General features: G+C 37.4%; 4 protein-coding genes across 21 annotated transcripts; 2 read left to right on the top strand and 2 right to left on the bottom strand.

Moving 5' to 3' along the window:
- Positions 1 to 35,503: 35,503 nt before the first annotated feature.
- On the top strand, positions 35,504 to 58,141 carry COCH (cochlin). The gene is made up of 11 exons (XM_027638291.1): positions 35,504 to 35,587; positions 35,667 to 35,711; positions 41,443 to 41,599; positions 47,700 to 47,833; positions 49,016 to 49,081; positions 49,941 to 49,985; positions 50,073 to 50,220; positions 51,613 to 51,716; positions 53,109 to 53,335; positions 55,165 to 55,681; positions 56,374 to 58,141. The coding sequence occupies exons 1-11, from the start codon at positions 35,566 to 35,568 to the stop codon at positions 56,547 to 56,549; spliced, it is 1,641 nt and encodes a 546-aa protein (XP_027494092.1). The 5' UTR covers positions 35,504 to 35,565; the 3' UTR covers positions 56,550 to 58,141.
- Positions 58,142 to 66,909: 8,768 nt separating this feature from the next.
- STRN3 (striatin 3) lies at positions 66,910 to 125,850 on the bottom strand. 6 transcript variants are annotated; one of them, XM_027637847.1, is made up of 19 exons: positions 125,332 to 125,850; positions 105,846 to 105,949; positions 100,295 to 100,368; positions 99,598 to 99,679; positions 99,127 to 99,306; positions 98,547 to 98,679; positions 96,782 to 96,923; positions 91,318 to 91,428; positions 86,633 to 86,773; positions 81,439 to 81,572; positions 78,710 to 78,885; positions 78,531 to 78,578; positions 76,662 to 76,783; positions 75,121 to 75,288; positions 74,728 to 74,868; positions 72,663 to 72,770; positions 70,306 to 70,392; positions 69,990 to 70,191; positions 66,910 to 67,500 (listed from the first exon to the last, which is right to left on the bottom strand). In XM_027637847.1, exons 1-18 carry the CDS (start codon positions 125,665 to 125,667, stop codon positions 70,022 to 70,024), a joined length of 2,457 nt encoding a protein of 818 aa, XP_027493648.1. In that variant the 5' UTR covers positions 125,668 to 125,850; the 3' UTR covers positions 66,910 to 67,500; positions 69,990 to 70,021. The 6 variants fall into 6 exon arrangements, with proteins under 6 accessions (XP_027493648.1, XP_027493647.1, XP_027493649.1 ...); XM_027637846.1 differs by having other exon boundaries at positions 67,290 to 70,191; XM_027637848.1 differs by having other exon boundaries at positions 67,290 to 70,191; positions 99,598 to 99,676.
- On the top strand, positions 124,912 to 148,943 carry AP4S1 (adaptor related protein complex 4 subunit sigma 1). 4 transcript variants are annotated; one of them, XM_027637853.1, is made up of 7 exons: positions 124,912 to 124,983; positions 131,785 to 131,922; positions 133,038 to 133,237; positions 134,626 to 134,712; positions 135,892 to 135,960; positions 138,998 to 139,021; positions 148,239 to 148,943. In XM_027637853.1, the coding sequence occupies exons 3-7, from the start codon at positions 133,100 to 133,102 to the stop codon at positions 148,365 to 148,367; spliced, it is 447 nt and encodes a 148-aa protein (XP_027493654.1). In that variant the 5' UTR covers positions 124,912 to 124,983; positions 131,785 to 131,922; positions 133,038 to 133,099; the 3' UTR covers positions 148,368 to 148,943. The 4 variants fall into 4 exon arrangements, with proteins under 4 accessions (XP_027493654.1, XP_027493653.1, XP_027493656.1 ...); XM_027637852.1 differs by lacking the exon at positions 124,912 to 124,983 and adding an exon at positions 125,869 to 125,955; XM_027637855.1 differs by lacking the exon at positions 124,912 to 124,983 and adding an exon at positions 125,871 to 125,955 and having other exon boundaries at positions 138,998 to 139,009.
- A 1,202-nt stretch (positions 148,944 to 150,145) lies between these two features.
- On the bottom strand, positions 150,146 to 212,168 carry HECTD1 (HECT domain E3 ubiquitin protein ligase 1). Of its 10 annotated transcripts, none has more exons than XM_027637835.1 (43): positions 212,075 to 212,168; positions 209,718 to 210,002; positions 193,748 to 193,982; positions 192,773 to 193,000; positions 189,736 to 190,017; positions 189,201 to 189,489; positions 188,798 to 188,874; positions 188,614 to 188,712; positions 188,171 to 188,285; positions 187,454 to 187,628; positions 185,958 to 186,096; positions 185,621 to 185,791; positions 184,354 to 184,576; positions 184,221 to 184,265; positions 180,954 to 181,229; positions 180,771 to 180,847; positions 179,240 to 179,374; positions 178,872 to 179,018; positions 178,412 to 178,506; positions 177,906 to 178,011; positions 176,859 to 176,993; positions 176,634 to 176,773; positions 175,818 to 176,141; positions 175,223 to 175,389; positions 174,864 to 175,040; positions 171,380 to 172,216; positions 167,552 to 167,773; positions 165,671 to 165,804; positions 163,465 to 163,621; positions 162,367 to 162,589; positions 161,578 to 161,632; positions 161,158 to 161,340; positions 160,594 to 160,804; positions 160,426 to 160,511; positions 158,774 to 158,901; positions 156,928 to 157,129; positions 156,642 to 156,779; positions 155,771 to 156,378; positions 153,571 to 153,649; positions 153,366 to 153,459; positions 152,905 to 153,055; positions 151,577 to 151,721; positions 150,146 to 151,144 (listed from the first exon to the last, which is right to left on the bottom strand). In XM_027637835.1, the coding sequence occupies exons 2-43, from the start codon at positions 209,855 to 209,857 to the stop codon at positions 151,007 to 151,009; spliced, it is 7,788 nt and encodes a 2,595-aa protein (XP_027493636.1). In that variant the 5' UTR covers positions 209,858 to 210,002; positions 212,075 to 212,168; the 3' UTR covers positions 150,146 to 151,006. The 10 variants fall into 10 exon arrangements, with proteins under 10 accessions (XP_027493636.1, XP_027493641.1, XP_027493637.1 ...); XM_027637840.1 differs by having other exon boundaries at positions 171,380 to 172,075; XM_027637836.1 differs by having other exon boundaries at positions 180,966 to 181,229.
- Between the last annotated feature and the right edge of the window lie 3,291 nt (positions 212,169 to 215,459).

The raw sequence follows: 215,459 nt of genomic DNA, 5'->3' as shown, positions 1-215,459 counted from the left end.
GTTGAAAGATGTACTTGAAGATACCTTCAGTACAAGTTTCTGATCCAGTAATTTAGCTTTTCTCTTAAGAGAAAATTACTTGTCTACACAGTCACAGTTTCAAACTGTAGAACTTAAATCTTTAATTTTTTCCGCACTTTTGTTTGTATCTGCTTTGACTGTTATGTTTGGGAAGAACCCAAATCATACTCACAAAACAGCTTTTAACTGTTTTATAAGCACATATTTAAAATACAACTTTTAACAATTCCATTAGGCAGGGGCAGTTTAGTAGTTCAGAGAATCTCATTATATAATTACGTTTTGCCAGTAATGATAGCTCTGGAGAGTGCATGGAGGAACTGAGAGAAGGTAACAAAATTTTTTTCATAGATGTAAGTCTCTGCCTCTAGAAACATCCTCTCTGGAAACAGCACTGCTACAGGTGAAGTAATAATATGCCTTCAAAATGAGGCTTAACACACACAAAAAGCAAAAAGAAAACACTTCTTGTGTGGCTTACTGTAAATTTTTCAGCAGTGTTTTTTGCACCATTTTTCAGTGTTGAATGTTGATTTTGCACTAAAGACAATACCTTTTCCCCAGCTAGATTGTTTTTCATAACATTTATACAAGAAATGCAGTTGATCTATTCTTTAAAAGTATCACAAGAAAAATATGCATAATCTGGATCGTGTTATCAAAAAGTAATAATGTTATTTAATTATCTCAGCTGAGCATTGTAAGCTACTCCATGCTACTACTATAAATTTCTAACTTTGACAAGTCAATAAATATGTTTATTGTGGTGTTTATTGTAGTTGTTGCATGTGAGCATTCTCCCAGACTTCAGTAAGCAAGAACTCACTGTCAAATGCAGTTTGTTGTTCTAGTTCCCTATGCATATACTGTATTTGTTAGTAAAAACAAGCTCAAAGTGTGTTTGGAAAAGAAAATTACATTTAAGGTGTTTATTGCTTCCTGTGGGAGTTCATTCCAGGTTCTTGAAATAATCCCTTCTCAACTGCACTTCCTATGCAGTGTTTTAGCCTTGCAGCTGATAACCGTCTTACCAAAAACCTACCAACTGCTTTTTGTCCAGATCGTGGCACCGCTCCCTTAAACCAGGAGCACTTCTAAATCACAGCTTACAGAATTCGCTCTTTCAGTAAATTGTGTAAAGATACCAGAAATTACCTTGGTGGCTACATTCAAAAATCTCAGTTTTCAATCTTTACACGGCCTCTGGAGAAATATTTTGGTTTTACCCAGCTTTATAGCTGGGTCTTCAAGACTGCACTGGTCAATTTGAGGTTTGGGTTTTTAAAGAAAAAATTAATACAATTTTCATACTTCAAACATTCTTTTCCTTCCTTTCTAACCTAGTTTTCTGGTTTTGTTGTAGTAGTAGCGCTAAAGCTCTGTGTTACCAATAAGGTAATGCTTTACAGCTCTGTCTCTGTAGGGATGTACCTACATCGTGCTTCTTCCCTTCTGACACAGTTTGAGTTATGGTGTGCTGGCGTTTGTTACATGGCCCTTTTTCCTTTATCCACCTCTTGTGGATATAGGAATGCGGAAGGTTGTACAAGAAGTCTCTATGGTTAATCCAGAGGCAAACAATGTTAAAAGTAAGCTGTTTCTTTGGTAAGTTTGTTCAGTTTATAGCCAGTCACCGTGCCCTTCGTATCCTCAAAGGCAGGTGCTTAAAGGAGAGGTTATGCGTGGCTCAGTGGATCTTTTAAGTAAAATAATAGCAGCAGCATTCATGTTGCTAATAAATACTTTGGGCAGCTGCATACAGGACAGGAAGGTTTGGAACTTTTCTAGCTCCTTCTCTGTTAATAAGCCTCTGAGAGGGCCAGTGCCAATGTCAGCTTCTGGCACAGCAGTTCCAGCTTCCACATCTCAGGACAGGCAATTCTTCATTGGGATCTACCTTCCCATGTAGGTTAAGTAAAACAGCACGAGGCTGAGTGTCAAGTGCTAAACCTTTCTCAGGAAGAAAATTAGCAGTCTGGTCTTCAGCTGTAGAAAATTGGCACATCTATCTTTCAGGAAGTATAGGAAAATCTTAAAAATCATTGCATGTACTTAAGAATTAATTCACATTTTGAAATTATAACCCTTTACTTGCTTTCTTGCTTTAATTTGAAGGATTTAGAATATTTAGATGGATATTTTTTGATTTAATGATGAATTTGGTACCTCTGTTTTTCAGAATTAAGACACTTCTAAAAAAGAAAAAGTAGCAATTAAAAGAATGAAACAATCAGAATGAGTTAAAGAAGCCTCTGGAGACCACCATCTGGTTTAAATGCCCTTACTTGTATAACACTCTCTGATAGAAATCAGATACAAATCTTTCTTATGTTAGAAGTAAATTTTGGTAAGATTGATGGTGTTTACATCAGTCTGAATGGAATGTAAAGTAGCAGCTTTTTCCCAAAACACATCAATTCTGTAGAGAATAGGAACACTGCTGTCAGTCACAGTTACAGAGCCAACACTGCTGTGCATACAGAGCTCCAGGACTAGATTGAAGAAAGTGCAGCACTTCTCTTTTTGCTTAAATGATACACTCCAAAATGGAATTGCTTAGTGGTTAATCCAGTGTGTTGGCTGGAGCAATCCTAAAAGGTTTCAGATGTAAAGGGTTTATAAATAGGTACATAGGAATTGACTTCAAAACTGTCACAACTATGTTCTTCAGATCTGAAATAAAAGATGTTGGGCTGGAACAACCTCCTGTCGCTTGTTTACTGACAGTGGAGAGACCACTCGCTCTGTTTGTTTGGCTGGTTCGTTTGTTGTGACTCATTGCTGACAGATGGCTCTGGATCAGAGAAAGTTAAGCCTGACCAGTGTTCTGGTGGTACAAAAAAGTTAGCCACAGTGTTGATGATTTCTATGTAACTTCAGAGATCAGAGATGTTAATAATTTTCTTGCTGTGAATCAGTAGATGATTTAACCCACTTCTGTTTTATTTGGAAGTGGTTTAGTAACCCTATTCTGTGCGACAGTCTCAGTTGTTTTCAGCAACATTCAGATATATTCTGCTTCTTAATGTGGTCACATGTCACTGCAACGCACATGCCCTCCTTCAGCGCTATACAAAAATCTGAATATTTAATCTACCAATGCATCATAACTTTTTTTTCTACAATTATAAACCCTTAGGTAGTTAAATTGCCAAAGGAATTTCCAATTTAATTATAAAGGTTATATTAACTTATTCCAACTCATTCTCATGATTGCGTAGGTTGACTTTCTTGAATTGGTAATGGAGGAGTGGTCTTTATCCTGTGAAAGCAGACACATGCCCCAAAGCCTCAGAACTATCAGTACCAAGTCCAACTTCAGTCTCCCCGTCTCTTGTGTATGCATTCCTATTTCTGGCAATGTAAGATAGGTAAATCATATGCGTAATGCTTTTACAGAAAATTGCTTTTTAGAACCTCAGCATGGACATGCAGTCATTTACTGCTCTGAATTCTTTCTTGTATTATGCATGTATCATGAAAATAAATGGATGAAAATTAACCTGGATAAAAACTAGGTCCCAGCTTCCCTTAATAACACTTGGTGTGGTTTCTTTCTGTATTTGCTTGGAGGTTTTGGTTTGGTTTTAATCATAATGACCTGATATGAATACAATTCTCCACAGTGTTTCCTGTAGCTAAAACCATTCTCCCACCATTTTCTCCCTCGTCCAAATGAATTTATAACATCTTCTCTCTACATATAGACATTCCAAGATTTCGAAATCATACTGACTATACAGTTTTAACAAATAATAGTATTATTCCTACTTCATTTTGGAAACTAAAATTACACAGGGCAGTTCAATAATTTTTTTTGTGTTGGACTTAACTGAGCTGTTAAATTTATTCCCTGAAATGAACTAGGACCATTTGTACATTCAGCTACAATGGCAAAGCTTTCTGGGTTCTTACTATCTAAACCAGGAAAATAATTGCAACACCTTGTATAAGTTATCATATGGCATTGGGAGCTCTGTTCTGAAATGTTTATTACATTCAGTCTGATACATGCCTCTCAAAAGACTTTTTAAACCATAAATCAACACAGTTTTTGTGTTTCAAGTGCAAATAACTAAGTTTGTACACTTTTTCTAGACCACAAATATATATCATATGAAATAGATTGAGTAGGGGCAACATTTTCTTCCATTTATAAATCCCATATGATCGGTGTCTTCCTACTTGCTTTGTTCATTCTTTTAAGCAGCAGCATTCTCTGTTATGTGTCTCTAACAAAGACTGTCAGACCGGGTCACAAAACCATATGAGGGAGAGATACCAGCCAAGGATGATGGATTATGACACAAAATGTTTCACAGGCAACCACACAATTTTTTTGTGTAGAGCTTGTGTAATAGCAAAGCTAATTGTATTGCCAGTTTTGTTAGCACTGAAATAAACCCTCTCTTTCTATATGTGTTTCTATATGCCATTTTCCTAGGATTGTTGACAACTAAACTACTAAGCTCCAGCTGGGGTGTGAATTCACCCTTGAACTGGAACATCGGTTCATTTCCCATAGATAACTAATCAGCCGTGGGTCTCATTCAGATATAGTTTGAATTGGTAACTCACAGGGAAAGATACCTACTCCTAAATGTCATGGTCTGTCCAGTTGCAGTACTGAGGATATTATTTTCTTTGCAATGAAAAAAGCTTTGGCTAGCCAGCCTTCCCTCACTGTAACCATGCTCCTTGAAAGCAAACAATGTGAAGGTAAACACCCTTCCATAAAGCAGGTAACTATATAAGTCTACTTCTGTGGTTGTGTGTTGCTACCAGCGCAGGGCTCTCAAGGAGGATAGTAGGTGCCACACTCAATCCTCACTGGAAAAGTTGAATTTGTGCAGGCTCAGGGCCCAGCATGAAAACAGGTGAACCTAAAAGAGGTCACCCTTTATTTTTAATTAATTTTTAATTAGTTCTTTAATGATAATATCTGTCATTTATTAGTTAGAATTCATGTTCTGTCTTTTTCTTATCTCTGCCTCTCAATCTGTTGCAATATCAATGATCAAAAGCACAGTCCCTGTACTTTAGGATAGGATCCAGCTTAGTCAAACAGTCAGTGAAAACCTGATGAAAACTGATGTCATTTTATAATCGTGGCAGTCAAACCACAAACAAACAATGTGAAGGTAAACACTACTCCACAGGGAAGGTAACTATATAAATTTACCATGTGTGGGTTTTATATCTCCGTCAGGCTGGAAGTCACGTTTATCATATGAGGGATAGGTGGTAGTTTGAAGAAGAGGGAGGAAAAAAAAAACTGGAAATCCCTAGGTGTAAGTGTCAAAGAAGACAAACATGCTTTTTAGCCCCTCACATTATGCAGTGGGACTGTTCTGAAACTCTTACTGGGAAATCGTTCACTGTTCACTGGGAAAGTCTTCACTGTCCACATCACCAGCTTTCTGATGTTTCTGCAGACTACGTTTTTCCTCAGGGGAGGAATCTGGTCTGTTAACCTTGCCTTGCATGGGACAAGGAACAGCAGTGATGTTACCAGCTCAGGACTCTCAGGGAGGAGAGTGGGTGCCACACTCAATCCTCACTGGAAAAGTTGAATTTGTGCAGGCTCGGGGCCCAACATGAAAACAGGTGAACCTAAAAGAGGTCACCCTTTATTTTTAATTAATTTTTAATTAGTTTTTTTAATGATACTATCTGTCATTTATTAGTTAAAATCCATGTTCTGTCTTTTTCTTATCTCTCCCTTTCAATCCACTGCAATATCAATGATCAAAAGCACAGTCCCTATGCTTTAGGATAGGATCCAGCTTAGTCAGACAGTGAAAATGTGATGAAAACTGATGTTTTATAATTGTGGCAGTCAAATCATGAACAGCAAATCCGTGATGTTTTCCAAATTCTTTTTCCTCATTTAGGTGTCATTAGTAATTTGTTCTGCTATTCTCCTCGCCTGGCCTCCCTATGTGCAGTCTCTGGTCGGAATCTGGGCTTCAAGTACCAAGCTCACCTGTATCCCAGCCAGGATCAAGTATCCCAGCAGAGACAAGGATTTAGTCCCAAAATGCGCGTATTGATACCTCAAAGGAAACAGCTAGTTCCCTTCCCAAACCCACAGAAATATTTGTACAGCTTAAGTTTCTGAAGCAAAAACACATCACATTTACAAGAATCCTTTGGCACAAGACGACCTTGCTTTCTGTTACCTGTTTCTAATAAACACTCATTTTGGGAACAAAAACAGTGCTAAAAAATAAATGCAACTCTGGCTTAGATACAGAAAGGATGATATCTGGATTGCATTCTTTCAAAATTTTCCCAGTAAGAAATTAAGGACAAATGTCTCTGATTTAGTTATTATGTCACATTTTGATGCTGTTCATATACATATATTTATTTTTTCCACAATGACAATAGAAAAGTGACCTCAGAGGGTATTCAATGAAAGGCAATTTTACTCTAGTCTCCTCCTTCCTTTTACTTAAAATTATTACATTAAAGGGATTCCATTTGTTCAAGTGTTTTACCAGTTCCCCAAAATTTACCTCTGCACAGAATTCCAGTTTTTCTGATCATGCCCAGTGCTCCTAGATTTAAGAACATTTCCACTTCTGCAGCTGCATCCTGAAGAAGTTTGTAAGTGAGCAGCCACTGTGTCCAAGTTCAAATTCTCAAACAGGTTTATGGTTTTGGGTTTTTTCCCTCCTCACAATGGGTGTAAACTGCAGAGGGATGGCAGGACTGATTGCAATTTGCAGATGCCACTTGCTTACCATCTTCATTTCCCTTGCTCATTGGAAAACAATATTGGCTGCATCTGCAACTTCACAGCTGCCTGAGCTGGAAGCCCCAGCACAGCACGGCTGGGATTGCAGCCATGACACCCAGAGCATGTGTGACATGGGCTCTACGGCTGCTCGGACTCCAGCGCAGCCAAGGCCCCAGAAGCCGTGTTGGGAACCATGGTGCTGTGGCTAAGCCAGACAGCCAGAGAGCTCAGCCGGGGGAGAGAAGTCGGCTGGAGTCAAGGGGGGCCGGGAGGGACTCTGGGAGGCAAATCCAGGTGAGCCATGTTCCTTCTTCCAGCAGAAGACCCAGATCAGAAGGATTGGGATTACAAAAGCGCAAGGAAGGGTTCATGCATCTGGCAGGGCTTGGAATCAACTTGATTTACAGAAAGTTCTGGAAGAGTCAAATATTAAATGCACTGTGTCCAGTGTGGTGAGGATTGGTAACTGAAGGGGTTTCAGCCTGTCTTATAAAAGGAAAAGGAAGAACAGGGCCCTTCCCAAGGCATCAAGGTGCAGAGATACCCAGGCAGTAAGTGTGTGGAGTGGGAGGGATCATAAAAAGACTCCAGCACAAATCCAACAGGGAGATTCTCCTCCAAAATGAAAGTCAAGGGGAGAAAGTAATGCTATCAGTCAGCAAACCTACAGAGACACTACACAGGCTCCCATGCTCTTCCCACAGTAGTCATGAATAGGGGACCCAGGAATAAAAGTGGGCTCCATCCCGAGGAGTTGTCCAAGGATAGGGACCATCTCTCTCCCTACTCTCTCCTCCACAGGACGATGACCAGAAGAACAGAGCACTAACCTATGAACCTCAAGTGACCACGTATGGTTGGTAATATCCATCACCAAACAGAACCAGGAGGGAGACTGCAGAATCCAGAAATGACACCCCACTAAGCCAGGGGTAAGACTGCGTGCACACTGGCATTCTTCACTAGAAGATTCAGCTAGGAACTAGTGAATAAATTCACATATTTAGGCACAGTATTGAATATAAGGAAAAGATGAATGCCACCTATACATAGAGTATTTGCAGATTTCTTGTCAGCTGAAGCTTTAATTAAAAAGAAAATTCTGTTCAAGTGACTATAGGTGCCTCTGAGATCTTGCACGTTGTTTGGTGCCACAGCTACAGTTCCACTGTATAAAATTTTGTGGGTATACAAAAAAAGTGGAGATTAAAAACATTAGGCTGATGCTGTTGTTGTATTGAAAAGCCTAGATTGGAAAGGAATATCTTAGCCAGGTCCACATTTCAGACAAAAGCTGGCTATAAAACTAAAGTCATCTTTTGCTCCAGATACTGCTACAGCTGTTTTGAAAGGAAGCATAAGAAAACATCAGTTTATGGCAGTGCATGTGCCTTGCAATACACACAATCAGGTTCCCAAGTCTTTTGGAGAGACTGGTACTCCAACAAGTACCTATATGACATGCAACTCTATAAGGAGCTACTTCTTGAAAAATAATGAAAGACCAACAGTCGAGGAATATCTACCTGCAGAACACACTGTTTTGTGTGTTCTTTTGTTCATCAAAACTCATAAGAAACATCAGTTTTTTATGTACTATGATGACAGACCTGCAATATATATTTCCACACACAAATTTCGGGATTAAACACATAATATGGTTTTAGGAATCTTAACATTTTCCATATCAGAGTTATAATTAGAAGAATGTGTTACCTTCCTTATGAAAGTGCTTTTATTGCACTAGATGTTTGAAAGATCCACGTCTAAATTTAAGAAGTCGGTAGTCAGTCAGTTGTTTTGAAGTGGGAAAAGAGTTGACATGATGATGTGAATTAAAATTATTACTATTCAAATTATATCAAGTTATTTTGCTTGCTATTTACTTTAAACCTGACTGGTAGGTGGGTATTATGAGCCTTACTTAAAATGGAATGCAGTTAACTTGAAATAGATTTTTTTTATTATTTTAATAAAAGTGTTTTTCATAACTCAGTGTTCCTTTTTCCTTTCCCCACTGTGATCAAAATGTAACTGTCTGAAAGTTCATCTGGCAGCGGAAATGTTATTTCCAGTTTGCCTACAGATACAGTCATTTCTCAGGGGCTGGCTCATAGCAGACGCTTTTGTAGATAGTCTTTAAACTTTGCCATTTCAGAGGCAAACACTCTTGATCAAAGGATGAATAAAAAGGAAGGCCTCAGGAGATTCCTTCTCGGCATACTACCTCCAAAGGGTCCTCTCGGGTTACGAGTTCTTTGAATCTCAAAGCTACCTTTAGTTTCTGGTTTTATCTTCTAAATTTCAAGAGCTGTAGACCTAAAAGCAACTACAAATATTCCTGGTAGATGTTGCATACTTCATCTTGTTTCACACTCCACGTTTAAGGAGAGAGGGAAGGTGAATTATGGATGGAAGCCAATGCCGTAGTGTAAATATCCAGTTGATCTGGTCATCTCCTCTGAAGGATGGTGGTGTTGCTCCATGGACCACAGAAGAGGTTATGTTTGCAGGAAGAATGCATGGTACTTGTTTTGAGGGCTGTGGATGCAAAACAGAACCTACAGAGCAGCAGGCATTTAGCATGATGGTACAAAGAGCAAAGGGAAAATGCACAACAGCTACCCATGTGAACACTGTCCTTTTGTGGACAGTGGGACAAGAGCATTGGTACAACTGAAGGAATGGGAAAGAAGTGTGGACCCACGTGCACAGTAGGAAAGAAGCAGCTGAGAGGGGTAAGACAACCACCATTTGAGTTAGAATAGCTCTTAACTGGAGTGCCTAAAAGAAAAGATGTAAAAGAAAGTACAGGCACGCACATATACAGAATTATCCTTGTAGGAGGAAAGTTTTTCCTACTGCAAGAGAAAAGGGCCCTATTCTACTGAAATGAAATACTGGCTACTTAACAGGACTTAACAAAAAAAGAAAAAAGCATCTGAGAACAATGTATCTATTATAGCCTTGTTTTCCAGCAGATGTTTTGAGGTGACACAGAACAGTTTAGTAGCTGGGTGTTCTGTTTTAAAGACCATGCTGTGAGTCGTTCCGGAACAGAGCTATTTTGGCTATACAGGGATTTTAAATTACCATTTTTTAAAGTGTACTTAAGCTGGTAAGCTATGTGTAGCTAAAGACTTTTGTTTGAGGAATAACAGTGGGAGGCCAAGAAAGGTACCTCCAAAAGGCAAATGGGCTTTATTAAATCAAAGTGCACAAAAAGTACTAATCTTATCTTTTTTTCATACATCGTTCTACAACCTCAGTGAAATAATGTATTTCACTTAAATTCAAAACTAATATTTCTAGCGCGTAGACAAAGAGCTTTTGCTTTGCAAAAATATTTTTTCAACAATCAGGTATCTGAATGCACTTCCCAAAGAACAAGCACATGAAGTGAATAATGATGCTATAAACCACATTTGACCTTAAACAGCTCTCATATTGAAACAGGCCTTCGCTGAAGCAGTGGCACTATTCATAATGAAAAAATTAAGCAAAGTTGCTCAGCATGAACTTAGCCTTCTAGAAATTTGAACAAATGAACTGCTATTTAAATATTTATAATTAAAGAATTTCCCCAATCTCATTAGTTCTTCCTATGTGACAAAATGCCCAGGAGTGCCACAGGTACCTGTCTGGAGGTACCTCCACAGTGCTCAGGCTGTAGGCAGTCAGTGTCCAAGTCATACCCACAGCTTATGCAGATTTGTGGGTGGAAAAGCACTTTCTTTTGCTCCTCAAAGCCCACCATAAGTGTATGGCTGCCAAACTCTGTGCTTGGCTGGTAACGTTCACATAAATACGACTGAACTATTTCCAGAGCTGTTCTTGCCCATCACTGCCTGAAAAATCCTTGCCCAAAACACCTTGTCTTAATGCTGCTTCACCATCGATGTTTGTACAGGACAAAATCAATATAACTTCAAATCACTCTCCAGCACCAGCAGCAGTAAAATATTAAAATACATATGTTATAATTTAAAATGCAGATATGTGTTTATGAAAAAAATTGATTGTGGCCTGAAATATTTATTGTTGAACTGCTATTTCTGTCCACCGCAAACACTTGGAAAAGAGCACTTTCATTCAGAGATTGAACTCACAAAGCTGTGTCATGTTGAAGCAGTGCCCTTATGAAAAGACAACTATCCAGAAGCTGTAGAGTTACCTCTGAAGACACTCAGTTTATCCGAAGTCCTGAGCTAATGCCAGGAGCTTTTGAATGCATCATGTTTCTTGTAAAAAGTCCAAACATTTGAGAAAAATCAGTTGAGCTAAATCTATTTAAAATCCCACAAGCTCCAAACACAATGAATGTCATAGGAGAAAGAGTTTTCTATAGTTCCTGTCTGAGGGGTGAAGCAGTCCTGACATAAACAGGGCATTGTCCAGCTGCATATGCCTGTGTGGTGTCCATGCTCCTGAGGAAATTCCACGTCCAGCAGCCTCTCTGGCAAGCGCCATGCATGCACTGCAGCAAGCTGACATGCAGGAAAGCCACTATGTTCAGCCATTTAGTCAGCCAGAAACTACACAATTGCATTAATTGCTGCACCTATTAAAACCTTTGATGGTCAGTTTAATTATTTCCATCAATAATGAAGAAATTACAGACACCACCCCTACCATTTCTTGTTGACCGTCGAGCAATCCTACCCTTAATTTAGAGGTGTGGTGTCTGGAAAACCCATCTCACACTGGGTTGAGATGTGGGAGGGGGAATGGAGCTAGGGAATTAGATTTTGGAGATCTCAAACCATGACAAAGGGTAATATTCACAGATTCTAAATCAGAAGATAAAAGGTTCACAGTCTAGACTAAAAGCTAATAATTAAAAATAACACACAGGAACAAAATTATTTGACATTTCTACAGAATTTCCAGAATTTCTAAACAGTCCCACAAAACTGTGTCAGATTACCGTACTACCTGCGGCTTTGTTTATGAGCCTTTCAGAGCCTTTTACATATGTGGAAACTGTTATAACAACAAAGTAATTTTAACCACAACTGCTTAACCATTATCAGTGAAAAAAGAGTCTACTCAACACTACTAATAGTTGCCAAAGCTAACAGATTAGGCCAATGTACTCATCTGAAAGTCCTATATCAAGCTATTTCGGAGGTGCGATGAGCCAAACTGTTCAGAAAGTGTTCAAGCAGTGAGTTAATCTTATTTTCCGAAGTAGTAAAATTTCCCAAATGCCTTCTAGTTTGTCTCAATCTTCATAAAATAAAATAAAATAAAATAAAATAATAAAATAAGTGGAACCTCAGTGAAAGATTACAAACCTACCGGATTAATTATTTTGGTCACGGTGAGGTCAGTGAACATGAAAAGTGAAAAGCCATTTTTAAACATGGAAGTAAGGTCAGTCTCTGAAAAGTGAAATGTGAAGAAAAAGTGAATGTGGAAGAAAAACAAAAGCAAATTTATTTATAAGCATAAAACACTTTCCACAGAAATTTTTCATACCTACCTACTACCCCAAACCACAGGAGAGCGAAAATTAATTTCCTTATAGATAAGCAAGTAGAAATATTGCAAGAATCAGGTATTCTCTCTCTCTCATTAGCCTGATTTTGCAGGAAATTCAGGCTGGGAAAAGGAGAGAAAAGGACCTCAAAGACGAGGAAATTGATCGTTTCCTCTTCCAGAGGCCTATCCTTGTGGCAAGGAAGATTAAGCCCAAAGTAGAGAACAAATAACTCAGAGGTGACAAAAACGGAAAGGTAAAATTCAGCGATCAGAACAAGTCTGAGAAGAAATTCTTATGGAGAACAAAATATCTGGGCACTAAGGAACAAATTTAATTGTTTCATTAATGAGCATCAGGAAAGATCCTCTAACTAACGCCTGACAAAGAGGTATTAAAAGTAACTTATGCTTAAAATAAAGCAAAAGTTTTTAAAAGACTAAGTCTAGGGGAAAAAAATTGTTACTAGATGTTGAGCAAACCAGGTAGCATTCCTAAATTTCATCTGAAAATGCTGAGTAGATATTTATGACAGTAAAGGAAGGAATTTTGCTCAGAACTTGCTGGTGGATGAGTTATTATTGAGACTGTCAGGTGAGAAGTATTCTTCACAACTTGCTTGAATAGGATCAAGTTTATTAGTAATTTAATAACAATAATAATCTTGAATGAATGTAATTTGAAAAAAATCAGTCACTGAGAAATGAGACAAATATCAAATAAATAAACAGTTCAGTGAAATAAGGATAGAGAATTATTTACATTTTTCCTGAAACATGATGGGGTTTAAATGTCCAATTTTTTTCTGGCTGCTCATGAATTTGGAGTTATGTACATCCTAAAATGCTGTTTTCTATTAAAGCTTAATGAGCATAGCAATGACAGTAAATTTTTAATAACACACAGAATACTGAAGCCACAGTCAGTGAAGCTACTTGCCATGATGAGAGATATTAAAGGCAGAATATGAAAAAAATAATTTTATTTACACAAATTTATTTTCTTCAATCCTAAATTTCTTTCATGAGCTAGTTATGAGGTTGATGAACATACTGGGGAAGAAATGAGAAGAAAAGGGGATTTACATGACAACACTTCCAGTGTTGTCAGAGGGTTGTATTGGTGTGTGTATATATTTATATATATATATATATGTATGTATGTAAGTACACAGAAAAATCTACTGTTTCCACACTGCTTCTCTTTCCAGATAAGCCCTATTGCTGATATTCTTCAATACACCCTGCAAAGCACTGTCCTTTTTCCTCTAGTTTGTAGCTTTCCTTCTGTCTGATTTAACACAAAAACTATCAAAGTTGTGCACTTCAAGGCACTACAAAGGATTTACCCTTAGCCACATTCTTCATTGATTCTCTAGTCTCCCTCTTCTACAGCTGGCAGATATGAAGTGACAACCAGGGCTTAGACCCTGTAAATCAAGCTTTCTGGAAAAAAAGCCAGAGCTGAGCTGATTTATGCAGGGCAAGGATATCTGACTTTACTGTCTAGGGTTAAGTGAAGTCAGGTCCTGCACTCCAGGCCATCGATCACTTTGCTCTATAGGATCCTTTGCTCTACAGGGTGTCAACAGCTATGAGGGATGTTCCCATGTCATTCAAACCATAGTAACCAGCTGCAACAACTGCAGGATGCAGCAAATGCAAAGGAGAGCCTGGTAAACTCTGAGGCTAAATCCCTTATGCCTCACTGCTTTGGTCACAGGGCACAGAAGAGGCAGGAAAGCCAATGTTAAACAAGGCTTTGTTGTTAAAACAAGGAGTTGTGGGACTGCTTGTGCACTGTGGAGAACTTCCATCAGCACTAAAAGGCTTTCCGAGAAGGCTGCAAGCTAATCCAAATCACTTACCTCAGAAACTGGCACATTCTTCAGAGCACATACCCAAACCCAGCAGACTTCAGGGCTACCTCCACAGTAACTAGAGTAGATTTGGTGACAGAGTACTCTAGAGACCTCTCCAGAAGACATTTCTCAGAGCCAAAGATCTGAAAGGACTTTGGCTTGGATTTAGCCCTCTGAAAACTGTAATTTTCATTTTTTCCTCTCCCTCAGTCCCACTAGTCTTAGATTCATATTATGTTCTTATCTTTTTCACTCAAAGAGAACAATTAACTCTATTAAATATCTTATTTAAATAGTTTGATGAAGGATGTAATTGCAGTAAAATGCAACTTATAACTAACAATGTCATAGTATATGCCAGACTGATCTCATGAAAAATCAAACAAACATGCCTTTGATTGACTTGCAAAAAAAATTAATCTTGTTAAAATACGGTCTTTGTAATGTTTCAATATAAGCACTTTTGAATAGGAAGTTCTTTGGAAGTGTGTGGCTCAGTAGTATTTTGGCTGACAGCATGAAATCTGGTGATAAAGTTGGAGATGATACAAGCTGAAAAGCAGCTGGTAGTTCAAGGTAAAGCTGATTTGTTGCAGCTGGATCATGTATTTGCTGCATGATGCAGATCTCATTTTTCTACCTAGTGAAGACTTACTCTTGCATGCCTCTCCCTGTCCTCCTTATCTCCAATCCATCCAAGCAAACTCTGGTATTCCAGCTCTGCCAATACCTGACTAGCTCCCACCAGAGCTCTCATTCAGATGGATATCACCAGAGGTACATTACAGTTGGTGGAGCAATCATCCCCAGAGAAGTGAGAAATGTGGGGTTTATGGGTTTATAGCAAGGCTTTTACAAGGATCTGAAGAGTGACGGACCTGTTCTCACACTAGAAAACATATCATGCATCATCTTTCCTCGTTCATGACGACACACCTAAGCCACACAGAAAATGCCTTTACTCTACAGTACATTTCCTTCATCAACACTCACTACTTTTCACAGTGTACATCTGGTTAAGAGAGAACCCCCTCAACATGCTTATTACTGCTTATTCTTCACTACCACTTCCCTCACACTTGTAAATATGTGGGTGAAATGCTTCATTTACTTTACCAGCCTGGAAAACGTAATAAGAAGTTATTGAAGATTATATGCTAAGTAAATGTTCCAAACTAGTACAGTTCTAATAACATTCTTTTAATCCTCTAATCTTCAAAATAACCCAAGAATGTTTCTTGGATCCTTCCCCAGCTTCTCAAAAAAACCCAACAAAAAAAACCCCCAGCCCAGTTACACCATGTCCTTATTTACAAGCACCCATTTCTCCACAGCGTTATTTATTCCTGTCTTCCCAGGTATCACATCTCAAGACTTTTTCATCACACAGAAGACCACAGTCAATAATTCCAGCTACTACTTAGCTGACACACTAAATGGTCGCTAGAAACAAAGCTTTATATATAATAATATTTCCCAGAAAACTACACTGACATTTTGATAGCTGAAACCAGCAAAACAAGTGACTGAAACAGTGTTAAGCTTTGATCTCATAATTTTTCCCACTGCTCTCTTTTTCCAGTCCTTCTTACTATCCTGCCTCCTACCATGTTACTTCTTCTCATCCCTTTTTCTAAAACACCTAAATGTATTTTTTCTGAGCATATGATTTCTAGCTTCAATGAACTGAAGCATTTTGAAGGAATCAGATTAGTTAGGGAAATCTTTAAACACCAGATAACCTGAAAACTCAGATAAACAGTTCTGTCACAGTCATGAATATCAGTTTTCCAAGTTGTAATATTTTTTTTACCCAAGCCTATGGATGTTGTGAAACTACCATTTGGAAAAAGAAAAGTTTCTTTTCTACAATATCTACCAATATTAGCTGCCAATTTCTCTAGGAATGTTACATAATTAAAACAGAAATGGCATGAAGGAATAATACGGCTTTTCACTCCATGGCTCAATAGCGGAAAAAAACCAAATCCCAAGTATCACTTACATTTATTTATTCTAGGTATACTGTTTCACTGAAATACAACAAAATATACAACAAGTTCTCATACTTGACTACGTTTTACGCTTTCTGTCTACATAAAAAGTGCATTTGGAATGACTAAATATCAACAGAAACAGTGCAATGTGATATAACACAAGTAAAACAGGTGTTTATAACCAAATCTTCAGAATATCCTTAGATACAGCAATTGTTTCAACATAGATTTAGTAGGGGGAAAAAAAAAAAGAGTAATTTGAGATGCAAAGCTTTGGGTTTAGCCTAGAGATTTTCACTTGTCTGAAAAGAAAAAGGAACTAATTAGCCAAACTACAGAAGGGGTTATGGAACAAACTAGCAGACAAATGGGATCCTCAGCTGAAGTAAATTGTTTCATTTATGTCAGCCTATACACACTGTCTGTGTGCCCTGAAATAAGGGGTCTGCAGCCTGCTGACCTGAGGCTGCTGGGCAAGGAGCAGCTACCATGTCTGCACACTGGTGTGCTTGAACAGAAGAAAAAAAAAAGGAGGAACAAATTCAAGTTTCATAGAAGCAAAGAGGTGAGACAGGCCATCCCCATGATACAGCCTTTGCTGGCTATATCTGCAAGCTAAGGTAGTTATGCTCCAAAGTGCACTTCATAGTCCTTCTCTTGGGGGCACAGCATAGGGGGCACAGCCCAGCACTATGACAGGTGGATTTCCACAGTCCTGGTTCACTGACTATCCAGAGGAAGCAAATGAGGGAGGATTTTGTCTTCTTCCATGCTTATGTGCTTCTCATCCTTCTGCAGGAAAACAGAACATGTGATGGGATAGTGCAAATACTCGCCATTTGCCTGTGGCACAGACAGGACACATCAGAGATCAAACCTGCAGAGATTAATTCCTCTACAGTACCAATGCAGCCATTTTCCCCTCCACAAAGAATGAAGTATTTCTGCTAGTACACCAAAAGGCAACAAAGTGTCATAGTTCTGCATGTCATCCCATTTCAAACACTAGTGAACTTCTATTTTCTAATAGATTCTGAAAAATAAGCTTTCTATATCCCTATTCATAATGTTGTATTCTTACATTGCCATACTAACATTTTACATTTCTATCGTGTTTTCATCAGATGATCTAAATGTAGTATGAAGGTTCATTTGCCCTTTATTTCTGTTTTTGACTTACCATGACATTGATTTAGAGTAGGAATAAAAATATATCTTTTGTTGGGCTTAAATGCAAAAAAATTGTTAAAACTATAGAAGGAATCAGAGAACTGGCACACCATTTGCCAGCAGATAGCACTGCTCTGAACAGGCTGGAATAGGCTGACATTCAAGTGGTGGCATGCAACTGGTAACATCCCTTGACAAACCAGAACAGAGGCTGATCCTTGGCAGGAGAAAACAACCCTTTGGACCAGGCAGATCTTGACCCACAGAACAGTGATATACTGTGGAGCTTGAGAAAGATTAAAGCTTTTGTTGGAGAAAAGTTCTTGAGCCTAGCCATCTCAGTCTTGGAGGGAAGAACCACCAAAGCCCTCAGAGCCAGCGACGTGGCATCAGACTTGCATCATTGTATACATGAGGACTGACTAGTAAATTGATTAATGTCTGGGTTTTAGCAGCTACCAGAAAAAAAAGTCTATTATCTGAGCATAAATGAATGTTTGAAGATTTGAGGTTTTGCCTGGTTTGTAGGTCTCTCTAAGTACTCCTGTCATGCTGGTCCCAAACTCACAAATAGTAACAGCAGTGACATGTACATGTACAGCTGTCTTACAGCAACTTCACCAAAGAGAGACCTATTATCCCTATTCTAGATAGGAGAAAACTGAGGTATAGGGAGATTAGCTGACTTTTTTTGAAAACTAGCAAAGCCAGTAACACAGCCTCTATCTCCCAAGAGCATGCTGTGTGGTTTAGCAGAGAGGACTGACGCAAGCTATGCAAGAGGTCAAGGCCAACAAGACTAGAAGTTTCTGTGCTGCTGACGAGGATTTGTGTTGTCAGTCCAGACCTCAGTCTCATCTGGCCCTTTCAAAAATCAGTTTCTCCTGAAGATCAGAAAAACCACAGAAACTAGTCAGTATTCTTGTAAACAAATTGTTTCATCTCTTACTTTGTAACTCTCACCAATGCATGTGAAATAAACTATCATGCTCTAAAATCTTTTGAAAGATTTCTAATTCCTGTGGTAGAATACATCTACATTATCAGTCAAGAATTTCTTAGTAACATTTCATAAACTTCCAAGTACCACTTTTTTCTAGGCCACAGAGTAACATGATGGCAGAGTGTTCTGTAAACCTGTGTGTGTGTGTGTGTGTGTGTGTGTGTGTGTGTGTGTGTGTGTGTGTACACATATGTCTTTTCTGCCAAGGCTTGTAGCTGTTGGACAAAATTCTGGCAGTTTGGCAGACACGAGGCTCTAGGATTAGTTACAAGGGGACATTTGCATATAAATCTGTCTCTATTTATGAAGACTAAGAAGAGAAATGTCATTGGATTTTAGTTTTGAAAACAAAGTATGAAAATCTTCATGTAAGCTGAGAAAATTAAAACTTTTCCTCTTACGTTTAAAGTCTCTGTTAGGTTTGAGTTAGGTTTCTAGGCATACAGACTATATCTATATTTTTAATGACCTATGTTCACATAGTTGTTCAGATTGTTTCTGTGGACGTTGTACACTGTGAAGTTTGACTTTGAACTGTACCCATTCTGTTCCTATTATCCCTTTGCCCATTCAGATTTTCACAGCTTACTGATCCAGCTGGCTTGCTTCAGCCTTCAAGTCAGCTTGTGTGTAGCATGCAGTTTGGATTTGGATGGCAAGCATCTAGATACACTTTTAGTCACCTGTTCTTACATTTAGTCATCTCTTTGCATGCAGGAAACTGGAGCAAGAGAGGCATATGCAGCTAAGGATGATGGGTCAAAGGTTTTAGCAATCTAAGGTGAAATGTAATGTTGAAATTCGGAATATGACAATGACCATAACTGAACTGCATTAAAGTCAGTCTGCCTTATGTGAACAGAAACTCCACAACCCTGCTGAATCACCCCTACATTAATGCAGCACTTCCCAATGAGATGGTCTCAGAAATCAGGAGTGTAGTTTGCTATTAAAAAAACCAAAATATTTGAAACTTATGTTCAGTATCATCTCCTACCATTGCAGGAAATCATCTCAGAACTCAACATTGCTAGCATTCTTTTGGTGAGGTTTTCTTTTCTTAATTTTAAAAGCTAAATTTAAGGTTTCTTCCATGTAATTCTCAATATCTGAATTAATCTCAGATGAGCTTAGCATCTTCTGCTGTTTTGGATAAACAGATCAGTGTTAGAACTGTGTTTTTAGCAGCAGTCGTTTATAACTGATTACAGGCTTCTTTCTATTCATTTTTGTGAGTGTCTGTCAACAGATTATTTTTGCAAGGATTACTGGCATTGCAATGGCCTCATTAAAATGGCAACATGATAGATCTCTTGCTTCAACAGTACTTGTAAGACACTTAACTTTCCACTGTTGGCTCATTATCCTCCCTTAAAAAACACACGATACTTCTATTAATATATACTTAAAAGTCCATGCAAATGTAAATTCCTATACCTCAGCTCCCTCCATGAAATAGCATCTGTGCTAAGACAAGTAGCAGGCTCTCCCACTGCTGTATGTGTCCCAGTACCAGTAATGACAAAACTGTAAAATGAACCCCATTTTTACTGAAATGTCACTTAATATTTTTTCCAGGTATAATAAAACACATCAACTACAACTTTAAAAATTTATCAGCAGTTTTTTGTTTAATTTGCTCTTAGTACAGCTTTAATTTTTAATTTTCTCATTAAATATTGCTGAAATACCATGGAAGCACTGTAGAAATTATATTAATAACCACACTGATAGCCAGTCAGTTTTGTAGCATAAGAATCAAGTTTTTTATCAGCATCTCAACTTTTCTGCACACAACAAACTTTGCAGACTAATTATCGTGTACATGGGGAATTCACATCTGACAACTCATTTTATAAATTCTTACTATTCCTGGGCCAAATCCCGTAAGGTTTGTTAACTCCCATGGCACTTGATGGGAATGACAGGTGGTCAGAGGGTTGGAAACTCATCCCTGTGTAGGTTGACACACATTAAACACAAGACTTACTGTTTTTTAATCCCCAGGATCAGTTTCTGACTACTCTATACATATCGTCAGGAGGATACAGCTGTTGCAGGTCTGAAAGAACAGGCAAGATCAACCTGATGCCAGTATGGGGAGACAAGGGAATTTGTCTCTCCACAGAGAAGAGGCTGCTTTGCAAAAAATGTGAAACAGGTCAACATGGAGAACAGCGGATGTAGCCACCAGGCGGAAATTTCATTTCCTTGGATCCAAGGGCTGGATATGCCTGTGAACAACCAGTTTCCTCCATGACAGCAGATAAAGGGCAGAGGGTAAAAGAATTCAGAAGGCTTTTCATTTAAGCAACATGCAAAACATGATCCCAGTCCAAGGGAACAAACTTTAAAAAAAACAGATTCAATTTTTATAATAAGTGACTAAGTGAATATGCCCAAAAGCTCTATTTTTAAAATTTAAAATTTAAAAATGGCAAATTAAAAACTATTTTAAACATGATTTTATAAATTATCTTTATCTAGTAAATTTTATCATTCAGAAACAGGAAAAAATTGTTGACACAAAAAATCCACTCCGCTGAGATTTCAAAGATCTTGAAGACATCCAAAAACCCCTATTAAATTTTAAAGACATATTCTTCAGTTATGCACCCAAATCAGAACTGAATTTTGTATTGGTTTATTGCAGAATATTCTCAGTTGCTAATTTTTGACTGCAGAGTTCTAATTTTACATGCGAACATTCAATTGACACAAACAATCCAATACATGGAAAAGAATGGTTCATGTGAGACTGTTACAGAACTGTCAACTAGGAGAGCTACAGCAAAACATTCTCAGAGAGAACAATCCAACACCAAACAACCTCTGCAGCTCTAGTGACTTGAGATGAAAAGACCACCTCCTTCATGCCCCTGGTTAATGCCTATTGTTTTTGGCAAGAACAGGATCAAACCCATAGTTCCAAAGGTGTTAATGGCAGCAGAGTCCATCCTGGACCACAGGAGGCTGGCATCAGCTGCTCCTTCCCACCTCCGGCTGCGTGGTCCCACTCTTCCGCTGCAGTTTTCCCTCTCCAGCTATACCAAAACAACTGCTTGCAAGAGCACAGAGTAGATCGGATTGCTGAAAATAACCCTTTAGGAGAGTTATTTTTAACCTGGACCCCTTCAGATTGTGTCAGGGTGACCTCACAAGCCATTGTGTACATGGGGGTGTGTAGAAATGCAAGATAACAGGTTGCCAAAAGCATGGCTGGGGGTGGAGAATACAGTGGCTTTTCCCCTAAAGGCAGTGAATTGTGAAACTACATCCATGTTTAACAACTGTATGTACAATACATACAGCAGAAAGAATACTGGTCTTTCTGTCATAGCCATAAGAGAACAATGAAGTTCAAAAATGCTTAAAAATCATTAGAATACTTTTCCTTTCTTTTTCTGTCCCTGTAGCCAAATATACACAGAGAGATCTCTTGCAGTATTAAATAACTATTTCCTCACTTTCTTTTTCCTCTCAGCTTAATTAACTCCCTCTTCTAAAGGACTCCATCAAAACTGAGTCATGGCATGTCAGAGATATTCATAAGAGAAATCTCTGCTAATAAATTGCATGGCTGTTATCCACAGCAGAAGCACTTAATTTCAGCACCTTCTAGACCACTTTTCTAATGATGGTGTCACAGAGAGGAATAGTAGTACCTTTCAGATAAAAGTAAAAATATATGCACAGCAATAAAAATAAGACACTTTCAATCACGAATGAAGTGGGGCACCACTCTGAAAAACTGGGAGAGTAGAGCTGTACTTGGGACTTGTCAGTGCTTTCCCATGCACAGAGGCAGAAGAGGTGTCCATGCATTTGCACAATGAGCACTGAATAAACACAAGAAGGAGGAAGATAAAAGTTTTCCTAAGAAACTTTCTCTTTTATTTGTTGATTGATGACTCCTACTCCTCTTTCTCAGAAGCAGCTCCCTTCTCCAGGCTTCTGGGAACTAGCTGCTATGAGGAATTTTTTTAATAAAGAAGAAGTTTCCTAGCTCAGAGAGCAGCAGCGAGGGAAAAACCCACATCCTCGAAATTACTTTTCTCTCAGCACTTCCATGCATTTTTTAATAGTCATTTTGCCCCTGGGTGCTTGTTTGAAGGACTGGCTGCATAAACAAGCTTTTTTTCCATTTATTCAATTAGTGATTCTGTACCTAAATAGGACATCAATATTAGCTATTTTAGTCTTTAGCTTTAGATTATTTTTAATAATTTTGCAATTCTTGCTCTCTGAGACTGATCTGGGATTGATATTGCAGCCAAAGAGGATTTGGGGTTTTATTTAATCCTGTTTCTTTGCCATGTAGCTAAAAGTCTTTTGCCTTGTTATAAATATTATGCTCCAGTTAAGTCAATAAATATTCACGATGTCTGCCTACTCCTTCTTATAACTCCTAGTTGGACAAAAGCCTCAAAGTATTTGAAGAGAGTACAATAAGAGCAATGTTTCAAATGGTAAGCAGGGAAAAGGAACAACAAATACCACCTATCCAGTCAGTTCTCTTTTTCGTGCCTTTTCTCTCCTTATGTATCCCACTTGTCATTTTTTTTCAACACCTCATTCTCTACCTCTTCCTGTTTCTGTGTTTTCCTCACTTGATCTCACCCTCATTTTCAATAATTTGCTGCTTCTTTTTCTGAACTGCAGGTGACATCTTGTTGCCACAGCAATATCAGACATGAAAAATTACATCTGCAACCCACGGTTGTTCCAGCAGAAGTTTGTAGCAATACACCTCATCGAACCTTTGAAATTGCCCCTAAAATTTTTGGTGTTAATATTTTCAGTGCATATTATTTTCTGTTATCCTTAACATGCTAAACCCTTCTGCTAACCCATCATATTTACCCTTGTAGGTTCCACACTTTATAAATACATGTCTTTTCCATAACTCTCATTCATAGTGGTATGTTGAATTCAGTTTTACACACAATGGAAATCCATGCTTTACTTCCTACCAGTCGTGGAGACAGGATATTCATGAATGTTCAGAATCCCTGGATCACCCCATCACGGCAGGAAACAGCAAATGGGATCCCAGGCAGAAAACCAGTAAAGGTACTTACTTATGGAAGAGAGGACTATCATCTCTTAAATCACAGAATCATAGGATAGAATCATAGAATCATTAGGGTTGGAAAAGACGTTCGAGGTCATTAAATCCAACCTTGGACCAAACACCACCTTGTCAACTAAAGCATAACACTAAGTGCCATGTCCTGTCATTTCATCACTTCCAGGGATGGTGACTTCCCTGGGCAACCCATTCCAATGCCTGACCACTCTTTCAGTGAAGAAATTCTTCCTGATGTCCAGCCTGAAACTCCCCTGGTGGAGCTTGAGGCCATTTCTTCTTGTCCTGTCACTAGTTCCCCTGGACAAGAGGCCAACACCCCCCTTGCTACAACCTCCTCTCAGGTAGTTGTAGAGAGCAATAAGGTTTCCCATGAGCCTTCTCTTCTCCAAGCTAAACAACCCCAGCTCCCTCAGCCACTCCTCATATGACTTACTCTCTAGACCCTACACCAACTTCATCGCCCTTCTCAGAACCTCAGTGTCCTTCTCCTAGTTAGGAGTCCAGAACTGGACACTATACTTGAGGTGTGGCCTCATCAGCGCCAAGTACAGGGAGCTGATCACTTCCCTAGTCCTCTTGCCCACCCCATTTCTGATACAGATCAGGATGCCATTGGCTTCTTGGCCACCTGGACACAGTGCTGTTTTTTGGTTTGGCTAGCTGTCGACCGGCATCCTCAGGTCCTTTTCCACTGGGCAGCTTTCCAGCCACTCTGCCCCAAGACTGTAGCACTGCATGGGGTTGCTGTGATCCAAGTGCAGGGTGCAGCACTTTGCCTTATTGAACGTCGTGTCATTCATACTACACATCTCTCTGTCAGATATGAGCCACATTAGTGAGGGGTTCCCAAGTTAAAAGAAAGCTGGGGTGCCTTGGTTCCCTCTGTTTTCAGTGAAGCACATCTTAATGACGTTACTCTTCCTACTTCTTTAGTACCTACAGAGAAAGCCAAAGGCGATTAACTTCTAAATTATCAGATGAGGTCTTTCAGTACAAGATAAGGCAATAGTGAATATTTCCCAGAGAATAGTATCCAACATTCCCATGACAGTTTCTACCTGTCAACAGCATGCACGTGCATCCCATTTAACATGGTTTGATGTCATTAGGGAGTAATCTTGTATTTGAAGCACCTGACAAAATTAATACTATGAAATACACTCTATATTCTATTTTCTTTAAAAACATGAAAATAGTGTCTTATCACTTATCTCCTAATGAGAAAATTAACTTAGCTCATTTAGTACTACATATATCCCCATGAAATTATACAGTTTGGATTTTGAATTTTTACTGACAGTTGAATTGCAAAGTTAAAAATAAAAAACTTAAATGTCATTAAAATTGCAGAGATTTTCAAATAAACTAGTAGGTTTTAATGTACAAAATAAGTCTCTAATAACTATTTACAATGAAAAGAAAGCATTATCTCCTACAACAAAGGACAGAACAGGGAAACTTGGGAAGGGAGGGGCAGCTGCGGCACAATATATTTTTTGTAGCTGGGGTTGTGAGGGGAGGTTGTTCGTTTGGGTTTTTTGCATTTGGGCTTTTTTCTCCTGGAAGCAAAGAAAAAACCCAAAAGAGTTAGATGTGCCTTTGCATGTGCCAGATGCGACACTGAGATCAAATCCTTTTCTAGGGAAAGAATTGCTTCATGGAGTGTGTGATTTTGAAAGAGCAAAGACTCATTGTCTCTAAATTTTTCTGGATACCAATAAATGCTGGCATTAGTGTGACATTTCCCTTTGAAAGTAGAAGTACAGAATTAATCCTAATAAACAGTACAAATCTGCAACCCTCGCTGAAGCAGAATAGTGATCACTGTCACATACTTCAGAATGACTCATGTGAACATGACAATGGAGTACAATCCCTGGGTCTTTTACCAACCACACTTTCATTTTCTACCTAGCAGATAGAGCTGGTGTTTTCTTATATTTGGGTTATATTTCAAGTATTATTAAAATCTTCTGATGAAATACAGCATTCATAATGGTAACTTGCACTTATTGAATCAATTCAGCTTAGCAAATGTTTATAGCATTTGCTAAATGATGAAATATTTCTTCAGAGACATACTGTAAAGTAACATCATAAATTTAGATATGGATTTCTTGCATTCTAACAACAACTTCACTTACAAAGACTTCTTTAAAAAAATGGATATATTTCTCTCCAATGTGGCATAATAGGTTATTTTTTACATCTCTCAGATTGGACATAGCTGGAAAACATGATTTTCTCTCCTGCCCTATGGTAAGTTGCGATCTACAGATAACACTGTTTAACCACCTCTGCAATGATTCTTTTTCAGGCACATGAAAGAAATGTTCATCTGTGATCTATTTGTTGGTGGTCTTCTTCAAACTGTTTTCCCTAGATTTTTCATACACATGCATTTCATAGATGCATTTATATTGGCCTTAAGTCCTGCAGATGTAACAACCAGCTTGTTTTTGGTCTACATTGGCCTTATCCCAGGCCTTGTGGGCCTAAGTGAGGCACAGAAATGTTTATAAAAATGAAGAATGGACCTCCTACTAATATCCTTTTAAGAAATTGTCTGTATTTGGATCAGAAACATTTATAAAGTATATTTAAGAATTTCTTTAACATCATTTCCTGAAGACATTCTTAATTTTAATGTACCCAATTAATGTTAATTAAATGGCTGCAGTACAAACACACACACAAAAAAATGGAGAATGTAATTGTCTCCTGTAAAAGTTAAAAATATGTATATGAATAAAAATAATCTTTCCCAGCAAGAAGCACCTGCAATAAATCAACTTCTGAGGACTGTAACTGCTCTTTCTGTGACACTGTGTGACAGAAACAAAAAATCTGAACATGAAGTACTATTCTAGGGAAGGAATTTGACAAAGCTGCAGTGTGGTTACCTCATTACAGAGAGATGAAATGCTACTAATAAAAGCATGTATCTTGGAGAGCCAAATCCACAGGGAGAAAAAAAAAAGTGAGACTGCCACATCTGCTGCTGGCAGCTGAAAAACAAAAAGTACTTGGCTTTGTGGACACTTGAGTACTAAAAGTGTTAACTGTGGATTAATCTCTTTGTACCGACCTTTAATTTCCCTGCTAAATAAGGACCCAACCTTACTCAAAGATTCCCAGGCCCACTTTCCAGTGGAGAAGCAAAGTTTGGTTTCTCCAACGCAGATGTAGGGATACCCTCCCTGTCAGATTGAGCACATTCATTGAAGTCCCAACCCTCCCAACAGCCTGAGCTGCAGGTTAGGAGGGGATTTTGGTGTCTGGGGATGGACAACCCTCTGCAGGGTGTACAGCTACCCCAGTGAATGTCCACCCCTTGCATTGCTAGGAAAGGAAAAATGAAGGGGCACCCACCAGGGAACCTTTAGTCTTCAGCAGTGACTGGCCCTTTCCATCTACGATTTATCCCTGTGCCTGTTATATTTTGTTGATTTTTCTTGTCTATCACATCTTTTTTCCCCTTTTACCTCCATGGCTATGAGACCCTTAAGACATAAATAAAACTCTTGATAATTTTTATGTTCCTGTTGATTAGTTCTCCACAGTTTAATTAATTTTCCTTAATTACTTTATTTTTCCATCTTAACAGATACTGACTGCTTCACACACACTGAGTTTAAAAGTTCAGCATGTCTGTTTTACTTTGTGAGTTAGAATAACCTAGTCTATCAAGTGACATATGTAAATATTTCTAACAGAACTTATTTCGCAGACACAAACAAAGGCATAAAACTGCAAAAACAACTGAGAAACTATTTTTTCATGAATAGTGAATTATTCAAGAAACAGAACTGCAGAGATGTTTCTCAAAGTAAGTTTAAATCTGGTGAAAAAACTATAATTTTCTATCTTTAACTAATAGTAACATTTAGAATATGTCAAAATCAGACATTTCATTTCAGAAAAGCAGGGGGGTTATTGATGCTTTAAAAACAAAACTGCTCACATTTGCAATCCAAAATTCCATTTATTTTTTTAATTGAAACCCTGATGTGAAAAGCCCCAACAAAATAATTAATTTGTGATCAAATTGAAATAAAATGCTTTAATTTTTTGTTCACACATAAATAAAAACCGCTATTATTTACTTTTCTAACAATAATCAAATTGTGTCACAATTGTTACTACAAAAAGAAACTACTCACATCACAGTCGCAAAAGTCACTGTATATACGAATAAATATGCAATTCGGAGATGGTGAATGTTGATGATACTTGAGGTAACAAAATAAGAATTTCAAACCTATGCCACACTCCCATTTTAAGAATTAACCAATCCCCCTGCCAAGCTGAAAGATACAAGAACATACTTCCTCTCTTTTGATATCATGATCTGAGTAAGATTTTAAGAGCCAACATAGACAGCAGTGTCAAAAGAAAGGAAATAAATATCAATAAAACCAGAAGGAATTAAAACAAATCTGAGAAAAAAGAGTATGAGTTTAAGGCCTTTAAATCCTTTACAGGATGTGAGTCTCAGAGACATAAAAGTAAACACTATCATCCTAACCAGTTCCAGCAATTCTGTCATAACCCATGTTACTCCTAATATTTTTCCAAACAGATCTGAATTTACAAGTTAAGAGAGATCCTAGTCCTACAAAAATACGCTATCTATATGTGAATAATGTATCTTGAATTTCTCCTGCAAAGTGCTACAGCAACACCTGTTTTTAAAATTCTCTCCATGGGAAAAAAATGAATGGCCACTAATTTCTGCACTGCTGCTTCTTATTTCAAAATATTTTATATCACTTTCAAACTGGCAAGAGTTGACAGGGAAAAAAAATTTTGCACCAAAGTGAATATCTAGATTCATCATTCAGCATGACTTTTTAAAATAAAAGAAGCACTGTTTTTTTCTATCTTTTAGTTTCTGCTGTTTTGGAGGGGAAAGTATTTCCTCTCTTTGATTTCATTATCTGCATAAGTTTTTAAGACCCATTTACGAAGATATAATACAGTGTTAAAAGACAGAAATAAAAATCAATAAAACCCAAAGGAACTAATCCAGAAATCTCTGGTAGTTCAAAACTACCATTCACTTAAACAAGTTTTAAAGAAATTAATTATTCTCTCCAACACTGTGCTGAATACTCTTTGCAGAATAAACCATCTCTGAACTGACTGGAACTGGCAGAGCTAGATGCCAATATACTGTTTGCTTTCTCCTCTCAAACGTGTTCTTTCAAAAGAAACCAGGCTTATCTCTCCCCATACTAATGCATACACTGAAACGGCTCAAAAAACAGCCTCACAAAAGGCCAAACTTACAAGCTCACAGAGCGTAAAATCTAAAAAGCCTTCAATGCATCCTTAGAGGACCTTAAAACCATCTACCCTTAGTACTGAACATTCCTCTGAAGAGCTGAGCTTCACCACCAAAGGTACCGATGCAATTCACCAACAGACATGGTCTGCGGCTGCATGCTGCTATCCAGAGACCATTACACTGCAAGGAAACCATCACTTTACACATCTCTGTGTAGGTGGCATCTTTGCCCTCTTATCCATGGCTGCCCTCCAATTATCTGCCCAAGCAGAGACGAGTGATGAACCCATCTAAGGATGGTTTCCAAATAATTCTAGTTTTAAATTATCCTTTTTGTTGCAAAGAATATGCACATGGTGAAGTCTTGCTTTTGCCTAATTCAAGAGGAATCACCAAGCACCCTTCACACCTACACAAAACCAGCCACCAGACAAACCCAGACATCCTCAGCCATCACTCTCTGATGCCACAAACTGTCCACAGCTCTTTCCTTCTACAGGAAGAACAAAGGGTGACACTCACCATCACCTTCAGAGAAAGAAAAATGTAAGCAATTTACTTTCAGCTCTGCACTTTGCCCACCCTTTCCATACCCTAGATGAAGTTACTGGAGAAGTTGTGTTCTTAGCAGCACATAACTTGGAGTTGAGGTAAATTAGTGTTGTGGTAAATAATTCCCATTGTAAGAAAATGTATTTAAATAACTACTGAAGGAGGGAAAAAAGAACAGTGAAGGACTAATAGGGAGAAAAATACTCACAGCTCCATCTATTGCTGGAGATGGGTAGTAATTCAACTATAAAAAAAGGCAAAAGCCAAGTGTACCACAAACTGATACAAATTCTAGCTGAGATGCCAAAGGAGCTGAATTCTGGAGTATAAATCAAACTCCAGGTGTAAAAACTAGTGATTTAACAACAAAAAGTTCTAGAATTTTTTTTAAATCAACAAAATAGAAACATATGTATGTATAAAATATTTTAAAACTTACATAAGTGTTTTCGATAAATGCTGAAGTGAAATCTGAACTGAAACTTCTTTCCTATATGTGATAGATGATAGTGCCCTTGATTTTAAAAAAGAGACATTTAATTGCTGGAGACTACTTCAAGGTTCCCTGGATCAACTATTATTCTTCTGTAAGACTATATTGCACTGAACGTGACAGAAACACAATTATTTCTGAAATCTCTGAGGGTTATCAGAATCTCAGTATTAAATAAAGATATAAGGGTACATAAATAGATTAATATCATAGATCTGTTTTCTTAGTTGTTATTAGAATTCTTCTGAAAGGTATTCTAAACAAAATTTATAATAAGAGGTATGTCTGTTCTTTATAGAAATTAAAAAGGGGTTCTTTTCAGCTATCTGTATAGATGATTAAATTACTCAGCAAAACCAGGGGTTTTCTCTTTCAATTAATGAACTACAGCTAAGTTTGACTTTCATTAGTTTATGATATTCAAAATCCCAGTGAAATATAAAAGAGTTACAAATGCATTTGCATGATTCTGATTTTGGGCAATCCATCAGTGACATATTTCTGCTTGTCAAAATGACCAGGTACTGGCTAGTTTTGGAAACATGTACTTCTCTGGACTAGCAATAAAAGCACGTTACAGAGGCTCTTGGCTTGCCATGCACCTTTCCAAATATGTCTCATTTATCTCTTTTTCCTGTATGTATCACAGCAATCAAGAGAAAAGGTATCACTTCAGATTTTAACCCACAGATATTGTTTGTCCCACCTTACTCCAATTATAAGGGGTTCAAGTGGATAAACTGAATTCATCATATCTTCACTTTATAAAGTTAATCAGAAAACGTCTTTTCTGTTTATGAAGACTTGCAAATAATATGTGCAAATGTACGTGTGCATGAAGGAAAGACAAAGAATTCCTGTTTTTAAGAATGGCTGCGGGGTGTGTGTGTGGTGCCCTGGATTACCCTCAAAATGTGCAGATGACCATTACCAAAGGAAGTGGAAGGAACAGCATGTTCACCAGCTCCAGAGCCAGGAATAACAGAAGCCACACGTTCAACAACAGCCATATGACTACAGGCAGGCTCTGGTGGGGCACTTCCCATTCAGGATTAACATAATGTTTATATGAAGCAAAAAAATGCACCTTGCTTACGCAAAGCAATATATTTCTCTAAGAAATATGTGCCCCTGAAACAGGAAGCAATACCTCTGGCCTCTTGACTCAATAGATGGATGAACCCTCAGACTATGGATGCTGGCTACAGAAACAGGATTTGAAATTCTGTTTCCAGAAAGCATGCACTGGGTATCATCCCAAAGATCAGCATCCCCAGTTCTCAGAGTACGAAACAGATGCTCTGACTGGCAGTTAACTCCTGTACACAATGTCATTGCTGCCCCAAGTGAAACAGAAGAGTGAATGGGCAGCAGATGGAAGTGGGGCCCCATCCTTGTCCTCATTAATTATTTAAAAGTCCTCAATGTTTTCACACATAAAAAAGTTTTCAAAGTGTTAATAAAAATACACCTCTGAGCTAACAAAGGTCTTGATATCCCAAGCTAAGCAGCCAAGGATGAATCCAGAGTCATTATTCTGAAATAATCAGTGCTTTTTTTACATGTGCTTTTTAAATTTATATGTGAAGCAAATTTAATCTATTTGCCCTTATCTATGTTATTTTATACCCAGGCTTCATTTTCATCCTCATGTCAGTTAAACATATAAGATATAAAATAATAAATATATAATATAAATAAATATAATAATAAATAAAATCCACAATTAAAAACATACTTAAAATTTTATTTTGAAAATCTCTTTAGATGTCATCATAAGAACTAGCCTCTCTCACTGGAAAGCACACAATAAGACAGGGCAGAGGCAAGATCAGTACTGACCATGGGTGAGAGCTGGGTGGTCTTCTGTCCCTTGGTGGGGAAAGCACTGAGAGGAGACAGACTCACAGTCCCTCTTCACAGAGCTTTGCAGTTACTGTATAAAATAAATGGTTAATCTAAAAGGTATAAATAGCAGGTAGATAAGGGTCTGCTGCACATAAGGGACTGTTTGCTAGCAGTCATGCTTGAACTCTTAAAAGTGGAGACCCGCATGCAGCTACCTGTCTTCCTCAGTGCTTGGGCTATTAGGCTAGTGCATTGGAGGGTGGTTCTGTGCTGCTTCCAGCTGTGGTGAAGAGCCCGCTCCAGAAGAGCCTTCCTGGAGAGAAGTCCAGGCTGTACAATGCCAGGCTCAAGAGGCCTGTTGCCTCTGTAGCCCCTGCCAAGGTGCCCCCATGGGCATTGGCCAGCTGCTGTGATCTGGTGCATGTCCGTGTGTGTGAGCACTCTCTGCCTCCAAAGGAAGGAGGCAACGTAGATCCCAGGATGGAGTAAACCCTGTGCTGAGCTCTGACTGGGAGCCTGGCAGGTGATCAGGGCCAAAGGGCTGCCAAGGAGCATTTCAACAGTGGGACAGGAATGGCAGCAGAGCTCCAATGTTCCAGCCCACTCCCTGGTGCTGCTTAATGCTGTGTATATGTATGTATGCATGTACACGTACATAAACAAGCACTTCCCCTGCTGCACACTGTGACAAGGCTGTAGCCACCCAGCACAGAGAGTATAAGAAAATTGGGTGTTACACAATTTGCTCTAGGTGCTGCTTCCACCAATCATTTGTTTCCTTCTCCTGGTTTCAATATTTCTATTTATTTGACGTGTTATTCCTACGTGGATATGTTTCTGTTTTGTTTACTATCAAGCCAGTAATTTGGGAACAAAACAAAAATTAATGCTTCATAAGGAGCCTAACTAAGATGATGGCGTGGATAAACAAATTGAGCCCAGTGGTGTCAGGACAAGGGCTGTGCCCACAGGCAATGGAATATTTGCCCCATACCCCTCTAAGGTCTCTTCAAATCGCCTGTCTCTCCTAAGGTGTCAAACAACCTTGCTACAGATGGCTGCCCAGGACCAGGCATGTGTGTATGTTCCACCAGCCTGGCATCAGTTTGCCTGTCTCATACCAGCGTTCCTGGCAACTCCTTGATGCCCAGAAAATTCAAGCACAGCTCAGTACCTCTTAAACGTAAAATTGAAGGTGACATGCACAAGTCAATGCCAAACAGTTTGGAGGATGAATTAAGGAACCTTAGGGAAGAAAGTGCAAATGAAAGCATTGTAGGTCTGGAAGGAATGCAGGGACAAGCCAGAAACACAAAAGAAGGGAATCAGAGGAAAGAAAAATGTCAAGAGGAGGTAAAGGAGTACTGCAATGAGGACGGCTGTGTGTATTTTCCCAGAGAGTGAACTGCAAGTCATAGGGCCCTCTCCAAGTGGAATATAGGGCTGAAAGTTTAATTAGTGCTTTCTTCTGTCCCTTTTGATCTTTGCACAAAGCCTTTCTTCACACAAAGGACAGAGAGGTTACTGTGAGGCTGTGTGGCAGGGCAGCCAGTGTCCCTCGGTTCAGGCATTTCCCGTATTTCCCATGATAAATGGAATGCCTCTCCCTGTTCTTCGTGCCTGTCCCTCGGCCTCCAGAGGAAGGCATTCCCGGGGCATTTCTCTGCCTCAAACACCTCAGCCCGTGTGACAACAGTTTCTCTGCGGAGCAGTTTGCTCTTGCCACCAGAGAAGTTGAGACATTAGCCCGGGACCAGCCAGCACCTCCTCCCCCGCTCCAGCTGGGCTTGAGCTTCGGTTTTCTGCCGCCTCCGTACTCCCGGCAGGAGCGGAGGTGGCGAGGGGAGCCGGCGGCGGGAGCTGCGGGGCGGGCGCAGGCATCGGGAAGGGAGCGGGAACGTCACCCATTTGCCACAGGTGGCTTGCAGGGAGGCGAGAGGCCCCATGGATGCTATCCTCTCCTGCGCGCTGTTTGCCTCCCAACATTTTTTCTTTAAAAAATAAAAATTGAGCAAGTGTCCCTTCTCTTTTAACTACCTCAGCTCTAAGAAAATCGAATCCCTAAGGAACGGGGATTGCCACAGAAATTATTCAGGGTAGCCTCTGCACCTGCGGGAGACACCGTAGCGGAGGCCAGCTCAGGGACACAGCTTTTGGCGGCCATTGCCAGCTCTTTAATTGATCGCCTAAGGCGAAAGGTGACCGACCCACTCGAGGGCACCTCTAGCTGAGGAAGGAGCCTGCTGACGAGCAGGAATTCCTTGACAAAATCTCGGGATTCGGAGAAGCTGAGAGAAATGCCAGCAGAACTTCCTGACATCTGCATCATCCGCCTTGAATAATTTCGCATTTGAGATGATGCTCCCGTAGGAGAAGACCACGTCATGAGGGAAGCATCGCCACCTTTATCCTGTGTGGGAGGCATAAAAATGTGTTTCTGGGACGATCAAAGCTATGAGGGAAAGGGGTATCGTGTTCTCACCACTTCTGTTCTTTGCTTGAATTAAACTCCGGAAAAGGAGTAAATTACGAACAAATTATGAATAACTTACCCAGTCATGCTTCCTATTTTTTTTCTTACAGGCGACATATCTCTGAAGAGATCACAGAGTTCTCAAATATATTTATTTTCGATCATGTGAAGAGATACTCCACAAAGAGCATTTTTATGCGACCTGTTAAAAAAAGAAAAGAAACCAAAACAAACTAAAAAACCCTAAAGTGATTTGCCCTGACCAGCAGCTTCCCTCCCAAAGACGACAGCTCCCAGAGCTGGTTTCAACACCCACCCTCACTTAATTTTCTGCCCGGCAAATCATAATTCCTATGAGGTCTGAAAGCTTATTTATATTTAAAAGTTCTTTTCTGGGAACAGCCGTCCCAGTAGAAATTAAACAGCAGATGCTGGCGGACGGTACAGAAAGCAATTTTAAGGCATTCGTTGAAATTCCAGCACCTCTGCCCACCATTCCCAAGTGACCTGCCCAGTGCACATCAATGCCAGCCGGTACTTCACGCCACATATGCGTGGGTGCATTGAGCTGCGGAAATGGAGTAGGCTCTGAACTGGAGGGTTCGGCTTGGTTTTCGTTTGGTTGGTTTTCGGGGGGTTGTGGTGGTTTTGGTTTTGCCTTTTTTTTCTTTACTTTAAACAAAATTTTACTTAAATGAAAGGCACCTGCAATATCTGCGCTAACATTTTAGACCAAACACAAACGATACCCGAAACGCCGGATGCGGTATTTCCATCTCTTCGAATGATTTAGTCAGGCTTAAAACCCCCAGTACTCCCCTCCGCAGTGCCGAGAGGGACGGCGTAAGGGCCCAGCACGACCGCGGCCAGCGGGCCCGGGGGTGCGCGGGTCGGGAGGAGCGGCCGTCCCGCCCTCGGCAACACCTCGCAGTGCTCGGGACAGCTTTCCCCCTTCGCTCATCTTCGAGGGAGGGACAGATGTTGTGGCGAAGTAGCTGATAGCTGGCTCGCATTTCCCAAGATATCTGGAGTAAAGATACCTGACATGAGGTGTTGGAGAACTGTGGGTGGAGGGGATATCGAGGGGTGCTCGGGCAGAGCCGGGAAGGCAAACTGCAAAGGCGCTTCGCCGGGCACAGGAACGTCCGCGCGCCTCCACTGCCGGAGCGGGCGAATCACCGGACCCGACTGCTCGGGGAAGCGCTGAGCCGCCGATCCCGGCGGGAGGAGTCGGGGGGGCGCGGCGGGGGAGGGACAGCAGCACCTGCCGAGCCTGGCGGCGAGGCTGCCCAGCCCCGTGTGCCCGCTCCCTCCTTCCCGCCCTCCCCGACCACCCTCGCCCGCCCCAGTGCTCATGCGCCCGCCGAGGTTTAAAGTGGGAGCCGCGGCTGCCGGCGGCGGTACCGCTCGGCGGAGGTGCGGGACAGCGAACAGGGCACGGCAGCCCGCGGTGCGGTGACCCGGCCGGCACGCTGCTCTCCGCTGCTCTCCTCGCCGCAGCTCTGCGCTGCCCCGCGGTGCGGGCGCGCCCCGCCGCCATGTGGCTCCCCCTGCTCCTCGGTGGGTATGGTGGGAAGCGGCTGGGGGCCGGCGGGCGGGTGCAGAGCAGCGCCCCGACCCCTTCCCTGTCTGTTCGCAGGCGCCTTTCTGCTCTCCAGTCCTGTGCGCGGGAGCGACAGCTCAGGTGAGTTGGCCGCTCTCCTCTCTCCGCATCTCGTGGATGTTGTTTCTCCCTCGGACCGTCTCTGCTCGGCCGGGCTCGCCCCGGCGGGAGGCGGTGGCGCCCAGGGGGGCACTTGGCCGCGGGTACCGGCCCGGCCCTTCCCGGCACTCCCGGTTGCTGCCGCCTCTCGCCGCGGGGTGCGGGTGCTGCCGCGGAGGGGCCGCGGGTGCGGCCGCCGGGCAGGTTTGCGCGGAGCCGGCCGGGGGGAAGCTGCAGAGGGACACGGAGAATGTCTGGGAACGCTTCCAGGTGAGGGTGAAAACACCTTCCTGGCAGAGGGTGAAGCAGAGCCTTTATGACAAACGTTCCCATCGAGGAGAGTGCCGGTAGCAAGAGTGAGTGGGAGTGTGTTTTGTGTGTTATAAAGGCAGTCGTACAGTGCTTGGTAATTTGAGGATTTCTGGCATATTTTAGACCATGAAATTAATTAAAACCACTTTCAACCTGCCCTGCAATTATTTTGACCCGAAAAACAAAAGAACATACTTAGGATGCCTAGGAGGGTACTGCAGGGGCTGCCTGTTGTACCATGCTCTATTGGACTGCCTCCCTGCTGCTGGAGAGCAGGCTCTCCTGGAGCCAGAATCAATCCATGGGAACCAGGAGCCATAGGAAGCAGTTGAAGAAATAATGTGGCAGAAGGACACAAGCAGTTTGTCTGCCCCTTCCCGTGGAGTCTTTCACCAAGGGAGGACAGGAGCCACCAGAAGAATGTGCTTCCAGATGCAGGCCTGGCAGACAGAAGGTGAGTGACCTCAAGCTTTTCTGAATGGTTGTTCATGATTTCTCAGCTCTTAGGAAGCAGGATTTGCTGCTCATTTTGTGTTCAGTCAAAGATTTGGAAAGTTCTTTTGTGTTAAACTGATAAAAGCTGCATGAGACAGGATTGCTATGGCTAAAAAAGGGAAAAAATGCACAGCAATAGGAAACCTACTCCAACCCCAGTTCCTTTCCCTTTTTTGTTTTACAGGTGCATTATAGATGAAGTGCTGACAGTCTGGCAGGAGACAAATGAAAAGTTTTCTGTGATGCTTCCTCCAGGGTTGGAGAAGCCACTGTAACCTGAAGGTATCTGGAACCAGCTAAAATAGCATTAAGGGTATATTTTCAAAATGGAATATTGATACAAGACTATGCTATAAAATGTGAACAATTTCTGTAAGATATTATCTTTTACCATTATTCTGAGCCTAAATTCAGCAGCATTTGGTTATTGAACTAGAAGCTTTGCAGGAACTTTTATGAAAGTGCTTAAATTCTGTTGTTCAATAAGAACATTAATTTCCTCAAAAACCTACTGTATTTAGGCTCATAATGTTTGGGAAGATCTTTGAGAATCTTAAAACTTCCTTTATACTCCCACTGGAGTGTATACAAATACTGCCAAGTTCAACAGTTCTGGTTACCATACACGAGACTCTGCAGGTGGGTGAACATTGCCATGTGATGGTAAGCAACCTTACACTGATCAGAAAAGGGCAAGTCTCAGACTGAAATGAATGATATAACCCTGACCAGATTTCTTTAAATTCCATTGCCCTTGTCCACATCAAGATAGGTAATTGAGATTGCATAAATTAGCATGTAATCTGTGAACATGTTTTCTGAAATATAAACAAGTATAGGTTTACTAGTATGTCCTTTTTTTTTTTCAAGTATGGATAAGGTATGTGGGAGTATTCCTTGTGTAAGATAAAAAAAGCAGGCATGTTTGAACCCTCAAGATAAAAAGGGACCTAAAATCTTCCTGTATTGAAAATAATACCAAATATTAAAAGGAATAGGAAGCATTATAGGGTTGTACTTCTCTATTTTACAGCTCATAAAGTGATCTTACTTGTAGGAACCCTTGTTTTATATTTTGTAAGAATGTACATAGAATTTTTTTCCTTTGCATAAACAAACTCTATTTTCCTAAAGTAATGCATGGAAACTTCAAGATTAGAGAAGCTCAGATTTTGGCTATGGATTTTATTTTGCTAGAATAATTTAATGCAATGACTTGTGTCAAAAATTAAGTGAGAACTTTCATAGATTGATATAAGTAGCAGCTATTCACAGCAAAATGTGAAGAGGCATCAAAAAGATGGAAACTGCCGGAATGATTGAAAACTGGTTGTTTGAGGAGAGAAGTGAGTCTTTGCTTTTTTTTTTTTTTCCTTTTTTAGGTCAACAATGATGGAAGACATTCATCCCTACCTTTAAATATGGCTTAAATCAGGAAGAATTACAGTTTCTTTTCTCTGTACTTTGTTTTTATAGGATATCCTGGTGTAGTGTGTTTCTGTGAAGCTTGACGGGTGTGTCAATTTATTATAATTGATGGTCAATTTATTATGGTTCTGAAGGCCTAATTTTCTGTCACAGAGCATAGGTCTCTAGTCTTCAACAGAGTCCAGAATGGGTAGGAGTCTAGGACTGAATCCTTTAAGGGGCATGAGTTACACAAATTGCAAGCTTATATTTCCTTCTTCCAAAAATACTTGGATTTAGAGTATTGCATCACATAAGCATCCAGAGAAATGCTTCCACTGCTGCTGCTTTTACATTCTTAAATTCCAGTGATTAAAACGTGGATTTTATATCAGTTACATTATATATATATATATATATATATATAAATAATCTCTTTGGCAGTTTCTGCAATGTTGAAGTATATTGGATAGATTAAAAAACAACCACCTTCTCCAATTTTAATAGTAATATCACATATGAAATTTGTGAGAGTGATTAGTATGTAAGCTGGCAAAGAACTATTTTATATTTTTTAGTATTCAGATTTCATTAATACATATTCCTGTTTGCGATGGAATGCTTGTGGTTTTATGGGTTGAGTGGTTGATGGTGCATTAACAAAAAGGAAAGATATTCACTGCAGAGCTGATATAGTAAGTCTTAATCGTGGTAGTAAAAAAAAATGGCTTTCATTTTGATACTGCACCTAACATTTCTAATATTAGTCTCAGTTACAGAGTTACGGCTTATAGAAAACTGTACCTACCTACACAGAAAACCAAAATTGTTGCTTTTGGATTAACAATGTTATGTGCTTCAAAGTGTGTGTTTTTACCTCTGTGCTGATCCAACTGATGTATAGACTGCTAAAGCCCCTAGCTACGGTGTGGCAGCTCTTCAGTTTGCACAGCAGCCTGCTTTGCATGCATAGACAAGGATCGTGACACCCTTTAGGCTGCCAGTGCATTAAAATCCCATAGCTGGGCTGCCATGGATTTCTGTGTTTTCATTGCCAGGTAAAACACAGAAAGATTATTTTTTTTCCCTTCATCTCCTGTGCTATGCAAAATATTAGTCTTCCACATGACAGTAATTAGTAAGTACTTGGTGATGAGGGAAATACAGATCTCCAAGTGATAAGGTGTTTGTTAACTAGACATGTCTAAGTATTGTCTTTGTGTGCACAGCCGGCCAAGGAATTCAGTCAAGCACAGTACATTAGAAACTACAGGAATTAAAACTTCCTGTGGAGTCTTGCACTTTTAGAGGCTGGAAAAATGTTGCAGGGTGCGTGGCACAAGCAAAGCTGTGAAAGCAGAGAGTACCCATTGCAGGAACTTCTCCAAGGATTTCCAGCCTTCCAGCTGCTGTTTAATTCCGGTGCTCTTGCTAGTTGTCATTTGGTGGATATCACTTGATCAGTGCCCAGTAATTACCAAAAACACTAGTGGAACTTTCATGGAAGGATTAGGGGACTTAAAACAGCAAAACAAATCTACTTCTTTTAGCATAACACCAGTAATATAGCACTTGTAACAATGAAAATATGGAGCTTCTAGGTATAAACAGTGGTGATTCTGCTTGATTTTTCTGTCTTTTGTTTTTAAGGCAAATGTATAAGATTGAGCACAGAGAGGATGTAGGTAGGTAAGACTAAGTCCTAAAAGAAACTTCTTTATTTCTTAGAATACTTGAGAACCAGATTAAATCACTTTACAGTGTCTAGCTAGGTAGACAACTCTTATCTTGAGAAGGGAAAAATAAAGAAGTGCTTACTGCTTTCTTTTTTTCTTATTCTGGACTATCTAGACAGATTTAACATATATAAGTCCCATCTTTGTGCTAACAAATAGCAGTACAGATTTTTCAGGAAGATGTGACTAGGCAGTTTAAAATAGTTTCAGTATAACATTAATGGGAATTATATATATTTAGTAGTAGAACTACATGCATGGTTGATGAACGTAGGTATTTGTTTATGCAGCCAGAATAAACAGACATACTTCCCTGTACGTCTCTGATTGCAATTGTTCTGCTTTTCAGTTCCAAAGGCAGTGAGATTAGCAGGAGGTGTGATCTTTTCCATCCCCTGATGAAGAACAGTGTATGTTCTGAATACTTTCAAATACAAGCAGCATATGTTGGTGTCAGTAAACACTCTAGGGTAAGAGTGAAAACAATGGGCAGGGAAGCGGGTGAGAGACGTATCACTGATCCCTGAAACATGCTCTCCTTGGGATATAATGCTATGGTGTATGCATTGATACATTGGCCAGCCTCTGTCAGCTTTCATCATAATATTATTAAACAGTAATATCCCAAATGCATACAGAAAAGGTTCTTGCACCTTCTAGTACTCAGCAAGGGCAAGATGTGTCCTTAGGAAGTTCAGAATAAACAACCAGTCATGGGTTGGACTTATGATGCTGAATTGGTATTGATCTAAGTCAAAACCCTAATTTGCTGTGCTACCAGACCAACTGAATGTTCTGTCTTGTGTAGTAAAAGGTTGGTAGTAACTATCCAAGATAAGACCTCTATGTTTTCAAAGTGAAAAGCATGTTTGTCAAGCAAAATTGTATACTGATATAAATCTGTGTCTGCACACCTACACTGCACATCGGCAAGAACAGTGAAAGCTTAATGATGATAACCTGAGGAGCAACTTCTAAGGAAAAAAAGGCAGAGTTCTGTGTAAAAAAAAAAAAAAAAAAAAAAAAAAAAAAAAAAATTCATGTGCCTCAGGTGAATAAATAACTTTTGTCTCACTGTGTGATTCTGAGAGTCCTTTGCACAATGATTAAGATGTAAACTTCATTGTAATGAATTGATATCAATGTTCTAGATGTTACTGTACTCCTGGAGCAAGAAGATGGGTATTCCTTTTTTTTTTCTTTTTCCCCTGCACTGGCCTCAGTTGGATTTATTGCAGAAGCTAAGGGAAATGCTGAATACTGCTGTCAACCTGCTTCATGAATACCACTAAAGAGAAGATTCAGGATTTCCCAAGTGATTCATAGATGTCTTACAGCTGGAGATTACTGTGGGGATGTCAGAGTAATTTAATTTCTCCCATGAAGAGTGCCACCCATGTCAGTGGTCTACCAGCCTTCCAAGGTCTTCTTGTCCTTCTATTTCTGCAGTAAACTTACAAATGTGAATTGGTTTTCCTCATGTAATATTCCTTGAATGTTATTTTAATGTTGTTTGCTCATGGTTGTTGTTTTTTTTACCCTTCCCACCTTTTCCTGCCACTTCTTTCCCATAAATAATAAAGAGTGTTCTTCCTTGTCATAACTGCACATCTGTAAGCTCCAAAGACATCTTTACAGGCATTGTACCTAATTTCAAATTCAGACATTGCTTTAAGCTTGGAAACTGTAGAGAGGTTTGAAAAAGAAATCCCAACAAAAAACCCTTAGATTTTTCAGGTCAAAAGTTGTTCTTTTCTCTTTAGCTGCCACTGCTATCACGTGCTTTACAAGAGGACTTGACCTTAGAAAGGGGACAGAAGATGTCCTTTGCCCAGCAAACTGTCCTCTGTGGCAATTTTATGTCTTTGGGGATGGAATTTATGCTTCTCTCTCCAGTATCTGTGGAGCTGCCATACACAGGTAAGTCAAATGATTGCTAATCAATGTGTTAAGTGAATTTATATAGTCTGTAGTCTTGCCGTGCTTTTAAATCTTAATCTTTTGATGCCATCATAATAAAGATCTCTCTAGGCTTTGTGAATCCTGTTAACTGAACAAGAATATCATTAGGAGAAAAGAGAACAAGATAAAGAATGTCTGGACAGTTTGCAAGTTATCTGAATCGTGTTTAAGTGGTCTTGAAAAGCGCTTTGTTGACTTTCTTTAAATAGTACAGCAGCAGATTGGCTTTCACTATAAAATTATTTGTGTCACTAGTAGATATGGAAAAATACTGTGTAAATAGTAACTAATTAGAGAATAAAAGCAGATTTCTGACTTTCTTAAAAGCTTAAATCAACTATTTGAAAGAAATGGAGGAATGGTTTCAGTCTCTGGGGCTTTTATCCTCAAGAAACAGAAAGAAACTATTTCAGAATATATCGATGTGCTGCTGAAGCTATCAGTATTTTTTATTTAAAAAACCCTACAACTATGGACTTAAATTTTTACAAAGAAATTAATTACTAGAAGATAAAGGAGAAAAATAACGGGGGTTTTGAGTTATTATTAATTGTTCAATAGTTTAAATGCCATAAAAATATGCTAAGCATTTTAAATAATATTTAGGGTGCTGTCATTACTATCCAGAATCTCATTTAAAGTATCAATTAAAATTCTATAACTTCTAATAAGACTTACAAAATTCAGGCTACTTGTATAGTATTTAAACTCCAAACTAAAATGAACTTCTTTTTAAGAAAAAATTGATTTAAGGAGGGGGGTTGAGTACAAACTGTCTGGAATTTTTCAAATGCTGTAAAGGAGACTAAGAGCTAAGGTACTATCAGAGGAGCCAGAGAGAGCTTAGAAGGTATTGTGGGGGTCTGTGTATTTGTTTTTTAAAGCTTTAGAGTTTGTCTCAAATATAATTACATGTCTCCATGTGTATTTTATTGCTGGACAGGCTTTCTTTTGATACTTCTGTAAAAAGAAAGCAAGCCTCAATTAAGTGTGCTTTAAGCATCTTCATGAGTGTTTAAAAAAATGAAACTCTGGTACTTCACTTTTCTTTGTTTAGGTATATAGAAAAAGTTTGTGAAAGAATGTCTGGATCAAATGCTTGTTCTGCTTTTTGTTTGTTTTTGTTGGGGCGTTTTGTTTGTTTGTTTTTAAATGAGGAAAACTGAGATTTCTTTCCATGGTCAGTTTTTCTAAGACTGTGTTTGTATTTAGTGATGTAGCCATTTATTTTAACATTCCGTTTCATTACTGATTGCCAAAGAAGTCTTTACTTAAAGAGAAAAAAGCTCTTGCTGTCAAGACTTTTTCTACAGAAATTGAAGACTTGAACAGTTTGAAAAGACAAGAAGTTTCTAACCAGTTCAACTAGGCAGCATTCTTGAACCTCTCATGCCAGTGGTGTCTGTGACTGTTAGAGAAATCCCACCACGAATGGGGCTTGGTTCCATCACAGCTGGGGAATACTTTACAAAAGAAAAAATCGATATTTTTCCATAGTAAGAATTGATATAAATTGTACTACTTGAGAGATATGTAGTCCTGTTTGTAAATCCCGAATCTAACAATCTGTCTCCATAGACATTGTGAGAATAATGAGGGCTCTAGTAGCAACAAAGAGACTAAAATATACTCACCTTTCTAATCTATATCTTCCAGAATTGATGTAAATTAAGATTGTTCAAGCCTTCTGAATATGATAGAGTGCAGTAAAGTGTTTTGAAAAAGCAGAATAAAAGAGGACTGCTGTTTTTGAAGGCAGCCTCAAACTTAAAGGCAACTAATCCTTTTGGCCTTTCATACTCAGAATAGAATTTGCTACATGAGAACATTTTGTTGTCTTTGCTGCAGCTGTTAGCAGCCATAAATACTGGCCCTGGTAAAAAAGGATTGATGAGTGGAGGACAGGCAATAGCTGTTTAGTTCTCAGCTAATTACAGTGCAGGTTGCAAAATCAAACAGAAACCTTCTTACTCTGTCTTGCAATGCCTAAACTCCATATTGGTGTGAAAGTAACTTTTCAAGAAGATATTCCTAACAGGTAATCACCTTAGTTTGCTGTTATTGTGATGTAAGAAGATATGTGCTTTGAGAATTTTGTAAATTTCTTCCAAATAACTGAAATAACCACACCTAGTTTAAAACCAAGTATACTCTCTATTTCATTGCATGGTGAGTGCAACATAGCTCTGTACACTTCAGCACCATCGAGTACTAGCCCTGTGCCACCTACAATGCCTGCTGTTGTCTAAGGGAAAACAGTCAGACAACTACTCACCATTTCAAGAAGCATCAGTCTTGGGAGCAGTGCTTTTGTTTGGTTGGTTGGGGTTTTTAACTGAAAATGATTGTATGAGCATGAGTCTGTTCCACATACACTTCAGTTTGCATGCTGGGTCCATACTGAGGCTGGATCCCTTAATTTTACATAAGTAAAGTAATGCTTATTCCTGTGAGTAGTTCCATTACTGTAAGGCAGTTATTAACACAAGAAAATACTATACAATGCATGAAAAGAATTTAGCAGAATTCAGCTACAAATAATTCTGTGTACTAGAGATGAATAAGCTTTCTGCCTGTTTTAGTTTGTTATATTTGGCTTTTTCTCTCGTCTTATGTGTAATTACTCTCAGGAAACAGAATATTTATTTAATATTGTTCTTTTTCTGGGCAGAAGAATAAAACATTTCGTCAAGGGAAGAATGGAGAACCTCCTACCAGGCTCATGCTATGTAGGCATGAAGAGCTGAGTTAAATCTACCACTGAGTGATTAATTGGATTAATAATCAGAAGGTCAAATGAAGGACTAGGTTCTCAGCTTGTGTAGTTCTGCTCTAGTGCCAGTTCGTCTAAATGGAAACTTAGCCCAGTGTAGTAGTATTTAGATGTTAAATAGGCATGTAAGTTTTTTTTATGACCTTCCTAACTAGTCACAGGGTGAAACCATTTCTAATTAAGCATAGAGGTCCCAGAACTCAAATCTAACAAAAGCATATCATGGTATTACCAAGCTGGTCACAAAGTGCCCTTAGACATGAATGGCACCTGAGCTGCCCTAGTGTTTGCTAAAAGAATATTGACAAAAATGTTGTCTTCCCACAGGGATTTCTGAGCAGCTGTAGATTCCCTGGGAAACTTTAGTATGGAGCCTGCTTCTGCTGCTTAACTTCTTTTCGCCAAAAGCAATAGGGGTGCAGAGAAAACAGAAGGAAAAGAATCCAGGGGGCTGGAGGAAACGCTGAGCAATTGCGTATTGGTGATTGATGGCAATCAGGCAGCAGCAGGAGACTGCAGTTTGGAGAAGAGAAGGATGCTTCTTGGAGTGATTAAGAAAGGCAGATTATGTGGAAGGAGTTGGCAGATGATAATAGTAGAAAGGAAAAATGGGAATTCAGCTACTTGAGTTGCCTTGTCTAAAGTCCCTGAGGATAAACAGACTGCAGACACATCTGTAAGGCTCATCTCCCATGGCTGTCTCTTTGTGGTCTAGGCATCAGTTTTGATGTGCAGGCTACATGAAAAATGCATTCAAAATTCAGCAAAGCCCTGTATCTCTTTCTCTGAGAGTGCAAATGAACAGTTCTTGCACTTTATTTTGAGGAAGTGCATGAGGCTCATAAAAAGCTTCAATTTCATCTGGTGATTTACCTCAATTCAGTTCAGATTTTTAAGTATGTTTTGGCTGAAATTCCTGTATTTCATTAGACTTTTCCATACCTTCTGCTGCCCTTGGCCAGTATACTTTCTTTCATGAGTTATTGTGCAGTGAGGTACTGGATTGCTGCTTTGTGTATCTGTTTTTCTGTTTAATTTGTGTCCATTTTTGAGTGAAAAATACTTCTTAGGTATAAATTGTGATTTGTTATTAACAATGAAGCTAGCCAAGAGAACAGACTGCAGCTTTTATATAAAATTGCTGTCAAGCAGCACGGGTAGTAACACGAAACATAGTGAGTAAGGAAGTGAAAGCTTCCTGGACAATCTGCAGATTCCCGTTTAATAGAAACAGCCATGGCACGCAAGTCAATCACACAGTGGCAAAGCACAGCAGAAAAACTCAAAGCAGATTATAATGACATAAGTCATTCTGAGGAAAGGCATGGGCACTTCTTCACTCTTTAAAAACCACTGCAGATCTACACAGGGTTGATATCACTTTTAAAGTCAATCATAAATGATTGCAGAAGGGAATATGCTAATCTGATTCAGAATGCAAAGGTAGGCTGACAACATATGATTTATTCCACATCAGCACATAAGTATGCATTTTGAGTAGACTTGCTTGAAGAAGCAGCCCAGGTAAAACTGATGAGATTGTAAAGGGTGGATTAAACGGTTACCTAAAGAACAAAATGGCAAGAAAGGAGGAATAACTTCCATAAAGCTACAGTTCATGTTATATTTACTTCTAATATCAGCCCCCACTTGAATTAAAAATAGCAGAGCTGTCGTATGGAAATATTGTATCTTCAGAAGATAGTATAGAACTTTGACCTGTGTTTAAATACAGAATCCGATGTTTTCAAGAAATAGATAAGGAGCAAATAAATCTACTCCAGTTTCAGTGTGAAGCTTCCAAATTCAATGGAGATTAGGTAGATAATTATTTTTCTCCGGAATTACTAATTATATTTAATTACTTAATTGGTGGAATTAAAATGTAAAGACCAATAGACAAAATGGAACAATATAGACAACATTGCATAAAATGCAATAAAATAAGCTGAAAACATTGTTTCCGGAATAATTCTTGAGCTTTCAGACTGAACATTTTCTTGAGTTCAATTCAGCCAGTACTCAACAAAAGAAGTGGGAAGAGATACTAAATTCTTCTTAGGAGCTAACTTGGGCATAGATCAGGTTTGCTTCACTAAAATTGCAAGTACAAACTTAAACTAGAAACTGTTCCAATTAAACACATATTCTCTATTTTTGACACCTTTCCTTATCCATTAAGACTGAGACACTAGTGAAGGCTTGAATGCCAAAAAAAATCAGGCACTGGAGAAGAAAATTATGTTCTAATTATACTGTAGTATTCTAAATACATTTATATGTTATTTTCCTTAAAGATAATTTCGACTTACTGAATTTTCCTGTCATTTAAAACTAACCAGTTAAAAGCTCTGATCTGATTTTTCACTCACTTTTTTTTAAAAGAGCTATAAAGTGCTGTTTGTATTTGCCAACTTTATAATCTGATTTTAAACTCATTCAGAGTAACTTTACTAAAGCTCCTTTGTCTCCATATTCGACATAGTATTCCTAGATGAGAAAATATCTCTATAGTTTGAAACTGTTTAATTCTTGTAGCTTGGAAGATTATGATAATAGATATAACCATAGCTGCATTTAGAAGTACAAGTCACATCCATGAAGGAGGAATGTCTTTTAACAGCAATCCACATAGAGCTTTGATGTGGAAATTGCCTTTGCCACAGATACCCAAAGCTCATATTACCAGAAACATACGCAAAGTTTTCTAAACTGTAGTCTTGATTATTCTTCTTCTACAATGTTTTAAATCAGATTAGGTCAGGACCTCTTTTCAAGCAGAAAGCCAAACAAAACTGAGAAGTAAATACAAAGGAGCACATTGCTGTGCTAAATAGTCTTGAAATTACTACTTGTCTCCCACAGAACTCTACCTGCCCAAGTACTGCAAAGCATCAAGCTTTTATGTCCTCTTAGAGAAGCTCAACCTTGGCCTCTAAAAGTAATAAACATTTTTCAGTATCACATAAAAAGAGATCTGAACTGTTCAGAATTTCACTTAGGAGTTGATATGAAACATTGCTCTTCTGCATTAGTCTAAACACTGCCAGAATTTTGGGCTTTCCCGATCTTTTTTTTTTAATAAGTCTGTGTGATGCTTTGTAGAATAGCTTTTTTTAAGGTCTTTTCAGCAAGTTGCAGCTTATTTTAGCCTAAACACAACTGCCTGCATATATGGCATCTTTTTCAGGAGACTGGTGTAAAATATACTAATGACGGTACAACTGTATTGCATTTTCTTGTGATTAAAATTTCTGATTCATAAAAACTCTTTTTGTATCTCAGGGGTGTGATCACCAATGCAGGAGGAGCTGTAAGGGTAAAGACTCTCCCAGGACAGGAAAACTACCCTGCTGTAAATGCCAATGGGATCCAGTCTCAGGTGCTCTCTAGATGGGCTTCATCTTTCTCAGTGACTCGTAGGTGGATCACACTTATTATTCTGCAAACTGTATTTGAAATGTTGATACAACTGTAGGAACCTTCTTTAGTGCTCCATGCATGCATAAATGTGATTGCTATCTGATGTGTAGTAATAGTATTTTTCACTTCTAATTCATTATTTTACCTTCATTTTTCCGGTTTCCTAAAGAAAAACCATTCCAGCTAGACTAGCTAGTCTGTAGCAGAAGTTGATACATAAAAATGCATCCGTTATTTAGAATATAATGACTTGATAGCAGGCAGTTGACAGTTCCATGACAGTTTAATCCAGTCAAAGTCCGTGCTTTGATCCTGACTTTGCAATCCGGTCCTCCTACCACTTCAAGCCATATAGTGTTATCCCTTCTCTCACCCTGCCTGTATTCATGCAGGCAGTAGTATTTGTCAGACCCTTCAAAGACCTTATACAGCATTCCCTGCAAAAAGAACAATGACCCTCCAAAAAATATCAATTATGTCAACTTACATGTGATGTGCTGTCATTAAGCTACAGTGTGACATAGTGGCTTTTTTTCCAGAACTTTTTGTCACATAGTTGAGATAGTGTCCCCAGCTGCAAACCTGTTGTCATGCCTTGACACTCAGGTGAGGCTAAATCACCCTCATAAAATCATATGCAGAAGCATATTGGTTGTATGTGTTGTGGTTTCAAAACTATTAAAGCATATGTGTTTTCTGGTATATTCTTTCAAAGTTTGTGAAACAGATCTCTCTAATGTGTTCTTATTGTTTACACAGGTAAGATTTAGCCTACTATCTCTAAGACACTAGTAATCCTTATTTGGTGCCCACAGCAAGTTAATAGCTAAGAACTTGGAATCACAGGTGCTTTTGGTGAGGGTGAAAGTTTGCAGTTCTCCAGATCAAGTCCTGACTTTATCTGCTAGAAATAAAGAAATAATGGCTTCTACAGCTCAAAATCTCTCATCAAATAAGTATGCTGTAATCATGCATCAGCTGCTGTTGCTTCAAATGCAGAAATTAATTACCTGTAAAACAAAGAGTGCAATACTGGATTACACCAAAGGTTTGTCTAGACTCACATTCTACTCCCAGAGTACCTAATGGCAGATGATGAAGAAAGATTATTGGAAATAGAGTGTTCTTCAAACATCATCTAAATACACTAAAATATTGTGAATGTATTCTTATTTTAGCAGCTACCAAGGACACAGCACTTGAAGCAGTTGGCCGATCGGTATCAACAGCACGTCCTTCTACAGGTATGAGGTCTCCACAATAAGGGAAGCATCTTGTGATATGATGTGCTGCAGTGTTTGAGTCCCTGACTAAAATTACATGTTTCATATGATTCATTTATTTTTAAAGAAGAAAACATACAATATCTGGTTTTGCAGCATATCTTTCATCAGAAAAAAGAAGAATCATGTAATCTTGGAGATTGATTCTGATTTCACTAGTGTTCATGTAAATTAAAAACAAAACTTAATGAATTTGAAAAAGTAATACAGATAAAGAAAGGTAAGAGTTCATGAGCTAATGGGATATTTGTTCTTTTTAAGTAACAGAGAAGAAAAAGGAAAAGCATTTGTTCTTACAGAACTGCTCAACAGCTGAGAGCTGTGAGGATTTGTGTAGCAAAAATTTAGTTGTTATGTGAATTTCACCACAGAAAATGCTGCATTAAAAGGCTAGATCAATTTTTATGAAGGTTAGTGCTATATAAATACTGGACTTGGATGTTGTTTGTGAATAGACCATTTGTTTTACAGTTTAAGTCATGGTTTGCTTCCAAACCATTAAAACTGTGCATCGTACAGCAAAATTGCTAACTGAGAAATAGTAGCACTTAGGAAGGTGAGATACAGAAATCCACCCATCTTTGTATGATTCAGTAATCAGTCAGGCAGGTGTAGAAAGGAAAGTTAAACTGTTTCATTTGAAAAAGAATATTCTCCAGGGAGCAAAGCAGTACTAGTGCAATTTTAATAATTAAACAGATTGACAGTCCTACTGTGGATAGATTGCATTGTAATTTTTGGAGTCTGAACTTTTTCTGGTTTATTTCAGTCCATTCATCATCTTGTTCTTAAATGACCCATGCTCTTTTCTTCACTGAAGGTAAAAGACCTAAGAAGACTCTTGATAAAAAAGCTGGAAACAAAGGTAAGAATACACAGATTTACCTTTTGCAAAGAAAAATCCTAATATTTTCTTGGTGTTAATAAGTCCAATTATTTTGGATGTTCACAGACTGTAGAGCTGATATTGCATTTCTCATCGATGGAAGTTACAACATTGGCCAACGCAGGTTTAATTTGCAGAAGAACTTCATTGGAAAAGTAGCTGTAATGTTGGGAATTGGAATAGAAGGGCCTCATGTTGGAGTCGTACAGGCCAGGTAAGGACAGATCTACACAAAATACAACCGCGTAATTGGTAAGAGAAATCAATTAATATATCACTTCCTATTTTGCAGAACAATATCACTCCAGAATGGTTGATGAATAACAAGAGAAAGCAAACTCTTTTGAGCTGTAGCACTGTTTGCTCTGTGCTACACTGAGATGTCCATGTGGGGGGACATGAAAAATTTGAACATTTTCTGTCTCTATGATATTTGGTATTTGGGTAGAGAGAACAGCTGGACTTCTCACAGCCCCTTGGCTACTGACAGCTTTGTAGCTCATCTTAGTAGAACAGCAGGAAACACCCTGCAAAGGAGAGAGATAGCTCTTTTTAAAACTGTAGAGAGAGAGAATTGTCACAAATGACTATGTACATGTACAAAACAAAAAACTGATCTTACCAACTTATAGGTTACTACAGCTAATATTTTCAAATTTTAACTGGTCTATTGCTTATGTAAAGATAGTTCATCGACTCTTTTAGGTTGGAAAAGACCCTTAAGATCATCTAGTACAACCGTACTATGTATGTTCACAGAGTGTAGTCTAAAAGCCACTGGAACATCCAGCATGTTAGTAGAAGGTTTTTTTGAGCCACAGCTTAGTTTGCTAATGACCAGCAATTGCAGTTTTCCAAGGTTTAACCACTTTGCTATGGCATCTGGAAAAAAGGAAGCACAAAGAACCCACTTATTATCAAAATTAACTCACTTATTCCAAGAAGATGAAGCATCTGCTAGATTAGTACAGGATTTCTCGATCACATCTTTCATCATTAAAGTCTGTTCCCCTCCCTGCCTTTAGGTAACTGTAGAGTAGATAGATACCTGAGTCTGATTTAGTTACCTAGGCTTGCTGTTGCAGTCACTAGAAAGAAAGGCCACATTTGTGGCATAAACCATCTGAACTGCTTTGCATGCCTCTTTTAGGATGTGATGAATTGCATCCTGAAAAATCCAGTTTCTGTCCATCAAAAGCTAGGGGAAATGAATTCCACTCTTGCTGCCCTAAGTTTATATACTATAAGGTGAGGACCAATTAATGGAGAAAGTAAACAGTTTAGCACCTTGAACATTCAACTCTTCATTAGAAATTAATCTTACAAACAATAATCTTTATAGCTCAAAATGTACCATTTTAACAGTTATTCTTCTTGGCACAAGGGTTCATTCTAGTGACTGTGATGCAGAATTGAGCCATTTACTCATAGCAGCAGCTCTTTGGCTTGCAGGTGTTTATCAGTCTGCTCTTCACTTGACAAAAATAGAGAGAATAATATATATTGCCAAGAGTAAAATTATTCAAAGTGTGGTTTAGCTTGCTAATGCCATACCAATATGAAAAGTGAACTGCAAACCTTATTACTCTATTTTATTTTTACACAGTGAATATCCAAAAATTGAATTCTATCTGAAAAACTTCACTGCTGCAAAAGAAGTTTTATTTGCCATAAAGGAACTAGGGTTCAGAGGAGGCAATTCCAACACAGGTGAGTTCATACTTCCACTGAAATAGAAATTATTGCTTTACATATTTTTATATATGTCCATTTGTTTGTGTATATTGAAGTTTGTATAATTCAGATAGGTAAGAAAGTGTTTTAGATGCCACACTTATCTTAATTAGGTTCAGTGTTTTTCCACTAGAATGTGGCCACATCTTACATTTCATTTCCAGAAGTTAGGGCTGCTTATTACACATTTTATTAGAGTAGAAGTGTAAATATTTCTTCCTCTGTTTAAACAGTAATTGACGTTTGACTAGTAACAGAGTGACATCTTGAGACAAATTCATAAAAGGCTTAGTGTTTCTTTCTTGTTGGGTGGCTAATTAAAGAGCTAGAATAAACACAGAGTAAGTAGTAAGTGATTGTGAAGAGCAGCCAGCAACCAAGCACCACACCGCCACTGGTGTTGGGGGAGAGAACTGGAAATATAAAAGTGAGAAAATTCGCAGATTGAGATAAGGACAATTTAATAGGGGAAGCAAAAGCCACTCACACAACCAAAGCAAAACAAGGAATCCATTCACCGTGTCCCATGGGCTGGTAGGTGTTCAGCCATCCCTAGAAAAGCACGGCTTCAGCACACATAACAGTTCTTGTTATGTGTGCTGAATGTCCCCCCACCTTTATTCTTATTCCTCCAGCTTTATATGCTGAACATGACACCATATGATATGGAATATGGAATACCCCTGTGGTCAGTTGGGGTCAATTGTCCCAAATGTGTCTCCCTTGTGCACCTTTTCTCTAACGGAGTGGTACAAGAAGCAGAAAAGGCCTTGGTACTGTGCAAGAGCTGCTCAGCAACAACAAAAACATCCCTGTATTATCAACACTGTTTTCCACAGAAATCCAAAAAGCAGTCCCCTAGTAGCTACTCTGAAGAAAATTAATTATCCCAGCCAAAACCAGCCAAATGAGAAAACTGAGCTCCAAGTACATTGTAGTTCAGGAGCTACCTAAATTCAGCTTGTGAAGTGTCTTCCTTCCAATCCATTTGGCAGACACCAGTATATCTACTTCCTAGTACAAAACTAGACCCATGGGCAAAAAAAAAAGTCAGTGAATTCTTCCTTAGCTTTATCTGTAGTTTTTGTTGGATTTTGTTGTGGTGTTTTTTAGTTGGGCCTTTGTTGGGTTTTTTTGTTTGGGTTTTTTTTTGGCTGGGGGTGTTGGTTTGGAGTGGTTGGTTTTTAGCTTAGGGGTTGCTGAAGCTTCATTTTTATCAAATTTCCAGGGACACCATTTCAATACTACACTGGGTTAGACCTGTAATCATAGCATAAATCCAGCACAGTTTCAGACAGGAAACTGGTACCAAAACATACCATCATTGTATGCGTTATTTCTTCATATTCTTTTTCTGTTCAAAACAAGGAAAAGCTTTGAAGCACACAGCTCAGAAATTCTTCTCTTTGGAAAATGGAGCACGGAAAGGAATTCCCAAGATCATTGTAGTGTTTCTAGATGGCTGGCCCTCAGATGATCTAGAAGAAGCCGGCATAGTGGCCAGAGAATTTGGAGTCAACGTATTCATTGTATCTGTAGCAAAACCCACAACAGAGGAGCTGGGAATGGTACAAGACACTGGTTTTGTTGACAAAGTAAGAAAAAAAAAATTGTTTTTCAGTTGTGAATATAATTCTGGAGAATTTACTTTACACTAAAATTCTAATTAACTAATATATGTATATATAATAACTTATATAGATATAAAAATATTCTCTCAAACCATCCAATGAAATTTTCTCTGCTTGTAAGCGATTTAAAAGAATAACACTAGGAAGGTTAAAGAAACACTGGAGGTTTTTTTTCTGCTAAAGGGTCCACACAAAGGGTCCTCCCAGTTCAGAGGCTTGGCCAATTTGTAGTTCCTGGACTTTGTACTTGCATGAAGACTCTCAGTGCAGGAAATTCCCCTATCTCAGGTATGATTAAATGTGCCAAAGCAATGAAATGCTGATACAATATATTCCCTCTCCTGAAATGGCAGACGGAGGCCTATCTTCCTGTTCCTGCTCTATGGATAATTATTTACTTACTTCCACTACAAAGAGGACAGAAAATATGGAAAAACATATCCTAGCAAGTTTATGTACAAGACTTTCATCTTGGATGCAGTTTTGGATCTTGTTCTGTTTGAATTCAAACACTGATCACCTACTCTCATATGAGCTTTCTGATTACTAGGTCTTTACTTACTCTGCAGTGAGAAACCCACTCATTTTCCACAAGGAGGTCTTAGATGTCTCATTTCAGCAGAAATGGCATGAACAAAATGAAGCACTACAGCTCTGCATCTTCTAGGTGTAGGAGACCTAGCTGCTCATCCCAGAGCTACTGCAGGCAGGTCCAACCCTTATGTAGTCATAGAAGCATCACAGAATGGTTTGGGTTGGAAAGGACCTTAAAGATCATCCAGTTTTCACCCCCTTGCCATGGGCAGGGATGCCATCCACTAGACCAGTTAGCTCAGGCTCAGCCTTGAACATTTCCAGGGATGGGGCATCCACAACTACTCTGGGCAAACTGTTCCAGTGCCTCACCACTCTCACAGTAAAGAATGTCTTCTTAATAGCATACCTAATTTTTTTTTTTTTTTTTTAGTTTAAAACCACCCTCCTTCCTTTTACTATCACTGTCTGTCCCTGCAAAGACACAAAAAGACATGACCTTTAAGTGGTTGAGGCCAGCCCTCCCCTTCTGTATTTTGATCTTAGCCAAATTAGTTTTTAAATTTAACTCCTTTCTTAATTACCTTGTACTTTACATGCATCTTACAGAAGCTAGGGGAAAAGAAATTTTACCTTGAATCACCTGGAGCTATATTTCTACCCACTCTGTCTGTGTTTATGACACATAAGAGATTAAAAAAATAAAGGTCTTACCAAGTTCCAAGGGAAAGCACAGAGGCTAATTTTCAGTGGATAAGCAAAAATACAGAACTTTCAATCCTTTGGCTATGCAGTATCATGACTCAGTTCACATTCACAAAACATAATTATTATTTTCAGTTCACAGATTATTCTGATTTGGAAAGGACCCCCAAGGACCATTGAATCTAACCCTTGATTGAACGGTCCATACAGGGATCAAACCTGTGACCTTGGCATTCTTAGCACCATGCTCTAACCAGCTGAGCTAATCTCAGAATTGTTTCTGAATAAAGCTAAATTATTTGAAATGTCCAGAGCTTGTGGGGCAGGATTGGCTTTATTCCTGGGTAAAATAAGCTATATTACAGCTTTCAGTGGTTTCAACTGCAGATGTTTGTCCTCAGTTTCTGTCAAGACAAACAAGCAAAAAAGCCACCCCAAGCTCCCACCATGAGGCTCCACTAACCTGCCTTTGAAAGAAAAATCTAAGGTGTCCAATTATTATCCATTCAACTGGTCTGTCAGCATCCACCCATTGACTTATTGTTTTCCAACAGGCTGTCTGTCGAACCAACGGCTTCTTCTCTTACCAAATGCCCACCTGGTTTGGTACTACCAAATACGTAAAACCTCTGGTCCAAAAACTGTGTTCACACGAGCAGATGTTGTGTAGCAAGACATGCTACAACTCCATCAACATATGTTTCCTGATCGATGGTTCCAGCAGCGTCGGAGAGAGCAACTTCCGCCTCATGCTGGACTTCGTCAGCAACGTCGCGAAGGCTTTTGAGATCTCTGACATCGGCTCCAAGGTCGCAGCTGTGCAGTTCACATATGACCAGCGCCCTGAGTTCGGCTTCACAGACCACGTCACTAAAGAAAAGGTCCTCTCAGCTATCCGGAACATTCGCTACATGAGTGGGGGCACTGCTACTGGGGATGCAATTTCTTTCACAATCAGAAATGTGTTCGGGCCAGTGAAAGATGGACCTAACAAAAATTTCCTCATTGTTTTGACTGATGGTCAGTCTTATGATGATGTTAGAGGACCTGCTGCAGCTGCACAAAAAGCAGGTAAATTACGTATTTTTAAAAGCGGTGCAAGTTGATCCGTCTTGTTTCTGCTCTACTGTAAATGTTAAGGTTTTAAACTTTGCAAAGTATAATATCTGCTTTGAATTCAGCAAAGTGTAAGCCCCGAGGAACTGTTTCCCATTAGGATGAAAAAAACCCAACGGTCAGTATTACGGAGCCAGATTCACTTATTCTACGGCATAGATTCACTTATGGCAGCTTAGTGAACAACATACACCCAGTTTTACTTCCCTAAACAGTAGAGTAAGAATAAAGAACCACGTAGTGAAGCTCCATCATCAACTAGGAAAGGAATAAGCAGTTTTGGCCAAAAAGCTCATTGGACTGATGATGCTTGAAAGCACTAAGCACTAAGGAACCAAACTCATTTTCAGAATTATTTTGCACAGTGTTACTTGTGTTTCAAGACTGATATTGTAACTACTGCATTCATGTGTGTTACTACAAAAACTACTGAGACACTAGCTTTTAAAATACCTCATATTTCCTTCAGGATTTTTCCTGAGACAAATCTAATTCCTGATAGTTAGTGGCAAACTCTAATTACCTTTGACAGACTGCAGATATTGAAACATACTTTTTCAATCCAGATTAATTCATGAATGTAGAAATGGCTATTTTTCTTGTATCTACAGGCAAAATGGCCTTAACAATTTTTTTTCCTTTTGTAGGAATAACAGTCTTCTCTGTCGGTGTTGCCTGGGCACCTCTGGATGATCTGAAAGACATGGCTTCTGAACCAAGAGAGTCTCATACTTTCTTCACCAGGGAGTTCACAGGATTGGAGCAGATGGTTCCTGATATTATTAGAAGCATCTGTAAAGATTTTTTGGACTCTAAGCAATAAAGAAAAAATCTGCTGTTCACTATTACTATTTGAAACTAAAAATCATGAAATTGAAACGGTCCCTCTAATGTACAGATGTTTTACTCGTATATACTATCATAATACAAAGGAAGAAGAAGGGCTACTTTTTGTTTCTGTAATCAGTCAAGGATTCTTGTGAGCTTGTTAGAAGTTGTACTTGATACTGAAATGCAAAATTTGGCCAACAGCTAATATTTTCAATACATACATAGTATCCCAAAGTTTAAAGCTATGCATATCATGCACTTAAGGATAGCAGACATCCAGAGGAAATCATACAGCTCTGACTTTTTTCTGCCTCTTGCTAGATATCTTCTTACCAAAAATAATATAATTTTAAACACAAGGTACCATCTTCTATAAGCCTTCTGTAGCTTATGATTCTGTATCTTTTAAAGGAGTTCTACTGGTAACATGAAGTACTTTCAGTGCTTCAGTTGCAAAACATCCATTATTGCCAGGCAGTTTAAGAAAAGATATATCAGATTGTAGCTAAAACAGTCTATTTTTACGACTTAGGGTTTTGCTATTGTGAATGATACTGCCATCTGGTTGGAAAAATTTACACCAAAAGTCATTTCACTTCTGTGCACAGATTTCTGTGGATCTATTGGTTCTTTTGGCACAGATCTTGAAAGGTATTTAAGGCACAGTAGTTCTTTGAGAACCTAGATCCTAAAATATTAGCTGTTACTACTGCTTCTTGCACCACTGAAGTCAACAGTGATATTCCAAATATAACTGATAACTGGATATTTCCTGTCTACTGCCATGTACTATCTTGATTTAACAAAGTTGTTATTGGCTAGACAGTTAGAGACAGGAATCTTAGGCCAAGAGATTAAATTAGACCACACAATGGGGACTGAAAGCATTTAAATTCAAATCCAAAGGTATCTCAAACCTTGAAACCTAACTGATTTATATCAGATTACATGGTTAGAAGAGAGTAGGCAGACACATTAAGTGGGATTTAGTAGTTCACAGAATAACAACTTCATAAGGATAGCAAAAACATCTTTTTGTGTGAGGTTTTCTGAAGATGAAAGAAGTTTTCTTGATAAAAGGCTTTCATTCGATTACATACCTAGTAATATTGCTATATTTATACACACACATGTGGTTAAAATGATGAGATATTCACAGAGGTATTCCAGATTCTTGGTGTGAATAACATACTTCAAGTATTTAGAAAATAAAGAGGTTTTGTAAGTAAAATATATAATAGAAAACAAAACAGCACTTTCCCTATCAGTCTGGGGTTTCCCTTTTTTCCCAATATAGATTGTAAAATTTCTAGTAGTTACAGAGTGGCACAGAAGGGATTGTATTCATCAGGCTTTTGCTATGCATTTTTTAAGAACATATAACTGACTATATATTACTCTAAACATAAATGGCAAAGATGCCTTGTATTTTTCTAGTAATTGTTATCCTTAATTTTGTTATGTGCTTATAGAGTATTCAGCTTTTGCTGTATAAATTCATATGCTGTATCAACTTTGTGCTAAAGTTTCTTTCATTTAGTTTATAAACTTTTTATAGAAATACATACTGCAAGAAAACTGGGACTGCTGCTATCTGTTTTAGTATCCCATAATACAAAAGTATATGACAAACCTCACATAGTATAGCTTGAGTAAGTTGTGTGTAAAGCTTCCTGTCTGTATTATCTTAAATCATAAGTCATGCTTAAATAGCAGGGGAACTATTTATACAAATATTTTGAATGAGTCAATATCCAAGTTTTAGTCATTGTTTATATTAGGTATGATGCTAGTTAAATCTTCTGAATATAAATTGTATGCTAGCTAATAGAATAACATTTTCCCTCCTACTTTGTTTTTACTATTGTAAAGGAGTAGGCAGTTTTAACTCGTCATTCATGCATCAAACAAAAAGCAGGTTTGGATCCCTGAGACACTGAAACCTGCAAAGTTAACTACCCACATATTTCCATTTCACAGGAATGGTGAAATGTTACTTGCGCCTTCACAGAGTCCTGTTACACTCGGGTAGGAAGTGAGCACAGAGAATACTTTTTGAAACATACAATGTTTGTTGTAAATAAGCATTTGTGAGCACAATTTTGATCTGAGAAGAACTTTGGTGGGATATGGATAAAAGGATTGAGACCTGGTGAGATACAGAGGCAGGGTGGAAAGGATGTGGACTGTGCTATAAGTAGAAGGTAAATTTGGAGGAAGAATAGCAAGGTAGAGGGTAGCAGACATGATTTGAAACTCTGGCTTGAGTAAGAAGGTAAGTAAATAATTCAAAGATTCAATTTTATGCTGCTGGGCCAAGCAGTACAAAGAATGTGAACAGAGCTGCAGCTACCGTCAGTCATGCAAACTCAGTTTGGGAAAACTGTAGCAGATTTGGGGCTGTCAGGAGATACAGTCTGCAGGGGGTCAATTCTGTTCTCTAGTGCGACCGATGAAAACCATTGTAAAGGGGCTGGACTACATGATCTTTAAAAGGTCTTTTCCAACCCAAACCATTCAGTGATTCTCTATGCCCTGTTTCCCTGAACAGTACTCACAACGCTCAGGGGGCCTCAGATTTGCAACCCCACTGCTGATGACATACTGCTGCACATAAAAAAAAATAAGATTCCTTCACTTGAGTAGAAAATTCTGAGCTTAGAGGTTTAGGTATTTACTGGAACTTCCATTGAGCTGTTTTGAATTTTACATTAAATAGTTAACACAGTTCAAAACTCATCCTTCCCAGTGGAGCTCCCAAAGCAACCTAAATTTATAAAGTTCTATTAATTTTCTATCCTAAATAAATTGAAATTATTTTTGTACTGTGGTAACTTCCAAGAAGGGGTACAACCTACAGCTGTTGGTTAGGACATACACCTGAGCACTGGAAGTGTTGACTGCCAGAAGACCAAGGAAGACACTAAATCTGTTTCTTACATTTCCTGTGTAAATTGTCCACTCACAGGCTATTTTATAACTGAAAGGAGCACACAACTCCTTTGTCATTGGCAGTATGTCTTTCTCAGTCCTGGAAGGAAACTCAGGCCAGTGTCTCTGATTCTGCTTGGAAATTTTTAGCACCTCAAATTTTGCACCTTGCACAAATCTTAGGTATTTAGGCCCTCTCTTTATCATGACTCACCTTGTATCTACATCTCTTGATAGCATGACTCATTCTAGCTATAGACTTGTCTGACAAGTGCAGTATATAAGAAAAGCAGGTATATAGTCTAGGTCTAGAGATCAGTAAACTGCAGAGAAGTCTTCATACAGCCAGATATACATACACCCTGCAACCCGGTAGCAAAAGTCTTTTATATTACATCCTCAAGCAGAGTCCAAGAACGGGTCTCAGAAATTTACTGACTTTTATTACCATCTGTGAAACTTAATATTGAACCAGCAAGGAACAAAAAAGATCCACAAGACAGACCATCCTAACATTCTTAAGAGAAAATAGTTACTTTAAAAGTGTTTACTTTGCCTTTTAAAATAAATGCCAATAAGGAGCTATGCAGAAATGAGCCAAAAAAACATTTGCATCAAAAGCCAACAACTATAATTCTCTACAACTTACAAATTTTGAAGTGGGAAGACAGAAGAAAGAACAGGGGTGTTGTTTTTGGCACTAAGTAGTATAGTTTCATCAGAACAGTAGATTCTCCCATAAATGTTTTTAATTATTTCCATTTGCATTTCATATTAGTGTTGTCACATAAGCTTTCACTTCTATGAGGTATGGCCCCATACAATACAGATATTATATTTTCACCTTCCCTGTTCTGAAGAAGAAAAGTGGGGACAAGGCTTAAAAGCAAGACATAAGAAGTTGTTTCTAATGGGGCAGCTCTCAATATCACTACCTAGCTTCAACAATTTTGTCAGCACTTTCCTTCCTTTCATTAGGCTGAAGGGTAAGTCAGCTCCAGAAAGCATCAAAGCCAAAAAATCACAGAAAAGATCACTGTTGCAGGCAAGTGCCACAGAAGGCCTGAGCACACTGCCAAAGATGATGCACTTTTATTTTAAACAAACCACGTGGAAACTGGAGGCTTAGATCTCCAGCCTAATTAAATAAATGAAGAAAAATCTTAACTGACTAGCTTTGGTTTAGTCCTGAGACAGTAACCCTAAATGGTGTTCTTGAGAAGTGGAAGCTGAATGTGGCTGAAGAGTTTGTGATCAACTGTCATTCAAATATAGACACCAAATACATGGAAACTTCCAGTGAACAGTTTATAATTAAAATATGAGCAACTTTCCAGTTATATATGTCTATCACCTGGAGCACACACTCTTTTGCCCTTATTGGCTTCAACAAGAATTTTGCCTCTAGCTTCAGCTGAAGGAAGAATAGGTCATGAAAATTTGCTGTCTATGACTAAATCCAAGGTCTTAATCTCTGCTTTGAAGCAAATGCCCACTTTTAAATTTAATCCCATTAGGATCAAAATTTTCTTTCCTTTCAAACAATCAAGTCTGGTTAGTGAAGTGTCCTTGATTATAAGCCGCTTTCATTAACTGAGGGGTATTTATTGCTTTATTACTCTAAAATTTGTTTACATTCATCTGCATCTACATATAAACCATTACTGTGTCCTTACTATTTTTCTCTACATTTCACAAGCAGAGCACTCACCTGTAAACACTAGCAGGGGCAGCTGAACTTCAGCTATCCTAGGATAATAAAGCACTGCTTTGGCCAGTTTGTTTACTACAGCCAAAAGGAGCAGGTAGCATTTGCTTCCCAGCTGCCAGGACGGCAAACCTCACACTGAGGGCACTCTCCTGGGAGCCAGGTGCTGTCAGTTTGAATATACCCTCAGCCTCAGAGTATAACTGAATCTGCAGCTGAAATTCACACTGGACCGGTTCCTCAGACACCAGCATGTGAATCCTCCATTGCTGCTTTTGCTAGCAAATGCTAACTAAACTTGGCCAACCTTTGCTGAGGTCAGATACTGCCTTTACTACTTAACAGCAATCGGAGTATAGCAGAATGCAAGCAAAGGCATAAGAACTATTTTTCTGCCCTGGTGGATGTGATCAGATTACAAATATGATAAACAATTATCTGCCAAAGAATACAAGTTAGAGACAACAACAAGTCAAAAGACTGAGAAAAAGACTGGCAAGACTTAGGAAAATAATCTAAATTAGATGGGAAAAATCACAAAAATTACTTACTATCTTAGCACTACTTTTGAATTTTTGGTAAATTCTAAATCAAACAAACTATATAATTAAAATAATATTTTTTAAAATCCAAAAATTCACAAGGATGTAGTTTCTGAAATTCTCTGACACTTACCCTTGGGTATTTTAATAACGTACTACTTGTTCAGAAAAGGAAGATGGGGAACAACAGCTCTCTCCCATCTAAACATTCTAAATGAGGTGAGGTATACAAATTTGTCTTGAACTAATTCTGGTGAGGACTAGGAGCCAGTTTAGAAACAAAACAGAACTGTCAGGCACCGACCGCATGCTGGTAGAAAATACATTAATGTGGAATTTACTCCCCAATGGTCAGATTCGCTCAAATCTAAACAGAGACTAGACTAACAAACAATTAGAAGAAAGTGATTATGATCAGTTGCTTCTGTAAGCCCAAATATCTGCCAAAAAAAGGTTTCTAAAAGAATATAATGCATATGCACCACGGAAACTGTCAGGTGTTAGATCACTCAAATTGGGGAAAATATTTCCAGCCTCTAAGAAATTCTGTGTGGCAACTGTTAGCTAATTCCTCTTAACAGGAAACTATGCTTATTAAGAGTAGCAGAGTCAGTCACCTTGGTTATCTAAGGCAACAGAATCAAAGCAGAAATTCAGGACACTAACATACAGCTCCTGCTTTTGCAAACATCTACGCTAGCAATGAGTTTCTACAAGTATTTTAAGACTTGCTGTCATTAAGATGCAGTAGTATTTCTATGTAACACCAAAAAACTCCAGCAGAGGGAATCTAGGGAAAACCTCTGGCTACCAACCAGTCCACCAAAAGTGTCAGGTACATAAGCCAGAGCTATGATTCAGACTTCAACATACCACCACTGCATGCAGAGCATCTGAGGCCCTTCCAAGAGCTTCTGCTTTTGAGCTCCTGCCACCAACATTCGCAGCTGCCCACTGCTCTTCTCCCAGAGGCCTGATACGTCCCAACAGCTGAGCTGCAGCACACTAAGCATCTTCATCCATGCCTCCCTGTCTGCACGCAGGATGTTCTACCAATAGAGCTAATGGGTTTGAATTTTTTTCTCCCAGCCATTGCTGAGATTTCAGAGAAGATACTTCTGCATGAAGCAGGAGCTCTTTATTCCCACTGAATTATAGTCTCACAAGACCTTAGATCCAAGATGCCCCTAATCAAATGAGCAGCTTTTTTCTCAGAAAAGCCTTTTCCTTAGATAGAAAACAATCCCCACGTATTAATTAAAACACAGTTCAAAAACAAGAAACTCACCCATTTCAAGGTACTCAAGAGCAACTGGAAAGATACCCGAAACAATAGAGAAAAACCCGCTTAAAAAAAGCCAATCAGACTAGTCACCACGAAGTCACCAGTACAGTACAACCACTTTGGCCAGCACTCCTTTCACAAGGGAAAACCATGTCCCCTTGGCCAGCTGCTGTTCATGAGCAAAAACCCAGCAGCTATCAGGCTCAGTCTGAGAAGTGTCTGGATGCAACTGGTCTCTCCAGGCCCACCAGGATCAGAAGAGCAGTGACAGCTTTCCAACAGCCATATGGCAAGTCAAGCTGCAGGTAGAGGTCAAGCCTCAGGAAACACCTCAGGGATATGTGACCAACAGTGGAGAACATGAACAGCTCTTGCCCTCTGCTAACATCAAAACGTCCGAAGGCAGGGAGGGCAAAACCTCTCCTGCCCTACCTAATCACAGCTTGTTGCAGGACTCCTGCAGCTCCGCTCTGTCCCCAGGCCAGAAGTGGCCATTGTCACCTTCTCCAGGTGGCATTGCCTGGTGAGCCCCACCAGCTCCCTCTGCCCACCGTGGCTGGGCCACAAGACCTTGTGCACAGAGCTTATAAAGTCACCCTCTCAACTCAAGTTCAAATGGTCATGTATTTCTGTAGATCATGCACGGATTCACAAGCTAACATTTGTACAAGCTACTCCTTCCTCCTCTCAGAGCCTCTGAAGCTTTCAAGAAAAGCTAAAAGCTGAAAGACAAAAGCAGATGGGAGAAGGATGTAGCAGGTCAGCTGGCACTAATGAAGCTTAAGACTGAATACAGTTAGGAATCTATAATATTATAACAAATGTTCAACTGCGAAAAGCTCCTCTTGAAGTTACATTGAAAATAGCTTTAAAAAAAAAAACGGTCGCATAGCCTATCCCATTTATTTTTGTCAGAGAGGAACCCGATGATAGAGCTGCAAATGATTGTCTCTTATGGTAGTGTTCTCCCTTCAAGTTAAAGGGTCTCCAATACATCCAAGTCAAAGATATCCCAAAAGCAAATAGTCCTTGATCACCAAGTGATATACTTTTTCTAAGGTATCCAGTATTCTCCAAAGTAGAATGGAGCATTTCATCTAAAGGTTATAAACTCGCACTGTATATTTTGTGATAGCAATAAACAATTCTACAAGCCATGTAACAATTAAGCTAGCATTATCTTTATTTTTATTTGAAAGACCATCTCTTTTCATAGAATTAATGCCATGTGTAAAGAATAGATCAATATCAATACTTTGGAACTTTGCTAAAGCAAATACAGCTCCCAGTAATAATCGGTTTAAAAGAGGCAGCCTTTTACACACACAGATAATACAAGATCACTTATAAATTCCTACCTATAATCTTAGTTTTCCAAACATATATATAAATTCACAGCACTGATCCTTTAGTTTAGGAAGTTTTTAATTCTGTAATAAATCCATTAATTTGAATCAATTTAAAATGAGAGTATCAAAATGAGAGTATCAAAAGTTTCACAGCACTGATAAGATTTAACAGAACACTCCATGTAACTGAAGACAACTGTGTATGATGTTCACAGATGAAGATACTAAATGGGTAAGTTGCTACTTGCTATTTGTTAGTGGTCAATAGCTAACAACCAGCAACAGCTTATGTTCCTAAAAGAATGTAAAGTGGAGCCATATGCTTGTAGGAATCAGTTCTCTCTCCCTCAGTTAAGACAATACACTAGAGATTTGGTATTACTCTCAGTGCTGTGTCATAGCACTACATACAATCAAAGCAAAAATTCTTCTACTGCCAGATTAAATGCTCTAGCACTGCTCCCAGACACTGTTGATATACTAGGGTGGCTGAGGGTTGGCCAGTGGCTGGCTTCCCCAGTTACTTTGCTCCAGGAAAACTAGACCAAATCAGCTGGAACCTTCCCAGAGGAAATATCAATACCAAGTTCAAGACATATGCTCCTGATAAGGTTTTAGATCACCAAAAACAGCCCCAGCAGGCCTCACTGACATTTGTTCCATTTTATATGCATCTAAAGACATTAAAGCATAGCTACTGTTAAAGCGCATATCAACATATATCAGAGTACTGTTTTCAGTGGGGATTTTTACAGCACTGCAGTCAGAGGTTCAGTGACTCCTGAAAACAAGAGCCTTATGACATAGGTTACCTCACATTGTCTTCTTTTCATGACTATGGATTTCACCAGAGTTAAATTAACTTCTGTAAATATTTTTTTTTTAAAAAAGTATATTGTTGTTATACATGCACCCTCAAAGAGTCTAGGTGACTTTTTATGTGGGGTGCCATTAAGATACCATAAGGTAAGGAGGAGGACTAAAAAGAAAGTATGTTGTTTTACATTATCAACTCAAGAGTTTTATTCTATGTTAAAATTAGAAAACAAAACAATACATATTTAGTACATTTAAAGTTTTTGTAGCTTGAACTACTTATTTTAAAATCTGTTAGTATATTTTATCTGCTTAGGACTCCGGGGTGTGCATTCTCCAGCTATCAATAGAGTAAGTATTAAATACGGAACTTAAACCTTCTTTCATGCTCACCTCAGAAGTAGCATTTCAAAACAATTCTGGAGCCTTCTGCTTTTGTTAATTCTTTTAAAAAACTTCTTAAAACCAGAACATAAAAACATATGTATATATTTACATACACACACTTGGATAACCAGGCTGAGTAGTGCCATTGACACACCTGAAGGATGGGATGCCATCCAGAGGGACCTGGACAAGCTCGAGAAGTGGGCAAATGGGAATCACATGAGATTTAATAAGACCAAGTAAAAGGTGCTTCACCTGGGTTGGGGCAATCCCCAGTACCAATACAGGCTGGGGAATGAAGAGATTGAGAGCACCCTGCTGAGAAGGACGCGGGGGTATTGGTGGATGAGTCTGGACATGTTCGGGGCTGCATCCAAAGCAGCGTGGCCAGCTGGGTGAGGGAGAGGATTCTGCCCATCTACTCTGCTCTCCTGAGATCCCACCTTGAGAACTGATCCAGGCCTGAGAACCTCAGCACAGGAAGGACACTGATATACTAGAGCGAGTCCAGACAAGGGTCACAAGATGATCAGAGGAACGCAGCACCTCTCCTACGAGGAAAGCCTGAGAAAGTTGGGGTTGTTCAGCCTGGAAAACAGAAGCCTTCAGGGTGACCTGACTCTGGCCTTCCAGTACCTGAAGGGAGCCTACGAGAAAGATGGAGGGGGACTTTTTACAAGGGCATGTAGTGACAGGAGAAGGGGAAATGCTCTAGGCCAGGCTGGGTGTGGCTTTTAACAACATGGTTTAGTAGGTGTCCCTGCCCGTGGTGGCAGGGGTGAGGTGAGAAATAGATGATCTTTAATGACCCCTTTAATGTTCCCTTCCTTTGGAAGCCTTTCTATGCTTCCATGAAATGAAACCAAAGTAAAACGTGAAGTCAGTCATTTTCATACCATGTACCTCCTCTATATGGGAGGAAAAAGATACACATCTTCCCAGAAGGATTTATGTAGACCACCCTATCTGTGTGTTTAGCGTCCCTGCAAAAATACCGGTTGCTCACCTGTTGCTCGTTTGAGAGAACTTTTTTATGTAATATGGTAGAAGAAACAAAAGTCAGCACTGTGACCAAGAGGCTTTCCATTGATTCGAGATGGGATGTGCTAGAGCAGAGTGCTATCAGTTTTAAAGTAAATCAAAGCACATAACAAAATTCTTCCTTAGTATTTCTAAATTAGGGAAGGTTCTTGCCCAGGCATTGTTACACCCGTTTTCGTACGTATTTGCTATTTATGTAAAAAAGGTGCTGGACTACAGTCACCACTCCTCTGCTTAGAACAGTTCCTACAATAAAAAAGTAAGATGGAGAGTAAGTCTGTTAACATCAACCATACCCTAAATACTAAATGTATTATTAAACATATTTAGATATCTTTCAGGTTCTAAACACAAATCCTTTGGGTCTTACTTACAAAAGAGAAGTAAGTCCTTTCATAACTTGAAGCATTTTTGCTAAATAAAAACATTTCTTTCAGCACTATCATTTTTCCCCCATCACCAATACTTGAGCTCTTCTGTTCTAAAAAACCCAAAACCAACAAATGAAGGTTTGAGCATGTAATACTCCACAATAAACAAACTAAGACTGTATTAGAGATTATTGTTAATATTCAATAAGTGAAGCCTCACTACAGTATTTGATCCACTATGCATTAGTTCACTAAGATGAGAGATAAGATATCAATTAAGGAAAATAAGCAAATATTTTTGGTTTTATCATTTCGATTTTAATACAATTAAAAAAAAGTAAATGTTATGCATGGTAATGTTTATTAAACAATCACATTTCATTTAAGCATTAAAATGCATCAGTCTGGAAAAGCTGCCAGAAACAATGTTCGGCTTCAGAAAAGGCGATTATGAAATTACTTCCAATAAAATTCAAATACTCTCTTGTCTGTTGATTAGTTGAATGCTTTAGACTGGAAGGAACAAAAAGTGCAAATCAGCTGAATGTTACTTTCAAAAGTAAAGTCTTAGTGTCCTACAAGCAGTTACTAAAAGGCCTCACCTCAATCTTCATGATAAAGGACAAAATTCTCCAATTCATATATAATTTACTGCAACATTTCAAGCAATGCAACATTATTACTAAAACAAAATTAATCTTAAAATATGACTGCAATATTCTGCCTACCACAAGCACCTCTTTTTCCTTTTTTTTTTAAATTCTAATTTGCTTGACATGAGATGGCATGAAATACAATCTTACTGCAAAACTGGAAACTTACATGGAACAATGCAGTTAAACCACTTATAGGAACATGTTCTAACTTTAGGTAACTTATACCCAAATATACTGCTTTACATGAAAATCCAATATTCATATTCTGGTATTCTGCTTCTGCTGACACGCTTTGAGCAAAGTGACTCATCACAGAGTAGGTAAATGCTGACCTGCAGTTGAGCCTTTTGTGCATCATCTTTACTGGAGAACTTATAAAGAAATGGACAAAGGTAAATGGATAACATTTGATATATGGGCAAATTGTAAGCATTTAGAAATCAGTTTTTTTTTAAAATCCAACACAATGATTCAGTGGCAGTTTGAAATAAAAAGAGTATACCTTTCTGGCTCCTAAATCACTTCAGAATGATTTCATACATAGAGATACTGAAAAACACTGTGATTATCATCTTATAAAGGCTGTAAGAATACACTGGCAATATTCAATTTGGTCTTGTAAAAATCCTTTAAAACATTGTGGAAACATGTTCTTATATGTGGGTACTGCTGCTTGAAACTGAACAGTTGGTTGACATCCAGACAACTATTACAATTTTGCAAAAGCAAAGCAGCTTATAAGCATAATAAACAAATGGTCATTTTGCTAAAATTGAGACCTAATTTAGTAATTTGTAGAATGACACTTTCAAACTGTGCAACACAAAATAATGTAGCCAACAGTAACATACAGGTACACCATTTAATATTTATTATATGCATTTTATATACATTATTTTTCAACAGCTGTATTTTGCTATGTGGTACAATCTTAAAAATTTGCTGATTCATAGTTTGTAAAACAGAAACCTTACAAAACTCATCAAAACTCGCAAACTGATCAGAAAAGTTTTGTGGAAGACTAGAAAAAATACTTTTTTGTATTAATCATGCATTACACAAACAAAATTTTTAGTTACACCATAAACTGAAGCACATCTGGAAAATAAAATAAAAGCAGGGAATAACTAGTCAAAACACAGCAGATTTATGAATCTTTAATCAACTACTTTTGTATTCTATTTGAAATGTAAATAAAAATAATTTTCACTCCAAAGGTTCTGAAACAAGATTAGTTTTTTGGAGTCAACTCCACTCCAGGTACTTAACCAGATGAAAAAGAATTTCTTGATTCGCAACTTTAGGATTATCAAATGTCCCGTTTTCTCATCTATTTTAGACCGTTCAAAGAGTGCCATTACAGATATACAGGGCCCTTTAACACACTACATAAAAGGATATAAAGACCAACAAAAAGTGAAATAAATAACAATAGGCCATTAGCAAGATGGGTAATCCTTGATAAATAAACTCGTAAATACAGTAAGATGTACAAAATATCACATAGTGATAGGATGCCAAGATTAATTTTTTTTTAAAGAGTTCATTCGGGGGTGTTAACCCCTCTGTGTTTCATTTGAACACATTTTACAGTCCTTTATTTATGAAGACAGTTATGCGATGATGATGAATTAGCATCCTTAAGCAAGGACTTAGCTGAGCTGTATTAGGCAAAAGAAGGGAAGAGTGTGGTTACACAGCAGCGGGTCAGTGAGATCTCTGTGTTTTAGGGTTCTATAATGCAGAAAAACATTATCAATACAATCTTGAGCACTGTTGTGACAGGCTAAATATATAAAAAGACTTATAAAAACTAGAATTTTATCCAAACATTTTGTGCAACTAATGCTAAAATATTTTAAGTTAAATTTCCTTTTCTTTAAAGCAAAATAAAAGTTTAAAAGGGGAATCTGTGGCATTCAACTGATAAACAGAAGATTACTAAGAGATGAAAAGAAAGCTACTCTTGGAGCTCACTTCCCCCCACAAGAGCACCACATTCCTAACCCTAAGGCAGCACACAGAGTCCAAAATAAAAATCTTTTGTAAGATCAGACTCCACGTTTGCTTAAAGACACCTAAAGAACAGACATACGCTCAGTTCATATCCAGTCAAGGCTACAAATACTGTTTGTTTTTTTTTTTTTGTATTTGTCCCCACCCCCCCAAATACAGTAATTACAGTTAAATGAATGAGCCTGACATTGTTCAAGATGTGGTGACTTTTCACCAACTTATACCTGCCCCACTTAAGAGCCTTCACCCAGGCAGATCAGATGTAGTGTCTTATTGGTAACCTTATAATTGATGGCAGTGACGCATTCCCTCTTTTTTGTCCAAACAGACCTGCTGTTATGATGCAGGTTTGTTCTGCTATGTCACACGAATACTTTGGCAAGGGCATCAGCTCCTGCACTGGCAATGTATGCTTTTGACGGATGAAATGCTACATCATAAATTGATTCATCCAGCTTTTTCCTATGAGCTGTTATTTCTTGCACACATGTCTTGCTGTCCAAATTCCATAACCTAATGGAACAATCATGGCCTGTTTAAGCAAAAAAGAAAAGACAAAAGACAAAGTTATATTTGTCAGACACTTCAGTGCATCATAAATGCAAAATTTACAGAGTATATAGAAATGAAAAAAAACAACCCTTACTTCCAGACATTAAATAGATTCCATTAGGATCTACAGCTAGACTTGTGACAGCATCCAAGTGAGCAACCATAGAATGGATCATTTTACCTAAAAGCAAAATGAACAGTGAATTTCCTGTGAAGTATTGTTTATTAAAAAAACCCAAACATTAAATGCAATACAGGACAACATGCTTATTTATATTCCAGTAATATCTGAACGATCCTATTCCATTAGAAATTAAGAAGTTTCAACTGCAGACTCTTGTATGACCATAAGAGTAAATGGCACACAACTCTCAAAAAGGCATTCCTATTGTAAGCAATCTTTTTATCCATCTGGCATCTTTACTGGCAGCAATGACAACGAAGATCAAGACTAAAATGAGAGCGATAACCTCAATTTTTAGTCTGTTAAATGTGCTAAATAACTGCCCCAGTAGGACAGAGAGTTGATGACGCTTTGCAAAACGAGACTTACTGAGCCTTACCAAAGGTCCATCTATCTCTGTCATTGCTAGGAGATGCCACTGGTGATAAACCAGGAGGAAAATAGAAACAAGGAAACTGTAAGTGATACTTGCCCAAAATACTCCCCAGCTCCTAGTAATTAACTGTTTAGCTATGTCACAAACCAAAGTGTTACCTCTGCATTCAACTACTCTTAATACATTTCTTTTCAGTGACCTCCATTCCTGGATTCTTAATAACATCTTTCAGCATCTCATGATGCTTTTTGGAAGGAGTTCTGAAATGTTTAACTGCACAGAAGAACCATCACCTCTTTCTGTTTGGAATCTATCACCTGCTGGGGATTAGCTACTGAACCTCAGTCTGTGTATTGAAAAAGAGAGCAAATAAATCCCTGTAAGACCATAACCAACATGAAGAAATTATATCATATTTTTCCAGTTGTCTGCCTTTCTGAAGAATCTCAGTCTATTTAGTTCCTAAGACTCTTCGTGAAGAAGTTAAAAGCTACTGAAGATCTTTTTAACCATTTTCTGAAACATTTTAATTTGGCTATATCCCTTCTGAGATAAGGGAGACTTCATTCAAAGTATTCATACAAAGGTACTAAAAATGTTCCTTTTTGCTGTTTATTCCTTTCCTTCCTCCAAACATTCATTTTGCTGTCCTGACTGCTAAGCAACAAACTGGCATTTTCATTCAACCTCTTATTCAACTCCAAGGTTTTACTTTAGGTAAGAACAGTCACCCCAGTGATTACTATTTTATATTACAATGTTTATTTTTCCTTATATGTATCATTTCCTATTTATCCACACAGAATTTAATTTTCCTGCTATTAAGTGTATTAATATCTTCAGTTCTTATTGTCAGACTTCATGTTTAATAACCTGGATTAATGAATGTCAGTTAACTGCCAATATATTGTCCCCTGTCCAGATGACTCATTATGTTGAGCTACTGCTTCTAATATAATGACCATTTACTTCTACCTTCTGTTTCCTATCTTTAACCCAATTATTTGTACATGCAAAATTTTTCTCCTTATTCTACATCTTTGTTCTTTAAAGTAATAAATCTTAATTTCAGCACAATCATTACAACACATTTAACAATCACAACTCAAATACATACATTCATGGCAGGTGTAAAGGGGAAAAAAATGTCCAGCTTTTTGCCTTGGAAAACAAAAACCTCAGGAACACCATCCCCCGCTCTGCCCAAACCAAACAAACTTCAAACAGGGGTTTTGCACATGTGCTTACTTAAAGTGAGCTTATCTTGATTTTTTTTTCTTCCAACTTTGATAACACACAGGAAGTGACTGACAATTTCAGGAATGGGAAGTTTAGGTTTGTTCTTACAATTATTACAATGTTTTTGTCATGACAGACAGTGCAATTTACCCCTATAGCCTTGTTCCCTCTCTTTCCTCCAGATCCTTTTCTGTTTTATAAATTTAATCAACAACTTAAGTAGAACATATGATTCCATTACTAAAATGAATTCAGTGTTATTTCTTGCCCTAATAGGTACTAAGCAATGTTCTTTACTACTGAAAGTTGAAAAATATAACTGATACATGCTTAGAGTTAAAATCACAAGTAATAAAACAGCAGACATACTCTATAAATTAGGAAAGCTCTAAATTAAAGACGGCTTTCTTGTTCCTCACAACTATCTCTGCCTGTTTTGAGAGTGTTTTCTGACTGCTGAAGTCACAATTGCAACACATACCACTGTTTCATAGAAAAGGTACTGAAGAGGTTTATTCTTAGAAATACCAAAAGTTCTGTTTTGTGTAAGACGACCTCACTAGTACCTTTCCTACACATGGATTTTCCCTTTCTCCATCCAGCTTTCTTTAAAAATATTCACACATACAAATTAGGTTCTCTTTATCCTTACCCGTTTTGTTGTCAAAAAATTTGATGTGTCTATCTTCATGTGCTGTAATAGTTACAGGAAGTGTGGGATGACTTACTACCTTGTTAATATGATTATTTGATTGTACACCTAAAAATAAAAGAAAAAATATTCACCTGTCTTAAAGAAAGCATTAAAGTTAAAATGACAGTATTTCAGCATTACACTTTAGATTACATAGTAATTAATATCACGTAAATAATATTTTAGGATCAAGGGATCCCCTAAGAAATAAGTAATAGCTTCTTGCTTTACAGGATGGGGCTAAGGGAGGTAGACTCTAGGCAACGTACTGAAAGTTTAAAGCTGTACAAGTGGTTTACACACATGAAAGATTCTTGAGAGAGATAGGAAACCAAGCAAGGACTGCAGGGCAGCACTAGTCAAGCAGAAACAAACTGTAGCATCTGTAATATATATTTAGCACACGTCACACCAAAAACTATTTAGCTGGGGCGGCAGAGGAGGTAGGGGGGAAGATAGAATCATAGAATGGTTCAGGTTGGATGGGATGCCTTCCACTAGAGCAGAGAATCCAAATAACTGAAGTCAATCTAACCTATTAGATTCTGTCAGATATATTTATGTCTTTAATTTCAACTTAAAGAAACAATGAACGGTTTAAAATATCTTCAGAAGTCTTCAGAATACTTTTTAGAAAACACTTTCTTATCTTGATATCAGAGTGTTTTAAGGCTTGTTCCCTTAACTTCTCTGCTTAATTTTTCTTGATTCCATTTAGGAGTTTTCAAACTAGGAAAGGTATTTCTCCAAATTGTGATGTTCCTTCTCACTTCAATGTCAGGCTTTGCACAAGATATCTGTAAGATGGCTTTTACACAGTTTTGTAACCTGTGTTGAAGTCTGTAAGTGTCAAGTAAACTAGACTACTTGGAGAGGAGAAGCAAATTTTCCCTTTGCATTATTCTTTTAGATCACATTTCATAGAAAGGAGTGACCAGAAACTGGAGATTTTCCTTATGAAAAGGAAAGAAGTTCACAAAACGAAGTCACTTCTATCTAGAGTTTCATCAGATACATACAGTTAACTCTTGAAGAGCTACATCTTTCTAGCACCTTACTTGCAGCAACAGGATTTCTATAAAGTTTCATAGGAAAGCATGTTTAATTCCAAGCTGTACAGAATTCTACACTGAATTAATATTCTGTTTAATTCATCTATTTACTTATCTTAATATCCTCCATGTTGAGACCACATGATCAAAAATGTGGTTTGATATATAAATCAGACAACTGAATCTTAAGAAATCTTAGCTTAGAGAACAATAACTGTTGCTTTCACTAACTACTTTCAAATCCAGCTAATCCACAGTCATAAAATGACTTGGGTTGAAGGGACATTAAATATCATCTAGTTCCCACTCCACCTGACACAGGCAGAAGCACCTTTCTCTAAATCAGGTTGCTCAGAGCCCCATCCAACCTGATCTCGAACACACCCAGGGATGGGGCATTCACAACTTCTCTGGACAACCTGCTCCAGTGCCTCATCACCTGTACAGTAAAGAATTTCTTCCTAATATCTAATCTAAACCTACTCTCAGTTTGAAGCCATTCCCCATTGTGCTGCCACCACATGTTTTTTTAATAAGTTCCTCTCCATTCTTCCTGTGGGCCCCTTTAGGTACTAAAAGGTCACAGTAAGGTCTCCGAAGAACTTTCTCTTCTCCAGACTGAACAACCCCAACCCTCTTAGCCTGTCTTCACAGGAGAGGTGCTCCAGCCCTGGGATCTTGATGGCCCTGCTCTGGACTCACTACAACAGGCCCACATTTTTCTTATGCTTGGGGCCCCAAAGACAGACACAGTACTCCAGGCAGGGTCTCACGAGAGAGCAATAGAGGAGCTGAATCCCCTTTCCATCATGTTTGTCCCAAGCATCTTTAAGTATCTAACCATCTTTCAAACTGAATAATGTAGAAGAGAAGTAAAATTTTTTCATTTACTACATCATATAATAGGTACCATATAATACCACGGGCACCTCAACCAAGATCGATATTTATTACAGAAGAGCTTTACTTACCAGATTCTATTTGTGATGAAAACATTACCACTGACTGGGATGTTTCTAAATCATAGATGACTGTGCTGCCAGTGTTAAAAGATGCCACCATATGAGCCGGGTCACAACCTATAAAGTCAACTGATGTAGGTATTCCGTGCTCTGGAGAGAGACAAAAAAATCTTTAAAAGAATGAAACACTTTTAAAATTTCTGACAGTTTAAACATTTAGGGTTTTTTTACATTCATTCTTTAAAGAAGAAATTTGCTCTTTTAAAGTAATGCTACAGCACCACGATTATTTAATGTTCTTCCTTTAGCTCTTTTACCTAATTTGGATAAATTGAGTTAATGAGCCTGGATGCATCATCAGCTGCCTCACAATTGATTTTCAAAACCACTCCAAAAAGTTACCTTTCTCTCCATTGTAAGTGCAAATACAGGGAATTTTTTCTGGTGGATTCCACAACCTAATAGTGCCATCTGCTGAACAAGAGAGTAAGTGATTCTTTACACCACTGTAAGCAAGACCCCAGACTGCATCTGTGTGAGCAATTAATGTGCCAGCTAGAACGTTTGGCTCTGGAAAAAAAAAGTTCAGAAATGAAACCTTTTTAGTGAAGAAACATTAAGTAAGTATTGTACCTAAACATAAATTAAATTCCACATAAAACAGTCGTATATCCCACCTGCCCTTTCTGTTTAAGCAACAGTTAGAATATGGCACAGGAGGCCCTTTCGCACAACCACTGCCATCTTTCTCAAAAAAAAAACCCCAACCAAACAAACAGAAAAGCAAACAAAAAAACTCCAACCACAAAACCCACTGATGCTTAATGCTACTTTTACTCAACATACTCTGCTGACACAAGGGTATGTTCTAAAATTCTCAAGTACCCTAATAATTAAAACAAGTTATTTCTCTTGGGGACCTGAGAATCTTATTTTCACCTCCTGGATAATTTGTAGTTGTCTTTTATAGAGGGGTTTTAAATCTATTCTGTACCAGGCTTTGAGTAGAGAAGTGGGAGAAAAAGATAAATGGAAAGGCATGAAGTCAGGTAAATCACTAAAATTTAGTTTTGTGGAAAACTAGAAAAAACAAGTTGGTCTTGCAACCCAAGAGCCTGCGAACAAGCTTTAGGAAGGAAAATGTCCTATTAGAGCTCTCCCTTTTAACAATAACTTTGTCAGTTGAGTAGAGACAGTTTTGTCTGAGGCTCATAAAAACTATACCATCAAATCCTACCAGCATGAACAAACTGGACCATTTTTAGTGATTAGACTGTATTGAATATATTTTTAGCAGAGAGGTACAATTGGAGAATACACTGGTTTTAAGGGACAGGGTGTAGTGCTTTTCCTGAATTGGTGCAAGACAGTACCTACTCCTCTCACTGCCACAGATAATGCAGCCTGAGTGTTGTAGAAGGCCATTCATTGTATTGACATGATCACCATCAGTGGCAGGAGAGTGATGCACAGTTTTCCAAACAGTTATCAGCTATTTAATTTTAGAGACATCTAAAATTAAAGACATCTAAAGGTAGGGAACTGAGATGCAAATCAGAAACACAGGACATAGAATTTGAGTACACTTGTCTTAGTTTTCTGGTAAATTTCTATCAGTGAAAAAAATAAGTAATCATTCAAAAGTTGCAATTTGGTTTCAAAATTTTTTGCTTCTCAAGAATGAAAGTTTGGATTAACTTCTTCTTTTCTGTATAAATCTCAGGAATTGCTATGTCTCCCTATTACAATTCTACACAAAGCACATCACCAATTTAAGTGGGAACTCATGGTAAACTAGTGGGTAAACTAAGGTTTACCACACATTAAAAGTTGAAAACACACGGTTTAGATGATAAAAGCACTAGAAAACAGATTAACATCAAGTAGAAAATTAATTTTGAAGACAATGGTCATAAGATGTTTATGTTTTAAAAGGTATTTACCATAGGTATCATATGGATCCACATTAGGGCTAGGCATGTTCCACCACTGGATGGTTGCATCAACACCACCACTGAAACACTGTTCTCCATTGGAACTAATTGCCAATGACAATACAGGTCCACTATTAAGAGACAAAGAAAAAGAAGCCGATTGATACTGCCTACAGGATAGAAATTTGGCTATAGATTTTCAAAAAACATTTGGATTGTATTAAGCAGTTAAAACCCCCATAAACTCCAAAGAAACAATACTATTAAAACATTTTAAGTCTCAACAAGTGATATCAATCTCTATTAAAAGAATCATAAGAAATTAACTAAAACTATGCAAATTGAACCAACTCAGAGACCACCACCTTATTTCTCAGAATTAAGTACACCTACAAATGGTGGGTTTTTACATTGTATCTATGCCAATCTAACAGCTAGCTGCGCTGAAATCAGTGGCGGTAGTTGCCTCCCTGGCAACTATTTTCTCAGCCTACATTTAGAAACGGACAGTAACCTACATCCTGGAAAACTGGTTCAGAGAAATGATCCTAGAAATTGTACCTTTTGGCCAAGGTTAAACTTCCACTGTTTAAGTTCTTCAACCTGTTTGCTGTGATACCAGATAAGCACAAGTGGTAGCCCAAAAGAAGAAACAGGTTTACTCTTTTGGACACACTATGAACACAGGTTTAACTGTATTGTAAAACCATATCCCCAAAATTAGACACCTGGGTCATTTGACAGGCCATGTTCATGATATAAGTAAGAGCAGATAAGCAAACTAGAATTATATATTTGAAAATGTTGAAAAGGAAGACTATTGGCTGAATCCATCCATGTATTCGGCAAAGTGAAGAATGAAGATAGGTTGAAAGGTAATGTTGCTTAATGCTTGCTTGAGAGGAAAAATAGTAAAATTACTTTGTTATGTCGCACTGGAGCCACAGGGTAGGCATTAGTTCTGTATCAAAACTTCCCCAAATCTTAATTTTTGGTATTCACTAACAAATATCCCAATAATAGCCCAAATTTGAACAGAGAAAGAGATCTGAAGGAGAATTCAACTGGTCAGCGACCCCACAAGAACATATTTCAACATGAGGACAAATTAGTCTCCCAGTCCTGGGGCAGAGTGTTTTACACTTTAGTTAATAAACACAAAAGTAGCACATTACATTCTACCACACAGCATAAGGGAAGGAGGAGGGTGAGACAATAGAATGTGTTGATTTCCTAATAAAACCACAAATTTATTTTCTTTTGTTGTTGTTGAGGTCAGCACAAGAAGCGTTACCTACTTCTGTGCTTATCGAAACTCTTGTGAAGCTTACCTGCTAACTGGGTTGGAGACTGGATCTTTACTTATAAAAGCAAAGTACATTCAAACTACTCTGGCTATCAACTGCATATTTTTGTCTTGCCTTCTTATTGAAAGAAAGCAGAATTCATAATTAGCAAGTGGAACTCAGGCAGTAACAAAACATTTAACACAAGCTGAAAAAAATCACTAAGACTCAGACCTGTATCTGAAGGTACTAAGCAAGACTAGTAAAATCTACATTATTTATCTTTACCATATATTATATATAAAAAATCCACAGTCCAAGACATGTCTCAGGTGATTTCATTATCACCATCTACAATTTCTCCCTTCCACTGCAACTAATCACATTTGCCACTTTCTGTTCTTCTTGTGTTATCATGGACAGTGCAATTAATGACAGGGACTCAGTATTAACCTGTTTTACCAAGGATAATGCACCTTGTCTACACAGTGTAAAAATAGAATAGATTTGTGGCTATTACACTGATGTTTCTTAAGAATAGATCAGATAATGACAATATATTTATCAACCATGAATCATGTCAAACACTTACATGTGGGCCCTAAATGTGTAGATGGGTTCTACATCTAAAGAGGCACTCCTGAAAGAGAAAGAAAAAAGTTATTATATTATGTGAAACGTCTACTGAAAAACTCTGAAAATGTGAGTGTTTAATCAATTTCAAAGGCATTTAAAACACAATTGATGTTTTATAAAAACCCATATACTTGCTTTTTGGCAGGAACTGTTTTCTGCAAATTCCAAAGTTTTAGAGTATGGTCCTCAGAGGCTGTAACCAGCACAGGCTCTACAGGATGAAAAGCTAATGCTCGCACTCCATCAAAATGACTGCGTAGCGTATACTTAGGGTTCCATGTCTTTCGGAAGGCATCTTTATTAGCTGGCAACTTAAAAGAAGAAAAGGAAAGGAGTAATTTTATCTTGGATTTAAAAATACGTAATATATACATCCCCTCGTGTTTTAGGAAAATGTGCTATGCTTGATTCAGCTAATACACGTTCAATCTTAAATTTACATTTATCCCCCATTCATGTTTCTAATGAATCTTGACATCCTTACTGCAAGAGATCAACTGACACATCTTTAAAGAGATCCTTGCAATCTCGAAGAAAAAAAAGCTAACCTGTAGTATATTTAAAAAAAAACCCAAACCCCAAACAAAAAACCCAATCCCACCTCAGAAAAACACAGTCAAGGACTTGGAAAAGTGATTTGATGATTACAAAAGATAAATGTGAGGTACCAAATGGGTCAGAGGTATAATGGAAAAGAAGTAAAATGTGACACTGTATGTCAATGTTCTAAAGTGTGACACCTCAAGGTGTGATTGTGCTGCAAATCCACAGTTACAAGGAAACAACTTCAGAAATTAATAACTATCAAGGAATTTTCAACCTGAGAAAGAACGAATAGTACATGAATTTCAGTCTCTTTCAAATCCAAGACAGGACAAAGTCTTCTTAAATACAAATATAAAAAAAAAAATCTTGCCATCTGTCTTATTTGATACTTTATGTTTGTCTTTTCTGACACATGAAGTCAGAAGCCACCATGTATTTTTCACCTATGCTTTAAAAGATAGAAGATAACCTAAGAGTACTGGGAAAGGAGGACTGGACAGGAAGCAGGGAAATCAAGTGGCAATTTTGGTCAACCACATCTCATTTCTATTTGGTGAATGGTCCAGTAAGAAAACGAAACCCTACTTCTATCTTTTGTCTCCTGTATGTGCCAAGTATTAAACCATGAAATAGCCTGGTGTACTGAAAGTACACCATTTAGATTTAGATGCCTCATATTTACTGTCAGTAAATTAGGAACAACATTTAAGTAAAATATACCAATCAACTGCCAAGTTCATAAGCATGATTTGAGATTCTAACCTGTTTAAAAAGAAATGGTTTTACTTTTTCAAGTTTGCATTAAAACACTTTTCTTAATTCTTTGATAAACCTAGAGACAGAAGCATTTTAGAATTTAGAACCAGGTAAATAAAGCACTGTGCAAAACAAATTCCCAAATATTCAACTTCGTACTTTCCAGGGGAATTTACTACTGGTTAGGAGTAGAAATTAGGAACATCCAGTTCTGGATATTTCAAGTTTAAGCTGCCTTTAAAGCATTTAGAATTGATGCTTTTGAACTTTTGTTTCTTTGAATGTCACTTGTTTATAGATTTCACTGAAACTTAAAAAAAAAAGTGATAATTTTCTAAACAATTATACATGATCCTCAAGTCAGACACATTTTAGAAGTGATTACACAACAGGTTTAGCTGAACAGAAGGCAAAATACTGAGAAAGTTAAGATGCAAAGACCTGATATTATGTGATTTCCTAGAAGTGTTATGTCATGTGAAATGAAACAGAACCTGAAAACTATTCTCTACTGTGAACAGGATGATATATTACACAAATTTATAAAGTACTCAAAATATTTTAAAAAGGTCTTTCATTTATTTTTATACAGTCCAGAAAGAGGATGGATAATTAACATTTTCATTTCTTTTTCAGGAAATCCAACTATGTAATGTAACACCCTGCAATAATGGAGAAACCTAAGTATTAGCTCTTACTTCATTACAGTAATTAATAATGCTACCCATTTTAAATACCAAAGGACAACCATGATTAAAAAATAGGTGTACACACAAGTATTTTCAGACCCTGTAAAAAGTACAAACGATTTATTTCTTCACTTTGCAGATTCTCAGATGTTGAGGTACCTTACCAATCATAACTTAAGAAACCCCAACTCTCCACTCCCAACCAAAAAAAGAAAATCCCAATAAAACACAACCAACAAGCCAATATCACAAGACATATTAAGTACAATACCACATGCAAAACTTACCTGAACACTTCCCTAACCAGTCATTCAATGTTACTAACCAATGAAAAATTCATGTAACATTATTAGTAGAACCTTAATGAACACAGTCAAAGGAACGTTAGAACACTCTGGATTATAATAAAAGCACCCCATAAAAGTACCCCATAAAAGCTTACATCTGAAATATACTTCTATATATAGTCTATGCTGTTAACACTACATAATCACAAACGGGACAGCAAAGAAATAGCATAAAACATAATACTGATATTAAGTTATGTCTTCTCAGTACTCCATTTCAGTGTATAATTGCCATTTTTGTTCAAATTCATGTTAAGACATCGACATGTATTTGATGTCATAACATATTCTCCCAGTGACAAAATCTGAATTAAATTACACAGAAAAAACCATGTCATCTCACTGAATTCCGGTTTACCCAAATTATTTAGCTCATTCACAAGGTGCTCTGTCCTCCCTCCCAAGGAGTAGCTTTTGCTAATGAAACCTCTGTTCTCTGCAACTGTAATGTTCAGGATGGAGGAGAGGGGACCCAACTATTATTGATTAAACTGTATAAAGAATTTTAAAATAAAATTGCACTTACATCATAACTATAGTCTGCATCATTTGTTACTGTCAAGTCTGCAAGGTCTCCAAGGCCCAGTACACTTAACAACACATCATCAGAACCCATAATAAATGACTTGCCTCCTCCAGGTGGAAACGTTATTGGTTCAGCTACAAAGAACAAAACAGTTTCTTTAAGTCTCAATGTAATAATTCAAACTGATGAAAAGCTGCATTATTCATCACTTAACAGCAAAGCAGAGTTTAAAACTGAACTTGTATGTGTTACACACGGCCCCAACTAAAAAAAAAAAGCATGAAGACACGCACACATGTGCAAACACACACACATATTATATACACAATTCTGATGTCATGCTTTGTAATTTGATTTCAACTTACTTTACAGAGGTGTTCAATACTATTGACAAGTGACTTGACTGATGTTACTTTACATTGCAACATCAAATGTACATCCCAGGTCTCCAAATTCTCAGCTAAGTATTTTATTCACTATGTGCTTTCTGCCTTCTATCCACTTGCAAATAAGTCTCTGTGCTTTATACTAGTCAAATATCTCTACTTCCATATTTAAGTATTTTTTATCTCTTGGGCGAAAGACTCCTGCAAAACATCTCTTCTAATTTGAGTTTTTTCAGATGACTGAAAAAATGAAAACATCTATTATTCATTCATTTCATCTCTCAGAATCCAAAACCATACAGAGAAACTAATTTGAAGTACACTCAACTGTTACTTATCTTGGCTAGCTAAGCCTTCCCCAAATTAAAATTTAACAATTCTGTTAATTATAATTTAGAATAAATAAAAGTTATATATAACCATTTATTATAAATTCACATCTGAATAATAAATTTTCAAATATTCACCCATATTCTTTACACTCCTCAACAATTCTGTAAATCTTTGTCTACCCACAAACATCAGTTTAGTAGTAAGGTTTAAACACTATAATGTTTCAGCATAACTCAGAAGCTGTTTTCACCTCTCAGTATTCCTTTCCATGCAGAAACTGCAACACTTGTTAAATAAAGTATGTAAAATTAAGCTATGTGTGAGCTAAGTACAAGCATCTGCAAAATATGTTAAATGATATTTGACATCTTGAAAAATTAAACTTGGTTGACTTTTGAATTTTACTGATCTGGCAGGGAGAGTTATGGTCTCACTTTAACGCCACTCCTTGTATCTACTCCTCTCAGAAATCCCTTGGAACTCAGAGAACATAAAGCTTCCAGATGTGAAAAATATCCATATCCTGTTTCTCTGTCTTGCAAAAGTAGTTCCAAACAAGAGGACTAATAATCAACATATTACTGTTTCGAACACGCACCTTCACCATTTCATACTGCCACTCTCTGAACTGTACCCTAGTTCTGTTCCACTCGTGCTGAAGAAAAGTAACTAAGACCAGGTGTAAAGTCATAGATGCCTGGCATCCTTGTTATGGCTACACAAAGAGGAGCCAGTCCAGCTAGATCAAAAAATTCACTTCTCAAGGATAAAACAAGTTCTAATGCTTGAGAGCTACTGTATTATTAAGAAGTAACCTTATTACCAACAGCCAACATAACTGGATGTGAGAATCTAATAATCTATGCAAGAATAAAGATTGCTGTTGCTAAACTTACATATAAAGAGTAGATAGTACTCTAACTATGCACAATCACCTCTTTTTAAAACATGCACAATCCATAGAGAGGTCTTGACTCATAAGAATGCTACATTACATCAACAGCCCAAAGTGGTTTACCATGCCCTTATATGAATAAGCTTTTCGTTTCCATTAATATTTTACTAAAACTCTCAATTTGACAGTCTATTGCAAACCATTCATATTTCATAAAAAGCTGTATTCCTACAAAGCACCTATTTACCTTACTGTTACTCCTATTCGATCTTTAGGACAGGCCCACAAGGTTTAGGTAAGCCCCATAACTTGTCATACTAATTCTTTGTGAAATAAATGTTATCGGACCTTAACAGATCAGCTTTTTTATGCTTTATGCTAAAAATGAATCACTACCACATTAAGAGTTTATATTATAAATTCAGCAAGTTTTATTCTCATGATGTGAATATCTATTTAAAGCTTCAAAATTAATGTTATCCAAAATTTAGAAGAATATTTCTCAATACTAAAGTTTTCAATATGACTTTATCATATGTTGTGTAATTTATTTAATTATTGTAATTATTTTATTTTATATTATTTTTATTTAATTATTATTTAAATTATTTAAATTATTATTTTAAAATAAAGCATATTTGAGAAGTTAAAAAATGGCTGCAAGCTGCTTTTGCAAAAAAGAAAAGGCAGAATAGTAGCACAATGAATGATGCATGCTATAGCTACTAAAAATAAAGATGCCCATCTCTGCATATCAAAACCAATGCATCAATAGATATATGCAAATGATAGTTAAGAAATCACATTTTAGTGCTTTTCATCTTTAAAAAAATATCCAAGTATTTTTCTAACACACAGTACAATATTATCCTCATAGCATAACGTATATGTTTAACTGAGTTTGCAATCAATCAATATAAAGTAAAAATGTGATAGTACAAGTTTCTTTGTAGGTGAAATAAATATTGAATAAATATTGAAATATTAAAATATAAAATGGTATTAATAAATATTTGCTCGGCCAATCCTAACCAGCACTTCTTACCTTTAAGTTCTTGACGTCATACACAATTAAGTAAAAATCAAGCAGCAATATTTGTACAAAGTGAAACTGCTTCAATCTCTAATCAGATATGTTTGTTCATATAGGCTGCTGTTGTCTGTTAGATGACAGCAACATGTTAATCTTGTTTTCCACAAAGTTAATATGTGGTACACCAAAAGCAGCTGTTAATACCCAAGCAATTAGCTGTTAATGCTTTATTCTGTCAATCTGTAGATTGACACCTCCTCAATCTATAGATACTAAAAAGGAAAACAACCAGTGTAGAGAGCAATTCTCTGTAGAATACACTGGATGGTGAATCATGCTGCAGTTGAATCTGTTTTGGAAAGTCATGCAATATGTCGAAATGGAAACCCCATTTTCTCATGACCAAAACTATTAAGTCCAATTACAGCATAACAATTTCCTCATCATATTCAACCAGGTACTTGCGAGTGTGAAAAAAACCCCACCCCCCCCCCCCCCTTTAGAGGCATAAAAGATACATTCCCTGCCAGTCAGATTCAGTTCCTTCCTGAAACCCTCTCAAGAAAAAAAAAAAAGCTCAAAAACACTTTCTCCTCTAGATGAAAACAAAATTATCAACCACTACCTCAGAACTGTAATATTTCAAAGTGTAACATAAACCTTTCACACACTTACGAGAAAATTATGGCTTAGTAACATTCATCAGCATAGGCTAGTGTGTCCCAGGAAAAAAGCCTAAAGTTATCTGCAAAAACTTAGCTTTTAAAACACAGCTGAATAAATGTGTAAAATCTGCATTTGTACCACACGGTGCAAAATCTACATTTTATGACAATGAACTATTTGGTTTTGTGAAACACCTAGAAGGAATTCAAATACAACACTGTTCATTTGCAGCTTTGCACCATATGGTAAAAACAAACACTCAAAAAGCCACATAGTATTCAGGATAGAAACAGCAAAAGTTACACTCTAATATTCATGTTTAAAAACTATGCAGAAACCACAATTACCAGATAAGATGACAGAGATATTAATATTACTCCTCTTAATGAATAAAGGCCAAACTACACCGACAAGTTGAAAACATATGGACACATTAAACAGCATGAAGATATCAACCTGAAAGCAATAACAACAGTTTATTTGAAAAGAGTGTGAACAATCTTTATTTGAAGGGCAGCACAGTGTTTGTGCTACAGGAACCAGGCAACACAAAACAGTCCCTAGAAAATTCAAATTTAGCATCTATTTCTTCAGAAAGACTGCTTTGTCCAATATTATTTTAGATCTAAAGTCTCTAACAGAGATAACAGCCCTATATGGCCTGTTCTTAACAATGAAGGTCTGTGTTCCTTTGCACAACATGTATGGCCAAAGAATAATAGCCCAAGACAGACTGAAGAAATTGTAACTGTAGGGTCAGATGCCCTTCATACCTTAACAAGGCAAACAGGCAACTTAGAGCAGGTAAACACGAAACCTAAATACAACCTAAATATATGTCTACAAGTTTTAGCAAGTGGAACTTTCACCAGTAGGTTTTCCAATTGCACTCCACAGGTAAATTTGATACTGGTTCATCTTTAAGTTGTAAATAAAAACAAAGATGAAAAGGAAGGCAGTAAAGGAGACATTTGTAAAATAACAGTTTGGGAGAGCAACAAAAAAACTTCTTGCAACATTTCTATTTTTCTGCTTGCCTGGTGACAGGTATTTGTGGGGCCAAGGGTGAAGAAAGAAAAGGAGAACCAACAGATTACAAGGATCAGTAGCAACACAAATTCCACTTCTGGTAAAGGCGCTACTATGCCAGGGCTTATAGGTCAAAGATCATCCTAAAGGAGCCAAATCTGAATATATCAGAGTATTTTGAATAAATATATTCTGAGGACAGAATTTACATAATGGTATTCTAATCTCAAAGTTAATGCAAGGAAAATCATTCCTTTAAAACAAAATACTTAAAGGCTGAATACAAGGTTTTTCACTTTTTAGATAAAAGCATGCCACTAACTTCCATTGTCTAAGATAATCCTGAAACAAAACAAATACTTTATAAAGAAATAAATAGTGCCTTTACAAACTTGTATATGTAGACCAAAAGAATTTTTAAAAAGAGAACATTAAACTTGAGGAAAAGAGACAAATTAGTCCTGTAACTTAAGCCACCACTTTAAAATCCAAACTGTGTATCTGATGTTAATACTCACCTTTTTTCCCCTAAATAAATACAACCTATTTGTGAAAGGTGTTGCTAATGGGGGAGGGGGGGTGTCTGCAAACAGGGGTTTAATAGTGAATAGTTTCAGAACACACTGCTGTACATAAAGATATTTTAAAATACTTATGAAATAATGGTGAGTTACGATAAGCTACAGAAACTCAAGCCATATTCTCATAAAATCATTTGGGAAGAACTGCAAATAAAATAATGTGACAATCTGCAATTTCATTAAGCTTTATAGAGGGGACAATAAATTACAGCGTGTGCTTTCTAAAAAAAAAAATCTCCTGAAATATAATAAGTAGCTGAATTTTTTGTACCTTCCTCTGCTCTTGCACCTTCATGATCAGGCATTCTAGAAGAGGGTGACCTAGATTGATTAATGATTCCTGAAGGGATGTGGGGTATCTCATCATCGCCCAGATCAGCTATCATGTCGTGAAGTTTTGTCCTGTTGACTCCTGTAAATTAATGTCAGCAGCAAAGATTCATTTGATTGCTACCGCTTGACTTGACTGAAGTCTAAAAATCCATTAAACAAGAATAATTACTGATGGGACCTCCTTAAAATAAATAGTGCTTTGCTTTTGTTTATTAATATTTCGGAAATCAAAAGAAGGAGTTCATACATCAAATCTGAAAACTACATGCAAACAATTTTAATTCACTAAATCAAACAATACTCCTTTGTGTTCTGTAGATCTATTCTACAGTTTCCTGTAGGAAAGAAGAAAAATCATCTTACAGCCCTACTGAAGTCAAGCCAAATATTAAAAGAACATCAACTATTAAACAAAAAACATATGAATTAAACATTTTCTAATAATATTACACAACTTTAACTATACTAAACAATTTAACACTGAAAAACAGAAGTGCAAATTAAAAATATGCTTAAAAATGAGGGCAAAAGTACAGACAACTCATAATGGGGGTGCAACGAACAATTAACTTTCCCTGCTTTTGAATGATATTTATATTGCATAAAGTGTTTATTAAACATGAGAGCAAGAATACTTCCACCACTGTATGAAACTGCAGATGTGTATTACCCTTATTATAAAAGCATGCCCTTCGAAACAAAGCATGTTGAATTATATGTGCATTTAATTACACAGACACTAGTAAACAGGAATAGTATAATTTAAAATATTTTTAAATTAATAAACTCATTCCTGCTTCCACCTTTACAGCTTCCACATTAAAAAGTCAAGCTTCAGTCATAAAGTGTATTTCAGTGAGAGAATCCACAATGATGAAAGACCTAACCAGCTTTTAACCAATAAAACAGCCTTTCCTGGGACTGCAAGAGAGATATTGTAAAACATTTAGTAAAGGAAGCATTAGAGAACAAGTGTTTATACTCTGAGGTGAAATGTACCACTTTTATTAAAAAGGAAATGGAAACTAAAACAAAGCCTTTATTCTCAAAAAAGTAAAAGGTAAAGACTATAACAACAGATGACTTATCAAAAGCAGAACTGTTCATTCAACAGTTAAACACTAAAACACGCTCTTTAAAAAAGTATCTGATCATTTCAGATCTTACTGGGTAAGTCAATGTGTTCAAAAATAAGTATCTAAAAAACTTGAATTCTCTGAAGATAATGAAGAATTCCCTGCAGAGAGGGACAACAACGAAAAATATTTCTTGAAGTAGAATCATAGCAAGTATACCACACATACCCTTGAAGGATGCTACATGACAACTCATTAATATTTGCAAAACATTTTCATTTTGCGAAGTAATACAACTTCACACACACTTTATATTTTTTGCGCTTCTGATATTTTTTCTTTCCTTTATGGAACACTCAGTATTCCAGTTAAATCTAAAAAGGCTGCTACCCAGAAGCTGTTTGAGAATAAAAATGGCTTCCAAAAGTTTCCCTTCTGCAACAGATCACTTGATTGGTTAAGTTTCATTCCACTCTTGTGTAGAAGTATATCTAGAAACCCATGATCTAACCTATTGAAGTGAGTGCAAAATAATAAAAATGAGGAATGCTTTTTTTGAACATGGCGACTGTCATGACAGACGCCCTCTTCCTCCCCACCAAAAAGAGAAACACAGTTGCTGACAGAAGATGATCTAAATTAAGGTGTTCTACTTAATAGAAAAGATATGAATTCAGACTAGAGAAGCATCAAAATAGAATCAGATTTACTTCTGTTCACTTATTTATGTCTACATCTGGATGAAAGTTTCCCTACCTGGGGTCAGGGCTATGATTACCCTGTCTAATTGCAGTCTAAATGTAGCTACAGTCTAAATGTAAATTATGGCAGATACCAGATGCATATCCCACAAAAGAAACCATTAGAATCTCTGGTCTATTATGCTGTAATATGCTTCAAAGTATTGCAAGGGATGACAGTTAATGCACATTTGTTGGATGTTTATGATGACACATATATACTACCATGCAGGTAAGTTCTGACAGCGCTCAAAATAAATTCTGATAGCAGTCTGACGAAACACTGAAGAGCAAAGTAAGAGATGATTTTTCAGGATGAAGTTCCCAAATGATCAGACATGAAAAGCAAGAATAAAGAAGGCCTTCAACATTATTTTCAGTCTCAGAATGTTAAAAAGCTGAGAAAACAAATCTATGAAGCAAACAGAATTTAAATAAATCTGCCCAACCTTGAATGTGTGTGGAGTTCTCTCATTCAATTAGCTCAGTGATTTAGAGGTAAGTTTTTAATTAGAAACTACTATAAGGAATGTGACAAGCAAAGAATCCCTCAAACCCCGGTGTGAGACCATATGAGCTCAAGGTTTCCCAAAGGAGAATTTAAGCTTAAAACTCAAAACCCAAACAATGACTTTCATGACCTCACCATGCTGTGACACACAGTTGATCACCTAAATATTCTCTTATGTGAGCAAAAGAAGACTTCAAAATTACTTTAGATGAAGAAACTGTGCTTCCAAAAGTCTAAAATGTGAAATTCAATAAGAAAATTTCAAATAAAATAAGTCTGTTCTGGTGTGAAGTTTCTAACAATACCAAATACTTCATGCGAATTTGGTGTCAGCTGTTGATTTCCATGTTAAATGGTAATGTTCATTAGCATGCAGATTACTACTGTAAGTTCTAATCAAGACTAGGTAAAAATCTTTGCTTTGTCAAAGATTTTACATTCATGTGTGTGTGTGCAAGTCATGCAAAACTGCTGCAAAAATAACCACCATGCACCAACTGAAGTGTAATTGTTAGATGTCACAAAGTAAATTCAAATCTTAATGATTACAGAATTCTTCATGAAGTGTTATATTTTAATTATCACTTAATTTAGTTAGTACATATTCACACAATTTTTCAAGTTGAGGAAAAGAATTTTTTTACTAGATATTGCCAGAAACTGTTAAAATATACTTTTAGAAGAAAAACACTGCAAGCATGAGAGCTTCTCTGAAGTGACATAGGATGCCATCCAGAGGGACCTGGACAAGCTTGAGAAGTGGATCCATGGGAATCTCATGAGCTTTAACAAGACCAAGTGCAAGGTGCTGCACCTGGGTTGGGGCAACCCCCAGTATCAATACAAGCTGGGGATGAACAGATAGAGAGCAGCCCTGCTGAGAAGGACTTGGATGAGAGGCTGGACATGAGCCGGCAATGTGCACTTGCAGCCCAGAAAGACAATCATGTTCTGGGCTGCATCCAAAGCAGCGTGGCCAGCAGGGTGAGGGAGAGGATTCTGCCCCCTACTCCACTCTGGTGAGACCCCACCTGGAGTACTGTGTACAGTTCTGGGGTTCCCAGCACATGGACCTGCTGGAGTGAGTCCAGAGCAGGGCCACCAGAGTGATTAGAGGGATGGAGCCTCTCCTATGAAAAGAGGTTGAGAGAATTGGGATTGTTCAGCCTGGAAAAGAAAAGGCTTTGGGGTGGCCTAATTGCATCCTCTCAGTACCTGATGGAGAGGGACTTTTTACAAGGGCATGTAGTGACAGGACAAGGGAGAATGGCTTCAAACTAAAAGAGAGTAGGTTTAGATTAGATATTAGGAAGAAATTCTTTACTCTGAGGGTGGTGAGGCACTGGCACAGGTTGCTCAGAACCCCATCCAACCTGGCCTTGAACACTTCCAGGGATGGGGCATCCACACTTCTCTGAGCAACCTGTGCCAGTGCCTCACCATCCTCAGACTTCTTCCTAATATCTAATCTAAACTAGATTAGATTGGAACCAGATGATCTTTAAGGTCCCTTCCAACCCAAGCCATTCTATGATGACATAGATTTAATAATAGTTTATCCACTAAGAACTTTGTGTAGTTCATAACATAATTTCTAAAAGCATTTTTACCAGGTTGTTCAACACTGAAATTTGGTTTAATTTACATAGTTAAAATAGGTCAGCTGGTCACAAAACTCTTACTGAGTAAAGAACTGTCAACCAAAATGTGGTAAATGCACAGAAAATTGAAGGGTACCATAAAATAAAGATTATATCATTTAAAATGCCATCAAAAAGTTCATATTTACATTATAGACATTTTTTAATTCTCAATGCCTAGGACTGTAAAATAATTACAAGCCCATAAATAGCAATTATAGCTTGATTCAAACTCATATTAAAAAAAGCAACAAAAACCTTGATCCCACCACCCCCAAAAAAGACCTCAACACCCATCCTTCCCAGAACAGTATCACTGTACTATACTTTAAGAAGTAGATAAAGTTTAAATCTTTCAGAAAACTTCTTAGAGTAGGTTGTTCACTATTTTTACACTCACACTGCAAAGCATTTAGTTCTCTTCACCTATTTAATCTTGAATTTTTATGTGTTTTCAACATTTCTCATTTAGGAAATGGTTGTCAAAGGTTTTGGCATATTCACATTCAGCAGGTAGAAAGTTAAAGTTGGTTGCCCCCATTACAGAAAATGATGTTTAATGAAAAAAAAACAAAAACAGAACTTGTGAGAAAAAATGTCTTCTATATAGATAGGCAAAAAAGTGTTGCATTACAAGATTCAGAATCTGCACTTACTCTTTACCCCTTTCTTCCCCTTTCGTTCCTTCTTGTACTGTTCCTTCAGTTTACTTATTAGTCCCTGGTCTACATCCCAAACCTCAGCAGTTGGGGACAGGTCATCTTTGTCTACATGCAGCATATTATTAAAAGAAAAAAAATCAGCAATTGGCAATGCAAGCTGTTGGTGATTTACTGTCATAGCTGTATAAGAGCACTAATAAAGTTATTAATAAATCTTTACTTTAAAGGTGCAGTCTCAGTTTTAAGTTTATAAAAGACTAAGTCTCATTTCATACAGTTTTCCAAGGCACTGTATATTAGCAGTTACATATTTGAAAATTGTATGTTAATTTGTTACTAAGGAGCAAACAAATTAAGCTTCATAAGTAACTGTTTATGTTAAATACTTCAACATACACAACAAATCATTGGTGTTCAGAAACAATTACTGCATCTTTAGAAAGACAGTGTTAAGAAATTATTCAGCCAGTGTTGAATAAGCAAATAAAAGTATTCATGCTATATCTCTCATGAAAATGCAAGCTTGAGTAAATCAGTGCCAGTTTATTCACGAAGACAGACCACCATGCATCCTTTCGCATTCATTCTACATGCACAAGAAAAAAACCTTGGTCCTATATTTAACCAGAGAAACAAGTCTATAAACACAGTTTTTTACATAAAGATGAAAAAAAGTAATTCACACAGGTGGACATCCTACTGCATTCCAGAAATTAAATCATAATTAACAGAAATACAACATTCCACAGTAATTTCAGAAGACATATCTTTTTCTGTTTGACAAACATTGCAGAATTAATTATTCTTTATGAAAAGTCAAGTCTCCACTTTTCTAAACTATCCATCTCAAGTATTTCTGGAAACTTAGAATTAGTAAAAAGAAAAACCTGTTTCTAAGACAAGGTATACATAACATTTGCAGAAGCACTTCTGCTAGTAGACAACTAGGCAGCAAACTTGATTTATGTGCCAGTTTAGCTTTATGTCCACAAATTCTTTAGGCATAAAATAATAAAACTTAGTTCTTCAGTTCTCAACTTCCAATCATACCTACAATATGACTATATCCATTTTTGAAGTTATAACCATTATAACCATAAAAGTGCACAAAAGATATCAAATACAGCAGAAACAAGGAAACATGCATTTAGGATGCAACACAATAGGAGTTATTCCAAGTACATGTTTCATGACAAAACATGACAACGAAGGAGTGGACAGATACCCTAGGATACTGATGCATCTATCATCATTCAAATAGGACAAAGATAGGTCAATCTTGATCAAGGAGATCAATATAGAAATGGAAAGGGCAGTGAAAGCATGAAACCAGCAGCATAATGGCAGAGTCCCCTGAGCTGACCACAAAGAATTGTGGAGAGGAAAATGGAACAATGACATCCTACACCAAACTGCAGCTACAACTACCAAACTGCAACCGTGAAGACCTTTATGATCTTTACAATCACTGGGTCAAAACACTGACAGAGAGGAATAGTGATTAGTCAGGAAACACAAGAGGCACAGAAAGATAAGTCAGAGGATATGTTCAATCAAAAGAGGAAGAAAATCAGGAAAAAAAAACACACCAAAAAACCTAAAATTCAATTAAAAGAAATTCAGTTAAAACCAAATTAAAATGAATTAAAAAAATCCAAAGCACCATTAATAAAATGAAAATAATCAGCTAGGTTGAAATATTGCAGAGAAGGATTAGGGAATTCAATTGAACCAGAAGATGACCACATGGAACAGCAATGCAATGCTGTTGTAAAAAGTCATTTTGGTACATTTTAAAAGGTGCACTGTATTAAAGCAGGAGTAGTCCATATATTTCAGCACAGGTGATGACAAAACTGAAGTAACATAGTCTGTGTTCTACACTGGAGGTTTAGAAACGTCTGTAGAGTGCAAAACAGGACATTAAATATCAAGACAAAGAATTTGAAGGAACTGTGGGCTTATTCAGTCAACAGAGAACAGGAAAAGCATAAGTCTACAAACAAATATCCAAAAACAACACTGTTGGCTGCTGAAATGCAGGTTGAAAATAGAAAACCAGATAAAATACTAACTCTGGTTATCTGAGGAGGTTGTGAAATGAATTTCAAACAAGATTTTTAGGAAAATCCAGCAGTGCTTCTCTCTGGTAAGCCTAGATAAACTATCTATTTCAGAACAGAGCCATGTAACTAGAAGATCTCCGTAATTTCGCTCTAGTGAACTTCCTCAAATTGCCTGCGGTGTTTATACCTGCACTAAACTGACACCAGAACAGCACAGAGGATCCAGGATGTCCACTAACCATTATAATTTCATGGAGAAAGGCTGTTTTTAATTTGTTTTTATTGGGTTTTGGGTTTTTTTTTTAAATATTCAGAAGATGATCCAAGAGACTCTTAATTTCAGTCACACTCTGCCTCCCAGAATTCTGGCCACAGTCAGTCATTCTCTGACTCATGGTCCATCTGCAAACGGAACTTTGGTGTTTCATGGAGATGAGAAATCCAGTGATGAACACACAGTTAGTCTTTGAAACCATAAGGAGAACAAAAAGACTACATAATATGTTAAATCTCTAACACATAGCACAATATATAACAATATGTATTTATTCCTTTTTGCTTAAGCAAACTCAAATTATATACGCATTTTTTCTTTATAATAAATCACCACAAGGCATTTATAAATGTTTCAATCTAAAACTGTACATTTTGTCCTAGTGTGTCACATACTTTGACTTTTCATTGAACATCGCTTGAACTTGCTCATCTTTCACTATTTTGAAGATAAGCTGTTCCTAAGTAAAACATGTTACATGACAGGACACATTATATTGCAATGTTTGAAATTAATTTAATACTCAAAATATGTTAACTTAGGGACTTCCAAAAAAAGAATGTGTTCATAAAAAGCTGTACTACAGGAAGAAAAGAACCCAAACTTCACAGCGCTCATTGGCTGGTTTGCAGACGTCTCCAATAGCAAAAATATAACTGAATTTGGTGATGAAATATTTCAGCATATTTGAAGTTAGATCTACAGACAATACTTCAACAGATAAATATTAAAAACATTAATAAAGGAAGACTAGGCAATATGTTTAGAGTCTAAAACATCAGAAGTTTGGTTTCCAGATACTAAATAAAAGCATTATAAATAAATAGAGATGTAAACATTTACATTTTTTTCAGAGTGCTTAAACCTTTGCAAGAGAAGGATGTTAATGACAGGAAAACTAAAATTGGAAGAAAGAAAAACTATGAAAACAGAACAGAGCAATATTACATTATGAAGAAAAATTTGAATTTTAACAAATACTGGTGTGCATGGTTGATGCAATTGTTTAGAAAGTCATGGTAAGTATTCATTTAAATGTAGTTCCCCTTCAAAATAAACAGCTAAATGTACAGACCTGGAGATTTCCGGTGACAACAGTTTCATAAAGTTCAAAATAATATGACAGGCTAAAATAAATTGGTTTAGGCAACATATTACTTTAGAAAGCATTTAACTGGGAAAATTTTTAAAATGTTATTTGTGGTAGTTAATAAAGAAGCCTTGTCATATTTACACACTGACCTTTAAAAAAGTAACGCTTAACCCCAGGATCTGATAGACTGTATCCTTAAACATCCACTTACAAAAAGAACAGTTGTACTAAAATCAGTGACATAATGTGAAAAAAACACTGCTACTACAGTTGGAAGTGTGTCTTTCATGCATTTAAATAGTAAGTTAGCAGAAAATAAACAATAAACTTTAGGGATATTGTCTTCATATGGCAAAACTTAGAACACATACTTAGAAAGATGAAAAGTAGGTCTATGTTTTATTTCTTCCTTCCCACTTCCTTGACTCAAAAACTATTATTTTGGTAACAATGGAACGAACTACATCTAAATCAGTTGTCACTTTTGCTATGGGTTCACTTAAACTGTAATAAAAGACATTCAAACTGCTCTATGAAAATCGTGGTGGGTCAATTTGACTTTTAAAATAGACACCGAAAATCGGGTAGCTACCTGAGAAGATGACAGAGATAGAACACCCTGGAAAGTAATCTTGGGAACAATGACTTGGAATTTCAATGGACAAGTTAGTTCAATAAGTTTCATCAGTCTGCCGTGGTAAAAATGGATAAATCTTTTGACTGCATGAATTATAGTATCAAATAATCTTTCCTTTTATATGCACTAGCAGTAAGACTGAGGCTAGAACCAGAACAGTCGGCATCACTATATATTTGAAGGAATGTTGCAAACAAAGTAAAAAACTTGGATTCAAGTTCTTACATCAAGAGATCTGCCTGTGTGCCTAAATAAAAAGATGATCAAGAAATGGATCACATACCAGCAACCTCAAGGGGGATCAACACTAAGCAACTAAAATTCTACTAAAAGTAGACAGTTATCACCAAAACTAAAGGTAACAGTTTGTTCAGCTTCAGTTTCCAACTAGAAATAAGACTGAGTTTTAAAAATAAAGGTGACTAACTCTTAATACTAGTTTTCAGGAAGGAATGCTTTCTACTCCTTGATACCTTCAAAATCAAGACTGGATTATTTTCCTGGAAGATGTGCCATTATTTTAATTTCTGTAGATCTTTATATTCTCTTTGCTCACCGAGGTGTTTATTAAGTATGACTTCATTGTCTCAATGACATAAAATGGTTGAACATGATCTAGAGGCACTTTGGAGCTTACAATTAAAGACTTAAGAGTATGCAACTACAAAATTGCTTGTATCACAGTTCAGAAACTAAGATTTCAACTTACCATTTAAAGGCAAATATTAATTATGTGGGTCAGTTCTTTTTCCTACATAAATTTTCTCTTTTCAGTTTCTTCTTTCGAAACATGTAAGTTGCAGGAGTTTCTGACTTAACGTATTTTGTTTCACAAATTACTACGAAAAAGTTGGGCTATTACAAAAGTTTGGGTTTTTTTTTTACTAATGCAAGCCATATGAGCAACAACATCTAAAAATCTCAGTGAGAAAAACTAAAAATACGAACGGTCCATTTTTCAAGTACACCAAAGAAATTAAAGTACAAAAAGTTTAAAAGTCCTGATAAGAAACAATTAGGAAAAAATATATCTATATTTGAAAGCAAATTTAATACAGGTATAAAAACATTTAGAATCCTAGCCTTTCCTATCTAACAAAGAAAATACTCTCCTCTTAGTTTTGGAATCAAAAACAAAACTCGAAACAATTACAACTATACTTGTATTTGTGGCAACTACGACAGCATATATATATGTGTGTGTGTGTGTGTGTGTATATACATACATATATGAAAGTTTCAGTATACAAGACACCATTTTCTAAGCATTAACATTTGAACATCACAATCATCCACACATTCACACCATTTCAGTAGGTATTGCAACTCTTATGTACTACCATGAACAAATATTCCCTTACTTCTAAATGCTTTCGTTAGCATCTTACCCCACTCTGTTCCATCTCCTGAACTTCGAGCTTCTCCAGCTCCCTCACCATCTTCAGCTGTCACTAAAAAGTCAAATTCTTTCAAAGCTTCTTCAGTATCAGGGTCATCTGTAAGGTCAGCAGCTAAACCTTCATTACCAATCTGCAAGTAGATAAACATTTTTCTGTGTTCAAATCATGAACAGATTTTCTAGTCATTTAGGTTAGAAGAGATATAGTTTACTCTCGTTGAGTAATTGGTTCCAGGGGAAAACATTTTTCAATGTGAAATGCAGAAAAAGACACAGATCTCAGCTGGCTTATTAAAAAAAAAAAAAAGAGAGCAGTGCAGTCTAGTGATCATTAGAAAATAAAAAGAACACTGACATTAGCTTTAGCAACAAAAACAATCCCATACATCTCAGTCTTCATTTTTTTTATTTAACACATAACAACTAGAAAATGTTGTTGATTTTCTTGCACTATCGATAGCTCTGCAGAGAAGCCTTACAAACAAATTCTGCTTTCTATTGGTCCAGGAGCCTTTTCCCCTTTTTGCTTTGCAGTTCTATTTCAGTTTTAAGCATAAATTTGGAAAAGAAAGCATTTTAAGAAAAGTGTGTTTTTACTATTTCTACACATCTTCACCTTAAACAAAACAAATAAACCCCCTGCCAAAGTGTCAGTGAAAAGTTCTTCAGGTGAAAAAAATTTCCATGTGGAGTTAATTTTCTATTATATGCACAATATTCTTACTTTTGTGGAAAGCGACTATTTTTTTAACTATAAATGATCCTTTTGCTTTCTATAGAAAAACAAGCTTTGCAAAAAAATCAAGAAGTAGCATATCTTCACATGTGCTTAGAGATTTATTTACTAGATAATCTTTTTATCAGACTACCTACTGCCTTAGAACAAAAGAGATTCAACTGATTGCTTGATTAATCTGTCTACTAGAAGTACAAGTTAATAAGGTATGGTGGAAACTCCTTCCTGACAAGTCAAGCTTGGACATGAAGACTTGCATCAAGCCAAGCTGATGCTGTCAACTACTTAAAAAAATCCAATGCAGCCAGAAGGTCATCATGATACAGAATACAGTTCTTAGTAAAAAGTAACAAAACTGTCAGTACAACATTCATAAATCAGTGTTTTTACATTGATTTCACTTCTTCAATTTCAAAAACCCCAAAGACAAGGAGACTTTCAGTACAGAAGACAGAACTAAAATAGGACAGGTAACACAGTCTATCCTACCTAGAAAGTTGTTCACAAAATGGAAAACTGAAGAGAAAAATAAAACCTAATTGAACCTTAAACAAAAGGTGATTTGAGACAAGTCTCTGCTAGACTTTTAATCTATTTAGTAAAACACTGCCTAAAAGGAAGATTTAAACATGTATTTGACATGGAAGTAATTTTTTTTCACATTACATCACCTTATTTCCTCTAAGGAATTGTCCCCACCTTCTCCAAAATTCAGAAAGGATGCACACTGTATTGTGTTAAATTTGCCTCATAAAGGGACTCAAAGTACGGAGAGAAGCTGACATGGCCAATTAACATTTGCAAATAGGTTGGTTGGTTGTTTTTAATTTTTCTATGTAATATATTAATTAAACTACCGAATTTACTAAAAATGCATCTGCTTACAATCCATTCACATAACAAAGGTGCAACAAACACTTTAACATTACACATTTATATCATCTGGGGGGAAAAAATTCCCTTTTCAAAGGGAATTTCAGACCTATTTAAAGAAAAAACAAAATAAAATATTTTTTACTTTGTGTTTCTTATTTATCCGATGCTTTTCTTTTCCTTCTGCAATATCTTCTATCATGTCATTCTCCTCTTCTTCATCGCTGTCATCTGCATTTTCTAAGAAGTTAAATGTTTCGAGAACATCACCAGAATTCCTACATAATTAAAAACATTGAGAGAATCCATTTTACTTGTTGAATAGATTTCAAAGATTAACAGATTAAATGAAATTGCTACCTGACAGGTTAAGAGCTTTAAAGCTAGCAAAACAAGAAATGGTTGTATGAAGAAGTTTCTACAACTGCCAATGTCTTTATTACAAAAACCCCACTCAGCAGAATCTTTAATTAACATAACACCTCCAAAGTGTTTATATGACATAATTCAACTTCAACACACAATTTTTCTGTATATATTAGTATAATATACATGTATGTATGCAATAGATGTACATGTTCCTGCGTATAATCAGTTTTAGTTAAGTTCATAATCATTTATGGTCAGCTACACTCGCAGGTGTTCAGAGACTCTCCAGCTGAAAGTTCAATTTGCACTGACCAATGATTAAGAAAAACAAACTTTATGCATATTTCTTCACTTACCTTTTGATTTCCTGTCCCTTTTGTTTTGACGAAGGAGATTCACCACCGTTCAGGATCTGTTCTAAGTTCTTCGTCTCTACTGAACCATTTGGTTCTGAATTAGAGAGCCCGAGCAAAGACCTTACCCTCTGGGAGCGTACATCCAATATTGTATCTGTATATCCTACTTCCTGAAGATACCTAGTTGCATTCAGAGTAGGAAGAAAGAGGAAGGCATATTTGAGAAAAAAGGAAACTTAGTATCACTGTTAAAAATGAATGCCACTATTACATCATTTATTGAAAAACAAGCTTCACTGCTATCCATCTCATATGGAAAACCTTACTCTGTACTGCTAAAAGCTCAAGACTATGAAGTTCCGGAAAACAAACTACTATATGCCCACCTCAACTACTGTTACATAGAGTAAGCATATATACAGCTCCTCATACTGCAAGTTTGAAACACCAATATTCAACAACGTTACTTACTGTCGCAGTAACTGTCTGCCTTGCTTCCAGGTCAATTGGCTATTCTGAGGTACTGCAGGAACCTCTGTATCTTTGGTATCTTCTGGAAAATACAGTGTCATAGTTAATATCTAACTTATAATGCTTTCAAACACAAAAAAAAATTCCCATCAAACAAGAAATACAAATAAAAGTACCCAAAATGTCGCACTTATAAAAGAGAAGGGGGAAAAAAAAGAGATGGATGTGGTACATAAATCTGTAGACCACAATTTTAAGGTATAATATACAAATACAGGCCAAAACTCTGTCTTCCCAAAGACCAACATTTCAAAAGAAGCCAAATGAAATTCTGCTTATTAAATAGCCCAGTATTGTTACGAGAAATGCTTTCCTCTATCTCCAATACTGTGAAAAGCAAAACTGTTACTATCAACTTGATATTTACAATGCAAAATCAAATGCACTCCAGAGGAGTAATAAGGACACCTTATTTTTTCCTCTTTGGAGTTTTTTCTTTAATTCAAGATAAAAACATTCAGAGCTCCTTGAAAAAAGGAAAGGTCAATTAATTTTGATTTTTAGATTAAACAATATCTACACCCAATGCCAAATCTTTCCTAGATATATTCTCTATAAGACACTTATGGGAGGGTTGGGGGAAAGACAGAAAGCTGCAATAAATTGAACAGATCAAATCTATTGTAAAAAAAGTTACCTGATTCAAAAGTTGGCATTTTCAAGTCACCTTGGTTCAATTCTGTGCCATATTTTAATTTATGATATTTTGCCCTGAAAAAGTATGCAGATGTTTAACAAATTAGCATACAAAAATTTGAATAACTCAAAACATTCTACCATTCCCATTTAAAGTAACCGTGTCAACAGTATAATTAATCCAAATAAAACTCTTGTGATAATTATTGCATCAAACTATTATTATTAGTCTTTCTATAACACAGTTTCAAGACAATATTTTACAATTATTCAGAATTATCAAATAACTTATAGATGAGAGTTCAGTATGTTCTCCAGTAATGTGGGGTTTTCCATGTAAATCAGCTAATAAGAGAAGCTTTCAAAAACCAGTAGGTTCAGCTATTTAGTAGAAATGATGTTCCAGTGGTACCACTGTCATAGGTAGGCAATCACACTACAATGAATGAACCTCTTATTTGGGATTCCTGCCTGCCACTTTCAATTTCCACTTCCATTTCTCTCTTGCTCTGTCTTTGTTTATCATACATATCCTTCCCTCTGAAAAACCATGTTGGAGTGCTAGTTTCTCTCATCACATGTACTCCCTTACTGATTTTCTCCTCCTCATTGACCGGAGGCTTAGCTTCCAATTCCTGCTTAGTCCACCTAAGCAAATATGCCTCACTTCTTCCCATCTTCTGATCTCTGATACCATAACCCTAACCACTCCTTCTCCATCCCTCACTAAAAAATTGGTCTTGGTGATACTATTTCCATGGAGGTACACATAAGCCTATAAAATCTTCTTCTCTACTAAAGTTGCATATCAAAATGTCTTTAGCTCCCTTTACCTCCAAGAACATAATTTGAACTACCTACACCTATATCCCAGAGTTCTCAAACTTTATCACTGATCTTTCACAGGTCAACTTTTGCTTCACAGATCCTTTGCAAAAATACTCAGGGTAAAGGAATCTAAATGTTCTGCAGTAAAGCCAAGGGAAAAAATCTCTGTAGAAACTTTAGCAGCCACATTTCAAAAAAGTTTGAAATACAGTTGTCTTTATAATTCAAAATGAAACGTGTGACCAAAATTTTAAGAATAACTGAACCATACTTATCTCCCATCAATTTTAAAGACCATTCCTGAATATGAAAATTCTCAAGAAAAGATACATAATGGAACACGCGCTGGACAAAAACCAAGGACTTCCAAAAAAACTTCTCAAATGGCTGAGTCACTACTGCAAGTGTTTCCAAATTGAAAATAAAGGTACATCTCAAATGTTGCCTGGTATATTTGATGGTATTGATGCTTTTGAATTTTCAGGATTTTTAGGTTTGTGTAGATTTTAATGTAGCTGTATAGTCACTTTAGAATTGTAGTTAACACTCATCAAACCCTATTCCCCTATTTCATATTGAATTTTCTAAATTCTTTAGGCTTGTTTAGGCTCCTTTCAAGGTAGAACTGTAGTAACACCTTCTGTTTAAGAACATTTGCACCCCAGGCCTGAACAACAAGATATCATCATAGTCAAAGCAACTTCAAGCCCAGAACCTTGGAAGAGCTCCAAAGACAGTATGTGCCATGAAGAAGAGGAAGATGAGGAAGGAAGGGGTCTTAGGACCTCTGACTCAATTTCTGGGGGGCAGATCTGGGGGCAGGTGGCTCTCGGATCAGACCATAAACTGTGGAACCCCTAGACACAGGTGCACACTTTTCATACTCCTTGCACCAGAAAGTCTTCATTAAAGAGCTGTTCTCTGTCTTATCTCTACTAAATTTGCCTGGAGTTTTTTCTGCTCCCGATCCTTAAAGCAAGAGTATAGAAGATTTTCTTTTAGGGTTACAAAAGTGTCTCCTAAAATTGCAAATAGGAACTCTCATTAACAAACTGTCAGTAGATGGCACTATTGACCCTTTTTAGTAAGATAAAATCCCTCATTTCATGGCAATCACATTGTAACTGAAAAACTATGAGGCCCCCGAAGACTTTTGAGTGACCTGAATCTGACTGACTGCCAATTAAATAGACCCATATTTTTTAATTATTTATGAATAGGTTCATAGCTCATCCACGCACTAGTAAAGACTGTCTGTTCCAGGTGCTCTCTTTAAATTGAGAGACAAAGCTTTGTGCCACACTGTAATAGGGCAGTGTTCCACCAAACTTTCCAGATATGGAAAGTACATATTATGATTTATATGCCCTATAAAGTATTGTACATTTAGGGGTAAAAAAAAAAACCCAAACAACTCTAAACAACCAAAGTGAAAATAATTCAAGTTAAATAAGGTTGACAACATATTTTTTGCTCAATTCATAAGTGAAGTCAATAAAGCACTGTAATTGAAAAGTCAACCTAAATTTGTTCAATTTTGAGCTGTGGCAACACTACTTAGGAGCAGTTGCTCCTTTCTGGAGTTACAACTTCAAAACATTAATTAAAATTCTGCTTTAATTGTTGATTAGAGCAGATAATGATGTATCTGATCTAAATTTATACCAATGACTAGCCACTACAAATAAGCCAAAATATTGAGATCAGTTGTCTTTCACATCACGACTTCAATTTTACAGCAAGAAATTAATCTTATTTAATTCTAATAAACTGTACATTCAGACATCTATTCCTTCTGTATGATCACAAAAAATGGTAATTATTATATACCTTCAAACACACTAACAAGCTACAGCGCTGCTGACAAGTCAGTGGCATTACTCTTCCACAACACACAGTAACTGAATTCTGCAAGAGCCAAATTCTGAATCCTTAGAGTATTGACTTATCTAAAGCTAGGTTTCCACGAGTGAAAAAAGTAAGAAGAGAAAAAACAATGCCTTAAGTTGATTTAACTGCTTTCTGCTATTTAACTGTGGAACCTATCACTCAGTTACAAGGGTGTAAGTTAGCTCCAGTTCAAAGCCCACGAAGCCAAAACACAGCCCCAGTTTTATGATTTCAGCAAGTGTCATTAAGTTAAGCACAGCACTATGGTAATGAAGCTTGGGGTAGAGTGCTCAGAGCATGCAGCAGACAATGTGTCTCTGGGTCTGCAAAGCACCATAAAGGAATACACACTAGCTACAAACAAAAAAATCCCATAGATATAACTACATATTTTATAACAAAAAAATTATACTGAACTACCGAAGCATTTCAGGACACTAAAATAATAACATTTTATGTCTCCAAAACATTATTACACATACTTAGAGATAAATACTAGAAATATCAAACTATTTTGCAACTATTGCATTTTATTTAACCTTACACACTGATGTTCAATTTCATATCCTTTTTCTGTAAAGTCACAACACTCCATGTCTGAATTAGTTTGTTCTTGACTCCTTATAATTGATATTTCACTGCATGACACTTTTTGATGGCGTGGAATTGGTAACAAGAAAAGGAGAAAGAGGGTGGGGAGGAATCAGGTGCAACACTGAAATTTGCTGTCAACAATTCTCAGGTCTGAAATTCTCAAACTTTGTTTTGCTTTGGAACACGTATATTTTCATTAGCTGTGATTCTTCACTCACAGGGACAATGGCAAAAAAATAACATGTATTATCCTGAACACTGAGTGTGACAAGCAAGAAATCAACATAGTATCATTCTCATATGATTTACTAACAAGTCAGTACCTGCTTGCTTTCCTTACTCAATCCATAATACTTTCACAGCTAGACCCCCTTGAATTACTAGGCATTTGTAGCTTCCTCATTGCCACCCACACATTCACCAATCAACACAAGTTTCAGTTCCTATTTCTAGCAATTTCCATAAGAATTCTGGCTAGAACTTAAGCAAGGCTCTGCATCTTAAAAACTATGCAGTGCTTGCTTGTACCCACTAGCCACAAAAACTAAAGCAAATGGTGTGATTCTGCTGTTCTGCTTCTGCTGTGTGTTTACAAGTTTCTTGCCCATTGGATGAATTTTGGTATTTCATGGGAAGACAAACTATAAAGGCAGCTGCATTTCAGGAGAGAGCAGGAACATGGTTTCACCAATGCCATTAATCTTCAAATTGTGCATCCTGTTATATGATGTCTTCACATTCCAGCTGTAATTAATGGCCTCTGATTTATCTCAAAAAGCAGGCAATCCTCACAGCCTTATGGTATGCACTTGCACAAAGTCCCTGTGCAGCTCAGTTTATTACTGCCAAAATAATCAAAATCTTTTCCTTCCATTTCCCATAATAACTTATCTCCAAGACACTTGGGTCTGCCATAACAGCGTATTACTTCTTTGATATGCTCAGTGTTCTTTATAGGAGGAGTAGAAAAACCCCAATACTCTGCATACATCTCATCTGCCTTGAATCCACAGACTGACTTGCACACTACCTGTTTGATATAACAATGTAAAATTTTCAATCTTATACTGGTTGGAAACCTTGAGCTATTTTCCACTACAAGGACAGGACTGAATGAAATAACAGATCCTTTCTGTCTACTACTTCACCAGAAAAGACATGATGTGCTGATATGGTTTTCTGTATGAATATACAGTTTTCTGAAGCACCTTTACACTGGACACTTCACACAGAAGAATGCAGCCATCACTGCCAAAACATTAGTTTTTAATATGAAAACAACTGAAAGTTACCTCTGTACTAGTCACTTACAGTACTGATGGATAATGTAAAATGTATTTAGATATACTTAATGCTTGGATAACTAACTTAAAAATGTCCAGGTAAAGCCTCACTACACTTTGATACAAAATTTGAAGTTTACTCTGACAGGCATGTTCCTCTGAAATCAAAATAAACAAATAAAGAGTACCTGTTTTGTTGCCTGATCCTCGAGTTGTTTCACTATTGGATTCAGCTACTTTTTTAAGAGCAAGATAAAACTAAGTATAAGAACTGAGTCCACTACTGAAAGTATAGGCACATGACAATTTTATTTTCCTAGTGTTTTTGCAAAACTACCTACCGATTTTAGTCAAATGAAATAACCAGGCAACAAAAGAGCATGTAGGTTTGAAAGACATTAGCCTGCACAGACTGAATGAAATTTTAACCTCTAAAGCATTAAATTAATGCTACAGAAAATGCACCCACTGAGACTAAATATGCTAGCATCTACCCAATGACAAAACAATACTTTAAAATGCAAAATCAACTTTTAAAAGATTCCGTTCTGTCACAAAAATACAGTTTTCATCATGCAACACATAAAAAATGGTTGAAAGGGATCAAGAGAACAGTATTTTTCATCCTTTCAAATTCAATAGCTCTGAAGTACACGGAAAGGTATAGTAATAAGGTATAAATCTGTTGGGCATGTTCATTCTCTAACTCAGAAAAGGGAAACTTTCCAGTTTGTCTAAGACATGAGTCTAAACATTTTGACAATTATGCAACTTTTTATTATAGCTGGCACTAAGGTTTGTCAGAAAACACAGTGTAAAGATGGCCAACCATAAAAACAGATTACATACAGTAACATAAAATCATCTAATAAAGATAGTTCACTTAATGTGACAGAATTCCCTTTAGTCCGCAAAGTTTTCCAGGTCAGAAAAAAGTTGAACAATTTGTATACCTACCTTTCTTGTTTTAATGCATATTCTAACATTTTTATTCTTCTCACTAAGTCTTTCTTCAAATTTTCTTGACCCTTTCTTTCCCCTTGTAGAAACGCTATCCGAGCCTGAAAACACATACACAAAAACACAAAAAGAAAAAATAGATTTTATCCATTCTGTTCCCAAAATAAAACAATCAAGTCTGGCTAAGAAGGAAAAAGAAAAAAGAAAAAGGGAAGAAAAATAAAAGAAACCGTTTTGCATTAATTACTTCAACGAGTCAGTAACAACAAAAATACTTCTGCCCTAGACACAACTATTTTCATCATTTTAAGATGAACAGGTATTAGTTTGTACAGTAACGCTACAAGAAGGCACAAACAGCACTCTTATCAATAAACACACATCTCTGTCCTTGCACCATTGCTAGCATAAATTCTATTATACATTTTCTTACAAACCCAAAGCCATATTATATCAGGTACACAGCAACCAGCAATTTAGCTTTTAATGCAAACATACTGAACAGATTAAGAAATGAGTACATGAATTCACATACAGAAATTACAAATCAATTGTACAGGAAACAACTATTTTATGGATTCACATTTTACTTACTAGTGACAGCTGAAGGTTAGATTATCAAGGGAGAACTGGGTTTAGTGTGCTGTTGTATATGGGGAAAAATAATGCTATGATTTTTTAAAGCATCAATCATATGACCCACCTAATTTAAAAAGAAGTAAGGAAGATATCTACTTGCCTGCTAACCTAGTAGATGATAATAAATTCAGCAGAACATACAAGCCATCTCATCAAACTTTAAAGTAGTTGAAAAATAAAAGCAATACGTTTGTTGAGGACAATGGTAGTCTATTCACTACCAAGTGAAAGGACTTGTGTTTTGACTTTTGCAAGCCAAAATCCTAAGGAAGACAAGGGAAATTGCAGAGATGAATACAAAATTTAAACAGTCAATGATTGTACTGGATTGGCCATCATTACACAGACTCATTTGTCCTCATTATGACTCTAAGTTGACTGAAGCCATTGGGTAGCTCACTACAAGATTAGATATAAAATTTCCTTGGAAGAGGTATTTAAAAAACTAAAATAAGGAAAATAAAGCAAAGACCACATTGCTCTACTAAGCTCAAGAGCAACAACACAATTTAATTATTAAAGGAGACAGGGGGAACTGCTATAATTGGCACCTAATCTATCCTTCAAGATTTTTTAAAGGGATTGGTTGTAGATTTTCACTACTCAGTGGTTACAGCCTGAAACAGTTTAACCAGGATGATAACATTCTTGTATCGCTCCTTTCTTGAAATTAAGTGATATCATCGTAAAAGACTTGACATATGAGCCCTGATTTTAGCCCCTCTGGCCTTGTGCTCAATGGTGACCAAATTAAAATATGTTCCTTTAACTTGCATTAGCTAAGTAATGATTTAATCAATTAAAATCCTAGTGAGAACAAGGCAGTTATGAGTATCCCAGTTAAAAGTCTGTCATGAAAGCATTTTCAACTAACCACTGTCACTTGGTAAGAAACAGTAATGTACCAGTGTACGATAATAGGGGAGAGTTTAAGGGATGGGGGGAAACAACACCAATGCCACACCAAAAAAACCCCAAACACACTGAAACAGACTTCATACTGACTGCACAGGTATTTCAAGATAAAAGGTAGGGACCAAGATCCAGAATCAGCAAACTCAACTGCAATTATGTTACTTAGATTCAAAAAACCACTACAAAACTGACTCTAATCAAATACAAAGTTAACAGCCTTCTGCAGAAAGCTACGACTACACATAATTCGTACTCCCCTAATACCTAAGGCAGCAAATGACCAAGACAATTTCACAGGCCCAACAAGTTATCCCAGTTTTCACCAGTCAATGCAAAGTTGTTACGTAAATAACAAAATACACATTAAATAGTTATAAAAGTAGGGGTTTTTGGAAGGTAACATATTACATGCACATATGCACAACACTGTACTTCAAACATTTGGAAGTTACTGACTGCCCACAAACTCTTCCTACAAAAATAAACCCAGAACTAAATACTTTAATAATTATCTAATAAAGGTTATAAAAGCTCTTATGCCTTTTGGCTTGAATGCAATTCTCAGCTTCTTCCAAACTTCAGGTCTTCTGTAAGTGACAGTTTTCTCCCCTTTCATTACTCTTCTTTCACTCCTACAACTATTTGACAAATCTTGTTGCCAGCTGCAACTGTTGGGCCTTATTTCAACCTTAGAGAGGAAAACAATATAATTCTGATCATACACAGAGGGAGGCATCTGCTTCCTAAGGGCTCGCAGACAAAATTTTTCCATATGGAAATACTTCTGGAGTACTAGGCCAAGCAGAATCAAGTTTCCATATTTAAAAGGTATTGCCTGGATCTCATACTTTTCAACCAGACAGGTTAATGAGCTACGTGATCTTGAGAATTAATATACTAAAGAAACAATGGTACAGAAATAAAAATAACCCAAAATCCACCCTACAAAAAGCCCTCAAAAGAACAGTAGTATTTATAATAATCTTTACAGGGTCCAGTAGGTTGAACAGAAAGGTTACCACAAAACACACTTTGTAGCTGGGGTTTTCACATTTTTGTCAATATTAGCAGATTTCTTCTAGCATTGCTTTCTGTAATTGCTTGGATACACATGTGACTGATTTTAGGATTTATTACTTTCTTCTCATTGTAACCGTCACATAGCTAAAATGTAATAGAAGTTAAGAGCTTGATATTTAGAAATATCAAAAGTTAATTTAGACTGGAGGAGTACTTAGTCATCAAAACCTTCAACATGAAACCAAGAATTAGGTCACCAAAAATTTGCTGTATAAATTAATCAACTTGCTCCCTTTGGTCTGAACTGAGAAATGAGAGGTGTCAAAACAACACACTTGATGTACTCCCTAAGAATTAACACACAATTTCCCAACACCTTCTTTTCTGAAATGCAGTAAATCTAAGGGTCTATAAAACCAGATAAAGCAAACACATCAATCTCCCTCAGGGGTGCTGTACTAACTTAGGTTCCATACACAAAGACAAATGCTTAAGAAATTATCTCTCCATAATACAACTTTCACAATCCTTAGATATTCAAACATTGAAACAATTGAAACAATCCTCAGGAGAGCTAGATTTGATATGATTTGTAAATATACTGATGATTTAAGATTGTCTAGCACAAAAACTGGGAAACATAATGGCAAAGAAGCATTTGGTCTCACCTTTTCACCCCACCCTCCCTAGTTACAACAGACTTCTTTCTATTGTCTTACACCAATTTGTAAGTCCCCAGGCTGATACTACCAAGAGCAATCCTCCTCCTCATACTGCTGTTCCTTCTGCTGTGCTGACTGAGCTACTTGTGTTCACATATATCAAGTCTACCAAGGAAATCATCCTATTTATTTTTTACTCAGTTCTGAATTACATCAGTTTCCTGATTCTACTCTGTATAGCCATGGGAGCACGCAGGCTGGCACAAGGGATGCAAACAGGATACCGAACTAATAGTTCCCTTTAGAGACAACATGGTCTTAGATCAGCCTAAACTGACCATGATACCATAAACATGGATGTCCAGGGCACAAGAGTTGCAAAAACAAGAGCAGAGAGACTACAAAAGTCAAGTCCAAGTCTTAACTCTTTTGAATTGAAAATTCAATCAAAATGCACTTTAAAAAGTGTATTAACAAGAACATTTCTTAAAGGGGAAGAAAACATGCTCTTTTACAAAACATGTCATAGTTCTGTAAGCAAAAATATGGCCTTTCATGGGTTAAAATCCAGCTGTATTCAGTTGTGTGCAGATTCTGTTCGAATATTTTTCACTACAGATAAGGACTGTACTTCACATTCTTCAAAGCCTAATCAAGAGTCTTATTTTCTGGGCAGGTTCCTTCTTTTCTACCAGCCTGTAAATTTCCATATTTACAGTGTTTTCACAGATCCCTGGGATCCACTATGTTTCTACAAAATTGATATTTAATAACTCTGGTCTCCCTCTACACCTTGGCCCTCAGCTGTGAGTACCACCACACAAACTTGCTCAGCTTTATTATGAAAGTGAATTCGGGCAGCTCTGAGAAGTAGTTAGAGTGACAGATACTTTGTATTTGTGCAAGGATGCATGAAATAATGCCTGAAACTAGGCAAGATAGAATTCAAGGATAAAAAGAATTACTGAATAGCTACTTGAACAGTATGGATCCCATGAAAAAGAGTTGTCTGAGATTTAAAAACTACAGAATGCACATACAGAAAAGAACATTTAAAAATCCTAGCATCTAATATTTTAGACTTTGTAAACTTAGCATTGTTTTAATGGCATATTGCATTTCAGATATATATGCATTTTGGAGTTGGAAAAGTTTTTATCTTTTAAATAGCACATCTGATCATACACTAACCAGGCAATAGTGTTTCACCCAAACACTACGATCTCAAACAAGAAACTGAAGTTTCCCTTAAACGACAGGAATAATTAATAATCACTGATTACAGTGACAGTCCACATCCCTAGTATGCAATTACACTGTTTGTTCAAAGTGTAACAGAAGATTTAAACTAGTTTACTAAATTACTTACACATAACTTTCAATTCTTAAAAATATTTCATTTCATACAGAAGCTCATAAATCAAAATTTAAAGAAAAAAAAGTGTCCTGGGAAGAAAATGAGGATTTTTTCCCCCCCCTTCTTTCGAAAGAAACTAGAAAGGTCTTAAAACTTCAGAATTATTGCTCTTACATTTCATACAGCACTACCCATAGCAGCATTCACATTAAACTACACTTCATTGCTTTAACCGCACAGAAAAGACCGACAATCTTCACACTGAAGTTATTACAGCATTTTGGGTAGGTAAAATTGCATATGAAACCTACAGTTTATATGATAACTATGATATCCACATAGGATTTCATAGTCTTATTTTACTAATAAATCTTGATATGCAGTATTTGAAATACTTGTCCAACATCTCAAACCTAGTGAAACATATTAAAGGGAAAAAGAGGCACAAAAGAAACCTGGATGGTAAAGGACTGATTAAAAGCCTTATCTTAGGCTGTTGAAATTACCAGAAAGGATTAGTGTTTCAAACTATTGAATTCTAATGGGTTTACCAATACAGGAACACACTCAATAAGTGAGTATACTTTCTTTCCATTTCAGTTCTAAACATTGTTAAATTTCAGTCTCTAGAAGTTTATCTTGAAAAAATTCAACTATATGTAAAGCAATACCAGCCACAATGCAATGCTTGTGTTTTGTTTTTCTGAAGTCCATTCACACTTCTAGACAGAAGGCAGGAAAGGACTGCAGTAATTTTGAAAGAAGTGCAATACACTGGGGCAATTTAACTATATATACTCAGTGCATACACTAAGTGTATGCTTATCCTACTAAGGATAACTAAAACACAAAAATAAAAACAGAAAGAATTTTTTTAACCTTTTGGTTTAATCACAAGTTTATTGCCACACAAAAATATTAATCTAATCTTAATTTTTAGATACTTATTATGTTGAAGATGAAGCAGAACACTGTTTTGGAAACTAAAAAATACTGGGGAGGTGGAAGATTTGACTCAGTCGTTTAAGAGTGAACACACCTGTGCAGCTACTAATATTCCAGTTCCCATTCATAAAAGGGAAATTGAATATAAGCCTTCACCTTCTGTTTTCAATAAACACAGTCTGAAACTTAACCTCCTTCAGAACATCTAGAAGCATGTAAAAGCATTGGGCATTTAGAAGAATTTTAGAGTATTCTTACAGACTTGATTATGTTTATATATTTATTGTCCTTACGGTTAATCTTTAACTGTCAGTTGAGGACTGAAAGAAGATACCACACTATAAAAAAAAAAAAAAAATTAAAATATATAAATTGAAAAAAAATATTTATTTCGTAAATTAAAGTCTCAAGATTCTCTCTCTAGTAAGTTACGCAGTAAGATGTCACTGGTCATATCAGCTTCATATATGTTTCAAAGATATATTACCTTAAAAGATTGTGTAGAATAGAAAATAATTGGAAGACCAAAAAAAATAGAAACACCACTCCTCTTACATTACAGAAAACCTTTACTTCATAAAGTAAGCTCAAGTTAAAGGTGTGGGGAAAAAAAGATATCAACAACTAGTTAATACCAGTGTACATCTGAACAACATTTGCAAATAAAGTAGGTAATTTTTGGCAGAAACTTATGAAAAGTTAGTTAAATATCAGGGTAGTTAACTATTACACTTAGAGTAGTAAAGAAATTAAGATGTGTTCCCTTTTTTACAGATCTTTTCCATTTGAGCTGATGACCATTTCTTGCTCCCCAACTGATACTTTTTTCCAAGACTCAAGTGATCACTTCCTGATATCTTTTTAAAAGCAAACCCTAACCACTAGAAAAGTGGCATGCTTGAGCAACTGTCTCACAAAAGTGGCAGACACAAGACACCCAACTAGGTCTAAGGAGGTTAATGACACAACTGAGGATTTACTCATCCATAAGTCCCCTTTCAGTCCTGCAATGGGTATGGATGGCAAAGACCAGGCTTGCAAAATTCTCTCCTTCCCTAAATCTGTCTTTTCTCTTTCCCACTACCACCATATCATTCACATTCAAATGTCTGCCTCTTCACTACAGGGCCAAATAGTGTCAAGTTTCATCAGCATCTCTGAACAACTTTCAGAAAATCCAGCCTTCAATTGCATCCTCTTCTGTGCTAGGGCCAAACTTCCAAATCACAACTTAAACTCAGCATAAAACTGCCTTCATTCTGTCACTCTTAGAATTTTTTCACTGAATCATTTTTTTCTAGGATTTTTATAGGCACTCTCTTAACCAATATGGTATTTAGGAACAGTACAGTAACAAAACTCACACAACTCATAATTGTGTTTTTAAAGACTAACACCCTCTAAACTTCACGGTTTGGAAAGACAGTAAACCAAGTCTGTCCACAGACTTACACCAAGTACAGAGAAGCCAATGGCAGTGGGGAAAAAAAGTCAATTTAGACTACATGTCCAAAAAAAGCTGAAGGCACTAAAAACAACAGATTCACACTCTTTTACAAAAAGAACATTGTCCTCAAAGACTAAAATACACATGTCTAAAAACTGGACACTAAAAACATTTATTTTTTTAATAACAAATGCAAGTGCCTTAGAAGTTTATCACTCACTGACTATTCCTGTATTCAAGTGTTCTTCATGCAACAACAGGCTTCTAAAATTTTGTTTCGGTTAAAAACTTACAAACCACTAAGCACAGTTTAATTTATAAATAAGTTTTCCATTTCAATTTCAGTCTGAGAGACATTCACTCAGAAAAGGAAGTTCCTGCCTAGGAATTATTAAAAGAACTGTCATCTTCCTGAAAGAACATTCTATTCTGTAAGACTGAATTATTACATTAACTTCACAAAAAGTGAAGTTAATCTGGTCTTTATCATCCACACACTGTAAAAGAACTGCTAAAATGCTCCATGCCACAGTGTCAGAATGTCAGCCACTGTCCCTACATGCCAGTTGTCCTTCTCCCCACAATCAGAGCCAAGAGCCAGCAAATTTTATCTGAAGCTGTTAAACAGACATAATAATTTCTTTAATCAACTGACAGTTAACAGGAATGCTTGGAGCTACTGCATCACATAACTAGACACGAATGCTCATTTTGACCTCAAAAACGCTCACTAATTTTTATCTCAAAGTTCTTCTTTCTTTACTGACAAATTAAAGTCTTTCCATTCAAATATCAAATTGAATGCCACCACTCAAGATAGCTAAATAGTTAACCAAGTAAAACATAAGCAGCAAAAGCAATTCTCACTCGTTATAAACACTATTCTGTGAAGAGTCTGGATACCACATTTCAACCACATTTCTTAAGCACGTTGTTGAATAATCCACGAATCATGTTTGAAAACAAGCTCTGAAGACTTTAAGGCAGTCACATTCCCAATAATAATTTAAGAAATCTCTGCGCACAAATATAAATTAAACTAAGTTCTCTTTACAATTCAGCCTGTTTGACAATATAAGTATCCTTCTTCAAGAAAGTATGTACTTCCTGAAGATCAAGTCACATAATGCAAAACTAAAAATCCCACATCTATTATCTGAAATAACTTTCTATGGAACTTCAATTTGCTTCACATCAGTTTTTCCAATACATAAAATAACAATATTAGTGTTCATATGTCTTTTACAGTAAAAAGTTACGACAGAATGTTAGGTGCTCACCCACCACATGGTGTGTTTATCCAGCTGTGTGCCAGACATTTTGTCCAGAAAGATATTGTGAGAGACAGCATCGAAAGCTTTACTGAAATCCAAAAAATTACATCAAATGGCTTCCCTTGATCAACTAGGTGGGTTACCTTATCATAGAAGGCAATCAGGTTGGATAAGCAGGACTTTCCTCTCATGAAGCTGTGCTGGCTGTGACTGATGACTGCATTGTCCTTCAGGTGTTTTTCAGTACCTCCCAAAATAATAATCTCTATAATTTTACCAGTCACTGAAGTGAGACTGGCAGGTCTGTAGTGACCAGGGTAATCCTTCTTGAAAACTGGAACAACATTAGGCAGCTTCCAGTCAACTGGGACCTTTCTGGATTCCCAAGATGTCAGCCAAAAATTAATATTCTTTTCATAGATGAAAAGAAATTCTTATACTACCGTCTGGTAAGAAACTACTGAAGTTTTGAGTTTTTTTAAAATCTATCAAGTCATAGTGTTTTCCAAATGTCTGTGCTGGAGAAAACCCACAACGCAATTGCAACACCAATGACAAAAACTGAGTCTTGCCAAAAATACCAGCTATCAACTCTAAGTGTTCCCTCCCTCAATTAAGACTACATATAGCATTTCCTATGTAAATCTTCTGTTTTGGAACATTCTGTATATTATTCCAGTATGAACTGGTTGAGAGAGTCAAAGGTTGTGAGCAGTACCTTCTCTGAGGAAAAACTAATGAAAATAGACACAGACAAGCTCGTGGACAAGTCAAATCACAATGTTGGACAGTTGGATCGTGTTTAAACCATTTGAGAAATGCTCTCGACCATCACAGCTATAACACTACAGTGCAGCAAGTATTTTGAAAACATTTAGCGTCATCATAGATGTCAGTTTATTAATGAAATGTTCTATGTGAAGTAATGCTAAAATAATGTCTAAAAAAATTTCACTTGACTTCGAAATCTCTGAAGTAGTTTTCATCCCAGACCTAAGCTCTCATAAATACTTAACCATACCAAAATAATCAGCAATTGAAAAGAAACTGTTGAATATGCTTTTATCTTTTCTATAAATTACTGAAACATATAATAAGGGTGCTCAAGACAGGTATACAATTTTCACATAATGCTACATAATAGTCCCAACTTACAGCACAAACTGATGGTAAAACACAGGCTTAAGTGCAGTGCAACCAGAGCAATTGTAAGAGAAATTCTTGAAGAAAAATCAGGATTATTTTGCAGTTGTGAGTCTTAGAATTTACACTGCAAGGGTTCTTGTACATTTTCTTCTAACTTGAATTTTTCAAGAACAGCTTCTGGCCTTGGACAGGCATATTCAACGACCCACCAGCAAACTATTGAACTACTTGTACTTTGATACTGGCTATCAGTAACCTGTTTAGGTCTCTGTTTTAACTAATAAACAAAAGGTCATTGCCTTTCTTAGCAGACACCAGCTATGTTGAGTACATTCCATCTACTACAGGACAGATAGTGCTGACTCCCTTTTCACTTAAGACAGCCATTCTTAAAAGTCCCTTACTAAGAACTATCTTAGTTCTCTCAGTTCCAAGGGTCCAGTTCTTAATTTAAGTCTGATGCCTTATGAAAAAGCATGGACAGAACACATAAACTTAACAGCAGTAGATTAAACTACAGAGTAAGTGATGGCTTATCATAAATCCATTTCTGTTTCTTCTGTGTCTCCATGTAGAAAGGATTCATAAATTTTCATTGTACAAAAATTATTTTGGTATATTTTACACTTGTTGCCTGATTATTTCTTTGGCTGTTGCACCAAAAGGAAAAACAAAACAACCAAACAAAAAATCTAATCAAAACAACAACAACAACAAACAAACAAAACAAAAACCCAAATAAAACAAGAAAAAAGAAAAAAAACAGTTACCCAACTTCACACATATATCTGTCAAACTATTTACACACCCTCACTGGGATTTAACTTCTCTAAAGTGATGCTCCAGTCTGCTGTGTCATACCCCTTAAGCTAAACAACTTTCTACTGTAATATAAAAAGCCTCTGAATAAGTCTAAAACCCGGTGAAGCATCTAATAAGGCTACCCCTCAGATTGCCTTCTGATTTACCAACAAGACTGAATTCCAAATGGATACCTCTTCAGGATGTTATTGCCAGACCTCAAACTGGTTTTATGTCAAATTCTCAGCATTCTTTTCAAAACGACTACTAAAGAATGGGACATTATATTTCAGTGTTGACTTTGCCAGTTCTGCACAGATCACAAGACAGAAATCACTTCCCAATTTCTGTATTTATAGCTCCCGCTTATAAAGCCAGGGATCATTCAGAGGTTTTATTAACTTCTCTTAGCAGGAAAGTCAGAGCAGTCCTGGAGGAAAACAACTCAGCATGATTATTTCAGCACAAGTTTATCCTCAGTTGCAGTTGCTCACTGTCATTATCTCTATTTTCTGCATTTCTCCTAAATGCATGAACCTTCCAAATAACATCTTTAAAACAAAACCAAAAACCAGTTACACACCTTGGACCATTTCCATCTAAAAAGATTCACATACAGGCTTTTAAATTGCTTGGCATTTTTTGGAACACATTATGCTAGTAAAAAAATTTTCAGTAAAGTCACCACTACAACCAGTAAAACTAATTAGGTATACACCAAAAGACAGTATTTGAATTTGGTAAGATTAAAAATATCTTTACCACGAGCACCACTACATTGGCACATTATTCCATTAACATGAAGCTACTTTGTTAAGTTATACAGCTAATGACAGATGGCCACAGTTAGAGCTTTGTTAGATACTTAATACTACATAGAACTGAAAATATTAAGCTCATTTTTTTATTATTACTAGTATGTGTAGTAAAAGAGCATATAAGTAAGAATAAAGTTGTATACTTTGCAGTGTGGCAGGTTCTCATAATCAGTATAGAGTGAAAAGGGAAGGGAAGAATTGCAGTGTGGCAAACATCCTCAAGAAACCAGGAACATCTACTTACTAATCAGGAATATAGAAGGAGAAAGTATAATCCACAGTAGACTACAAACGCAGTGATCTGAACTGACCTAGACTGTTCTAGTGATGAACATTCATGTCAGTGTTCATCAGCTGCAAATCAGGAGCACACATGCCTAAGGAACAGACAGTAGAAAGCAAGAACTATTTGAATATAAGAAGTCAAATATATATATACACGCACACATAGAAGAATACAGTCTACAGAGTACAGAGAGCTTTGCATTGTTAAGGCAATTGCAACACTGACAGCAACAAAACTGAATATAATCAAGTTGAGGGAATTAAAAGTTAAGAAAGAGTAAGATGATTAAAATAAAAGTGTATAATTTAAAGTGTTTTCAGTGAGGCATCACAGAAGGTTGAAAAGGGGCAGGTATTTTGCACCTCCTAAATGTTAATCCAGTCTCCTGGCACAGAACAGTGCCAGCGCTCTCTAATTTACACCACTTCACCAGAGAGTTAACACAGCCAGTAGTCCTGCCTTCTACCAATACAACTGTATATACAACTGTATATATCTTGCTAAAGCTATGAAACAGAATAGCTCTTATAAAACTTGTAAAGATGTTTACACGTTCTCCTTGAACTCTCTTCTGAGAGCTGTTTGTCAAAGCGGGATCTTTTCTTTTCCCAGGGTCTCAAGGTGTATCGCAGGATTCTGTTCCTGCACCCCAGGGTCCAGGAGTTAAGCACATCATCCTCAAAGAAAGCAAATCACCACAGTTTCAAATTAAATACTAGAGTCCCGCTTGTTATAGTGGTCACCAGTATAAAGCCAAGGGGATTTCTTCAGGTTTTTTAGTCTAGGGGGAGTATTATAGGATCATCATCCTCATATGTGGTAGTAGTTATGGAGTGGCGATATTTTGGGTGAAGAAAAAACAAGGTGAGCAAATGGAAGAAATTTTACAGCAACCAACCTGTTAAAAAATTTTATAATCAGAAAGACCTGGACTTTCTAAAGTTCATTCTCTATTGTAGGATCATTTCAGTCAGCATTCAGAGAAGGACAATTTTTCAGAATGTTACATTCAACATATGCAGGATTTTTCAATATAAATATATCCATAAACATGCACAATACCTTCAAAAAAAGCTAGGAATGCACTTCATTTCTCAGTAACATTGAGTCGAATTTATTCTGAACTCAGAAAAATGTATTTTTACCTTTAATTGCTAACAGGAGGCTACCTCTAATCAGCCATTTTTAGTAAAGATCCTATAGTGGCAGAGAAACCTATGGACTGCTTGAATTCATGCTGTAGATTCAGGACTGGTCCTGAACAATAGCCAACTTCATAATTAGCTCTTGATACCTGTTTGGAGTTGCACTGATAAAGGCAGAAGGTATCATTAAACTCAATATCCTGCTGAGCCATTGCTTAGGATAATTCAAGAACAATCTGAATGAAAAAAAGTAACAATCAGATAGGCAAACAAAGCTCTTCCAAGTCCTGAAGATATGTTAAATCACTGGAAGATCCAACTTCCCTGCCATACTCTTGATCAGTTAGGAAAAACAAATCATTATCACTTTCTCCAAACTGGTTAAATGACAAAAAGGATCAAGAATACCCACCACTACCTCAAAACCTGCTTTCAGCATGAAATAAATAATTACACCAACAGATACTTCAACCCTCACAAAAAATTCCCCTCACAAAAAATTCCCCAAAGAGACATTTCTCATAGAGAAATGCATAGGCATAAGCAATGAAACTAAGAAATAAAATACACGTCCAGTGTTTAACAAAGTACAAATAACACTTCTTCCCCAGGAAGTGTTATATAACTTACATGCCACACACTTCTACACTGTGCCTAAAAGAAAACCTCAGACTGTTATGAAAATTAACAGTTCTGTGCACTTCTAAGAGAGATTTTATTCCAAATACACATTTATGAAAAGGTAATCATTAAACTTTTATACCAAGTGTTGCTAGAAGGGAGTTATTTAGGAACAATATTCCAGAAAAAGTTACACGACTTCTACACTGACCAGTATCTTCCTGTACATAAACTCCATAGCCATCCAGGTATTTCCTGTTCACTCTCTACATGGATCTTTATGTAACTCAGTGTCCTGTATTCTTTTATTGTTTTGCCTCCATGAGGTGAATACTGCAAGAAAATGTTATAAAAGTGTTAAAGATCTAAATCAACATTTTAAAAAATAAAATGGAAGAATGGGGCACAGAGAAGTAAAAAAACTGTGTTTTTAGTGAAGAAAACTCTAATCCTTTAGTGCCAAAAATCATACTTCAATTTTATAGTGAAACAAATGAAATATTAACATTCTTTCCACAGGAGAAAATCTCCTTATTTCTATTTATCTTGAACTATCTCAAGAAATCTCCTTACTCCAAATTTGCACATGTATTTCTTAAGGTAAGCTCTGCTATACAGCAGTCATCTTTTAATTTACAATCATGTCCTCTCTTTATAGGTCATCCATACACAAAAAGGAAGCAGCTCTGCAGTTTTAATTTGGAAGTCTTGCCAAGAAGTCTATGAGGAAAGGCAAGATTTATCCACAGACACAGAGAATAGACTTTCAACCTTCAGTATACAGGTACCTGAAGTTCTACCAGAGGTGATCTGCCTCTTGACGTAGTTTAGACTAAACAGCTTATGGAAAGTCTTGAAGGAAATGGAAAACAGAAGGGAAACCCTTAGTTATGTCTAATTGTCCCCTTACCCAAAATACTCAGAACACTCAGTTGAGTGCTTTAAACTGCAAAATGGACTTAACTCTAGAAACTATGTACCTGTTTTCACCATTAGCTTAGAAAAATGATTAATGAACAGAAGTTTCTGGGGTTTAACTTCTAATATTCATTCAGTTCAGATGCATATATTACCCACATACCTCATGGTATTCACAGCTATCACAAAAAAGAATGCTGATCAACTTTTTACAACCTACTTCATTTTATTTTCAGTCAGTGTTGATCAAGTAACCTGTGGGTTTTTTAAGGACTGCTTAAAAAGGATTGATTAGTTAAGCTTAATTTTATACTAAATACTGAAATTCACCTGTAAGACTCAATGAAATAGCAGTTTATCAATTAATCATACTTCCAACTTCAACCATCTAGAATGTAACGGATAAACAATACATGCAGTTAAAATACACTGTGCATTTCACAACTGCAGCATCTGCATTTCTTGCCTTAATTTTGCATATTTGATCACAATTAATGCCCCTGATATCAATCAGGGTTTGTTACTTAAGCAAGACAGTACCAAAACAGCACTAAGTATACTCTCGAACAATCAAACCGAAGCATTTTCCTGCTGATGGCAGGGAGGTTGGAACTGGATCATCTTTAAGGTCGCTTCAAACCCAAACCATTCTATGATTACATTTCAAAGGTAACTCACTGGTCATGAGGATATCAGAACAGCTTGCCTAGTCAGACCATCAGACCACCAATCTCAGTATGCCACTTTTAACCGTGGGCAGCCAGTGCCACAGGAGTAGCACAAAAACAAAAGAATAAACCTCAGAAAACATTCCAAATCTCAAAAAAGTTGTAAATCAAAAAGATAGTATCTTTGAATTTAGATATCCCCAGGAAATTTTCTTCCAAGAACTTATGCAAGCCCTTTTTGACCCAAGAACACTTTAGCATTTACATACACACACATTTACAACAGCCCCCTGCATAAAATTCCACTAATTCTTGAAAAGACAGGGGTTTTTTTAAATACCTATTTTTAATTAATGCTCCCTAGCTGCTGAGACGTACTGATTATTTCCAACAAATTAATAACCATCCCACAACCCTCATCACCACTTCTACTTGCAATCTATCATCAAAACAAATTATCTGCCTGCTAAATGCAAGTCAAAGTCTATACTATGAGAAGCAATAACTGTTCCTCCACGTTTGAGAGAAACATTCCCAACATTATCTCCATCTCCTCTTCAAACCTGCAACAAAGTAAAACAAGCCACAAACAGCCAAAACTTCCAGCAATTGATTCTCGCTACACTTTATAAACACTGGAAAATGCTGAAATACAGCATGAGGGTATATATAATCTAAACATGGTCTCAATTTAGTTCATGATATCAACACTTTTATATATGTTATCTGAAGATACACTTTTTTTTTTAAAGGAATACCCCGTATAAAATTCCTTTAATGAGCCTGTTCCGCACCCCCCAGCAGAAAGTGAAAGGGGGAGGCATGCAAGTAAAATCTAAAATCTATGGGGTTTGCTTATCTAACACAAAATGTTAGATAACAAAACTTTCCCATAACGTCACCGAACAGTTGGGAAAAAGAGCATTTGTAAAATTTGATAAACTAGGAACTTCAGTTGTGTGTCACTAAAGACGTCAGGATAAAAAATGTATTAATAATCATATGCACATTTAAGTTAAGAAGCTATATAACATTTAAACTGAAATTGCATAATTTTGTTCTGAGTGTTTGTGTTCCTAATTATTCATCCTATTCATTAGAACATTTGGAAGTAGCATCTACTGATAATTCTCTCCCAATATATTGTGATTTTGAAGTACCAGAGAGTACTCCATTTCACTTTTATCTAGTTCAGAAAATCTGAAGAAACTGCACAATTGAGACCTTTATTCCAGCCAAGCCTTACTATAAGCCCCACAGGCAAGTGGATCTCTCTTGATTTTCCCTGAAAAGCTGCAACCTTTCCTACGATACACCTTTTTGACACAACCTTTATCTTCTTTCTTTAAATGTTTCTGTATCTCCACAGTGGTTTTGGATCCATGTTTCTTTTTCTTTTAGGAGACTATGGAACCACTTACCACCTAGAGCAAATAATTACTTCTAACAAATACATAACATTCAACAATATGGACTCAGAGTAACTCCTCTGAAGTGCATAAATGTCTTCGAAAAGATGGACAGCGTAGCTCAGTTTAACCGCTATAATCATCAAGGTCAATAGACTGACAGCTCAAAGTTACAACTACACAACATTGCTACAGTAAAAATCTTTCTTTTAGTTCACCAAATAGGAAACAGATCAATGCAATGCCAGACTACTTATTTTCTACACAGCTGTGGGTAAATGCTTAAAAAGTTACTGCAGCAGCCAGTGTTACAAGTGAAAGGAAAAAATGTTTCAAGTACTGCACGCCCGATATTTGACATTTCTGTACTTGATATTGGTTTGCACTCACAGATCTGTCTCATGATGATGCTGCTTCTCTTCTGCACACAAGCAGAACAGCCATGCATCTGAAGAGTTGGAAAGTCAATGTAAAATTATTAACGTTTTATATTCAAAGTCTGATGTAAATGTAGACTTAAGTCTACCAGTACATGACTTCAGACCCAAAGGCTCAAGACCCTCTATCAGTCATTACAGCTGTGGTATAAGCCCCAACACCATAAGGTATTATGTACTTTAAATTATTTATAAAAATGTGTCCCACAGACAGGTAGAACAAAAGAAAAAGTTCTTTACAAGATCCATCTCTCCCTGCACCATCATCCCTCTATGCAAAGAGCACTCTTAGGAAAGGTGGGCAATTCTTCCACTCATACAGGAAAAGAAAGGAGGTAGGTGGGTAAATCACAGGAGTCCCATTAATTTCATACTGTAGATAAAGTATCTTATTTTGTGGAATAATAAAGTCATAAATTTAGAACAGATAAATAAAATCACACATACTGCTAAGGTACTTGGTTTTCCACATAGTTTTTATAGAATCATAGAATCAACCAGGTTGGAAAAGACCTCCGAGATCATCAAGTCCAACCCTTGATCCAACACTGCCGTGGTTACTAGACCATGGCACCAAGTGCATTGTTCGCAAAGTTATAAAGAATTTGTAATTGCCAGCACTGAGAAACAATGTTTACAGAGTTTACCATCATGATGAAAGAATGAAGAAATACGAACAATGAAATTACCTGCATCAGGAGAGTTGCAACTAAATCATCTAACACTCACTTCCATATAAACTATCTACTGTCATGCTATGGACATACTGTTTTCCTTTCAACCCAGGAGCCCTCAATCATCAAAAAACCTCACACTGGTACATTGTATCACACAGATGAACAACACTCTCACCAGTTTCAGCAGACAAAACTGTTGTCTGGGGTCCAAACTATTAAAGTTTTATTAGCCACAAAACATACTGTGGCTTTACATCTTGAGTTGTAGAACAACAAAAAACCCAAAAAGCCTGGTAAACACCTATCTTCCAAAAGTATTCTCAACACATTCCTGTATCAGTCTTCATCACTGAAAATTTGACATTTAAAATCCAAAGGTAATGCCTTCCTTCCCTTCTATCCTGAGATTCTGAAGTTATAAAAAAATCCCTCCCTCATGGAGCCGCAGTGTGCAGCAACTATGCTGTCTCTGTCTCATGGCTTATGCACACATATGTGAATCAACACATATGTAATCAGGGTCAGAACTAGTACCATACCTCCAGAAATAAGCACCTGAAACAATGTGGTAATGGATGACAAACAGCAACCACAAACAAAATGCAGCAGACTTGGCAAGAGTGCATCACGGAGTCTAGAGGCCACATGAGTTCACAGCAGCGCTTTTTCAGTCAGACATAACTTTCAAAGTCTCCAAACTGTGCTCCACAACAGGATACAGAATATAGTACTTAATTTTGAAGTAATAAGCCCATACATAAAAATTTCAAGATGGTTTTCTTTGCTAATGAATAGCACTAAGCAACTTGATTCTAAACACAGTGCTGTATTACAAAGACACTAGAGGAAACAGGAGAAATAGCCAATTACCCTCTGCTAAAAACTCCCGCCAATGTCCACCACGCTGATTTTAAAACCAGCCATTCCACAAGGTTTAAAATGGTAAGACTAGCAGTAAGTGAAGGAAACAGTGAAACCTCTTCATCTGTTTCCCTTGCTCGTTTTTTAAAATTCTTTCTTAATTATAGTTGTAACAAAAATAGCGCAAGTTACAGGCTTATTATAGAGACAAGAAGCTCTGAAAGAACTGCTCAGGCTCAGGTATAGTTCTTGGTTCTGAAATCTGAAAGTAAATGCCTTGCAAACTTTGGCTGCTGTTGCAGCAGGTTATTAAAAACTCTAATTAGAGTGCAATTTGATGGAATGCCACTTCAAGATAGTAAACATTCACTCAGGAAAAAAATCACGAAAAATTCTTAAAGTTTGCTATCATTTTTTAGCATTGTTATCATGTACATTTCTGTCCTTTAAAGGGACAATGACTCCTATACCAATACCTCACATTCAGCAGATTCTGTAATCTGTTCATAAACTTGTAATAGTCTGTGCATGATTTTATTTTTACTTGCAAAAGTAATTAGTAGAGTTATCCTTTCTATTACTAAAAGCAAACATTAGTGGCAAGAGATGCATACTGCAACTCCAACACTTGCTCTCTACCTTGAGGAGTTATTCAATTTCTGCTCCCGAGATAAGTTCGTAGTTTTCTGTATATTGAAATGACCACGTTGCAGACTTATTGACTCCTCACTCTTCTCTGATACGAAATCTCCAAAGAAACGAGTCCGAAGAAAGGCAAGAACACACACTCGACCTGTCTCAAATTAGAGTGCCTGGCCAAGTCCATTAATTGTGATTTACCTGAACTCCGTTTCCTCGTCCTCTCCCTTCTCGGGCGGCAGCTACTCCTGCCCCTTCCTAACTCCCTCTTTTCCCTCCAAAGCAGCCGCTCGCTGAGCTCCAGGGAAGCGCCAGCCCTCGCTCGCAGGCCCGGTATCTCTTGCTGTCCGTGACCCGCGCGAGTCTGGGGAGCCCCGGAGTCATTGTGCTGCGGGAGCCCATCGCAGCTGTCAAGGCGCAGCGCAGCTCGCCCCGCCGGCGAGGAGAAGGGTGAGGAGGGTCACAGCCCCGCGCCGCGACAGCTCCCGCCCGCCCTTCCCGGGCCGCCCTGCGGGCCCCGCACGGCGGGTGCGGGCGAGCGGCCTGCGGGGCCGGGGCCGCTCCGGAGCCGGGCGGGCGCCATGCTACAAACCAAAATGGCTGCCCCGGGGAGGAAGCCCGGCCCGGGCCTCCGCCAGCACCGCCCGCCGGACCTCGCCCGGGTACCGTCCCCAGGCCACGACCACCGGCTCGGCCCTGAGGGCTCGGCCGGCGAGGGCAGCGCTGCCCCCGCATCCCGCGCGCGGCCCAGCACCCGCAGCCCCCCGGGCCGGTCCCAGCCCGCCCGCGCCCCCGTACCTGGAGCTCGGCCCGCTCCACCTCCCAGTGCGCTCTCTCCATCTCGAAGCGAGCCCACTCGTGCTGGATGTAGTGCAGGATCCCCGGGATGGTGTAGTGCTGGGGCCGGGACAGCTCGGCGGGGCCCGCCGCCTCCTGCCCGGCCGGGGCCGCGGGGCCCTGGGGCTGCGGCTGTTGCCCTCCTCCTCCTCCTCCTCCGCCGCCGCCGGCTCCGGCCCCCACGCAGCCCCCACCCGACTGCAGGTTCATGTTCCCACCCGCCTGCAGTGGCGGCTGTTGCGGTCTCGGGGCGGCCGCCATCCCACCGCCTCCTCCGGCTCCAGGGTGCTCGTCCATTGTCTGCGGGGAGCCCTCCTCCTCGTCCCGCGGCGGGGGCCGGGAGCAGGGGCCGGGGAGGGGGCGAGCGGCGCTGGCTGGGGCGGGGAGGAGGGGGCGGGCCGGGCGGGGGGGCTGCGCCGAGCGGGTGCGGGTGTCAGCGCAGCGCGGAGCCGCCGCCAGCCGCCATTACAGCCCCGCGGCCCTCCCTCCTCCCACCGGCCGGGCGGGGAGCGAGCGGCGCCTGCCGGGAAACGCGGCCCGGCCCCGCCACCGCCTCCCGCGGCCGGGGCGCCTGCGCGGAGGGAGGTGAGCGCCGGGACGGGGGGAGGGGGACGGGCCCAGGGCCGGGAGCGGGAGCATCTTCCCGCTGGGGAAGCGGCCTCGCCCGCCTGCGCCCGGCCCCGCGTTGGTCGGTGCCGCGGCTGGCGGCCCCGCGCGGGTCCCGTCCGCCCCGGGTGACCGTGGGAGGCGGCGGCGGGGATCGGTTCTCTCCGCGCCTCGGGAGTGCCGAACGGCCTCGGAAGAGTCGGCGGGAATGCGGCCGGGCCGGGGCCTACGTCCCAAAGCGGCCCGCAGCCAGCTTTAGGTCAAACACTTTAAGCTTTTGAGACTCAGCGCCGTTTAATGGTGCGCTGAGTTTGCCCTGCAAGGAGGTGGTTTTAGAATAGATTTGTTGAATTTGTGGTATGTTTCTGGAAGCTGGCTAATGACCAGAGGGTCATCTTCATGATACCTCAGTCGTGTTGTGTGTAATGTGTTCCAGCCTGGATGGGAAGGAAGAGTGCACCATATTTGCTATTCAAAAGTCTTTTCCACGTGACGAACGTTTTGCAAGTAATTACTGGTCTGTTTTGTCTGGCTTAGTTTTGCCAGTGATAGCAATGCAGTGTTTGATGCTGTATTTTGGATATGGGGAAATTACCTCAATTGCACAATTGCACAATCCTACTCTGAAATGCAGCATTTACAAATTATTGACACATCCTGTTTGAAATGATCCATAGGTCACCCACTGTAAGTTAAGGTAGCCCTTCAGTAGCCTCTCGTCAAAGTATTTACATGCTCTGCTCATTAAGTAAAAAAATTGATAGTTTCCTAAACATGGCCCATTCTTGACAGAGCTGGAATTCTGTTAATTACTGAAAAAAAATACTCCTTGTCTCAGTGCTGGTGTTTCCTTTCTTTACTAATTGCTGCTCAGGTGTGTGTTGATGTTTCAGTTAGTTCATCCAGTCCTTCCTTTTTTCTCCATTAAATCATTTCCTACTAAAATGTCATTGCACAGTCTTCCTGATTCCATATAGATTAGGCAATCTAAATCCAACTCCCTTCCACCTTAGTTTACTTCTTTTGTCTACTGACAGTACCTAATCATTCTTAAAAATTGCGACTTAGCTCATAACTAGTGTAACCTTTTGTTTAGCTCGAATCGTATGGGACATTCCTCATTCCTGAGTATGTGGGAGTTACTGCAGTTTAATTCCGTTACTATATTCAGCCAGCATTTTGACAACTCAACAGCAAAGGAAAGCTTTTTTTACTCTTTCCTTCCTCCCTTGACTTCCCTAGGTTAATAAGGTTGCTTTTGTAAAATCCCTGATCCTGAAGTTCAACACAGTGTTTTATTTTAAACCCACATAGATATGCTTGTTTCATCTTTGGAAGAATATGCACAGTAATAAGCTCTAGAATACAAAGATTACTTCTACTGATAAATAATGTTGCATGTGACTTTTGTTAAAGCCTTGTCCACAGTCAGAACAAAAGTAGGAAGACCAAAGGTTCTGATTATGGGAGCGGTCTTCATTTGCTACATGGTTTTGTACAATAAATTTATAGCCAGGAAGCTCAATAAACATATATATCACAAATATTTGTTCCTATGCTACACCTGCTTTTGCCTCTTGCCTCTACTATTTAGCCATTTTTTGATTTTCGTTAATGTTTTAATTCCATTAATGTTTTTCTTGTTCTACATTTGGTGAAGGGCCTGGAGGGGAAGCCGTATGAGGTCATTTGGCTTGTTCAGACTGGAGAAGAGGAGACTGAGGGGAGACCTCATTGCAGTCTACAACTTGCTCGTGAGGGGAAGAGGAGGGGCAGGCACTGATCTCTTCTCTGTGGTGACCAGTGACAGGACCTGAGGGAATGGCCTGAAGTTGTGTCAGGGGAAGTTTAGGTTGGATATTAGAAAAAGGTCTTCACCCAGAGGGTGGTTGGGCACTGGAACAGGCTCACCAGGGAAGTGGTCACAGCACCAAGCCTGACAGAGTTCAAGAAGCATTTCAGTGATACTCTCAGGCACATGGTGTGACTCTTGGGGATGGTCCTGTGCAGGATGCGTCCCTTCCAACTCAGGATATTCTATGATTCTACATTCAGTACGCACGTTAAGTGCCATTAGATCTCTGCATCCAGAAAATCAACTTGTTTAGAGTTACTGCAGTAAATTATTTGCATATAGTTCTTTCTAACATTTTTTTTAATTCCTGGTAAAGCAGTTCTGTAAATATGTAGTCATGCATTTCTTCTTTTTGAGATTTGATCTCTTATTTACGTTCTAGCTGAGAGCTCTAGAATATTGCAAACTGTTCGTAGAGTGCAATAACTAAAATGCTTCTAAATCTATAGACATTGACTGGAGTGGTTTTAGCTTGAGAGACACATGACTAATTTGAATTATAGCTGTATTGCAAGTACAACTCAAACTTAGGTTGTGTTTCTTTTTTTATAATTTTTGTATCGGAGTATTCATAAATATTGGCAAAATCATTGACAAACTAAATTGAGTGCTTGTGTCTATACTGGAGGAGTAATAAAAAATATGTTTAAAATATGTTTTATATTACTGCATGGGAATCAGCTGGGTTGGCCTCACTGGAGACTTAAGATCTTTTTATCCACAGAACAGGTATTGCAGGCTTTGTCTCTCTGAGAGGTCTCAGCCAGTATCTGAAAAGACATCATTTAGGGGTGTGACTCAAACAGGGACAGCTTACTTTGAGGTGTCTTATGTGGTTATGCAGCCTGCAGAGCTGACATGTTCTGGAAACAGATCCTGAAGCAGTGTGAGTCACACAAGCCAATCACCATATGAGTTTTCTCTCATAGATATTTATCTGCAAGAGATACTTTAATGAGGGTGAGATCTAACACACTGTAATAGTGCATATTTAAATCACAGTAGTTAAGCTGTATGTCATCTGTGCACATGCCAAATTATCCTTACAGAAGAAATACTTTGTAAGGGTTCTACTCAGTTACTCCAGAAGGTAATTTCTTTTGAAGGAAAGTTTGCAGTTTCAAGACTTTTTACATCTTCCCCAAATGATACCTTGTGAGGGTTTCGTTTCTAGGGAGTCTTCGTTCAGAGACAGAGTTTGGTAGGTGTTTTGTAGATTGAGTATGCAGGATATGCAGGAGGCATATACCACAGGCTATTCTGAATAAAATTTCTAATGCATGGTTGACTGTGATGGGGAGAGTTGGACTTGACAGTCCATCAGGATCCCAATAGTCTCTTCCAGTCTTCGGTTCCTAAGCGCATTTGTGATGCAGATAGTTGTCCAGTGACCTGGAATGAGACAGCCTATTCAGTTCTGACAAACAGCCTTCAGATACTAATGTCTTTTCATTACTAAAATGAGCAAAATAATGGCAGAGATATGAAAGGCTTGCATCTTGTCACCAATTCCCTTGAACCATTGGATTTTGCATTCATAAAAGCATCGTAATTCATGTGTATGTGCATTGATACACACAGGCATGTGCGTGAGAATGCACAGGAAAGCACGTAAGAGTTGTATCAGAAGAAATGGAGCTGCCTTTGTAAGTGGAATACTGATTATTGATCATAAAAGGTAGCTTCTCAAATATATAGAACTTGAAGGAGTGGGAGTTTCTCCACCCATCAACATACACAGATAGGCTTTTGTTTGTTTATTATACTTCACAGGTTTCTTTACATCTTATATAAGTTATATACGTCTTATATAACTGAGATTAGCTCAGTTGATATGGTGCTAATAACACCAAGGTTGTGGGTTTGAACCCCATATGAGCCATTCACTTAGGATTTGGACTCGATCCTTCTGGGTCCCTTCCAACTCAGAATATTCTGTGATTCTGTGGGTTCTGTATATGCAAACCTCACTTCAAAATGTTATCTGTATCTGAAAGCCAAGATGAAAAGAGAAAAAATAATCTTTGTTTGCTAGAAACAAAACTCAGTAATTTTCTTTTTTTTTTGCCTAAATGTTCAAGCAAACGTTTTTATTTCTACAAGCAATTTTCTTCAGAATTAGTTCTAAAGGAAATTAAAAAACCCTCCTTAAAATATTTTTAACACTGACGTTATTCTCAAAGTCAGATTCCAAAGCTATGCTTGCATGCTTATTGTAATTTTTTAAAAAAATATTATTTGAACATGTTCATTTAATCCAGTGTTTCTGCACAAAACTGTGCTTGTGCTGTCATTTATCTGAACAAAATTTCTGGTTAAAATTTTGAAAGCTATCTTTGGGGCTGATGGGAAAATACAGAAATTACTCATGATACTAGTGGACCTCTTTACTACAGATGTTAATCACCTGTTCCAATCCTATGAAAAATAATTGTCTCATAAATTGCAGGTAACACATTTGAGTGCTACTGTGGTTCTACCTGTTACAACATTTTTTTTTTAATCTATTCTGGGTAAGACCATTTGTGTGGATTAGAAAAAAATAATCTGGTCTAAAGTATATTCACATGTAAAACAATCCAGGCCATTCATAGGAATACATGCAGATACAATAGTCAGAACATCAGAAAGGGATTAACCATGTACAAAGATTAGGTTAATAAAGGAATAATTAGGATTAGGGTCCAATCCTCCAATAAAATCATACATATCAATTTTTGTATGTTTTTCTGTCATATATTGCTTAACAGTAACTCAAAGTACTACATCTCTGTCAGTGCTCTGGGATAGTTTACTCTCCTCCTGTTCTCAAGTCCTGCTTGAATATCCACATACATAAGACATGTTAAGCCTTATGTTGCGCAAGAGAGGAGCCCCCAGAGAAGATACAAGGACTTCCTGAAACAACATCTCAGCCTTGGCCATACTGATCATCATCACTGGTCTACTCTGGCCTCCAATCGGGAGGTCTGGAGACACACCATCTATAACGCTGCTGCTTCTTTTGAGAACGCACGCAGGATCACTCTTGAGGAGAAAAGGCAACGCAGAAAGAATCGTGTCTTGCCGATACCACCTAAGGAGTCTTTCTGCTGTGCCTTTTGCAACTGGACTTGTCTATCTCGTATTGGCCTCATTAGCCACCAGTGTGCTTGCAGCAAACGTGGGTAGAGCCCTCCTCAAATCTTCGTTTGCGAAGCCCAGCCATGATGATGATGATGATGATAATGAAGCCTTATGTTACTCTTCTAGAGTGGATTTATGCAGCTTGCTGATTTGTGAAAACAGGACTTACGGTCCTTGGTACAATTTATGACTAAATTATTAAAATAGTTTGGAAACAACTTGTTTAAAACAGAACCTTGTTCATGCTTCAGCAGTGCCAAACACAAAGATGAAGTGTAAAACTAAGATGGAAAAAGAAAGGCTGTCTGTGTCGCTGTCATAATCTGTTTAGCATGGACAGACATGTTTTGCAATTGGGTAGGAACAAAGTTTTTATTCTACTGTGTCTGAGCTTGATTAAAACAATGGGCAGCATTTCTTCGATTGTTTCTCTTTCATGCCACAGCCCTTAAGTAGCTTTAAAGCTTCAGATTCCTTCTGTTGTGAGGTTGGCTCTTGGTAGAGGGCCTCACTCAGAGCTGGAAGGAGTCATTCATTCTTATCCTCAGTTCTTGGAAGGTTTGTATTAAAAAATGACTACATCAACTCATTGTTTCACCTTTATGCTTCAAAATACAAAGACATCGCAGCTGTAACTTCAGGAGGCAATACAAAATAGAACATGGAAAAAAAAAGAGCCACATAGTAAACACAGTAAAGATTGTATAGATGGTACTCTCCCATTTAGTCATAAATGTCAGCCTACCTGCCATCCAGCAGTGAAGATCGCATTATACATTTCCATCTGGGCCTTTTTTGTCTTAATTACCTGGTTTATTCTTTCTCAGAGACCAACTTGTGCTGATTCAGAAGCCCTGGGTGCAGTGGACAAGGTGTGTGCACCACTGCAGCAGCACTGACCAGCATCCATGACTCTTCTGTTGGAGTGACTCAACAAAAGTGCGTTCCTGAAGAGACTGGCGGAGGTGAGAATGCTCTGAGACTGTCAGAATTTCAAACAGATTCTCTTGTCCTGAGGATTCATCCTGAACTAAGCATGTGTCACTTAACTAAGAAATGAATTCTCAGTATCAAGTCAAATTAGTAAAAATACATTTGAAACTACATACAGAAATCTGAACTTCTTTGTATATGGAGTAAACCATAGTACACTGAGGAAAATTACATCTGCAGCTTATCCTTTTTTCCATGCTTTTCAAAGCATGAAAGATGTCAGTTGTTTAGCAAGCAGATTCTGATATGTGCTGTGCTCTTTTTAATACCCTTTTTCATTGTACATTGCATGGGGTATATTTATATTCTAGAACTATATTTCAGTGGTGTTGTGTGGATTAATATTTATTTAGATTGAGATTAAGCTCTTTTAAATAATTAACATGAACAGATTTCTCCTTAGCTATCAAAGACCCACACTTAGCTTTCATTAAGTGCAGAATTTACCTTTTGCATCAGTGTGGGAAATTAGACAGGAGAAAACTGATTTCAATGGCTCCTGGTCCAGTTTAAGATGTGTGCTGATACTGCAGATACCCAAATATTTAGGAGTCTCTCGTTCTGCAAGAATGGTCATGTGCTGTGGCCCATGCATTTCCCTTTGTTGTCCCTCCCTTCAATATGATATGACGATGGTATGAATGTAATTGTTAAATACAAGTCAAGGGAAAAATAGTGTTCAGAGACCACTTTACTCTTAGGAGCTTTGTTAACCTTCTGGTTTGGTATTGGGTAAATTTCTGGTAATGTTTTCCAACCAGTTAGGATGCAGGAACAAAATGGTGAGTAGATTTATGGTTATGAAGAAATAACTGATTACTCCTCCAATTGCTCAAATCCTACAAAGAAATTAATTTGCCTGAAAATGTGAAAGCTGTTATTTATTAGATAGTTTGTGATTAGTTGTGGGGGGGGGGAAATGGAGTTTTACTCATGGGATGCATGCAAAAGATTAGAGATTTTTTTTCGATATTCTGTGTTTTGGCAATAAACTCAGTCATAAATATACACAGATCTGGGCTGACTAGCTTTTAGGAAGTCTTTACTCCTATGTATTACTAGTCTTTTTTTCCCCTCCCCCCAACAGAAATACTTTTCTTGATTCCTGCACTCAATATTCAAATTACCACTGAAATCAACAAAAAAGAAATGATAAAATTTTTTCTTATGGTTAACAAGCAAGGTCAAACAAGACTGTCTAGGTATTATGAGCATGTAGAAATTAATAAACGGACAATGCTGGAAGCTGAAGTGATCAAAAACTGTCTCTCCCGTTCAAAGGATCAGGTAAGTTTTGCAGTTTTTATTTTATCCACATCTCACATCTTTCATGTCAATAATTCTGAAAACCTATCAGTTTCCATTGCAGGTCATTATTTCTTTTGTACCCATGAAGAAAAAGACTGAGTTTCTAGATTTTGGGTTTAGTCAGTTGAACTGTTATTCTGCATTGAATAAGTATTTTTTTCTGAGGCTTAAAGAGATTTTAGTTTTGTGTATCACTATTGTGAAAATTCCTCTTATTTGTTTGAAGAAGCTCAGAAGTCCAGAAAAAACTCATTTTATCCTTTTATTATTTATTTAGAGATGGATAGAGAGATATTACTGCTGCTTTGCCAGAGTGTCGTAGGGAGAGTACTGACAGCTCCAAGTTTAAATAAAGAATTTCGGATAGAGGATTCCAAATTATGAAAACACTACCTAAAGCACAGGAGCATTTGGAAACACAAATTTTTAGGCCTCAGCATTAGACTTTTTTATTCAAAAAAAGTGTTCACACTTTCTGCAAGAAAGTCAGAAAACTCAGAAGTTGTGAAATTTCTTAGATGAACGTTGAGATTTTCATGGCCCACTTAAAAAGCACCAAACTTTTGCACATTGACTTGAATTAGAGGAAAAATATGTGACTTGGACTGTGAATGGAGTTTTTTGGTTTGTGTTCTGAAGTCAGCTTCTTTATTTTTAATTAATTATGTGTGTTCTTGTGCAGTGGTCCTCACATACTTCACTCTAGCAAACCTCAGAAAAAAATAGCAGTTCTTATAAAGTACCTTAGTCCGCAGACTTGACAGTGGCTAAAGAAATTAACCTCCTCATACTGCTCTTGCAAGGGCATTTCCTACCACAGGCTCCAGCGCAGGAGCTGACGGCGCTGCCGCTGCCATTTCGGGGACCGAGCGAAATGTCAGTGAAAGAAAAGGCGGCGGCGCGTCCTAAAGCGGCGTGTAATGGCGCCATCTCCTGGCTCCCGTCCTATTGGGAAACACATGGCAGTTCCCCCTGAATCTGAAAAGTCTAATATTCTTAATTTTTACTTTAGAATTTTGATAATTTTTAAAATGGAAAAATTACCTTCAGGGCTCTTTTTGGAAGGGCTTGCAAATGAAAAGTTAGGGGAATATTGGGTGCCTTATAACAAGTCTCTTCAGTTCTGTATGTTCCAGTTTTTCTATTTAAAAAGCAGTGGCATGTTTTCTGCCAGTAGATGAAAAGTGTTATGTAATAGTTATCCTACTAAATTTCTTTCAAGTCAAAATCGTTTGATAGATCTTGGGAAATCCATTGTTCTTTGTGGGTCTTACAAACCTGGAAGCTTAGTCTCTGAACACTGTACCTTGTGCTGTTGTATGCTTAAAGGACAGCTGCTATAGTTGACTTGTTTTGCTTCTGCCTAGTGCTCTTTCATTGAGTATAAGGACTTTAAGCTGGTGTACCGACAGTATGCAGCCCTTTTCGTAGTTGTTGGCATCGACCAGACAGAGGTAAGAAATTATATACCCTGTTGCAATGAAAGCTTATAGTGATTCTCACAGGCAAGAGCTCAAGTCTTCTTCCACTACAGAATTTTTCAATAGCAATTAGAGAATTTCAAGGAGTCATTGTAAAAAAAACAAACAACAAAACAAAACAGAACAAAACAAACAAACAAAACAAAACAAAATCCAAAACAAAAACCAAAACAAAAAACAAACCCACTCCAAACAAACAAAAATGCTCCCACATTTTTATTTCTGTGAAATAAAGAGGTATAAAAGCAAATGAAGTATATTTGACTTCAGTCTTTAGCAGTAGACTTAACTATTAGCATGAGGTAGTCTTCCTGAGCCTTGTATTGATTCTGTTTTCCAAATTTTTGTTTGATTAAACACAAATTTATGTGGGGTGGAGTTTCTCAACAATTGTTAGCATTACAGCCAAATCACTTGTCTCATCTGTGGTGATTCCCCACTGTTTTTAACCTCCTTGGCCAAAGAACAAATTCCCATACTGTTCAGCTAGAAAGATGCCAATTTATTTTCTTTTTTTAAAAGGGAAAAAAAGAAAGATATCTGAAAGTTGACAAGTAGTGTTATTCCATTTGTTCAGGTTGTGGCTGTGAGGCTTGAGTGTTTACAGTGATTCCTGGTTCTTAGAAATTAATTCTGAGCTTACTATTAGAGACCTTAACAGGGTGGTGTGGAAGGTAGCACTGATTACCACAGTGTCTTCAAGTCAGGGTTATAATGGCATGCAATTTGGGGCAAATTAATTTGGCTTTGCTACAGAAATCGGCCAGCATAGCCTAGCTCTGAGCTACAGGTGGCTGGTGCGACTTCAGCATAACCTAGTTAGGTGTATCTGTCCATATATCTGACCTGGGCGATGGTGGAACAAAGGATGCAGTGGAACAGCAGCATCCTGGGAGAGACAGACCCACTGGGTACTGCAGTGCTTCCTTGTGTGGCCGGCCTGAAACTTCTGCCCCAAGCACTGCCCAGCTCTTGGCACCTCTGCTGGGTAACGACACTGCCTCCTGCTGTGGTGGCCTGAGCTTCTGCACTTTAGTGTAGGTTGTCTTATGTTATCGAGTTGGTTTTCATTCACCAGAAACTGAATTAACACAAAGAATGCTATTACATTTTCCAGATATTCATTTAATATTCAGTTGTTTTTAATTTCAGAATGAGATGGCAGTATATGAACTAATTCATAATTTTGTGGAAGTTTTGGACAAATACTTCAGCAGAGTGGTGAGACACTGAATCTATTATGAAACATTTTTTCTCTTTCAAAGCTTTAGTGAATGTGTCATTTCAGGGAATAAATCAAAGGAGAAAATAATTATTTAACATTAATTTAGAATTTTGAATACTTGAGTACAAATATTATCACAGGAGGGGGGGTGAAAGCAGGATGAATTGATTTTTCAGAGAAGTAAAAGTATACGTAGGTTATAAATCATCAGACAAGGAACACCAGAAATACTTCTGTTAGAAAAACATGTCTGTATGTGCTATAAAGTTTCTTTGGGTCATGTACTCTTATTTTAGCCATGGGCATTTTATATGTTTTAAAGAAATAAAGAGGTTTTTTTCTTTGCAGTTCTTTTATGCAGTTCTTAGCATTACATTCCCCAAATGAACTTCATTCATGATTAAGATGGTGTAAACATTAAGCAGGGAACTGATCTCACTGAACAAGATCAGAGAGATGGAGCAAAAGAAACCCAAAAACCAGTCTGTACTTGTAGTCTCCATATTGTTGTCATGCAACAGTGGATATCTGATAAAACAGCTATTATAGAGATAGTAATTTTGTTAAGGATTTAACATCAGACATGGCTCCAGTTAAAATGACACTGTTCCTTTTGGTGGGAGATTTGTTTGCTTGCTCGTTTTTACAAAGTTTCAAAATACAGAATTATAATCCTGGTTAGAACATGTGCTATTTACTATACGGCTTTTAATAGCCTTATTACAAAAAAATTTCAATTAACCTATTCTGAAATGTCTTGGACATCCCTCTCAGAAAAGAGGACTGCATCGTTTCCTCTGTAGTCCATGTACTTGAGGGTATTACATGGTGACTGTACAATCAAGAGATCAGTGTGCAGGGTCTGTAACTGGTTTCCTAGTCCTGGTACCACAGTGGGCATGGCAGAGGTCCCTCTGTGAATTCAAGGACATGCTTGAAAAAGTCATCTGCACCCTTCACGATTTAGATGCCTGGGAAATGTTTTAGGCTGTTATGTCAACTGATGCCGCACCAGCCCACTGAAACTGCTGGTACTAAGTGTATCACTTTCTGACTGCACTGAGTTCAGAATTTCTCTCTTAAAATTGCTGTTTGCAGTTCCCAACCTAAGCAGTGATAACCAGGGAATGGAATTTGATCCTCGCAGCACAGGAATGCACAAAAAATTTAGTCACATCTTATTTATCTAATTGAGCTAATAGTTGCCAACCACTTCTCAAGTTTTATTTTCTTCAATTAAAGCAGAACAAAAATAGATGTAGTTATTATACGTATAAATGTAGTATATATAATTCCTTGACCCCACATATAACCCAACCACTGATAGTTGTTAGAAATTTGCTAGTTCATCATACCACAGGGGATTTTATAATTTCTGTAGCATTTCATGTTTGAGACTAGAGGAACCTAAAAGGGGACTGGTTAAAGAAATCTCATGCCATTCAGTGGTTCTATTTTTAGTAGCATATAACATGATAAATGGCAGAGCACTGAAGATGAGGGCTATAATTCTAGCTGGGGTTACTGGCAGTAGCCACAGAGCAAGAAAGTATAAATCTGTACTATTACGGATTAATTTAGGATTTGCAGAATTTTAGCAGAATCCCAAATTACGATGGTGACAACAGGGACAGAACTCTGGGAAAGGAACGAACATCTGTCCTGCTCTAGAAGGACATTTTGTCATCTATTATTTTTAGGCTTGTGAGCTTTAAACATTCTCACATACTCTATTTTTATCTAATGGATTTTAAAGAGCTTGAATTCAGATATGAGAACAAACATTATTGGAATTAGGGGGAAAGCTTTCAAATTTGTTTGTGAAATGTAATTCTGAGTCCCCTTCACTTTTATATGGCTACCCACAGAAAGCTCTGTATATTGTTCAGAATTCCAATGTCTTCAATTGCATTTTAATGCTCAGGAAACTTAAACTGATCAGGCTTTTAAAATACAATGGCACAGTCATGCAGCAGAGGCCTGTAGACTAGAACTAGTCCAGTTTAGAGCATTTTTAGACCACAGAAGTAATATCAATTTTACCAGTAAAACTTTACCAGTATTACTCTGCTTTAAAACCAGGGTTAGACCATGAATGAAAACCACGTTAGCAAACTAAATTCCCTTGGTAGCAGATAAAGATTCCCTCTTTTAGCAGAGACTGGGGAATCTCCACCCAACTGTGCAAAATATTAACTGCTAAGGTTGTGATTAATTGTTTCTAAGTTTAGACATTTAACTGAGGCACCTAAGTTAGCAGTTTGGTCATCCTAAGCTCCCATTACTGGCCGTGGAGACCTATAAGTATCTCGAGAAAGTGAGTCATGCCTCAAGCGTGCCGACTGTTGAAGATCCGCATCTCTTCTGAGGACTGCAGAGAGACCACAAGGGCTTCTAACTCAGACATTTTGGTTAAATGAGTAATACTACTTGGGGTAAATCCAGGGCAAAAACAGAAGGGAAATGATGACTATGAAGAACTGTGTTGCTGGGGCTGGAGAATACTTAGTGCTAAGTGTCCAAAGCTTGGAGTTGCCTTCCCTTTCCTAATATATGTAGCCACTACTACCCCAGCTCTGAGTATATACAATGTCTCGATTGTGCTGTTGAAATGATCTGCAGCAACATTTTTAACTGTGTGAACTTGGCATTAACATCCTGGGTTTTGCAGAAAGAGGAAGTCAGAATATAGGGCAAGAGCTGCCATGATTAGAGCTGCTAGTTTTCCACCCACGCACTCAGATGGCACTGCATATATTCAAATTGTTACTTGTGGGTGACCTCAGTGGTTTTTTCTAAGTAAAACATTAGTTTTGATTACACAGGCAGGTAACATATGTAAGGCAAAGCAGTGTTACAGAAAAGAGCATGTAATTGTCCAGTCCAGACCACAAATCTGAATCGCCCTAAAATTTTCTATAGTTATTTTGAAGACTTTCTTTATCCTTTAAAGGGATTTGTAATGTTTAATGATTACAAGATGAGAGATCATTTAATCTGTAACTAATGACTGCCTATCTCTTTCCCTTGCAGAGTGAATTAGATGTATCCTTTTCAGTATCAGAAATCCGTTTGTCTGTCTCTTTTTGGTGTATGATCCCGTTCATACTGTCTTCATAGCACTAACTCTCAATCAAGACAATGCAGAGGTTTAACCAATTTTGCATTTAGAGTAAGTAGCACCATTTTGGCACCCTTCTGAAAGCATGACTGATGTTCACAATGTCACCTATTTAAATACTCTATCATTAAGATAAGCCTGGTTCCATTTAAAGTAAGACAAGGAGAACTAAGTACATGAAAAGTCATATTCATAGGGGAACTTTCAGGCTTAACTAATTATTACTTCAGGGTTTCACTTTTTTCTTTAAGTTTACAATAAAATAGATATTGAAATGCCTGCAATAATAACTGAATGTCTTGAGCCAAATAGCATTAACATCGTTGTAAGATTATGTTTGCACTTTGATTTTGCTTCATGAAAGCAAGAGTTGAGTTTTACTTTCTGTATCTATGAACAGAGAAAGACCTGAGAGGAGGAAATTTAGGAAACTAGGCATTGCCACAGTTACTGTTTTCTTTTTCCACCCCTCCGCTTACAAAGCTGTGTTTTCATGCGTATGATGAATTAAAATATGATTTAAAACTAAACCCAAATACAAACAAATACTAAAATACAGTTTTGAACTATTAAACACAAATATCAAGTAAATAAAACACAATACTGGATTGGAAGAAAATTAAACCAGGAGAATGTATCACAAACAGTCTTCATTCTCAGTTCTTCCAATCCCAGTGCCTGCTCACTCTACTCTAGCAATTCTTACATTTATGTTTGTTGTTGGTTAAATGCAGATCTGGTACAAAGAGTTTTGATTATACACCTGAAATACAGTTGCCATCCTGGAATGAAGTACTGTCATGTAATTTCATTTATTTATTTTATTTAAGAATTACAACTTATGAAGAACATGGGAAAATTCTGTAATTTTTCTTGGAATTATTCTTCCTTCTTTACTAACAAAGGAAAAAACAAACCAACAGGAAATAATTAATTTCACTTTTGTGAATATTTTAATGCTTGCTACTTGCTGGAACTGTCTCATTTACTGACCTTATATATAGATATATATATACTGTCTGTATCTCCTTCCTGAAATTTACAAAATGCTGTGGTATTAGAATAAAAAACTTAAATTCACTGATATTATGAAAGAGCAATAATGACATTTCAGCATGAAGGGACTCTTAAGGTCTCTGAGTGACTGTAAAACTACATTTTTTGTATTCAGATATTATAGTTTAAGATTAGAACTATGCGTACTTGTATATGAGCTTTGCTGAATTAGAGACTAATCTGACCTATTCAGTAATTACACATAAAAAGAATCCCCTGTGTTTCCATAAGGTGTATTTAAGTCTACAAGTGTCTAATTATCTTAGATTGTTTGGTGTACTGATGATTTTAAATTCTGTTTGCCTCTGGTCATTGATTTCCTACCAAGAAGAATTTCCCGTAGCTCTATGCTTAGAGCTACCATCAGCAGCCCATTCAATTGGCTGCTGAATATCATGGAATTATAGGATGGTTTGGGTTGGAAGGGTCCTTCAAGACCATGTAGTTCCAACCCCCTTGCCGTGGGAAGGAACACCTTTCACTAGACCAGGTTGCTCAGAGCCCCATCCAACCTTGCCTTGAACACTCTCAGTGATGGGGCATCCACAGCTTGTCTGGACAACCTGTGCCAGTGCCTCACCACTCTCACAGTAAAGAATTTCTTCATAATATCTAACCCAAACCTACTCTCTTTCAGTTTGAAGCTATTCCCCCTTGTCCTATCACCACATGCTCTTCTAAAAAGTTCCTCTCCATCTTTCTTGTATGTTCCCTTCAGGTGGTGGAAGGCCCCAGTTAGGTCACTCCCTAAACCATCTCTTTTCCAGGCTGAACAATCCCAATTCTCTCAGCCTTTCCTCACAGGGAGAGGTGCTCCATCCCTCTGATCATCTTGGTGTCCCTGCTCTAGATTTGCTCCAACAAGTCTGCATCCTTTCTGTGCTGGGAACCCCAGAACTGTACACTGTACTCCAGGTGGGGCCCACTTCTTCAGCTTGTCCAGCTCCCTCTGGATGGCATCCTGTCCTTAGTCTGCACTTTTTGGAGAAATTGTTGCATTATATGCCAACACTAATGTTTGCAATGGGTGCAATACGAGGTATGAATGATTCCCATAGAAATTTATCTAAGGGTCTCATCTGCACGATGGTGTAAATATAAATATTTGGAAAATAGGAGTGTGCATTAGTAACTTACTTGATCACAGTGGAAAAAATACTGGAAAATCTCATATCTGATATTTCTCTCCTTCATATGGATGACATATGAATGATGTATGTAATTTTACCATTTAGAGATGCACTTTTCTATGATACACATTTCAGGAACAATTTTAAAATGAAACATTTTACTTCTCTAGAGGTACAAAGTAATTTTCCCATTTAGGAAGAAGAGCTTTTCATTAAGTTGAAAGGACACCTAAAATAGTTGAAATGAAGTGAGATGCCCTCAGTATTAAATGTAAAGCTGAGGTGTAACTGTGAAGAAGTGGGTTGTTCAGGACTGTATTTATTTTTGACAACAGCTTGAATAGCAGACCCAGAAAATCAATACAGAGTCTGGGCAAGTGTCTTAGCTGTTACTGCAGTGCAAGCAATAATTCATCAATCTGCCTTTCATAACATATAAGGTAATATCCCCACCTGGGATTAAACCATTGCCTTTGCCAATGGTCTCACACGAACTCCTATATTCAGTACAGTTAGCTTGGATACAAAATATCTGATGGAGAAAGTACTGTGTCTGAACATCTGCAACAGTGAAAGCCAAGTAGCATTTACAAAATCTTTGTTTACAGACTATCTAGCAGGAGACTATCACAATTTCCTGACTCTGTGCTATTATTTTTGTGTACAGATCCATAGGAAGTTTATTTTAAAAGTGATAGTGGCTATTCTATAGAGCCAGTAGTGTTTATTAACATGAAAAAAATAGTAGGAAATTACATGAAATCAAATCTAAAGACTGAGACCATCACACAATTTTGAGATGTCCCTGGAGTCCATACGAAGCCTGCAGCACATGCACTGATTCTTTCATCTTCCCAGACATAGGGCATTACCCCACTATTCCTGGCAACGCAGCTCCAGCTGAGGCAGGACTACAGCTTTCATTTACGTCCACACCCCTGAATTCACCCAGGGCACCCACAGCGTAGGTTGTATCATGGCCTGAGTCTGGAGCCAGCTGTCAGGAAGGACGCCTTGAGCATAAGGCAGGGACTGGGTCCAATCTGAATCCTGCCCAACAGGATTCATACATCACATTGATATGTATGACATAGGATGTGTGATGCTTAACAATGCATGAACAATTGTGAAGTTATCTCATGTATACTGCAAAAATGAACACTGATTAGCTACTGTCCAGCTAAGTACTTTAGAATAGCCAGTTTTTTACAGATGGTTTCATTTGTGAATTTGTAAACCGTTTAGCCATTATATGATGTTCACTTTCATTTTGAAAGTCAGTTGCACACTTAAGAATAGCATAACATTTCTGAAGTTGGTCAAATTGGTTTTAAAATATCGATAAGTAGTGTTGTTGGACCAGTTGAGTGAACAAGTACTGAAATTGTCCTAGGGGTGTTGTGTCTTAATGTGTTAATAGCACTGGATAAGCCTCACTTTGTGTATAAAAAATAAGTGGGTGGGGTTTTTTGTAGCTCTAAAACTCCAGCTTGGATGGTGTAGGAACTACGTTCTTGCTATGATGGTGACAAAAGAGACTATAAAAATGAACGTGTTACCACAGCAGCTTTATAGAGAACAAAATGCTAGTAAGTATGACAATTTTTAAAATTACAAAAGGTGAGTTTTCTATTGCTTGAACTGGTGAAGCAAAGTTTACTTGGAGTCACATTATTAACTTACAGAAGAAACAGATAGTTATGTTCCCCTGGTGAGAAGGGGGAGGAGGGTGCTCTAGGACAAAGCATTTGAGGAATGTTGTCTTGATCCAAAAAAGCCATTACATTCCACTGCAACTAGCTGCTGCTGCTCCTCCTAGGATAGATAAGAAACTTTGGTATAGGGAATGCTTTCATGTGAATCAATTTTACTCTTCAGTCCCCTGCGGAATAACACTGAGAATACAGTGTATTTAAGGAGTGAGAAAATTCAGTGATGAATTTATTCTGAGAATTTATAAGGATGCTATGCAGTTTGTACAGATCCACAGGAAGTTTATTTTAAAAGTGATAGTGGCTATTCTCTGTAACATAATTGATGAAATGGAAACTTACAAGGATTAGCTTAAAATTAGCTTAGTTGTTCTAGAATTTCACAGAACTTGAAGGCACTTTTGTCACCTATTTAATATCAGCTTAGCCATTTGAGGAAGAAACAGAAAGTATTTCATTGGTTTCAGTGTGTTTAATGTGCCTGCCATTAAATAGGCTAAAAGTCACTGAAAGTGAAGGTTAGCAAAGTTAAATCAGAATATGTGACTCTAGATTAAATAAAGAAGCAACTCCAACTAATTGCTCATTGAAGATGAGTGTCCAGGATAGAAATCAAGGTTTTGTAGTGCTGTATATTCAGCAGCAAACCATCTGCCCCATACATACCTGTGCTGTAATCTACAAAGCCTTTGTTTGTGCTCCTGGGTGTGTTCCATGATCACAAGGTGTTGGCTGCGCTTCATCATCTGTTAAGCCTGGGCACACCCTTAATTACTTGCCTGGAAAATCCTGAGAGCTCTTAAAATGCCTCTATGTGAAGAAGTTATTTATCACATCCAAGTCCTAAATGTGCTTTTTTCCTTTCTTCCTTTCCTTCCCCTCTCCCCTGCTCAACTGTCTATATAATATTTTGGGGAAGGAGACAAAATACTTGTGTCACATTTACTTCCTCTTAGTATGTATGTGTCATAAAAACTCTTTGTGATAGTAGAAAGTACCATTAGTGTCTTTAAGAAGGGCAGTTCTTAAAGTTGCCAAAAGTGAGCATTACATGTAAAATGCCAGTTGTGTAGATACCATTTACTTCCGCTGCTTATTACACAGCCACGGCAGCATTGCCAGAAATCTGTAGGACAGAGCCAGGGAGGGCTCACCTTTGCCCAGGCTGACATGCAGGGATTAACACGTGTTTTCTTCTGCATACTTGTTTAAAAACTCCTGTTAGCCTCTGCATGGATCTAGTGAAAGTCCCTTAATCCTCTTTTGTGGGTAGCCAGGATTCTTACTGGAAGCAGGACCTTAAATGACAGCTCTGGGTGGAACACACAGCAGTGCACACACTGAATAGAGCTTTTTCCCGTTGCCAGCTGCTGAAACTGGTTTGCTTTGCTGCTCTTCAGCTGGGTGTGGATCTATGACTTCAGGGCTTCAAACCCTGAAATTTGGGGTCACTTGCCAAACAAGTGACAGGGGGGAAGGACAAGCCTTGCTGAAGATCAGAGATCTGTATCTCTCTCTCCCTGAGCAGAGCATTCAGACCTGAATGGCTGAGTTGTGTGTGTACGGCAAGGTGTAACCATAGAGCACAGGTGAAACAAGAAGCGGGAAAGAGCCAAGGTTGCTCCCAGTACAATCCAACAGTTTGCCAAGAACAGCGTGATGAAGGGAGGTGGGAAGAGAACTGAGGAAGGAAGCTGGGATGTTAGGCTGAGGGTAGAGGGTGAAGAATGCTTTGGGACCTTCCAAAATCAAGTTGATAGATCATTCCAGAATGGTATTAGTATCCCCATTCAAACTGCAGATGAAGTTACTGGTTCTGGAATGATGACTGTGAGCTGACTAGATCACAGAGGGAAAGAAATCATACCCCTTTTCTGCAGTGGAATAGCCCCATCTGGAAATAACCTGGAATGGCCCTGAATTGACATCTACTGAACCACATTGGGTTTGAGTGGAACAGCTGCAAGATTCTTACTGGTGTGTTTTCCTTTGACATAGTATTGGCTCTTCCAGAAATACATCAGGAGAAAAAGCAGTGCTAAGTGTGATTTAAATGTTTTCTTAGACAAGATGATGCAGAAAAATAAGATGGGAGTGGCAGGTTGCTGCCTCATCATTGATCCTGGTTGGTCCACTCATCTGGTTTTTAGATCCTTGGAACTGTCAAAGGAAGACGAAGGTCTGGACTCTGCCACGGGAACTGGGGCACTGTGAATCAGTGGCAGAGTGTAAAAATTAAAAGCCAGGAGGAGTTGGCTTTATCACTTGTTGAAACATGAATGGAATGTTGTCTAACTTCCTTAACAGATCCTCTAGCCCAATGCAGAGCAGTGCCAGAGGTGAACACAAAGCAGCAGAACAGCTGTCTTCCTAAAAATTCTCACATTACTGGAATAAGGAAATCGTAACTTCTTAGATTAAAATACTTCTGTAAAGGCTAATTTACTTAAAAAGTATATAACAGCAAGAAGTTTATCTTCAGTCTTTAATCTGCCAAGCAAAGTAAAGCTACCACCTTTGCCTCTGGCACCGCAGAAACGGTGACAGTTGTAAGGATAGCACTGTTCCTTAGTACTGACAGCACGAGTCTGATTTTTAGAAGGAATTTAGGCCTATGGTCAGGCTTAGGAAGAAGCCTGGTATTTAAAATACAACTTAGAATTAAATTAGGTGGTTAAGGTTAGGTCAGCAACTTAGAAGCTATCTGATGAACCACGGACATACTCAAGATCCTGTTGACAACTATATTTTGTCACGTAACGGTAACTAGTAGAAAAGCTATTTGTGGGCCTGAATCCTGCTCTTGCACATACCCACACATGCTGTGCACTTGGTCAAGTAGAACACTTCTGCTGGAGCAGCAGTACAATTGCTTCCCCTTCTGCACAAATACACGGTAGCACCAAGTTCAGAGCATTCATGGCAATTTGAAATGGCAGAGGAAGGTGACAGCCCGCTAGCTGTGGTCTCATCAGTTTGACCATTCTGCCTGAACAAGTTCAAATTCTCCTTTTCAGCTCTTAGAAGGGTGGTCACACACAAGGCTGAGATATTCTGTGCCCCTCTTCTTGCTTTAAGTGCATGCAGCAGAAACAATCACCAAGACAGGAACAAAATCTTCAGCTTCTCTCATTGCCAGGCCAGACTGTCATACTTATGAACTTTTACCGACAGCAGGAGAACCTTAAGCATAGGAAAGCTGGTGCAGCTGCTACCAACTCAGCTAAGCATGCACACAGAGAAAGGTGGGTTTGGAATTCCCCAGGCTGAGGACAGACTCAGCCTCTGTCCTCTGTAGGTTTCAGGCAGGCAGTATCTCTACTGACATTTAAAAAGAGATCAAGCCAGTCATCATCACCTGATGTAATGACTTGAGTTTCTGCATCCAAGAGAAAGGATCATGGAAAACTCCCTTTCTGCAATCCCAAGTACAGGCTTCAGCCCTGGTTCTCCAGAACTTGTACCTTGTTTGATGGGTCTGGCAGTCACCACTCATTGTGAGGAAAATAAGTCACCTAACTCAGCTTAAGGAATTTCCTTCTCAAAGCCATGTGCTAAAAAAACAAGGCATGGAGATGTTCAATGTTACCTAACAAATCCATTTCTTGACTTCAGCCCAAGACTGTTCCCCTGGATGAGCTTATGCCACTGCAGTGCCAGTGGTTTAAGACAACGTCTTAAACCCCCACCACTTGCACTTACCACCTAGGAGGAACAAATATATACAAATATGTGGCTCCTCAGCTGTTGTCATACACAGTTCACAATACTCCCACTGTTCCTGCTCTTTGGTAGGGCAGTACAGCTGACTGCTGAAGTCAGATCCCCTAGATCCTCTTCAATGCCTGAGTCATATTCAAAAAATTAGACAATTTTATCACACTGGGCAGAGGAAAATGTTGATGCCTTCAGAAACCTGGCTCTTGCAGCTCCAATGAGTAGCAGGGAAGTCCACTAATATAAATACAAGGACTAGAGCAACACCAGGCTGTCTTCCTGTGTTCAATCCATAGTGTCAAAAATAGCATGATGGGCAGACAAGGAACTCAAGAGACTCATCAAAGTTGGGCAAGAAGTGCTGAGAGATGCATTTAGAAGTTACTGTACAGTGTCTTGCTGGCTCCACTGCAGTAGTCCTCCAGACACATCCAAGAATTAGAAGGCACAAAATGAAGGCAAAGTGGTTCTGTTGAGCACAGTGAAGAACACATTTAAAAAGCAGCAACAGGTGGCAAGCAAGGCAGACGAAGGGTTATTCATGCCTCTGTGTATGAGTATGTCAGTGAGGCACAACAGATGCACCCAGCAGGCTGGTTTGCTGTGCCCGTTTCCATTTCGGGTTCTGGTGATAAATGGCAACATACGAGTCTTTTTTCACTACGTAACCCTTTGCAGTTGTTCAGTGGATGCACCCAACACTCGTGTCTGCATGAATGCAGTCATGTATCACGAATGCCCACCACTTAATACCCGAGTGGGGCCTGTCAGCGGGGGTTTGAGACAGATGCTGTTAGATAATGTTAAGTAAAGACAGACATGGTTATGGGCAGATTTCATATATCACAACTGTGATGTACTGAAGCAAACTGAACAAATACATATTGCTTCAGATTATTTTCTTATAGGTGAATATTAGAGATTATAAATATATTTTAGAAAGTATTTAAAATATGAACCATTTATTTACTTTTGCTCTTCTTTATGAGGTTTATTGTTAGATCAGTGACTCAACTTTACATATCAGCATATTCCTCGTAAGCTATTTCCAAGCAGATCAAATACTATTAAGTAACTTAGGGTAAGGAAAATTTCAGAATCCAATTTTTAAGAATTTGGCAACTGCTTTTCTAGGAAGAATGCAGAATATTTGCATCTTCACATTCAAGGCTGTTATCCATGAATAACATTTTATATCCAAACAATACATGGTACTCAGACAGACAGTAAAATTAACCACATATATCTAAGTTTATTTTGCTTTTACTACTGTGCACTAGTACTACTACTGTATTCCAGGAGGGGATACTGCTGGGGTTTCAACTTTTCTACTACAAACTTCTGACTGCCTTGTGTGATCAGAAAAAAGTGTCCCTTGAACTGTTTCCCTAGCTCTATTGAAATAAACATTCAAATAAACTAGAATAAGTTAAGAAACACCTATCTTTGTAAATTTTGGTTAAAGATTTAGGTGCCTAAGATTTTTTCTGAATTATCTTCATGTTGTTCAAAATATACTTAACTTGAAATGTTCCTAGATCATGTTCAATTTGGACAGAGTGCACATAATTTTGGATGAAATGGTGCTAAATGGTTGCATTGTGGAAACAAACCGGAACAGAATTCTTGCCCCTCTGTTTGTGCTTGACAAAGTGGCGGAAAGCTAGGAAGATGCAAGACTGACTAAAGCATTCCACAAAAGATGGCGAAAACATCAAGAATGTACTGACAGCAGTTTTCTGATGCTGCAAGACTGACTCATGCAATACTCAAATTAGTTGGAAAATATTTTCCATTTCTCCTATAATCTGTGTACCTAATGGGAAAGATGCAGCTAAACATGTAGATGCATTTGGATGTAGTTCTACTGACCCAGCAGAAATCTTCCTAGAATGGTCAACAATTTTAAAACAGACTGAGGATGAAGAAATGGAAACTTACCAACCAGGTATAACATGGAATTACATAGCATTGTGCCAGACCTAGAAGACAGAAAATATAGAAATATAAATTCTGAGTTTCAGTCCTTCCCTTAAGCATCAACTTGATTTATTTTCAGTTCTGTAACTTCTATGACCACTTTTAAACCAGATTCATCCTTCATCAAAAAGCTGGTTAACTTCCCTTTGCCATGCAAGTCATGGATACAAAAGAACAGATATATTTAGTATTCCTGCATGCCGTGTAAGTTGTAACTAGAAGTATTTAGCACTTAAATATTATAACATTAATAAAAGATAATTAAAATCAGACGTTTAATGATCTTTTATCATGTTGGCTTCATAAATTACACAGAACCTTTTTCATTTTGGCACACCAGTGTATTTTTTTTCTCTTGTATGTGCTATCCATGCATCAAGATTAAAACTTTTACAAAAGATGAGTAATAAGATATGCAAGTTTCTCAGTACCAGGTAAGTACCAAATCAAATGTCCTTTCTTGAGCAGGAGGCCATAGCTACGCTGACTTGCATTCACAGGCATACAGCATGCTGAGCCACACCTGCATGCTACACTGTAAGTCATGGCAGAGTCAGCAATGTGAGCTTACTTCCACTTACCCTTCTACAATTAAGTTACCTGGCTCCTTCTTCATAACCTTCACCCCAACCCTAGGCATAACTTGATACTGAATGAGCATATTCTGTGTGAGCTGTACGTATGAAAGCACATACTGGTCACATAAAAACTGCACCCAGAAACCAGGGTCTAAGGAGCGAAGAGTGTTGTGAGAATAGTCCACATGGCTTTAACACAATAACACATTCAGCAAAACAAGATGACATTGGGTCTGGAGCAGATAGCTCTATAAACCTGTGTACAGGTGTTTTTACTGAAACACGACAGGCACAGGAGTGGGCAGGAAGGAGATTCCCCTCCAATTCTGCATGGGGGAAAATCTAAAAACCAATGCTGTAAAGTCCTATGAATAATGCTATGAAAAGACATCTGGCATCAACCTGATCTATATGTGCAAGGCGGAATCTTCTGGCAAGCCCTCCTTCAGCGGCGGCATGAGAAAAGGTGGTTACCAAAGAGAACTGGCACAGAACAAAAGTTACCACACAGACTCAACTATAATAGCCTTTCTTTTTTTCTGTTATCAAGTACTTAAAATATCCTTAAGGACATATTGTCATTTTACAATCCACTTTTTACCAATAAATACCACATGCTGAAACCAAGGCAGCCACTCCATCTCAGGTAAAGCTGAATCAGCTGTATCACCTGACCCAGATTTTATTCCAATGCAGTGAAGACCTATAACCTCAGGTCAGCGGGTTCACTGCAGAGAACCAAAACCTGCCACATGCAGGGTTATCACTCCCAGGCTAGTTCCTAGAAAGTTGCATTGTCTAATTCTGAAAAGATTTGAACACAGCAATGAATTTGTGAGATCAATAGTTCTTTTAAACCTTTAAAAAAGTATGGCACATTGTCCAGAACATGTATAAAGATTTAATAAGTACTAATGAAGTATTCAGAGGAGACAGTTTTATATGTTGCAAACATTTTAATGATTACTTTTGAGCTTACACATTGGGTGGGTTTTTTTAAACTTCAAACTGCAACAAGTTAAATAAATGTTTATAATATACAAAGAAAATACAACCAAAAGTAAAACTTGCTTTAAGTGTGCCTTGCACTAGGAACCAGTGTTTTTTAATAGCTTTATTGTTGAGCTGCACAAACACACTTAAGGATTTGATCTTTATAGCAGGGCATTTGAGAAATCAAAATATATTCCCACTTGAAAGAAAAAGAAGAAAAAAAATGGTTGTGCATGATTATATGCAAAAACCCACTAAAATACTCCAATAGTGCAGGCACCATTAAAAAAAGAAAAGGCTGGAGATGCCCATTAACTCTAAGTTTTAAAGGAAACAAATTTCTGACCAGTTAGCTTAAAGCCAGCAAAACAGGGATCAGTGATGGCAACTGTAGTGTACAAGGTATTAAATGACAAACTTTACACAATACACTGTTAGAAATTTGTATCAGTGAACACTGAAAATCTGATGATCTGTTCTTTGGAACAGTCAAACAAACACCTTAATTTCCAGTTGTGCAAGCCCTTGAAGCATCACACAGTGTTCTGTGCCAATTTCTTGCTGGCTGTGTAGTTACAGGGATTTATTTTTTCATTAGCAGCTAACAAACATTCCACATGTTCCTAAAGCCTCACAGGTGAAAAAAGGCAAGTCTCGTCAGAGCACAGCGTGGAGATCATATTTTTTGCACACAAACACAAGAGGCTTCGCTAGTATCAAAAAACACTTCCATGTTCCATATTGTGGCCAGCGGCTCAGTTGAGATGGAAGCCTTTCTCCATGGTAGCAGCCAGGAGACGCTCTCTCATAATCTCCTCCGAAGAATACTCAGGCAACTTTAGGTAATGCACACATGTATTCACAGATGGATAACTTGCATCTGTAGCATCAACCTGAGGGAAAAAAAAAGAATGTTTACTGCAGTTGTTTGCAGCACTCAATATGGAAGTTAAAAGTTGTAAAGTCCTGTAATTTATGGCACTTACTGCATACATAACACCAGTTGTCAAGAAACAGAAGCATCAGCAAAGCTACAGACCAACTTATAAATATGTTTGCTTTATCTGTACAGTGACACTTTAAATATAAATATGTGAACTGTATTTTATATACGAAATATACATGAAAATATAATATATTAAATACAAAATATATATATAGGAAGTCAGAGAACAGATCTGAAGCAGAGGTTAGTACTGAAAGCTTAGCATAGTGCCATAAATTAAAAACTGAAAATAAAATAAAAATCATCACTGTTAACATAGAAATGATTCCATTCAAAAGCCAAACCAGCTGGTTTAAAGGGCAACCTGAATAACCCCTACCTTGCGTACAACAGTGAGCCGGGGATGTAGGTTGGCCAGTCCTCCTGGTGGGAGTGTTGAACAACCAGTGGTGAACTGGAGAAAAGCTTTCCTCTCATCCGAAGACATACCACACAAGACTCTCACAAATCGAAGGAATCCAGGGCTTAAAATAAATCAAAATAATCAGTTCTGGTAACATTACAAGAAAGCGTGTGAGTTTTTTTAATTTCTCTTAAGACATTCAAATTAAAACCTTTAGTCATGTTTATGCAGACATCATAAGATTCTAGGGCCTGTTGAGTTTTAAGTTAAGAATAAAAAAAGCTTAAAATCTATAAAAATTCTTCTTTAATCTCCTTGCTGAGTATTAGTATTACACAAAAGAACGTAGGTACGTACTTATCTTGGAGTGTTATTTGGGTATCTTGCATATGAATGGGTAGAGAAGTAGATAGAGCTCAAACATTCTATGAGAAGAATCCAACTGCCTATCATCTTGAAGACTTTTTCTGTACCAGTACTACAGTATAAAGTCAATTTATATTTCATTTCTATCCTGTTTTAGACCCTTATGTGAAAAAAGTAAGGAAAAATACAATAGACTACAATAGATGTTCAAGAAATCCTCTGCTGCTTTCATCCATACGAACCCAGGGAATGAGGGGAAAGAGAGGGCATGAAGAAAGCACAGCCTGCTGAAACACTCCCTCAAGTATAAGGCACTGTAATCTCAGCTACATCTTTACATGCAGGGCAGGGTCAATGGAAGAATTGCTTCACACAATCTTAGACTGATTAGGATCCTTCAGCAGACTTATACTAACACAGTTCCAGAAGTGATTTGTGTGTTATTGCTACCAAACATGACAAGCAGCAAAAAACCCCCAAACCTAACAAACCCCAAAACACCAAGACCACCTCCTGATAGACAACCACCAGTATACATTTGTCCCCTGCATAGTACACTTGAAGAGAAATAAGAAATAAGACCAAATAGCAATTGTACCCAACTGAAAAAAAAGTAGTTATAACCACCTAACATGAGAATAAAAACTCTAAAATGCTATTTTTAATAGTCTGTATTAGTTAGCTGCCATTACGTTTTCACTAGTTGTTCTCATTTGAATAATTTTCTTATTCTCTCTCATCACAAAACCACCAAGTACCTTCTAAACTATTTGTTGTAACATACATGGTTATTTCATGCCGTTTTAGACAATCACTTGCTCTTCAGGAACCACCAATCCCACCCAATTTGGCATCTTCATCTAAAGAACATTCTGCACATTTTGTCACTTAACATTATATTTTAGCTAATACTTTAAAATCACTCAGAATATAAGTACCTATCTCTTGTATATCCCAGTTTGGGTTCAGTATAATTGATGATATCCTCAGCTGCCCAAGAAGGCGATTGATTTCCACAAAGAATCATCTGAACCTCTTCATGGCTGAAGGAACTCAGTTTCTCCATTGGAAAGACTCTGTTGAAGCCATCTTTAATTTGTACAAGATACAGTTATAAACATGAGTCCAAATAATGTTTATAAAATAATGTCAGCATTTCAATTGTATTTTAGTCAAACTAGAATCAACAGTTTCTTTATTAATGTAAATGGAACCTCTTCAAGATTAAAAATGGCATAACTAATGCCAAGGTATTCTGAAATTAGTATCTTACCTGTTGCATTCTTAATTAAAAAGTTTATTTTTGAAAGCCATTCTATGCCACCACTTTAAACCAACATACTCTAAACACCAATTACTCCACCTAACTGCATATATGTTCTGTTATATTTAAAATTACCTCTGAATGCCTCCATTTGTTTCTGTATACCAGTATGCATGCAGAAGTCAAACATGAGGTCTACATACTCCTCTGCATTATCCATTGTTACAGTCTGGAAAGACAATAGATAAATACTGTAAGAATTCTCTGTGCACTAGAGTTACTGCTGAGACTATAAAAATTTAACTGCTCATTAAATTGTAAAGGTAGGTAGTTTCCTTACCTCATCTTCACCACCTGGTTTGAGATCCACAGCTGTAAACCCATATACTTTGGATGAAGGGCAAAACTGAAAATTTAGACTTCAAAATACAAAGATAGTTAGCAAACAAAGCAAACAAGTCTGCTACTACTTTTGTAAATACACCAGATTTACAACATGCACCCCTTACACCCAAAAGTATCTCACTAGATTTGAAACTGCTGTTGGTGGATCATTTTGTACCACTGTTCATGTATATACAACAGTACAGAACTACAAGTAGTAATGGACTGCACAGATAATGCCGGTTTCAAACGTACAGTATGCACATGCATATACTCATCCACCATTTATTTGGATTGGATAACCATTGAAAATGTCAGAGTTTGATATCCAGAAGCTATCAGCTTCAGAACTACTCAAACCATTTAATTCAGTTCACAAACTCAGAAAAATCATTTCCATTAATTTCCAGCACTAACAGTTACAGAGCCACTTAACATATTAGGTATTTAGGCCCTTCAACGGTGCTACTTGCTTTCTCTCCATAACAAGCCCAGCTAAAGTCCACAAGACCTTTAAGGATATAAAGCTATTAGAAAGGAGGGCAATGAAGATGGTGAAGGGTGTAAAGGGGGAGCCATACAAGGAGTGGCTGAGGTCATTTGTCTGTTCAGCCTGGAAGAGACTGAGGGGAGACCTCATTGCAGCCTACAACTTCCTCATGAAGGAGGGGCAGGCACTGATCTCTTCTCTGTGGTGACCAGTTACAGGACCTGAGAGAACGGCCTGCAGTTGTGTCAGGGGAGGTTTAGGTTGGATATCAGAAAGAGGTTCTTCACCCAGAGGGTGGTTGGGCACCGGAACAGGCTCCCCGGGGCAGTGGTCACAGCACCAAGCCTGACAGAGTTCAAGAAGCATTTCAGTGATACTCTCAGGCACATGGTGTGACACTTGGGGCTGTCCTGTACAGGATAATCCTTGTAGTTCCTTCCAGCTCAGGACAGGCTATGATTCCAAGGCCATAAGCAATTACTGAACTCTGACAATATGCAATCCTTGCGGCACAACATTATTGTAACAAATAACCCAGAATATTAATGGTAGAAAAACTATTGTTGTTTCAAAGGAAATATTTAAGACTACATCCTGACATCAGGTTTACACAGGTATGAGCACTTTGTCTTTAACATTTGCTAAAAGTTAATACATGCTTTAACATGGATTCAAATACTGCACAATGAACACAGTCTGAAATGTCAATCTATCCTCTTTAAAAGCTCTCGAAAAAACTTCATAAATTTCAACAGTTATCATAGCAAAGAAATTAGTATATCACACTTTTTTCAAATGTCTTTAAAAGTATTTGTGTTCCCAGTCTGTCCTAGTTAGAACAGCTGGGACCAGTTCATCACTGTATGGGTGTAACCCAAAACTGTATATTCTATAGCCTTCCATGCCATTTCCCAGAAACTGGTATCAATAGACCATTTACACCATCTGCCCAGAGCAGCCTGACTCCTCAGGCAATAAACTGGGTGTTAAGAGGCCTTCGAGATAGGAGGGTGCCCCTGTCCTCACACCCTTTGTGGAACTCCCCACCCTGAGGGAGGTACTGGGCATTCCTGCCTGAACTGGAGGTTATATAATCTTGGAGTCTTGGGACTTTTTTAACCACTCCTGGGATCCAGAGGAAGACTGCAGATCACCACTCTCAACCAGACTGCAACCACCACTCTTGACCAGACTGCAACAGCACTCTCACCAACAGGTTTTCCCCTCTCCTTTTACTTTGGACTCAGGGGGCCCAACAAACACCCCTCTGTTCATGCCCCAGGGTGCTGAGTTATACATTTGGGTTTTGTTGGTTAAAACCAACTGTTTGTCTGTATAATTGTACTTTTTGTATTATTTTATTAAATTGTTATTCTGACTTATCATCTCTCTTTTGAGTTGGGTTCATTTCCCCTGTCGGTTTACCTTTAAACCAGCACACAGTCCTACAATGCTGCAGTGTACCACACTTAAGTTTAAAGAGTAGGAAACTGAAGAAGTGAGAAAATTCTCAAACCAAGGAAGAATATGGCTGCATCTCTAATGATTCCCCCTTGCAATGATGCTATTTAAAATTAGGAAATCTTCATTTTTCATTATATTTGTTGACTTTTGTCTCTAACACAACACGGTTTGTTTATCTATGAATAAATATGAAACCTCTTACCCCAAATCCTCTATGCTAAGAGGAGGACCCGAACCCGATGGATTCTTCAGCATTAATTCCTGTAGTTTTGTGTTCTTTTCATCTTCTGACAGATTTTTGTTGCTTAAAATTTGACGCCTTTTAATTGCAAGGTCCTTAATTTCTTTTAGAAACCTAGCTCTGTGTGGATTTACTAATTCAAAGTCTTCCCATGTTAAAATTCCATTAAACCAGGCTGGAGGTTTAGGTTTTGGTGGATCAAGAATAAATTCTGACTTGGAGTCTTCTTCCAGACTTCCTACTGACAAGGAATCATGCCCTTCTTCTGTAGAAGCCTCCGACTGGCTTTCAGTACAGTGCAAGTCTCTGTCACCCCGTGATTCGTATATCAACTTACTCATGTTACTTTTAATGTCCCCCATACACATGAGTTTAAAAAAAGGCTTAGAAATGGGTAAATCCACAAGTCTATTGTCCTGAATGCATTTAGCCAAGAAAATTCCAAGGAAATGAAAGAGTTTGGTTATTCTTTCAAGTTCATCACTATCTTGTGGGAATGGTGCTGTGAACAGTCCACATGATCTCTGTACATAGTAGCCAGGTGGTTTCAATCCACCACCAATATCAACCTGATTTAACAGACAAAAAAAGTTAATATTATTAAATTCACCTTTAACAATGTATTTGCACAGTCTAAATTCTTATACTCTACTACTCTGTTAAAAAGAGAACAGGTAAAAAACCAAGCTGTGGAGCAGAGTGGTCATTCTTGACCATGATGACTAGCTTCTCTATGATCATGTGTTCTTCCTGGATATCTAGCCCATTTGTCTTCCCCCCTTTTTTTTTTCTTAACAAAAGTATCCAGTTTAATATACAAATTAAAATATACCTGACGAGACTCATCATCTGGAAAATCATCATCACAAAGCCAAGCTCCTAAGTCTGTCCTCTGAAATTCTGCTGCAACCAATGCATAAAATTCCAAGGTAGGACCCAGGCCTGTTCCTTCCTCCCCTAAAAACTCAACCTAGAAAAACATAAGGAATGTTAATAATAAAAGAAAATCCTAATGAAATGTTCAGTGTTGGTTATAGAACAGGATATTCAACAAATATCCTGACCAGTACATTAGAAATAGCTATCTAACCTCGCTCTGCTAGGCAGATATGCTTTACCTCTAGAACAGATTTTCTGTCTGCATGAATCTGCATGACATTTTCTGCCCATTCCATCAAGGATTCACCTCGCGGAACTTTTACTCTTTCATGTTTGAGGCGCCCAACTCTGAATTCTCCTGGATCATCACGTCGCACTGTGCTTGTGGTCCTTGTCCGTTCAACAGTGGCTTCACGCCTGTTCTGCAGCCATACAATTGCTCTGGGAAAAAACCAAACAAGTTCTTTAAAACTTCAATGCCCAGCAGCATGAAAACTTGGAAGTAGTCACTCATAAAATATTACCTGTTAATTACTAATTAGCTCCTAATTTTTTTTCAAGTACAAACTGAAGTATTTCTCAGAAATACCTGAAATGCCCCAATATGGGCTGCTTCATATTTTATAAAGTCAGAAAACTAGATAATTTTTAATATAAGCACCAGCTTCTGATGATAGCACCCATGAAAACAATACAATTATTGATCTTAAACTTTTAATCACAGATGCTCAAGCCTCTTTAGAGACAAGTATTACACTATTCAGTATATACTGTAAGGCAGTTGCACATCACCCCATTAATATTGACCAAGTTCTGCAGCAAGATTTATTTACTTACACACTCCTTAGAGCAACACAGAACCAACGGTCCAGTGCAATCATACATAAATAAACCCATATCAGTGAAGGAAGAAGAGCTGCTTCTAACAGCAATACTTACATGAAGTTAAATTTTCAATTTCTTGTATGTATTGTCATCTGTGCAGCAATAAACTATCTACCAAGCTACTGTCTGTTGGTTGTTTTGCAAATATGGTCAAATGTCATGACAAAGTGTACACACCCACAGTTCATACAGAATATGAGTTTTAAGAACTATTTCCAGTATTTTAAGAGCTCTTTATGTACAAAGTAAATAACATACAATGTTTCCTGAGGGATCTCTTTAAAACACAATTTTTCTAAAATATGACCTTTTTTCAAAACAAAACAAAAAAAACCCCAACACATGTGGTCCATTTTTCTGGACCATTTTTCTGTAGAAGTTAAACTTTTACACAATAAAAAGATTTAAACTGATGTCTTGCAAGATAATACCTTTTCTTCTCCTTTTTCTTTCTTTTTAAATGCCTCATTTTATAGCCTTTATGAGGCATTTCTACCGTGAATTAGACAACAGTAATTTCTACAATTCTCTCTCTACACCTTGGTTTGGAAAACAACAAGCAAAACCAGCCAAAGAAACCCTCAAAAACTAATTCTTTTTTCTCATTAGATAAAGGTATACCAGCAAAAAGGTTTACACTGCCTATATACTCTCAAGGTAATCACTGCTGTAATCAAAATATTAAGGATTCCGAGTTAATGAACTCTAGAGCGTACCCTTAAATGTTCTGAAGTCTGATTTTTTACAGTTTCATTGTGCAGCTAGTAACTTTCAAAATAGCATCTTTTTGTTAGATTTTTTCTGGTTTTTTAAGACTTTAGTTAATTAAAAATAAATTAACCAAAACAATCATAAAAGAATTGCAGGAACCATAAAAAGATTTCTGATTTGGTGTGTATTTTATAAAAACATTTAATTCATATGATTTACAGAATGTTTTCTATTTTGTTTTTCAGTCCTTTATGCAATGAACTGCAACTCAGTCAAATTACTGCCTGATAGGATAACCTAGCTAGATGTACACCAGCAAGTCTTCAGCTAAAGTTAAAAAATGAAATTTCTTGTCTTGCTAAACTTCTCCATCTTCCTTCTACTATCCAAAATGCTTCACATTTGGCAAGCAAAATCTACTCATTAGGATAAGGTCCTTCTGCAAATCAGCAATTTATTAAAAGGAAGCTGTCTTTTTTTTTTTTTTACCTTGATGCTCCAAATGCTGTGCATGTGAAGTACAACTGTCTTGTTTCAAATGGAATTAAGAAAGGACACTTGCTTGTTAGTTGCTCACACCAGTCTGGCAAAGCTCCACTTGCTAGTGCCAAGGGTTCCTGTAGTTTAATGCAGAGGGGAAAAAAAACAACAATGTTTTTAATATTAGACTCAGGTGGTCCCCAGAAGTTTGTAACTAACTACACAGACACCCAATACACCCAAAGTACAGACTTTTCGTCTGTGCTTAAGTTTCTTCCTTAGCAACTGACACTTCCCCCCCCCTTTTAAATGCTATCAACATGGAAACTGCATGAGGAATGGCTGAGGTCACTTGGTCTGTTCAGCCTGGAGAAGCAGAGACTGAGGGGAGACATCATTGCAATCTACAACATCCCCACGAGGGGAAGCAGAGAGGCAGGTACTGACCAGTGAAGGGAGTCGACAGGAAACAGCATTAAGCTGAGTGGGGGTGATTTAGGTTGGATATTAGGAGAAAGTTTTTCACCCAGAGGGTGGTTGGGCACCAGAACAGGCTCCCCAGAGAAGTAATCACAGCACCAAGCCTGACAGAGTTCAAGAAGAGTTTTGGACAACACTCTCAGGCATACAATGTGAATCTTGGGGTGTCCTGCACAGGGCCAGGATCAATGATCCTGATGGGTCTCTTCCAACTCGGCATATTCAGTGTTCTGCGATTCTATGATTCTAAGTTTTTAAAGCTTCTAGGACTCAAGAGTGGACACAGGGTGCTTTGACATAGACACTGAAAGCTGTAGTAAATCTGTGGGATATGTACTACTCAAAACACTGGGGAGATCTAAGGATCCAATTACCTAGAGAGAATTACTCCTGAGTTTTGCCCAAAAGTGATTAGATACTACCTTCTCAATACCAGAAGACACAAAAAAACCTTGGTGGTAGTTAAGATGATCCCCACTGAAATACTACTATAGTCCCTTCTAAAATAAAGAAGGCTACAGAAATTATTACTACAAGGATGTTCAGGGTGCCTGAACAATCTATAAAAGAACACAAAAAACTGAACTTTTTTTTAAACAAAAAATTAGGGCAACTTAACTGTAATTAAAAAAAAACAAACCTCAAAAACCACACAAGGGCTCAGTAAGTCAAGAATTTTCTTCAAATCTTTGTTAAAGAAAACATAGTTCTTCGGAAGAACTACACCTTAAAATTTCCTTTTTAATGCATCTAACTGACCTGGTACCAATAAGATGTTTTCTAGATGCTATTTTTGAAAGGTTTGTGTAGAATATATAAGCCATAAAATGTCTGTGAACCCTAACATAATCAATTGCCTTTTTTACATTATCATCAGGCAGAATACACACACTATGGTTGTAACATCAATGGCTGGTACGGAAAAAAATTATTATTCATAAGCAAAATACAATCAAGAAAAAAGTTTTGTATGAAAAAGAACTGTATGTTTTCATTCAGACTAGTCTATTCTTACATAATTTACTCATCCAAAATATAAAGAAGAAAATATCTATGAAATAATTCAAAAATCAAAATGGAAAAAACTATTAATTTCAAACAGTCAAAATAAGGAAGAGAATAATAAAGGTTTAAAAACAATATGACACATATACATTGTGCATAATACATTATTGTAATACCTCAATCTGTTGCAGAATCTTTGTAGTAATTTTTTTGCTTGTGAATTCATCTGGTGGAAAGTTAAACTGAGGATGCTCATCTCCTTCTAAAAATAATCAAGAGAAAGTGTTTCCTTTATTTTGTTTTCATTAAAATATTTCAGAAACTCTGCAAAATAACTAACTTACCTTCCTGAGAAGTTCGTGCTGTGTAAGGGTCACTGGCAACTATATACAAAATTCTAAGTAATTGCAGAACATCTTCTACTCCACAGGAGTTCTGTCCACTGCCAGCTTTGGCCTGAGGTTGTTCTTTTGCCAAACTAAGGATATCAGAATTTTGAAGAGTAGAAATGGCTCCTTGACTTAATCCAGATTTTGATCCATGTTCACAAAAATCCTGTGAAAAAAAGAACTGTTAACAATGAAAGCTGCATGCATTGCTGTCTTCAGGACTGTGCACGCTAAGTTGATGATTTAAAAAAAATCACAATGGTTACTGTGTTCAAACTTAACACAGTCAAGTTGTGCATGGTGCAAATCATGATTCAAATGCATTTCAACACAGCTACGTTTAACAGAAGACATTAAAATAAAAAGGCCAAGAGCAGCAAAACCTAAACTTGATATTGGCTTTTGAACATTCAGCTTCCCTATCCATGTCACAGCTCTCCCTCCACAAGAATCTTTAAAGCTGCAAAACAAAGCACACAGCCATTCATAATAAAAAAAAGGTTGGATGCAGACATATACCTTGTATGCAGCTATGAGCTGGGAACAATTTCTGTTTTTCCTAATACTTTTATTAGTGCCGGTTAATTTCCAGTGGCGCAGGAAAGCTGAGTCTGCATTCTTCTGCAGGTAGGTTATCAAGTCATTCTTTGGTAATTCATCAGTGCCAAGGTACTGCTCCACATGCTCTACTGACCAGCAACCCTACAACAGGAACCACCAAATGTTGGTTCTTCCTGATTGTAAAGTCTTGAAGATTTCACATGCATTATATAATTTTTTTTAAAGGAGCATGCATTTACAAATATACTCACGCATATCCTTTAAGTAATTAAAGACAGTTAGTTTTTTTTAATGTAGCACTTCAAAAACTGCAATAGGATTTCTTTTGCTTTTGTTAGAACTACAGAACATAAACAAAGGCACAGAGATAGGTCTTACCATTTTTCCACTTTCTTTCTCTTTATCAGAATCCTTCATTTCTCTGTACATGATTCTAGATATCAAAACAATGAGTTAATATTTCATACTCATAGCACATCCTCTAAATTATAAAGTCATACATTGACCTGTCAGTGACATTTAGATAATATGATGTAAATTGGCAACAGCAGCCGCTCTCTGCTGCACAGAACATCTGGGATACCCTAATAAGTTCTTAAGCTCTCTTTTCATGATGTTGATATTTAGCTTGCAAAGTATTTAATTTATGCTTCCTTAAGTGAGGTTTGAGTAATCAAACAACCTTCACTGTGCACATTTCCCAAACCAACTTTAGATTTTTCACTACGCACGCACCACCTCTTTGAAATTTTTAAGTCCTACGGTAGCTTACTGTGCATTAACTTAGGAGATATGCATATTTACAACTGTTTCTCATGCTTTTTAACTAGAAACTTATCTTTTCTCTAGGACTGTAAACCCCATGGGATTTTTCCAAGCAGGTCCCTGAACAGACAAAATTCTTTTTTCCTTGGTCAATGCTTGACTTTTGGAATATTAACAAATCACAGTTGAGCATTAGAGGTTATGAGGTTTTTTTGTTTTGCAGGCACAGCAGTAGTTCTAAAACAAGTAAGAACATACTGACAAACACAAAAAAACCACCTAATTCTAACATTGCTTCTTACAGAGGAGGAAGAAAAAAATTAACATTTGTTTTGCATCCTAATTTGATTTCCTAATCAGTCACAGTGTTCTCTACAGAGAATAATAAACTAGTGAGCTTACGTGTAGGTTGGCTCCCAAATACGCCTAAGTTTGTCAGATTTCACACTGCCATTACAGGAAAGCTGTAACAATTTCTGTACATAGTAAAAGATGGTAGATCGAAAGTTTGTTAGAGGCAGTTCTACTTCTCGAGTTGTTCCAAGACCGGAAACTTTCAAGGTAAGTGCTAAACGTGGTGAAGGCATGCACTCAACCTCTTCCAAGAGTTCTGAATGAGGTGTACCTGCGTGTGAAAAATCATTTGAGAAGCCATTAATACAAAATTTATAAAGCATTGCAAGTTGGCTGCAACATCAATAAAGTGGCACAATAACGAAGTGTAAAGACTTCCTGCACACACGCCAAAGAGATGGTACTGAGTTTTAACTACAGACTATATCTAAGGGCTATAATCAGAGCACATTTTCATGTGAGTAAACCTAACTGGAATTTTTGAAATCCCTATTGACCCTTACATCTTGTTATCATCTCCTTTCATATTATCACAGCACGTGCTTTATTCTTTTCACACACAGCATCTTCCTTTCAGTTCTTCAAAATCAACAGCAGTTCATTTCCACATACACTAAAGCCTATTTATTCCTTTCTGTTATGCACATTGAGTACCTCCACACTGATGAACAGGAATGAACTAAGGAGCAAGATCAGGTGCTATGCTGCTGATCGCACAGACGGCTCCCTTACTGTATTACCTTCCCCCTTGCCTCTGCTTTGGACTGTTTCAGCAAGCCCTCTCCAATCAAAGCTATTCTGGGTAGCTCTAAGACAGTTTAATCCCTGCAGGTGGAACCAGACATACCAAGAGATTTATCACATCTTTATCCTATCAAGAGATTTTATTATTTATCATTTTAAGAGATGATCCGAGTTAATTCATGAGTTTGCCTATTTTACACAGCATTTAATTTACTTTTTCCCTAGTAATGCTTGGACCTGCAGAGGTAGATGAAACTCTCACTCAAACAGAGAAAAGCCACACAGCCACAAAAGCATGTTGTTCTGGTTAACAGTGATAGGATCCCCAGAACAGTGGGCCCCTTAACAGTGAGTCTCCATCCTAAAGCCAGATTAAGCATCATAAATATCTTGTCAGCATACCCGGTGGAGGGATTTCTAGGTCAGTTGTCTGCTGGACATTAGTACGACCAGGTCTTGGGTCAAAAGCAGGAACCAAAGCAGAAAATTGCCGTTTCAATACATAATCATCATCCCATGTTCTTCTACGGCCTCCTTTGGTTTCATACTCCTCCTCTTCCTATAAAAAAAATGTAGTTGTTTTTTAGATTCTGCTACAAAAAATCACCTAAACAAAAAATTAAAACTTAGGGAATACAGTAGTCACATAAACTGAACTGCAACTCAACCCTGGTGAGGCCACATCTGGAATACTGTGTCCAGTTCTGGGCTCCTCAGTACAAGAGAGACATGGAGCTCCTGGAATGGGTCCAGCTTAATCAAAGATGATTAAGAGACTGGAGCATCTCTCTTATGAGAACAGGCTGAGATATCTGAGCCTGTTCAGCCCTGAGAAGAGGTGACTGAGAGGAGACCTCATCAATGTATACAAGTATCTGAAGGGGGGGTGCCAAGAGGACGTAGCCAAGCTCTTCTTGGTGGCACTGAGAAATAAGACAAGAGCCAAAGGGTAGAAACTGATGCACAGGAAGTTCCATCTGCATATGAGGAAGAACTTAATTACTGTGCAGGTGACTGAGCACTGGAACAGATTGCCCAGAGAGGTTGTGGAGTCTCACTGTGGTTTTTGTCAACATTCTGTCAATTCATTACGTCTTCCCCAATTTTCAGAGAAAACTGACATAGAAGAAATCAAAGTAGGCACTTAACAGTTTTAGTTCCCCTTAGCAGGAACCAAAATTATCAAAATCGCAGACACAGAGAAACCAACAGGGTCAACCTTACAATGGGTATATTCTGGAAAGAATTAAACATTCCATGAAGCACCAGAACACAGGAAAAATACAAAGTATTGTAGACGAGCAAACTTGGTGTAGATATTGTGTGTATTCCACAAACTTTGTAATATCATAAGTTCAAATAAGCCAATGGCGTCAAAATAAACACATTAGTTTTTCTGAAAACAAGAAGCACTTTTTTCCAAAGTGTATCACATAATAGTATATAAAATATACACATTTTATCCAGAGATTAAATAAAAAATACTAGAACTATTATGGTGGGGAAAAAAAAATAAATCTAATTTTCAATGAGCTTTAGCAAGTATAAATTGCTTACGAATTTTCTACAACAAGTTTTTAATCTGTTGAACTCCTCACTGAGAAGAATTACATGGTATATCAGAGGGAATAGTTCTGGAGCCCAAAAAGGGAAAATTTTCTTTTCCAGACCTGTTTCTTGCTGTGTAGTCTCAATGAAAGTTTATTTCTGCTATTTCTGCTGCTTCCCATGAACAACAGTAACTCCGCTTAACATTTTCTGAAAAGTGGTCAACAGCCTACAAACTAATGTCACTGTTTGCATTGCAGATCTATTTAAGTAGCACTAGCTTTTTTCTTCCTAATTTCGTATATTTGCGCAGAAGGTGAAATAACAAAATATTTAGTAATGTACCAGAGTTTCTATTAAGAGCATAATCACTAATTTAAAATGCTAAATATTTTGGTTCAAATGAATAAAACTTTGCATATTAAATGCAACAGGAAGTTTCTGTAATTCCATAAAACAATATTTACTTTTATTACATAAAACATTAAATTATTATTAGTGAAGTCTTCTATTTTGCAATATCCATTCTGATCACTTCAGTGGTGGTAGAAGACCGAGCGTTATTCCCTGCCACTAAAGAACAACCAGATGAAAGGCCAGAACTCTCAACAGTGTAAACAAAAATCTATTGCCCCCACCCCACTGTTTTTTTGGGGAGTTTTTTTTAGAAGACATAGTTCCTCTAACAAACTTTTTGCTTCATGCAAGCCTACAGTTAAACACATCCTAGAACTGTATCATTATGAAATGCAGCAGCCTACCCACAAAGTTATACCATTTCATCAGCCATTGAACTAGTGATCCATCATTTCCACTGTCATTTTGTTCCCAGGCTGGTTTTAAGATGTTCATTCTGACCTATACGGTCTCAGGGTGTGCTGGTGTTTAAAACCACTTTTCTTGTATTTTTTTATTATGTGCAAGAAACTAAAATCTAAATAAAATTGTTTTAATTACTGGAAATATTATAGCTAGGACTTCCTATTGCAAAAAAAATCTGTTGATTTTTAATGCATCTGCTAGTCAATTAAGATACCACCTTATGCTAACTGTACCATACCATAACTTCTTCATATTCCTGATCTTCTTGGTTATCATCTTCATTTTCATCATCTTCTTCATCTGGTTCAGGTAGGTCCTCATCATCATCTAATTCTGCCAATAGAGTGCTAGCTCGGCAGCTATCAAGAAAATCTATAATACATACATATATATATATTTACATACAGAACAAAAGTCAAGAATAACCTTTAAAGCAAAATTTTTAAAATTAAAGAACAGAAGCATTGGGCAGAGTGAAAAAACAAATCTCACTAAAACAAGAAAGAAAACTAAAACATTGATTATTGCATAAGAAGATAAAAAGATGTGTTAAAAGCACATTTAAAAAGTCCATGGCTTTAGCACATAGCTAAAAAGTTCATGGGTCTACTCAAGACCATAACTAACAAAAGCAGCACTTAATATTGGTATAATTAATAGTGATCAAGAGTGATCAGTTTTTTGTTTGCTTATAGCAAACATAATTACACTTACTTTAAATTACTAAACATCTCAAAGAAGAGGTACACAAATGCATACTGTCTGTTTCTATGTCTAATTAATTTTAAAAACAGGTCAGTGGTGTAATTTCCACTAACAATGTGTCTTAGACCTCAAATTACATTTAAGATAAACATTTAAGAGTGATATTTTTAAAGATTCAATTGCTAATTAGTTACTGTAACAAGAAATTGAAGGCAGAGACAAAGTTCAATTTTACCAACCTAGTACTAAGACTTCAACAACATCCCAAAGAGGTAGAATTTCATCCCAAGAAAAAAATTTCACAGCAATACAAGTGGATGGGATGAAGCTTTCAACTTTTACATTTTTCTATACATACAGAAACTACCTATACTACTGAAACACCCTATGAATTGTTGCCACCACCCATACAGAAAATTTAACATACTCTATTTGCTCAGTTGCTTGTGATATATTTTGAGACTTGTCACCCAATCGAAATATCAAATCAGACTTAATCAAAAGAATAAAGGGAGATGGTATATGTAGATATATTAATCAACTGCCTCCAAGCAGTTCAATTCCAGTATCCATTGAAATGACCAGATATTCTTCAAGTAATTTAAAAGGCAACAAAATAGAACACAATCTTAATCCAATAAAATTTTAAACAAATCAAGTACCTTTTTTTCAAAAACATCTCACAATCCAATAAACTTTACATTAGGAAGTATTTTCCCATATCCAACCCAGGTTTGTTTTTTTTTACTTCATTTTATCATCTTGATTCCTAGGTATTACTGACCTAGTTATCTAAATCTTCTTTTCCAATATTCGTATCCTGCAAGTAACTACTGTCCTAAAGTCTATTACTAGGGTATAGTGTCCCCATAACTCTGGATGATGTTCCTCAAATCATATAATTCCATTCTCCATGTCATTTTAATCTTTGTGTTCTTTCCAATTTTTTGCAATTACTATGATGATACTGAGATACCTGGAACCTATTTTAAGTGTACAATATGCCTAATGGTGGATGCTTTACAATCAGACTAATACAAGGTACATCAGGCTGTGCATGTAGCACACCTACAAAACACAACAAGAAATAACATTTTGATTTTAATTAGAAGTACATATGAAAGCTACACTAGATATTAAATTTGATGATGGAAAATATTTAAGTGCCTAAATAGAGTGTATCATAAATAGTAATAATGTGGGATACAAACCGCTTAAAAACATAAGGAAATACTACTACAGTAACATTATTTTACTTACTGCCTTACAGAATTAGCAACATATGAACAGCTCAGCTTTCAAATACTTTTCAGTAAATAAACTACTACACAAGAAAAATCACAACAATGGAAGAAAGGGAAATAATCATTAATGGGAAGTCTAATGCTTATGTTCATTTAAAAATGAAACTTACCATATAAAGAATATTCTGCCTCCTGCCCTGTATCGCTCTCACTAGATGTTGATGTTAGGCTAGTAGTTAGAGTATTACTAAGCGACTGACCAACAGATAAAACTGTAGTTGCTGTAGCTACATTGCTGCTGCTAGTAACACTGGATGTAGACATGGTCACTGTTGATGTGGTACCAGTTGTAGTCAGATTAGGAAAACTTTGGGCACCCATAAGAGGAGAAGCTATAGATAAAGATATGGTAAGATAAAATAAATGATTTGATGACTTGAAGAGTACAACTTACATGCATGACTCCTGTGTTGAAAAACATATTTGGGATTGAAAAATTATCAGTATGTTATTTTACAATAAAGAACAACAGAATATAAAAGGGAAGGGTTTCCCAATGCAAAAGTGAACCTTACAATGTAGATTGTAATCCACTTCTGAGCTTATTCCCTTGTGTATATTAAAAATAAGTGATTTTATCAAATAAATCCCCAAATCCCACTGTAAATCTGAAATTACTTAATTTCATTTTCAATGTATGAAGATAATTTCTGAAATCTATTACTCTAATGTTGTGGTCTATCTTTAAGCCTAAAATGTAATTTAACCTTTAAACAACAATACAGTTATATTATACAGGGAAAACAACTTAACTATATATAAGTTAATTGAGAACAGTAGAAACATGAAACCTGTGATTATTGTGAACTTTTCTAAAGTTCTTAAAGCAGCTCTGAGTTTACTTTTCACATAACTACTAGACTATAACTATTAAAACATATTATCATCAGGGTCAACAAACCTGAACTGACAGTACCGCAAAACACAGTGACTGACTTATGTTGGATCACTTATATAAATAATTTTCAGAAAAAGCAAGCAACAACTAAGAAGTTACCTTACTGCATATTCAAATAAAACACAGAAAATGCATTTTAGTTAACAACTGAAACAAAACTGAATTCACTGCAGACTCAACAGAAAGAATTTCAGGTAATGTACATAAATGAGTACAATTTATACCGATGTGCAAGTAGATCCCAGTCTTCAAAACATTTTCTCACATGTTTATTTTCAAGCAAGGAGATTAATCACACATTTGCATGTGAAAACTTGATGGGTCACCTGTACTTAGAATTTAAGCCTTATGTTTTCCAATCTACTTTTTCTAAACTTTATCAAATTCAAGTTTTGCAGTTTTAAAGTACACATTTCCATTATTGTAGTTTATGTAAACTAAGAAATTGTTTTCTTAAAAAAAAAACAACCGTATCTGAATTTCAGACTATTATTAAAGTTTGCAAAGGTTACTACCCTTGAAGAAGGGTACAAAGCTCCTTAAGTGCATTTGGTAGCTTTTGTGAAAAAATACAGGTTACTGTTTCTGTTTTTCTTCTTTGTCACATACTGCCCCCATCCCAGTCCCTGCCCCTTAGGAAGGTAAGTAACATTTTGCAAATAAGAATATAACAATGCAGGAAGAGTGTAAAATAAAAATATAATAATGAGGGAGAGTGTGAAATTTAAATCTAGAACTGTTAATAAGCTTATCTTCATCGTTATGAAACCATGGAAATGAAAAACCAAAGAGTCTTTCTTTTGTTGTTGAAGAAATTGAAAATAAGTTGTTCAGTATGCACATCTTCCACCCACTGCTAATTAATAGCAGTAAACTCTTTGCTGTTACAGGAAGCAGAAAAAGCCATTAAGCATCAGCATTTCAGTTGTTCTGAATTCAAGACCAAATTGAAACTGGTTACCCCAGACACCACTCAACTTCTGGCAACTACTGATGTTTTTCAATGCAACCAGTACAGCAAGTCCAGAAACACTTACATCACTAACCATGATTTCACTCTTTACTTTTTGGGTGTTGGTGGTTTTTTGAGGGGTGGGGTGTTGTGAGTGGCTTGTTTGGGGTTTGGGAATTTTTGGTTGATTTTTTTTTTTTTTCTGGAGGGGAGAAGTTGTTTGGTTTTTTAACCTGAACAAGTCAAAACACCAACAAATTTTTAAAAATCCAAGCTTGTCACAATGGTCTATGGTGAAATTCCTTCAATTTAGTCTCTGATCTCTTTTTGGGGCATGACTTACCATTTACAGTTTCTATTCATATAAAATGTATAAAACAAAACAATTCCTACATGAGGGATAATGTAAAGTATGAATATTTTAATCAAATAATTACATTTTTATTTTGCCCTATTCTTATTTCTAACTTTCCCAGCGTACAGCATCAAACATTCATGAAATCTGTTAAATATGCTGCTGAACTATTTTACCATGTTTTTCAAAGGTGGTCTCTTCCCTCTTCACCCAAAACTACTTGAGAACCAGAGGCACTATCTGCCTAAAAAGGGACTAATTACTGGAAAGTTTTCCTTGAATATCTTATTTACATTTTTAATATAGGCTTCAAACAATTCCCCCCCATCCCCGGTATCGCAATATGAATGTAAGAATACATTAAAAAAAAAAAATCTCCCCAACAAAAAAATAGAACATTCAGTATTTAAAAAAAATTAAAAATGCTAAAAGCAAACACCATATTTTTAAATAAGAAATCCTAGAATCATAGAATTGTTAAGGTTAGGAAAGACCTCTAAGATCGAGTCCAACTGTTAACTCAGCACTGCCATGTTCACCATTAAACCACGTCCCCAGGGGCCACATCTACACAACTGTTGAACACTTCTAGGGATGCTGATTCCACCACCTCCCTCGGCAGCCTGTTCCAATGCCTAACCACCCTTCCAATGAAGAAATTTTGCCTAATATGTAATCTAAACCTCTCCTGTCACTTCTTACCTGGGAAAAGAGATTGCATCCCCTCACCACAACCTCCTTTCACGTAGTTGTAGAGAGCAATAAGATCTCTCCTAAGCCTCCTTTTCTCCAGGCTAAACAAACCTCAGCTGCTCCTCATAAGACTTGTGCTCCAGACCCTTGAGCTTCACTGACATTCTTTTCACATTCCTCGGAAAGCATGAAAGCTTAACAAGAAGCTGAGTGGTTTTTTCTAGCTTGGGTAATTTTACCTGCCTACCTCATGAAATGCAGCTCTCCAGTTAAAATACAATCACCATCAGAGAACAGAGTAACAACTTTGATGGGAGCATGCTCAAAATAGTGAACTCTCAACAAGCAGGTTTACAGCTTCCCTTGCTAATACCTTAATCCTACATATAATCTCAGAACATGCAAATGTTAAAGCATGTACACAGTCAATTAAAACACTTAACTACGAAGTTCCTTGCATTTAATGCACCTGAACAGTTCATTGAATCTAAGCCTTAACGACGATACCATCTTCAGAAAACATACACAGTACTGAGCACATTACACTATGCAGCCCAATAGAACGAAGGAATCTACTAATATTTCATTATACTGAAGTTCACTTTTTTCTTTCTGCTGTGTTCTTAGTTCCTATGCTCAGAGACTTCACAATATGCACAAACTGCCTCCTGAAGAAAATCGCAAAATAACGGAAATAGACAGGTACAAGGTGAATATGCAAAATCTACACAGATCAGAAAGCATAAATACCTGACATTAGCTACTGCTGCTAAACTTCCAACCTCTTGGTCTAAACCATACTGTCTCTCTCTTCCTAAATATATAACAGGTATCAATTTCAAATTACCTTCTATTTGATGGGTACTTTTCAGCTGACATGAACTCTGTGAGCTTTTCATGAGTTTTACAGGTACACACATGGACAAGGCTGCTCTAAGTTCATTTCTCTATCAGGCCAACAGAATTCAAACTTGTTTAAGTGTAATGAAAGCCAAAGAAACAACAAAAGCTTCAACTAAAAATAAAAATAGCTTACTTACTTGCAGTACTCACAACATTTCTTCCCAAAGTATTAGTATTGTTATCACTGCTACTCCGGCTCAAATTCATGTTGTTTGTGGCATTGGTACGAGCTATGTTTGCCACTCTTCGTACAAAGGACTCCAGACTAGAAGTTTCCCGAGATGATAAGTTCGGAACACTTGCACTAGAGCTCATCGGTGCCCCAGCAGCCAACAAAGAACTGACTGACAGTCTGTTACTTGCTGAAGAGCTCAGAGGTCGTTGGGAAGCTGCTTCTTTATTAGTCAGTTCGGAGACTGAACTCACATCAGGAGAGCTTACGCTAACAATTCCCATGGATATAGCACTGGACTCCCCAGGAGTACGTATTGAGTTATCAGGACCTAACTTCCTCTCTGCATTTTCGTTTCCCATGTCCGCTGTTAAGGTGCTGGTGCTCGCACTGGAAGATGACCCTATGTCAGCCTGAGGCACACTATCAGCGGATGACAGAACAACAATTGGTTCATGGACGTCAGTGCCTGAAACTATATTTTGCTCCAATACACTTTCTGATCTCCGCTCCATTTTGGTCGAACCCAAGCTGATGTCGCTGCTACTTGCCACGCTACACACAGAACTGCTGCTTCCTTTTCTACTTGAAGAGCCTGCAGCAGCAGTCGTCTTGTCTGGACAGTTGTTTTTCACCAAGCTGCTCCATGACTGCGTTGTGCCTGAAACAGTGGATGAAACAGGTTTGGGTGATGCCGCTGAATCAGGGTCGTACCCTGGTGCAAGCTTGAGGTCAAACTTTCCTTCTGCGCCCATACGGTAAGAGTTAGAGCCACCAGCATCCCAGGTGACATCAATCCAGCCTGGAAAGGGACAGGAGTTTGTGAGATCCAGCAGAAAGCAGACAGGAGCGTGTCAGACAGTAGCTCCACAATGTGGGATCAGCTTCTCATAAGGGCTGCATGTCGAAATTAATGATATCACTAAATAACCCTTAATGCCGATTAAAAAGGAAGTGTTTAAATTTAAACAATTTAGTATTTTGTAATGTTGTCAACACTGAGGTGGCAAGAATGATCATCCTCTATTTTCAGGGGCCCAGAATCCAGCCAAAAATAAAGTTTCCTTCAGGAAGGAACCTTACCTACTAGAATCTCTAATAACAGAAATGTATATTAAAATGCTTTATAACCTTATTAATATCTGTCTAACAACCTTATTAATATCTGTCAAGAAGTTATAATTATTGCAAGGACATTCTATAACATTTTTCTTAGTTGGATGTTTGCAGATAAGCATATTTACCCAACAGAAGATATGCCATGAAACTGAAACTGATTAGTCTGGGATTTCTTATTCTTGCCCTATTAAAGTGAAAGAATTAATTCACTGATAAACAGCTTTTTAGTTCAGTGAGTTACACAGACTCGAATATTCCTTTTTCATAGGAGAAGTCTTACAGCAGTCGGGTAAGGACTACTTCAAGCAAAATTTCAGGATTGTGAAGAGAATATATTTCATAGAAAGAAACTTTATCCTGGGACCAAACAACACTCAAAAAAGATGCTACTCTTCAATTCCTTTATTGAATGATTATTTAGAATAGTAAAATTTTTTAAGTTAAATGTAATAGATCTGAATAATAAGGGTAATGTGCAAAATTTAGCAAACCAGAACAGAAATGGGGGCAAAATGATTTATTTTGTCTAAATATGTATCAAAATACAAGAGTCACCCTAAATTTCTCATTGTATCTTAACTGCAACAAATCTCAGTGCCACTATTTTAGTTGATACACATTTTCTTTGAAAATAAAATCTTTAAAGCTTAATCATCTTCTGCAACCTCAGACAAACTCAAAACAAATGTCAGATGTACACACATTTTTTTTTTAATTGAAATAGAAGAGAGCTAATTTCAAGTAAAATATTCTTTTTAGTACTGTCAGGTGCACGAAAGTGCCTTTAACTATCCAACAGTCACCACTGCTGACAACAGAAGATCAGAGACAACTTTCTATTTAGAAATATCACTCTGGAGGAAAGGTATTTAAAAACGGATACAGTTTTCAGATCAGATAAGCAGACATCTCATCCCCAAATGAGCAAGCTTAGATCATGTCACTCTCGTATGATTTCATTCCTTCTTTATGAGCTATAGCTGAGTACCACCACTCAATCTTTGAAGGGTAAAGTTGTGAAACAAGCCTGAATTTTTTTCTACAATTTATTTGCCTTTCTTATAACATACAAAAAAAAAAGTTCCATACTGTAGTTTAGGAATATCTGACAGGGTATTTTGTAAAAGCATATCTAAACTGTTCTTGTTCTGTACAGTTCCTTTCTCTAAAATATTAATTACAAACCATTTTAAATCTGAACAAGTTTTAAGTACGTATTATGTACTTGAAGTTATACTGCTCCATCATTATAGCCCTAAAACAACTCAAAATTTGTCTAAACTTGTGAATAATGACCAAAATTTTCAAAATTCTATTTGAAAGAAAGCTGTGACAGAAAAAAAATGGTTTGGCATCACCATTTCATAAATGAACCTCAATTTCACCTGTGCTTAAATGGGAAAGTTTTACTGGAACATAGAAACAAAAACACTGATTTGGTAGAATACTACTCACCAATAATACCTAAAGTCTTCAAAGTGAGAATGTAGCTATGGATACTGTTGCATCTGATAAGAACAACATATAGATGATGGAAAAATTCCCTACAAGCTGTACTGAACAGCTTAAATGAGAATTTAAGTTTCAAAACATTTTAAGACATTGTACTTTGGACATTTCTCCATGTTTGAGAGCTGACAACAAACTAGAAGAAATTTTCAAGTCTGGCTAAGAATGAACCTAAGAGTGGCTGAAGATGCTTCAGAAACAAGGCAAGTCTTATATACCTCAAAACAGGAGGAAGAGAAGGAAAAAGGTGGAAATCATGTTCAGCTGACAAGATCATCACCTTTCCTGCAGCCTCTTCAGTATCTTAGCTTACTGAGTACTGACTTCCCTGGCTGTTGCAGGTTTTTATTCTGCTCAGTAAGTTAATTACTTTTCACGCTTTAACTAAAAAAAATAACAACTTGATCCCAATGAAGCTTGCAAGGTAGGAAAGGTATAGGATACAACAAAAGTCAAGAAAAATATTGCAAATGCTAAGCTAGAAGAAATGAAGAAGGTAATTATAGATCTTGAAGGCCCAAAGCTTAATCAGTTTGCATCAATCACCTTCATAGACTTTGCGACAGATGTCCAAATAACAATTTTGTATTTTAGTTAAGCGGAGCTCTTTACAAAAGTTTCATGTACAGAAAGAATTTTTTTTCATGCATCAAAATGGAATTCACAAATGGACCACAAGAGTTGTAGGATTTGAGGTCCTTCTCCCCAAACTATTTAAAATTTCATCAACTTCAAAACATTACAAAAGAAATACTTTAATGATAGCCACTCCACATGATCTAATCATGGTACAGTTACAAATTCAGGTAATTTATGCTCACCATTATGTAATTCTCCTGTAACTGTGCCTTCACCCTGTGGGCTTCCATCCTGATCTCTCCATTTCCAATCAATTCCTCTGATTACACGAGCTCCTGGAACCATGTATTTTAACACCTGAGAACGGACCAGACGTCGCTGTCTTCGCAGATTTGCTTCAGCTTCTTTAGCAGCTTTTCCTACAAGAGATGTAAATTGAAATGAAAAGACTTAAAAGTATTGAATGGGGAATAGTTTTGAGCTTATTTCCAAGCAAATTCCACTGCAAAAATTAACCTCCTTTTTCACGCTGATTTTTTTATTGTATGCTCACTGGCATTTTAAAAGAACAAATAAGATATATACACATTCTTTTTCTTACCCAGCTGATCTTCACATACTCCGTTCACAGTGCCATAAAGTTCAAATCCAGAGAGGGAGAGGTAGTGTGTTTGCCCACTGGCATTCTTTCCCATCTGTTTTATTCTAACATGTCTCCAACCTTGTTTCTCATCTTTTGGAGGATCTAAAGGCCACGTTGCTGTAGACCTTTAAGTTTATTAGAAAGGGAGTGTTGGTGGGTGACCAAAAAAAAAAAAAAAAACCAACAACCAAAGCACAACCAAAAAACCTTAGTACCAAAGTAAGCAAAGTCATATTGCTGACCATGTATTACAAGATACATAAAACCTATTAATACTAGGAACAAACCCTGGATGAGTGTTGTTGCTACTATTTTGTCAAAAAATCAAATGCAAAATTCACAATGATGGAAAAGTACAAATACCATTACGTGAACCATACAGAGAACTTACGAATCACTTATTTTCCAGCCCATCCTTGATAATTTACATCACCTACCATGTCTTTATATAGATATATCATTAGAACTACAGGACAAATTAAACTAGTCTATAGACAAGTACATTTTTAACTGAGCTCAGTTTTATGAAAAGTGATAAAATACACTGACATACCCTGGTTCATTGAGACTACAGTCATCAACATGAGTATACAAAGTAGTCCAGTTCTGTCCATCCTTAGATACCTGGAAAACCCAATTTCTGAGAGCAGATCGTCCATACCCTCGAGCATGGCGTAATGTGTAAGCTGATGGTATAACCCAAAGGCCAAGATCAATGGCAAACCAAGCATTCTTATCATCATTAGTATGACAATTGAGAGCTGAACTGTCACGGCTCAGGATGTCTTCTAAACGACCATAAGGCAGATTTCTTCCTTCTGAGGATGTAACCACTACTAACCCATAGGCTGCTGGATTTACCCACTCATATGCAGTTCTATATTAAAAAAGAGAAAGGTACTGCTCAATTATTACTTACATTAAAAAAAAAGGTATCAGCAACATTTGACATTTATTGTAAATTGTATATTACAGCTGAGTTTATCACAAACCAAAATGACCAATATAATTTTAGATAAATAGATAACTTTAGATATGTTTCAAACATTATTTGTTTGGATTTTTTAAACTACTGTAGCAAAGGAAAAAAACCAAGCCAAAACCAAACAGAACCACGTCAAGCAAAAACAAAGACCCAAACTTCCCCATTCTTTCATTTCTTAGGGAAGCATAAAAATTCTCAACACAACTTCAGTGATTCATATTCTGTTATTTAAGTAGACCAAAAAGAAATGTAATTCTATTGATCAAAAGATACTTCCTGCTCCTAAAAACGTAACTTATTTCATTTCATTATGAACTATCTCCCCATCCTGCCCCAAGGTCTATAGTTTGCCTTACTTAAATATTTAGCTTTGAAGAAACTCACTTTGCATTTGTCCCAATCCAGTAAATAATTCCATTTTCATCAAAATCATGTTGATGTCTGAACACAAATGTTTGGCCTTCACGCAGTTTTCGTACAAAAACAAACGAAGCCCTATCAAAGTCGTACCATTGCTTTGCTACCTACATATGAATGAAAGGAAATGAAATATTAAAGAAACAGAATACAACCATTCCCTGTGAACTCTGTGTGTGGTATGTAGCTCACCATTTTTAGGAGATATTGTTCTAGAGATTCAACAGTGGCCAACGGTTCCATCTTGAGCATTCTCCCAGTCCGATCTATCAGAGATGTCTCCCCTGAGGCACGTTCCAAACGAAACCTCAAGCGCCTTGTTAATATCTGAAAGAGTAGCTCAACATTAATATAGGCTTTTCCGTTCACGCTTTGAAATTTTAAGAAAAACAGTTTCAGTGGCATATCAAGTATCTTTGCATAACTTAAGCAAACTATATTCTAATGAAACACTTTAAGATGTAATTGATAACCTTATTTTTTTCAATTAAGCAATGCTTTAAGATGATAGTCAGTCAATAACACACTCAGCTAATGTTTTCTCACTTCTCCTGTGTTTTCATAGCTTTTATTTGTTGACTAGCAACTATAATAATATATAAATTGAAAATTATTTTCAAAAATATTCAATAGCAACAGTGTTTTTGCAACTTTCTGCAACTACTTGCTAATAATTTAACATAAAACCAGAAATATTTATACTTCCTTAGCATGTTGCAAAATCCTGAAGTGTGCATTCAAATAGAAAAAAATCAGGAATCCACACAAACTGGAAAAAAACAAGTAATATTTTTAGCCAAACTGCCAAGTGTCCTGCATAAGAAGTTGATGATCTGGCAGGTATCTGAACACACAGCCCTAGATGGGATCCTGTAAACAGTTAAAACCCATCCCTTGTCATTACAAATAAATGTCTAATAATTGCCTTCAACTAAATGCTTGGTCAAGTAGTAAGGATACTTATAAGGAGGTGCATTCCTTTATAAAGACAACAATACCTGAAGACAAAAGAAAGAACAAACACATTATCTCTTCAATCAAAATTTACTTTCACTTCACAGTGTTAAAGTCACAGTAGAGGAACACCCATACATTTAGGGTAAGTGTTAGAGAAAATAGATGCCAAAGAGTTCGTTGTTCTTTATCTAATTCTATCCACTTCTGCAGACAATGTGTGCAATATATAGCATTCAGATGTGTACCACCCAGGGTGATATGCTGTTATCACTGTACATTTACCTGAAGATTATATGTAGATCCTGGTGTATCATACAAATGCAGAGGTAGACGTTCAATGGATTCTAACACTGCTATCAATTTCCGAATTAATGCAACTGCTGGACGACTGTGAAAGTGAACAGTTACCATGTTACCACAAAACAAAGGAAAAAATTCTACAGTGTCTCAGAGAACAGTACTCAGCTGAGGCAGGTAACTCAGCATGCTATTTCTACTAATATCATCTGTTCTAGTCACATGGTTACAGCACAGTAAAAAAGATATTAATCCGCACAGTGATGAACAAATCACTTTATATTTGTCAACAGATGTTCATTCAGTATAGTTGACTCTTGTAGATAAAAAATTTCCATTTTTACTTCAATGTCAGATGCTGTCTTTTAAGATCAATTTTCCGTTCCACTCAAATTCAAAGAACATAATTTTAGTCTTTAAATTATTTTAAACATACCATACTGCTTCACAAATGCAAAAGGGGTGGTTTTTTTGCTTGGTTTTATTTTTACCTTTCGTCGTCTTCATTTTCACTGAATGCTGTTTTGAAAACGTTTATCCTCTCTACCAGCTGACTACAGTCTTGTTTCACATCTAAATCGACATTCTAATAGGAAAAAAATACATTACATTTAATACAAAGAAATTTATGTGTTTGTTAAACAGGCAAAAATATCTATTCAATCTCACTGAATGCCCTATTTAAGGTATGTATATGAAAAGCTAAACATCAGCCATTAAACCTGACCAGTGTTGATTTAAACATTTTTAATGGCTCATTTTAACTACAGTCATCTATTGTTACAGTTTATCTTCAACAGGTAGAACAATAACTGGAGCAATTCTGCCTGATTTTCACCAAGACAGGAAGGAGACATATTTATAACAGAATTTTTAAATGAAGGCACATGACTTAATTTTATTTTTTTTTTTAGAAAGATTTTCTTCAGCAACGATGTTCTATAAACTCACATTATTTAAAACTGTCAGCAACGATTGAACTAAGCCACTACTGCACATTTCATATGGAGAAATGGTATTCTCATCCTTCAACAGTACAATTAAGTTTTCAAGAGCAGTCTTCATTAAATCTCTCCAAGTATTTTCTCCCTCAATACACTGAAAGACAAAAAGATAATTATGGTGAAACAAGGTAACAGTTTTTCCACTTCAGTTGAAAAACCGTATCCTAGGAAAGTACCTATCTAGGCAATACATGCATTAAAACTCCCCACATTTCAGACAGACATACTATGACTCTCCTTACATCATGAAAGACTAGTCTGAACATTATGTGATTTTCACTGACGTCAGACATTAGAAATGAAGGATACCCTTACCTGTCTGTTTGCATGAAGCTCCCATGCAGACTCCAACTGTGTTGCTATGTTCCTCAGAGTTACAACTACTCCTCGAGGCATACTTTCCACTGCTTTAAAATGATCATCATATAAATCTCTTGCCATAGTGCGAACCTAGAAATGGATTTTAATAATCAGAACTCATACCTTATTGTAATGAGACTAATGTTATTTTCCCAAATACTGGAAACTTGGTCATCTTTTTTTAAATAAGTCCATGAACGACAAACAAACAGGGAAGAATAAGATCCATCATACATCGTGAAATGGCAAAGCTTGTGAAAGGATAAAGGTACAGGAGAAATATATGGAAATACACAGAATCTTACTGAATCTCACAAACTAAGCTTAGTGTCATGTATTAAATTACAGCACAAAAGGTAGGACTCTCAATCTGTAAATCTTTCTTTTAGAACTGTATCATGGATTAGATAATCTTTTTAAAGATAAAATTAAGGAGGTTTGATATGGTTTCAGAATGCTTTATTAACATTCCTTAAACCAATCCAGTCCCTACATGAGCTCTTATTATAAGACTTACTGTTTCTACAAAGTATGGCTCACATAAGATACAGATTTGATAATGTAAGTTCTTATTAAACAATATTTTGCTTATAAGAAATTCCCCAAAAATCTTGCATTTTCATTACCATTACATGTTGTACAATAATACATAAGCTTTGGAGTTACACAGTGCAATCTCAGGTACGAGAGTGCACTGCCTTTCCTTATCATCCCATGTATTCTCATTCACACAGTGCTTTAGTTTTCAACTTAGTGTCACACTTCCTAAGATTTAAGTTCTTACATGCTGCAGACACGTGGTACAGAATACATTGACTGCCCTGTTAGAAACTGCTAGACAGTTCAAGACTGAAGATTAGCTTGAGCCCTTGGCATTAGCAGGTCACAGAACATACTGTTAACTCTGTAGGGTTTTGTAAAAAGTTTAATTTAATTTCTTAGTTCCTCTGTTCTTCCCCTCAGTTTGAGGAGAAAGAAGAATTTTAAAGAGGTCTAAAATGAGGGTATTTACTCATTTTGCCTCACTACCACAACTCTTACAATGCAGACTGTTCACTTCCAGCACCCTACCTGTCACAACATCCAGACTGAAATTACTATCTAAATGAAGTAACCAGAAGCATCATATGCCTCTGACAACTGTAGTATTGATCATAACATCTTTTCCTTTCGCATAAAAGAAAAAAAAAGAAAAAAATCCTGCAGAATTATACAAATCTAAATCAGAAAGATTAGACTTTCCTACATTTTTAAAAGAAAATTCATTTTCCTCCAGAGGAGCACAGAGTTTACTAACATTGTTGGATAAAACTACCTGAAGAAGTGCTTTGTTCCAAGTGACACTTTCCTCTTCAAGCTTAACATAAAATTGTGTCTAGTTGAAGTCAGAGATTTTAATCCCCTGAGAAGAAACTACAACTCTATATAACTCATGTTTTAAAATAAACTCAAATTCTAAGTATAACATAGACAGATGCTCACCAACCTTTTGTTTTGTCTTCTCCAGTTTAGATTTCAGTTTTCTTCCTCTTTTGCCTGTCCAGCCAGTCACAAATTCTGATCCTGCAACGTATTGTTTAGAAAAGTTGCATTTTCTCATAGGTATGAAAAGCAACAAATAAAAAAACTACCTCATATACACTTGCTCCTACCTGCACATAACACATACCTACGTACTTACCCAAAGAAGTTTCAGCTGTAAATGAATGCTTTGTTCCTCTGTTCGATTCAAACACAAAGCCTGGCAGATCTTCCTTCAGTATTGTAGCTTGTTGACCATCAGAATTGTGAATAGCAATTTCTCCTTCTTTTAAACAAGTGAGTGACCAGTTTCCTACAGTAAGTTTAGTTGGCCCTGGTGTTGATAAAATTGGTTGGCTTGTGGTAGATGGTTTTACTTGGCTTCGAGCTCTCTGCAGCTTCTCAAGGAACTCACTCCTACTTTCTATTTAAAAAGAAACAAACAATTTTTTTCTTCCAACAACTGATTGCACCATTTTATCTTAGTTTTGTTTTTGTTTGGTTTTTTTTTTTATTTGGCAAGAGCAAAACAACTGAGTACATTCAATGCAAAATTAAGTTTGAAATTAAGGGTCTTAAAGTGTTCTAAATGTCTTCCCAGTGTACTTCTGCACTTCAGCAGTGATTTACTCCACAATCACATCAAAGCTGCAATGTAACAACGAAACTCTTTCTGAAAGGTGCTGTTCACAAATGTATTAATTCATCATTACAATTATAATAGGAATATCAAAGAAATTCACGATAAACTTTTAGTCTTGGAAAAGTTCATCTCATTATGGCCAGCATGATTTACTCTCAAAAGTGAGTTTTCAGAAAGAGGAAATTAAATGAATCTTCCAACAGGAAAACAGCAATCAGCTTCATAGCTTAGAGCAACTGGAGAAAATATGCTGAAGCCCTAACAAAGAAGAAAAAAAAATTCACAAAACTTTACCTAGTCCGACAGTCAACATGTACTAAAAGCAGATTTGAGCTATTTGCTCAGATGAAGTGTCATAAAATTTTTTCATAAAGTACACTAAAACTTTTATTTAATCTCATTTGGAGAACCTCAGAGAAACTAAGAATGCCACAATTATGCTACTTAATACAGTGACATTACATTAATTCAACTTCTGATGTAGATTTTTATTTTTTTTTAGTAATTACAAAACTGTTAAGGATCTCTATCTCTGAGAAAGGCAAAAAAAAATACACCAAACAGCACCACATGATACTTAATTAGAAGCCAATATTTATATAGAGAAATATAATAGATGGCAAACCCAATCATGTTCTACTTTTAGGGCAGGTAGGCAATCTAGCCCAAAATTATTCCAAAAAACTATCTCAGATTTAATTAAAATATATTTTTATATTTTAGTAATTACAAGGTTGAGTTCATAATTTAAAAGATAAAAATTACATTTAAAACAAAAATGCAAACACCTCAGTAATGTAAAGATTATATCTCAACTTCACAGTTAACATGTACCCTCATATTGATTTCAGCATATTGATTTGATACATACAACCTTTGTAGTCCATACACTTGTAAAAATTGCTGTTTTCCTTTTGCTGCATTGACAAGCTCTAAGTTTTTTAAATCTGCTGGGTTTTTTTTCCTTTATAACACAAAAGTAAATCATCTCTGTGCAAAATAAATATGCACCGAAGGCATAACATTATTGCTTAAATTTCATAATGTATAGAGAGAAGGCTTATAAAAATAACTTTGAGATTTTATATGCAAAATGAAAATTCTGTTAATTAAACCATTTCAAATTTCCATAATTACACTTTAATAAATTTATTATATAGCATGCTGCACTGCAAGTACTATGTTTATACATGGTTGGGAATAATTTCAGGTTCCCTTGCACAGAATTTTGAGTCACACTTAAAGCTTCAGAATTACCATTAAATTTCAACTTTTGCATTGAAGTTTTATTTTTTCTAAAAATTCAAACAAAACAAGTATAGAGTTAATGTGGAGAGGGGTGAGTACAGACCTTCCAAAAATGTTCACACTATATATTTATTTCCCCACCCACCTCAATTTTCATCATGCAATACACATTAACAGATTTCACTACTCAACCCACTATATTCTTGCCAGTTGTGAAGATACTAAAAAGTATACCATGAGATTAATCAGTAATGATTTAGGACAGCAGAACATATAACACAGTTCAGGACTTAAAGATACTGAGTCTATACTGTACTGTAGTCATTTCAGTTAATAAATATTAATTTCTTAAGTAAAAAAGGTTGCTGCACATGCTTAGAGCTCATGGTTAAAGTTCAGGCAAATGACGCTGCAAACATCAGCACTCTTAGTAGAGGTCTATTTGACAAAATACTGCATGAAGCCTCATTTAATCCTAATTTTAGCTCCTTTCCCTCCGTAATATCTATGCAAAGTATCTTGTCAAAAAACTTGGGATTTATTCAATCTTTCTTAAAAGACTGATTTAAAGAGATATGTTCTTAAATTCTCAATCTGACTTCTTTTCTCTTCACTCCAAATTCATCTGAGGTGTCCCCATTCCACTCATCTTGTACAGATATGGTAAAGTCTCAGCCCCTTGCCCACACCATTTGGAAGGAAAAAAAAGTTGGCATCTGGGGGTTAAGAAAATCTAAAACATTATCCTCATGGATCTTGTTAAAACTGTATTGTGTGATAAAGTAGTATCTCAACCCAGGAATTGTTTACCTCTTAAGGTATTATCCTTATCAAAAAGAATGCAAAGATACATTTTCTGACAAAAAAAAAATAATCTATAAGTGGTTTCCAGTTGCATTATAATCAAAAACACACTATATTGCATTTTGTCTCCTTGCACCAAAATCGATGCATAAAGTCATTAACACTTTATTTTCATCCTGAATCATAATATGTTCTGTTATTTCGTTCCATGGCTTGTTGAAAACATAATAATATTGCAAAGTATTTTATGTCTGCAGGTTCATAAATTCATGAACTGCAAAAAACACGAAACAACACAAGGAAGGTTGTTTCCGCATCCAGAACAAGTTGTGTATTCTGTACAGAAAATTAGAACCAGCTGTGCACTGCCAGTGCATAAGGTCTGTTCCCTTATCCTCTCTCCAACAGACAATTAAGACATTGTAATTTGTTTCCCAGTCTTGATGAGAAACGTTCCATTACTTTGTCTTCAAACACATGCAATTCCATTCTGCTAGCTAGAAGCAAACAACAAATCACCATTTCAACCTGCTTTTCCTGGGATGGCCACTACAAAGTGCTTTTAATGACTGGGGTGAAAAAAATTAGGTACGCATGGAGAAGAATTAAAACAAAAAGTTAATACACTTTTACTGGCAAGATGTTTACTTAACACAATTCACCAAGGAAGTCAAGTTATGGTCACATGCTATGTGATAAAAAGCATCACAATTAACTGACCACCTTCCACCTGTTTATATCCTTTACTATTTAGTAAGCCAATTCCTGCAAAACAAAATAGCTCAAATCAAATTATATAAACAAATATAACCATCTCAAAACTTAACTCAGATTTGATTGGTAAAAAAATTACCTGAACTATCGGATCCTCCTTCAGGGCTCCCACTGGAATACATGGTGGCCAGCTTGCCATCCAAGATAAATCTGAACCATCCATTACTACCATTAGATAGCTCCAGGGCTGCAGCATCACTCCAAATATACAGGCAGTCCCTTCCCCTAATGATTGACCAGTCTCTCCAGTGGTACGGTTTACCCTGTTGCAGTTCTTTAGCATCCTCCTGTGGTTCATCCTCCTGTAATAAATTTATATTTATCAATAACAATAAAAGAACAAAAACACCCAATCGATTAAAAAAATGCAAAAAAACTCCAAACCTGCAGAAAACCAACACAAAAACATAGACATCTTTAAAAGACTTTAAGAGAAGAATTACTCAAACCAAAGTACAGGAACTATACTATTTCTGTTTGTAAAACGTATCCTTAAAAGTATTCTTTAAAACAATAAGATACTTCTTAGGAAGTTTCCTGTCACATACAGCTTTATCTACTCAACAGTAACAACAGTCTATTAACTGTGACATCCACTTCTGTTCAAAACTTGAACTGTGAGGAAAGAATCACAAAATGGTGGAAGTTGGCAGGGACCTTGGGAGGCGATCTAGTCCAAACCCCTGCTCAGGCAGGGACACATAGGACCAGTTGCTCAGAACCATGTCCAGATGGCTTTTTAACATCTAAACACTTAAAAAAACAGCAACTCAAAAAACCACCAAACAACCGAAAACCCACAGTAAAAGAGCTCAACTATACACTTTAGGTTTAACTATAAATTTAATTGAATTGATAACAGAAGAGGTCTGTGATCCATTCAGTTCTTTTGAGTGGCAATAAGACTGCTGGAAATTGACAAATAACTTCAATATACACTTATGACTTTCATTAAGCAAACAATTATTTTCTTTTTTATACGTTTAATATATCCCATAACATTTAAAACATCTGCAATTATTTGGCACATAAAGTTCTGACACGAATACACTTCAGGAAGGATTCATTTCATTTAGCAGTCACTTTCAAAATACTAGAAAAAAATCAAGTGTCAATCAACTTGATCATAAATAAATATGGATAGGAAAACTCAGCAGATAATAATGTGCTAACAAAAAATGAAGGTAGAGACAAAAACAGCAAAAGTAATTAAAACAAGGGGCATACCGTAAGCATGAATTTAATATCCTAACTACCTTGCCCTGGACATTTTCATAACAGTGAAAATTTTACCAGAAGTGTTGATTTTACAGTAACAAATAAAGCTACCAATGCCATACACTTACCTTCTCAGGTTTAGACTCCTCTTCATTTTCATCATCAGATGATGGCCCCGCCAAAGTTGACACTTTACTAATTACACCAAGTCTAGCCAGTTGGTCTAGAAAAAGATCACCACCTTTATCCACCAAATCCCTTATGATTTGCAAGGCTAACAAATGGCCATCATCATCATCCTGTAATACATTGGGATGAAAAGAAAATAACAATTACTTGAAGATATCCTCACATGCTGAACTTCACATATGGTCACAGATGGATGGTATAAAAGTTTTAGGGTTACTCGTTCACAACTACATGGAATCAATGAATATAACCCCCTTTTTTGCACTTTCTTCCTACCTCTTGATCAAGCACTGTAGCTGTTATCTCAACCAGGATTGTGGGCAGATTGTGGCCAGCATCAGAGTCACAAACCTCTTTCAGCAGTGCCTCAGAACAAAAATGTATCATTTTTCTAATGAGGGCAAGACTTGCTTTCCTTTAAGAGATGGTAGAAAAAAAAGGTTCTAACAATGATAAAACAAGCAGTAATCAAATCAACAAAAAAGTTCAAGATAAAACTACTTTTGTACTACATTTATACATTCTTTAGAAACAGAAAAAATAACTTGTTTCAGCTCGTTATTGGAACCAAAATTAGTTATTGTTAAGAAGTCCTAGATTATCCCTAAGAATAATGTACCTCTGATCTTTTTGGATTGTACAGTGTTATCAGTCTAACGTATTTTAATCTCCTCAACCCTTTGCTAAGTAAACCTATTCTACATTTTGTCTCTATCCACTCTCAGTGCTGGCAATTCACTTCTGCACAATTTATCCCCCTCACAGGTATCCAGCCTTTTGTTTTCATCATATATTTCCCATGTTTCAAGACCCCTATAGTTTTAAAGTCTAAAATTACTATTAATCATGCAGCTCTCCATACTAAAAACCATAATTAATATGAAAGCCAATCACTTCCATAAGGTAGGGACAAATTTTTTATTTGACTGACTTCTAAAAACATAATTTATCTGATTCATAAACTAAACTTTAAAATAGAGAGCCAACTATTTCTTTCCACAATCTGCGACAACAGTTAATCATACATAGATTGTTAACATAGTTTCTTATTTCATTCATGGAAAAGGACCTAGTTTAAGCTTTCTATCATCAGCTCATATTGAGCCTCTCTCCACTAGAGGCCCTTTTTATCTTGCATTTTCACCCACCAAAGCACCTATAAACACTGGGACCGTAAGTAAGTGACTGGAATAAACGTCATATTTGTAGTAGTTATGGTCAGATGCAATTTTTCACATCCACTGTGCCACCCCACAGCATTCCTTTTTTAAGTAGTAAATTAGATTACACTCTTGTAATTCTCTCAGTAAGAAGCATTTTCTGCAGTTGATAAGCTGTTAGTCTTCTAAAACAGCTTTTTCCAGTCTTGATGATTTTCCAGTGAATGTATCTTGATATCACTTCATTAGTTTTCCTCTACTAAATTACTACTTTCATAACAGTGGCTACTAAGAGCTGTAACCAAATCATGTATGCAGTGCATACCATGTACTTTATGAACATAGTATTCTTTCATCATGCTACTACAGTCAAGAGTATGCTTTGCTCTCCCACTTCTGACTGACTAACCATATTTTTTCCAAGACATCACTTCCCCAGGAAGGAAAAAATGCTACTTAAAACGCTAAGTAAAAATCAGTCATGCAACATTTTTCACACAACCACTTGTATTCAAAAAGAAATATGATTGTTACTTGCATTACTTAAACTTTTAGATCCACCGTGGCTTTTTTAAGATTGCATTAAGAAATTGTCTGTCGTGACAGTATTACCTTATTGAAGGCAACATAGTTTGTTGAAATGTTTGTGCAAACACAGGCAATAGCCTTTTCAAGTATATGGGTGCCATTTCTGGATCTCCTTTGGGTTCATTACATTCTTCCTCATCCTTGTTTGCATCTTTCTTTTTCTTCTCATCCCCTTTGTTAACAGGACACATCCAATCCCCTGGAAAATATTTTTCCCCAAAAATCAACAAACCAAACCAAAAAGCCCTTTAAATAAACATACAGGTTTTCTTTAAAACACCTAAGTACCTGAACAAGAATATGCACTCCAAGAAATATAAAATTTACACGTGCACGACTTCTTGAATGAAACTATTTGATAGCATGTATCACCTGTGGCATCTAACGAGCATCAGATAAAGTGCTGTTTTCTCATGTACAAAGGAAGGATGCCAGAGAAGCTACCAAGGCTGACACCTTTGAATCCACAGGAAAATCCCAGTCTAGCCCCATTCCACAGCTGAAGAGTAGGACCACTGGCAGTGCTCATGGCCAGTCAGTCATTTCTTCAGTAATTCCCCCTCCCTGAAGAACACCTAAACCACTGAAGTTTTTATACGGACTTTACAGGTTAAGGAAGGTTGGTCACAAAATATTTTTTTTTAAATAACCTTAATAGAGTAAAATTCTAATAATTGCGATATTTAACATGTATCAGCATTTCTATTACAGTGAGGGTATGGAAATAAAAACTGCACTCACCTGGAGACTGAAGAATAGCTACTACTTCACTGTGTCCCCTTTCACGAGCTTTGTCCAGAGGGGTTTTCCCATCTTCATCTCTCAAATCAGGGTTTGCACCATGTCGTAAGAGAGTCTGAAAACAAGTATTTTTGTGTATGAATAAAACATTAAGATTTCTTCTTTCAAAGTAGCAAATGTGTTTTTTATACATCTTTCCTATACTCTTCTCATGCTTATAAGCAAAGTTGGAGCATTCCGTGTTTCTGATATCTGTAGAGCTAATATAAAACTACTTTATTCTTCAGTACCCTATCATGATGAAAAATCTGTGTTTTGATAAACATCATAAAGAACATGTAAATATTTGACCATGCATGTGTCCAATATATTGAAAACATTTTGTGCAGAATAAGATGAAAAGTCAACATGTAAGGCTTCCTAAGTGTCAGTTTAAACCATACCTTTGCTACCTGAGGTCTTCCAAAACATGCTGCATAATGTAATGAGGATGACCTCTGACCTCTGTTAACATCAGCACCCCTTTCACAGAGAAATTCTACCTGTTAAACCAGAAAAAGGAAAGTAGTTTTTTTCTTTCTTCACATAGATAACATAACTTCTTAAGAGTCTATAAACCTAATTTACCATTTCCTGAGTTCCAAAAGCTGAGGCCCAGTTTAAAAGAGTTTGTCCTACATCATCCATAAAATTTACTTCAAAAGCTGAAAGATACAATTAAATAAATAGTTAAAGTTCCCAGAATTATAAACTAAACTTCAACACTGTTCTTTAAATAAAAAGCAGGTCTTAAAAATATTAAGCATCCTCAATAATTCTAGAGAAGCATTTATGCCCGTAATTCCTATAAAAAAAGATGGCATAAGAATTATACTAACAGGACCTGTTAAGTATTTAACAAAATAAGTGAACTTGTATATGAAGATTTTCAATGTACTAAGTAAGCATTTGTTGTAACACCATAGATTACATGAAAACCAAAAGATAAAGCAAGCATCTCATTTTCTTTATCAGAGTACTTTTTGCTTACCTCCTGTGTCAATAGCATCTATCAGTGCATCAGTATCCTTACTGCGGATGCAATCTATTAGCTGCCGATGAGAACGTTCCCCAGAACTATCCAGCCTTCGCAGTCCTGGGATTCTGCCTGTAGATCCAGCACTGGATTTTGGCAGGGCTTTTCTCCCTTCGAACAGTAGCACCAAAAGAAGATCTACTAACCGCATGGTATCCAGCACACATCTCTCATCACCCTGCAACGCACTTTCTATAGAATCTGGAAGTTCAGATCTTAGAAGATCCTGGAAATAATTAAAAGTCTGAACAATAAAAAATATACAGGGCTTTAGAAGATACTATCAGAATTGGGTTTCATTTCCATATGAAATGTTTCCTTTTTTTCCCTCTTTATAAATAAATAAATGTGCATGTGTGTGTGCATGTGTATCTATAAAAATAAAACTTATAAATATATAAAATAGCAACATAAATCTTGCATACATTAAAGTAAACAGAGGGAAAAGCCCTACGAGAACAAAAAGCTGTAGCATAAAAGGATTTCTTACATGTGTTACTACTGGAGAGCCTCTACACAGGGTTGACAACAGGCTTACAATAGTTGACACCTGATTACTTAATTTAGAGTCTGCAGCTGTTGGTGGTGCACCAGCACTACTCCGTCCAGGTTTGCAAGCTGAAGATGGTCCTGATGTTGTCCCACCCGCAGCTGCCATGCGAGATAACAACTCCTCAGTTAATCCGTGCTTAGCTAATGGGGCTGGGTCAACCCCGCGCCGTGTGAATCTGTCAGCTAAGGAAGCAAAGCATCTCAGAGCTCCATCTGAAACCTAAGAAAGAAGTGCAAGAGAAATTATGAAATATCTCTTACTTAAGAGGAGAAGATGCTAAGGGGATATCTGCAAGAATACAGGACATATAGAAGAACTTGATTTCCCCAGGTTCCCTTCAAAGTCAGTGAAAGGAGGAAACAGGCTTTTCAAGCCAGAAACTCAGAGATGGAACCCAACAGTGCTCTGAACTGCTCGCTGAAGGACTGTATTATTGCTGCATTTCTTCCCCTCCTTCTCTCTGTTGTTGATACATAAAAGTCAAGGAAACTATTTCTGAAGTTCAGCATTATGAGCATTTCTTCAACTGTGTGATTTGGGGTTTTGCTCAATCTAGAAAAACACATTTAATAATGAAATTGCCAAATAAATACATATTGCAAGCACTTCTCGAAACATTTTTAGTTATCTTGTTGTTACAGCTATTTACAATCCTCACTAGCAACTGTCCATTCTGACCATACAGTTTGAAAAAGAACCAATACCAACTCACAGCTGGATATTGAAAGAGCATACTTAACCTTCTGGTTCTTCTGATGCTAGAAACTGTTAAAGTAGCCTTCCAATAACAAAAATTAAATACACAACAAAAAAACCCAAAACACCAAGAAAACGCTCTATGAGGACTTACTTCCTAGGTTTCATACATTTATCAAATTTGAAATTTGTTCCTCAAAGAATAAAGGCAAAAATTTCTTTGTGGTTTTATCTTCTATATTTACAGAACACCAAATATTCCAATATGTTATATTTTTACATTTATAATTAACATTCTGCTAATATTACAATGTTATAATAATTTGGTTCTTTCTATCAAAAGAAATGCTATCGAATAAGCCATTAAATGATGCACTGACTAAGAACTCCCAAAGTATTAAATTGACAGTGAAGCTTCATAGTTAAAGTTGTATTTAAAGGTCTAGATATTTCTCTTGAGCACAAGAATTTTTTCAATTGGACCAAGCCTAAAAATAGGACAAACTGGGAAAAGCAAATTTTAGATAACTCAAGATTGCCCACTGAGCACCTGATCCAAGGACATGCAAGCACTTCTGTGACAATAAAATGCAAATTCCCAAATTTAGGTTTGTCACTGAAGGGGAAAAAAACCCAAAAACACAAAAAAACCCCACAAAAAAGCAAACAGTGACACTGTGGAAAGAAGGTTTACTGATGACCCTTTTAATAATTCAGCAAAAAGTACTGCTGGCCAACTGCCCAGGAAAGCAGCCAACATCTTTTCATGTCAATATTGAAAAGAAAGGAAGGCTTTCCCTTTATCTCTGTCATCTGTGCACTACAAGGGTCTCCATCATTCAGATCAGGTCTGCATAGGCATATCAAGATGTGCCAAGCTGCTTCAGGCACGCTTGCCTTCAAAGATCTGTAGTAGCAAACCAGACTGATGTCAAGAAACAGTAAAAAAAAACAAAACCACAATACCTATTCTCTATCAAACTCTAAATTACTACAGTTCTTACTCCCTAAAATGTCAACTCATAGTGCAGTCCATTTTCAAAATGATTGTCAGCTATCACATAACAAGATCTTAAAGACAGTTGCTCATCAACACACAGAACATGATCAGAGTAGTAGTCAGACTTCATGAAGACAAAATTTTAAATCTCCATTAAGTTTGCAAACTTCTGGCACAGCCTATGCATGCCAAATATTCTGATTTATCAGTACTCTTTTGCAAGGGACATTTTTCTTTATCTTGTGATGGTCACTGCTCATGTCTTCCGGCATTTTGCTCCAGTTCTTTGACGGTACAGATAAAGAATTCCATCAACCCTTATGTAATTTGTATACACGTTTTGGATCTTTACCATACAGCTGTCAGAAATACACAAGAAAGGTTCACCTATTTAACACACCGCATTAGTGGCATCAGGTTACAAAGCAAAAGAGTACTGTGGAAAGTATTTACATTTCTTCTCCCACATTGTGAGTTTAGCAAAAAGGTTAAAAACAAGTTACAGATAAGCTGTTCTTGGGGTCACATTCATCTGGTCTGAACTTCTCCCTCAAGTTGTGTTACTAACTGGCAGCCCACACAAAAAGTGACCAAACCCAAGAGTGTAAAAGGATGAGGTGTGGAGCAACAAAACTTTATAAGGGACATTACTGGACAAATCCATAATACACATCAACATCCATTGCAATCCTGAGGCTTGTTTCATGCAAAAGACATTTCTGAAGGATACCAGTACAGATTTACTTATTATCTGGGTTACTCCAGTCTTAAGCCCACTTATCTTTAAGCTTAATTGCTAAACAGCTAAGTTGATCTGAACTCTCATTCACATCTCCAACAGCCCCAGCAACTGCTTTTTTCAAACACCTTATAAACTGGAAACAGTTTACTGCTTCTCTTAGTCTGGCAAAAGAAAAATGAACCAAATTGACTTTTGCCTCTTACTTATGTCAAACTTACTAGTGATTGAAGTGCAGTCATAGAACAATAATTACTTTAGAAAGTATCTCAAAATGCACTGAAAAAAGTTACAAGGTATTTTTCAATAAAGTTTTCAGAGGCTAAATAAGATTATATTCAAACAATAGTGCTTGGAGTCAAACATCAAGCAGTATTTTTATCCTCTTATCATAACAACTATAAAGAAAACTATCGTAATATCCATATATAACAACTTCTATGTAGATATACAGTTGGGGAGGCTAAAAAAAGTTACTTAGTCATCTATTTATTAAACATAATGAAAGTTAAATTCACAGCACATTGAGTCAACATTACCTGATGGTCTTCATGTTTTAATAAACTAGACAGAGATTCCACACAGATCTCTAATGAAGAATCCTGAGGCTCCATTTTGCCACAGAGTCTGGATACTACAGCCATAGCTGAATGCAAAGTATCTTTATGAACAAGGTGTCCACTGTCACGAATGAATGTCAGAACACAATTCAACCCTCCGGCTTCAAACACAGCTCCTGACTCGCGTGTACAGATTAATTCTAACACCTAGGACAAAATTAAATTTAATTTGAATGAAGCATACATAAAAAGTCAGTTATTTATATCCTAGTCAGATGTTTATATCCATATATACAGAACTAGTTAAAAAAATGAAACAACAGGAAAAAATAAAAACTCCTTTCTTCCTCAACACCCAGAAGCAGCCAAAGTCTCCAATACTCTAGTAGTTAGTTGTTAGAGCTTTCTTCAAAAATACAGGAGTGAATACAAGAACATCCCCCAATGGCATGGTCATAACAGGTGTTCATGAAGACAGATAACAGTATCTTATCCTGGGAGAATTAAATCTCGGGATAACACACGACTGAGAGCTCTGAAACTTCTAAAAGCACCATTACTCCAGTGATGCACTTTCAAGTAGACTGAACTAGTAAATCGGAAATAGATGCATAAATTCTGATGCCATGGTAATCAAGGACTACAACTATATGCTACCACAGGGCCATGAGTTACACTTTAAATCAGAGATTTTAAGGGTCTTGTAAATTTTTCTGAAAACTTCACAAGGGTGCAGGGAAGCTCTGTCTAGTGTTACTGAAGAGGAAGCAGACAATTTTTTTGCAACAGGTAATTAATCTGAACCTGATTCCCTTTTTAGCACAAAAGTAGCTCTTAGCATTCTACTACCATTCTAGTCATATAAGATAAATAGGAAAACCTTCTTCTAATATTTTGTTTCTTTTTCAGTACATCCAGTTTCTTCTAAAAAAGAAGGTTCTTAAGTATACGTACCTTCACACACTGCTCAGCCAAATCTCTGCTCGTTCTGTTGTTAAGTTCAACAACTACTAAACGATTACAAAGTGCCTTGATAGCTCCATCCACTCCCACAATCCTACGGGTGCATTCAGCTGATACATCCAGATAATATGTTATGGCACGAGCTGTTACTTCCAATACATTGTCTGGAGCACTTTCATCGAGAAAAATTTTGCACAGTGCTGGCAAAAAAGTTCGAGGAGGGCATCTGCAGGAATAAAACCAGAACTCATTATTACACTGTGCCAGTTTCTCTACATTACGTAATTTCCTACAGTCTCACATCAGCACATTAGTGCTTTCCATGCACACATGATTTGCTCAACTAGTTTGTAGTTGGCTCAGAGCATTCCTTTAGAACACTACATCTCACACACAAAAATTCAAATTGGTAATCTGAAAAGATGTTGTATTAGGGGAAGAAGCCAGCAGAAAAAAATATTGTTGAAATTTTACAATCATACAGGAAAAAATATATCGTCTTGGAAAATTTATTTTAGGAATTAACCTCACATCACCAAACAGAACGTATTTTTTCTTTAACAGAGCTTCAAGGTTCATGATGATTAATAGCTACTTGAAATTTTATGTTTATATAAAGACTAAAGATTTTGGTTTTGCCAAACAATTTAATTCTGAGTGGTCCTTCTTCTCTATGTTATTTCCCTTGTCTTTTTATCCTATTTCAGTCTCCTTCCCCACCCTTGCCTCATTTTTTTCCCCTTAATCATACTGAGAACATATTTAATTAATTTAGCTTGTTTCTATTGCCTTTTCTCTCCATATGCATTGCCTTGGTAGCCTCTGCCTCTCCTTTTTATTGTGAGTCTATATGTTGAATATCCCCACAACTTCAAAACAAAATAAGCAAGCTGCAATGGTCCTTCTTCTACCCTTCTGACACAACAGAATATAAACTGAAATAATTACTTTTCACAGCTGTGGTTAAGACCGATTTGGATCAAAAGTTCTAAGACACAGATCTATACTTTACCTCAGTTTATCATCCAATAGCATACTTACTCAACTATAAAAACAAAATGATGGCTCAATGCAGTGGTAAAAGACTTCCAAGGTGATGGTGGGGAATTAAGCGAAGGGGATATAAGTTGTGACAGTAGTCAAAATAACTGATACCTCAACCTTAGATGCAGTAGACCAGACTAAATCTACAAGAAGCAAATAGTGCAACTTTTGAAGGCTTTGGTCTTCAAAAGACAGCCTAAAACTTTGCTAAATCCAAAACAGAAAGAATAACATGTTTTTTGGTCTGGAAGACAGGTGAAGTACTTGTTGATGAATCATTCTGAAGACTCAGAGGTCATTCAGTATCCCATCTGGTATGCAATGACTCATAAAAGGGACTAAATCCTGGGACAGCAAAATGCTAATAGTTTCCCTGAAGATCTGACCATGCTTTATGAAGTAATTAATAATACTGCCTGACAAATAAGTATATTACCCAATGATCCTTAATGACAAAATAATAAGTGAAGCTTCAATAAAGTCAAATCATGTAAGTAAAACTTGTATTAGCCTATCCAGCCTATACTGTCTGTTGTTCTTAAAAAATCTGCTACTTAACTGTACATCTTTAAGAAAAGTTTATACAGTAAATTGGCATTTTTAAGGCATTATCCACTGGGGGAAAAAAGTCTCAAATTTGTACTCATTATTAGACAACTACCATACAATGACACAAGAAGCATTTCAGCACATAAAATTCAAAGTGGACAATGCTATCTGTTTAAGTGTTTTGGTGTTGGATCTTTTATACTGAATTTTATGCAACCCCAACAGAACACTAAAACACTGCTATGAACAGTGTTCTTCCAACACTACACTGCAAGAAAAAAAAAAATCCAATAACCACAAATCTTAAAAAGCCCCAAAAAAACCAAACTCACACATGTATAACCAGGTGAAAAGTAGGGAGCTCTACTGTCTCCATTTTAATTCTAGCAAGAGTAGTAAAACGTTTCTCTTAGATGGCCAAAGACAGCAGCAGAGTCCAAAGCCATACTTAGTAAATCTAAAATTTACATTTTTTTCCCTGTGATTTAACAGTTTATAAAGAGACACAGCTCAAAGGGAAGTTGGTTGTATTTTCTGAAAATCAAAATTTAAAAATTTGGAAGAAATTTGTTCCTATCCACCAGAGCCAATTACCCAGCAGACGTAGCAAAAATACGAGGTTACTAAAACCAGTTCATTTATATTGAATTCTTTGTCAGCACACAAATGCCAGTGCACTGTATCAGCAGTGCTCCTCTTATAAAAGAACAGCTCTCTAGCAAAAACTTAAGGGTTTGGGTTTTTTTAAAATTACTTTTCTTTTTTTTGCCAGAACCTCTAGCTACATTTATCAGATACCACACTTTTTCAATCAGGAGGTAAATAACAACCTCCACTTGCTGTCAGGACATGTGTTTTCTGACTTAGAGGAATGATTTGCAGTCCTCCAATAAGGAAATCAAGTTTTATCACAAGGTTTCCGGAAGAAACTGTAAATTTGTCACACATTTAACCTGTGTATATTGCTTGATTCTCAAAATAAAAAGCCACCCAGACTTAGCTAATTTTGTAGACTACAGTAATGCACATTGAATTCCTATAAAAGCAGCAATATTAAGAACTTCACTTGTCCTGAAAAAAACATTCATCGTTTCTGAAAACAGCAACTGATTTAATTTTAGCAAGACCTTTCAGAGAAAATTCTTTCAAGCTCCTTCAACCTCTACGTACTTGATGTTCAGTTCTTGTAATAGTCTGTCTTTGGGGTTTTTTGTATATTTTGGGGGTTCCACTTGTACTAACTAGAAAGGTAAGAGCTAGACTATACCATCTAAAAGATTAGCAGAAACATTTTATAAAGGACCTGTTCCGTAAAGTTGTCATCCAGGTGTTTTAGGAATCTTCTGGCCCAGGTTTTATCAACTGTGTGATGCTCCCAGTTAATTTCTGGCAAGTTGAAGTGCCCCATAAAGACAAGGGCAGACGATTTGTAAGTGTCCCTTAGTTCCTCAAAGAATAATTCTGGCTGGGAGGTCTATAGCAGACTCCCACAATGACATCCACATTATTTGTTTGCCCCTTGAGTCTCACCCAGAGGCTCTTGATTGTGCCATTGCCAGACGTCAGCTCCATAAATTCTAACCTTTCCACTACATACAGTGCCACTCCCCATCCCACCTCTTCTGCCCTGCCTATCCTTCCTGAAGAGCCTGCAACCATCCAACAGGGCGCACCAGTCACAGCTCTTATCCCAACAGGTTTCACTTATGTCAGTGCTGTCCAGCCTCTGGAATTGGGCCAAAGCTTCGAGCTCCTCTTGTTTGTTCCTCATGCTGCATCCATTGGTGTAGAAACACCTTATTTCAGGAAAATACATTGCTATACTTTGTTCTCAGCAGCATAGTTCTTTAACATTTCAAAGTTGCACTGGTATCAGAAAAAAAGAAGTTTGCTATGCCAGTCAAGTGTATAAGTTTTTTCACTACTCATAAATAACAGCTTTTCTGGACAGCTACAGACCTTTTATAATTCTATGAAAATACAACTATTGATTTATATTCGTATGCAATTCTGAAATACACCTTCGAGAAGCCAGGCCCAAGCCCCTTCAGATAATCTTTCACTTTGTAGGTGTCAAGAGTTTGAGAAAAGACAAAAATAAATGATTTCCTAGAATTTAAACAGTATTCCTGATGTGCAGGTTGTTATAAATAAGATAAATTTCTCTTCTGAACTAAGTGAAACAATCCAGTAGCAGGAGCTTCCTGGGGACAAATGTAATTGACTGGCCTTCACAAGTACCACATAAATAAGAAGGCAGGAATGCATTCACACATATACCCTGCAAGTTTTAAATATTGCCATCTTTCCACCTTAACTTATTGCAACTTTGTGGTCATTAGACACAAAGGATTGTGACTGAGCCTCACTCATTGCCAGCTCTGAACTTCGCACTGCATTGTCTTCTCAAACTATGGGTAAGATTGGAAGGGACTACTGAAGGTCATTTAGTCCAACCCTGGGTCCCCACAGAGCGCATTACGCAGGATTTTGGCCAGGTGTGTTTTTAATATTTCCAGTGACAAAGACTCCACAACCTCTCTGGGCAATCTGTTCCAGTGCTCAGTCACCCACACAGTAAAGAAGTTCTTCCTTATGTTCAGGTGGAACTTCCTGTGGATCAGTTTTGGTCCATTGCCTCTTGTCCAAGCAATAGCTTGGAACCACCAAGAAGATCCTGGTTCCATCTTCTTGGTGCCTTCCCTTCAGATAGTCATAGGCATTGATGAGGTCCCCTCTCAGTCTTCTCTTCCCCCAGCTAAACAGGCCCGACTCCCCCAGCCTTTCCTCATAAGTGACATGCTCCAGTCCCCTAAATCACCTTCACAGCCCTTCACTGGACTCGCTCCAGGAGCTCCATATCGCAAAATAACTTTGACCTTGGAACTGTAATAACTGAAGATACATTCTTTGCAAAAATATTTGGTCCAGGCATTAGAAGATTTGGTAGAATTAAGAGCAGCAGCTGAATGAAGCGACAGCAAATTTCCTACACGAGTAGATACACGACATGGACTGCTAGAATTATTATTGTAAACAGAAGGATTAATGCATTTATGAAACATCTGCAACACAAAGCAAAAAAAACAAACTGCAGTATTCTGTAGTACAACATCGCTGTATTTATTTCACAGTGAAAACTACAAACTACTATTCCAGTAGACAAAGAAGAGTCAGCTACACAGGAGCTCTTGGAAGAGGCATATAGAATCACAGAATGGTCTGGGTTGAAAGAGGCCTTAAAGACCATCTAGTTCCAACCCTCCTGCTGTGGGAAGGGACACCTTTCATTAGACCAGGTTGCTCAGAGCCTCATGCAATCTTGCCTTGAACACTTCCAAAGATGGGGCATGCACAACTTTTCTAGGCAACACTGTCCTGTCACTACATACCTTTGTAAAAAATCCCTCTCCATCTTTCTTGTAGGTTCCCTTCAAGTACTGGAAGGCCCTAGTTAGGTCATCCCCAAACCACCTCTTTTCCATGCTGAACAAACCCAATTCTCTCAGCCTTTCCTCACAGGAGAGGTGTTCCATCCCTCTAATCATCTTGGTGGCCCTGCTCTGGACTCGATCCGGCAGGTCCACATCCTTTCTGTGCTGCAAACCACAAAGCTGGATGCAGTACTCCAGGTCGGGTCTCACCAGAGTGGAGTAGAGGGGCAGAATCCTCTGCCTCGCCCAGCTGGACACGCTGTTTTGGATGCAGTCCAGGATAAGTTTGGCTTTCTGGGCTGCAAGTGCACACTGCCGGCTCATGTCCAGTCTCTCATCCACCAATACCCCCAAGCCTTCTCAGCAGGGCTGCTCTCAATCTCTTAATTTCCCAGCCTGTATTGATACCAGGAGTTGCCCCAACCCAGGTGCAGCACTGCCACTTGGTCTTGTTAAAACTTTAGAGAAGCCCGTGGGCCCATTTCTTGAGCTTGTTCTGGTCCCTCTGGATGGCATCCCATCCTTCAGGTGCGTCAATGGCACCACTCAGCTTGGTGTCACCTGCAAACTTGCTGGGGGTATAATCCAGTTTATGCCACTAATGAAGGTATCAAATAACACTGGCCCCAATATGGAACCCAGAGGGACACCACTTGTCTCTGATGTCCACTGGGACTCTGAACCGTTGACCACTACCCTCTGAATGGGACTGTCCAACCAATTCCTTATCCATCCAACAGTCCACCCATCAAATCCATCTCTCTCCCATTTAGAGAAAAGGATGTTGGGAGGGACCGTGTGAAAGGCATTACAGAAGTTCAGATAAATGACATCCGTAGTCTTCCCTTCTCCACTGATGTAGCCACTCCATCATAGACGGCCACTGGGCTGGTCAGGCAGGACTTGCTCTTGGTGAAGCCGTGCCGGCCACCTCCAATAACCTCCCTGTCCTCCATGTGCAGAGTTTCTAGGAATATCTGTTCCCTGGTCTTCCCATGCACAAAGGCAAGGTTGAAAGGTCAGTAGTTCCTAAGGTTCTCCTTTCTACCCTTTTCAGAGATGGATTTCCCTTTTTCCAGTAACTTGGGACTTCATCTGACTGCCATGACTTCTCAAATATCTTTGAGAGTGGTTTGGCAACAATAAACAGAGAGGTTGTGGAGCTTCCTTCTCTGGAGATATACAAACTGCACACACTATACAGATAAATTCAGATTCTTTTTTCCTGCTGAAGTCCACTCAGGTCTTAGCAGTGTCTAATGTTGCTGTCAACAAGAGACCAAAAAGGACCAGTTCCATCATTTACACAATCTAGATCAATGGTTCAACCTGTATTAGCAGAGAAGCTGGGTGTACAAACACATCCCCACTGCTCCAGCCATCGTCTTCTCAAACAGGTGGCTAGAATAATTACAGCATAATTATTCATGCAGTTGTCATTTTGAAGGACTTCAGTCATTATGCTGTAGGTAACCTTTCTATCAACGACTGTATACAAACAAAAGTACACAGGTCAGCTTTACAGAGATCACCCTTTAATCTCCAAACCCACACTAAGCTATGACATGGGTCTCTCATGGTTGAAACTATGAGCACCTGCTATACACTGTCTCAGGGACAAGAACATGCATCTATGAGTAGTACCAGAAAAAGGTCTAGAAGGGGTAGGTGGGAACACAAGCCCACAATGAGAGATGGGATATAACATCATCACAGCCATATAGTAAATGCCTGTACACCTCTCCCTTCTGTTCACATAGCTCCACCGGGGGTTTCTGTGTGCTGGCAACTGACTACAAAGAAAAAAAAAGGCAAAGTGTTGCCCTTACTCAGTGGATGATCTTTATGTTTCAAAATTGTGCAAATGGGCTTTCAGAGTAGTCCTTGAGTCTTCTCTCAATCCAGTCCCAAGGAAAGGCACTACAGCATTAAGCAAAGGCAGCACAGGGAAGAGAAATCCACTGCTCACCTGGAAGCAATTCTAGCAAACAGGTTGCAAGTAGGGCACTTTCTGAGGGCCGGCCTCTCTTTTTAATGAAGCACCAAGCAAGCGAATACAGTCAACACCAGTAAGAAACAAAGAGTGAGTCAGGCAAGTCATGTTACATATGCATTACTAATACACTATAATTCCAAGGTAAATCCTTACTGGCTTCCTGAGTCAGGCCAAAATAGATCAAAGGAACCTAAAACTGCCTCAAATACTTGCTGTGGAAGATTAGGGACCATTACTAATATAGACCTTAATGTTGTTCCAACTAAGACTGTGCTCAGAATTAAAATGTAATTTGACAGGTAGCAAAGCATTCAAGGAGTGTCTGCACCACAGAGAGGGTCTGCACATGGGACTCCCTTTTAGAAAACAGTTTACATGGGAAAAATAAGGCTGCCAAAACTTCCTGAGACAGCAGGGAGGCTGAGGGAAGAACTACAGCACTGAATGAACTGATGTGACATGACAGCAACCGATGTTCACCTTTTAGTACGTTTCCATCTACTGACAGATGATGCTTTTGATTACCCAGAGCAAAGCACACAAATAAACCTCTCATTACCGCATCAACGCCCACAGAAGGGAAAAAAGCTAACTGCAAAATTTCTAAACTTAAATCATCCCAATATCAAAACTAGTTTCACATTTTGCTTTTATCTAGACCATATATCAAGTAAAAGTAATACATCTGAGAAAAAAGTAATTATGACCAAAAAAAATTGGTTTTATCCTTAAAGTTGCAGGAGAGGAATCACTGTTCACAGTAACTTTTTTGCAGTGGAACAAGTAAAAAGATAGTAGTGAGTTTTCTTTAATACAGAAAAAAAACCTAGCTAGATTTTATTCTTTCAAATCAGAAAATAACAGCAAATAGTAGCTCCAAAATTCAGATTTCTATCTAGGCCCTTCTTCTGATGAATATGAAAATGAAAGAAGTATTTTTAGGTTTTCATTTCTAGGGAGCTGTATTAACATCAAATCGGGCACTTCCTAAAGTACTTTAAATGTGTACTTTAGAAGAGTGATTAGGGACTACTTAGTGAATTAATGAGGTTACTCTGTGTTACTCCTTAGTGAAAGAAGGACTTCAAGTTAATGAGGTTACTCGACAACACACACTACATCTCTTGCTAATTACTTTAAGTCTCCATGTTCACCCAACTTCATTCCTGTACTGTCAGGACAAGAGCTTCTGTCTGCTACCTACTGTCTTGCAAGTCTCCAGCCACCACAGTTCCAAGATCTTGCTGGAAGACAGGTTTGTCTGAAATAGGTACTATTCCATATCAATATTTACCATTTATATTCTAATCTATTAAGATTAAGGCAGTAGAGCATTCTCTGTTCCCAGTACTAACATCAAGAACTAAACCATATTAAAAAGTGCTGATTCTGTATAATTATTCTGTATGATATTCATACTTTCAGTGTCAAAACTAGTTATTAGATTGTAAAGAGCATGATACTCAAACTCTTTAATATACATTCTTCCTCTGCAAAAAATTTACTTGGCCTAAAAACATTTTTCTAAATATCATAATCATCCTGGTGACAAGAAAGGCTAAGAAAATTGTCAATACAATTATATTACTACAGAATTTACAGCACTATAATCAGCATAACTCCGTATGCTGACATACTTCTGAACCTTTACACACACATCCACCTCTTTAGGAACAGGAATATCCATAGGGATACAAAATTGTTAAACAGCTACAGCAGTAAGCTCCTGCCAGTGCTAATCCCTTAAACTCTAATGAAGTGACTCAGCTGATTTTACAGCTTGCCAGTGTAAAAAGATACCAAGGAAGTAAAAATAGGCACTGTAAACTCATTTCTGTAATTACATTTCGTATTTTAATGCAGTTAAGATCCTTAGCTAAAACAGAAATAATAATTGTGAAGACCACTGCTGTGCTTAAACAAAACCTGAAAGAAGGAAAAAAGACAACTCCAGTTCATCCCCAAACCAGTTAATATAACTCTTGCTAGCATGAGGGTGTGTTACTCAATTCCAGAGTAACCGCTGGACTCAGTCGATGCTGGATGCAGAGCCCCTGGCATGTGACAAAGCCTTCGGCTTCAGGCGCCTGCTCCAAGACATGTGACTTGTGGCAGAAAACCAAGCTCAGCTGCCTGCCAGCACTAGTGCTGGATCTTTAATGCATACCATATGCTGAGACCAGTTAAAAGAGGGAAAACAAGGAATTACATGTGTCAACCCTACTTAATATATAATAATTTCAAATGAAAACTAAAATACTGAAGCTAACTCTCATCAATAACTGCTTCTGAGGAAAAATATACAAGTTATAAGTTGACTACAATGTGTCACACAACTTTGAAACTATAAAGAACATTCGCCACAACTGTTTTCTTCTTAAAGCAACAGTAACTTCAACTCATTTTTGCTTAATGATTGTTTTTCTTGTCTGTAGTTCTATGGGAGGAGACCTCAGACTTTCCCTCATTGTTTCTTTTGCTCAAAGACCATTTTGTTTCTACAAATGAACTAAAACGATTCCATCTCCTATCCATTCCAGCAGAAAATCCACATTATTAGAAATTAAAATAAATCATTTTAGAAATCAAATTTGATATTTACTTTTAAACTTCCTTTGAGCTAAATAAATGACAGAGCTGAACCCTCTTCTGAGTGTTCACTATTAGGAGGGAACACATAAGTATTCAACTACACATTCAGTAAATATCAGTTGTGTAAAATGAAAAAATAAAAAATACATACAAAGAAAGCTTCTACAGCCTAGGTAACTTCTATATTTTTAAATAAAGTATCATTAGCATTGCTCTTGAATTTACAAAGGATGTGTTGGGATGCCTTCTGCATTTTTCAGCATATTATAAAAGCTATGCCATACCTCAGAAAAAACATGTTTTTTCTCCCATCTCCAGCATTTTGTAAATATTTAGCAGAAAGTTGGTCCACAATAGCTGAACAAATTAAAGACCTTGAAACTACAGGTCTTTCTGGCTATGATTTCCACTAGTAGCAACCTCAATTGTGCAAACAGATAATGCTTCGAATACACATTGCATGTCTTAACATTTCAAAAGGAAATAAGCAATTAAAACAAAAAGTATGATTTTGTATATGTGCCTAAATATGCACATCTGGCCACTAGCTTCCCCTGGATTTCCAGGTGCTCAAAAAGAGAACTGACTTAAACAAGAAAACTTCCACTTCCCCATTAGCAATCTGCTTAACATCTATGCTATCTATACCTCTCCATAAAAGGCCAATATTAAAAGTCACTTGACTGGTACAGTCATCCAAGAAAGGAAGCCCACTATTTGAAATTCCTGTAACACCTCTTTTATTGGTCTCTTCCAATCTATTAGGAGTTGGACTCTTTCGAAAGTTCATTAACTTTAAGCCTTAAAATTCTGCACCTATGTTTTACATAGTACTTACAAGAGTCACTTCAATTTTATCTCACACACAAAACTCTGAACAAAAAGGCTACTTCATGATACCACTAGAAAAAAAATCTTAAAAATGACAGACTAGTAAACAGTGACAATGTGATGAGTTATACAGTTGTCTGGACTACTCAGAGGCATTTAAACAAAATGTGTTTTAACACACACAAATGCCAAGTGACAGATCTTAGTCTAGGTAATACACCAAGCCACACCTAAGAAGCAAGCAATCATATCCTTGAAAGCAACTCTGAAAACAGATAAATAAAACCACACTTACTGTACAACATTTTGGAAACCTGTAACTAAACTTGGCACCTTTAACTGTTAACAGTAAGTCAAACATACTACTATAAACGGCATGAATTAAGGCAACATTGGAAAATATTTCTGAAAAAATTGTAAATTGAAGAACTGGAAAGGAGGAAGAAGATCAAGAGTTGATGAGATCTTTGTGTGCAAGTGCATTCACATTAAGAACAGTACTGGCTTTTAATCTAATAGGAAAAGGTGAAACAACTGCCCTCGGTAGAATGTAGCAGCCTGGCCAATTCATATGAAAAAGAACAAGCAAATTTCAACAACAAAGACAACTCAGACAGCACATTAAATAGCAAAATGAGATAAAATTAGGCAGGATGCCCTCTCAGAGAGCATCAGCTACACATTATGCTTGTATCAAACAAGATGCTCAATCCAGTAATAACCAGGTAAAATACAAGAGCCAATGACAGAAGAGAGGATGCCCATTTAGATGACCTAATCTTTCCTTCCGGCCTTTGCAACCATTAAGATTGTCAAAATAATTAGACAAGGTTAATTAATCTCCATAATACCAGTGACAATGAGGCCGTAATTCCCATTTTACAAAGAGCAACCAGAAAGACACTAGTTTTTAAAAACTCTTATAACTGGAAAAAAAACCCAACAACCAAACAGCTTTAAAAGTCAGGAATAACTCTAAACAAAGAAGAAATGCTTTGCACAGTTTAAAATAATGAAAACTAATCTACTGTTAACAACAATACTTACCTAATTTACTCATGGCTGCATTCCAGCACAAAACTGTAACAATGGTCTGACTTTTTTTTTTTCCCTTAAAATAACAAAACAAGCAAATCTGTAGGACACACAATGTGAAATTACCTTGATAAGAACAGAGCTGCCCTCTCAGCCTCTTACTTATTCCATGATTGTTAGACCTGCTAAAGGACACTTTACCACTGCCTGAATTAAGAGATGCTTTTAAAGCAGCCCAGATTGTAAATACATGCCTGAAACCAGCAATTTGAATTCCTATCCTTATTTCTACAAGAAAAATTGTTTTCCTGTATGTAACTAATTTTGATGTACTGGAGTTATACAGCCCTGATAAAGACAGGAGAATATAGTTTTAAGCAATCAGGTGGAGGTAAAGCTAAACTGTCCCACATTAACAGTCTCACTAACTCCTATCAACAGTCTTTAGTTCACTAGCATTTCTTCACACCTGTCACACACTAGTAAATACAAGATAAAGATTTGTATTTTGCAAGTACCTTTTCCCCAGTGAACAGATACTTTGGAAAGAACAAGGTTTATTGTAAATTAAAAATATCTGACCTAAAAAATAAACTAAAAGGATTTCCTCTTTACATTATAGAGTTCTAAGTTATGATTCCCTGTACAATTTGGTTTTATTTGTCAAATGAACTGATAACTCTTCATAGTTTTTTGCAGACCAAATCTGTTAATGCTAAATATACAGAAGTGACTTAGGGAACAGCCAAAGGGGAAGACATGCTCTCTTTGAGCACTAATAAGGTCTATCTGCTGTATAAGAAAGGTTTTACTCAGGCTTTACTTTACGTGTTATACTAGTGCCTTGTTCTACAAATTTTCTTTGTAATTAAGGAAAATATATAAATAACATCTTGCTTGCTAAATACTTTCACTTTGGCAGACAGGAAAAAAAATAGCAACAGAAAGGCCAGACCAAAGATGTTCTAATTTTATTCCACCAAAAAAGTGAAACAATGAAAGAGGGTGAAAAAAAGATAAATTGAAACAACTTAGAGGAAAAGGGTTATATTAATCATGTGAGATTGTAACTAACAGCCTCTAGCATTTAAATTGTTACAGGTAATTTAAAAGACTAAAAAGCCCCCATTGTATTATATAAAATGCATACCTAAAACTCCTGTTAAAGTGGATTTAATAGCACATAGTTTAACTACAATTTGGGACTAACACTTGTAATCAAACCAGTTTAGCTATTTTACTCCAGTTCAACGATTTAACAGAACCATTTCTCCTTATTCATTAAGTTTCTATGGTTCAAGCTCCTGGCTTTTGCTGCTGGTAAAATGTTAGCCACTTTTCATGCTAAGTGACTAGCAGTGTCTGTGACTCATTATCACCAGAAGATGAATATGCTGCTAATTTTTGTAATGTTAACATATGAGTAACTTTCAAAATAATTTAACTGGATGTAATATGTAAATCTGGGAAGAAGTAAAGAAATGTCAACTGTTTGGCAGCACTACCTGTTAATGGGCTGCATACCACACAATCTGCTGTGATGCTGCTAGAATTCTGCAAGAACATTATAAAATACACTACTGTACACTCATGCTTGTTTCCCTTTTTAAGTTGATCTGAAACACTACTTTCAATACTCATTACTCTTCTACAGAAGCAAATTATTAGGTTTAAAATACAACATTTCCTTGAGCATATGTTTGCAAAGTAACCTCATTGCTTTACTGCAATAACGAAGTTCAAGATTTTTGAATCCAACAGTTCAATACTTTTTTCCCCTCCAACTTTGTGCTTTCTTTGCTGAGATTGTGAATTGCCCTTAACTCCTTAAGAAATAAGCTCAGAAACACTGTTATGCTTTTAGAGAAAGTGCACACATGTCAACATTTTTTATGTGTCTTTGTTGCACAGCTTTGCCAGTCCTCACAATATACAGCTTTTAATGTACTTCACTAAAATGATGAGTTTTTTCTTAGCTCCACATCACATAAGAAAATAGTTTCTTACATAAAAGTGGGCTGATACTTAATATTTAAAGTCACTAACTGATCCCTGAAAAACATCCCATTTTGTTCTCCAAGAAACTGTTTAAAAGTTCACCTTCCACCTTGTTGAATGCCACAGATGAAAAATTTTCTTCAAGTTTTGTTAATATATAATTAATAGCAATAAACAATTCCAAGATCTTGAAAGAATATCTGCACAGCATCCAAGAACTTGGGAATGCTGTTCTAGCTTAGCAAAAGAGAAAAAACCTTGTAAAATCTAGAGCCCTCTTTAGGCAAACAAAAATTCCTTTAAAAACACAGCTGAAAAGCAACTATAAAATATTATCCATTTATCATTTTAGTTACACTCTCTCAGCACATGACAATTTTGGCTGTTTGAATTGTCATTTGGAAAGATTTTAAAAATGCTTTTCAAGACACCATCTATTTCTAACAGACTTCCAAAATACATAAATTTGCCTTGAAATGTGGGCTGGGATACCACAAGCACCTGAGACAATCCACTGAGAAGTTCTCCACTGAAGACTGTATACCTTTCTTTGCCTCTCCCATATTTCCAGTTATGCAGTTCTACCTCCAGTTCTAAAACTAACCATCTTCAGCAGAAAACTAACTATCTGAAAAAGAAAACTAACAGCAAGAAACTAACCATCTTCTTCAGCAGGTTTAAAGAGCAGCTTGCTCTTTCAGTGAACTAGGAGTCCAGTAAGCCCTAGCAGCAGCATGAAGCAGGAGTATGGCTGTGAGGAATAAAACTGGTAGGCGATAGACAGGAAGAGCAAACTGTCCCTTCTGAAGGTAATGAGCTGCCATGTCAGCTCACCAAAGGCTGAGACACCAGATCATATGCTTCAGTATATTCAAAAGTACCAGTTTTAGCTTCATTGTAATATCACTTCAACCTTGGTAACTTTTTCCCCAATTTACACTTTATTCTCTTCTTTTGAGTGAAACGACAGTAAAAGAAATAAACAACCTAGAAGACCAGTAAAATGAAATTATACCAAGGCTCAAAACAAAAATTAAAATGCCAAATGGCATTTTAACTGTTCCTTCTTTCAGACATAAAAAATAACTTTAGAACCACAACAGTGCAGTAATAGAGCATTCATTATCTACATTCTAAGAAAAAAAGCACTTGGACTATTTAATTCATTTATATGGAAATGAAAGTCTGTTCTAAATAAGATTCATAAAACCCACAACTGGTTTGTATTTTAAAAGTTGACTTTTCATTCCTGATTCTCAAATACCCAGAAGATAACTTTAAAAACACTTATGCCTAATTATACTTCTGAATATCCTGAAGCAGGCAGTTCACCTACCATCATAAGAAAAATTCACTCTTAAGCAACAAACGCTTTCCTACGATGGCAAATTCTGAGGCTGCAAACATAGTGCTCAACTATGAGGGCAGATAGGGAAGCAGAATGGATCTCCCGGCAATAAGTCTCTTCCAAGTCAAAATTTTACCCATCAGCTCACCAAGGCCAAGAATAGATAATTTCAAATTTTAACACACTGTACAAAATTGTGCTGTTACATAACTACCACAAATCCAAATTTTACAGATGTATGAGTTTTACATTTCCTGTAATAAATGCAGTCATGAAAGAGAACAGTTTTTAAGAGATAAGCCTGAAAACTGTTTACTTCAGAGCTACAAAACTAAACAGTGTAACAAACAGCTACCTTCTTAAATGCTCCTAAACCCACACTCCTAAAAAGCAGAATGTATCAGAAATACACTAGCCATACTCTACCATGCAAAAGAAAGTGAGAGCAATGAAAGAAACACGGAAGAGAAGCAAGAGAATCAAGATCAGAACTGAAAAAACAAAGATATATGAGATTTAAAAGTTGTGGTTGTTTACACTTCTGCTACCTCTTTCCAAACTAGTCTGGGCTCTCAAAGAAAGCAGTGTAACACATGCACAACAACACTATTAAGTAACAGGGGTGATTACATCAGAGTTTTGTGCTGTGAGAAATATACAAAAGAGTGAGTGCAGGGACTGTGCTACATGACATGCACAAAGGCAGTTGAAAAGGAGCATGGCATGAACACCAACATGCTTCAAAGAAGGGGCAAAACATGCTTAAACATATCTATCCAGGTGATCATTACAGTCCTAATGCAAATAAAAGTTTTTCACTACTGAAAAAAACACCACCACACAAAACCCTCCACACAACATGTCCACATTGTTTAAATTAAAGAAATGTATAAGAGTTGCAACAGGCTCATATGTCAGACCAGGCACTGGTATCACTCAAACAACACTATGTTTTTAATCAGACAATGGTACTTCACATGGCATTAAGAGGAACTCTTCATTTCAGAGATTTAAACTGAAGTTCAGTCTGTCAAAACATTTTTAAAGCTGAAAGTTTCTACAAATGTTAAATATTATATTCGGCTACTGAAAGAGGAAAATAACATCCCATAAAGGAAAGCCAAGACGACTTACGTTTCAAAACAGCGATCCACGTTGTCTGACATCAGAAGTAGCATGCATAGCTGTTCCAGTGCTATTAGCTGCATATCCCTTTCATCCCCCTGCCCCATCTGCAGCCATTCCAGCAACGTGTCTGGGTCCACATCTGCCATGGTGTTCTTTTATAATAAAAAAAAAAAAAGCCACTTCCACTTAAATTAAAAAGTACCACAAATATCCTTTAATTGTTCAAGCCAGACTAACTTCAGCACAACTAATTTCTCTCTTCAGTCAGCCTCACACTTTTGCAGTTTTCACCTAAAAGGAAAAAGTAAAAAAAGTAATCATCAAATCACCATCACAATCTTCTTGTTAAACTTTCTGTATCTGCTTCTCCCTAAAATGTACAGCATATTTTTGGGCCGACATTAAGAAAACTTCCACATATTTTATCAGCAAAGTTTGCTTTTTTCCAAGCTTTATAAGTAAACAGTAATGAATTCGTTCCGTTTTGAGGATAATTCAAAATTAAGACTAGAAAAATTGTGCTTAACCCTTCTGTGTATTCTCAAAGCTAAGACAGTGATGTTTTGTCCATCCCCTTCCCTTTAATATCACTTTATTACAAAGTCTTCAACTTTATGAGAGATGTATTACCGCCTCACTAAAGTATTCAAATATAGAAAGACAACAAATTTCACATTTTAAATAGAAATCCACAAAAGAAAAACTGAGATGAATAACTACAGACCTGCAGAATCTTTGAAAACATTTTATGAATCCTTCCCCTTTCAAGAGCATTCAAGTACAAGAAAAATAGTCTTTTTATGTCAAAAGATAAAAAAAGACAGTATAAGAATCACTTCAGTTTTCTGGTGTTAGAAGTTTGTTGGGTTGTTTGAACTTAAAAAAATTATCTAATTCATAGTTTTTTTAAAATATGCAGTGAGTAATTCAAATAATTCACGTACATATAAGGAAAACAAAATTATTTGTTGGCCAAATGCCATAGTTGTACATGCAAGCTGAAGACCAAAAAAGTCCCCTTAAAATGTTAAGAGATATTTTTGACCTACATGCTTGTTTTTTACTTTTTTACAAACAAATAGTCAAATTCACCTTCCATGCCTAGTAACACAGCAAATATGACTATTTTCATATGAAAACTAAAAGGTTACAAATCAATTTCTCCAAATAAAACACACAAGAAAGAAAAAATCTTTTAAAAATACAGATTATACAAAAAGAGTTAGCTTATCAAACTCATAGGTAAATATGGAACACCGACAGTGTCCCCACAAACTGGGGGGGAGGTGGTGTGTGAAGGAGAAGCTTGATCTGGACAAAGTCTGCCTACTTGTTTACTTGCTGCTAACGAGTTAATAGTTAAAAAATAACTCCATGAAGGGCACGTCTATGAAAGGGAATCAGAAATTAGTCTTACATGGAGAAACACACACTGGATCAGCAGCACTCTTTCACAATAGCTTTGAACTCAAAGACGGGACAAAAGTATGGCAGGTGGAATTTTTATGTAATTTAGGGCCATAATGTTACAGATCACTCAATTACTGCTTGCCAGTTACATATTTGATATTGTCTTGCTCTAAAAAGTAATTTAACATTAGTAAATTAAATTTCTGTGCTTTAAACAATGCCTATGATTCTCTGAGCCGATTACAGGCTGTATTTTCTGCACCAACACTATATAATACCACTTTCAGCCAGTAAAAGTGGAATTGTATTGCAAGTATAGTACCTCTCCTTCAGGTGACTAAATCTTTAGTTCCAGGGGAGCAGGGAGATGGGTGATGGCGAGAGAAACAAGAAATTTAAGAGAGACGGTGAAAAGTGGGGTAAGTTCAACATGGGCACCTGCTGTTCTTACACCCTAGACGGGCTCCAGCTAGACGGAAGCGTCTCTGGAAAACGGAGCTCCTGGGACAGCCGTCCCGGAGCGGGGGCCAGGCCCAGCCCCGTTCCCCCTGCGCCGCCCGGGCCTGCTCGCACTCACCAGGCGGCCCCGGGCCCGCGCGGGGCTTCGGGCCCCGTCCCCACACGGCGCCGCCCGAGCAGGGCAGGCACCGCCTCCTCCTCCCCGCCGCCCCCGCACGGGGCACCCGGCGGCGTGAGGGGCTCCCCGGCAGCACCGCCTGCTCTGTCCCCGGCCCCACGCACAGACCTCCAGACTCCCGCCGCCTCCCCCCGCCCGCCGCCTCCCGGCCCGCTCCGTCCGGGCCCGCCGGCACCGGCCCGCCAGGCCCGGGCAGCGACGCTCGAGTTCCCGGAGAGCCGCAGGCCGCGCAGGGTGACCCGGCCTGGCGGCCCGAGAAAGGCGCCGTCTGCCCGGCGCCGGCGGGAGAGGCCCCCGCGCCGTCCCCGCCGCTCACCTCACCCTCCCGGAGCCTCCTCGCCGCAGCCGACCCTGCTCAGCGTCGCGCCGAGAGCGGGGCAGCGGCGCGGCGGCGGCCCGAGCCCCGCGGCAGGCGGCCAGCGGCATCCATGACGCTCCGCCCGGCGCGGGAGGGGCGGGGCGGGCGAGGAAGGAGCCGCCGTCGGGGGGCGGAGCGGAGCCGGCCCGGAGGCCGCTGGGGGCGCTGCGGGAGCGGCCCCTCATGGCGGGGGCGGTGCCGCCGGGCCGCTCCCACCGGCGGCAGGGCCCGGAGCGCTCCGTGCCGCCGCTGCGGAACCGGGAGCGGGGCCCTCCGCGCCTCGGGAGGCCTTTCCCTGGCTGCATTGGGATTTTTATTTTTTTTTTATGGTTTGCAGGTCGTTTTATTTCTTGCCGTATTCTAGTTACTTCAATTCTTTACATTTCTGTGGGCGGGGGGGGGGGGGGGGGGGGTTGTACTTTGTAGGGGCCACTCTTGCAAACACTTTGATCCACCTCCAGCACCTCCGTTAAAGGGGTCTGGTGAGCAGGTTTGAACGTCGCAGTAGTGGGCCTTCCAGAGCAGAGGTTTTAAGTTGCCCTTACCCAGTAGTGAGTTTGAAGTGCTGCGCCTGAGTTGTATATCTTGAGACACCTCCTGCAGTGTAGTCCCCGGCCATACTTTCTACAAAACGCTGTGCAGTTACCTTGCATATAATCAAAATAAAAAGGAAGCAAACTGCTATAAATTGAAAATGAAGGACTAAAAGCAAAGGATCTTCAAAATAATTTCCTTCTCTGTAAGATGACATGTTTTTCAAATGAATTTAAGTCTATTAATATAAGTACAGTAAATAAGATTATTGTACATTTGAATGTCACTCCTACCTACCTCATAGACATTTCCTGTAATTAGGAGGCTAAAACTACACACTGAACAAAAAGGCAATAGCAGTCATGCTTGGTTAAAACTTGCCAAATGCCAAATTTTTATTGTTTGATGTTCTAATAACAACTCTAAAAGGTGTTATCTTTATTGGTGTTTTCAGAACACAAGAACAGTAGTTCTTTTGTCTCTATTTCTGATTTTTAAGGCAGCTTAGCCTTTCTGTCTTACCGTATTATGTCTCTCTTAACTGCCACTTGTTTCAGCCCTGACAAGATTTACATGGATATCCTTTGCCTGTGCTTGTCCTTCAGAGGTCAGGAAGACTTCCTATATACCTAAAGTTAAGGGCACCAGGCAGTAGGAAGACTGAGTCGGCAGTCTTTAAATTTAGAAGCTTGGTCTTCTTTCACTTTCACCAGTGCAGAAGCAGCAAAATTAGGCCAAACTTATGAGAACTGCATCTGCTAAGTGACCTCACTCCTGTTGCATGATGCTAGAACAGTTTCCTTTGCTTTTTATCACAGAGGAAATTTCAGTTAAAAAATATTATGAATTTCTTCTGAAGACCAAAAATAAATCACAATTTTCAATTGTAAAGACCAAAACCTTTGCAATCAAACAAATGTTTCACTCTTTTCACGTAGGGTACAGTTTCTGGTTCAGGTGTCTGGACATGATCATCTATGGAGAAGATGAGGGTATAAAAATACAGACCAATTTAGGAACAAAATCAAAATTTTAAATAGTCTACATGCGAAGAATACAAATCATGGATTTAAAGTACTATTAATTAGGAGTACAACACTTAAATACTGGAAATAGTTTTCAGTGCTGTACATACTTATTTCTAAATGGATAAACACAAATACTTCCATGTCCTGCTGCATTAATTGCCTGATTTCCTATGTCTAATATTTTTGTATTAAAGGAAGTATATCAAGTAACGTATTGCAGCTTCATGATTCAGGATCATTTTTCATTGTGATACATTTGCAATATTCAAGAGTTTGCAAGTGATTTTTGTTCCTCGTGATGAGATTTCATAAACAAATGTGAAAAAGGATGATAACTAGATAATCTCAGCTTCACTGATTATATTCTTCTTACAAAATATGTTCATTGACTGGTTAGTATTTTTTCCACTTCACATGCTGATGGACATTCCAATTATTTCCACAGCTGTCAGTACTCCACTGAAATACACCACAACAAGCGATACAGCCTCTTCAAACGGGGCTGCTCTCTAATATTTAATAAGAAGGAAATCACTAGCAAGTAGGAGTACAGTTAGTGGATAAGAAAGACAGGAATTGCATCAGTCATTTTTATAAAATTACTCACTTTCATTTGAAATTTCACATGAACAAAGTTTTGTTCAGACCCCCAAATTTCCAGCCCGTGTCTATCATTTTGCTAGCACTAGGCCTAAGCATACGGAGGAGGAAGGTCCCTAAATGGACTAGTGTAGCCAGATGGGGAAGGCAAGTGATGGCATATTCTGAAGTGACAAGTAGTGGAACTTGACTGTCAGAGCTGTTTTGAAGAAAACAACACTGAGCATTGTGTGAAACTTGCAAAAACAGCTCCAGTTCCCTGTACTTGTGCCATGTACGTATTTTTCATTCAGTTAGAAAACTACCTAAATGCTAACACCAGCTGACACGCACTTCATGTATGACCTTGGCCTAATCCCTTAGTCACTGCGTGTCGCTGTTTCCTCCTTTACCAAATAATGAGATAGTAATGCTGGAGTCAGAAGTGTCTTAGCATTTATGGAACTGTGAGTTGCTGAGTCATGTTACTACATTAAGTCTTAAATAATACTATAAAACAGAACTCCTCTTTATGACTACACTTGAGCAGACCACATGTGTGACTGATGATGTCTTTGGAAATTAGGCCACATAGGGTCAACATAGATTGACCTTTGTAGAGTGTGATATTGAGCAATGACCGGCATTTTTGCCGTGTATTTACCTGAAAATTAAAACCTGGCTTTAAAAGAGAAAACATCAGCACATTTACTAGAACAGTGTCAGGGACCCATGAACAACAGTGAAATATGCCACAGAGGGTAGCAAGTGTCAGGGATTGGAGGATTGTGGATGCAGAGAGCTTCTGAGACATGTTATAAAGGACAGCCCATCTGAGACAGATACTCAATAAGAAGACATTGTGGGTGTTCTCTAAAGGATTTGATCATCTTTGAAACGAATTCACATTTGGCTAGAATCCTGCAAAATTTTCTCAGGATAGAAAAAAAACTCAAATGTTTTTTCACTTATAGCTTAAAAACATAGCATTTATTACTGGTTTTATATTATAATCAGGGTGGTGTTTTTCTACATGGGTTTAGCTGGTAGCAGAAGGAAAATCTGTCATGGGCACTGTTGATGTCACAGTGTGATAGTGAGGATTGAAAGCTTCAGATTGGAATTGTTGGGCTTTTGTTAAGGAAAATACAAAACTGGCCAATAATCAAACTGAAATACACCTACAATTCAAACAAAGTAAG

Source organism: Corapipo altera, unplaced genomic scaffold (assembly GCF_003945725.1).
Source record: "Corapipo altera isolate COAL_440 unplaced genomic scaffold, ASM394572v1 23, whole genome shotgun sequence".
Classification (NCBI taxonomy): domain Eukaryota; kingdom Metazoa; phylum Chordata; class Aves; order Passeriformes; family Pipridae; genus Corapipo; species Corapipo altera.
Note: the sequence above shows the minus strand (reverse complement) of the source record. Positions and strands in the feature narration are given on the sequence as shown.

Bases quoted from the DNA above. Each gene is read 5' to 3' on its own strand.
- COCH (XM_027638291.1), top strand. From the start codon at position 35,566: ATGTGGCTCCCCCTGCTCCTCG. The intron at 35,712-41,442 runs GTGAGTTGGCCG...TTTTCTCTTTAG, and splicing joins GCGCGGGAGCGACAGCTCAG to CTGCCACTGCTATCACGTGC. The intron at 51,717-53,108 runs GTGAGTTCATAC...GTTCAAAACAAG, and splicing joins AGGAGGCAATTCCAACACAG to GAAAAGCTTTGAAGCACACA.
- STRN3 (XM_027637847.1), bottom strand. From the start codon at position 125,667: ATGGACGAGCACCCTGGAGCCGGAGGAGGCGGTGGGATGGCGGCCGCC. The intron at 86,774-91,317 runs GTAAGTGCAGAT...ATTAATTTACAG, and splicing joins GGGGAAGAAAGGGGTAAAGA to GAGTCAACAGGACAAAACTT. The intron at 78,886-81,438 runs GTAAGTGCAATT...TCTTCTTTTAAG, and splicing joins ATGCAGACTATAGTTATGAT to TTGCCAGCTAATAAAGATGC.
- AP4S1 (XM_027637853.1), top strand. From the start codon at position 133,100: ATGATAAAATTTTTTCTTATGGTTAACAAGCAAGGTCAAACAAGACTG. The intron at 134,713-135,891 runs GTAAGAAATTAT...TTTTAATTTCAG, and splicing joins TTGGCATCGACCAGACAGAG to AATGAGATGGCAGTATATGA. The intron at 139,022-148,238 runs GTATCAGAAATC...AAATGTTCCTAG, and splicing joins AATTAGATGTATCCTTTTCA to ATCATGTTCAATTTGGACAG.
- HECTD1 (XM_027637835.1), bottom strand. From the start codon at position 209,857: ATGGCAGATGTGGACCCAGACACGTTGCTGGAATGGCTGCAGATGGGG. The intron at 186,097-187,453 runs GTAATACTGTCA...CATCTCTTAAAG, and splicing joins ACTATGTTGCCTTCAATAAG to GAAAGCAAGTCTTGCCCTCA. The intron at 163,622-165,670 runs GTATGGTACAGT...TTTTTTTTATAG, and splicing joins AGGAATATGAAGAAGTTATG to GAAGAGGAGGAGTATGAAAC.